Source organism: Triturus cristatus, chromosome 11 (genome assembly GCF_964204655.1).
Source record: "Triturus cristatus chromosome 11, aTriCri1.1, whole genome shotgun sequence".
Taxonomy (NCBI): Eukaryota; Metazoa; Chordata; class Amphibia; order Caudata; family Salamandridae; genus Triturus; species Triturus cristatus.
This window is the reverse complement of record NC_140594.1, coordinates 1182645486-1182933843: the sequence shown is the minus strand read 5'-3', so window position 1 is coordinate 1182933843 and position 288358 is coordinate 1182645486. Positions and strand designations below refer to the sequence as shown.

The window sequence follows — 288358 nt, the reverse complement described above, 5'->3', positions numbered from 1 at the left end:
AGATGGATCCCCTAGTCCAGACACATGGCACAAGTGAAATCAAACCGCTCAGAATCTGAACATGTCTAGTGTGCAGAACAAAACCAACAACTCTGGGCAGGCCCCTTGTTAGGTGCAGACAGTATACCGCAAGTGTGCGTAGATTGATGAGGGGACAGTGACCACAGACGTAACATTGTTCGCACCAGCAAGGACACCATGGGATGTGGCAGTGCAAGTACTCTAAACTGCAGAACATCTGCGTCGGAGAGCCAAGGGTGGGAGCCAGGGAATTGGACAATCTACAATAGTATCATAAAAGTTGAAAATCTGGTACCGGTAGTCTCCATCAGTTAAATTACCCCATAAATATATAAACTAGATTAAGTTTTGTGCTTCAAATTCTATTTTAGCGTGTTTTCGTTACGTAAAAGACCAACTAGAGTGACACTTCTTCACCAGCACTGGATCGCCATTTTGTTTGGGGCAAGTGTCCACACAAGAATATAATGGATCCCCTGTTCCCAGACACTTTCGAGAACAATCCTACCACGTGGGGGAGTGGATGCAAATTATATTCTTTCCTGGGTGTTTTCCAGGCTAACAACTCTCCGTGCTAGCTCAGGTGGCGGTGAGGTGGGAGAATGACCCAACGCCGGCGGTCACTCTTCGAATGCAGGGGGGGGGGGGGTGACGGTGGCGAGGGCGCGGTCTGCTGAGCAGAGCTGGCGGGTGGAGGTGTAGAGGCTGAGTCGGCTGCTGAGGTGCGCTGGTCCGGTGTTGTGGAGTGCCTTCTGTACGTGGGTGAGGAGTTTGAAGGTTATCCTCTTGTTGACAGGGAGCCAGTGCAGGTCTCTCGTAGGGTGTGATGTGGCTGCGGCGAGGGATGTCGAGGATCAGACGTGCGGAGGCATTCTGGATGCGTTGAAGCCATTTCAGGAGTATGGCCGGGACTCCTGTGTAGTGCGTTTCCGTAGTCCAGTCTACTGCCGAAGAGGGCCTGGGTGACTGTCCTTGTTTCGGTGGGGATCCACTTGAAGATCCTGCGAAGCATGCAGAGGGTGTTGAAGCAGGAGGCGGTCCAGTCCAGGGCCTTCTCTTGGATTCCGGCATCGTAGAGGGGTGTTCGTAGACTGTGGTGGCAGACCGTGTCGAAAGAGGCTGACAGGTCCAGGGCCGTGGTTTCTCCATTGTCTAGCAAGGTCCTGATGTAGTCGGTGGCGGCGATGAGGGCAGTTTCGGTGCTGCGGAACCCGGACTGGGACGGGTCCAGGATGCTGTTCACCTCGAGGAAGCTGGTCTGTTTGTTGGCAGCCTTTTCGATGATCTTCGCCGGGAACAGGAGCAGGGAGATGGGACGACGTTCTTGGGGTCCACCTTGGATTTCCTGAGTAAGGCGTTGATCTCTGCGTGCTTCCAGCTCTCCGGGAAGGTGGCTGTCTCGAAGGAGATGTTGATGGTTTTCCGGAGATGGGGTGCGATGGTGCTGTTGAAGATGTGGTGTGGGAAGGGGTCTTCCAGGGATCCGGAGTGGACGGTGTTCATGATCTTGATGGTGTCGATGTTGGTCCAGGCGGTTGGTGGTCGTAGGAGCAGGGGGTCTCAGTGGTTGCCGGGGTGGTGACTGTGTTGAAGCGGTCGTGATGTCTGCGATCTTGCGATGGAAGAAGGTGGCCAGCGAGTCGCACAGGTCTTGTGAAGGTGGGATGTAGGTGTTGGAGCTGGGTTTGGAGATTACCTTCACAATGTTGAAGAGCTCTTTGCTGTTGTGTGCGTTGTTGTCTAGGCGGTCTTTGAAGGAGGTCGTTTTGGCTGATCTGATGAGGTGGTGGTGGTGTCTGCGGGTGGCGTTCTGGTGGGCTGTGTAGCTTTCTGGTGTTCGTTCACGGGTCCAGTTTTTTTTCGAGTTTGACAGTTTCACTCTGAGGCCTGGAGGTCTTCGGTGAACCAGCTGGCTTTCTTGCTGGTGTGGGTGTTGGAGGGCTTCTTGAGCGGGGTGAGGGTGTTGGTGCAGTCGTTGATCCACTGTCTGAGGTTGCGAGCGGCGGTGTCGGGGGTCGGTCAGACCTCCGGGCAAGGGTGGTGGAAAGCTGGTCTTCGGTGACTTTGCTCCAGCAGCGGCACGGCATCTGTTGGGTGCGGTGGTGCGTTTCCGGAAGGTGAAGTGGATGCACCGGTGATCGGTCCAGTGGAGCTCGGTGGTGTGGTTAAAGGGGAGCGGTGAACGGCACAGAAGGCAAGGGCACAGAAGGAAAACCAGGCAGAGAATCACCGGGGTCACAGAATCACAGGGTGACAATGGGAACAGAAGTAAAGAAGGGTACAGGAGAAAATACAGGCATGGGGGGGGGAGAAGATAAACAATGGCAGTCACAGACAGCAAAAAAGAAAACGGTAAGGGCAGTACAATGAATGACACCGACCACAGGGCAGACCTAAGGACTACCACTGGCCACCTGGGATGAGGCGCAGGTGGTAGCCTGCGGGTGGAGGAGGGCCTCAACTTTCCTCAGCAACGGCAGGGACAGGACGCACAAGCGGTGCTGTGCGGAGGGGGAGCGACCTACCCAACAAGGTCAAGGGTCGCTCTCTTCGTAAGCTGAGACCTACAACATGGCGTCCCTTTTTCTCCTTGTGGAATATTCTCCCTTCACAAAATATTGTCCCTCAGCATCAAAGTGTGCATTGAAGTTTAAAGAAGAAACCAGTCCTCCTGTTTTCTTGAAGGTTCACTGGAGCCAATCAAGCACAAAGTACAGAAAGGTTCCTTCTCTGAAAAAGGTGGTTGCAGCACTATTTAGTGGAGCGAAGCGTGCAGTCCACTCAGAGGCAGGTCTATGTAAGGGAATCAAAAGAACTACGCCGGCTTACAGAATACCCATTTACTCAATGCTTTAGTAGAGGATGGTCTGTGCCCACAAATGGGGCAGTCTTCGTTCTCCACCACCAGTAGACAGGGAGGGAAAAGGATAGGGTATGAGAAAGCAGGATCTCATGTAAGGGTCAAGAAAACCACATAACACAAGTTAAGGGAGCAAGCACACACAGTACTCCAAGTCTATTATTCCGTAGAAAGGCACCAGCGAGGTATTACTGTTTGCATACTGTGCTTGAATCCTGCGTGTGCTGTTACTTTGGCGCACGGACATCAATTTGTTCGAAACCAACCATATAGCCCAGCAGTTTCAAGACTAAGATGAAAAATCAATACTGGAGTACAGCAGTATCCGGGAAATGAGAAAAGATAAAAGGTTTCGAGAAGCCAGCTGGGCTAGCTGCAGCAGCCTAACATGCCAACTCCACTAGTCGATAAGAGGGTGGGATGTGAGGAGCACAGACCTGTAGATATGCGTTGCATCTTAAGCCCTGACGACTGGTCAAACATTTCCAAGGAGCGTCATCACAAACAAACATACCACATTATGTTACACATAAATGTCCAGTGGGCCGATCATGTGTACCTTTTACTACCTAGGAATAGGGTCTTTCACTAAAGATTAAACATTTCAAATGTCCCCGACACCACTCCTGAAAAGCGTTATTCAAGGAGTATCAAGCACTCCCGCCTCAGTGAAGCCTGAAACGTAACCAGTATGAGACTGCAGCACAAACGAAGGTATGGCTTGTGTGCCCTTAAGCAGCACTCTACCTGCTGCACACAACTCTTTGTTAAAAGTTTAAAGCATTAAACCCAACATAATGAAAGGCCACCATCCCTTAGCACAGGAATAAAACACCTTTCCCACGGGTAGTAAATATACTGGTAACAGCCAATAGGGTTAGGTGAAACTAAAGATGAATACTTCACTGAAATGAGCCAGGCTCAGAGGTGAGCGACAACGTCTCAAGCCAATAGCTGAAAGCGGCAGGACGGGGAAAGATCCCGCTTGAGAGGGTACGATCCAGGCTCACTGTAGGGATATTGTTAGCAATAACTGTTTCACAATTGCGCGGTCATATACCCAGACCTGAAATAGCACTTGTGTGGGGAAATTATTCCATTTGCATCCAAGTAATTAGAGTGAGCTTTAAAAGCTTGGCCTGCAGAGTTTTAGAAACGATCACTTGAGGCTTCTCTGCTCGGTCCTTCCTTAACTACAATTGCGATCCATATGCAAGGGTTAAAACGAGAGTACTCGGGATCCTGAACACAAAGGACACGCCGTCCTGCCCTCGGCTGCCAGGCAAGCATGCCCCAGGCTTCACGTGCGAACATTAACTGCAGGCGCGCCTCCAACGAGGATGAAGGTCAGGGGCAGCAGCACGGCGAGCACACTGGGGCTATCTTCTGAGGGCACAGATACAAACCTGTCCTGCACACTCAGGGACGGAGACTAATAATCCAAGGCCATGGAAAGGTTCTTTTTGCCGCAGTTTCATCCGTCCGTCTCCAAGATGGTAAAGCAGACTGAACGGCCCATTGTAGTTAATGGGATCAACATCCTCCCAATCACATGTCCTACCTACATGGTGTAGTGCTACCCGTGTAAAAATGCGGAACTAAAATATCATTGCGACGTACACCAGCCTTATTTAAAAAAATATTAATAGAGAGAAAAAAAAAAAAAACAGGCTCACTTCCTGGACATAACGTTTTTATGATTGTGGCAAATAATTTTGTCTTCTTCGGAATACTTAAGAGCTGTGTGGCGTTTGAATGATTGCACGATTGCCATACCTAAATCTGGTGGAAAAAAACCTATTGTATTAACTGCACTTTACAAGGGCTACAGTTATTACAAAGAAGCCCCACCTTACACCAACTCGTTGCTTAGCGTTTTATGCCATCTGCCGGCTCCCTCCGTCGCATGCCCCGAGGGTCTAGATGCACTGATTCACCATTTCAGTAAAACATGCCCAAGCATGATGCCAACCACCAGAGATGCTACCCACCCTCTGCCAGTGTGTTACTTCCAACCAGTGCCAACCGCTCCCGAGCTCCATCTGCAGTCACACTCCGTACATCATGACACTAGGTGCCCCTCTGATGCCCACAATGGAGGGCCCAAACTGCCCTCCGTGAACCACGCCCCCGAGGGCCCTCAAGTTGCCCACTCAGGGCACCCTCTGCCGCCATGCGGCCCTCAAGGTGCCCTCACTCCCGACACCTCCAGGTGCCCTTCTTATTCACCCCACCCCCGGCAAGTGCGGGGTCCCTTCGGAGCACTCCTCTGCCACCCCACGTGCCACCAGCCCGGTCCCCAGGCACAGCGCCCACCGCCTGCCCCTCCCTCCCCCGGTACGGAGAGGCTGAAGGTGACCTGGGCCCGGCTGTCCTTCCGGGTGCAACGCACGTGGAGCTCCGGGTGACAACCTGTGGGGACTGCCCACGGGGGCTTGTGAGGGCAGCGGGCTGGACCCCCTACGAGGATAGAGCGCTGCACCCCAGGGTCCCTCGGTGGGCCGGAGGGGAGGGAGGCCCCGCAGGGGGGCGGATGTGCCGGCTCTCACAGGCCACGTGCAGGCTTCCCTCGTGCGGACCCCTGCCCCGTCAGAGGGTCACCCATGGAGCGGCCGTCTGTGAGGGGCGGCGCGGGCCCACCACCGCCCACGGGGTCACGGACGGAGCCCACACTCACCTGCGCCCTCAGCTCCTTCTCCGCCCGACACAGCAGCGCAGGCTCCGCGCACGCTTCAAGAGGCACGTCCGACCGGGGGCGTGGCTGAGCGCGGGGCGTCCTGCCCAGGGGCGGGGCTGAGCGCTAGACCCCCCCCCCCAGGGGCGGGCTTAGCGTGGGGAACCCAACCCGAGGCGGGGCTTACCGTGGATTGGCGTCTGTAGCGGGGCTTAGAGCGGAGACGTACGGCAAGGGGCGGGGCTCATCTTGAATACAAAACGACCCCGGAGGCTGGGCTTAGGGCTGGGACCTCCTACTCAGGGATGGGCTTAGCGCGGAGTGGCGTGAGAGCGTGACGTCAAGGGGCTGGCCACGCCAACTGTCACCAAAAGCCCCTCCCTCCAGAGGGGCGGTGACATGATCGTGACGTCGGAAGGCTGGGCTACAACTGTCACTGCCTCCAGTGTCCTAGTGAGGCTCACAGTGCTCACCTCCTGCTCTCATTGGGTAAAACCACCTTAAGCCTTCAATCCGGGGGTGCAGGGGCCAGGGGTGGGCCACACGGGTGCCAGGGACCGTGCAGACAGCAAAGCACCCGGGGCGGAAAGTAGCACCCCCTGGAAGGGCCCCTGGTCCTGATAAAAGTAGATGAGCCAGTCTGATCTGGGAATGCAAATATGTAGCCTCACTTCGGGGTCAGGCAGCATGCTGCTGGGGTCAGGCAGCATGCTGCTGGCTATGCATTATAAAATGAGTCCCCAGCATGCTCCTCGTGCACAGAGCAGAGTCCCATCAATAGAGTCCACACTAGTCTGACCGTTCATTTTTTATTTTAATTAAATGTTTTGCACTAATGTCCTGGTCCTCTTTACTTCATTTTGTACAAATTCGTATTGTCATGTCTCGGTAAAATAATGTTTCGATGTATTTTCATAGGCAAGGCTATGACCTTCTAAAGAATGTTAAATTGTATTTTCAGCAGAACTGAACATGTTCAAGGTTCCGCCTAGATGTTTTAGCAGAATCACATTAAATGCAGCAATATTAGTTCCAGTATAGGTGGTGGCCGAGAGAAACTCCATGTGGTAGAATGAAAGAATTTCGAAATGTATTTTTCTTGCAACTGTTTCAGGCTATTTGATTCTGATTAGTTTATTCTGTGGGAACTGCCTGCAACTGTATGAAATCCTTTGTTCAGAGCTTTATAAATGCACGCTCATTTTTGGAAGTGTGGAGGAGCCCTTTGTTTACTGACCTTCTTGCACAGACCTGATGTCCACTTCATCGACTATGAGAAGGCATTTAACAGCGTGGACAAAGAGACCCTTTAGATGCTCCTCCGTCACTACGGTGAGCTAGATAAACTAGTAACAATTAATAGAAACTGTTACGATGGAATGACCCGCAAGATAGTCCATGGAGGTCAACTCATGGAAGCAGTCCAAGTGAGAACTGGAGTCCGCTAGGTTTGTTTGCTGTCGCCTTATCTCTTCCTGCCTTGCCATAGACTGCTCCTGGTTGATGGCCTATATGCCAGGAAGGGTAGTAGGCATAAGTAAGTTACCATTACCATCATGACAGGGCCCTGAGTTCCAACCATCTGCGGCTCATCACCACTCCCCGCTTTCACAAGGCGAGGACAGGAGGCAGAGCTATCGCTGTCAGGACCGCAAAACTATGGAATGCCTTGCCACTCTCCCTCGCCGGACTGAATCAGAACCTGCTTTCCGTCGAGCTCTAATAAACCTGGCTCTTCAACTGCCCATAGAACTACTCACTGTGCTCCCGTATCAGTCGTCCGACATAGCGCCGGGACACCTCCGCTGGGGGTAGCCGTGCGCTCTACAAAAGTCCAAATAAAAAAAAAGAATAATAATAAGTTACTCTCACACAGGTCAGTATACCATCTATAGATTAAGCACCGGTCTCACGCTCTCGCAGGGATCAACATCCCACCTACATAGTCTGCACAAGTCTGACCCTCTCATGGGGTCAGCTTAGCAGCTTGAGAAAAAGCACCAGTTTTACTCTCACATGGGTCAGTATATCATCTATAGATTACGCACCAGTCTCACCCTCACACGGGGGTAGCACTGTATTTATAGAATCTGCACCAGTCTTGCTCTCAAGCTTGTCAGTATCCCATCTATAAATTAATCTGTGGGTCAGTACTGCATCGCCAGAGTGAGCACCAGTCGGACACTCCCACTGGGTCAGCATGGCATCTAGAGAGTCGGTATCAGTCGGACACTCCCACTGGGTCAGCATGGCATCGATACAGTTGGCACCAATCAGAGCCTCAATCAGGTGTCAGCAAAGCATTTCTAGATTAAGCACCACCAGTCTGACACTCACATAGTGGTCAGTATCACCCCTATAGAATGAGCACGATTCTGACCTTCACATAGTGGGTCAGCATCCTATCTATAGAGTCAGCACCAGTCTGACGGTCACACGGGCCAGCGTCCCATCTACAGAGTTATCACTAGTCTGACCCTCACACAGGGGTCAGCATTGAATCTATAGATTAAGAACCAGTCTTACTCTCACAGGGGCCAGAATCTCATTTTATAGAATAAGCCCCAGTCTGACACGAGCCTCAGCATAGAATCTATAGATTAAGCACCAGTCTTACTTTTACATGATGCAGAATTCCATCCATAGAGTCAGCTCCAGCATGCCCCAACACAGGCGTCAGCACCCCATCTATCACATTAGCACCAGTCTGACCCTCACACAGGGGTCAGCATAGCATCTATAGATTAAGCACCACCAGTCTGAGAGATGTCACACCTGGCAAGGTCTGGACCCAGACAGGACATACCAATTGCAATACATCCAATGTCGTCTACCTGATCACTTGTCCCTGTGGTCTACGCTATGTAGGGATGACCATGAGGAAAGTGAACATCGGAGCAACATTAGATGTAAGCGAGTCACTACAAAACTTAGTGAACACTATCTGTCTGCTAACCATACAACTAACGATCTACACTGGACAATAATTGAAGAAATCACGACACGCAGCAATACTCAGAAAATCCTTTTTGAGAAGGAACAAAGATGGGTGTATCGTCTGGGTACTAATCTTGTGGGTCTGAACGATAATATACCTTGGGTTAACATACTTTAAGTATGGACTGAAGATCTCACTACTCACTATGATTGCCAGTCCATGTAAACCCTTCCCCTGCTTTATGATTATGACTTGACTTTCATCTTGGTCGGTCCCTTCTTTGGTTGTTGCACCGCAGACTTATTTAGTACATAGGTCTTTTTTTGGGCCGTAATATTTCTGACCCCCTGTACACGATTAATAATTCTCCTCTGAAATACACGATTAATAATTCTCCTCTGAAATACCTGTGTTTTGGCTTCTTTGCACAATGTCATTTGTTCCACGAACATTTGATCTCCCATCTTTCGTATTGACACTCTACAACATTGAAGCACTTAGCATGTGCTCGATTACCTCCCTGCTTCCGATTTGCGGATTCAGCATTTTTTCTATTTTCCCAGGCTCAACACGAACGATGTTCGTTTGCCCAATACAACATAAAGTTTTCCCGAATGACAGCGTCTCGGGTTTCTACGGCCGAGCCCTTCTGACGTACTTTGTCTCCCCTCTCTCCATTGGCTGGGGCCCAGCCAATTAGAACACAGCCTCAGGGAATTTGCCCAATCACATTTGGGCTGACTCCCACAACGTTCCTGTTTATACCTGGCTCGCTCCGGGTCTCGTCACTTCCTGGACCCGGCGGATCGAGGCTGCATAGGTACACAACGGGTGCCGAACAGCGAGGGCGTAAGTGAACGTCCCGTTACCTGCTTCTTTTCTATTATTTTATTCTCCTTTGAAGCCACAGTTCTGGTTATTGAGCCGCTCGTGGCCTCGCTCTTTTTCTTCTCTTCTCTCTTCAGGGTGTGCCATATTGTTCGCACCCCCACCCCGGGATCCCTGAGGCGACGAACGGTCTGGCCTCTTAGTAAGAATATTTCTTCACATCTAAGCATCTTTGCCTCCTAGAATTGATGCACGGGCCATGTCCAATGAGTTCCCGGCCCCTCTCTTTGATCTAGATCCTCACGTAGCGTGCAAACTTTCACGATTAGTTCCAATATTGAGTACTAGTCACGTTATTCAGGCGAAGTCTGGTGTACTCCCCTGACACTAGTACCTGGATAAGCGTATAGCACGGATAGCACATCCTTTGTCACTTGAGGTACTGATTATTGGCACAGTCCCATCCTTGCACTATAATAATTTTTGTGCCAGTAGTTACGGCGATTTAGAAATGAATTGACCATGCACATTTACAATTCTTTTATGTTTTGTCTTGTGTTTGTTTGTCCTTTTTCATTTTAAGAGTAAACTCGTTTCTCTCCACCTTGATACCACTTGGCGGATTTTGAATTGTTTATTTACTTTTTCACATTAGAGCCCACGGCAGGGTAAACCTTAGTGCGTTTATACCTCCGGGGCTCACACACTCCCACTCTGGTCCTGATGAAAGCCTGTATAACATACCCAAGGCAGAAACATGTTGACCGCCATGGAGTGAATCCGGTCTGTTATTTTTTGACCCTCACTCCTTTTTAATCATTCCCAATTCGCAAAACTATTAAATTATATATTTTTTGACTCAATTGGGTATTTTTAATTCCAAATTCACTATCACCTCACAAAATCCCGCTCCGCAGTAACCTGGCGTTGTAGCACACTGGGATGGCACTCGGTCATACCCAGTGGAGCCCGATGATGAAGCATGTCACCAACCAGGTTGGTGAGTGAGGGCTTTCATACTTAATTTGTATTACCTCCCAAGGTCTGTGCTCCTCCCTATAACGTTTTGGGAAGGTCCCGACTCTGGAGACCCGTGCTTTTCGGATGGTAAGTGCCTTGCAGACACTACACTGACTTTGTTGTTCTGGAACGTGACACAGACATCAGCCTAGAATCTATAGATTAAGCACCTGTCTTACTATTACATGATGCAGAATTCCATCCATAGAGTCAGCTCCAGCATGCCCCAACACAGGCGTCAGCACCCCATCTATCACATTAGCACCAGTCTTACCCTCACACAGGGGTCAGCATAGCATCTATAGATTAAGCACCACCAGTCTGAGAGATGTCAGTATCGCCTTTGTAGAAGGAGCACCAGCCTGCCGCTACGCAGGCGTCAGCATCCCATCTATAGAGTCGCCATCTGTCTGACCCTCATGCAGGGTCAGCATCCCATCAATGGAGTCATCGTGAGTCTGACCCTCACGCAGGGTCAGCATCCCATCTATAGAGTCGGTGTCAGTCTGACCCTCACACAGGCGTCAGTATCCCATCTATAGAGTCAGCACCAGTCTGACCGTCACACGGGCCAGCTTCCCATCTACAGAGTTATCACTAGTCTGACCCTCACACAGGGGTCAGCATTGAATCTATAGATTATGAACCAGTCTTACTCTCACAGGGGTCAGTATCCCATTTTATAGAATAATCACCAGTCTGACACAGACATCAGCCTAGAATCTATAGATTAAGCACCTGTCTTACTATTACATGATGCAGAATTCCATCCATAGTGTCAGCTCCAGCATGCCCCAACACAGGCGTCAGCACCCCATCTATCACATTAGCACCAGTCTGACCCTCACACAGGGGTCAGCATAGCATCTATAGATTAAGCACCACCAGTCTGAGAGATGTCAGTATCGCCTTTGTAGAATGAGCACCAGCCTGCCGCTACGCAGGCGTCAGCATCCCATCTATAGAGTCGCCATCTGTCCGACCCTCATGCATGGTCAGCATCCCATCAATAGAGTCATCGTGAGTCTGACCCTCACGCAGGGTCAGCATCCCATCTATAGAGTCGGTATCAGTCTGACCCTCACGCAGGGTCAGCATCCCATCTATAGAATGAGCTCCAGTCTGATCCTCACACAGGCGTCAGCATCCCATCTAGAGAGTCAGCATCAGTCTGACCCTCACGCAGGGTCAGCATCCCATCTATAGAGTCGGTATCAGTCTGACCCTCACGCAGGATCAGCATCCCATCTATAGAGTCGGTATCAGTGTGACCCTCACGCAGGGTCAGCATCCCATCTAGAGAGTTGGCATCAGTCTGACCCTCACACAGGGTCATCCCATCTATAGAGTCGGTATCAGTCTGACCCTTACACAGGTGTCAGCATCCCATCTATAGAGTCGGCGTCAGTCTGACCCTCACGCAGGGTCAGCATCCCATCTATAGAGTCGGTATCAGTCTGACCCACACAAAGGCGTCAGCATCCCATCTATAGAGTTGGTATCCGTCTGACCCTCACTCAGGGTCAGCATCCCATCTATAGAGTCGGCATAAGTCAGACCCTCACACAGGCGTCGGCATCCCATCTAGAGAGTCGGCATCAGTCTGACCCTCACACAGGCGTCAGCACCCATCTAGAGAGTCGGCATCTGTCTGACCGTCACACAGGCGTCAGCATCCCATCTAGAGAGTTGGCATCAGTCTGACCCTCACACAGGGTCAGCATCCCATCTATAGAGTCGGTATCAGTCTGACCCTCACACAAGGTCAGCATCCCATCTATAGAGTTGGTATCCGTCTGACCCTCACTCAGGGTCAACATCCCATCTAGAGAGTCGGCATCAGTCTGACCCTCATGCAGGGTGAGCATCCCATCTATAGAGTCGGCGTCAGTCTGACCCTCACGCAGGGTCAGCATCCCATCTATAGAGTCGGTATCAGTCTGACCCACACACAGGCGTCAGCATCCCATCTAGAGAGTCGGCATCAGTCTGACCCTCACACAGGCGTCAGCACCCATCTATAGAGTCGGTATCAGTCTGACCCTCACGCAGTGGTGGCTGGTGACATTTGAAAGTGGTGGGCATAAAAGTTGCGTGCAGGACATTGTGGTGAGGGAGCGAGCCCGAACATATCAAGGGGGATTTCGGGGGGGGGGAGAAGAGCGGTCAAATGGTGCATTTTCAAGGATATTTCAGAAAGCAAGAACGTCATCCCCCTCTCTTGTATATCTCTTTCTCTGTCAACAACGCTGTCTACTCCCTACCTATACCTCAGGTATCCCTTGTTTTATTATCTTAGTCTCCCTACATTGCTCACCCTCTTTAGATTGCACACCTTCTCTACCTCGCTGCATCTTACTCTTACCTCCTGCTGTCTTCCACGGCTTACACTCTACCTTTCCCCTCTCTTTCTGCCTCACCTTTCTCTACTTCACCTCGCTCTGCCTTTATACTGTATCACATTGTTCTCTACCTCACGAATCAGTAAATTATCATCTTTCGATCTACTAGACACCAGTGTGAAAGCGAGGTACAAGGCATGATGACAGAGCAAATCAAGAAGCCACGGATGACGGCATTGGGCAGAATAGGACAATATCGATGAGTGCTTGGCGGCGATGCTCCCAGTGAATGGAATGTAAAGCAGTGGTCATCAGTGACTGAAGTGGAGGGCAGTGAGGGCAACAGATGACAGAAGTGGAATGAAACAAACTGGCAGTCCAAGTACATTGGGGTGCAGTGTGGCGTTAAGAATGAAGAGAGAGGTGGACAGCAGAGAGGGAAGTGCAGCAGAGTGCAGGAGGTGATGAGGGACAGACGCTTGTCAGCAAGATGTAGTGGGATGACAGCGATGAGCATGACGCCAAGAGACGGTGAAGAGAAGTTGCAAACCACAGTGGGTATTTCCAAGCTGGAGTGAGTGACGGTAAAGGGAGACAGAAAGGGGCAGCAAGCGCAAGTGGATGATAACAGGGCAGTCCCTGTTATCTCACACCAATGACGTTGTCCCTATCAAAACTCAGGATTTATCACTTTCTCAATGGGACAGGGCGCTTTACCAACGAATGCCCCTATCTAAATTCTGTTGCAGTGGAGAGGACTGAGAGAGTCTCTTGGCCCTCTGTCAATGCCCTAGAGAATCCCAGACCTTCCGCTCACTCTCTGTTGACACACAAACACACACACGCACGGACGCACACACACACGCACACACACATAACAGTCGAATATTATTGGGGGGAAATTGCGGAAGGGATAGAGAGAGAGAGACAGGCAGGTGCCACTCGTCTGCATCTTGGATCTCTGAGGACAGACAGGCTCAGCAGGTAATTCAGACTTCAGGAGGAGGCACTGCACACACCAGAAGCAAGGGAAACCTAACCTGCCTAATCCCACTAATCCTAGGGAACCAGGAATGGGAGAAACAGCAAGGGTAAGGGAAGCAAGAATACGGTGCCACATTCATGGGAACAGAAAGCCACGCCACAAGCAAGTACTGAAAACTCTCCTCATGTTAAAGTCTCCCACTGCCTCTACTGCCTCAGACTTGGATTCCTGACCTGGAAGTGAGTACAGACGTCAGGTTCACAGAACCGATGAAACAATACAGAATCGTGATCCATAATCACGGAGCAAAACTCCTTCTGACCATCACTGCCCTTAAAATGCCATATTTTGGTAAATTGCAACCATGATGCTAATGAGATGCACAAAGTCGCTATGACACCGAAGTCTTGACCACATTGTGGTTCCCTACCTTATTGCTAACTTTTCTTTTCAGGAAAGCTGTATTGATGTACATAAACCATTTTACATTAGGTATTCGCCAGGTACAATATATTTCATGCAAATAGAGACAAAATGATTTATGCCTTTGAGAAAGGTTATTATTGCAACCACCAAACATTAAGCAATCAGAATTATATCATAGCTTTACACAAGGAGATTTTTGGAGTTTTTCCCAGTGGTCACACAATAAAATTCAAGCAGTGAACAAACTCGCATCTAAAAGCGGAACATTACTTTCCAGATGCTCGGGACTATCCCTCAGACATATCTGACAGATGCAGTGCGAGGAAACTTGGCAACAGGCAGTGCTGAATAAAAAATGCAGGTGCTTGGAAACAGACGGTGTAAAAGCAATACACTATATCGAAGTGGAATGCGGAAGCCGATACAGAAATGCATTCTTTTTTGCAGAGACCAAGATTTACCCGCAGTTAATGTCTACTTGGTCCAACAACAAAATATATTTGACTACTTAACATTCTCAGAGCAGCAGACGCGGCTCGCGGGGCGGGGGGGGGGGGCTGGGGGTGATCGCGCGAGGGGGTGGGGGTTGCGCGGGAAGGGCCGGGAGGGGGGAATTTTAAAATAAATAAAAAAAATCCTACCTGAGCAGGTCCGTCGTCCGTGCCACCTCGGGTCCATTGGCGCCTACAGCCCCTCTCAGCCAATCCTGGCGCTGCCAGCAGCGCCAGGATTGGCTGAGGGCACGGTTACTACTCGCCCGCCTGCCCATTAGGAGACCGAGATTTGAGCCTTTGCTCAAACCTCGCTCTCCTAATGGGCATGCGCCAGCCAGAGCAGATACTAGTGCGCATGACTGGGCACGGCACGAAAATTCGCTGACCTTCCCCACTAATGCGCACTTGTGCTGCTGCCTGTTGCCCCTGGTCCATCTGACAATCATGTCAGTCAACATGACGCCGGACCGCCCACCCCCTTCAGAGTCTGAAGGGGGTGGGCGGTCCGACGTCATGCTGACTGACATGATTGTCAGTTCTCCCTCGGCGTCTTTGAACTTAAGTAAACTGATTCAGTTTACTTAAGTTCAAAGACGCAGAGGGAGCTGCGGGCGGGGGGGCTACACCCCAAAGTACGCACCGCGCCTGCCCTCATGCAGGGTCAGCATCCCATCTATAGAACGAGCTCCAATCTGACCCTCACACAGACGTCAGCATCCCATCTAGAGAGCCGGCATCAGTCTGACCCTCGCACAGGCGTCAGCATCCCATCTATAGAGTCAGCACCAGGTTGCGCCTCACACAGGCATCAGCATATAATCTATAGATTAAACACCAGACTTACTCTCACAGTGGTCAGTATCCCATTTTAAAGAATAAGCACCAGTCTGACTCTGACACAGGGGTCACTCCTGCATTTATAGAACCAGCACCAATGTGACTCACACCGGTGTCAGCATCCCAGCTACAGCAGTTTGATCCTCACGTGGAGGCCAGCGTCACATCTCTGGAATGACCACCAGTCTGACCCTCCCTCAAGGGTAAGCACGGCACCTGTAGAATCAGCACCAGTCTGACCCTCACACAAGGGTAAGCACGGCACCTGTAGAATCAGCACCAGTCTGACCCTCACTCAAGGGTAAGCACGGCACCTGTAGAATCAGCACCAGTCTGACCCTCACTCAAGGGTAAGCACGGCACCTGTAGAATCAGCACCAGTCTGACCCTCACTCAAGGGTAAGCACTGCACCTGTAGAATCAGCACCAGTCTGACCCTCACACAAGGGTAAGCACGGCACCTGTAGAATCAGCACCAGTCTGACCCTCACTCAAGGGTAAGCACGGCACCTGTAGAATCAGCACCAGTCTGACCCTCACTCAAGGGTAAGCACGGCGCCTGTAGAATCAGCACCAGTCTGACCCTCACTCAAGGGTAAGCACGGTACCTGTAGAATCAGCACCAGTCTAAGCACGGCACCTGTAGAATCAGCACCAGTCTGACCCTCACTCAAGGGTAAGCACGGCACCTGTAGAATCAGCACCAGTCTGACCCTCGCACAGGGGTAAGCACGGCACCTGTAGAATCAGCACCAGTCTAAGCACGGCACCTGTAGAATCAGCACCAGTCTGACCCTCACACAAGGGTAAGCTCGGCACCTGTAGAATCAGCACCAGTCTGACCCTCACTCAAGGTTAAGCACAGCACCTGTAGAATCAGCATCAGTCTGACCCTCACTTAAGGGTAAGCACGGAACCTGTAGAATCAGCACCAAGCTAAGCACGGCACCTGTAGAATCAGCACCAGTCTGACCCTCACACAAGGGTAAGCACGGCACCTGTAGAATCAGCACCAGTCTAAGCACGGCACCTGTAGAATCAGCACCAGCATCACCTTTGTAGAATGAGCACCAGCCTGCCACTACACAGGTGTTAGTATCCCATCTATAGATTAAACAATAGTCTCATCCTTACCTGGAGGACAGCATCACATCTCCAGAATGAGCACCAGTCTGACCTACACATAGGGGGCAGAATAGCATCTATAGACTCAGCACCAGTCCGACCATCACACAGGGGTCAGCATAGCATGTATAGATTACACAAGAGTTTGACCCTAATACACAGGGACAGCAGAGCATCTATAGATTAAGCACCAGTCTGAACCTCACACAGAAGTCAGCATTCCATCTATAAAATCAGCAATGGTCTGGCCATCACACAGGCTGCAGCATCCCGTCTATCACGTCATCTGATAGAAAAGAGAACCATAATGTCAGTGTCACAGTGCATGTAACACGCTCATGAAGGGACACCATGCATACATATAGGAAGGGAGTTCTGAAAACTGGGGAACTCATTGCAAGTTCTAGCTAAAGAGGCATGTATCCAAAACTGCCGTGCAATACTCTTCTAATGAAAATGTTGACTGGAGATACTGTGAATGGAGAGAGACTGCCAGGAAAGGATCAGATAAGAGCATGGCTCGTTTGGAAGAATAAAGATCAGAGAGTCCTATCAAATGAGTTATAGAATTGTTGATTTTGGCTGACTGTATATAAACAGTTTTGCATATGTGTTAAACGGAATGGGGTGAGCACTTTAAAGCCCCTTGGCTTTGACAATGGCATCATCCATGATGTGCCAGGAGACAAACTGAATCTATGGTCACTTGACCTGGCAACACGATAGGATCTGGGCATCATGGGATGAGGGATAGTTTTCAAAAGAATTTGAAATGTGATTATCCGCTTTAATTTCATACAAGTATGATGCGCTGATGCGTCATACCACGTAATATGTCGTGCAATCGTTAATGTTGAATCTGGCATTTTCTGCATAGAGATGTGTGTGCTCTCTTTCAGGGTTATTTGCCCTACATGTAATAAAACAACGCCTTGTAAAATGTTTTGAAACGTTTTTTTAATTGTTTCCTATTATAATGAGCACAAGGAACCTGGTGTGCGTAAACAGCCCCTTGGTGATTATTTTAATATCTTTAAATTGATTCCTTCATTTTTTAGGTCTCGCCTACGCAGCGCGCATGCGTTGCATAGGGAAGAGACTTCTTGAAATGGGTTCGGTTTTTCGCTTAAAAACGTGCACGTGTTGCATTGCCTTCAATGGCAAAGCGAGCACGTTTGGCGATTTCCTTGCGGGAGTGAGCGGCGCCATGTGTTACCAATTAGTGCGCTCGCTCCCGCAAGGTAAACGCTGCTGCTCTCGGCTGCACTACCCCCACCCCTTGTTTACCCAGCGTCAGCGGGCTATGCCGAGAGTGCCGAAAGTGAGACACATTTTTTTAAAAATCTTTCTTATGCCTATTTTTTAAGGCAGTGCTCTGTCCCATTGCCGCGTGCTAAATGTCTGAATCTGTCATTATTACACAGTGTCCCCGCGGTATTGCCGTGAAGCAACCTCAGGCATGCTTCCGCCTTGGTGGGCCTTGCCGGTGAAGCGCATCTTGAGACAAATGACAGTAACTTCTGTTTTTCTGTCAGAACTACGAGAAAGAGGGTCAGCCTGGGTTTGTAGAAAGATGGGATCACAGCAAGTCATATTGCTGGATAAACATCATTTCAGAGTCTCTGTGAACCTGACACCCAGCATAAACGTTGCAGATGCACCGTATAAAGGCATTCTTTCTCATCGTCTTTAAAAGCCTAGTACTATTTTGTGAATCCTTCAGATCTGCTATGTAGTTTATGTTTTTCATTTCATAAAAAAAACTTGGTTGAAAACTGCACTATTTTATTTAGATATATACATAATTCCAGTGACGTAATTTTCCTTAATTTGTGTGCCAGACACCGTATCCTTCATATGGTTTTTAGACTCTAATCCGTTTCTCTAGGGCTTAGAATTGAAAAATCCAAGACACTGACATAAAGTGTAATCATTGACTCTAGGGTTGTAAAACAATTGTTTCTCTTGACCTGTCTCAATGGCCTTGGCTGCATGTTAAGCAATGTTATTAGCTTATTAGTGACCCAGCGTTCACCTTCCTATACCACCCTTCCTTGCTGCTTGAATCTTTCTTCAATTGCTGATGTACTTATTGCCAGTGCTTTTAATGAACTTTCTGTTCTCAACGTGATTTGAGAGCATTTTTATATGAATACTTTCCGACTGCTTTCTGGGGAATTTCATTTGACTTTTCTGCTTCCAGTATTGTCTTAGTGTGACCACCATGGACAAGATCGTGTGCTCTTTAGCTGCCTGTATAGCTTGGCTTGGGTTACACATGGCTGTAAATTGCTTTCCTAAGTTTAAAACCAGTGGCTTGACCTACCTTTTGTTGTTTTTGGGTACTAGAATAGTTGAGATCACTAAACTCTGCATGGCAAGGCTTAGATAATGCCTAGGTCATATACCCTACAAGTGTTGATTGCACTTCGCCAAACTGGTGCACCAAAGACACATAAGTTTGGCATTGGTGACAGAGGGGTTAGACTTCACTTTCTGCTTGGTTCTGGGAGCCCATCAGTACTGGTCAACCACAGTGGCCAGTACTGGTGAGCCACCAAGACCAACCAAGCGGCGTGGACTATCAATAGAAAGCTAATGACTTTACGCGCAGTCGAGCAGTGAGATGTGCTGCGCAGTCTCCGTCTCGCGCGTCTCTCACTGGTCCCCTGCCCCAAAATGTCTTTTAATTCACCCTTCATTGCCCACCTCTCGTTCCTTCCTGGCCCCACCTCCTGAGTCCTATCTTCCTCAACCCACCTGTTCCTTCCCCAGCCCCATATATTTCCTCTCTCTCCCCATGTTCTCCTCATGCTTTATATTAATTCCCTTTCCACCAGTGGCACTCTCCCCCATACTCCTTTCCTCTCATTCACCTCTCTTTTGCCTTAGCCTGCTCCCTACCCTCAGTAGAATCCTTTCTTCCCCAAGACAACTTCTTCCCTCCTACTCTTCGTCTCTCTCCCTCTTCATCGCGCACCTTCCCTCCAGTTACTCCTCTCTGTCACATCTGTAGAGAGCCACTCGGCCTCTACCCTACAATGTACACACTGTACATGCATCCCCCACCCCTCGAGGCGGGCTCGCCTCGGGGGTATAAATAAAGATACGGAAGACCGCTCGGGGTCTTTCCGGTTAACCACCAACTAAGTACCTGTGGTCTGTGTGTCTGGCCAACTAAGTACCTGTGGTCTGTGTGTCTGGCGTCCTGTACGTGTGGCCTGTACAAGGTCATCACACTGGCGACGAGGCCGGAAGTCCCGCTGCGTGCATTCAGGGAGTGGCCGCTGTTGCCGTGGCATCAGCGGAGCCCACCCGCGACGCTCCTTCGCTGCCGGTGATCATCCGGCGCCCGGCGCATTTCCCGGCAGCAGCGCCCAGCCGCCTGGCTCTTCCGCGCCTGCCCACGTGTCTCCCGATCCCTCGGAGACACGCTCCAGGGGCAGGGCGCGTCCTGGCAAAGGCTGCACGGCGAGCGCTGCGGTTTTGAAGTGCCCGGGGGAACCTCGCCTACAGGAGTTTGCCCCTCCACGTGGCTGCCGAGGCGCCCCGCCCCCCATCGTCGGCAGTGCGGAGGAAGCGTGGCTCAGAGCGCTGGAAGATAACCACCTGGCTGGCGGCCAGACACGTCTGGAAGAGTGTGTGCTTGTCTCCCCCACTCACAGCATTGGCAACTGCAGGAGACAAGCAGCCAACAAGCATTGGCAATGGCCCAAGCACCACTGGCCCAACAAGCATTGGCAACTGCATGGTTCAAGTAGCTGACAAGCATTGGCAACGGCAAGTCCCCCATCTGCTGCTGTGGGATCCATCTGGGTTGCCAAGCTGCAACGCCCGGGTGTGATTGTGCCGTCCCCACCCCACCTGCTGCCAGGAGCTGACTGCGAGGAGGGGCTTTGGACCATTCCACGGTAGGGTGAGTGCACCGCCCTGCTCGTACCACGCCCGTAGGCCTCCCGCCTCCCCTGGCCCCGCCGCTCCTCCCATGCACGGCGGCCGGCGCGCCGATGTGACCCGCCAGCAAGCATGAGCGTCCCGCCGCATTCAGGCAACAACGCCCCACCAGCCCAGCAGGCGGCCCAAGGAGGAGGGTGAAGGGTGAACGAACCACGCCACAATCATGCAACAGTCAACCCACTTCCGCCTTTCAGTGAAATGGTGGATCCAGCCACCGCAGCCCCCCAATGGAGAGCGTGGGTCGGCCAGCTAAACCACTATTTCACGGGGACCCATGAAACGGACGGCACGGTGAAGCGCTCCCTGCTAATCTTCTATGGGGGACCAGAGATATATGATCTATTCGAGACCCTCCCAAACACAGACAACGCGGACAATTATGACGCAGCGGTCGCGGCTCTCAATCAACACTTTGATCCGCAACTTAACCCGGACTTTGAGAAATTCAAATTTCGACGCTCCCTTCAGTTGGAGGATGAGTCCGTGGACATGTTTCATGCGCGCTTGAGAAAGCTAATGGCCACATGCGGGTTTGCCGACCAGAGGGAGGAGATAAGAAGCCAGATCATACTGGGATGCAAATCCATACTGCTCAGCAAGCTGATACTGCGTCAGCCAGACATCACTCTGGACCAGATCCTGGTGCTAGCCAGGTCACATGAACTCTCGGACGTCAGGGCAGAACAGATGGCCGCAGCCCTCCACAAACCGCCCCCGGCACAGGGCACCACGCGGCCTCCTCAGATCAAAGAGGAACGCGTCGACGTGATCCGCAGGTGACCGGTGCCGGCACCGGTCAGGTCGAGACCGCCACCTGGAGGACCCTGCGGAAATTGCGGAGAAGATCATCCTCCCACGGCCACGTGCGGAGCAAAAGGGCGAGAGTGCTCCCGCTGCGGGAAATTGAACCATTATGCCAAAGTGTGCCGCAGTGGCCAACCACGGTTTGCCCCAAGGAGACCGAGAGGGTTCACACAAAGAGTCCAGCAACTGTCGGTAGCTGACCCGGATGAAGCAGAAAAGGGGGCAACACACCACCCGAATCTTGACCTGGAAGACGAGGACGACGAGATATACTATGTCTCTTTTGTAGGACAATCAGGGAGCCGGCGCAGGCCGCCGCCCATGTGCTCAGTCAAGGTGTTTGGTACCGACCTCCGGGCGCTCATAGACACCGGGGCAACGGTGAACGTCAGTTCGAAGCACTGGCGCACCGACCCCCTCTGCTACCAACCAAAGCGAGAATATACGCATATGGAGGCGTCGACCCCCTTCCCTTGAGAGGTACCTTCGAGACAACTGTCACCAGCGGTCCTCTCACCACCACGGCCAGATTTCATGTGACGGAAGGAAGGAAAGGCACCCTCCTAAGCTGCCACACAGCTGAAGATTTGGGGCTTGTGTTTTTCACAAACGAAGTACATGAAGCACATGCTGAGGACATTATGAAGGAGTTCCCCGAACTTTTCACCGGGCTGGGAAAGCTGAAAGGAAAACAATTTCGGCTCCACATAGATCCCACAGTCAAACCAATAGCCCTGCGACACCGACGGGTACCGTACAACTTGAGGCCCCAGGTCGAAGCGGAGTTGGCGAAGCTCGAAGCGCTGGACGTCATCGAGAAAGTCACCGGTCCCACGCCCTGGGTATCCCCGCTTGTGGTCGCTCCTAAGCCAAAACAACCGGGAGCGATTCGACTGTGCGTCGATATGAGGCTACCCAACGCTGCTGTCAAGAGAGAGCGCCATGTAACACCAACCATGGATGACATCGTAGAGGGCCTAAACGGCGCTAAATGTTTTTCAAAACTGGATCTTAACGCGGGGTACCACCAGTTGGAGCTAGAACCGAACAGCAGGTACATCACGACTTTCGCTACACACGTGGGTCTCAGAAGGTATAAGCGATTCAGTTTTGGAGTATCTTCGGCGGCGGAGGTATTTCAGAACATCATTAAGGAAACCCTGTAAGGCCTGACAGGGGTGATCAATTTAAGCGACGACATCCTGGTCTTTTCGTGTACACTAGAAGATCACCATGCCCAGTTGAGAGCAACACTACAATGGCTCAGAGACCATGGCCTTACGCTACACAAGGAGAAGTGTGTGTTCTACCAAGAATCAATCGATTTCTTTGGCTACACGTTCACACGAGACGGCCTTAAGGTGGATCCGAATAAGGCGCTGGCTCTACGGTCGGCAAGCATCCCCAAGTCACCCACCGAAGTGAGGAGCTTCCTTGGGATGGCAACGTACTGTGGGAGGTTCATCCCTAGCCTGGCCTCCCTGTCTGAACCCCTTCGCGCCCTCACGCACAGTGACCAGCCCTGGACATGGACGATGGAAGCCAACGCAGCATTCGTAAGAATCAAGGCGGCTTTGCAAGATAAAACTGTCATGGCGTACTTCCGCCCGGAAGGCCGACTGAACTCGTTGTGGACTCAAGTCCGGTGGGTCTGGGAGCCGTGCTGTTACAGGAACACGAAAGAGGCACATGGAACCCGGTTGCCTATGCCAGTCGTGCGCTCTCCGATACGGAGACGAGGTACGCACAAATTGAAAGAGAGGCCTTAGCGATAAAGTGTTACAACAAACAAATGATGGACGGAATGCTGACAATGCAGACATTCTCCCCCAGTCAAGAGATCTGGGTTAAATCCATCGTTCTTTTGCCCACTACTCCACCCCAGTTCAGACATGGCCATATGCAAATCAGTCTTGTCCATCATTTGTTTGTTGTAACGCTTTTCGCCCTAAGTGGGATGGGTATTCCCAGACGTGGGACCCATGCTCACTACGCCACTGGAGTCAAGCTATCCTGGCTGATGACGGCTGATAGCCAGAAACCGGTCCTAGGATGCTTGATTCCGGTCCAGGGAAGACATGGCTTGGCAGTTCGGGCTGGACTGTTCCCATGAGGCACAGGGTCAAGACTGATTTGCATATGGCCATGTCTAAACTGGGGTGGCGTAGTGGGCAAAAGAACGATGGATTTAACCCAGATCTCTTGACTGGGGGAGAATGTCTGCATCGTCAGCATTCCGTCCATCATTTGTTTGTTGTAACGCTTTTCGCCCTAAGTGGGATGGGTATTCCCAGACGTGGGACCCATGCTCACTACGCCACTGGAGTCAAGCTATCCTGGCTGATGACGGCTGATAGCCAGAAACCGGTCCTAGGATGCTTGATTCCGGTCCAGGGAAGACAAGGCTTGGCAGTTCGGGCTGGACTGTTCCCATGAGGCACAGGGTCAAGACTGATTTGCATATGGCCATGTCTAAACTGGGGTGGCGTAGTGGGCAAAAGAACGATGGATTTAACCCAGATCTCTTGACTGGGGGAGAATGTCTGCATTGTCAGCATTCCGTCCATCATTTGTTTGTTGTAACGCTTTTCGCCCTAAGTGGGATGGGTATTCCCAGACGTGGGACCCATGCTCACTACGCCACTGGAGTCAAGCTATCCTGGCTGATGACGGCTGATAGCCAGAAACCGGTCCTAGGATGCTTGATTCCGGTCCAGGGAAGACATGGCTTGGCAGTTCGGGCTGGACTGTTCCCATGAGGCACAGGGTCAAGACTGATTTGCATATGGCCATGTCTAAACTGGGGTGGCGTAGTGGGCAAAAGAACGATGGATTTAACCCAGATCTCTTGACTGGGGGAGAATGTCTGCATTGTCAGCATTCCGTCCATCATTTGTTTGTTGTAACGCTTTTCGCCCTAAGTGGGATGGGTATTCCCAGACGTGGGACCCATGCTCACTACGCCACTGGAGTCAAGCTATCCTGGCTGATGACGGCTGATAGCCAGAAACCGGTCCTAGGATGCTTGATTCCGGTCCAGGGAAGACATGGCTTGGCAGTTCGGGCTGGACTGTTCCCATGAGGCACAGGGTCAAGACTGATTTGCATATGGCCATGTCTAAACTGGGGTGGCGTAGTGGGCAAAAGAACAATGGATTTAACCCAGATCTCTTGACTGGGGGAGAATGTCTGCATTGTCAGCATTCCGTCCATCATTTGTTTGTTGTAACGCTTTTCGCCCTAAGTGGGATGGGTATTCCCAGACGTGGGACCCATGCTCACTACGCCACTGGAGTCAAGCTATCCTGGCTGATGACGGTTGATAGCCAGAAACCGGTCCTAGGATGCTTGATTCCGGTCCAGGGAAGACATGGCTTGGCAGTTCGGGCTGGACTGTTCCCATGAGGCACAGGGTCAAGACTGATTTGCATATGGCCATGTCTAAACTGGGGTGGCGTAGTGGGCAAAAGAACGATGGATTTAACCCAGATCTCGTGACTGGGGGAGAATGTCTGCATTGTCAGCATTCCGTCCATCATTTGTTTGTTGTAACGCTTTTCGCCCTAAGTGGGATGGGTATTCCCAGACGTGGGACCCATGCTCACTACGCCACTGGAGTCAAGCTATCCTGGCTGATGACGGCTGATAGCCAGAAACCAGTCCTAGGATGCTTGATTCCGGTCCAGGGAAGACATGGCTTGGCAGTTCGGGCTGGACTGTTCCCATGAGGCACAGGGTCAAGACTGATTTGCATATGGCCATGTCTAAACTGGGGTGGCGTAGTGGGCAAAAGAACGATGGATTTAACCCAGATCTCTTGACTGGGGGAGAATGTCTGCATTGTCAGCATTCCGTCCATCATTTGTTTGTTGTAACGCTTTTCGCCCTAAGTGGGATGGGTATTCCCAGACGTGGGACCCATGCTCACTACGCCACTGGAGTCAAGCTATCCTGGCTGATGACGGCTGATAGCCAGAAACCGGTCCTAGGATGCTTGATTCCGGTCCAGGGAAGACATGGCTTGGCAGTTCGGGCTGGACTGTTCCCATGAGGCACAGGGTCAAGACTGATTTGCATATGGCCATGTCTAAACTGGGGTGGCGTAGTGGGCAAAAGAACGATGGATTTAACCCAGATCTCTTGACTGGGGAAGAATGTCTACATTGTCAGCATTCCGTCCATCATTTGTTTGTTTGTTGGAACTCTTAGCGATAAAGTGGGCATGCCAACACTTTCACTTATACTTATTTGGACAGGACTTCAACGTGATCACAGACCACAAACCTTTGGTCCCACTATTCGGAGGCACTGTTCTTTTTATAATGGAATGGCATTCCCCAATATACCACCTGAATTGCACTTGCATAATTTAGAAGAAAGATTAGTATCACCAAGAATTCCCTTTTTACAAATTAGAACACTACCACGTGGGTTCCAAAAATCACTATCAGGTGCAGTAGTTAATGTGCCTGCAGATGTTATGACAACAGTTACTGTATTACCCAGGCAAATTAATGATAACATGACAATTCCCATAAAATTAAAAAGAAAGTTAAGTTATAAATCATATACACATTTTGAGAATGTTAGACCAAATAAAGTAAAGCAGCTCTATGGTTAGCAAATACTAGCAGTATGTTCCAGGAATATGGAGTCACCATTAATCCAGATTGGGAATATACAGCTGCAAATATAACACCTTGTAATGAAACATCTGATACAAACAATACATCTGATTCCTCAGCCAACATTGCAGCAGGGAACTTAGCTACTATGTTAACTAATGAAACTATTACTACATTAAACATTAATATCTTAAGTTTAGCACCTGCAGAATATAACACACCAAGAGGTTTATATGAAGATAAAGATTCTGAATATTTAGCTTTTCCTACAATATTTTGTGGAGAGCGAAGGCCAACCAATAAAGATAGACATGTACCAATACATTACAGCACAATCTGTCAATGGGAATTACGAAGTTATGATAGAAGAGTGGCAACATGTATAACAAATATTTTCTTTAAATTACAAAAATTGCACATAAAACAAATGCAAAGCAAAATATACATATCACTCAGAAAATACTTTACTAATGGCAACGTTATAACTGCTAAAGACATCAAACAGAAATTAGACAGCATTTTGCAATTTAATGAGGGGTACAAGATACTTAAAACTATTCGTAGTTCACCACCATATTGGGAGCATTGCAAAAAAGACCTTTTTGCTATGATTAGACAATTGGGAATCCCAACCTTTTTTTTTAACATTATCAGCTGCAGAAACAAAATGGTGTCATTTAATTAACATATTATTACGTACTGAAAATAGAAAAGAATGTACAAAAGATGAATTTGAAAATATGGTACTTAAAAAGAGGAGGAACAGGGGCTGTTTATGACAGGTCCAGCATACATAGCCCAGATACACTCGAATAAATAAGAAAGTATGCTGTTCCTAGAGAGAATTATTGGTGAGTAAAGAGATAAATGTGTCCCCGAGGTCAGGAGGAGAATCCTCCTTTAGGAAAAAGACCCTCACACACCCGGCATACTAGCTGTCATATGTCGTCAGCATGTGGCCCAGATGTTAAGTGTCATCATCGGGTCTGCTCCGAATCGGGGCGGCGCTGCAATCCCCGATCGGCGACCCCAATGGCGCCTTTTAGTGGAGATCTTTATTCCATAGTTGCCGGTGGGTGAATGCAGGTGAGGGCCTTCAAGTGAGAAAGTGTGTGGTGAAGGGAGTGTATTAAAAATAAGTAGTGGGGAACCTGAATAGTGTTTATTAAATGACTGGGGTCCCACTCTTATAATAAAAACAATAGAGTGCGTAATATTACAGTTAGATTGACTGTATTACGCTGTGGTCATAGATGGTCAACATGTTTCTTGCTTAAGTAAAGTAACCGCAATTCTTCAGGACCAGGTGATTCACACACTTATTGGTAGTGGTAGTGGCTACTGTGGCACTTACCACACATACAGCACCCTAATAATTGGTGATTAGTGCAGGTTAGGTGAAATGCCTGAAAGAGAAAAATATACGGGGACACAAACATAAATGTAAATAACAATCGCATTGCGACAAACATTATAGATCTTATCTCTTAACAACTACGATAATCAGTTGTCATGCAATTTCACTATTGCCAAGTGTTCAGCTATAAGGTGGTACTAGTTGTGAACACCCTTTAGAAGTGGACTAAAACGAGAGTATTTAAAAATTGACCAATTCCCACTGTGACTGGTGCTAGGGCAGAAATTTAAGAACGCCGGATGCGGGAGGTATTTAGTGGCATCAGGGCAGAAATATCAGTTAATTTGGTTCAACCACTCACCCTTAACTGCAGGGCTGCGAGATCCAACGAGCTGGCGCTGGAGGCAGACACCGGATAGTACAGTGTCCTAATGGTACAAAAAGCGGCGACCGGAGGGGAGGGCAGAAAGTGCAGCCGCAAGAAGATAGAATTGAGAGCTGTTCACTTAGTAGCTTAATCATAGAGCATGGAAATCCGCACAAGATGAGGACCCAGGCACTGGGACCCACGAGAGAATACTTACAGAAGTCCGTAGTACAGGACGCCTATCCACCTACCCTTGATCCACGCCGACTCGGGGGATGAATCCCAGAACTCCCGGAAGGATTATCTAGCGTAGACCAGCCAATCTGATCCGCGTGCCAATTGGTACGTCAGAGAGGTGCTGGCGGAAAGACTAGTGTGCGAGGTTTACTTCCGGTAGAGGAAGAGAGATGGATGTGGGCGTGTAGCAGGACGTGCCGCGTAAACAACAGGAAGTGATGACGCGGAGTCACATGTAACAACAACAGTGTTACGTGAGGAGCCCTTATTGGTTGCTAGAGCTGGGGTTGCTGTGGTAACCTTGTGATGTCGTGTCAGTCCGGAATGCTTGGTATGGACGTAATCCCACGATTCGAGCCGAGAAAACATATCTATATATATGACAAATGCGTATTGTTGGCACCTGATGTAATGTAATCATTGTGTTGCCAACTCGCATGTGTTGCGTTGCCAGCTCGAATGTTAGGGAAACTGACATGCATGTATCATAGGATATCTATAGGTATCTGAAGTAAAGTAATCATTGCGTTGTCAACTCGCATGTTTGGGAAACTGACATAAATGTATCAGAGGATGCCTATAGGTACATGTGTTAATATGCTATGGTGTCTAAGCGTCACAAGCTCAAACGAGGGTGGACCCAAACAGGTATGGAACGTCTATTGGAGACAGCTAGTTCTGTCACGTCAAATGTTTGTAAGGCTGCTCCACGGAATGTCCTCGTTCAATCCATCGGTATTAGAAGACAGTCTCATCACCCACCTCTGCTCCAGGGTGAATAGTTTTGTTTTAGTGACATTTTTAGGGGACTGGAGAACTACCCACCTGAAAGAGTCAGGGGAATGGTTATTTTCACAGAAGTGCTTAGTCATCCTAGTGTTAGTTTTTTTGCATCGGAAATTACTCCGATGCTCAATGATTCTCGTCTTCACTGGTCTAGTCGTCATCCCTATGTAGGGTAGATTACACGGGCAGGTTATCAGATACACGCAGTAGGCAGTGTTACAGTTAGTGTGCGTTCTGCATTCCCACGTGATCCCGTTAGGAAAGACGATGTCCTTGGTTATTTTAGTTTGAGGACACACCACACAGGAACCGCAAGGGTAGTGGCCCCTGACAGGAGGGAGGTTCCATAAAGTCGATTGAGTGGTATTCACTGGTGGTTTGGGTTTGGGTCTGGTGTGTATCAATCTCTCCTTCAAATTGGTGGTGCGTTTGAAGGCAAAACGGGGGTTCGGTATTGTAAGTTCCCCGGTGTGGAGGATACCCCAATGTTTGTTAATGATTTTCTTGAGTTGTGAAGAGTTAGGAGTGTAGGTAATCACACAGGTGAGGCAGTCGTCAGTTTTTTTCTCTCTTGGTTCAAGTAACCCTTCCCTGTTATTGTTCCGGGCACGTTTGTAGGATCTCTGGATGTCCCGGTTCTGGTACCCCCTCTGGAGAAGATTGGTCATAAGGGTTTTAGACTCCTTTTTAAAGTCAGTAACAGCGCTACAGTTCCTCCTAATACGGAGGAATTGACCAAAGGGTAAATTTTGTTTGAGTGCCCCAGGGTGGTAGCTGTTGAAATGTAGTAGACTATTTCTGTCAGTGGGTTTGCGATGTAGTGTGGTGCTCATTTGATGATCGTCTAGTATGATCAGGAGGTCCAGAAAGGGAAGCTGGTGGTCAGAGATGGTACTCGTGAATTTTAAATATGGATTTAAGGTATTTATCCACTGGCAAAATTCATTGCAGTGTGCCTGATCACCCTTCCAAAGGATCAAAATATCGTCAATGAACCTCTTCCACAATAGGATGTTAGCTCTATAGGGGTTCGATTCATTATGGATGGCTCGTTCCTCAAATGCTGCCATGTAGAGGCAGGCCACACTAGGGGCAAAGGTACTCCCCATCGACGTGCCCTGTGTCTGATGGAATAATTGGCCTTCAAACTCAAAAAAGTTTTCTGTTAGAGCTAGAGTGGCACATTCAATAATGAAAGGGCGAGGGGTAGGTGATACCCATTCTAGACTACTCAGTGCATCCTCTATAACATCAAGGGTAGCCCTCTGGGGGATATTTGTATAGAGGGCCTCAACATCAAGGGTGATGAGAAAGTCAACCTCTCCCTGATGTTGGGTGTCCTCTAGAAGCCTGAGTACATCGGTGGTGTCTCTTAGGAATGAAGGGGTGCTTTGGACTAGAGGTTTGAGAAAGTAGTCTGCAAACTGGGAAAGGGGTTCCAACAGGGAACCAATCCCAGAAACAATAGGTCTCCCTGGGGTCGGATTAGTGCCCTTATGTATTTTGGGGAGACAGTAGAAGTAAGGAGTTCTAGGTTCGCCAGTGACTAAAAAGTTAGCCTCTTTTTTCGTGATCCAGCCCTGAGTTTCGGCATGGAAGACCATGCTCGTGATCAAGGTCTTGAGCCTGTTGGTGGGATCCTCTCGGATGGGAGTATAGTATTTCCTATCCCGTAGCTGGCGTTCACACTCAGTGCGGTAATCACAGGTTGACATGATTACCGTCGCGCCACCCTTATCTGCTTGTTTGATGGTGATCAGGGGGTCGTCATTAAGTGAGCGTAGTGCTGCTTCTTCCTCGTTAGTGATATTGTGGAAAGTCGCAGCACGAAAAAAGAGGCTAACTTTTTAGTCACTGATGAAAGCCGAGCCTAGTTAGGCGCCTTGGCTGAAACATGTCGACCATTGTCTCATACATTGCACCATTGGTTATATTGAACTAGTGGTTCTCACATCTTTTTAATCTAGCATCGGTACGGTTGGTCTTTAAGAGATTCTTCCTTGCCGTCCCGTGACTAGTTTTAACACACTTTTATTGCACTATTTTTTCATTAGCACTGCACCCCCCACTCACACCCAGCTCTTCATATGTGGATTTAGTCCACCCTTTAGTGCATTATCAAAACATCCCAGAGCTCCTCCCTCTCATAGAGGGGGTTGTAGCCCCCAGAGAAACTAGGATTTTTCTCTGGGAGGAGAATCCCATATGATGAAGCATGTCACCTAGGGTGAGTGAGGGATTACGTTCCTAAAGGGATTGCCCTTTCACTATGTGCATTGGGCTTTTGTTTCTTATTCACACACCACCTTTACTTCCTTCTTTTTGTCATTTTAGACCCCAGGGTTCCGAGTGTTTGTAATACTTTATTTGGGGATATAATCCTGTGTGGTCTCAAAAATGTTCCCTTTGACCCTCCGGTATTTAACCGTTTTGTAATAGACATATATCACAGCAACATTTTGCCTAATTGGACACCAATACATGCTATCGCACGACATTTTCAATTTACACAGAAATTTATCACAATAATACGCAAACAATTTCCCCTACGCCAATCATCTGCATGTACTATACATAGGACACAAGGAGAAACTATTGAACCACTTTATATACACTTTAACAATAGCAAAATACATCATTTGCTTTATATAGCTTTAAGCAAAGCAAAGTCATTATCAAACATATATATAAAAAACTTTAATCAAGACAAAATAGTTGTACATCCAAAAGTACATGAAGAAATGACCCGATTAAGGCAAAATATGCAATTGCAAATATCAATACCACAAATACATCACTATAACCAACATTGTAATATTATTGTACATAACATACGATCACTACAAACAAATTACAAAGCAATAAGAACAGACAATAATATCATGAATGCAGATATCCTATGCCTCACTGAAATAAACAGAACTAGAAAAGCAGATGCCACTAATTTTTTGATTGAACAATATCATCTATTAATATTTGATACATTCCACAAACAGTCAACAAAGCATGGAATAGCAATTTATTACAAAAAACATTTCCCTATTGCCAATCTATGAAACACACCACAAAATTGACATTTTACATTTTACTCAGCATCTTAATTCTTGCCACTACTTATTTATAATACTATACAAGCCACCACATGTACATATACAAAAACTATTAGAAGTATTAACAACAATACTGAACTTCTATCCTGATTATAAATATATCATCATGGGTTACTTCAACATACATTTAACAAAAGTGTCACTAAACACAACACTACTCTTACAATATATGAAAAACCAATTTAAATGTAACCAAAAAATACAAGACTACACAACAGACTACAATTCTATACTAGATCATATCTATACTAATGTAGACTTAACACACTATGGTATATTAGAGTCATATTACAGTGATCACAAAGCATTATGGGTAGCAGTTTAATATGCAAAAAGTTAATTTAATATGTATTTTTGATTTTCATTCAATGTGTATATTTGTCAATCTTATGTGCAGACTGCATACTCACATATTTTTCTCATTTCAGATGATTTCTATACAAGAAATTAAACAAACAAAACAAGAAGAAAGTAAACCTTATCAGAAGGCAATACGCGCTAACATCATTAAATGTTCGACCAAAACCCACTACAGGAATGCTAAGCAAGAACCAAAATTTTATACCATCTTGCTCTAGCAGATGAAAGTGGGTCAATAAAAGCAACTTGCTACAATGACGATTATTATAACCAAACAAAAGAAATGAATGGAATTATCATTAGAAATGATCTTATCAAGAACAATGTGGTAATCTTAACCAAGCAGACCAAAATCTCAAGAATGCCACCGTTAACAATACCACAATCAATTACGCAAGAAGCTGCATACATTCTGCAGCCACCTGCTCCACCACTTTCACCAATCAAAACAGTCAGAGAAGCAAACTTAAAATCGCTCATGAGCATATCTGGGTCTATATCAGAGATACGTTGCTTTCAAAGTAAAAATACATTTAAGAGTATTCACAATTGGGTTTGCGTAAATGGAATACAATTTAGTAATGTCGCAGAAATTCCTTTAGAGGCATATTTAAATAATTATATGAGACTACACATGCATATACATATATATGTATATATACACATATATATACTACACTTCCCTCCTCTCTTTTAACGTATCTTCCACAAAATACTACAAAATAAACCCTGCTCCACTGTAATCAGTTGTGGAAGCACACCTAAGTTGCATTCTACTACTAAGGTAGGACAACAATGATGAAGCATGTCACCAACTAGGTTAATGAGTGAGCAGTCTTTTAAAAAAAAACTGCATTTTGTTTCTTGCCCACTTAGCATCGCATCTTGTCAATATTTTATCTCAACATATTTATTACTTTCTTTGTTGAGAACTTATACCCCAGGGTAATTTAAAGTAACCCCTACCTCAAAAAACCTCTCTTTTAAAGTATCTTACACAAAAATATAAACAACAATACCACTCCATTGTCATCAGGTGTTTTTTAGCACACAAAAGTTGCTCCTTTCTTGAACACTTAGCATCGCATCCTGCACATATTTTACCACAACATAAATACTACTGTATTTCCTTTCTTGAACACTTACCATCCCATCTTGTATATATTTTATCACAACATAATTACTACTTGCTTTTTTCAGTACTTATACCCCAGTGTAATTAGAAGTAACCCCCATCTAAATAAACCTTGCTTTTTAACTATCTTCCATGAAATAATACAGAATAATTTTACTACCCTGTGATCAGGTGTTGAAGCACACCTAATTTGCATTCGGCAACTTAAGTGAGACCCCGAAGATAAAGCATGTCACCAACTAAGTTGCTGGGTGACAGGACTTTTAATAAAGACTGGATTTCCTTTCTTAACCAGTTGCCTTCTCATCTCATACAAATTAAAAAACTTCATAATTACTATTTTCGTGATTCTGTACTTAAAGTCCGAAATAATAATAATGAACCATCCCACCCCCTAAAAAAATCTTTATATGTTTCTTCAAGAAACTATTAACAACAATCCTACTCCACTGTAACTCATTTCTTAAAAATTACAACAACTACATTTTTTTATCTTTTGCAGGAAGAAGCAACCAAAACTATATTTATTGGAGGCCAAGAAACAAACTCAAATCGATAACAGTGGATGATACAACTGACTCTGTTAAAATAACACTATGGAGAGAGGCAACAGACTTTCCTATACAACTTGGAACATATATTAAAATAACTCATTTAACTGTACATGAGTTTAATGGGAAAAAAATACTAAATTCAACTCGACACACACAATTTCAAGTAAGTACAATGAGCAAAAACAAAATAAATGTCTACATTAATTAGAGCTACATACCGTGCATACTCTCAAACTTTATCTCATAGGGACAATGTTGGTATGTGCTTTATGAGCAAAGGCCACACCAGTGGGAATGAGACAGTATTAGAAAGGACCAGTTAAAAATGTACACCAATAGCAGAAAGATCAGTAGTTGAAGAAAGAAAGGCTACAGAAATGCAATAAACTGTGGTCATAACAAAACACGGCCCTGCTGTGGACACATACCTCCATTAAGCCACCAAACACACCACACGCATCTCTTTGTCCTCCTGCCTACCTCCATCGCTCCCTCTATCTCTGTCTCTAACATTTCCTCCTCTTGCTGTCTCCCTCTCTTTTTCTCTCGCTCTGCCTTCCTCCCTCTGCCTTCCTCCCTCTGCCTGCCTCCCTATACATGCCTCCCTCTAGCTCTATCTCTCTCCCTCTGTCTCTCTCTCCCACACTCTGTCTCTCACTCTCTATCTCTTGCTCTTTCCATTGCTTCTCTCTCTCTTACCATCTCCCTCCCACATTCCATCTCCCTATCTCTCCCTCTATATTTCCCTCTCTCCCTGTCTCCCTCTCTCTATCTCACTCTATCTCTCACACTCCCCCCTCTTGCTGCCTCCCTCTCTCTCTCTCCCTCTGCCTATCTCCCTCTGTCGCCCTCCCTCTGCCTACCAGTAACTCCCTTCCTCTACCTACTTGCCTACTATGTGCTTTATGAGCAAATGCCGCACCAGTGGAAATGAAAAAATATTGAAAAGGACCTGTAAAAAGGGTACACCATTAGAGTAAGATCACTATTATAAGAAACCAAGGATACAGAGATACAATAAATGTGGGCATAAATAAAAGGCCCTTATGTTGTCGCATACCTCCATTAAGTTACCTTATTCCTCCTGTCTGCCTCCAACTCTCCCTCTCTCTCCCACATTTCCCACTCTTACGGTCTCCCTCTCTCTCTCTCCCTCTGCCTACCTCCCTCTGCCTGCCTCCCTATACTTTACTCCCTATACCTGCCTCCCTCTGCCTGTCTCCCTATACCTCACTCCCTATACCTGCCTCCCTCTATATCTCTCCCTCTGTCTCTCTCTCCCTCCCTGTATCTCTCACTCTCTATCTCTCGCTCTTTACATTTCTTCTCTCTCTCTCTCTCTCCCCCTCCCTCTTACCATCTCCCTCCCACCCTCCATATCTCTATCTCTCCCTTTCTAGGTCTCTTCCTATCTCCACCCAGGCTACATTTCCCTCTCCATATCTTTCACTCTGTCTGTCTCCTTCTAACTCCCGCAAATGCCTCTGCCTCTCTCCCTCTTTCTCACTCTCTCTCTCCCTCTCAATCTGCCTCCCACTCTATCTCTCACTCTCTCTGTCGCCCTCCCTCCATCTCTCACTATCTCTCCCAATATAACTTTCACTCTCCATATCTCCAACTCACTCTATCTCTCTCTCTCTGTTCCTCTGTATGTCTTTATCACTACCTATCTCTACCCCTATCTCCCAGTCTACCTCTCTCTTCTTCTATCTGCCTGTGCCTTTAAATGTCTCTGTCTCTATCTGTGTCTTTCTATCACCTCTAAAAAACTAAAATAAAAGCACATGGACCACCATTAAATCATATCAGGCCACTAATGGCCCACAGCCAATACAATAAATGCCGACAGTATTTACATTATTAACACATTTTTTTTACTTCGCAGGTAATAGAACCACCTCAGGAGAAGCTGACGATCACAATCTATGGACTTGAAAATACGTCCCAAGAAAAAAGTACTCTAACAGTACAAGTACAAGACACTGAATATTTTAAATCTATGGACATAAGCAATACCATCCTAATGGACTTTCTAGATATAGGAGCAGACATTGACGATTTTGGAGACGCTCTAATGCCATACTTGCCAAAAACAATCGATGTCATGTTTTCCAATGGCTGCATAATAGAAATAATTGAAGATTGTTAACTTGTACATTAAGCAAACATCATGAAAACGCACCATAAAAATAATATGTTCCAGATTTTTTTTGTTTATACCTGTGGACTCAATAAAAAAACATGTCAACCCCATTTACTTACTAGTTATCAATATGCAAAATAAACAAAATCACATGTATGCAAATGTATATTCACACATGCATACATATGCATCACTCGATAAACATATTCATAAGTATGCACATATATATGCGTATCTACTCCGACAAATATGCATACATATATATGTAGAAATGTAGAAATATATAGATACATATTTATCAATATGTATGAACATACTTGCTCATATGCACTACTCACTATCTACTAGCCACCCTGTACTACTCACACTCTACTACTCACCCTCTACTACTCACAATCAACTACTCTCTACTACTCTCTATAACACTCCACTACTCACTCTCTACTACTCACTACTACTATACTCACTCTCTACTACTCACCCTCAACTACTCACTCTCAACTACTCACTCTAATACTCTCTATTCAACCTCTACTACTCTCTACTCACTCTCTACTACTCTCTACTATCTACTACTCACTCTCTACTACAACTCTCTGCTACTCTCTCTCTACTACTCACTAGACTACTCTCTACTACTCACTCTTTACAACTCACTATAATACTCTTGTCTACTCCCTCTAATACCCTCTAGTATTATCTACTCACTCTCTGCTACTCTCTACTACTCTCTATTACTCACTACTCCATCTCTATTACTCACTCTCTACTATTTGCAATACTCACTATCTACTACTTACTCTCTACTATCTACTGCTCACTCTCTACTACCTCTAGTACCTACTACTCACCATACTATCTACTACTCACTATCTACTACTCTCTACTACACTAAAGTACTCTCTACTACTCTCTACTACTGACAGTCAAATACTCGAGTCTCTAATCACTATCTACTGCTCTCTCTACTATCTACTGTTCACTCTATACTACTCAATCTACTATCTACTACTCACTACTACTCACTCTACTATCTAATTACTCACTACTACTCTGATACTCTCTACTAGCCTCTACTACTCTCTAGTACTCTTTGCTACTCTCTACTACTCACTTTCTACTACTCTGCTATCTACTACTCACTCTATACTACTCCATACTGCTCTCTACTACTCTCTCCTACTCACTCTATACTACTCTGCTACTCACTCTCTAATACTGCCTTCTCCACTCTACTCTCTATTACAGTCTACTACTCACTCTATACTATCTACTACTCACTCTCTACTAATACTCTCTACTGCTCACTCTACTACGGACTTTACTAATCACACTACTATTCTATTACTCACACTCTCTACTACCTATTGCTACTCTCGTACTCTTTGCTACTCTCTACTACTCCCGTTCTACTACCTACTCTCTACTCACTGTCTACTACTCACTCTCTAAAACACAATATGCCAAAACAGCGTGATATTTCTCAAACCCTTTACTCTTTGACTAAAGGCACTAGAGAGCAAGCAAAGGAAGCTTTTTTGGTTTGCTTTTATTACTGTTATTCAAGATTTCATGTACATCATATGCATATGTATGCATATATATATATATGTATATATATGCGTATGCATTTAGAAATATGTATGTTTATATGTGTATATACATACATTTAGAAACATAAATATATACAGCTGCATATTTATATTAATACAAATATTAATGCAGGCATAAATATACATATATACATATGCATGTTAAGGACATGAAAGTATGAAAAACACTAATAGAAGCAACACTAAAAAACAGAATAAATACAAACAGAATTGCTTTAACTTTAATAAAGACGAGACCTGTTGCATTTTTAATGCTTGTTCCCTCATACTTCAGTTTAACATGCAACAATTTAGGGGTAGAGAAATGTTCTGATTGGACAGTCCGGGCTCAATTTGTAATTCTTTCAAAAGGTTCCCAGGGTAAACTGGTTCTTCATGAGACTTGGCATAGCAAAGCGCAAATTTATACTTATTCATTCGGTTCACAGGCGAAAGTTCCGAAAGTAACGTTTGGAGGAAGAGAAAGCATCTCAGTACAGGTTCTGCATTGTCCCCTTTGTGGTTCACACCGTCGATCAGTTGGCAACCCTCCACGCTCATATCCTTGACAAGGAACACGGTGTCGCAGAGCTGAGGTCAGTTGGAGATCTCCAGAGCCATCCGATTCTGCGCAGAAGTCATCGCACTCACATGACGGCGGCTTCATAGGACCTCCATTTTAAGTACTGCGGCCTAGTAGGCCTGAATGCCAACTTAAGCAAAAACAGACATAATAATTAAAATATAGAAATGAAGATTCTAAAGTTTAATCCCACACTAATCCCAATGTATATTAGTATTCATCTAGCTTGTAGCAACATTTAAAGCAATAATACTCACCATTCTGTAGTTTTGGAAGCACAAACCATCACAAAAGCAACATAAATCATGCAATTTTTCTATTTCACCACAATCTAAAGTTGGTTTGCGTACCATAGTTAATTAATTAGTTGTTCTGCCACGCAATTAGCATTTTAGTCCCACGTGTATCTTGTGTTTATCAAGGTGTAAATGTTGGTTAGTAATATTTCACATCAAACCAATTAGTACGAGTTAATTTTAGAAGGATTATGTAATTAATTTCATGCAAATTAGAGGAGGTATACAAAATGTTGTTTTACCTGCTCCATCACCAACCATGACACAATATTACCCAATACATGCTTCAATTCGCCACACGTAGCACAACATTATTCGTAACATGCATGGGTTTGCCACCCAAAACACGATAATACTTATTGCATGTAGGGATTTGCCTCCCATGATACAACAAATCTCAGAGCATGCAGGGATTTCCCATTCGTAACACAATAACATTTCTACTGTGAAGGGATTTGCCTCCCATAACACAGTAACCCCCATAGCATTCTATGATCTGCCACCCATAGAAAATGAATACTCATAGCATGCAGGGACGTGCCACCCATAATGCAATAATACTCATAGCGTGTTCGGATTTTCCACCACAGCACAATAATCTTCAGAGCATGCTCGGATTTGCCACTCATTGCACACTGATATAGCATGCATGGATTTACCACCCACCATACAATAATATCGATAGTGTGTAGGGATTTTCCACCCATGACAAAATATTCCTCAGAGCATGCTAAGATTTTCCACTCATAACACACTAATAGTTAGAGCATGCATGAATTTACCGCCCCTAACGCAATAATCCTCATAGCATTCTGGGATTTACCACCGATCACACAATAATACTAATAGTGTGTAGGGATTTTCCACCCATAACACATTAATCCTCAGAGCATGCTAAGATTTGGCACCCCTCGCTTAATAATACTTCTGGGCTCTTGAAAATCCAATAGAAAGATTTTTAAAAAAACAAAAAAACACTTCTGAGCTCTATAGACTATGAAGCAACTGGGGCCCGGCAAGAGGCACAGTAACTTTGAGATACCCCTACCCCATGCCTTGTCTCACTTGATTTTGTTTTGTGCTCAGCTCCAGCACTCTTTGTTTTATACTTTTGCCAACAGATGATACTAAAGAATGAAGTACCACCCACGCCCCAAGCAGTGGTCAACAACTGAACGATCATTGTGAGTCCAATCTTGTCTCCACCTTAAATTGTGGCCCACATTTATTAACATTTTGCGTCATCATTGCAGCACTTTTTTGGTGCAGCCAGGACACAAAATGTATCTCATGATTTACTAAGCCGTGCAAACCAAGATTTGGGGGGTTTAGCATGGAATTCTACCCAAAATTAACACAACCTTGCGATGGGTTCCTTTATGCTGCCTATGGAACGTGTTCCATGGGTGAAGCATGGCTTTTCCCGTGCATCCACCCATGTTTTTTGACACAAACCCATATTTACAAAGACTTGTAATCATTGGATTGCACCAAAACAGTGCACGTAACTGAGGCGGGTGCAACAAGGGGAAATATCTTTAATTCTTCTCGTTACTTCCTGAAGAATAAGCCTCTCAGGATAGTTTTTGTGCAGGAAGGTATCCCTAAACTATTCTGACCACAGCGCAGGTACTCTTGTGTCATGGTGCAAGGGTGTCTGCGTTTGCGCTAGGCACAACAGTACGCCAGCGCTACGAGAGAGCAGAAGTGCGATATATTTAAGTACATATTGCGCATTATTGCGCTCCCTTCTTTCCCTCGCTGTGGTGCGTGAAAGTTTAGTACATCTAGACCTGTATTTCTTCCACACGGTAGACACAGGATAGCTGGAAATTGCTGCACTGATATGGCTACGGAAATTGCAGATAGCATGAGGCCCGGCATTGTTCATATATGGTATTTGTGCACTATTCCTAGTTTTCCCCTTCGGAAGCATAACCACCGGACATGGAATATGAGCACCAATTCCTGTTTATTTTTCCGTATTCCCGGCCCTTTTCTTTGCTCTCTTTCTACCAAGTTTTTTCTGGTGAAATATGTAAGAGAAAAATAACTTGGTTGTGCGGTGTTCCCACATAGTTTATAATCCTGATTCCAGCACGAATTTCTGGCAGTATGAAGATGGCCATGAATTCTGTAATGAGAGCATCACTGTACATGAATGTGGCATCCATCTGTTGGTCCTTTCTCTGTTTCTTAGGCATGCCCACTGGAATTATGCATCGCTTTACATGTAATTATCTATTTGCCACATATTTGCCACATGTAATTACATATTTACCACATTCACATCCCTCATCTGCTGTGTACTTTGAAGTTTTTTAAACGAAAAAAATAGTTTCAAGCTCTAACGGATCAAAAGTTACTGAAAACAGATCAACAGGTGCTGCCGCACAGTAGAAGGCCCTTATCAAAGATTGACTGGTCACCTTTCTGTTGCTTATTGATGTGTTTGACTGTTAAACTGGTACTAAAGAGTTGAAACATTTGCCCAACATGTGTAAAAATGACAAAATATTAATATAATGCTATCACAAAATCTGCCGCACTACGCTGCAGAATTTACCTTTTCTTGCTGCATAATTTAGTCAACCCTGCTGCATAATTTGCTCCTCCCCTGCCTTGTAATTCCAGTGACCGTGACCATGGCTATAGGGTCCAAAGTTCCTAGTCCAGTCACCATGCGCAGCCCGGTGTCTGATTTCAGGATTTCTGACCGACACGGCATGTCTTCTGCTCAGGAGACTTGTTCTCCAACCAGGGCCGGACTGGATAGCGGGCATTTCCTTCTAAATAAACAATGCAAAAACAAATGGTATAAGTCCCTGAGAAGAGCTGCACAGTGATGCAAAGGTAATGGGCACAGCCCAGTCAAGGTGTGTGCACACATTGCGGGTCCTACCCTCACCGAATCAGCCATCAGTGACTGAAGTCATGAATGTGACACGTGTTGGTGAAACCTGTGTGTCTCCTGCTTGGTTGAAAATGTGGAAGCCATTAATGTGGATAATCAAATGGCAGAGGTATCAGAGAGACCCCCTGAGGGACCCCACAATGCAGCAGTTTTTTTGCTTCAGACCTTTGAGATGGGGTGGCCACTGACTGCGAATAGGTGGACAACAGCAGTCCCACCCCGGTCAGTACTTGACCCTTAAACCCCGCCTCCCTTAGGAGGTCAAGGGGGCGTGGCAGAGGGCAGCTGACAGACCCTGCATGGTCATATATAATGACATATTTTGTAAATTAAAACAAAGACATAAAAAAACTGTTCAAACTATCCAAGCGCACAGAGACATTCTGACCAATCACCTGCCCCCGTCTGTGCACGCAGAGAGTCAGTGAACAGAGGTCACGTAAACCCCTGGCAGCTGCACACCTGTACCTGTGCTATATGAAACAAACAGGTTCTGATGTCAATGTGCATCTAAAACATAATTTAAAGTTAAATACACAAAAACATCCTCAGGGCGCATCCGCTCAACTCTCAAGACCGGCGACGGTCCCTTGTATTCCGGATGCAAAGCACAGGTCAAAGGGCGAACTTCATCTGGCAGAAAATAAAAAGGTGTAAGGGGCAACGAATAAAAAGAAGGAATAAAATGAAGTATTCACATCCAGCGCCTCCTGCAGCGCAGCGATAATGGCTTCTATGAGCTTCGTGCCATGCTTAATGAGATGGTAAAGTGTACCACAGCTACTCTGCAAGTAGCAGTAATAAAACAATGAATCAGATCTTTTTTCGAGGTGGGCACTTTCAGGGCCCATGGGTCCAGATGTGGGTCCCGTGCTCACTGTGTTACTGAAACCAAGCTATTCCCGGCTGGTGGGCTCTAGTAAGGGCGAAACCGGTCATAGGTTCCTTGTTTTCAGGTTCAGGTAGACCTGGCTTGGTAGATCGGGCGGGCTGTTCACATTGGAGCAGGGTCAAGACTGATTGGCATATGGCTGGGTCCAATCTAAGGTGGCATGAAGTGTAAAATAACGAGGGACTGGATGCGGCTGAGACTGATTCAAGCATTCCATCCATCACTGTTTTGTTTACTTTAATAAACCTCCTTATTGCACCTATCTATAAGGGTGGCACCTGGCACCGCCCAATAACTAATTGTATTGCATTGTATTGTAATTGCATTTATATAGCGCTTACTACCCCTGACGAGGTGTCGAAGCGCATTTTTGGCGAGTAGCACCCTACTCTGGAACCCACAAAGGATTAGTGTTGAGTTAGTATAGTGAAATATGAAAGTCATTTGAGTGGTAGATGGGTTAGTCAGTTATTTGGATGCAGAAGGACAGCGGGGGGATAGAAGAGGGAAAGGGTTTGCATTTATATAGCGCTTGTTACCCCTAATGGGGTGTTGAAGCACTTTCTTGGCGACTAGCACGCTACTCCAGAATCCATAAGGATTAGTGATGAATTAGTATAGTGAAATTGGAAAGTAATTTGAGTGTACTTTACAGTGCACACCTACCTGAAAGTCAGAAAAAATTAGTAATTTATCCAACAACAGAACTCATTGTTTCAAGTTGAATGGACCTTTAATTTGGGAAATCGAAGTACACAAACAAGACACCACAATATTTGTGGTAATAAAATATACCTTGAATCTCATCTCTTTCATGTATGGATCCTGAAGATTCCTCCACAGAGATGTTTTCAAAGGACCGACTTCTGCGAATGTGGGATATTTGTGGGAAACACAATCAGCAAAGTCTTCTGTTGTGTCTTAAACGAAAGAACATGGACATTCCAAAGGGAGAGAGATGTTCTACTTAGCTGTGAGAAACACAGAACATATTTACACCCTGCACAGGCCAATACACTGTAACACTTAAAAAGTGTTTTTAAACAACACACAAACAGACAGATCAACAACGATGGACCTGATGTAAGCCCACAGAGTAGATACAGCATGGCTTAAAGAGACAGCGCATGCGCTGCCTAGGCGAAACCTAAAAAGCTCTCAAAAAGGAAATATTAACTTACTTCGTGGTCTTCCTGAAATCATTTCACCCTTCTGGCAGCCATGAGTGAAAGATGACTTAGCGAGTAGGTGTATTGTGTAATCAATGGATTGTGGTTTGAGACCGAAATGAAGAGTAAATAATGTGAAAATAGAACCTTTCGAACCAAGGGTGTTGGTCTGAGGCCTCTCTTTAATGCACACATGATTGACCTGCCCATGACTCTGGAGACCCCCCGCCCAGGGCTACCTCTAGGTAATGCGGTGAAAGCTGCCTCTTTATGGGTGATTATTGCATTATTTCTGTAAAGTGCAAGAAAAGTCTCGCAACAAAGCCTGGGTGTCCTTGAAAGGAGAAGCAGTGTGTGCCCACAAACAATCAAACTGAAAAGAAACAAAATTCTCTATGCGAATAAAGAACAAACAGGAGAGCGCATTCATCTAAATACTGAGGTAGAACACCAACAAGACGAAAATATTGCAGACAATAAAAATCTGTCTTTCACCCAGCAGGATACGAAATGAGAGTAAAAACACACATCAAAGACAAACAATGACTAAATAGAGGGACATAGAACAACAGACTGTAAACAGAAACAAGCAGGAAGAGGCAGAACTGGGGACTGTGGAAAGACAGCAGCTGCAAGCAATACACCAGGGATGTCATAAAAGAGGAAGCTTGCTTCCTTGTATGAGGCAAAGAGAAGCTTTTGCTTCAGGGATTTTCCAAACAAAACCACAAACCTCCAAACCAAGGTGAATAATAAAAGTTGACAATCCTGCTGGGCAGGGCTTGTAGGCTTCCAGAAAGAGCTACTAAGCATGTAGCAGTGTGTGGAAGAGTAAGCCAGGGGCAGAGATAAACAAGATGGCGGTCTCAGAACTCATTTACAGACAGTATAAACTCCACACTGGGAGAACCTGGCTTCCTTTCTTGCAATGTGAAAAGTGCAAATGATGCCAGAAGAAGGCACAAAGTAATATTACAATAAATCTCTAGTAATTCCTTCCGCCCTGGCAATACAGCAGGGCTTTATTGTATTCGATTACCTTCAAAAAAGCTTCTCTAAAGGCTTGGCAGGGGTTAGTCTCATCCCACTGCCTCGGATTCTGTAAGAGAAGAGATTGCTGGTGTCTTGACTCTGTAAAAGGGACCAGCCAGACACATAAGAGGGCCAAAGTGTGAAACCTGTAAGAAAAACTGGCCCCCTAAGAAGTTTCCAATAGGTGACCAATCAGTGCAGAGCTCTTGCTAATGACGAAAAATGATTGGACCAACTGACACTGCCTAGCATGCGACAGCCCCAGGTTGGATGCCTCAAGCAGGGTCAAGGGTCAATATGGAGTACCGGTGCCCACTGTCCAGGAATAGAAAAGTGCACAACTGAAACAATGTGAAATTAGGAGCGGGTAAGGAGACGCGGCAGGGCACTGGGATGGGATCCAGGGCAGTGCTTAATTTGTAAAAGAATAAGCGCCAGAGCTCTTGTCAGGAGGCCACTGCAGCTTGCACCACACATTGCCCTGCCAGCGCTGCCAGTGATAGTAACAAAACAAGTACTCACCATCACACTCCTACAAGTGTGACAATTCGAACTATTACAGGCCCCCAAAGCTACAAGAATGGCTTGGGCAGCAGCTAATAGTAATTTTTAACGTATATTGAATTGATAATTGACTGTGGTTGTGGTCATCTCTAAAGTAGCCAGACAGTGCCACCTTGTGGCAGACTGTCAGAAGCGCCGGTGTTGACAAGTAAGTGCCGGTGCTGAGCACCGGAAACTACCGACTCAAATTAAGCACTGATCCAGGGTTACGTTTTCAAGCCATGTTGATGTTGCATGCTGGGGAGGTATTCATGTACACTCTAATTAAAGACGGGAGAGGGCCTGGAACTAGGGGCCATATCTGCCAGCTTCAGGGATTGCGATTTACTAAATTCGATTCTTCACGAATCGCAATTCGGAAATCACAATGCCAAATGTACACAACTGTACACCTCTTAAATAGCGATTCATAGTGGGACCGAAATCAACCTACCTCATTAATATTAATGATGAAGGTCACAGTTGGCGACCCATTAGAAATTGCAGCCATCACAGGGATGGTGGCCTGCAGGTGTCAGACGGCCACCATGTCTGTGACTGCTTTTTAATAAAGGAAACTTTTTTGTTCTTTTCTTTTTTTACATTTAGCCCATTTTCCTTAAAGGAAATGCGTTTCAAAAAACTAAATGAAAATTTAAATTTCATTTTTTAAGAGTAGGCAGTGGTCAGTGGGGTCATTGCCTGCTCTCCAAAAATATTTATTTCAGCATTCACAAAGAGGAACGGGTCCCTTGGGGACCCCTTCCCATTTGCGAATCGGTTACCACCTCCTTTGTGGTGTCCGTAAAAAAAATGAATGTTTTGCAACTGTAATTTGGTCTCAAAACATTCATACACAGCACTGCGATTCTGTATTTGGAACACGCCCTTTCCAAATACTGAATCGTAAACGCAAATTGCGATTCCGTAATGTGTTACTGAATTGCAATTCAGGCTTTGTGTGACGAAAAATCATTTATGGAGTTGAAGATGGCCCGATTCTGTGAATCTGGCCATTTCCGACCACAAAAGTGCTTTGTACATATGGCCCTAGATGCTAAGGACAGATCTTAGGTTCATGCAGGGTCAGTGCATACAGCCATGGGGGGGGGGGGGTAAGTAAAGGGGCACCAATGCTATAAAAATGCACAGATCTGGTAGGAAATGAGATTAAACACATTCTGCAGATCCTACACATGTTGCTCACCACCACTGATTGATCTGTCTTGAATGAAAACACAGAAATGCCATGTTATTAACACTGTTCTTACTGCCTTCAATAGTGAAACAGTTTGTACAAGCATGCAATGTTGAATTTAGCAGGGATGATGCATACATGTTTGCACTTCATGGTTACAACAAAGATGTAGCTGTGTTCACTGATGTATCTCAGTTTTTCCTAAAGCTTGTCTTCAGTTCTGTTTTTTTCACACTAAATTGAGTCTACAAACACATTTTCCACGAGGAAACACCAGGACGGATCAGAGTTGTACTTCACATATTTTTTGTGTGCCTGTCTCTGAGGCATTTTGGGATTTAAGACACTGGGCCTTAGAAAGAGGCAACGTGTTGGAATTCTACTGAATTACATTTTGAAACAACCCTTGCTTTGAAAGAGTGTCTGTGAGTTCATATGGATCTGGAGGAATAGTCCAGCAAAACAGTTTTATGAAAAATAGGGAATCTTTTTATCCTTCATTTGAATTAAATGTAAGTATGTAAGGTTTTGTTGCCTACTACAATCAGACGCTTTTGTCAGTCCATGAATTCAAAGTTGTCTCCTAATTTACTACCTGAACATCTATTAGCAACTGAAAGAAAGGGGACTATTTATTTTTTGCAAAGTTTTGCACCTTTCTTTAACTTTAGTTTAATTTCAGCTGGACACACTTTATTTGGTAAACTGAGCCAGTTCTGCTGCAGACAGTGACATATGTGGCAAGTGCCGTAAAATCATATTTATGTGGTTAAAGAGTGGTCACAGAATCACCTCTTCCAGTGGCCGTGGGACATTTGAGACGTCATCAGAAAGCTCCCGCCCCAACAATAACTTGTTATAATGTAGGGAAATCCAGTCGTAAGCCAGTCAGAGACCGACTTTAATACAAAAAGTAGTGGTACTGAGCGGTCGGTGCCTTGTAGGGCACAGTGTAATTCTATGGTGGGATATGTGGGTGGGCATAGAGGCTGCCAAAGAAGTGGGTAGGCTGTAGATGGAAAGGGGCAGTCTCGCTTATTGTTTGTAGTTTGAATCATTTTTTTAAATTCTCTGAGAGTAAACACAGGTGTAGCCGGCTACTTAAGCTTCCACGTGATGGGATGTGGGGGGGGGGGGCACTCTGGGCGTGGTGGGGCAGATGGGGGTGTCACCCCACGGAGGGTTAGGAGCCTGAACTCATTGACTGCTGGGGGGCGGTAGGCCCCTCCAGTGGAGATTTGAGTAGGGATCCCACCCTATGGTACAACACCAGGGTAGGATGTGTCTCACACAGAGGGAAAGAGGAGCCAGTTAAAACAGGTCAGCAAAATGGGTGAGGAAGAGTGGGCAGGAAGTCTTCAAGGGATGGCAACAGCTGGTACAGCAGCAAACATCAGAATCAGGAACAGGTGGCAACACATTAAACGCGCTTCCTGCAAATAAAACACTCCTAGGAGTGTAAAATAAGGGAAACAATGCTTCACCACCCTTACTGATGGAAAGTCCTGGTTAGGGAACTGTATGCATGTTGGCACGAAAGCTGAAGTGTGTGCCAATGCAAAACTGCTTCTTGATAATGCCCAAAGTAAATGTAAATGCCAGCATGCGCAGCTACCTCCAGAGAGGTGGCCGGGCGCTGCGGGCCATCGGGAAGATTGAGCAAGCTATTGCCCAGAGTCACATGGTGCTGGGCTAATCTGCCGCCGGAGCCGGGGATCGAACCGTGAACCCGGGTCACGCACCCTGGCGGCTGCGCCACACCTCTTCCGACCCTCAGAGCGCACTCTGAAGGGTGCACGAGGCCTCAATTCCAACTCCACTGAACCATAGTACCGAACCTGCTGTTACCCACAGCGGCTGTCCTATTCCACATTTACGGTCATACTGGGGCTTACAACTAATCACTGTGTGCCCTAAGGAATGGGGAATAACGTGGCAGGCAGGGTTCCTGTGCCGACTGCCCCACATTCCCAAATCACGCGTTTTTCCAAGGCCTGTTTCTTCCTGGTTTGACCTGGACACCCTGGGACTCCAAGTGTTGATTTGGGCAGAAACCTTTACAAACAGTTTTAAGGCCACAATTGTGGCTGATGCAAGTGCTTAATTTGAGCCTGTGGTTTCCGGTGCTCATCACCAGCACGTAATTGTCAACACCTCTAGTTATGATAGCTGCCACATGGTGGCACTGTTTGTATAATTTAGAGATTAGCAGAGTAGCAATTGTTTATTAACTCTGTATACATTAAAAACAATACCTGCTGCCCAAGTCATTCTTATAGCTTTGGGGGCCTGGAATAGTCTGAATTGTCGCACTTGTAGGAGTGTGATGGTTCGGAGTTGTGTTGGTACTGTCGTTGGTGACGCTGGCAATGTGTGGTGTAAGCTGTGGAGGCCTCCTGACCAGGGCCATGGCACTTATTTTTTTACAAATTTAGCACAGCTGTAGAAGGCCCTGCCCCCTGGCTCTCAATGCCCCACCTCACTTTGCACCTAGAAGCAGATGCGTGTTGGTCGGTGAGCTTTCACCTGGCCCAGGGCCAGACTGGCTGTAGCGGGCATCGGGCGTTTTCCCAGTGGACCGGAAGGGTGAGAACAAGTTTGAGACCCGTGGGGGGCGGTTTTGTTACTGGGGGCCGTTTTTGGAGCAATATTGGCCCCCTATAACAAAGGCGGGAGTGGTGCTTCTCACTAGAATCACCCCCCCCCCCCACACCCCGCACCTGGGGCCGGTCGTGCACATTGCCAGTCTGGTTGCTTTTTCCAGTCCGGCCGTGCCTTGGATCTCCATTCCCCACACTCAGTGTTTGCGCCTAGAAGCCGCTGGGTGTTGGTCGGTGAGCCCTTCCTTGGCCCCTGGCTCTCCACGCCCCACGCTCTCTGTTTGCGCCTAGAAGCCGCTGGGTGTTAGTTGTCTACTAGGTCAGGCTCAGCTCACAGTGGTAGCGCAGGGAGGCGGAGTGTAAGAGCGATCAGTGACCGTCCAGCTGGAGGGGTGCCAGGGCATGTGTCCTACTGGGGGCCGTTGGGAAAGCGGCAACCACCTGCTACCAGACCTCTGTGCGCCACGGCTCAAACACTGGATGTAAGCCAGAAGACTTCGAAGTGGGAGGCGGGCCCCCTCGGGTGACCTTAATTGCCCCCAGGCGGGCGCCAGGCCATGCCCAAGCGAGGCCTCGTGCTGATAACAGTGCATTGACCAGAATAGTAGGTCTGGCAGTCATGCATTTATTCGGTTGCATTATTAAAAGGGTCATTGAATTTAACGGCAATGTTTAAATATGTTTAGACATAATGAAACATTGCCAATGTGATGAAATAATCGTGAAAACAGAGGGGGTCTAGGGAGAAGGAAGTCCGTGGCTGGGTTCAGCAGTGAGGGGTGGGCGAAGAGTGAAGTGCCCCCCCCCCCCTCATGCTTGGGTGGGCACTGGGCCCAAACGGGCACAGCCGTGGGTCCAGTGCAGGCAGGGCTGGCTTTAGCGCTGGTGGCACCCGATGCAACAATCTTTTTTGGCACCCTCTCTCCATGACCTTCTCTTCGGATTCCCTCCCTACCACTAGGTAAAAGTGCCCCTCATCTGTCCACAGCCCCCCCCCCCCCTCACATGCATTTCATTTGTTTTAAAGCGCTGGTAAAGGCTGGCTTTACTAATCCACTCAGCTCTCCACATAAAAAACAGATCTGTTGTTTGCGGCAGGCACATTAACCCTCTCTGCTACTTTGTTACCTTTATTTTTGTAAAATGCTCCTTCTCAATGTAGTATAAGGTGTAAGACTGCCACTAGACAAAACTCTGGTCTCTCTTTCCAACAGGAACATTAATCACAAGAGTTATCTTGACATTTTTATTGCTGCCTGAAAGCTGAACTGCACAAGGAACTCTGCAGCAGATGATTTTAAATGGTAAGTTACTGCTAAACAGCACCCCCCAACCTAGATCGGTGCCCCCCTTCCAGGTCAGTACCCAGTGCTGCTGCACCGGTCGCAACACCCTAAAGTCAGCCCTGATTGCCGGTCTCAAGCATGCGTAGAGCACATGCCCCAGTGCAGGCAGCTCCAGGGGCGTAGCTTCAAAATGGGGGGGGGGAGGGGAGCTTCTGGGGTGCTACACCCTCCCCAGTAAATCCATTTTCTGGTGAATAGTTGGTTACAGGTGCTTTCAGCCGGGTATGGTGAGGTGTCTGTCAGACTTCACCTAGGATTTTTACTCTCTCGCTCTCTCTCTTTTGAAGGTCTTAAAAATGTTGTTTATTTTAATGTTGGTTATTCAAAGTATTTTAACATGATTGGCCAGCGTAGTTGTTGGAAAACCTGAATCTCATCCGTACCCCCTCGTTTTACTGACCCAGCTACGCACCTGCTGGTAGCTCAGCCCTAAACAAGACAAAGGCAAGGAATAGTAAACATAGAGAAGGGACACTACACTAGTGGTCACATTTAAATGTAAATGTGGGTGTACTTGTAAAGCGCACTGTGACTCCATGGAGTATCCTGGCACTGAAGACCGCTGGGGAACCCGTCCTGGTTTTCCCTGTGAGATGGTCCCTTTCTGGGTATCTCCAAGGTGAAACTAGGCAACGCCAGCGTCTGTGGGGGGCCGTTGTAGAGATGAGGCAAGCTTAATGCCCAGAGTTGCCGATTGTGTTCCTGGTTAGAGTAGGTACCGAGGTGAGAATTATCAAGTCCGTTTTGACCCTGGTCCACGACCCTGCCGCGTCGGGAATTGAACCCTGGTCCCTGGCCGATTCTCTGCTTACGGGTCTGCCGCCTCTAACCAGTGAGCCACACCTCTCCACTTTATTGGCGATCCAGTATAAACTGTGAAGAAAATATAAAGGAAATAGAATGCGGTTAAACAAAACAAAATACGGTTTTAAATGATAAAATAAAAACGCAAGAGAATCACTAGGCCATGCTTGCACCTCTTGACAGGCACTTATGCATGCACGGCAAACCAGAAGCCACCCTCCTGCTGTAGAATGAGGCAGGAAGTAGGGGCGGGAGGGTATGTGATGGGGCTTGTGACTTTAGTGCCAAAAGTTGCTCTTCCTGAAACAGCAATGCAACGCGTGGTACAAGAAGTGGAACTGTTGAAAAGTTAAATAGGAAGTAGGTGAACTCAGTTCCCGTTCGACCTCTCAACCCAGCGCTTCTGAGAGGCTGGTCTGGCAGAGACACATGCAGACACATTTCAGGCCGCCTTGGGACACATTACTGACTCCCCCCCAGCCCAGCCAGCCATCATACAAGGAGCCAACCAAGCTACCAAGCTGCAGAGCCATTTGCTCTAACAGCCCTTACGGCTCTTTAAACTTTAAAATCACAAATTACTATCTTATATGGGCCTCATTCACTAAGTTTCTTAAAATTAAGGAAATCGTGGGCTGTAGACGTCTTTAGCGTACATTTTTGTTCATTTTTTTTGGGGGGGGTGATTTATATAACTCGCAAAGAGCACGCATGCAAAGTTAGATACATCAGAGACTGCCAGGCAGGCCATTACCCCTACTTTACTCCCCCCCTACTTACTCTTTTATCATGCATTTACACTATGGGTGTCTAGTCAATAAAACACCTAGGGGCAGGTTTGCAACTTCTGGCGCATCTCTGCAAATGAGCAGAGATGCGCCAGAACAGATGCATCACGTAATCCCCCCTTGCGCCACCGCGGATGCGTCGCATTTACAATGCGGCGCACCATAGTGCAAGGAGGGGAAGATGCGTGACGCATCTTGTGGCGTACGGGTGGAGCATTGCTGGAGTCGTGTCACAAACGCGACGCAACTCCTGCAATGCACAGGGGCCGCCCATACTTAACGTGGTGCGTCACTCCTTATGCCTGCTTCAAGCAGGCGTAAGGATTTGACGCAGCAGCGTCGTAAAACTGACTCAGTGAATTCTTGTAGATTTCACTACGTCAGTTTTACGGGGCTTTCCTGCGAGGGAACGCCCACCCTGCAACAGAACGCCCACATGAAACCTGACGCAGGTTTCATGTGGCGCAGGGCTTTACAATGTGACGTATCTGCCTAGATGCGTCAGGTTGTAAAAAAGTTGCAACGTGGCGCATGGTTTACGCCGCCGGTGTGTCACAAAAATGACGCAACGGCGGCGTAAAAGTGTCGCAAGGGGTTTGTAAATCTGCCCCTATGGATATTGGAGTGACCTTATGCTCCCTTTGACCTTCAGTGACGTCACAGGCATGATGCCTTGCCCCATGTTTAATCCCTTCTGCAGCCACATATTTACTACTGAGGGACTTAGGTGAGGGGAAGGAATGAAAACCACAGAAAATAAATAGGGCCTTGGGAAGCCTCAAGAGCTCTTAGCAGAATTGGGATTACGAGCACAATTTGGGTGTAAAAAACTCTGGAGATGTTTAAAAAAACAGATAAAGTTACAAAATTTGTGGGTGTTCACTGCATTCCTATTGGCCACCCACTAGCCTCTTCGATTAAATGATATTCATCACCACCCCAAACCCAAACCTAAACACACAACTGCTGAAAGTCCACCACACAGGTGGGTTTTCTACAGTAATCAGTTCCATCTGTAAACTAAAATGTCCATCAACCCTAGACAGTGTGTTCAGTCTTTGATTCTCATGTGGCAGCCTAGTGTATTGTGGGAGCTGTAGTCTTGTTTTTTTTCATATAACTTATTAGAGTAACACGTGTGATAGCAATGAATCAAAAGCTGTGTTGTATTGTATTGTACTGCAGCCTTTATATAACGCTTGCTCCCATCGGTGGGGCGCTGAAGGGCTTGCCTACATGGATAGCATACTGCACCGTGTAGGGTGCATGTTGTCTTTGTTTTGATCCAATGTGGGAAGTGTTTCCATGTCGCGTGTGATGACCACCGAGATGCGGTTATCGTGTGATGGGACGCAGCGAGGAGCAGTGCGTTGGAAGATGATATGCGAGAGATAGGCTCACAGTTTTGAGATTTTGTGTATAGTCGTGGTCCTGGGCTGGCATGGTTGGAGGGAGAGAAAAGAGGAGAGGGGACGGCCATTTTTATTATCATCCCATATCCGAGCGTCTGTGAGATGTAAAGAGGCAGCCACAGTGTATGGGTATTTGCGACCTGCAGTCATGGACTACAATAAAGTCCTCTGAATTGTGTGTGCAGTGACGGCTGCAATGTGCCGAGGGTGGTGGGCAGTTGGCAAAGTAAATAAATAAATAAATCAAACACACTTACCTTGATACACGATGTGGTTCTCCACCAGTCTTCTCTCGTCCAGGCAGCCAACTCCCCTAACCAATCCCGGCACTGCTCTCACTAGTATGAGCGCAGCGCCAGGATTGGAGAGAGAGGCGTCACTCAGCACCCTTAAGAGCACTGGAGGCCTGCGCTTTCTCTATCTCAGCTGTCCTAGACAGCTGAGATAGGGAAGTTTAAGATGTGCAAGTCTGGCTGGCCGTCGCAAGACGGCCGGCCAAAGGGACATGCGCATTTTAAACTTTAGCAAACAGCTCCCTGGTGCCACTCGGCAGCACTGGCCCCGCCCCGTCCTGACACTTTGTTTGGGACGGGTTGGTTGCTGAAAAATAAAATGGTAATAAACAAACTTTATTACTGTTTTATTTTTCAGCTCTGGCCTGGGGCTTTTCTTTGTTGGGCGACGCTCCTACGCTCAAACGAAGGAGCCGCCCCTTAACCCCTTCGGTGCTCATGACGGAACGGTTCCGTCATGAGCCACGGTTGAGCTGTGCTCATGACGGAACCGTTCCGTCATGACCACGCCCGCGCAAGAAACCGTCAGCACAGCGGCGGAATTTGCGCAGCATGGAAGGGGTTAATGTGTAACAGATCGCTTGAGTTGTTCCATGCCCGTTCGTTTGGTACTGTTTGATTTTTTTGCCTATACAGTGCTGGTGATGGACAACCCTCTTAGCAGATATGTCTGATGTGAATTCAAGAGGCTCAAGTTAAGATACAGTTTTCGTTGACCGCTTGGTATCATGATCTCAGTATTATTGTTGCTCAGGACCAGAAGAAGTGTCCATAGTGGCGCAAAGCGAGGCGGTCTGGTCACCCCAGTCTTAGATGGCCTTTTTTTAGCACACCAAGTAAATCTTATCTACACAAAATGGTTTTATGGCACTCCCACTGTGTGCTTTGCAGCTTTGTTCATCTTAAAATGTGCTCTGGGCAGTGCTTAATTTGAGCCGGTGGTTTCCAGTGCTCGGCACCGGCAGTTAATTGTCAACACCAGCGCTTGCGACAGTCTGCCACAAGGTGGCTTAGTCTGGCTCATTTAGAGATGACCACAACAACAGCTAATTATTAATTCAATATACATTAAAAAAGACTATTACCGGCTGCCCAAACCAATCTTATAGCTTTCAGGCCTGGAATAGTGCTGATTGTTATACCTGTAGGAGTGTGATGGTCAGTACTTGTGTTGCTACTATCATTGGCAGTATAGGGGGGTCAGTGTGTGGTGCAAACTGCAGTGGTCTTCTGCCGAGAGCCCTGGCACTTGATTCTTTTGCACATCAAGCACTGGCTGTGGGTAATATAGTACAGTCAGACTCGGAAGCTGGTCTTTGCTTTGAATAGAAACCTGACTCTGACCTTTAAAATGTGTCTACTCATGAGGTTTTGTTCCATTATATATTAAAAAAAGAGCCAGATGGGTCTGAAGGGTTTTCATACCCGGGAGCGCACAGTAAGCCCCCCTTCTTGCAGAAGTGAACGGAAATCCGCCTCCCTGCCACGCGCCCTTCCTGTACAAGCCACAGTGCTCGCACCCCCACCCACTCCCAGCTGAAACAACCCTCACAGGGTGCACAGAAGCCTCTTTGCCGATCCCTGCAGATATCTGAGCAGAGGCCCCGCCTCCCTCCAGGCTACACTTATTGCAAGGTTGATTTTGGGCAGGAAAGTTGAGAAAAGCGCCAAGAAGTCAAAATAGGAGACTTCATTCCTGATGCTACCCAGAGGGTTACACTCCTCGGTGGGTATGTGGGTGGCACTCTTGAACTTGAACATATGTTAGACCTCGAAAAAAAAGTCAAATATTTCAGCAGCATGTGCTTTTTTAAGACACCAGAGCACTTAAGCCAAGGTATATAATGGCAAGCAGGCGTGCCATGTGCCGACGTGTGTGGGGATGGCTGTTCGACCCCCTGACTGACACCCATGCAGCCCTCTTTCTTTCCTGCCTCGCTGCTTTACCTTTCATTCCCTCTCTGCCCCTGTCTGGAAGCCCAGGCACCCGAGACTCTCGAAGGGGAGCTGGGAGAGAGCTTGGGTGCAGGGTGGGCACACACTCCTGCCCATGGGTACCCAAGCCTCTGGCTGGCATCCCTGTGTGGTGTGTAAGTGATGAGCTGCTAAGTTCATCACTGTAACCCGTAGAAGAGCACACTGTGGCACCTTCTCCAGACGCCATGTTGTCACGGTGACGTCACCTGGGCAGCCATACACGGATTTGCCTGGACGGCCATGAAAGCCACCACCCCACCTGCCTGTGTAATATTGTCTTGGACTGACAGCTCTTTGCCCTTTCAAGATATTCCCTCTCAAGATGTCTCTCACCCAGCCTTTCTCTCACTCAGAAGTCTCACACAAAGCTTCCCACCGAGGGTGTCTCTACACCCAGAGTGTGTCCCCCAGGAGTTCTTCAGCAGTGGTTAATATGTAAAAAAAACTAAGGGCCAGAAGTACGACCATTGGCATTAGCGACTCGCAAATTGCGAAAAATTGCGAGTCGCTAATGCCAATGTACGACAGTGTCAGACACACTGTTTGCGATTCCCAATGGGGTCGCAAATTGCATGCCTTATGAATATTCATGAGCCACTCGCAATTTGCGTCCCCATTTGGAATGGCCGGCCCTCCCAGAGATGGTGGCTCGCTGGGCTCAGCAGACCTCCATGTCTGGAACTGCTTATAAATAAAGCAGTTTTTTATTTTAAATACAGCCCGTTTTCCTTAAAGGAAAACGGGATGCATTTAAAAAAAGAAAAATGAAACTTTTTCGTAAAATTTTTTAAGGGCAGTTAGTGGTCCCTGGGACCCCTTCCCTTTCGTGAGTGCTTTACCACTCTCTTGAAGAGGGCGGTAAATTGCGAATGTTTTGCGACCTCAATTGCGGTTGCAAAACATTCTTACAGTCGCTATTAGGAAGGGACCCCCTTGGAACGCCCCTTCCTAATAGCGAGTCGCAAACCCTATTTAGCGAGTCGCAAATAAATTACGACTAGCTAAATAGGGTTTGTACATGGCCCATTGGTATTTTTGCATGCGCAAACGGGTCGCAAACCCGCTTGCACACACAAAAATGGGTTGTACATCTGGACCCTAAGTGCCACGGCTCTCGTCAGGAGACCACTGCAGCTCGCACCACGCATTGCCCCGCCAGCGCTGCCAATGATAGTAACAACAGAACTACTGACCATCACACTCCTACAAGTGCGACAATTCAGACTTTTTCAGGTCCCCAAAGCTATAAGAATGGCTTGAGCAGCCGGTAATAGTCATTTTTAATGTATATTGAATTAATGATTAACAGTTGTTGTGGTCATCTCTAAATGAGCCAGACAGCGCCACCTTTGGGCAGACTGTCACTAGAGCCGGAGTTGACAATTTAGTGCTGGTGCTGAAATACGGAAACCACTGGCTCAAATTAAGCACTGGTTCTCTGATCCAAATTGTTTACCTCTGGTGGTATTGCCCAGCAGCTCTATTGCCTGCTGAGGATGCTGTTTATTCGCATCACTACCACACAGCACACTTTATTGTATTGTACAGTGGCATTTGAGTAGTGCCTCTTCCCTCCACGAAGCCCCGAGGCGCTTTGAGTAAGTCCAGTAAGGAGCTAGTCCCATGCCACATGGCAGCAGAGGTGTTTACGGGTCCGAGGTCTCTGCTGTCTCACGTGTAAGATGCCCCCTTGACACAAAGTAAAGCAAAGTAGAGCAGAGTGCTATTTGCATTAACTTAAGGCCACTTGCCAGCAGGTTTCATGCAGGAAGATAAATAATAAATCAAAACCTTGGGCCACTTTGACTTTGCACCGGCGCAATACCTTAATAAATATCACCCATCATTTTAGAGAAGGGGAAACAGGCACAGGAAGAGCAGAATTTGCCCAGGATCAGTTTGAGGGAGTAGGTGAGTAACCCATGATTCCTTGCTCTAAGGCCCTTAACCTTCCCTCTACGCCACAGTTTGGTGGGCAGACTGGAAGCTCTCTCCCCCCAGTTGTTGGTTGGGTTCCAGTTCATTTTTATCAAACATTTACTAGCAGCTTTAAGCCTAAGCACAAGCACTCTTTAACTGGGAGACGAGGAATATGTTTAAAAAAGTGGTTGCCTAAGAGCATACAATTTGGTCACATGTAAAGCCTCCCAATGCCATGATTTCCAATGTGTCTACTCTATCGTGGCTGTAGCGGGGCACTTCCGATGAAGAGGAGCCGAACTGCTGTCCCTATGAAATTCCATAGTGTTAGAAGCCCAGCCCAGATTTTTAATACAGTATTTGGAGAGAGTTTACCTTTTCTGCCTGGTCACAAAGGATTTTTGCCTTTTTCTAGATCCTATTTATGTTGTTTTTTCAACTCTGTGCACTTTACCCCTGGCAAACAGCAAGAAAGTGCCTGTGCTCCCTGTTTAATCAAGGTTAAATTATCATACCAATGGTTGACATATATGCCTTGCTATCAGTCAATGGTATGTATATGTATATATGTATATAGCTTCAGCCCTACCAAGTGTAGCCTGTCTTCAGCGTCAAAAAAACCTACTGACAAATCTGTCTAAATGACCCTTTTCCAAAGGTGGGGAACCATGGTTTTAAATGTTAGTAAGTCACCCCTAAGTACATCTTGTCACCCACAAGATAAGGTGCTTGATATTTAAAAGTGGAACATGAGTGAAATAAAAATTGGCAGTGACTACACCCCAAACGCTATTTTCACTTGCAGGGCGGTAGCTGGATCCCAGAAAATGTAAATGTACAAATTATAAACCTTGATCTGTAACTTTTGAAAGTAAATAGCTGAAATAGTCATTCAAAGAGTATGTTTCATAATTATTAAAAGCCCAATTAATTGATAAAGTTAAGTTTTCATAAATATTTGGGGAAAGAGGCCTTTAGAAAGTTATCATTCCCCTGTATGAAGCTCCTGGGAGCTACTTTGCACCAGCCTGCCAGCAGCTGCCCAGCAAGTGCTTAACCCTAATGAGGTGTAAAAACTGCTTCCTGAGCAGAACAATAGCTTAAGCCTCATTATAGGATGGACTGAGTGTGGGGTATTTGATTCCTATCAGCCCAGGAAGGACAGTTGGTATGGACCCAGGAACTTCATTCACTTGAAAGAGACAGAGGTGAGGCCTGCCCCTTCATAGACACGAAGAAGGGAAAACCTTTGCCCCTACAACCCACGTTGGACAGGCTAGCTTCAACCCCAATGGGAGAGAAGCTACCCCCAGAATGGGTTTGGAGGGGACACAGGGGAGGGAAATGCACTTTTCTCTGGCCACGCCTCTTTGTGGACACAAGAGCTCTGCATAAGAGAGGAGGAGTACCCCCTTTTGGGATTTTAGGAGTGAGGTGCACTTTGGGAAGGTTTGCAGTAAGCGCAAATAGGATGTGCTGCAAAAGTGGGGAGGGTTGTCCCCAGAAAGCATTTCCCCATTAGTTAGGGAATAATGAGGAGTCACCCCCAATCACGGGCTATTGCAAACCATAAAGTGGCGCTCACAGAAACCTTTCTCAGAACACTTTCTTGGCCTTACAAAAATCAGAAGATGACTGGACCTGGCGTCTGTGACCTGAGAGGAGCCCTGAACAACTGGACCTGCTCCCTCTTGTACCCAGGACAAAGAAGTGGACTCCGAGGGCTAGTTGGGTGATGGCCTGTGTGGGTACAGAGACAAAACAAGCTGCAAAGAGGCTTTTTTCCCAAATTAAGCCCATCTGTGCCATAGCTACCAGTCTCCAGATGAAGGAGAGCTGGGAATTCCCCACCTCTTGACATACTATAGAGCGGCGCAACTTCGCTTGTAGATCTGCTAGGCATCTTTTTGATGTTGATGGGTTCCTCCCATTTAACGAGCTGACTGACTGGCATGGCATTCACAACCCCAAACGCTTCCAATACTTTCAGCTTCGACATTGGTTGACCCACCCCGACACTCGGCCTCTGGTCAGCAGGCATCTTACGGCCTATGAGAAGTGGCTCTTATCGAAGCAGTCTGATCGCCACTTGATTTCTGAACTCTATCTCATGCTGCGTCCCCCGGCTCCCCTGGAGCGCTCTCCTGGGCAGCGACGATGGGAGACATAGTTAGGTAGGAGCTTTTCATTGAAGGAATGGCAGCAAATCTACAATAGAGCTCACCAGACCGCTTGGGGGTTGAGCTCAAATGTATTTAGTAATTTTGAGGTTCACCCTGACAAGTTAAAGTCTTTATTCCTTGCACCCGGCAATAATCCGCTTTCTTATAGTATTTACTACCAGGATTATATTTATAAAGGATCTGTTTCCAAGCCCTATGTTTGAAGATAAGTTAAAAACTGCCAGAAAGGGATTTTGAGGGCTTTACTCTTGGCCCTGGAGCAGTAAATAGTTACTCTGCAGTGTCTACGTTGGACGGTGGTGTTTGACACTGTTGTCCCAATATTAAAGATATCATTTCTTCCACTTGGATGCCCAGTTATTCTCTTTGTACTGTTGACTCTCCAAGGGTAGCTGGCCTGAGCAGTCAAAGTTTACTCCAGGAGGGAGTGGGTGATTTTGAACACTCATACAGTAGTATAAAGTAAGCGTGGTCCTCTCAGGGGCAACCCCATAAATTTACTCCGTGGCTCATAATCCTTCTCACCCCTCAGTATATGTCTGCGTATGAATCCACGAGCAGCGTCTCTGTGCTTACCACGTTTGCGTGCCCCCCACGTGTCCTCAAACTGTGATGTGAAGTGAGAATGGACTCTAATGTGCCTGAGCACACAAGTTAGAGGATTGTGCTGTGTCACTGGTGTGGAGACCATGCAAGAGGATTCCAGAAACTTCTTTCAACACACTTCCTTCCTTCAACCATCTTTTAACCACCAAGGCAGTTGCCTGTGAATAGCAAGTTACTGCACGCGTGTTCTTCCGTTAGAACAATTGGGAAAGGGTTACACCTTGTGTGAACCAATGGCTGGTGGCTGTTGTTGATGTAAGATTGGGTAAGAAGACAAGCTGTTGACTTTTCACTGGATGGGCCATTAGAATCTCTGAATGAGCACAGCAAAGAGTGTCTTTAGTCCCTGGTTACCCCACACCGTTTCCTTCCTGTGTCTCTCCCTTTCTACTGGGATATGAAAATATGATTTCTAATGTTACTCGTGAGCGCCCTACCAGTCTGTAATCTGCTGCGGAAAAGGGCCTCTGTCTGTTATTTCTTTGCTTCTTTTGAAGTGTCACTCTCTGTACAATCATCCCTTCCCACAGCACATAGATATCTGAGCCTACATATTTATGGGACTTGAAGTTTAACGCATTTATCAGTCTGAAAGCCCAGTTACTACAAGATCTCTTTATAATTGTGCAGATGTGGGTGCAGACTGTCCATTTCTGCAGATGTGGCAGTTCGGCCTGGACTGTTCCCATGAGGCACAGGGTCAAGACTGATTTGCATATGGCTGGGTCTAACCTGGGGTGGCGTGATGAGCAAAAAAACAATGGATTTAACCCAGATCTCTTGACTGGGGGTGAATGTTTGATTTGTTCTGCATTCTGTCCATCATTTGTGTCTTTTGCTTTCTCACCCTAAGTGGGCCGGGTATGACTGGACATGGGTCCCGGGCTCACTGTGCCACTGGATTCAAGCTAGCCTGGCTGATGAGGGGTGATGCCCTGAAACCGGTCCCAGGATGCTTGTTTCCAGTCCAGGGACGACCTGGCTTGGCTGTTCGGGCTGGACTGTTCCCATGAGGCACAGGGTCAAGACTGATTTGCATATGGCTTGGTCTAAACATGGTGAGCAAAAGAACAATGGATTAAACCCAGATCTCTTGGGATAACACTGGGATATTTGCACAGGACACAAGCACTGGGATATTTCCATGGTGTCACAGACACTGGGATATTTGCACAAGACACAGACACTGGGATATCTGTACGGTGGCACGGACAATGAGATATTTACACTGGGGCACAGACACTGGGATATTTGCACAGGACGCAGACACTGGGATATTTGCACGGTGGCACAGACACTGGGATATTTGCACAGGACACATACACTGGGATATTTGCACGGTGGCACAGACACTGGGATAATTGCATGGTGGCACAGACACTGGGATATTTGCACAGGACACAGACACTGGGATATTTGCACGGTGGCACAGACACTGGGATATTTGCATGGTGGCACAGACACTGGGATATTTGCATGGTGGCACAGACACTGTGATATTTGCACAGGACACAGACACTTGGATATTTGCACGGTGGCACAGACACTGGGATATTTGCATGGTGGCACAGACACTGGGATATTTGCATGGTGGCACAGACACTGTGATATTTGCACAGGACACAAGCACTGGGATATTTGCATGGTGGCACAGACACTGGGATATTTGCACAGGACGCAGACACTGGGATATTTGCACAGTGGCACAGACACTGGGATATTTGCACAGTGGCACAGACACTGGGATATTTGCACAGGACACATACACTGGGATATTTGCATGGTGGCACAGACACTGAGATTTTTGCACAGTGGCACAGACACTGAGATTTTTGCACTGGGGCACATGCACTGGAATATTTGCACGGTGGCGCAGACAATTGGATATTTGCACAAGACACAGACACTGGGATATCTGCACGGTGGCACAGACACAGATGTTTGCACAGGGGCACATGCACTGGAATATTTGCCTGGGGCACAGGCACCACAAAAACTCGTCGAAACCCACTGGAGTACAGACACTGTGGCACAAGTCCTTGGAGGCAGAAAAACAAATAAGCAACACGGGCAGTGACACTAGTGCAAGGCCACCGTCAAGGCGCCTCCATTCCCCCGGCAAGACACACGCTTTTTTAACCAGCTCTTAGGATCACGAGGCCAAGCCAATGGCAGATAGAGGGATTTACAAATACAATCTGACAATAACAGTAAGCTTTGCCAAGTATGAGACATACTACAGATCTTATATCCAGGACTGGACACAATACTTTGGTCAAGGCCGCATTTCAGATGTTGCATCTACAACTGCACATGGTATCCCCGGGGAGACGTCCGCAGCAGGACATATTTGTCAGGTTGTTGCTTCCCAAACAGGACACAGAACCTGAGGTCTGTCATCCAGAAATGACCACAATATGACAGATGTTGTCAACTGCAGACAGCATTCCAGGGAGGCTCCAGAACTGACCGTTCACTGCAGGTCTGGGCTCCATGTCTTTGGGATATTGGGATATTTGCATGGGGGCACAGACACTGAGATTTTTGCACTGGGGCACATGCACTGGAATATTTGCACGGTGGCACAGACACTGGGATGTTTGCACAAGACACAGACACTGGGATATCTGTACGGTGGCACGGACAATGAGATATTTACACTGGGGCACAGACACTGGGATATTTGCGCAGGACGCAGACACTGGGATATTTGCATGGTGGCACAGACACTGGGATATTTGCACAGGACACAGACACTGGGATATTTGCATGGTGGCACAGACACTGGGATATTTGCATGGTGGCACAGACACTGGGATATTTGCACAGGACACATAGACTGGGATATTTGCACGGTGGCTCAGACACTGGGATATTTGCATGGTGGCACAGACACTGGGATATTTGCACAGGACACATACACTGGGATATTTGCACGGTGGCACAGACACCTGGATATTTGCACAAGACACAGACACTGGGATATCTGTACGGTGGCACGGACAATGAGATATTTACACTGGGGCACAGACACTGGGATATTTGCACAGGACACAAGCACTGGGATATTTGCACGGTGGCACAGACACTGGGATATTTGCACAGGACACAGACACTGGGATATTTGCACGGTGGCACAGACACTGGTATATTTGCATGGTGGCACAGACACTGGGATATTTGCACAGGACACAAGCACTGGGATATTTACACTGGGGCACAGACACTGGGATATTTGCACAGGACGCAGACACTGGGATATTTGCACGGTGGCACAGACACTGGTATATTTGCATGGTGGCACAGACACTGGGATATTTGCACAGGACACAAGCACTGGGATATTTGCACGGTGGCACAGACACTGGGATATTTGCACAGGACACAGACACTGGGATATTTGCACGGTGGCACAGACACTGGGATATTTGCACGGTGGCACAGACACTGGGATATTTGCATGGTGGCACAGACACTGGGATATTTGCACAGGACACAAGCACTGGGATATTTGCACGGTGGCACAGACACTGGGATATTTGCATGGTGGCACAGACACTGGGATATTTGCACAGGACGCAGACACTGGGATATTTGCATGGTGGCACAGACACTGGGATATTTGCATGGTGGCACGGACACTGAGATATTTGCACAGTGGCACAGACACTGGGATATTTGCACAGGACACATACACTGGGATATTTGCACAGGACACAGACACTGAGATATTTGCACAGTGGCACAGACACTGGGATATTTGCACAGGACACATACACTGGGATATTTGCATGGTGGCACAGACACTGGTATATTTGCATGGTGGCACAGACACTGGGATATTTGCACAGGACACAAGCACTGGGATATTTGCACGGTGGCACAGACACTGGGATATTTGCACAGGACACAGACACTGGGATATTTGCACGGTGGCACAGACACTGGGATATTTGCACGGTGGCACAGACACTGGGATATTTGCATGGTGGCACAGACACTGGGATATTTGCACAGGACACAAGCACTGGGATATTTGCACGGTGGCACAGACACTGGGATATTTGCATGGTGGCACAGACACTGGGATATTTGCACAGGACGCAGACACTGGGATATTTGCATGGTGGCACAGACACTGGGATATTTGCATGGTGGCACAGACACTGGGATATTTGCACAGGACACAGACACTGAGATATTTGCACAGTGGCACAGACACTGGGATATTTGCACGGTGGCACAGACACTGGGATATTTGCACAGGACGCAGACACTGGGATATTTGCACGGTGGCACAGACACTGGGATATTTGCACAGGACACATACACTGGGATATTTGCATGGTGGCACAGACACTGAGATTTTTGCACAGTGGCACAGACACTGAGATTTTTGCACTGGGGCACATGCACTGGAATATTTGCACGGTGGCGCAGACAATTGGATATTTGCACAAGACACAGACACTGGGATATCTGCACGGTGGCACAGGCACTGAGATGTTTGCACAGGGGCACATGCACTGGAATATTTGCCTGGGGCACAGGCACCACAAAAACTCGTCGAAACCCACTGGAGTACAGACACTGTGGCACAAGTCCTTGGAGGCAGAAAAACAAATAAGCAACACGGGCAGTGACACTAGTGCAAGGCCACCGTCAAGGCGCCTCCATTCCCCCGGCAAGACACACGCTTTTTTAACCAGCTCTTACGATCAGGAGGCCAAGCCAATGGCAGATAGAGGGATTTACAAATACAATCTGACAATAACAGTAAGCTTTGCCAAGTATGAGACATACTACAGATCTTATATCCAGGACTGGACACAATACTTTGGTCAAGGCCGCATTTCAGATGTTGCATCTACAACTGCACATGGTATCCCCGGGGAGACGTCCGCAGCAGGACATATTCGTCAGGTTGTGGCTTCCCAAACAGGACACAGAACCTGAGGTCTGTCATCCAGAAATGACCACAATATGACAGATGTTGTCAACTGCAGACAGCATTCCAGGGAGGCTCCAGAACTGACCGTGCACTGCAGGTCCGGGCTCCAGGTCTTTGGGATATTGGGATATTTGCATGGGGGCACAGACACTGAGATTTTTGCACTGGGGCACATGCACTGGAATATTTGCACGGTGGCACAGACACTGGGATGTTTGCACAAGACACAGCCACTGGGATATCTGTACGGTGGCACGGACAATGAGATATTTACACTGGGGCACAGACACTGGGATATTTGCACAGGACACATAGACTGGGATATTTGCACGGTGGCACAGACACTGGGATATTTGCATGGTGGCACAGACACTGGGATATTTGCATGGTGGCAGAGACACTGGTATATTTGCACAAGACACAGACACTGGGATACCTGTACGGTGGCACGGACAATGAGATATTTACACTGGTGCACAGACACTGGGATATTTGCACAGGACGCAGACACTGGGATATTTGCACGGTGGCACAGACACTGGGATATTTGCACAGGACGCAGACACTGGGATATTTGGACAGGACACAGACACTGGGATATTTGCACGGTGGCACAGACACTGGGAAATTTGCACAGGACACATACACTGGGATATTTGCACGGTGGCACAGACACTGGTATATTTGCATGGTGGCACAGACACTGGGATATTTGCACAGGACACATACACTGGGATATTTGCACGGTGGCACAGACACTGGTATATTTGCACAGGACACATTGACTGGGATATTTGCACAGGACACATACACTGGGATATTTGCATGGTGGCACAGACACTGAGATTTTTGCACAGTGGCACAGACACTGAGATCTTTGCACTGGGGCACATGCACTGGAATATTTGCACGGTGGCACAGACAATTGGATATTTGCACAAGACACAGACACTGGGATGTCTGCACGGTGGCACAGGCACTGAGATGTTTGCACAGGGGCACATGCACTGGAATATTTGCCTGGGGCACAGGCACCACAAAAACTCGTCGAAACCCACTGGAGTACAGACACTGTGGCACAAGTCCTTGGAGGCAGAAAAACAAATAAGCAACACGGGCAGTGACACTATTGCAAGGCCACCGTCAAGGCGCCTCCATTCCCCCGGCAAGACACACGCTTTTTTAACCAGCTCTTACGATCATGAGGCCAAGCCAATGGCAGATAGAGGGATTTACAAATACAATCTGACAATAACAGTAAGCTTTGCCAAGTATGAGACATACTACAGATCTTATATCCAGGACTGGACACAATACTTTGGTCAAGGCCGCATTTCAGATGTTGCATCTACAACTGCACATGGTATCCCCGGGGAGACGTCCGCAGCAGGACATATTTGTCAGGTTGTGGCTTCCCAAACAGGACACAGAACCTGAGGTCTGTCATCCAGAAATGACCACAATATGACAGATGTTGTCAACTGCAGACAGCATTCCAGGGAGGCTCCAGAACTGACCGTGCACTGCAGGTCTGGGCTCCAGGTCTTAGCCTGGGTAACATTCTAGATGTGAAACAGAACTGGACACTGTACTCCAGTTGAGACCCTCAGAGGTGGCCTCACTTGTCTAGGCCAGGCCTCCAGATGTGATGTGTAAAACTATGACACACGCCTTGCGGTGGGTCTTAGCATCTCCACATCGCCCCGGTGCTCTGCGGGGTCTTGTTGCACCCACCGGTCCTCCAGTTGAGACTATCAGAGGTGGCCTCAATGGTCTAGGTGGTCAGTGAAATGCCAGGGGAAACAGTGGCTCTCTCCACCACCGGTTCAAATTAAGCTCTGCAGGAGTGGGGGTTCTATCTTCACCGAGTGTTATCAGGTGTCTATCACTAACATGTATTTTCAGACCGTGCAGATATTACAGGATGCCTAAGCCCAACACATCACCATACCCTTGTTCAAGATCACACCAGGCGAAGGAATGGTACGACTAAAAGAGACGTGGGAGGGATGGTGATTGGAGAAGGTGAGAAGAGCATGAGTTCACCTGTAAATCACCCGCAGCCACATATACTGCATTTTACACATGGCTGGGGAATGCAGTTTCACCGTCTTTTCTGCATTTGTTAGTGGGGAGTTAGCAAACCGTTTTGACTTTTCTGCATTTGTTAGTCGGGAGTTTGCAAACCTTTTCTGCATTTGTTAGTGGGGAGTTTGCAAACCGTTTTGACTTTTCTGCATTTGTTAGTGGGGAGTTTGCAAACCTTTTCTGCATTTGTTAGTGGGGAGTTTGCAAACCGTTTTTAGGTCTCGCCTAGCAACGCAGTGCATGCGCTGCTCGCCTTGGCGAGACCTATTGTTGTCGGTTTGGTGGGCGAAGGGGGACAGGACTTGTGCACGCGTGTGGAAGACAGAAGATGTGCACACGTACGGCTTGCGGTGTTAGCACAACTCCTGCTCGCACCATGCGTGTGCACATCTCCTGTCCGGCGTGGCGCGCTTACGTCAGCTCCCCCATGTGCCACCGCTGACTGCAGCTCTCCCGGTGCCCTGCATGGACTGGCAGCCCGGGTCGCCGCCCTGGTGAGTCTCTGTAACCGGCGCTGTCCTGTCCTTGAGTTAAGTATCCATGGTGTATATTATGGTTTATATTCACAAAACAAATGTGTACAGATCGGCTTCCTTAAGTGTATACAGAAGTGTGGTGCAATCGCGCGCATTGTAGAGATCTGTAAGTAAACACTGTGCCACGAAGTCCCACGCAGGAAACCATATGCCGCTCTCAGCGGTCCCGCGCTGTCCATTTGCCAAGTGTGCTGTTAGCACTGAAGAGGGAAAGAGGTTTAGCCTTCTTAGTATTTCACGCTTGCAGAAATGTGAGTGCACGCTCACTGTGGTCTTTCCATGCCTCCTTTACATCACAGAACAGAAACAGTGTCTTTTGACGTTGAGACCCCATATACTGAACATTAATGATAACTTTTCCAAAGCCTGTCAATTACTCAGCCGCCAGCTCCTGTATTTCTGCTGTGTGATACTTCACTCAGTGTGTCACCAACTGCTGCTTCTGACACATCCCAGACCACGCAAGCCTGTTTTTTCTTCCTGACGTCTTTTGATCTGCAAAGCATATGCTATTGTTCAAAATCAAGGGTCATTTTTTTATTTCACGCTTCCCTGGTTGTGGTGTTGGGTTGAATGACACTTAGCTGGGATCTGTAAATTATTGTGGGCCAAAGGGGTCGAACCGCTGCATCAGATACCTGCCAGTATCATTAGCATAGATTGACATTGATGGAGAACTCAGCTTCGCCCCCCCCCCCCCCACAAGCTGTTTTAATAACACTCCTGAGAAGGTCTTTTTGGGATGTATGCTGTTTCTGTGTATACTGACCCAAGTTCTGTCAAGTTACCCAATCTGGTAGTAAGTGGATTTATTTTAAAAGGTGTTGTAATTGTTTTTAGTTTTCAGAATATTAGGGGGCAGATTTATGACGACTGGCGCATCCCTGCATATCAGCAGGGATGCGCCAGTTATTATGCGCCACAGCTGCGCCACCATGGATGCGCCGCATTTATAATGCGGCGCACCATGGGGCAAAAACGGCACAGATGCGTGACGCATCTGTGACGAAAAGTGGCGCATTGCTGGAGTTGCGTCGCAAGCGCGACGCAGCTCCAGCAATGATCTGGGGGGCCCTATCTTTACAATGCTGCGTCAATCCTTACACCTGCTTCAAGCAGGCGCAGGGTTTTGACGCAGCATGGGCCTAAAAGTGACTGAGTGAAATCTTGTAGATTTCACTCAGCCACTTTTAGGAGGCGTTCCTGCGTCGGAACGCCCCCACCTGCCCTGGAACGCCTACATGTGGCGCAGGGCTTTACAACGTGACGCATCTCCCAGATGCGTCACGTTGTAAATACCCCGCACCATGGCGCAGGATTTGCGCCGCTGCTGCGTCACAAAAGTGACGCAACGGCGGCGCAAAAGTGGCGCTAGTGCAACATAAATCTGCCCCATGGGGGCAGATTTATGACGACTGGCACATCCCTGCATATCAGCAGGGATGCGCCAGTTATTATGCGCCACAGCTGCGCCACCATGGATGCGCCGCATTTATAATGCGGCGCACCATGGGGCAAAAACGGCACAGATGCGTGACGCATCTGTGCCGAAAAGTGGCGCATTGCTGGAGTTGCGTCGCAAGCGCGACGCAGCTCCAGCAATGATCTGGGGGGCCCTATCTTTACAATGCTGCGTCAATCCTTACACCTGCTTCAAGCAGGCGCAGGGTTTTGACGCAGCATGGGCCTAAAAGTGACTGAGTGAAATCTTGTAGATTTCACTCAGCCACTTTTAGGAGGCGTTCCTGCGTCGGAACGCCCCCACCTGCCCTGGAACGCCTACATGTGGCGCAGGGCTTTACAACGTGACGCATCTCCCAGATGCGTCACGTTGTAAATACCCCGCACCATGGCGCAGGATTTGCGCCGCTGCTGCGTCACAAAAGTGACGCAACGGCGGCGCAAAAGTGGCGCTAGTGCAACATAAATCTGCCCCATGGGGGCAGATTTATGACGACTGGCACATCCCTGCATATCAGCAGGGATGCGCCAGTTATTATGCGCCACAGCTGCGCCACCATGGATGCGCCGCATTTATAATGCGGCGCACCATGGGGCAAAAACGGCACAGATGCGTGACGCATCTGTGCCGAAAAGTGGCGCATTGCTGGAGTTGCGTCGCAAGCGCGACGCAGCTCCAGCAATGATCTGGGGGGCCCTATCTTTACAATGCTGCGTCAATCCTTACACCTGCTTCAAGCAGGCGCAGGGTTTTGACGCAGCATGGGCCTAAAAGTGACTGAGTGAAATCTTGTAGATTTCACTCAGCCACTTTTAGGAGGCGTTCCTGCGTCGGAACGCCCCCACCTGCCCTGGAACGCCTACATGTGGCGCAGGGCTTTACATCGTGACGCATCTCCCAGATGCGTCACGTTGTAAATACCCCGCACCATGGCGCAGGATTTGCGCCGCTGCTGCATCACAAAAGTGACGCAACAGCGGCGCAAAAGTGGCGCTAGTGCAACATAAATCTGCCCCTTAGTTTTTTGCAAGTGTTTTTTTCCATCTGGCCGGAGTCACTTCCACCCTTTGAAATGACAAACACATCCTGCTTCCTTCTTCTCTACGCACACTGCAGGTTCATCTTGTTAGCGCTATATATGAATGCAATTACAATTACAGTTCACCAAATCCAGCCACAACACTTAAAACAAATACACATGAGTAAAAGACATTGCCATTTACAACGCTAATAGCTCTAACTCTTGCAAATGCGAGACCTATTGCATTGCAAATGCTTGTTACTTTTCTGCATTTATTAGTGGGGAGTTTGCAAACAGATTTGGCTTTTCTGCATTTGTTAGTGGGGAGTTTGCAAACAGTTTTGACTTTTCTGCATTTGTTAGTGGCGAGTCTGCAAACCGTTTTTTTTGCTGGTGTAAACCTCATTTCCGGGCTGTGACGCAACACTCTCACATTTGTGATGCAGTAACGTATTATGACAACGGAGCAGTTGCTCTTTCTGATGTCCCTAGAATAAGGGAAGTGACACCTTTCCTGATTCTGGATGTTGAAAATTTAGTATTAGGTATCGAAGTGTTTTGTCTTCAGCCCACAAGCAAGTAACGTCAGAGAGAATGTGTCACTCTCCTATAAGGACATGGTCCCTTCACAGCCATGAACTCTCAAACAATCTTCCCGAGGTACAACCTCCCCACAGTCGTTTCTTTTATATTAATTTCTGAAGGGGGTTACCCATTATAAGAATAACTGATATTGTGCAAAGTTCTTAGGTTTCTCAGATCCACCATGCGTCAGAAGCTCATACATTACGGGAGTTTTCTTTGCATTCTGGGACTTGTAGTCCTGATTTGCATAATGGGAGAGACAGGACTTGAAACCACAAAATGCAGAGGTAAACACCTGGACTGGATGAGGTACAAAGTCTTGGACCTGGGAATCTTGTGTGGTCTGATTCGAGGTGTAACCAAACAGCTCTTAGGAGCCATGACGATTCTTTGCCTGAAATTAGGTGGGAAACAGGATAACAAAGGCAGCCCACATCTTATGCAAAGATAGACTGAATAAGACTTGGGAAGAACGTACACATTTTTGCTACAGATAAAGATTGGTTTGAGTGGGTTCATTTTGTAAACTGAGTGGGAGCCGCGTGGTCTCCCGTCAAGGGTCATTCTCATAGAATGAAGATGCTTGAGGGACGGTGATCACAGATCCGCCACCTGGAGTTACCGCGAGGGCACTGTGAGAATCAACAAAGTATAGGCCCACAGACCTGCCAACTCATACGGTACCCCCGTGCATCTCACAATTTTGGCTCACTTCACACGGTCACATGGTAAGGAGCTGAACTCAAACGGTGACAAAGAAATTGAGCTGAACACCACTGTAAACAGTGAATTTTCTGCTCATTTTCAGAGGTTGTAAACACCCTAGGACATTGGGGACAGCCTCAATGATCTTTTGTTTTTATTTTTCTGGAGGGGGGGGCTTGGTATGGCCTTGAATGCCTCTGAGGTAGCTCTCGGCACAAGGCCCGCCCCCTCCAAGGCCCGTTCCCTCCTCCCATTAATTTGTAGGTTGGCAGGCATGGGCCCAAAGAGCCCACTTCACAAAGGATGCTGAGACTTGCAACTCCAGTTAAACATACGTTAACACTTATTTGCAATTCGCAAACATTCCCTGTGGGCCGTGCGGACGCTGTGACTGGAGCGCACGTCTGGGATGTCATGTGACATTTTTACAACTCACAATTCCCCTCATGCGTAGCTATACATAATGTTTGATTCGTTCCAGGCGGAAAGGGTCAGGTAGGAGCTTGTAAGTGGCCACAATCTCACAGGTTTGTGGGCGTTCCCAAACTTACACAGCAAACCACGCCTTGGTCCACCCATTACCAACCACTTGTGTGAAGTTTGCTGCTGGTGATTCTATGCGTGTGTAGGGAAGATTTACACAGAAGTAAAACCCTTTATTCCTAACAGGTATCCTGTTGTGGATTGCTGACAGGTGTGACCTTAAAGCTGTAAACTTATGTTTATGCTTCTAAGTGGCTGTGTCAATGGTGCTCAACATATGGATTGCGCCTTTTGGGCCTTGTGGCGTGGTCCGACTGGACAAAGGCGCAGGCCACCGACACACGCTTAATGCAACATGGTCAGGCCTCTAGGCGCCAGATATTACAATAGACCGCCCCTTCCGTAAGGTGGCACAAAATATGCGTGGTTTTTACCTATAGATACAGTGAGCTAGGCTGATGTACGCTGGCACCTATGGGCTGCCCTGTAAAAAGCATCTTTACTTTGCAGATGGATGTTTGGAGTCTGAGCTTATGAGCCCCCCCACCCCCCCAACTGTTCACGGTGCTCCACCCCACACCTAGAATGTGCCCACAACCCGGGGTTATCCTCTCTCCCAGGTTCCCATAGTTTCTAGTCCCCTTGGTATTAAATGTGCAATTAGGTTTCTTCCCAAAGCCTCGGAAAAGCCCCAAATGATAGGGGTTTGCCTCTTCTTTCAGCTCCACACACACACCTAATCCAGAGTTTGAGAAGTGAGGCTGGGCAGAGGGCTCTGGGTCTTATGAACACATAAACAGGGCGATCCCAGAGCAGGGGGGGTGTTCACTCTCACAGAGGAAGCAGACAAATACAACACTGGCTCCCATTCATGGAGCCTGTGGTGCGTGATCTGGCTGGATGCAAACATGCACAAGGAGCCTCCGACCCTGGCTGACGCAGGCTCAGAGCAGACACTACAAGGCGCCCCAGGGCCGAGGCCTTCAGTTCCTATTGGCCACGAGCCACTCCTGCAAACCGACTCCAATGTATCATGTAAACCCGCCTGCATGGAAGACAGACTTGATTCTTTTGGTTAGCTAAAAGCTGTGAAGCAATTGGTCAACATTTTGCCAACGAGAATCCAGATTTACGAAAAATTCATGCAATGCAGCGCAAAGGGAGGGGTCGCGAAAGGGAGAGATTAGAACAGCGCCAAATCTTCTAAGATATTGTGCAATTTCCCTCTCTCTCTGGCCTGGCTCACTTTAGGCTGCCATTCACCAATGCACGCACCCTTGTGCAATAGTGCAAGGGTGTGTTCTCGGAGGACAAAAACACCTTTAATGATTTCCCCACGTTGTGTGTGTGCTGTAAAATGCAGCAGGCATGCAAAGTAGGAAAAACAAGGAAATGAAAACATTTCTCCTGGTTATGCCTGCCTCGAGGAGGCATACGATTTTAGAGACAATCCCTGTAAATGAATGTTTGTACATAGGGATTTGCAGCAAAACACACGGGTGGTTGCACAGGAACACCAATGTACCACACTTCAAATGCCCCCTTGATGCAAAGCAACGCTGAGCAGTGCACAGCGCAACTTTGTGTTACTTTGGAAAACTTTCTAACTGAAATCCGAATTTGCGTTGAATAGTAAGTCCCAGCATAACGCTTTGCGTCAGGTTTGCATTACAAAAGTAACACAAACGCGGTGCAGATCGTCAGTAAATTTAGTCTGAAGGTTCCAGGGCTTAATTTGTGCTGGTGGTTGCAGGGGGTGGGCACCGGCACTCATGTAGAATGAAGGAACAAAGAGGCATGAGGTGGAATCAAGCAAGCCTTGGAATTCATCAATCCTGGCATTCGCAGCAGCTTCTAATAGACACTGTGTGCTCCTGCACTTATTTTTTTTATTTATTTGCAAATTGGGCACTGAGTTTATACTAAGGAACCCATTTCTGCCACCCAGTTACAGCTCTTACCGGGGCTCCCAAAATGAATAACCCTGTTGGTCCTCCGCTGAGTCTTCAGAAAAGAGAGAAACTCTCGCCCTGCCCAGCCGAAGACCTCTCATGGACCACCAGATCACAAGAGTGACTCAAGAACAGTCACAAGAACCGAGAGACAAACCCATGCAGCGGGAACGTAATGTGGGAGATGAGGCTGGACTAAACCTATAGGAGCTGGCCAAAGGTTGGTCTGTAGCTGCACAGTGAGCCAAAAAACCATGGAATGGAATTACTAGGGCCTAAAAGAATGGGCAATGAAAACCGTGTGCTGGGAGGAATGTACTAGGTCTATCAATCTGCACAACACTAGTTTCAGACTCTATATCACACCTAAAGTGTGGGATTCACGGATGGAGGTACTCTTCGGTTTTTAACCCTTACTGTCAGGTCGAGAGTCCAGGAGCTCCCTCCGTGTGGCCACGTGTTCCTCTTTTTGAAACTCTGGCTGACCCAGTAAGTTTCCTTGAGAAGGAGCCCCTTCTTTTGGATCTCCTCTCGCGTGCTCTACTGGACTCTGGTGTGTTGCTAGACTATGTACCCCTACGTCACCCTAACAATGGTGGTACGGCCCGTACCCAGGCCTGAAGAGCGTGGGTACGGGTCGCACCACGCGTACCCCTACATCACCCCAACAATGGTGGTACGGCCCTTACCCAGGCCTGAAGAGCGTGGGTACGGGTCACACCACGCGTACCCCTACGTCACCCCAAGAATGGTGGTACTGCCCGTACCCAGGCCTGAAGAGCGTGGGTACAGGTCGCACCACGCGTACCCCTACGTTACCCCAAGAATGGTGGTACGGCCCGTACCCAGGCCTTCAGAGCGTGTGGGCGGGTGGGTGGGTGTCGTGCTACGATCCACATCAGTGGACAGAGACATAGGGGTGGGTGCCTATCACTCCCAGCAGTGCCCAGACATATGAGGGGTGGGTGCCTATCACTCCCAGCAGTGCCCAGACATACAAGGGGTGGGTGCCTATCACTCCCAGCAGTGCCCAGACATATGAGGGGTGGGTGCAGAGGCCTCCCAGCAGTGGACAGAGACATGGGGGTGTGTGCATCATCCTCCCATTAGCAAAACTCCATGGGTGCATGAAGGCATCCACAATGTGCGACTATGTTGATAGTGCCATGACAACACATCACTACAGCAGTGTCCCACTCCCAGGGGGATGGATGTCCTTCCCCCACTGCATGACACACCACATGTGGGTGTGATGACAAATTACACATGCATACCCACCCCTGGCGGTGGCAGCACAATACACACACTGAGATCATGCAACAAGACTGTATCCTCATGTTAAACACCTCTAAACTAAGAGAGCCTAAGGGAACACACACTGTCACGCACATTCCAGGACTGATAGGAATGTACCGGTGCTGGGGCAGCCACCAAGATGTTGTCTCTCATGGAAGGAATAGGGTGGACTTCCCACAGATACATTGCCCACAATTGTCAGTCAGGTGCCCAAATACCCTGCAGAACAAGTAACACATGTGTGCTAGGCTGGGAGTACACACATGCATAGTGCGGAAAAGGGACCATGTCCACATTAAGCCATGGCAACATACTCCATACACAAGTACAGTGACTACCAAGGATGGCACAGACGATGCAGGCGGAGACATTGCTGAGCAGGCATGGGCAAAGTTGAAGGGATCCGTCACACACCAAGGAAATGTAGACACAGGTCAGCACAACAATTGGGAAACACCCTGCAGGGAAGAAGTCAGGTGCCACAGAGGAAGGAACACTCCTTGGGACAATGTCACTATACAGTAAGAGCTTACACGACCAAAGAATATTTGCAGAGACCTTGTGATGGCACGCAGATTCCAGGGTCCATCCCATGAGCAGCACACTACAACATTTCCCAGACACCGAACACATTATCACCACCCCAACTCATGGAGCAGCAGCACCAACAGCAATACCAGAAAAGCATTCGTGTGCAAATGAAAAACAAAATGCTTTATTCAGCATAAAAAAAGATTGGATTTGAAATGTACACTATATACAAGGCCCATAGGCCAGTCCATATGCGAATTCCGGGGGGGGGGACACATTGGGACGCGTCTCCCCTAGCTTGCCTGCACAGTTCAGAGTTCCTTTCCATCCACGGGGGGGGGGTGTCATGTGGGGGGGAAGGACCAGGCACCGCAGGGACAGGAGGGGCAAGGGTAGGTGTTGTGGGTGCAGGGACGGACAACTCCACCACAGGGGGTGGGGCAGCGCCAAAGGTGGTGGTTAGGATGGCGCTGCACACGGTTGCAAGGTCTCCCAGCGTCTCCCCTGCACCCGAAGGAACCACAGGCCCCAAGGAGGGGGGGGGGTCAGAGGGATGGGTTGCAGCGCTACTCAGGGAGGGTGTGGACAGGGGGGGGGACTCAACTCCCCTGCCTGGGGACTTCCTCGACCGCTTGCGGGGTGGTGTCACACTGAGGCTGAGGGACAGACTGGCCATGAAGGACTCTTTGTCCGACTGTTGGGCAGGGGAGCTAAGGGGAGTGGTTTTGGAGGAAGTGGGTCGTGAGGACTGCGGACTCCCACTGTGGCTGCGTGGCTGCCGTTTGCCCCCCGACCCAGTGGGTGTGCCTACTTCCCCCTGTGTGTGCGTGACTGGAGGTGTGCGCTTGGCCTTCCCTGTTGGTGCACTGCCTGTGTCTGGTGGGGTGCGTGCATGGGGATGTCTGGGTGTGCTTGGGACAGGCATGGGAGTGGGAAGTGTGGATGGTGCAGGGGTAGGGGGGGACGGAGCACTGCAGAAGACCCACTGCTGCCGTCAGTGACGAGTCCATGTACCTCAGCAACATCCGTTGGTCAGACATCGCTGCTGACATGCCGTCCATGTACGACACCATCTGTGTCAGCAATCTGGTGTGGCCATGGAGGACAGTAAGCAGCGATGTCTGACCGACCTGCAACTGCCGCAGGATGTCCACAGACTCGGCATTGATGGCAGCAGGGGAGACAGGGGCAGGGGGTGCGGTGCCTGGCACGAAGGAGACATGTGGTCGCCTAGCACGGACAGAAGGGACCCGAGCAAGTGGGAGGGCGGTGATGGGAATGGAGGGGGCGGCGAGAGATGTACTGCTGCTTTCAGCTGTGGGAGCAGCCTCCGCCCCCTCTGGGAGCTCAGCCTTGGACCCGTCAGCGTCATAGTCGGTGTTGGGACTAGACAGGTCCTCCGCCTGACTCCCCTCGCCCTCCGTGCCACTTGCTGCGCCAGACTCCCCAGCACTGGTGGCACCGGTGCTGGATCCCTCCTCCACGTCCGTGCCGGTGTCTCCCTCGGTGTCCCTCGACGATGCTGTGGGCAAGGTGAAGAGACAGGAAATAATCGGACACCTGTATACATATGACACATGAGTCCAAACTACATAGGTCACAGCATGAAAAGCATCATGAGTAACATCTACAATACTACGCACATATGGAGGCCCTGCACTACACAGTTGGTTGACCCACCATGCCACTTTGAAACAATGGAGAGCATGACCCAACAGCAAATAACTTGATATCGAATTATACAGAGAAGCTAGTGTCTGTGGACAGTCGAGTACAGCATCTGGACCACACACCGTTGCCAAAAATGGATGAGCAGGAACCATGTCTTTTAACTTTTGACACATGCTGCAAAGCACAAACATTAAACCCTTCACAACATGACTGGGTCAATACTTGTTGAGTGTCTGTTCCGACTATCATCACACACAGGCCAGACCTGGCAAGGAGACATAAGCTTTGGGCATGTAGGCCTTGCCCGCACAACCCCCCCTACCTGAGACAATGTGATTGAGACAGAGGAAGGACTTACACCTCTTAATCAGGGATCCCAAAAATGGGCTCCATTAAATCCTAATTGCACTCTAAATACCCCTCGTGGGGCTGACCACAAATATTATTGACAAACAACCATCATCAGATAGTTGTACACAGACATGCACAAGCCACATTGGGTCACCCTTTACAGTATACACATGTAGCACACTTTACGTAAATACAAATGAGGCCAGGGTACAATGCCACAGAGGCCAACCTATGCTGAAGACATTGAGAATGTCCACAGTGTTGGATGATGCTGCAAGCATTGGGCACTTGGATTGCCTGCCAGCCTAGATTACCTTGTGCAAGAGTGACTACACACAGACCAGGGAACACATGTCAAGGAGGGGAAGGGAGGAAGAACAGGACCGGTTGACTTTGGGGAACAGGATATGCACTGCACATATAAACCCTGGCAGTGTATCCAGGCGACTGAGCACTTCCAAAAGCTGGTGACACACAACAAACACCCTTCCTGCTGCTGCTTCTCCTGTAACCGCCTATCCATGTCAGGGAAGACCACCACCAGGACATGCTTCATTTGGTGGGTCAGGTGCCGGCGCCCGCGGTTCTTGCCCTCTGGTGAGTCCCCCAGCAGGACCCGGGTGATCCTCCTGGTCCAGCACCGGATATCCTGCCAGCGTTTCCTCACCTGGGCCAGGCGCCGACTGCGACCCTCCACCAACCTCACGGCCCTGACGGCCCGCTTCCAAATCTCCCCCTTGGTGTAGGCGGCTACCTGTGAGGATGACAAAGTGAGACAACATCAATACACCTGCTCCATGTCACAGAGACACACATTAGAACAATTGGGCTTGTTTGAACAGGGCATAGTATGCAGCCAACTCATTGCACCTTTGTCATAGGGACATTATCCTCTGGGGAAGGCCAAATGCACTACGTGGCATTTAAAGTACACAGGTGGCATGAGGGGTGCGACAGAATCAATGATCATGGCTCACACTGTGCATCACAAGCAACACCAGGATTATGGACAGCACCTCAAAGCAGTCACATGCCCCAGGCCACTGACACAACCTCAGTGGAGTACACAGACACACACAGGCACAGGACAATCACCTGCCATTGGCAACTGCGGGTACAAACATCACTCTGCACATGTGCCACTTGACTGGGGGGAGTCACAGGTGTGGGGCTAGCTTAGCACGTCAGACACACAGCACGGCTCCCTGCTCACATCAGATGGGTAGGGCATATGCATCCTCCATGCAGCTGGGGTGCAACACTCCACATAGACACTGACCCACATGACAGGGGACTTACACACACACCAATGTCCAGGGGCCGTACACATCATTTGGACACTATCACCACAGGTACACTCAACTCACACACATCTGTGGGTACAGTCACCTGTCACACTGGGAAGACCACAGAATCACATCAGGACTATGGAAACAACATTCCCAAGAGGATTAGCCAGGCTGAATGTGGCATGCACCATGCAGTGATTGTCACAGTAAGCACAATGCAAGTGAGGAGTGCAGATATGAACCACATCAGGCTCTGCATGGGAGACATAAGGCATTCCCCCCTCTGGGACCCACCATGAACAACATTGCATGTCTGTCACACCTGGACACAATGCCAGAAGTGACAGACACAAAAAAGGGGCACAGTCACAGCTAGTGGAGTCAGCACTCACCTGCTCCCCTGGTCTCCCATACAGGCAGGGGTACTGTGGGAGGATGACGTCCAGCAACGCCTCATTCTCCTCTTCGGTGAAAGGCTGGGCCCTCTCCACAGACCTGGACATGGTGCCAAAGGAATCACAAGCAGCAGCAGTGGTGTGGAATGAAAGGTTGTGCAGGCAAGTGCTCTCTCATGGGTCCTGGCTGCCTTATATCTCCTTTGCTGGGCTGTTTCATTTACAGGAGTACAGAGTGATTGGTCAATCTCATTTGCATCCTACGTTTCCTCCAATCCCTTTAAACCAGCCCAGTGAGGGCCTTTGCATGGTTCAAAATGTGAGCATGATGTTAAGTCAACAACCACTTTGCAACATAGTATATTGTCTCCAACCGACTTTTGCTGGCCACCTGATGAAAAATTTTGAACTGGAAACTCGGTCTCCATGACAACCAGCATGCATTTAGGCCCTTATACTTGTCCCTCATGTGTCCCCTATGTAATTTCACTATCCACACACAGGTACGGAGCGTTCTACACGTACCCCTAGGGCACCACTACGTCCGTACACGCGTGTGTAGGGTCCGTATCACTTTGGTAGTGTTGCCGTAGGCGTACGCCATTGTGATACGGGCCGTACACGCGTGTGTAGGGCCCGTATCTCTATGGCGTACGCCTACGGCAACACTACCCTAGCCCTACGGGCCCTACACACGTGGGTACGGCCCGTAGCACTAGGGTAGTGTTGGCGTAGGCATACGCCATAGAGATACGGCTCGTACCCGCGCATGTACGGCCCGTAGCACTATGGCGTACGCCTACGGCAACACTACCATAGTGCTACGGGCCCTACACATGCGGGTACGGCCCGTAGCACTAGGGTAGTGTTGGCGTAGGCGTACGCCATAGAGATACGGGCCGTACATACGCGGGTACGAGCCGTATCTCTATGGCGTACGCCTACGCCAACCCTACCCTAGTGCTACGGGCCGTACCCACGTGTGTAGGGCCCGTAGCACTATGGTAGTGTTGCCGTAGGCGTACGCCATAGTGCTATGGGCCGTACATACGCAGGTACGAGCCGTATCTCTATGGCGTACGCCTACGCCAACACTACCATGGGGATAGGACCAGTGTGTACACGTACGTGTGTACGGTCGTTGCACACACGAGTACTCCTACTCAAACCCCATATTGTGATACAACCGTACACACGCCCTCAGAGCGTGTGTACGGTGCGTTTCACAGCTTACACTGGTGATAGGAGGCGCACAGGAAAGGAATGGAGGTGTATGACTCGCACAAGGATGGACATCAAGTCATTGTCAGTGCAGCGCATCATGTGTAGGTCCTAGGTGTGTCAGGCAGTGAGCTGGCACATGTCTCCTTATGTTTTAACCCAATAGTTGTGTGATGACCTTTGTACACATGTCATGTGTGATGGGGCACCATGTGGCGCACTTCCCCTTCACACCTTTTACATGTGTGCATGTATTTCAAACTTGTCAAGCACTGCATCACTGGCATGGCACAGTCCCCAACACCCGCAAATGTCCCCTGATGCCATGTACACGGATGATGACACCTGACATCTCACTACCAGCGTGCCACGATGTGACTATGTCATGTGTGTGTCATGTGTTCCCATGATCTTGCTGTTGGTGTTCCATCAATGGCATCTGCTGTAGCTGCATCCAACATGTGTCTGTGTGTAGATGCCCATGTCACACTATTACGCACACCAGGACACATGTGGAATAACACGTGACGTGTGTCTGTATGCATCTAACAGGGACTTGCGAGCTTAGGACATATCTGCGTAGTCTCAATGTCTGTGTGATCATATTTGACATGTACCCCTTCATGGCAAGGTGTGTGGTCTGTCCTTTTTCCATGACATGTGACCTGTGCGTCTAGCTTGCCGGCAGCTGTCTGTATGAGATGACATCCTTCAAATACACATATGTGGATGTATGTCACTCCTGTAATGTGTCTGGCTGTTCACTCACACTGGCCCACAGCTACTTTCATGGCATATCATGTAGATCTTGACAATCCATGTTTGTAGCTGGCTCTTGGTAGGAGTATCACCTGGCTGGCATATGTGTGCAGGATGTATTGCACAGACCAGACTCTGTATGTGGCATATGTATATTAGCTGTTGAACATGTGCTCAGTTCTTTGACATTGGTATAGAAATGTACTCAATCTTCGTTATTCCTTCCAATTTTCTGCAGGGCACCGCCTCTCCCCCGACCAATGCCAGACTTGGCTGCCATGAGGGAACGTGACTGCATACGCCGCTACCGATTCCCCCAACGGTTAATTGTGGACCTGACAAACAGGCTGGCACCACACCTCCAACCGCGACACAGTTATATGACTGCGCTGACCCCCAAGATGAAGGTGATGTCAGCCCTACATTTCTTTGCCACCGGTACGTTTCAATTGATCATAGCTGATGTGGGTGGCATGTCTCAGACCATGTTCAGCCGTGTCCTGCATGATGTTTTAGAAGCCATGTTGGAGCACCTGGATGAATTCATCCATTTTCCAACTCGTGAGCAGTTGACAGGTATCAAGGGTGAGTTCTATGCCCTGGGAGGGATGCCCCATGTAATTGGGTCCATTGATGGGACACATGTGGCTTTGGTACCACCACAGGCACAGGAGGTAGCCTTCCGTAACCGTAAACATTACCACTCCATTAATGCCCTTATGGTGTGTCTTGCTAACATGGTGATTTCCCATGTCTGTGCACGTTTTCCAGGGTCAGCACACGATGCCTACATCATGAGGCATAGAAGGGTGCCAGAAATGATGCTGCAGCTGCACAACGAACGAGCATGTCTTGTTGGTGAGTAGACTCTGTTTGTCCAGTATTCTGCGGTATCTTAGTATGTGACGGCATCTCCTGACCCACTTCTTTACATGATGTTTCCATGTAGGGGACTCTGGCTATCCCAACATGCCATGGCTGGTGACGCCTCTCCGCAACCCGAGAACAGCTGCAGATCACCGTTACAACAACGCCCATGGGCAGACCAGGCGAGTGATTGAGAGGACGTTTGGCCTCCTGAAGAGCCGATTCCGGTGCCTCCACAAGACCGGCGGTCCCTCCCATATGCACCGGTGAAACGCTGCAAAATCTTCCTCGCGTGCTGCATGCTGCACAACATGGCAGTGGAGAAAGCTGTGCCACTCATCCTGGATCCGGATGAGCAGGAACATCCACCCATGGAGGATGACGGCCTTGGTCACGAGGCAAGTGAGGAGGAGGAGGAGGAGGAGGAGGAGGACATCCGGAGTCAGCTCATACGCAACTTCTTCTCATAATGGTGAGTCCCTGGGTCTGAGTGTGCACGCTTTGAGCCTGTGTGGCATGTGTTGCAATGTGTGTGTCCAGCTGACTGTATGCTAAGTGACTTTGAGGTGTGTGCTGATGTGTCACTCGAGTGCTGATGTCATTCCACACATTTTAGCTGACACACTCAATTGACAACTAGCATGGTGTCAACCTTATTCATGTAGAGTACATGACCATGCATGCGGATGACTATGTTTTTCCTGACTTCTTGTGTGTCTCTCATCCCCAGGTAGTTGCGCATGCTGTCTGCTCGTGGCATCGTTGTGCTCCTGCTATTCCTCATGAGTAATGCAACGTGTGCTGAATCAGCGTTACATGCACGGACATGGTGAAAATTCTCCTTTGGGTAAGGATTGCAGCAAGGCTTTTTGGGTGTGGTAGTTGTTTATAATGTGTGGGCACTGCTCCTGTGCAGGTTATGTTACTATGCATACATGTCGACTCACCATGGGGCACATGACATGTGGCATGACTCACATGAATTGATAGTCACACTTCGTGACAGTCATCTGTTATGGGATTGTGGTTTGTGATGAAGGCATCAATGTGTGTACAACTTCCCCCTGAAACATACGGGAGGCTACGGGTGGACATATTGCGGGACATCCCCATATGATGCTCAACGGGGAATTGAAGCCTCTCCGTGTGCAGCAGGGGATGTTTGGCTCAACCCCTTCAATTGTGTGCCAGTACAATGGATTTACAGCATCTGTGGTGCAAAGGGGGTGTCCGGTGTAGGTCCCACATGTTAATCCAATAGACCTGTGAGTCTGTTAATGTTGATGCTTTTGCATAGGTGTGAGCCTGAGTAATAAAGGTGTTCCTCAGCCTCCAAGGTGCCTCATCTCTGTCAATGCAGGTCTCTTGCCACTGTGCATGCAGCATCTCTGGCATGGTTGTCAAGGATTGTGCATATGAGTCTATGTATAGATTAGCAACCTGCATGCTGTTCTTCATGTATTTGATTCTCTATTGTGCATGATGTCCATGGCTGTGTATGTGTTTTGGCATGTTAGTCCCCCCCACGGGCCGTCAACACCTTCTGGGGTGTGTTTCCTGTGCGCAGCTCGGCCTTCAGTTTCATGATCCGGTATCAGTCATCTTTGGTGATTGTGCATCCTTTGTCTCTGGGGGTGCCATTGCAAACCAGTAACTCCTTCCTTGACATACACCTGTTGCAGTAGTCCTTTCTGACATCCTAGTCTTTGTGTGGATATTGTGGCATAATTCCCAGGACATGCCGCCTGCTGTTGCAGCCACTGCAGCAAGGGCACACGTAGTTTCCAGATTTGGCAACACACACACATCTAAGGTGCTCCTCCCTTCCTCCCTCAACACATTCATTTGGCTGTCTTCGGCTTGTCTGTGCCACAGTTGCAGCCACGCGGTACCAAAGGCTGGACCGTCTGCACATGCAACGTGCACATTGCACAACCCTCAGGTCCTTGCATGACCCACATCACACTACAGTGTGATGTTGCAGCCACCCTCCAAGCAAGGTCCATACACACATCTCCCGCCTGCTCTCAGGCATGCACTGAGCGCACACACAACACCTTTGCATGATGAGTGTGCAACTCCGACTGCCTACACAGCGCTGCCACGCCTTCCAGGACCTGTCACACTCACCAGGTCATGTCCCTCCTACTCCCCACCGGATCTGTACCCCTGCAAGGCCATGGGAGTGGGATTCAAGGCTTCGGCATGTAGTATGCTTTCGCCGTGAGGCACATGGCACAGGTATCATCTTTCAGCGTGTCAATCTACAATGTGTCCAGGTCCCCCCTATCCACCATCACATGCGCACACGACCTCATCATCAACTCGTATGCCATTGACAGCCAGGCGCTCCTCACCCTCACCAAGGACGCAGACATTTCCAGTTCCAATATTCAAGATTGCATGGGATCCATAGATGAATGGCAGAACAGCAGCCACCTGAGGCTGGACTTGTACAGGACTGAGTTCAACATCTGAGGATTGTCCCCTTACAGCTGGCTCAACTGCTTGTGTCCCACCCACAGAAGCCCCGCACAGGCACCCAGTGTCCACGCACACAAGATGTTGTGCATCATGGATTGCTTGCTCTAATTTGCCATGGTAATCACCAGCATCTGTACCTCACACTGCAACACCCTCAGCATTATACACATGATCCCCAGATAGATCCACTCCAAGGTAAGACGGACCATCCCCCAGGTCCACGACAACATCCGTGTCAAATACTGCCCTGCCCTCTACGGAGCAGCCACATCCAAAATCCAGGGACACTTGTCCACATCCAGGCTGCATCTGCACACCTCAGCGGCAACATCCCGTTCCCCAGCCACATCACCGTCCAGCAGAGATAGCTGCAATGGATCACTGTGTGCTGCAGGATGACCTTCAGACTCCTCACCCACACTCAGGAGGCAGGCCACAACCCTGACCCAAAACCAACCTTGTACCACTGTCATCTGAGACCCCGTAGTGCCATCTCCGTGCATCCAACCTTGACCTGGCCACCATTCTTCTGATCCACTGTACTCCTGCATGCAGGATATAGTTCTCCCACCTGGGAACACATACCTGGGACTCCCTCCCCGGGAACCTCCAAATGAGGCATGACCTCTACGCCTTAATGTTACTCTTCCAAATAGGTGTGTCCTCACAGTTTCCCTAGCACCCCCTCAGCAGCTTGAGGCCATCACAGGTGAGTATTGTGCTCCATGTCTGCATTGAATGATACATTGTGACCCATGTATGTCCTGTACCAGACTCCGATCCCAGGGTATGGATGTGTGGAGTTAGTTCAACACTCAGGCATAGTTTGACATTTACACACACATATGTTGGTGAATAATGCCAAATGACAGCAACATCTCATGACAAAATTAAGTATTTATTTTTGGTGGGGTAAGTCTTTTGGTGGATGAAGTAAGGTGCTCTACCGGGTGCATTGAATCCAAAGTTCACAGGGGGAGATGGCATCCTTGTCAGTTGGAGTCATCAGAGTCCAGACCACAGTGTTGGTCATCATTGGTCAGACTGTGACCAGCAAGTCCATGTGGCAGAGAATGTCATTGGGTGCGGTGCTGCTGTTGCGCCAGAGGTCCAGGTGCCAGGCCAGGTGACCTGGGAGATGTGGATGGTCCGCTGACTCTCACGGTCTTTTCCGAGGACGACCCACCTTCCTCGCGGGACCCTCATATGCAGGCCTTGACGATGTCTGTGATGCTCCGTCGGACGAATCCTCCTCCTCCTCCCTCCCTGTGGCTGGTGGTGGTCTTCGCTTGGTGGCACAGGGAGGGTTGCCCATGTTGTCGGCGATCCGACGGAGTGAACGGCTCATGTCCATTTGCACCGCCAGGAGCTCAGCCAGTCTTGCCTCCATCCGTCCTTGGTGTTGTTGTTGACTGGCATGTTGCTCGGCCTGCAGGTTCTTCATCTCGTCGAGGGTCCCCTTGATGTCTGTGAGGCTCGACACAACCTGGCTGATGCCCCTGGTGTCCCGCCGGTATGTGTCCAGGATGTGGCGCATGTGTGCCATACCGGTTCCCTCAGCTGGCTGGTCAGGTTCTCGCCTGCCTCCACTCCCACCACCCCTGCCCACACGAGCCTGGCCTGCCGTTGTGGGCACATCAGGTCTAAGGGACCCCTGAGGGATGGCATTAGCGTGGTCGTCTGCCTCCTCCTGGGTGCCCGGAGAACCTTGTCCCTCCTGGTCAGACTGGCTGTGTTGTTCAGTGCTTGCAGGGCTCCTGGGTGTCTCCTGGGATGTGGCAGGAATGGGGGTGGGGGTTGGCACAGATGTACCTGACGCAGGTGCTGCAGGGGCTTGGGCACCAGAGGGGCCAGGTTGGCAGGGGGTCATCCACGGAGTGGTGAGAGTCGTCGCTGCCGGTGGGATCATCTTCACGCTGAGCCTGGGACTGTGATTGTTGCCCCCCATTGTTGGGGGGAGGTCGATGACGTTGCCCTGTGTGTGAGAGAGAGACAATGTTAATGCTGTTTCATGCCACATCCACGTTTCATACATATTCAAGTAGTCACAGTTCCTCCAGGTGGTTGGATGTGCCTAGTATTCCTCTCAATGTACACTTGGGGATGGGTATGTTGCGGGGGACAGATTGGTATGTGCTCCTGAGTGTTTGCCAGTACATTTTTGGCTGGGATGCTTATTTGGCTATGGATTGGTCTTGTGTCACATGTCCATTGTGAGAGTGGGTAAATCCGTTGCCTGCCCCGGGGGTGTGTGCTTGTGTGAGGGGGGGGTGTGTGACCAGGCCTGCTGTTGTGTGAAGTGTGATTTGTGATTGGGTCTCCCAGGTGATGTGTCTGTCCCCTCATGGTGCATGCTGGCATGACAGTGTGTGTGAGTTCCTGTGCTGGGTATGTGAGCTAGTGGAGTTGTTGTTTGAGTGTACAGTGGTCACAGGAGGGCCTTGTGCTGCCTACAGCAGGGCCAAGTGTCAGCTACCTTGTCATTACTTTGCCAGTCCCTGTGCATTGGGCATGGTGCATGGGTATGTGCCTAGGCAATATGGGCTGTGGGCATTGGTGTCTGGTTCTGAGTTGCACAATGTGTTGTGTGAGCCCCACCCTCCTAGCATCCCGGACATCTAGTCTTGGGTTTGTGGTTGGTGTGGCCTGGGACATGGCATTGCCTTTATTTGTGAATGGGGCATGGAGACGTTAGTGGCATGAGCGTGGTTTTTAGGGTGTGGTTGTGTGCGGTGAGGGCTTGGGGGTAGGTTAGTGCATTTGTTGTAGTTGGGGTGTGGATGCCATTCCCCCCATGTTACGTGAGTTGTTTGTGTACTCACCAGGCTGTGCAACTCCTTCGACTCCGTGTACTCCCACCGGCGGAAGCGTGGCCATCACCTTCTCCTCCCAGGGATGGTAATGTACGGGTCTGCGGGGCAGCCCGCCTCCAGTGATGTTACTCTGGGCATATTCCTCGTTCATTTTCCTCTTGACTGCCCTGCGCAGATCGTACCACCTGGCTTGGCATTCATGCCTGGTCCTTCGGATGGGCGCAACAGCATTCACCTTATCGACGATCCTCTGCCACAGGCTGTTTTTTTGGGCTATGCTGGTCTGTCTGACCAATGTTCCAAACAGCTGTGGCTCGACTCTGATGACTTCGTTGACAAGGAGCTCCAGCTCCGCCGTTGTGAACTTTGGATTCTTGTCAGTGGGCATGGTGTGGGGTGTGGGTGTGGATGGTTGTGGGTGTGTGGGTGTGAATGTGACGGTGTGTGTGTGAAGGTGAAGAGGGGGTGTTTGTGAAGGAGGTTGTGTGAAGGTGTGTAAGTGAAGGTGTAGTTAAGGTGTGAGTAAGGTGCAGTTGTTCGTCTGTGGTGTCTGTGAGCAGTGGGTCTGTTGCAATGGCTCATGGGTTGTGTGTGTGGGCCCTTTTTATTTGTCCATTTGTGGGTGTGGCTGTGTTTGAAGTTGTGGTGGGTGTGTTATAAGAGGTGGTTGTGATTTGGTCCTCTGTTTGCCTGTTTGGATGTGGCAGGTCAGTCATAGAGATGTATTTTGTCATGTTGACGTGTTTTGTGGTGTTGTGCGAGTCGAATTGACCCTCCTTGTGCTGTTTACAGTGTCCTGGTTCTGTACGAGTCTTTTTGGCGTAAGTACGGTCCGTACATACGCGATGCTGGGTGAGGGTGCTGGGGTACGGTGTTGGGGTACGGTGCGTACAGGTGCAGGGCTGTGCTACGGTGATGGGGTGTGGCGCGTACAGGTACGGGCTGTGCTACGGTGTTGGGGTGCGGCGTGTACAGGTGCGGGCTGTGCTGCGGTGTTGGGATACAGTGCGTACAGGTACGGGGCTGGGCTACGGTGTTGGGATACGGTGCGTACAGGTGCGGGCTGTGTTACGGTGTTGGGGTGCGGCGCGTACAGGTGCGGGCTGTGCTACGGTGTTGGGGTGCGGCGCGTACAGGTGCGGGCTGTGCTACGGTGTTGGGGTGCGGCCCGTACAGGTGCGGGCTGTGCTACGGTGTTGGGGTACGGTGCGTACAGGTACGGGGCTGGGCTACGGTATTGGGGTACGGTGCGTACAGGTGCGGGGCTGTGCTACGGTGTTGGGGTATGGTGCGTACAGGTACGGGGCTGGGCTACGGTTTTGGGGTACGGTGCATACAGGTACGGGCTGTGCTACGGTGTTGGGGTGCGGTGCGTACAGGTACGGAGCTGGGCTACGGTGTTGGGGTACGGTGCGTACAGGTACGGGGCGGGGCTATGGTTTTGGGGTACGGTGAGTACAGGTACCGGCTGTGCTACGGTGTTGGGGTACGGTGCGTACAGGTACGGGGCTGGGCTATGGTGTTGGGGTATGGTGCGTACAGGTGCGGGGCTGTGCTACGGTTTTGGGGAACGGTGCGGAGGGGGTACGGTGCTGGCATACGGGGGTACGGTGCTGACATGTGTGGGGTGAGGGGGGCTGTACGACTCGTATTCGGGCACAAGTTTACCCGTGTACATGTAGGCTACAGCGTTCGCTCCGTACGGGGCCTTTTACATGCGGTTGTGTATTCGGACGGGCGGTACGGATCGTACTTGCACGCTCTGACTTCTGTTTTACGATTTGCACGTAAAAATGTCCGGGTCCCTATCGGACACTTTTCCCAACGCTATTCGGATGTAAAAATGTACGGCTCCCTCTCGGACCATTTTCCCGACGCAATTCGTATGTATTTTTCACGTACGAATCGTACTTCGCAGTTTGTACGGTACTTGTACGATTCGTACGTAAAAAAATACGGCTACGAGTCGGACGGTAAATTTTTTTAACGGATCGGAATCGGCACCTAAGTGTATATGAGAGTTAGATACATGAGAGGAGAGGTACCTACTGCTTAGGGCCCCGCCTTACATGGCAAGCTATACAAGTTTGTATAGTTTCACTGAAAAAAGGTCTTGGATATTCTGAGCCGTCGCTAGTTTTATGGAGGAAATAGCTCGAGCTTCTTTGGTCTTTCAGGCAACATGTGGTCTAAGGAAGAGAAGGAGTCAATTAATTAATTTACTTATTTATTATTTTTTCAAAGCTCTATCTCTGCCCACAGGTGCTCAATCAAACAATCAGGGATTTATAAAGTGCTGCAAATCACCCGTGAGGGTCTCAAGGCTCTGCTCCAGGATACTGAACACAGTGGCGGCTGGCATAATCGAAGGATGGTAGGGTGGAGGGCGTCGCGCGTGGGAGGCGATGTCGCGCAGGTGATTGAATATTTTTTTTAAAACAATGTACCTTTTGCCGCGGCCGCTCCTGCATCGCGTCTCCTCGCTCCGCCTCTAATCTTCCTGTCTGCTGGTCCCAGCAGCCCCTGGGACAGACTCCTTGTCCAATCCCCGCGCTGCAGAGCAGCGCGAGGATTGGTCTGAGCAAGCAGAAAAGATGCCATGCTCAGACCAGGGAGTCTGTGGGGTTTCTCCAGCCCGGCTGCTCAATGCAACTGGGCTGAAGAAAATCTAAGTGCGCATGTGTGTTTTGGTCGGCCTGAGACGGCTGGCCAAAACACATGTACGCACTTAGGGAGTGGAGTGCATGTAGCACTCCTCCTCCTACCCCTCCCATGCCTCGGCCCCGCCCCTCCCAACATTGCTGGCTAAGAGCCGGCAAATGTAAAATAAAACGATGCAAGAACATTGTTTTAAATTATATTTACTGGCTCTGAGCCAGGAAGTGGTGCGACGCCCCTCCGCCATTGTAGAGGAGCCGCCACTGACTGAACAGCCTCACCAACTACACATACACAGTGGTTGCGTATAAATAATGAAATACTTTAAGATTCCAAAAGCAGATAAAATGACAATAAGTAAAAATAAAAAGACAGGGTTAGGATTAGGAAACAGGTCAACCACAACATATTTGCAGATGATGGAGCAATCAGCGGCTACATTCAGAAGATTGCCTGAGCATCCGACCATTGGAGCACAAGCTTCTTTTCATCTTTCCATCCTGCCACTTCCAAGTAGATTTTTACTTATCATTCTTTTTGCTGATGTCGGAAACAGAGAAGAAAAAAGAAAATGTACACAGAACTCTGGGGCATATTTCCTGCGCTGCGCTGCACTGCGTCAACGTGAAACGGCAGGAAAGCGCCATATTTAAGGCAGACTGCGCATTCCTGGCGCACAATGGGCAGTCTAGCGTCAACACAGACACCCTTGCATCATGGTGCAAGGGTGCCTGCGTTGTATGCAGGATTAATTTTGTTCAGGAAGAGACACCTTTCTGCACGGAAACAATCCTCAGAGGCATATTCCTCTTTCTATGTGTGATGCAGAAAGCCGCACGCATAAGACAGAGGAAGTAACGAGGAGAAATAAAGATATTTCCCCTCTTTGCGCCTCTCCTGGGGAGGAGTATCTTTTTGGCACTTTCCCAGGTGTTCAAGGTCTTGTAAGTCCGGGAATGCCTCAAAAGCCATGGGAGTTGCAGGCCAAAGATTTTGAAAGACTCAACATTGAATTCCTATTGGTTACTAAAAATCTCTCACCCTTACAAAGGAAGTGCCTCAAAAGGGTGTTCATTCTTAACATTTGGAATTAAAGTTGCACAGTCTAGCGGCACAATTAGAATATAAACTGTTTTGAAGTAGGAAAAGCCGGTCTGGTGCACGGTGTCCACACGGGGATAGAATCATTCAGCAAGAACATGAAGCCAGAGGTGCGCAGCTGCTTGGCGCAACACCAACATCCCAAGAGGCTGGAGCAGCTGAAAATGATAAAGCAACCTTTACAACGCAGTCATTATATCACCACCCCGGACCCCTAGAGGCCGAAACCGGATGCGAGTGTGTGCATAGGACTCAGCCATTCAGCTCCTCCTTATAAGTTTGGAGGTTCAGCAGTAGCAGCTCCCAGTCCTTTGCAATGGGAGTCCTACGTAATCCGTGGTCTCACGACTCAATGCTGCCGCCTCTGCCCTTCCCCACTTTAGTGTCGCGCGCACCAGTGGGCAACACCAGGCAATGACTGGACCTTCCAGTGCATGGCAATAAGCCTATGAGCCACAAGAGCCCCAATAATGAACCCTCTACTGTGCATACATTCGCACGGCCAGTCACCTCTGCTAATGCACTTGAGACCACTCCCCATAATGCCCCAGCCTCCGGGCAGCTCCAGAACGGATGTATGACGTTACAACGCATACTTTTACAACGCATGCACTTACAACGCAATTTTTACAACGCAACATCCACTACAACGCATTCCATTACATCGCATGACACTACAACGCATTTTTAAAAACTACCTTTACAACGCATTCCATTACATCGCATACCACCTTTACAACGCATACAATTACAACGCATAATATTACATTGCATTTAAGGTAAGTATTGGATAGTATACGGGTAAAAATTACTATTCTAACTCCAGGGGGTGCAACAGTAGGGTAAGTGTTGGATAGTATAGGGGTAAAAATTACTATTCTAACTCCAGGGGGTGCAACAGTAGGGTAAGTGTTGGATAGTATAGGGGTTAAAATTACTATTCTAACTCCAGGGGGTGCAACAGTAGGGTAAGTGTTGGATAGTATAGGGGTAAAAATTACTATTCTAACTCCAGGGGGTGCAACAGTAGGGTAAATGTTGGATAGTATAGGGGTAAAAATTACTATTCTAACTCCAGGGGGTGCAACAGTAGGGTAAATGTTGGATAGTATAGGGGTAAAAATTACTATTCTAACTCCAGGGGGTGCAACAGTAGGGTAAGTGTTGGATAGTATAGGGGTAAAAATTACTATTCTAACTCCAGGGGGTGCAACAGTAGGGTGAGTGTTGGATAGTGTAGTGTAATATTATGCGTTGTAATGGTATGCGTTGTAAAGGTAGTATGCGATGTAATGGAATGCGTTGTAAAGGTAGTTTTTAAACATGCGTTGTAGTGTCATGCGATGTAATGGAATGCGTTGTAGTGGATGATGCGTTGTAAAAATTGCGTTGTAAGTGTAGTGCGTTGTAAAAGTTGCGTTGTAAAGGTTGTTCCCCCTCCAGAACATATGCACCAAGTCCGCCCTTGCTTGGCGACACCGAAGGGAATCAGCAGGAGACCCCAACATCCAGTGGGGCGTTGCTGGCATAAGGTAGGCGCGATGCAGAATGTTATGCTGTATATTTTGAAACTTAGCATTTCATGACAGTTTCCAAGAGTATATAAGTGCTCTTTCCTATTCATTCCTCGTTAGTGTCCGGCTAACATCCCCCTCCCAACTTCTGCAAGTCTTGGATAACAAATCACATGTGTTGTGTGCCAGGCCACGAACAAATCATATGATAAGTTGGCAACTCCTGCCCATGATGTGGAGTGCATGTATCAGAGGGTGCGTTCAGGCTCTGTGCCAGAGATATGCCACAATCAATGTTTTTCGGCTAGCAGGCGGCCATGAGCTAGGAAGTGACCCGCCGGGAGTTCACTGTCCTCCTGCAACCTGCCAAAGGGTAGAAGTGCAGCATTTTGAAACAGAACCCCGACTGTACTCACTCCTGCAGCTTCCCGTAATTTAATAATTTTTATTATTACATTATTTTCAGACATAATGACAGAAAGGGCACGATCATCCCGTCACAAAAAGGGAAACAATTACTCTATGACATGGGCTCCACTTGCAGCCAAGAAAGTACAACTACGGAAACTATCAATTGGAAACGTACAAAATATTACTCTAATGCTTGCTACGGGCGGGTGACTACAAAAGATGTTGTTTCATGGAAAGGCTTATCTCGAATGTGCAAAGCACGCAAGGCCTGATTTGTGCGGACGTGAGTGGCTTTGTAAAGAAATGTAACGCAATGCAACAGCTTGTGTTGCGTTACGTAACGTTTCTTAGTGGTAGGCGTTCCACGAGTAGAACATGCGCGTTCTCGCGGGTTTCACGCCCTTCCACATTGACTAAGGATTATAAAACTGGAATTGTGTGAAATTGATACACCTACCAACCTGTTATTTCCTTGTTATTTGCATCGCCCACAGAAGGAGGAAAATCCCTTTTAGGATTGATTTTGTGTGCTGGAAGGTGTCCCTTCCTGTAGAAAAACAATCCTGCCCGTAACGCGGGCACCCTTTAGAGGGCGAGCCCCTGAAAGCTCGAAGCAGGTGCCTGGCTCAGCGCAAGGTCCTCCTGATGCTTCGAACCCATCACGACCAGAGCTTTCATTTGGCTGCAGCCTGCCACTCAGGCTGTCCCTTGGCGCCAAAAACATATAGACAAGCATTGATGACACAGCTTTGATGTAAAAAGGACAAGAGAGAAACAGATACCCACGTAGTGGCCGGATAGCACAGTGTTAAACAAGAAATCCCGGCTTCCTCACTTGCTGAACTTGTGTGATCCAATGCAAGTATTTTTTTCACCAATAATCCTTTTTCTTCATTATCACATTTGCAAGGGCCTTCAAATACGTGCTTCAGGAAGCGAGCTACACAAAAACCTCTTGATTTTTGTTTAATAAACTATAATGTTGCTCTGTCTGTACTAATAATCTACACCATATGTATAGGGTACACGTGACAGCTGACTTGCCTCTTATTTCTATAATGGCATGCCAGGTGTGCAAGGAGGGAGGTGCAGGAATGCTTTTTTGTTAAGGTGTAAAAACTATCACTTTTAATAAATACTTTTCAGTGCAATGATATCATCTTAAGCACTGAAAGTCAAACACATGTGAAAGAATTAAATTTTTTAAAACATTTAGGACTGACGCCATCATATTTTAACATGATGCTTGTTGCATGACTTACAAATATTTTTTGGGGCTCGGCTCCTTCACGGGCTGTAACGGGGGCTCAGGGACAGACGGAGACAGTGTTCGAGGTAACTGTGGTTTTATTTTATAACAGCGTCTTTTCAGTCTACTCGTGATCCGTTCTTTGGCAAAGGTGACGTTGTCCGTCGTGAGGCACGAAGATCTGCGCTAGCCTGGGTCTCTGCTCCCGCCCTTTCTTTCAGACTTCCCGAAGTCAGGCTCCTCGGAGTCACCAGGTGCGTGGGGGCCCCAAAAGAAAGTAAGGACAAGGCACTGTCAGGGTTATGGCCGTCGACAATCTTCAATTGAACCCAGGACCGGGAGTGAGGGAAACCCAATGTGCAACTGTGACCCACCCTCCCCTTTCTCTTCCCCGGACGTGGACTTGGTGAAGTGAGGATACTAGGTGAGGGAAAAGGTTGGGGAAACAACGAGGGATGGGAAGTACGCCCTCGCCCGCTGGGAGCTCACCCCCACTCCCTAGGAGGTTACACTGGTTACGGAGGTGCTGGCTCCCTCCTTCCTACCCAACCCGCTACGCGGTTGCGTACCTGTCCGAGCCACGCTCCTCCCCTGGGAACGTGGCTGGGCGCTTTGTGGTGCTCCTGGCCTCCCTGCCGTCTGTTCTGTTGCCCGCCGGGTCCTCGCCGCTCCTCGGCGTCCGCTCTTGTCCCTCTTCCTTCGCTTTCTCCGGTCTCCTCCTTAGCTCCGCACCGTTCGCCTCCTCTGTACCTCCAGGGATCGCCGTCCGACGCTCGTCCCGTCTCAATGGTTTTTGACGTATCGTCTCTCCTGACGTCAGAGAGGGGCGTGTCTCCTACGGGGATCTCGGCCCAGTTAAAGGGCACCTCACCTTCACCGTGATCCGTGAAAGATGCATCCGTGGCCGTCACCCACTCGTACTGCGGTAGGGGAACAAGAGGGGGTGAGAATGGCACGTGGGACCACCAGTCTACTATCCCCGGTTCCGTCGGTCCAACTCCGCTACACGGGCTCTTAGAGTTCAGCCAGACCCTCGGCCAGGCTCTCCCTGTTAATTTCTTGACTCGCCCACCTTTAGTGCAAGGGTGCCTGCGTTGGCGCTAGGCAGCTTCAAGTGTGCCAGCACAAAGAGAAAGTCGAAGAACAATATATGTTTATGTTTATGTTATGGTTATATGTTTCTAAAGCGCTCGAATGCCGAGGCGTCTTGGCGCTGGAGGTGCTGTGGCAGGGAAGGCGGAGTTTAGCGGCCTATGTGGCTGCAAAGAGCTTCGTTTTTAGACTCTTTCTAAACATCTGAAGGTTGGATTGGAGCCTCATGCACTGGGGTAGCTTATTCCAGAGTCTGGCCGCACAGTATGTAATCGTGCACCCCCCCCCAACCTTCTCTTTTGATCTTTGGTACTCTGACTAAGCCTTTAGTGGCTGATCTTAGGGTGCGCAACGGGACATATGGTACGAAGAAGCTTTCTAGGTCTTCAGCCGCTCCACCGTACATTGCCTTATGCACGTATGTAAGTGCTTTAAAATCATGGGGGCAGATTTATGAGGCCCGTTGCGCCATCGGAACGTCACTTTTTGTGACGTTCCGTGGCGCAGAAGCCTGCGTGATATTTATCAGGCAGCACTGAGCCACTTTTTGTGGCTTAATGCTGCCTCATAAATATCAGTCCCTTTAACGCAGTATTCTGCGTTAAAGGGGCGTGCAATGGGTGTTGCTGGGGGCGTTCCCAGCAACATCCATGGCCTTTTGACACTGCCCCAGATTTACGAGAAATCGTAAATCTGAGGCAGCGCCAAAAGCTTCCGCCTCCCCAGGGGAGGCGTAAGGGAGGCGCAACGGGGAGAAATATCTTTATTTCTCCTCGTTTTTCCTTTTTCTATGTGTGCTGCATTCTGCAGCACCCATACAAAGAGGAAAAACCTCTTGTGATTATTTTTGTACAGAAAGGTTTCCCTTCCTGTACAAAAATATTCATCTCCGCAACGCAGGCACCCTTGCACCATGGTGCAGAGGTGCCTGCGTTGGCGCAGGCAGCCCATTGTGCGCCGGCGCAGGGGAAAAGGACAGGAATGTGCCGTATCTTATAGATACGGCGCATCCCTGCCCTTTTCTTTTGCCGTCGGGCAGCGCAGCAGGAAGGCCTGCTGCGCTTCCCTACGGCAAAACCTCATAAATCTGCCCCTTAGTCTTTTCTTAATCTTAGTCTTAGTCTTAATCTTAATCTTAGTAGAATTATGGTTAGGGTGACCAGAATTTTAACGCCAAAAACCAGGACATTTCAAGAAAATAGAAGAAGGACTACAGTTTCACATCAAGCGAGCGCACAGAATGACGGCGCTCCTCAGCAGAGAATTACAGAACAGGCAGTAAGAACATACATAAGATGCAATTTTTAAACCCAGTAGCTTGCCTGTCAATTAAATTGCTTTCTTGAAACAACTGCCAACTATCCCTGCTTTGTAAAGTATAAAAAGCACCTCCCACAGTTTTCAGTCGCCCCTCTCCAAAAACCGGGACAGAAACTGCATTTCCTGAAATCTGCCGGGACAGCAGGTGAAAAACCGGGACCGTCCGGGCAAATCCGGGACACCTGGTCACCCTAAATATGGTGCTTTGCAGTTCTCTCCCATCCATGCAGGACACCAGCTTGCCTTTCTGCACTGCGTTGCATGAATTCTTAATAAATCTGCCACCAGTTTGCTGGTGGTGTTGGCGGGAGAGACAAGCCGCCTGTGTGGCACTGCCTGGCATCCCTCAGACCTGCACTAACAAGCCTTCGAGAGAAAGCCTTCTCACAAATGTGGGTACCTGGAGCGCTGGGGCACGCCCCAACATATCCGCAGCCCCCAGAGACCCCCTGGTGAAGCACTTACCCTGATCCTAGCATGAAATGTAAGCTCACCCAGCCCTTGGCTGCACACACCAGCCCTCAGTCACCTCCCTGTTGCCCATGCGCCGCCGCCATTTTGTTTTTGGAAGTTAAGACTCAGATAATGAGGGAATAGAGAGCCCAAGACTGGCAATCTTTTAAGGACGGCGGATTTCCACCTCACTTATACTGTGGATTCTCTTTTCAATGTCTCGTTTCAAAGCCTGAAACCTCCCAAGAGAAGAGGGCTTATGCTGTCATTACCTTTGCATTATTTCAGACAGCAGTTTATAAGTTTGTATAGCAGCGGTATATGCACTTCTTGACTTTGATGCCTGATGGAGCTCTCGGCGCAACACCGACTCCATGTCTGCTCTTCAGCCAACATGCCGCCTGCTGACCAGGTGCGCGCAAACATTTGTTTTGGCAACCTTTCCAAAGCTCGCTGAAAAACGTCACAAGTTAGAGAACGCAGAGAAAGTTCTTGCTCGGTCACTTCCGCAAGACATTTGTGACTATAATAAAAATTAATTGTCTTCTAAGATGATGTAATTTTCAGGAAACACCTGGAAACCGTCCAGTGGTCAATACCACTGTGCAGCAAAGTGGTTTGCCAACGTGAAACTTCTAGAGAAAAAATTCTGCATCCATTGTTCAGCTTGGCTGAGCTCCATGAAACAGGACTTTCTCTCGCAGTGAGAACTGTCTCGAAAGCAGAAAACTGTGCTCGTCCTAAAATCAACAAGCATTTGCAATGCAATCGGTCTCACCTTTGGGAACCTACATGTATTTAGCTATGCAGAACATTAGCCTGGGTGCTGAACATCTACTGTTCTTTAAAATGAAGGGAGAGTAAGCACCAATCTGCGTGACACACCAGGTATGGGAACACATGAAGAGAAATATTGCCTTTCAGCGGGAAATGGTATAGTCCAAAGCTCTGTTTTTAATATAAAATCAGGGCCTTCGGTGGTCATATCACTGAAAATACCAGATTTTATTTTATTTTTTACCTTTTTAATTAAACAACAATGATCTGCGTATACAGTTTTACAATCATAATGTCAATCATTCACAGTCAATCGATACATGTTGTACATTAGCATATTCATGACTTCAGCTACATTACATGTCTTCTCCTGATTCACAGTCTGACTCCGGAGGTGTGCAGATGTTTCCCTTATATACGTTCCATTTGCCCCACACACTTCCCCATTTCTTCGGGCATCTCCTGTTGACAAATGTGGCCTTTTCCGTTACCATGACAACATCCATATCTCTGCACCAGTTCGTTAAAGTCGGTATACTTCCGACTCTCCATTTTTGCGCTATATTTCGCTTGGCTATCATCATGCCTGCCGTTGCCTATTGGCGTTCAGCGTGGTTGAGGTCTGTGGGTCCCCAGACATTGAGGAGGCAGCATTTGGGCTCAGGCGAGACATGTTTCTCAGTGACCTCTGTGATGGTGCCCATTACCGCCTCCCAGTATGGTGTAAGCTTGGTGCATTCCCACAAGGTGTGATAAAAGGTGTCTAAGGCGCCGCAGAGGCGCAGGCAGCATGGGTCGAGTTCTCCCCATCTTGTGCAGTATTACCCGTGTATAGTAGGTCCTGTGTAGTATTTTGAACTGCACCAATCACAGTCTAGAGGAGATTGCCACCTCTTTAGGCGATGCTATCACCTCTCGCCAGTCGGGGTCATCCATGTCCCCAACCGCTGATTGCCAGAGCTCCTTGAGTCGGTCAAGTGGGTCTGCCTGGTTATTAATTATTTTTTTATAGGTTTGTGAATTTGCTTTTTTGTGTAGATAATCGGTGAGTAATCGGTCCTCTAAAGGGGATGATTCAGGGAGTGTGTCCGCTGTGAAAAGGGTTGCATCAATCGCATGCTTGATTTGCATGTATCGGAATTGCTCGCCCGGAGCCATCTCGTATTCCTCTTGCAGATAGGCAAAGCTGACAACCTCTCCGTTGCGTCAGAGGTCCCCCAACCGTGAGATGCCAATCAGATCCCATTTTTGAAAGCCTTTGCTGTTTCCCAGTGGTCCTAATTTGCCTGTGTCCCACAGTGGAGTATGTTGTGTCAGTCTGTCTAACCAGCCTAGGTGTTTATTTACCACATGCCATATATGGATTGAGTGTGCTGTTGGGCCTATGAGGTCGCGGGCCTTTCGTTTGTTGTATAGTGCTCTATTAACGCCTCCTGTCCCCAGGGCCAGTTTGTCCAGGCGATACGCCGGCTCTGTGTCTGGTACATGAAGCCATTGGTTGATGACTGTGAGTTGAGAAGCCCAATAATACACTTTGATGTCAGGTAAGGCTATCCCACCATCATACCAGCTTCGTACTAGCCTATTCGCTGCCATTCTTGCCGGTTTGCTATCCCATAGGAGAGCGGTGACCTCCGAATTTACAGCCTTAAAGTATGAGTCAGGAACTGGATATGGTGTGTTATGTAGGGCATATAAGAATCTGGGCAGGGCCATCATCTTAAAAAGAGCTGCTCTACCCAGTAGGGTGAGTGGTAGCACTCTCCAATGCTTGATGTCACGCTTCAGCCGTTGCAGACGGGCCTGTAAGGTAAGTGTTATAAAATTGTCTGGATCTGATGTTACATGTATGCCAAGGTATTTGAAGCTAACCGTGACTATCTGGACCTCGAAGCCTTTTGGGAGACACGGGGGCCGACCATGCAGTATGTATAGTACGGATTTATCCCAGTTAATGGCATATCCGTATAGAGTACCAAACACTGCGCAGATATTAAGTAGGGTATGGAGGGATCGTGTGGGCGAGGCGATATATAGCAGAACATAGTCAGCGTAGAGGGAGATACGATCTTCCCACCCCTCCCTCCATTTTAGGCCCCGTACCACAGGATCCCACCTTATCCAAGCCACCAGTGGTTCCAGGGCCAGTGAGAACAGCAAGGGCAACAATAGGCAGCCCTGTTGCGTCCTTTTCCCCAGGGTGATCTCCAGTGATATGTGTCCATTGGCGACTACGTGTGCCACAGGGTCAGTGTAGAGTAAATGAATCCAGGAACAGAACTTTAGTCCAAATCCTAAGTGTTGAAGGATCGCAAACAAGTAGGCCCATTCCACCGAGTCAAAGGCCATTTTTGCATCTAGGGAGAGGATCGCGGCGTCCTCCTGTATTGTGTGTTTTCGGCCAAGCACTCCATGCAGGTGCCTGAGATTCAGGGCTGCGTTCCTGCCAGGCATAAAGCCCGATTGGTCCGAGTGGACCAGTTTGACGAGATGGAGCGTTATCCTGAGCGCCAATGTTTTTGCTAAGATTTTACCCTCCGCTTTGATTAAGGAGATCGGTCGATATGACGTGCATACCTCCATCGGTTTGCCCGGTTTAGGAATGGCCACAATAGTCGCCAAGTGTTGATCTCTGCGGAGTGTTCCTATGTTGCGACTGGTTTCAAGCATTTTTAGCATGTGGAGCAATCTTGTCCACCGTGAGTTTATATAGTTCAATTGGGATGCCATTAGGACCAGTGGCTTTACCCGATGGTATCTTGGAGATAGCAGTCTTGAGTTCGTCTATCGTGATATCTGCTTCTAGACTCTCAGTTTCTTGATGCGTGAGCCTCAGCATACGGATATCTTTGAGGAAAGCTAGCGCTTCCTGGACAGTGGTAGTATTTGTGGAGGTATATACGCATTCGTAATGTTGCGCTAGTGCAGTCACTATGTGTTGCGGGTCTGATGTGACTTCCCCATCTTCTTTTTTAAGCTGACCATTCATCTATTCGCCCGTTCCCTCTTGTCTAACCAGGCAAGAAGCTTTGTGCACAGATTCATAGATCCGGTGTTGGACTGTTTGCAGACGGGACTTGGCGTCAGTCCACAGGTGTTTTTTGTATTCCTGTCGCTTCATGCATTATGTATGCTCCGTTACGTTAGTGGGTGCAGCGGCATGTTGGGATTCTAATTGCTGTACTTCCCGCTCTAAGGTCTCTATTGCATTTTTCTTTTCTTTTTTATGTCCCTCAAGAAGCGAGATAGACTGTCCTCGTATCACTGGTTTGTATGCCTCCCATAGTGTTAATGGGGAGGAGACTGACGCTTCATTTTCTTGAAAGTATTGTGTGGTCGCAGTGACTAAACCTTTCTTGATTTTAGACTTAAGTAGAAATACTGGATATATGGGGTACATACGACTTTGGACAGTGCAGTGCGCTCGAATTTCTGCCCTTACCGGTAAGTGTGTGGTTTTCCCTATCCGTCCCATGTTGTCTAGTGCTGTGAGTATGTAGTCTATGCGGGAGAGGCTATTATGAGCTCCTTAGTGAAATGTGTATTGTCTCTGAAGTGGGTTTTGGAACTGCCATACGTCCAATAGACCGTGTGAGTCCAAAAAGTCAGCTAGGGGTGAGCTTGAACGATGTTGTGGGCCGGCAGGCGTACAGTCCAGTGTGTCATTTACGGTCATGTTGAAGTCTCCCCCTAGTATCAAGTTCCCTTCCGGTAACGTTAGGAGGAATTTGCCCAGATCTTGGAAGGCAGGGGAGTGTAGAGCAGGCGGGATACAATCAGTCACAAAGTTGAGCATCTGACCCTCTCATTGAATCGAGAGTGCAGCGAAGCGGCCCTGGTCGTCTTTTAAGGTACGGTGGACTATGAGGGGGAATCGCTTTCGCACTAAAATCCCCACTCCCCTGGATCCTGTGGTGATCTCTGAATGTACTGCAAATTGAAACCCCCACCGGTCAAGGGCTTTACACGTGGAGCCCATCAAGTGTGTCTCCTGTAGCAGTATAACTGCCGGGGTTAAGCGTTTCAAATATTGTAGCACCTGTCCACGTTTTATCTTATCCCGCAGTCCGTTGACATTCCAGGAGAGGAACGACAGCGTTGGCGTTGTGGTACGTTGAGTTATCGGATCAGACAAAGCCATGGAAGGTGTAAGTGGTTGTGACATGTTGGAAAGCTAATGTCATTATGAACCAATTCCCATGATGACTGTGTGTCAATAATTGCGGATCAGTAACCACTAAAACGTTAACATGCAAAACATTACCATATTGCAGATATATATTTCTTACAACTGAATTCGGCACTTCTCTCCCCCTGCTCAGTTGGAGTAATGACATTAATATAGTATCACCTTTCCCATTCGTACGGGGGTAAGTGAGATTCCCATCATTATGACAATACTGAGAATTATCAACACCCTTCCCACCCTACCCTTAGAGAACAAGCCCCCCCTCCCTGCAACCCTGCCTAGTAGGTTCAGAACTACCCACCACCCCAATAGCAGAGTGCCTACGATCCCCAAAATATAAAACATTAAATGTAGGGTCGTGCGCCCAAGTAGCCTCTCCCTCCTGGGCCCGCCACAACGCCCCCATAATGTTGAGGGTTAATAACATTTCTCAAGTTCCACTGTTCGTTTGGCACAACGCCAGTCCAGTACAAAGTTAGCAGAGAGAAGTATATTGTGTCCAGATGACGGGGACCCCCCACCCCCACTGCTCAAAAGGAGGGCAATTAAAGAAATGGCTACAGACCAGTGAAGTTCATGCAGTCCTTTATTTTCCAGTACGTGCTGCGTCGCTGCTAGGGCTGCCAGAGCGAGAACTTCTGGATCTTGATGGTGAGCGCATCCTGTCTCCACGCCGGTGTAGAGAGTCTTTCGGACATTGGGCAGTGTTCTCGCAGTTTTTCTCTTCTCTACGGCGATGCGACTGGGATGGGCCTTCGTCGAGCCAATGTTGCGCCTCCTCTGGTGTCAGGAAGAACCAGAATTTGTCCCCACCAATTACTTTCAATTTGGCTGGAAAGAACATCATATACTTGAGTCCTTTGGGGCAGATTTACGTTCCCTGGCGCATCCCTGCAAATCAGCAGGTATGCGGTAGGGAAGATGCGTCACACAAGTTTGCCCTTGCGCCACTGCAGATGCGCCGCATTTACAATGCAAGGTAAGTGCAGTGGACAACCCAATATACCATTGAGGGCTCGGGCAAATATGAATAAACAGGTAGAAAGGTGCCTTCAAGGGATTTGTTTGGTAAATAATTTGTATAATTTCGATTCTTAATTAAAGGTAGGGCAGTTATATACCTACAAATTTATTAATTATCACTTTTTCAATACTTAAATCAGCTTAGTTTGTCAGAATCAGGATTGAATAAGGTGTGAGTGACTCATCACATATTAACCTGAATACAATAAATTCAATAAACCAAAAGGAGGAGAAACAAGCGGGTGTATATATAAAAATTGAATTTATATTTCTAGTTCAAAAAAGGGTACTTCAAATTACAACAATTAAATACAGTGAAAGGAAATATTTCAATATTTGATGCCTTCACTTTCAAATTGATCCAACACTTTTTCACAACAATATATAGCCATTTCTCTGGAAAACAGTGTGATTGTCGACGTTTCGGTCTTTAGGTTTTCTTTACCAAGACCATCCTCAGGACAATTTTATTTACAAGGTTGACCCCTCAAATCACTGCGGGTTATTTTATCCACTGAAAATCAAGCGGGACGTCCTAAATTCGTAACTAATCAGTATATTGTAGTCAAAGAAATTCAGTTGATTGTCAAAAAGCTCCCGTCTTAATCTGTAGGTTATTTAAATCTCAAAAGAGCCTCTGTGTGGCAAAACTACTCTTGTGTCTGTTTACCGACACCGTTAAACAAGTGGTCGTGAAGATGTCAGCGAATTAATCTGGCTGTTCTGAAGGTTTGAGTCTTGCATGCACGTCTGGACATCGAACCAAATGCGGTGCATCGTGGCGCAAGGACAAGCAGATGCGTGACGCATCTGCCGGCGTAAGGTTGGCGCAGTGCTGAAGTTGTGTCGCAAGCGCGACGCAACTCCAGCACTGTTCCAACCTGCCCGATCTCTAACATGGTGCGTCACGCCTTACGCCTGCTTGAAGCAGGCGTAAGGATTTGACGCACCAGCGTCGGAAAAGTGACTGTGTGAAATCTGGTAGATTTCACTGCGTCACTTTTCCGAGGCTTTTTCTGACGTAACGCCCACCCTGCATACATTAAACCTGACGCAGGTTTAATGTGGCGCAGGGCTTTACAGCGTCACATTGTAAATCTGCCGCAGCATGGCGCTAGCTTTCCGCCGCCGCTGCGTCACAAAAGTGACGCAACGGCGGTGCAAAACTGGCGCACAGGGCTTGTAAATCTGCCCCTTTGTCTCTAAGAGCCCGTTTGATCCCTTCAAAGGAGCGTCTTTCTCGCTGTACTTTCAAAGTAAAGTCCGGAAAAAACCTGATTGTCGCGTTGTCGTAGGGGAGGTCACCATTAACTCTAGCTGCCTGGAGGATTGTATCCCAATCACGAAAATTCAGGATGCGTGCTATGATAGTGCGAGGCGGTGCGCCAGGCTTTGGTTTCGGGATCGGGGATCCGTGTGCCCTCTCTATAGAGTACAGTGGAGACAGTCTCTTGGGCTTGAGGTGATTCAGGATGAGGTCTTCAAGGAAGAGATCCATGCTGGTGACTTCCACCCCTTCAGGCACCCCTACTACCCGTATGTTATTAAGGCGGGCTCGTCCTTCCTGGTCTTCCTGGTGTAGCGCCATTTCTTTATGTCGATGAATCAGTTTTTGGACCTTGTCCTCCAGTTTACGTGGTGCGGTTTGCAGCTCTCCTATATTTTCTTCCATGGCAGTGACCCTTTCTGACGTTTTCCGCATATCGGCCCGCATAAGGTTAATTTCAATTGTGATCATATCAATTTTCGTTCCTAGGTTAGTGCCAACTGTGCGTATCGCCGCCATTATTGAACAAAGGGATGGCTCCTCCGGAAGGTATGGTTTCATCACGCTCTCCATCTTCTGCCGCGAGCTGCCGTGGCACTGCATATTTGTCCATCTTGTAACTTGGACAGAGGCTGCACCACCCTTTGGTTTCGTCATGGTGCTGTGCGGTATCCAGGCCAGGCATTGCGTTCTGGACAAGGAGTCTTTTTGCCCCTCAGGTCAGTAGTTTTTGTCGTTTAGGAAATTCGCGTAGAAGGGGGGGTTCCTTCCCTCCCTTGGACATGATGCTGGCCCGTCTGTGTGTTCGTCCGTCCTTAAGAAGGGGTGGGCCCTCCAGGCATCAACCTGCGTATATTCGTCGTTTAGGTCAAATTAGGCTTTAAATATGTCACTTCTTACCCCCTGCCTCATCTCACGCCAACATAATATAGGTGCACTGTATCTTCCGGTTTTCTTGTCGAGTTTGATGACTCGAAGCTGCCGATCGTAGGTGACAACGTCTAGCTGCAGGCCAAGTTCTTCGCTGCGCTTGATCGTCTGATTAGACCCCTCACTCAAGCATCAGCGCGGTCACTCTAGCGGTGATAGTGCGTCACGCGGGAACAGACGTGAGGAGCACCAAGGAGGAAGGGGTGGGGGGAGACCGAAAGTTCTCCGGGTCTTACCTTCCCCTGTGTGGTAGCTGAGTCTCACACCTTGTATGCCCTCACTTGTATCAATCAATGCTGCGGTGATTTCCATTTGCCGCTTGTGTCGTAGGTGGTCTTGTTGCAGGTTACAGTTCCTGCTAACAGTATATGCACATTGTGATGTGCCCAAGGGTGTCCCCCTACCAGTCAGGTTCTGCTGCTTCACAGTGTATTATTTCCGTGGGACGCGAGGACTGGTGTTTACCATGTGGGGGGATCCCAGATTGTCTCACTACACCTCACCTCGGTAGGCACCACGGTCTGGTATTGCCCTTGGGATGCTGCTGTTCAGCGCAGTAGACGCTACGAAGTTAGGCCGCAAGCCGCGGGCCTCGCGCGGTGCAGTGCCCCAGCCGCTTGATAGCGCTCAGGGCTGGCGCATTACAAGACTCCGCTTTCCCCTCGCTGAGGCCGCCGCTTCACTTTCGGGACCGGTGCTGGCTCAAAACCGCAGCTGTTGTGCACGGCAGAGGTTCTGTGGACGATCCTTTCTCTGCTCTGTGGTCTCAGGGACTTTACAGCATTGTTTCTTCCCCTCGGGATGTCGGACTGATGATGGATTTTAGGGGCTGTGTAGCAGGCCCTGACCGAGCTGAAGGGCTATGCCACCATCACAGTCGGCACCAAGCCACGCCCATCGAAAATACAAGATTTGAAAAAAATAGTTTTGTCTACGGCTGTTCGTGGAAGACAATTTCTATGGACTGGAATCTGGAGCATGCTAAAGTGATTCTGGTATTTTACTGACCTCTGCTGGTCGTTTTCTATCAAGACAAATAGAGGCAGTTGTACAGAAAAAAAAGTCCTTAAGTGGAAGCAGACAAGTCCTAGGGCTGATCTCCAGAGCCCACATAGTACATACACATATAAGTATATAATAAGTACATGCTAAAGTATATACAAGAGGTCTCGAATGCTCGACCTAAACACACAAAGGGGAAAGAAGGAGGATGAGAAAGACTTAAGTACCGTCACAAAGGGAGACCGCAGGAACCAGCAAGAGGAATAAACGAGCCAAGGGTGTCAGGTACTGGATTAAAGAGGCCTGGGGTGGTTTCAATTCTAGAGAGCCCAGGTATTCGGCCCGCCGACATTTATTTAATAGGGCTTCTGAGCAGAGCTTTGGGTACCGGTACTCATTATTTGACAAATTAAGCACTGACGCATCTGAAAAGTACTTTTCTTTCGACGATGCAGACAGCACTCAACCCACTGTGGCACAGTGCTTCCTCTTCACATTCCGCTCGCAGGCTCCCGCACCCCGCGTGTGGAAGTGCATCGGGCTCGTGCTCTGACCAACTTGCTCCTTTAATGGACTGTAATGGAAGTGAAGTTCCTTGTGCGCTGCAGGGTTTGGGGTTTACTGCTAGGGTGTCCCGGTGGGAGAAACACCGAGCAGCTGAAGCACGAGGTAGGAAACGCGGAAATTACCTGAGAGCATAGCTGCCAAGGTTTTAGATTGCTATGTGTGACATTTTCATAATTTCTGTCTAATTATGAGTGCCATTAGAACCACTATGAGTGACACTTTTCTCACCAGCAAAATCAACCAATAAAAGATGAGGGAAACATAAATATCAGAAATCTGACCCATTTGAGCAACGAGAAACTCTAAGATCTTAAAACTGCTGCAAATTCATGAGGTGGCTGAGTCATAATTACAACGAAATTATCAAAATATCATACATAGCAATCTGAAACCTCTGCAGATATGAAAGAGGGCGAGCATCACTTCACATGACATAGCATTGAAGACCATGCCCATACTCCTGTTCTTGACACCGAGTCTTGTTTAAGTTTGTGTTCGATTCTATTGCTGTTTTATTGCTTCTCTTGTTCAATGCTGATCATATAATAAACTTGTGAATTTTGGTTGGCCTAATGTATTGACTAATAAGAATAAAAAGGCAGAAGCAATGCCAATTAGGCAAAAATAAAAGAAAAGGAGCATGGTGAAACAAGGAGAATAAAACAAATCACTTTTAGAAGTTGGTGTTTGTTGTCCAAGACGAGGCCATGCAAACGTTAATGTGATGGGAAAAGGTTTTTCACTTGCAGTGGGGTGAACTAAGTCGGTAAAGCTGTCACTGCAGGGGCCCCCTTATTTATAAGCAAATGCTGTAAGCAGGAACTTAAGACTTGTGAAGTAAATACTAATATTAGCCTCAGATGTCACCACTAGGAAAACAAAAAAAGCGGACAGCTAGAAAGCAGGTCACATGGCTCCGCTAAGAATTAACACTAAAAGGAGCAAGGACTTGCATTTATACTGCAGAACCACCTAACAGGGTGTGAGAGGCCCTAACACAGAGTCCAGCTACCTCGGGGCCTATAGCATACATTAATTAGAATCAGCTGACTCGCGGACTCCGGCTGGTGCAGTTAGCACTGTCATGACAGCACAGTGCTGGGCAAGCCTCAGGAGAGTCTGGGAGATACACACAGCGGTCACAGCAGGTTGTATTATTTCAAAATGTGACACCAGTGAAGTGAGCAGTCCAGGGGTCTGGCGCACCACAGCTACACAATTCACTTACTTGAAAGAGTCAATAAACTAAGAGAACTGCGTGTACTCTGTAGCAAAGGTGAAACCTTTTAAGTCATTTTTAAAACATACTTACTGTATATTTGCTATGACGTGTGTTTTAGAACAAGCTGCGCACAATTCACCCTGCAGCAGAGTCTCTCTTCCTCCTGCAGAGTACATCTTCTTGCCCGCGCAATGACCTGGGAAATGCCTGGGAGCCCCAAGAGATTGTCACATACAGGAGACTGGTCGGGCCAAGAGAGGTAGGGGACACATTTGTACTCAGCAAGGAATATTTGAGTACGTAAATCTCAGATTTTTTAAATTAAATCCTGGATGTTTATTTTCCAGTGTAAAAAACACTGAAGCTGATCTTTTAAACGAATGGATAAACCTTTCCTCTTGAAGCAATATCGTGATCGGAACAAGAGGACAATACTCCAAGGAGCGCGCAATTGAAAATGTCTGAAATCAGTTCTTAAGTGTGTTGGATTGCTGAATTTTACTTAGCCCACATGTATGGAATTAGAGAATTTTCATATTCTGCAGAGTACATTGAAATGATGGTTCTGAGATGGACAGTTTGATTGTCTTGAAAATAAATTGCTGCAAAGTCATTTTGTTTGGAGCTCTGCTGCCCTCTTGTGGGCTCTGTCGGCACTGACATTGGCGCGGTGAATAAGGGAAAGCCGGAGAGCATACATTTTCTTTCGTCTAATTGCTGAACCGCAGATATTGTCTCATCTACAGGGTAGGTTATATAATGTTGTGAGCCTAAAGCACTTCGTAAAACAGATTAGAGTAATACCAACAAACATTGGCAATGCAATAGGACTTGCATTTACGCGAGACCTATTGCATTGCAAATAGCAATGCGTGCAGGCGACGAGGCACGAGGGGGGCAGCGGCGAGAAGGCATCGGACGGCGGGAGGTGGGTCACAGGAAGAAAGTAGTCTGTGCTGTGGAGGGGCCAGTAGCTGTGGAAGGATACAAATAACTGACTTGGCTGTTATGGGGAGGGACTAACAAGCTTAAAGCTAATCAGAAGGCAGCATTTAGAGCCTAAGCCAATGAAGAAGATGGGCCGGAGAGTGGGCGGAGCTTCCACAGCGTTTCCACACTATAGTGTATACTGCAAGCCTCACAAAGTGATGGCAGCGCATTCGCGCTGCAATGCTAGGCGAGACCTAAGAAGAAGAAAGTAGTCTGTGCTGTGAAGGGGCCAGGAGCCGTGGAAGGACACAAATGACTGACATGGCTGTTATGGGGAGGGACTAACAAGCTTAAAACCAATCGGAAGGCAGCATTTAGAATCTAAGCCAACGAAGAAGATGGGCCGGAGAGTGGGTGGAGCTTCCACAAAGCTTCCACACTATAGTGTATTCTGCCTGCCTCGCAAAGCGATGGCAGCGCATTCGTGCTGCAACGCTAGGCGAGACCTAAAAATGAAAAAATTAGATGTAGCCAGGGCTAGCAACTAGCATCACAAGCTTGTCCTTTACTATCTTTGCAATTCCTTGCTACCCTGAGTTTCAGGGGTCATGAATGGCAGTGGCCCAAACACTGAGGGCCTCATTACGAGTCTGCCGGTCGATGGCCTGCCAGACTCATGGGGGCGCGGCGGTGGCAGTCCAGCCACCGCTGCACCAGCGGTCCGACCGCTGTATTATAAGTTTAGCGGTCCATCCGCCATTTGACCACCGCAACTGCCAGGGAACCTCGTTCCCTGGTGGTGGCGCTGCGGTCAAGGCCTCAGACTATGCTAGCTGTGCTGTTGCAGCACCACCATGCATATTTTTATTTTCCCCACTGCCAGCCTTAAATGGCAGTCTGCATTGCCATATAAAAGCTGGCGGTGGGGAAACAAAGGGGGCCCAACGGGGCCCCCTTGCCTCATGTAGGTAGGTACATGTAGGAGGTCACATGTTGTGCCCCCCTGTGTGCAAGCACCCCACCCAAGTTCCAGCAAGGCATGGACTTCTCAGTCCATGCTGTGCTGGAACACGCTGTGGTGAGGCATTATTAAAGGTTCATTGAGCCTTTTTACTGCACCGCCTCAGGACCACCACGCTGCCTGCCCACACAACAACAATTTGTATCGTAATCTGGTGAGCGGGCAGTGTTCAGGTTTGGCAGTGCGGGAGCGGGGGTGGTGGTGAACTGCACCGCTCCTGCACCTGGTGAACTGCCAGCTCCCGCATCACCAAACTCGTAATCAGGCCCTAAAGTCCTGACTATGAGTTCAGACCCCCACTACAGTGGTTGTGGTCCACACACCACTGCACTAGCGGTCTGACCGCCATATTGTGAGTGTAGTGCCGCAGGGCTGCCGCAACTGGTGCAGCGGTGTGAGGCCGCAATATGCTGATAGTGCAGAAGCGGCACCGCCAACCATATTACGAGTTTCCATACTTTGACCCTATCCACGACGGTGAGAACCGCCATGGAAAAGGTGGCGATGAGGCAACTCAGGGTAATGGCCCCCTGTTGCCTCTGTGCAGGAAGGTTGCATGCAGGGGGGCAAATGTTGTGCCCCCCCTGCATGTTTGCACCCCCACTTCCTGCACAGGTAGAAATGCACAACATGGTGCATCGCTCCCTGGGCAGGAACATGCTGCTGCACTCCCACGGCACTGCCTTTCTATGCGTCTCCTTTGAGCCTTAGAAAGGCACCGCCGCTGCAGGACTGCCCGCACAGGATTCACCTGTAATCAGGTACGGTGCTCTCGCAGCAGGGCGCTAGCGTAGCGGCCCGCTGCAAGACCGCCAAACTCGTAATCAGGCCCTAAGTAATTAGCGCTAGGCTCTATGCCTACTTTCCACACCTCGCCCTTCCCCAGCACCTCAGCAGAAAACATTAGGCTCTTGAGATGAAGGGTGGGACAAGGAAGTAACGCCGTAACATCATCCGGGTCAAAGGGCATGGGATGTCATTTTCACTACTGAATTTAATCTCGTGAATAACTGTCCATGAAAACATGGATCCGGTGCAAACTAACAAAGGGACTCTGGGGGGCACTTGACTAAAACATTCTTTTATAAGGGATGGGACATGCCAGGAGAGTAGACCTCTGGGAGATGTAGGCTCGTGGCGGAGTTGAAATCCATGCAACTGCAACCCAGAGGACCTAAGAGCTGATCCTCACTCCTGCACTCGGATAAGGATTGGATGACAGGCTCAGTACACCCCCAGGAATGCGTCCCCACGAACGCCCCTCGCACCCCATGTCGTGGTTTGTACAAGACCTCCTCCTAACCGAGGCAGCACTGCACAATTTATTCATAGTAAACAAAATAATACACCCATGACTGGAAATCTACAGAACCGAAAACCTATTTAGTGGCAAAGCAAGTTACTGGAAATGTAATTCGATCAAAAGTAATAGGAAAAAAGAAAATAAGGAAAAACAGACACAATCAAAACAGCCTATTAATTTACAACAACAAAAATACAACTCTAAACCATGCTTTAAAACAATAAATGGGGCAATTTGTGGAATCCTGTGTAGGGTTCATATTAAACCTAGAAAATCAGTGGAAAGCTATGAGACGGTACCGTGTCACCCAATGAAAAGCAATTTAAAAAAAATAATATTAAAGTCAGACTTCTCCTGGTGGCTGGAGGTGGGAAAGGGTGAAGCAGAAAAGGCTCTACGAATATTTTGTAGAAAGAAAAAAAACAGAGAACCCATTTTCAAGATTAATGACATTTAAACTTAAAATAAAAAGCTTGTAAAAGGAAACTTTTTGAAAAAAAAACACTCTTTGAGCTGGTTTCTACTAATTGACAAATGCCAGCCATCTTGAAACTGCTGACTGACCAGTTAAGGGGAAATCAAGGTTTCTCAGAACTGGCAGTCTGTGAATTTGACTTCCTATTAATTGACGAACAGCTCTGCCCCCACATCAGAGGACACAGAGCGATTCAGCCTGGTGAGGAGTGACGTGCCCGCCCAAAGCGTGAGGTTCATGATTCCAGATAGCTCACTGGGCAGAGCTCTTCCTGCGGTCCCAAGTTCAAACCGCAGCAGGGCTAACGCAGCCTATGAGACACGTTAAAAACAGACGACCGTTAAGCAGGCTGTGACCCTTGGAAAGTTAAGATGGAAAGAATTTATGGAATTTGTGGAACAAAAGAGTGTTGAGCTCTCAGCTCGCGCACCCTCACGTTTTCACTGTTTTTCTTCACAGACTCCGGCAGGCGTTGGGGCTGTACCATGAGCAGGGTGCGCATGTGCAGATATGAACGTTTTTACAGCGCGGTGGCCTCTGAATTATAGGTTTGACATATCAACACTTACCCTGAAGGAAATATTCATGATTTAGGCACATAGATCACAGATATTCATCGGGCCCCGTGCGGAAATTTGTAAACACGTGCACATTTTTTTGTGACACGGCCCTAGTGCGTAGAAGCCCGGGTGCCATTATTAGAACTTTGCACAGAGTAATTCATATGACCTGCTGTGTAGCGCCAAGAGTCAATTGGAAGTTCTTTGTGCGCTACATAAATGGTGTATATACTATTAGACAATGAGAATGTGCCTAGTTATTATTACATATTATGTGTAGGAGGGGCCCTTTCTGATTCCTCGTACTTTAAGTTACAAGGTCAGTATCCACGCCCTCCCTCCAGGACACAAGTCGGGGGTACACGGCATCCACCCACTATTTTCACAGGGTGTACACCGACCGTCCACAGTGCCAAGGAGTTGGGCCCCACCACATAATGTGCTGAACTCGTCCCGGTGTAATTCCAGACACCGGGACACTTTCAGCAGCGCCTGCACGCTGTCTGCTTTCCGTCTGCAACAAGCAACACCGTGCAGGCGGGCCGCGGCTTTCCTATTCTAGACTTAGGGCCGGCTTTGACCGCCTCCCTGGATTCTCTCACTACCACCGGGCAAAAATGACCATCATCTCCCCAAACAAAAGTTATTGCTAAACACAGCGCCCCCCACCAAAGGTCAGCGCCCCCTCCATAGGTCAGTTCCCAGTGCAGCTGCACCAGTCGCACTGTCCTAAAGTTTAGACTCTGGCTGGGCCCAAAACAAAGGCCGAATCTGGGGGGTCGTCAGGCCTCCTTCTGGTCGAGTCTCCTGGCTGGGAGCTCTCAGGAGCCTCACACCCAGAAGCAAATGCAGCAGAGGGGAAACAAAGGCTCACACCTTGGTAGCACTGCACACCTACTTTTAGGGAGGCAGCGTTTCACTTTGTTCTTCCCCTGTTTAGTAGATATGCACAGGGCCGGCTTTAGGGCGGTGCGACCGGTGCCACGGCACCGGGTGCTGGCTTCCTGGGGGCGCCGTGTTTGAAAGTTTATTATGCTTTTGAAGCACCTGCTGCAGCGTTTCTTTCCCCGGCAATTGCCAGGCCTCACATAAATGTCAAGAAAACTTGTGTGAATTAATTATCTTCCTGGAGAGAGATCAGTGTTTTGTAAAGTTGAGGTTTTGACCTCTGTGAAGTTAGTGCAGAGGGTTAATATGCCTGCTGCAAAGAACGTGTGCCAAGTAGATTTCAGAGTGCATATAATGTGAACAGATCAGCAGGTTACTGCTTTTAAGAGAGACATCCTTTTGTTACTTGCAATTTATAACTTAAAGTCCTAATATAGAATAGTGAGCTATTAACTTTCATCCTAAAACTGCATACACACTGCAAAGCATACATCTACAGACCACCGGGACCACGCACACAATTCAGCGAAGACATCGCCAACTTCATCAGCCCGCACGCTCTCCCCTCCGCTGACTACATCCTCCTCGGGGACCTCAACTTCCACCTGGAGAACAACAACGACCGCAACACCACCACCCTGCTGGACAACCTCGCCAACCTCGGACTCAAGCAGCTGGTGACCACCCCCACCCACTACGCAGGACACACACTCGACGCCGTCTTCTCATCCAGCAAGGACATCGTCATCAGCCACGCCACCGGACTCCACTGGACGGACCACAGCTGCGTCCACTTCAGCTTCAGAAGATCCACGATCCACCACCACCAGCGACAGGCTGCACGCAGAAGCTGGAACAAGATCACAGCAGACCAGCTCGCCGCATCCCTGAGCCAGGATCCTCCCCCCAGCTCAGCGAACCCCAGCCAGGCCGCCATCAACCTCACGAAGTGGATCAGCGACTGCGCAGACGACCTCGCCCCACTGAGGACCTCGCCCAGCAGAACCGTCAGCAGGAGAGCGCCCTGGTTCACCGACGAACTCAAGAGCTCCAAAAAGAACTGCCGAGCCCTCGAGAGAGCCTGGCGCATAGACCCAACGCCAGACAACATGACCACCCTCAAGCTCGCTACCCGAAAACACCACCAACTGATCCACGCCACCAAGAAAACTGCATTCAAGGCACGACTGGACAACAACGCACACAACAGCAAGGAACTCTTCAACATCGTCAAAGAGCTCTCCAACCCCAACGCCGGAAACAACGACATCACCCCATCTCAAGACCTCTGCAACTCCCTCGCCTCCTACTTCTACAACAAGATCGCAGACATACACAACAGCTTCAGCACACAACCGACGCACCCTATGACCACACCATCGACCCCCACCACCACCGTCCACGCCTGGACCCCGATCACCATCGAAGACACCATCCGCACAATGAACTCCATCCACTCCGGATCTCCTACCGACCCCTGCCCGCACCACATCTTCAACAAAGCCGACGCTGTCATCGCACCCCAGTTGCGGGACATCATCAACACCTCCTTCAACACCGCCACCTTCCCGGAGAGCTGGAAGCATGCCGAACTCAGCGCTCTACTGAAGAAACCGTCAGCGGACCCCACCGAACTCAAAAACTACCGTCCCATCTCGCTCCTCCCCTTTCCGGCCAAAGTCATCGAGAAGACCGTCAACAAGCAACTGGCCGCCTTTCTCGAAACGAACGGATCCCTCGACCTCTCGCAGTCTGGCTTCCAAGCCAACCACAGCACCGAGACCGCCCTCATCGCAGCTACTGACGACATCCGAGCCCTGCTCGACAACGGAGAAACAGCTGCCCTCTGTCACGATGGCTGGAGAATTCTCTCCTCAGGATGACGCTGAAGATAATGGGGTCCACCTCCCATCCGTCCCCAGTCCGGAGAACGTGTAACACACACGGACTATGGAGACAGGTGGGCGAGGGAAGGAAGGGAAGGAGCAGCTGGGAGAGGGATCTGGAACGAAACAAGCACACCGTCAGACACCCGTCAATAGTGACCCACGTGTTGCATCCCCCCTCCCGCTTGGCAGTGGTTTCTCACCTGTCACCTTCCAACCCGGGGTTTTGAGGGTTCTCTGGCCTGGCCTGCGTGACGTTCAGTTGAGGTTCGCACTGACGAGTCACCGCAGAGCCAGGGCGGACTCGTGGGATCGAATCCGGAAGGGCAGAGGGACGCTGCCCACTGGGAGCAAAAGCCAGCACTTGAAGGTCAGTGCTTGATGCCCCCCAGAGCGCGTCCTGGATCAGGGTCACTCCTAAAAGAACGAGGAAATCGCCTCCCTGAAGGCTAAAGGAAAGAACAGTACTCACAGTTGTGTAGTGCTGAAAAAAGGAACGGGCGCTGCTACTCTAAGCCCGGAACTCCATGGGCCGAGGAGCGCCCCAGTTCGCGCTTCCACTCTGGACCCGGTTCTCCGTGGGCAGAGGAGCGCACCAGTCCGCGCTACAACTCTGTACCCGGAACTCCGTGGGCAGAGGAGCGCGTGGAATGGACGAGGGAAGAAAACAGGAACGTGGAAGATTGTTCCGACGCTTACAAGCGTCGGGGCTCACTGACGAGGTTTTCACCTTCGCGCTACCACTCTGGACCCGGTAATCCTTGGGCAGAGGAGCGCTGATGGAGTTTTCCTGGAGACTGGATACAAGGACGAGGGCAAGGCCGAGGATGCAGGGCTGGAACGTTGTTTCTGGAACAAGAGTGCGAACAGGACTGGCTGGAATCATCGGCACCGCTTGGTGTTTGTTGGCGGTTTTAACCGCTGTCGCGCTCGGCGCCGAACACGTGGGGCGTGTTCTGCCGGGCGTTCTGGGAAACGTAGTTCCCCCGCGTGGCGGGGATGCGAGCGGTGTACTACCGGTTCTCGCCACCTGACAGTACACCCCCCTCCCCACCGAGTCAAGCGCCGCGAGGAGCCCCGGGCTTCCCGGGGCAGCGGCGGTGGAAGGCAGCCACCCGGCGGGGGGCGCGGATCGCCGATGCCGGCTCCCAGGAATGCTCCTCCGGCCCATACCCCTTCCACGCCAGGAGGTACCACACCCTGCCCCACACCAGCTTGGAGTCCAGCACCTTCTCCACCACGTACTCCCGCTCATGCTGCACCCAAACCGGAGGAGGGACACGTTTCACAGGACACAATGAGGGTTTGAGCAACGAGACGTGGAACACGGGGTGTATGCGCATGTGAGGTGGGAGACGGAGCTGTACGGCCACGGGGTTGACGTGGCGAACCACCGCATAGGGGCCTATAAACTTGGGATTGAACACACTGGGTTTCTTGAAGGAAATGTGTTTTGTGGACAACCATACTTTATCCCCCTTACGGTACACGGGATTGGGCCTACGGTGCTTGTCGGCCTGCGCCTTGTACCTGTCCTTTGCTATGCGGAGGTTTTCGCGGGCCGTTGTGAGGGTCGAGCGTATCTGCGCGAGTCGGTGTTGGAGATCGGGCAGAGTGACGCCAGAGCGTGGGAGCAAAAAAGGGGTGAAACGAGGGTGAAACCCAGAGGAGAGGTAGAAGGGAGTGTGTTTTGTGGATGCATGAATGGTGCTGTTATAAGCTATCTCGGTCACCCATAACCACTCCACCCAGGCTTCCGAGGCTTTGTTCACATAGCAACGGAGGTACTGCTTCAGGGTTTGGTTGAGGCGCTCGGTTTGGCCATCGGATTGGGGATGGAAGCTGGTGGACAGAGATGATTGAATCCCCAGCTCGGTGTACCAGACTTTCCAAAAGCGGGCTGTGAATTGGGACCCCCTGTCTGACACGATCTCCAACGGAAGGCCGTGGAGCCGTACGATGTCCTTCAACATGAGTTTCGCCAAGGTCCCCGCTGTGGGTATCTGCCTGCACGGGATGAAATGCCCCATCTTGGTGAGGTAATCGATGACGACCACAATAGCCGTGCAGTTCTGATCTTTTGGTAGTCCCACTATGAAATCGACGGAGATCTTTTCCCACGGAGTCATAGGGGTCGGTAGTGGACGCAGGAGACCTTGTTGCTTGCAGTGGTCGGTTTTCATCTGAGCGCAGACGGTGCAGTGCTTGACCCATCGTAGGACATCCGGTCGAACCGACGGCCACCAGAACTGTCGCAGTACTTTTTCCAGGGTCTTGGAGCCACCCATGTGACCGGCGCTGGGGGCGTCGTGGCACCAGCTGAACACGAGCTTTCGGAGGCGGAGAGTAGGGACCAGAACTCGGGATCCACACAAGGGGATGCCTTGCAACAAACGCCACTCCTTGTGGCTGCGCAACCAGGACGACCAGGCGAACGACTTGATACCCCGTTTCACTCCGTCGAGGAACGATCCGGTTTCCACTCTCCCCACCACGTTGTCGGGGGTAATGATGGCTCGTTCTGTGTCTGCCAAGGGGAGACAGGTCATACCCTGGCGGGATAAGGTATCCGCCTTTTGGTTCTGGGTTCCTGGTCGGAACGTGATGAGGAAGTGGTACTCCGCGAAGAAGAGCATCCACCGTTGTTGTCTGGGGGTGAGATGCCTAGCTGACCGCAAAAACTGGAGGTTGCGATGGTCGGTATAGACCGTGACCTGGTGTTGTGCCCCCTTCAGCCAGTGCCTCCATTCCAGGAAGGCTTCCCGAATCGCTAGCAGTTCCTTCTCGGCGATCGTGTAGTTCTTTTCGGCGGGGTTGAGTTTCCTGGACAAGTAGGCCACTGGATGGAGGTGGCCAGTGTCTGGATGCCGCTGTGACAGAACCGCCCCGACTGCGATGTCCGAAGCGTCCGCCTCCACTACGAACGGGAGTTCAGGTTTGGCATGGCGTAGGACCGGAGCGGTGGTGAAAGCGGTCTTGAGCTGCTCGAACGCTCTCTGTGTCTCGGGTTGCCAGGAAAACGGAACGCCTTTGCGAGTCAGTTTCGTAAGAGGTGCCACCAGTTGGGAGAAATGATGGATAAAGCGCCGGTAGAAGTTGGAGAAGCCGAGGAAGCTTTGTACTTCCTTGACGGTTGTAGGTGGCGGCCACTTCACCACTGCTTGCACCTTCCGATCCGACATGACTTGTCCGGCGGGAGTCAGGAGAACACCCAGGAACTCCACTGTCGTCACGTGGAATTCACACTTCGTGAGCTTGCAGTATAAACGGTGCGCGCGGAGGGCTTGCAAGACCTGTCTCACGTGGACGACGTGCTCCTTCGCGTTGGCCGAATAGATAAGGATGTCGTCGATGTAGACTATGACGGACTTATCCAGGTAGTCTCTTAAGGCCTCGTTGAGGAAGAACTGGAAGGCGGCAGGGGCGTTGCAGAGCCCAAAGGGCATCACGAGGTATTCGAATAACCCATACCGCGTCTTGAATGCCGTCTTCCATTCGTCCCCTTCTCTCATTCGAACCAGGTGGTATGCCCCACGGAGGTCCAGCTTGGTGTACAGGGCTGCCTCCCTGACCTGCTCGAGCAGCACCGGGATCAACGGCAAGGGGTATTGGTTCTTGACTGTCACTGCGTTGAGCGCGCGATAGTCAATGCAGCAACGCAACTCGCCGTTGGCCTTTGGGATGAAGAAGAGCGGAGAGGCTGCGGGCGATCGAGAGGGGCGAATGAAACCCAACGCGAGGTATGTGTCCAGATACTCTCGGAGGTGGCTCATTTCGGGTCCCGTGAGAGCATAGACACGGCAACAGGGGATGGCAGCTCCAGGTTCCAGGTCGATGCGGCAGTCATATGCCCGATGGGGTGGCAGCTCTTCGGCCTTCCGTTTGTCGAAGACGTCCGCATAGGTGCTATACCAAGCCGGGAGCACTACGTCTTTCTCCGCCGCCGTGGCGATATGTTGCTGAGAGACCAACAGAGAGGGTGGAGGCGAGTCAGGCACCGTACAGTGTTGACGGCAAAAGGTGGAGCAAAAGGAAATGGTGTTCGCGGACCACTCTATGGTAGGTTCGTGTTTCCTTAACCAGGGTAGCCCCAAAATGAGTTTGCACCGGGGAGCTTTGATGATGTTTAAGGCCAACCATTCGCCGTGGGTCTTCCCGATGGTCATCCAGAGGGCTGGGGTAACATAACGGATGGGCCCCGAGTCCAACTCTTTCCCATCTACAGCATAGACGAGTTCAGGTGTGTGTTTGGGGAGAAGAGTAACCCCCAGCTTCTGGGCTTCGGTCTCGTCCAGAAAGCATCCTGTGGCCCCGGAATCAATCATGGCCCGAATGGTCCGAGTGGTATGGTCTATCACAACTTGAAGCGTGAGGAAGAAGTGGTCCGGCTCTGCCTCAGCATCGGCTTCTACCGAAGGGATAGAGTGGTAGCTTGAAGGCTTCCCTTCGAGGTCCTTCAAGCCTGGGCGTTTCCCGCCTCCCCTTCTCCCGTCACTGCCGCGGCTTGGCCTACGCGAGGCCTCCCGACCTTAGGACGGACGGGACATTCTCTGAGGTAATGGCCTTTCTTGCCGCAGTACAGACAGAGGCCCTGCTTCCGGCGGTAATCCTTCTCGCTCGAGGTGAGGGACGCTCTCACGGCCCCTATCTCCATGGGTTCGGGCCGGGCCGGCCCGAGATCCGGTGCTCGTGCCAGATCCGAGGACGGAGGGGGTCTTTCCTTTTTCCTATGGTCTCCTTTCCTTTCTCGGAGGCGGTATTCCAACCACGAGGCAAGTTCCATCATCGCGGCACAGGAGCGTGGTTGGGGATCTATTTGTGCTATGACGTCTTTCAAGTCTTCTGTCAGCCCCCGGTAAAATATGGCTGACTGTTTTGCTTCAGGCCAGTCAGTTTCCGCTACCAGCCTCCTGAAACTGTTGAGGTATCCGAGAAAATCGGAACTGCTCTGTTTGAGGTCGAGGAGATCGCGATCCGCGGAGAAGGTATCGGCTCTTCGGTCGAAGGTTTTCTCGAACTCTTCGCGGAACGTATCCCAATCATAGAGCAGGGCGTCGTCCCTCCTGACGATAGGCACCGCCCATTGGGCCGCTTCTCCTGACAGGTACGAGATGAGGAAAGCTACCCTAGCCTGGTTAGTAGCGAACAGCTTGGGTTTACAATGGAAGTTGAGGAGGACCTGAGTCATGAAGACCTGTACTTTCTGCATATCCCCATGGAATCGTTCAGGAGGGGCCAGGGGAACATGCGCGGGCATCTCTACCACTACCTGGGGCGTGGAGGCTGGGCCAATACTCCCGGCATCAAAGGGATTCCGTTGGATACGGTCCATCCGGGAGTGTAGGGCAGCGGTTTCTTGACGTGAGGCGGCTAGTTCCCCCTGGACAAGAGCCAGGGCTGCCACCACGTCCTCTAAGGAGGTCATCCCCTATGACAGCGTGATCGGGAGGAGCGATAATTCGTGGGCCGATGATTCTGTCACGATGGCCGGAGAATTCTCTCCTCAGGATGACGCTGAAGATAATGGGGTCCACCTCCCATCCGTCCCCAGTCCGGAGAACGTGTAACACACACGGACTATGGAGACAGGTGGGCGAGGGAAGGAAGGGAAGGAGCAGCTGGGAGAGGGATCTGGAACGAAACAAGCACACCGTCAGACACCCGTCAATAGTGACCCACGTGTTGCATCCCCCCTCCCGCTTGGCAGTGGTTTCTCACCTGTCACCTTCCAACCCGGGGTTTTGAGGGTTCTCTGGCCTGGCCTGCGTGACGTTCAGTTGAGGTTCGCACTGACGAGTCACCGCAGAGCCAGGGCGGACTCGTGGGATCGAATCCGGAAGGGCAGAGGGACGCTGCCCACTGGGAGCAAAAGCCAGCACTTGAAGGTCAGTGCTTGATGCCCCCCAGAGCGCGTCCTGGATCAGGGTCACTCCTAAAAGAACGAGGAAATCGCCTCCCTGAAGGCTAAAGGAAAGAACAGTACTCACAGTTGTGTAGTGCTGAAAAAAGGAACGGGCGCTGCTACTCTAAGCCCGGAACTCCATGGGCCGAGGAGCGCCCCAGTTCGCGCTTCCACTCTGGACCCGGTTCTCCGTGGGCAGAGGAGCGCACCAGTCCGCGCTACAACTCTGTACCCGGAACTCCGTGGGCAGAGGAGCGCGTGGAATGGACGAGGGAAGAAAACAGGAATGTGGAAGATTGTTCCGACGCTTACAAGCGTCGGGGATCACTGACGAGGTTTTCACCTTCGCGCTACCACTCTGGACCCGGTAATCCTTGGGCAGAGGAGCGCTGATGGAGTTTTCCTGGAGACTGGATACAAGGACGAGGGCAAGGCCGAGGATGCAGGGCTGGAACGTTGTTTCTGGAACAAGAGTGCGAACAGGACTGGCTGGAATCATCGGCACCGCTTGGTGTTTGTTGGCGGTTTTAACCGCTGTCGCGCTCGGCGCCGAACACGTGGGGCGTGTTCTGCCGGGCGTTCTGGGAAACGTAGTTCCCCCGCGTGGCGGGGATGCGAGCGGTGTACTACCGGTTCTCGCCACCTGACACCCTCATCCTCCTGGACCTCTCCGCAGCGTTCGACACTGTCTACCACCGCACCCTAGTGCAGCGCCTCAGCAACGTCGGAATCCGGGAGAAGGCACTAGAATGGATCATCTCCTTCCTCGCCGGAAGGACACAGAGAGTCCGCCTACCCCCGTTCAGATCAGAAGCCACCGAAGTCATCTGCGGCGTTCCCCAAGGCTCCTCACTCAGCCCCACCCTCTTCAACGTCTACATGAGCCCCCTCGCAACCATCGCACGCCACCACAACCTCAACATCATCTCCTACGCCGACGACACCCAGCTGATCCTCTCCCTCACCAACGACCCCGACACCGCCAGAGCCAACCTACACGAAGGGATGAAAGAGGTAGCCGAGTGGATGATAAACAGCCGCCTGAAACTGAACGCAGACAAGACGAAAGTTCTCATCCTGGGCTCCTCACCCTCCGCCTGGGACGACTCCTGGTGGCCCCTCGCCCTGGGCAGCACACCCAAACCAACAGACCACGCACGAAACCTGGGCTTCATCTTGGACTCCTCCCTCTCCATGACCAGACAAGTCAACGCCGTCTCCTCCACATGCTTCAACACCCTGCGCATGCTACGTAAGATCTTCCGATGGATCCCCACCGAGACCAGGAAGACGGTCACCCAGGCCCTCGTCACCAGCCGACTGGACTACGGCAACGCCCTCTACGCCGGAACCACCGCCAAGCTCCAGAAGAGACTCCAGCGGATCCAGAACGCCTCAGCAAGACTCATCCTCGACATCCCCCGACGCAGCCACATCTCCGGACACCTGAGAGACCTGCACTGGCTCCCGGTCAACAAGAGAATCTCCTTCCGCCTCCTCACCCACGCACACAAAGCCCTACACAACCAAGGCCCAAGATACCTCAACAGCCGCCTCAACTTCTACACCCCCACTCGCCAGCTTCGATCGACCAGCCACGCCCTCGCCGCCGTCCCCCGCATCCGAAGAGCCACCATAGGAGGACGCTCCTTCTCCCACCTGGCCGCCAAGACTTGGAACTCCCTCCCGACACACCTCCGCCTGACCCAAGACCACCTCGCCTTCAGGAAGCAGCTCAAGACCTGGCTGTTCGAGCAGTAACGGACCCCCCCCCCCCCCCAAGCGCCTTGAGACCCTCCGGGTGAGTAGTGCGCTATATAAATGTGATTGATTGATTGATTGATTGATTAATGTTATGTTATGTTATGTTAAGTGTTGCTTGTAAAGCGCACTGACACCGAAGCTTCCTGGCGCTGATAGACAGAACAGAGTGAGGAGGAGGTAGAGGTAACAGAATCTACGTGGGGGTAGGGAAAAGATAAGTTTTTAGCATTTTCCTAAAGTTAAGGAAAGAAGAGCAGGATTTGATAGAAAGAGGGAGGGTGTTCCAGAGTCCAGGGGCCAACTGGGAGAACCGGCGTCCGCCGAATCTCTTAGTTTTGCCCCTGGGGATGATCAACAAGTCAAGGTGGGCGGATCGAAGATGGCGTGTAGGACAGTAAGGGTGGATGGTAGATTTCAGGAAAGCAGGGGAAGGGCAGTGAAGTGCCTTGAAGGTAAGACAAGCCACCTTGAAGGCAGCCCTTCGCTCGACCGGGAGCCAGTGCAAATTCACAAGCAAAGGTTTAGCTGATTGCCATCTGGGTGTTCCATGGATCAAGCGGGCAGCCTGGTTCTGGACGATTTGGAGGCGTTGAGTCAGGTATTGTGGTAGACCGTGATAGATGGCGTTGGAAAAATCCAGACGGGAAAGTACCAGCGAGATAACAGTTTGGGTGAGTGCTGCCGGGGGAAGAAAGTGGCGGATTTTGCGGATCCTCCGAAGTTGGAACATACAGGAGGAAACCACCGCTCCCACCTGAGCCCTGAGAGAAAGCTCGGTGTCAATGATGACACCTAGACTTTTTACTGTATTTGCAGGGACGGGGGGGGAGCCGAACTCTGGAGGCCAGAACTGTGGACCCCAGTAGGTGGAACTGAGTCCAGGAAGTAGGAGCTCAGTTTTACCGGGGTTCAGCTTCAATTGGTTCTGGTTCATCCAGAGTTGGATATGAGTCATGGCTCCATGAAAAGTTTTGATGGCATTTGGTGAGTTGAGGGGGAAGATGATCTGGAGATCGTCAGCGTAGTTATAAGTGACGATGTCCCATTTCAGAAGTGATTGAATAAGTGGTCGGAGGTAAAGATTGAAGAGGAGCGGGGAGAGGGAAGAGCCTTGGGGAACACCACAGGATGTGAGAGTTTTTTTAGCAGTGTAGGGGCCAAGGCGGACCGCCTGTGTTCTCCCCGTAAGAAAGGACCTGACCCACTCAAAAGCAACGCCCTGGATGCCCGCCTGCCCGACACGGTGGAGAAGGATGTCATGATCCACCGTGTCGAACGCGGCCGACAGATCCAGTAGGACGAGGGCTTGGGGTTTTCCCGCGTCCGCGTTGCCTCTGAGTGTGTCAAGGACTGCCAGGATAACGGCTTCAGTAGAATGGGCGGGTCTGAAGCCGGCCTGAGTTGGTACAAGGTAGCCAGAGGATTCTATAAACCTGGACAGGCAGCGAGTGACGTGAGCCTCCATAAGTTTAGAGAAATAAGGGAGAAGGGAGATGGGGCGGTAGTTCGATGGCTCCAACATGTCGGCGCCAGGTTTTTTTAGTAAGGGTACCAGGATGGCTTCCTTGAAGGAAGTGGGGCAGATGCCGCTACTGAGGGAGCTATTAAGGAGATGTAGGATACTGTCAGGTAAATTGAGACATATGCTCCGCAAAACGGACGGTGGGCAGCAGTCATTTGGGGAGCCGGATTTTACACGAGTGGCTAGTTCCGCCAGAGAAGAAGAGTCTAGAGCCGGGAAAGAAGTGAAGGACAATGGGTTGTTAAGGGATGTATCCGGTAGTGACAGTTGGGGGAGTGAAGGAATGGATTTTTTAATTGTGGAAATTTTTTCTAAAAAGAACGAGTTCAGGGTGTCACAGGCCTCCTGAGTAGGGGTCTGGGCTGGTAGGGTCCTGTCGTCTGTGGTTAACTCGTTCAAAACTCTGAACACCTCCTTAGATTTGTTAGCTGCCAGAGAGATCCTACTGGCGAAGTGTTCGGTTTTTGCTGAACGGATAGCTGTCTTAAATTCTTTACGGGCAGTCAGGTAAGATTGTTTGGCTAGGTCAGAATAATCATGTCTCCAGATGCGTTCCAGCTGGCGAGTTTTGAGTTTCCGGGCTTTGAGGTCGTCGGAAAACCATCTGTGAGAGTTCCTGTGTCTGGTACAGGGGAATTTGACCAAGGGGGCAAACAGATCGCTGGCTGACTCAAGCCAGGTGGCCACGTTATGTTCTAGCCTATCCGTATCAATAGGGTCAGAGATCGCCGGGCAGGAGTCAGCCAGGGCAGTAAAAAATCCCTGGGAGTCATATGAACTCCATTTGCGGGCAAGGCCGCCGGCCATCAAGGGAGCAGGGGCCTGAACAGCAGCCGTGATGATGGTGTCTACCAAGTGATGGTCAGACCAGGCACACGGACGTATGACTGGTGGGGACAACTCCAGGTTGCAGGTCCAGATCTGGTCCAAAACATGTCCCTTGATGTGAGTGGGTTCGGAGACATGTTGGACAAGGTTCAGACTTTTAAGCGTCTCAAAAAGCTCAGTAGCATGAGGGCCGGCGTGACTGTCGCCAAACCAGTAATTCAGATCGCCAAAAATGGCGAGGTGGGAGTGCGATATAAGAAGGGAAGACAGTTGTTCACTAAGAATGGTGGGAAAAGATGGCATGGGGTGTGGGGGCCGATAAAGTAGAAGGAAAGTGAGGGGACCAACGTCCGTTTGCACGCTGATAATTAGGTTCTCCACCTCAGGTAACGGGAGGGAGTAAGAGGATAAGGATATCAGACGCTTGGAGATAATGGCCGCTACTCCACCCCCAGGCCGGTCGCCAGGACGGTCGGCGCGAAGGATGTAGTAATCGGGGGGGAGGGCTACCAGAATATCCGGCATGGACTCTGAGGTAAGCCATGTTTCTGTCAGTAAAAGCATGTCAGGGTTCGAGCTGGTTAGCAGGATAAAAATATCCTCAGAGTGCTTCACCAGTGAGCGGGTATTAAGATAGGATACCCTGAGGGATGTAGTGTTCGCTGGTGGCAATGCTAAGGGTATACGGCCCTTGGGGAGGAGTTGGTTAGGGCGCGAGAGGCCTGCTGACGTAATGCGATGCAAAGTCGTAGGGGATGGTAAAGTGACGATGTGCTGAAGGTCTCTGAGTGCTTGGGGGGAATATGTAATAGGCTGGGCGGCATGGCATGCCCTCAGGCCCGTCCTGGCGTGGACGGGCGCAGACGGGCTTGCCTTTGGCGCGCCTTCGGCGCGCTGCCGGCGCGCCCGCTGCGCCCGTCCGCTGCGCGGCCGTGGAAGGCACATGGTTTATGTAGGTGGAAAACAGGAAGGGGCGTGGCCCGTGATGAAGGGGGCGTGGCCTCACCAGGCTTCCCCGGAATGACGTGGCAAGAAATGGCGGCCCGCGACAGCGTTCAGATCAGCTGTGCGGGGAAGGGGTAATAGCGAGAATATTGCCAAAGTAAGTTTCTTTAAAGGTGCGCAAGCACACAAAATAGTACACGGATAATACACAATAAAATCAATTTTTCAAAGGGTTCACTCGTTGCTCCCGGCTTCCGCCTCAGGAGTTAATGTTGCAAAAAGGGTTAATTTGGCTAGAAATCGATTCTTATTATTAAAGAAAACTCCCAACTATGCTGTTTCTTTTTCGACTCTGAATTTGTGCTTCTGCACACCAAGCATTCTTAAACTATACTGCCTACCAGTATGGATGACCTGTGACTCCTACACTTTTAGTCCTTTGGCTTGTGTCAGTGGTTCCCAAGCTTTTGACCCCTGAGGACCCCCATTGAGTCACCACTGGACCCCCAAGCAATTTGTAGGATTTAAATTTCAAACATTAAAACAGTAATTAAAAAAAAAATAAACAAACGTGTGCACACAAAACAATTACTCAAATTACTAAGGATTTTAGGGGCATACTTACCCAATCTTTAATAAAAATGACGTTTTGTAACTTCCATGTGTGCTGCATTAGGCAGCAAACATAGAAGTGACAAAAAGGCATTACAAAATTGTTCATGTGCAGGAAGTGGGAACATAGCAGCATCAGGATAATGATAGACTGGGAATAAACATATGTTGCTAACTTTTACCATGCAGTTTGCAAGCAGCTCTTTGACAGTTTATAGGTCACTGTGCTAGATTAAGATTGTCCCTTATGAATTGCATAGTGACAATGAATCTCTGTGACAAAATCAGTAGCCCACTGACCTATGCACATAAAATACTGTTTTTTAAAATGCAGTGTACACGTTCTTTGCAGTAGGCATATTAACCCTCTGTGTCACATTAGATAAGTCAAAGCTGCCACTAGACAAAACTCTCATCTCTCTCCAGCAGGTACATTAATCACTGGCATTTTCTTGACACTTTTATAGTTGCTCAAACACTGCTAATTTTACAAGGAACTTTGCAATGCTTTTAAAACTGCTGCCTGCGGACCCCCTGGGAATGTGCCACGGACTCCGGGGGGTCCTCGGACCCCAGTTTGGGAAACACTGGCTTATGTAACATTTCCTATACACTGATTTACACACGTATGATTGATTATATGATTGATTGTCTCTGTGTAATGTGCGTGTGATGCAAAGTGCTCGGACACCCTACACTGGTATGAGTGGCGCTATATATCTAATTCAATGCATCTGAGAGGGTGTGGTTATGGAGACTTGGTCACTGTCAAAGGGTGCTCGTGAGAGAATCCGTGGTGGAGGTGGTCATTGGGGGGGGCGCCAACAAACATTGTCGCACAGGGCGCCACCAGCGCTAAAGCCGGCCATGGATATGCATGCACTGTAAGAATGTCAGCTCTGTTGGTCTCTCCCAGTATTTGCACAAAATAAATAGCATTTATATAGCGCTTACTGCCCACGAGGAGGCACTGTAATAATTTAAATATCACTATTTTTTCTTGTAAAGCACTAGACGGAGAGGAAGTTTATGCTGACAAAAGGCAACATTGTCTTTTGTGTAGCTTACAAAAGTGTGAATCTTCAGGAGGGTTTCCCTGTAGACTGAAAATGTGCTACAATGTACCCATGATAGACATGTTAAACATATATGTGAGGGCTTAAGATCTGATGTCACTTCTGATGATGTCATGTGCTGTGATGTCACTTGCATACTGATTAACTAGGTTAGTCCCTCCACTTCTTTTTTAGGCCTTGTGCCCTGCCTCCCTCCGACCACCTCAGCCGCCCCTGCGAGGCGGCCCCTCTCTCTGAGGCCAGCCCTCAAGGTCAGCTGCGGGCCGAAGACAACACAGTGAGATATACCCAAGGGCCGAAGACAAAACAGCGAGATATACCCACTGACCGAAGACAGCACAGCGAGATATACCCACCGTCCGAAGACAGAACAGCGAGATATACACACGGGCCGAAGACAGCACAGCAAGATATACCCACGGGCCGAAGACAGCACAGCGAGATATACACACGGGCCGAAGACAGCACAGCAAGATATACCCACGGGCCGAAGACAGCACAGCGAGATATACCCACTGGCCGAATACAGCACAGCAAGATATACCCACGGGTGAATACAGCACAGGGAGATATACCCACGGGCCGAAGACAGCACAGTGAGATAAACCCAAGGGGAGTAGACAGCACAGGGAGATATATCCACGGGCCTAAGACAGCACAGCGAGATATACCCACCGGCCGAAGACAGCACAGAGAGATATACCCAGGGGCCGAAGACAAAACAGCGAGATATACCCACGGGCCAAAGACAGCACAGCGAGATATACCCATGGGCCGAAGGCAGCACAGAGACATATATCCACGGGCCGCAGACAGCCCAGGGAGATATGCCCATGGGCCGAAGATAGCACAGTGATATATACCCATGGGCCGAAGGCAGCACAGAGACATATATCCACGGGCCGCAGACAGCCCAGGGAGATATGCCCATGGGCCGAAGATAGCACAGTGATATATACATATGGGCCGAAGACAGCACAGGGAGATATGCCCACAGGCCGCAGACAGCACAGGGAGATATGCCCAAGGCCGAAGACAGCACAGTGAGATATACCTATGGGCCAAAGAGAGCACAGCCAGATATGTCCAAGGGCTGAAGACAGCACAGCGAGATATACACCGGGGCCGAAGACATCACAGCGAGATATAGCCACGGGCAGAATACAGTAGAGCAAGATATGTCCAAGGGCAGAAGACAGCACAGCAAGATATACCCACGGGCCGAAGACAGCACAGTGAGATTTGTCCACAACCCAAATACAGCACAGCAAGATATGCCCACGGGCCTGAGACAGCATAGTGAGTTATGTCCACGGGCTGAACACAGCACAGCAAGATATACCCATGGGCCGAAGACAGCACAGTGAGATATACCCACGGGCTGAAGACAGCACAGCGAGATATGTCCATGGGCCAAAGACAGCACAGTGAGATATACTCACGGGAAAAAGACAGCACAGCGAGATATACACACGGGCCGAAGACATCACAGCGAGATAAACCCAGGTGCCAAAGACAGCACAGCAAGATATGTCCAAGGCCGAAGACAGCACAGCCAGATATACCCAGGGGCCAAAGACAGCACAGCCAGATATGTGCAAGGGCCAAAGACAGCACAGCGAGATATACCCACGGGCCGCAGACGGCACAGTGAGATATACCCATGTGCTGAAGACAGCACAGCGAGATATACCCACAGGCCGAAGACAGCACAGCAAGATATACCCACGGACTGAAGACAGCACAGCGAGATTTGTCCATGACACAAATACAGCACAGCTAGATATGCCCACGGGCCCGAGACAGCATAGTGAGTTATATCCAAGGGCTGAACACAGCACAGCAAGATATACCCATGGGCCAAAGACAGCACAGCGAGATATACCCACGGGCCAAAGATAGCACAGCAAGATATACCCACGGGCCACAGTGAGATATACCCACGTGCTGAAGACTGCACCACAAGATATACCCACGGGCCGAAGACAGCACAGCGAGATTTGTCCATGACCCAAATACAGCACAGCGAGATATACCCACGGGCCGAAGACAGCACAGCTAGATATGCCCACGGGCCCGAGACAGCATAGTGAGTTATGTCCAAGGGCTGAACACAGCACAGCAAGATATACCCACGGGCCAAAGACAGCACAGCGAGATATACCCACGGGCCGAAGACAGCACAGCGAGATATGCCCATGGGCCCGAGACAGCATAGTGAGTTATGTCCAAGGGCTGAACACAGCACAGCAAGATATACCCACGGGCCAAAGACAGCACAGCGAGATATACCCACGGGCCGAAGACAGCACAGCGAGATATGCCCATGGGCCCGAGACAGCATAGTGAGTTATGTCCACGGGCTGAACACAGCACAGCAAGATATGCCCAGGATATTTCCCTGTTCCAGCTAACGACAGACAGTGCAGACGCCGTCTGACTTGATACAATGAGAAATGTTTCTTCGGCGCCGAGGACGTTGTGCCCTTTTCTTACATTCCTCTTTAGGAGCCTCGAGCCACTACTTTCGACAGCCGTGCCCAGCAAGCACTCTGGAGAAAGAAGAGTGTGGCAAGAAGAGCAAAGAAGCATTGGCAAAGCTGATAGGTCTCGGCAATTCCAGGTTACTGGAGTTGTCAATGTCTTTTAGCCATGTTTTATGGAGTGGATGTATGTGATGTGGAGCTGAAATATGTCTATGTGTAATGTAAATATGTGGCATGGTGCGGTGTGGAGTGGCAAGTAGTCGAGTTGAATTATGTGGAATGATGTTGAATTATATCAACATACTCAAGACCTGGCTGTTCAACCAAATCCCCTGCCCCTCCCACTAAGTTGCAAGGTTCTCAGCGCCTAGATCAGCACATAGAGCAGCGCTTTATAAATTCTGATTGATTTGTGGATTGAAATTATGTTGTGTGAAATCATGTAGATTGTAGTGGAATTGTTTGTGGAATTGTCCGGCATGGAATTGTGTGGCATTGAGTGGAGTTATGTGTAGTGGAATTATGTGGCATGGTGTGCAGTTGAATTATATGGTATTGAGTGTGGTGAAATTATGTGGAGTGGGAGTGTGTGTCATGGAGTATAATTATGTGGAGATCTGTGTCGTGGAGTGTCATGCAGTGGAGTTCAGTTCTGCGGCGTGGTGTTGAATTATGTGGCATGATATGTAATTCTGTGGGGTGTATTGGATGTATGTGGTTTGTGGTGGAATATGTATTGTGGAGTGGTTTTATCTGGTTTGGTGTGGAATGGAATTATGTAGAGTTACATTCTGCCATGTTGAGTGACATTTTGTTAAGTGGAATTATGTGGCCTGGTGTGGAGTGTATTTATGTGAAGTGTGGCTATGTGGCGTGGAGTGGATTTATGTGGAATGTAATTATGTGGTATGGAGTGGAGTTATGAGAAGTTTAGTTATGTGGTGTTGAGTGGTATGTGAAGTGTAATTATGTTGCATGGTGTGGGGTTGTGTGGAATTATGTGGAGTGTGATGATGTGGCATGGTGCGGAGTTGAATTTTGTGCAGTGTAATTATGTGTTTTGGAGCTGAGTGGATATACATTAGTGTAATAATGTGGTGAGAAGTGTGATTATGTAAATTGGAGTGGAATTATGTGTTGTGAAATTATGTGTTGTGAAATTATCTGTAGTTTATTTGCGTAGCAAGGGGTGTAAATATGCAATTTGGAATGGAGTGGCATTATGTTGCATAGAGTGGCAATATGTGAAGTGGAAATATGTGGCATGGAGCGGAGTGGAAATATATGGATTTGAAGTTGCTGGATTGTAATTATATGGCATGATGTGAAATGATTTGGAGTTGAATTGTGTGGCATGGAATTATGAGATGTTGAAATGTGTTGTGTGTAGTGGAATTATACGATGTGGATTTGTGGGTTGTGGAAGTGCGTGGCACTTAGTTATGTGGTGTTGTTTTGAATTATGTGGAGTTGAGTGCTTGTTGTCTCCATCGGCCAGCTGAGTGTGGGGCACAGTCTGCATCGGTTGGGTATACGGTCCAAGAGATCTATGTGGGGCTTAGATTGCTGAAGGCAGTGCTGAAGGAGCCCCCTCATTGGAGGCCGGACAATGTTGTTTCTCTTTTCTGTCCTCTCACCCCCTGAAATAGCCTAACACAAGTGTGGATGGAATCCAGCAGGTATTTCGGCCTCCCCAGCGAGCGTTGGAGTCTTGCGGTCACTCCTGCTTTGGGCAGTTGGATTTATCATCGCTTTGAAGTTTCAACGGGGGCGCTGCTGGAGGGAAAGAAGCATGGTAAGGAGTGGGGCATGGCGTTCAAAGGCAGCTCGCTGAGTCCTATGTATTTACTCCGCGAGCCAGTGGTGTTTCTGAAGCTGTTCTCTCTGGCAGCATGTTTATTTTAAACTTGCATCGGCATGAGGGGCAGAAATAAAGTCATTCTATTCCTCCTGCTATATCATGGCAGCAGCAGCTTGTCTGCGGTGATGCCCTTTAAATTATGAGCATCCGCAGCCCTTAAAACAAGAAACTAACTTTGTCTTTGGTTTGCTAGAAACGGCACGAGGGCATGTGGGGAAATAAAGGAACACAAGTAAGGGCGGCGGGTGAGGAGGGGGATAAAGAAAGCCATACATTAGAGCATGATCTGGGGAGGGAAAGAAGCAACAGGGATGGGGGAAGGTGGGGTGGCGAGTGAAAATACAAGCACTTGTGTAGAGTGCTCAAAGACAAGGAAAAGAATAGCTCCTAAAACAGGAGCAGTGGATGGGCACAAGTACTTGGTCCATGCTCTGGGGGAGGGACAAACACAAGAACAGGCGTGACGCATGCTTGCCATGGACAAATTGGAACAAAAGATATGACAGCGACCTTGGAGTGAACAAATAGTAAATCCATGAGCGGGCTGGAGCCCACTGATTGTAAACAACATGTCTCCAAGAAACAGCGTATGCTGCGCTGTCTAGCCAAGACCTAAAAAACCGGGGCTTACTCAAGTGATCTCCATAAGACAGGATCTACAGGGACCAGCATTCACCCACACAAAGACACACTCCTGTGAGCACACACCCACACCATGGTGAAGCCAGAGTGACATATGCCCTAATGGAAGCTGGGATAATGAGCCTCATAGCCGTTTGTTTGATCCTAAAAATACTGCAATAATGTGGGGGCAGAGAGCCCCTCAGACCCCGGTGCCACATCACCTGATGTACTATTAATGGCTGCGCCCCTGCATATGCAATACACACCCTCAGACAAACAAGAGCAAACACATCCACACACTCACACAGCACTCCAGACTTGCACTCGTACACTCACTCACTCAAACACACACCCTCTCTTCCAAGCACACTCATATACTACACACACTGACTCTGACAATCACACGCACACTGACATGCATGTACATGCCCTAATTCCCCACATGCACCCATATACACACCACCACAGACTCATGCACACAAATGTATCCACACATACAACATCTCTCATGTTCACTTATGCAATACACACAGACACATAAAAAGACACACTTCCTCTTCCTACACTTTCATTACAAACAGACCTTCTGTCTCTGCACACACCCTCCTCGTGGACACACCTATGCTGTAATCACAGCTACAGAAAGACATCCTACTGCTTCTACACCCAGACTGAATCTCTACACACAGCCTCCTCTTATACTTACACTACACACAAACCTACTCTCTCTACGCACAGCCTCCTCTTATACCTACATTACACACAGACCTACTCTTTTTACACACAGCCTCCTCTTATACTTACACTACACACAAACCTACTCTCTCTACGCACAGCCTCCTCTTCTACCTACATTACACACAGACCTACTCTTTTTACACACAGCCTCCTCCTATACTTACACTACACACAGACCTACGCTTTTTACACACGGCCTCCTCCTATACTTACACTACACACAGACCTACTGTCTGTATACACACAGCCTCCTCCTACACGTACACTACACAAAGACCTCTTACTGTCTTTACACACAGCCTCCTCCCACATTTACACCACTCTCAGTCCTTCTGTTTCTACACACAGTCTCCTCCCTACGTGCAGACCTTCCACTCTCTCTACCCACAGCCTCCTCCTATACTTACACTACACAAATACCTTCCGCTCTGTGTACTTTCATCTGTTACAGAGAATGTAAACAAGGGGGATGGCCTACCCGTGCTAATGCAAGCATCAGACTCCAGAAGTGTAGACATGTAGGTGGTAAAGTAAAAGGAGAGGCCAAAGCTGGTACAATGTCAGAATGGAGATCAAGAATAGAGTGGGGGCCTGGGGAGAAGCAGACAGGAGTGTTAGTGGACAGAGAAATCTCATTAGTAAACTCAGCACAAGTGGAAAGTCCCAGGATGCACCACAGACACGCAGTGCAAGGACGCGGCTCTGAGAAAATATGCAGATAAAAGTCGACACACAGGAACAGGATGAGCGGGGGGCTCGGCAGAACAGTAGAGGCGGGGGGGGGGGGGGGGGAGAGCGTTGCGAGGCTTCAAAGCGCGAGACAGTCTAGGACACCGTGAGACACTGCCTGGGACCTCCCAGCAGCGCCGCGTCATCTCTTTCTTTCTCTGACAACATAGCCTCCACTCCACCTATACATAGACACACAGACCTACTGCCTCTACACACAGCCTCCTCTTATACTTACACCACACACAGACCCTGGGGCGGTTCCTGCCTTTGAGCGTTGGGGCATTGACCCACTCATATTTTGGCCCCTCTGACCCCCTTTTATGTGCATATAAATGTAAGTTTTTATTTAAAAACCCTAACTACTGGCATTTAATGTAATGTGCCTGCGCCAGCGGCTGGGATGTGGGCGGGCTTTCAGTTTTAATGGACACCACAGCTCCAGTAGTATACTGGAGAGGGTGAGCGGAGCGCGCGCCACCTTGACCCAAATGCGCATGTCGAGTTGGACGGCTTTCTTTCTCCGACCAGCCCGACATGCGCACTAGAGGCTTCCCTCTACTGCACCTCAGAGAGCCGGGGTTACCTAGTGTCACTGAGACCCTGCTGCATTCGAACTTCCCCCCAGCCCCCTCCAGACACACAAACACACACCCAAACTTCTCCTCAGAGTTGGCTGCACAGTAATAAAACCTGTTTGTACCGCAACAGTTACTGTCAGTAACGTGTGGCAGTGACGTCGGTGTGCTGGAACACACTTTCAGCTAGGTCGGATAGCCTTCCAGAGTGTCTTTCACTAGTCAGGGTATATTTCCAAACAGTTGACATTCATACAATGAATGGTTTTATTTGTACGTTTTGTGAGGCTTCCTCAAAAGTGGTTCCTGCGAAACCTTCTCGCATTCCAACACTGATAAAAGTACCGACATTGAAAGTCCCTCCCGTTTTTAGGGAAACTGGACCGTGAGGGAGAAAAAACCCGTGGTGTCTGGGTGTTTTCCTTCCTGTATCTGGTGCAGTTCCCAGACTCCCGAGCTGTTTCTGAAATGACTGTGGGTTACTCTTGCGAGTTATGTGCACAGAGCTAGCTGTATGTTCTCTGTGCAGAGTGTGTGTGTGCACTTGAAGCACTTGAACCTGGAGTGTGCATTTAGGGGCTTATTTACAAGCCCCTTGCACCGCCGGTGCATCACTTTTTATCAGGGGCGGCTCCTCCACTGGGGCGGAGGATCGTCGCCACACTGCTTTCTCGTACTGCGAGAAAGCCAATACACATATACATACATTAATTGCTCATTTCCTTCCTGAAATTAGATGCGCATTGCAGGCGGGCGGTGGGCGGGCCGCTCAGCTCTTCAAGCAGGGCAGGGGAGGAGTGGTTTGCCCCCTCCTGAGTGTGCAAAGACTGTTGGGTCGGAACTCTCGGGCCGCGCAAACCAGACAAGCACACTCTGTCCTTCTCCAGCCTGCATGGAGAACATGGCCACCCCATTAGCCCCTGGCTGGGCGGCGTCCCGATAAATTGCAACGCTGCACTGCAGTGTTGTGATTGGCTGAGGGAAGGGAGCCTGGCTGCCTGCTTCCTGTTCCAGCCAGAGCCAGGAGAGAAGTAGATGAGAAGACGTGGGACCCGGCCGGCGGAAAGTTAAGTTTAATTTTTTTCTTAATATCCCCGGGATCCCCCCGTGACTCCCCTGGCGAATCCCCCCACGACGTCTCACGCCCGACTCCCCACCAGTGAGCAATGCCAGCCGCTACTGCTTTTTATATGGGAAAAAGTGATGCACCAGTGGTGCAAGGGGCTTGCACATAAGCCCTTGATTTCTCAGTGTCCAACAGCTGCATGCCTGTGTGTTTCGGCTTCAGTGTGCGCGCCTCCTGCCGTGCGCACAGGTATCCGCTTTAGTAAGGATGTCAGTGTTACCCGGGCTTTGTGCAGAATGCGCATCTACACTATCTTACCATGGCTGCGCTCTATACTTACAATAACAAGGCACCAAATTGTATAGCGGCTCAGATCGATGCTAACTTTGGAAAGTGTGGACCCGGATCGAATCCCGGCCTTGACACAACTGAAAATGTTTTGATTCTGGGTGAATGACTTAATCTCTCTGTGCCTAAAATGTGTACATGCCAAAGGTATGAAATTTATTCATTAATGTGTGTGGGTGACCCCCTGGGTCACCCACAGGCATTTAAGCCTCTCCCAAATGCTTCTCTCATCAGTTAGCACAAGTCATACGTGTCTATTAAAGAACTGCGTCCAACATATCCTTTCTGTGCCAGTTTAATTCCGGCTGGCATAGTTGCCCATCAAAAGTTTAACTATTGCTCTGTATGGGCTGCTAAAAGTAGGGATGGCTTAATCGTAAATAATGGTGATACTAGGATATGCAGTGGCGGCTGCTATGGAACAGAAATGGTGAGGCAGTGGAGGTGAGGCAGTGGAGGTGAGGCGGATGGAAAACAAGAGAAAAGATGACTTACCTGCCAGCCAACACCTCTCCTCTGTCCTATTCTTTGCCTGTCGACTCCCGGCAGCACATAGGCTCCCAGACTTTACTGGCATGCTGGTAATAGTATTACCAACATAACAGCAGTGTCGTGATTAGTCTGAGCAGCCTGGTTTGCTGCTCAGACAGTGGCTGGGAGCCTGAGACTGTTCTACACCTAGCTGTGCAACACAGCTGTGTGGAGAAATGCTAAGTGCGCATGTCGGTTTGGCCGTCCTAAGATGGCCGACCAAACTGACATGTGCACTTATGTTACCCACCACTCCTCCTCCCTGCTGCTGTCCATCAGGATAGGACAGCCCCGCCCGCCCTAGACTAGCCCAGTCAGTGGCGGATTCTCCATTAGAGCTCTGGGGCTGCCCCTCGATATACCTTCACAAATATTAAATAGATCGATTTATTTAGAGATACGATCGTATCTCTAAACAAACCAATGTATTTAAGTGTGGGCTGCGTGTCCCAGGCTGCCTGCCCCACCTCGCTCTGAAGCAGGAGACGGAAGCCAGGTAGTCAATCAACTTTCTGAACTGTGACGCAGGACGCAGGGCTTCCAGTTCTAAAGCCCTTCATAATGCATCATTGCCACTGTAGTCTATGGCAGTATCACAACACTTGTTTTGTGTAACGCCGCTGTAGGAAGGTGGATATCTGACTATGGTTACCCCCAACTTTTCGCCTAGTGTCTAGCTGGTTTTTCGACTTAGTTGGCCTGAGATCCTGCCATTCAGGGTCTCAGGCTGTCTGCTCTCTCTTTAAAATGGACTCCATGTACCCTAGGTACATACACAATTGGTAAGGATCACCTTATTGGACCCTGTACAGTGTACCCTAGGTACCCAGGGCATAGGTGTACCCTAGGCCTCCCAGGGGCTGCAGCATGTATTATGCCACCCCTGGTCTGGCCTTCCAATCAGACACAACTGGCTGATCACTCAGCTGGGGCAAGGTCGTGTAATCACCCCTTGCTTAGATATAGTATGCCTATATCTACCCTTATATATAGACACATGTGTACCTGTCAGTCACTCCTATGGCAGGCCTTAACAATCCTGGAGGCAGAGTGCTTGGTAACATGTGAGATGGTGCTCTAGCATGAGCTGAGCCTGTCTGCAGCTTTCGGAACCATGTCCTTGTAGCTGTTCTATGATATAGCCTACCATATACTCTTAAAGTGCCTTATAATCTTAAACGGTTATGGTAACTATGGTTTGGCTTTATCAAAACATGTCGTGTAAGGTGTCTAACACTTTGGAATAATACCCCCATACCATTTCTGGTGATGAGGATATTATTCCTCCCTTCTAGAGGGAGAGACATGTTAAAATCCTACTTTGCTGTTTAACTCTAACCAAAGCCTCAGCATCACAAAATGGATGCTGCTGCCACAGACACAAGTCTGACCTCCTGCTGCTGGGAGTGATCCCGGCCAGGGAGGCTTGGAGAATAGGTTTCCTGCTTGGGGAGGTGCTAGCACCTCCCCAGACAGACTTTAGTGTATTGGGGCAGGGAGGGGTGAAAGGAATGAGACATGCCTGGAGCACACAAGGTGTCCCATGCATAGTCCAGTTCAAACCGGTGCTGGGGCACTCCAGCCCCAGTCCTGGCGCGAAACTGGACAAAGGGAAGGGGGTGTAACCACCCCCCTCCCAGGTCCCACCCATAAGGCGTGACCTAGCAGGTAACCCAGCCCCCCAGATTTGGATAAGAGTGGTAGCAAGGCCCCAGGAGATTAGATTATCCTGAACCTGCAACTTGAACAGAAACTCTGGACCTTCGACATTCGACGAAAGAAGAAGACTGAAGAATCTCCCTTGTGGCCAAGGAGTGGCTACCCAAACAGGCACCATCAAGAGACTACCCTTTGCTTTGCTGAAGTTCTACGAGGGACCGACTGCAGAGCCCGACCAGAGCCTTGACTTCCAGACTTCTCCGACCCTGATCCACATCCACAGCCGAGCTGAGATCCGTGGAGGCGACGAGAGACGTGGGACCGGCTACCTGGGAAAAGTGGCGAGTATCTTCCAGCGCAGCTTCTGAGGTACCCTCGAAGTTGTGCACCGGGGATTGAGAAGCCCCAACCCCAAGCACCATCTGCACCGAAGATCAGCCCCCCACACTCCACGAGTCCTGCGTGGGGCCCTTCTGCATTTTCCTGCTTGCCGCGTCTGTCCGGTTGCTTGCCCGCTGGCTAGTGGCCTTTGAGACGACGCACCCTGAAATCTTCATCGCTGGTTTGGCTCCTCCAGACTGGCTCCCGCTTCTCTACAAAGGAGAAGCACCCCAGACCTTCCTGGTCTGCACCAGAAGCAAGTCCTCCGTTCTTCGTGGGTTCCGCTTGCCAAGGCTTGGTGAGTCCTAGTCCAACTTCGACGCCGCCGACAGCAAGAGCCTTTGTGGGACAGCTCGCCTCCTGGTCCTGGTTGTCCTCGACGTTCCCTGGTCCTCGTGGCTGCGGCGACAAGCTTCACCTTCACCTGCAATCTTCACGACATCGCCTGGTTCCTTCCTGGTTCCACGTGGTCACTGGCTAGTGACCTTGACTCTGTCCCTTCTGCTTGCAGGTCTCCTCTCTTCTTGATCCCAGCCTTGGGATCCACCGGACACTCTTCACTGACTGCCTGTCAGCAACTTTCCTTCAGGCATCCATAGAAGTCCACGACGAAACCCGACGCAAGTTCACACCTATGCACCCGCAGCCTGTGGGCTAGGTAACTTGGGTACTTCGGTGCTCACAAGGGTATTGACTATCCTAGGGTCTAGTTTCCGAGTCTCGACTTTCTAGCTATACCAGAAGTGTCCTAAAGCTGCTTATTTCTAACTGCTAGTGATTCTATTGACTTTTACGCATTACGCGTGAGTGTTTCCACTCTGCACCTGAATCCCGAGGGCCTCCCACATCCTAACTGTTGCTAGTGTAGTGTAGCCCCAGCGATTCCCTAGGCCTAGGCCTATTCTATTTCCGTGACAGTGGTCCTTATACCACTTACTTAGTATTTGGTTTGCGTGGCCCCTAGGGCCTAACTGTATTACTTACCTGTGTGACTTAATGTATGCTTGAATAAGACTGTGTTGTACTTACCTCTAATCTCATAAAGAGTGCTGAGGGTTTGACTAGAATAAATACACTTTATTTTATATATATATCTGTTGTGGTGTCCTTTCATTTGGTATTCAAGGGATTATATATGGTATCACAGCTGGCTTCACATGCCATTCAGAGTTTAGCCTAAGACTGCTCTTGTCCATGCTACCACTAGGATAGCTGGTCTATAAGGTTGACTTTACAACCAATCACCATAAGGGTTGTTTGGACTGATATAAGGTGTACACTAGAACTAGTGACATCATACATCAGGCCAACTTCTTACAGCCGCCTCGGCTAGAAGCAAGCACGCTGTGTGTTTACTGTTTGCCCTTTTCAAACCTGAACGAGCCATCTGGGCTGCTCCGCGTCGGGTCGGCGGTGCAATACCCAACGGGCTCCCTGTAGTAGGGGCACTTTGGCAGAGATCTTCTTCCAATAGCCGTATGGTGAAGTGGGGGTGAGGGGCCAGAGGTGTGTTGATGTATGGATTGAGAGTGTGATTTTAAAATAGGGCTCGGAGTGCCTGTGAGAACAATCTTTAATCAATAGGTCTCCCACCCTAAGTAAAAACGAACAATATGGCGCTTGGCTAAGTATTATGTCTTAGGTCTAAGCGTCTCTATTGGTGCAATGAGGTCAACATGTTTCTCGCTCAATGTAAAGTATACATTTGATTCGTCATGACCTATATTGTGAAGACTATCTACACTCTAGGGTTGGTGACATGGCATCATACTCACATCAACCAAACAACTACCTATTAGTGTACCTGTCAGACCTGGAACTACCCAATGTTGTAAGCTAACCAGGCGTCAGCTGTACCCGGTAGGTCAAACAAGAGGAGTTCCTCAAGTATTTTGTGCAAATGTCACTGCTCGATTCGACCTAACCCCATCTACCGGGTCTGGTGCAGGTGTGCCACAGCCTGGCGCTCTTAACCTGGCTTGGAAGGAAGACCCTGTCATAGAAGAGTTGCGCTCCGAGAAGAGCGAGTGCAGCTGCTACAGGGTACAGTTGCACAAGGAGGATGCCCGAGGGGTTGCAGTCATGCCCGCGGCCCAGGGCCAGCTGGCTTGCGACCCGGACAACACATGTTTCCCCATGCCTGCCTATGCCCAGAACTGGGTGGCACTCATCCCCAAGGGCAACTGCACCTACAAGGACAAGGCTATGGGGCAGCGGAGCTTCCTATGCACAACGTTTTAAACTGTGCACTTTGATTCATTACACTTTCCATTCCGTGTGTCAAGCAAGCATGTATTCCTGAGTCAGACTGCATGACCCAGTGTTTAGTAACTATATAGCTGTTCAATCCCTGGTGGCACAGCACACAGGATAATGTGCTGCCTGGCTAAACACTTATACGATCTCAAAGGCGAGACCTATTGGCTATGCCAATGCTTGTTAGAAGGGCATGCAGTGCAAACAAGGATAGTTCACCTTTAGTGTAAGGTGGCTCCTGGTAAAAATGTAAGTGTTGGCTTGCGGGGAACCCTACACAAAGAGCTTAACGCGTTTGTTTCTCTCTAAACTCACCATGTCATTCCACAGCTCTTCATACATGCACGGTGCCGAATATTTAAGGACAAAAAAAACAACACTGGGTCTTGGCTCAAATCAGTAAGGCTGAGCCGTAACCATACACAACAAACACAATTGCCAATACTGATAATGCTTCCAACAATACTTTAACCTCTTCAGTGCCCATGACGAGATAGTCTCGTCATGAAGCACGGTCGCGCTGTGCCCATGACGAGACTATCTCGTCATGAACCCCACCCACTAATAAAACGCCCGGCACAGGAGGGGGAAAGGGCGTGGCACAGAAGGGGTTAAAGGTGCATAGAAATGAAATTCATGAAAACCTATTTATCATTTAGATTCTTTCAAATTTATTCCAAACAATCTTAAATGACTTTATATTTTCTAGTAAATCTTTTCAAACGTTTTATCATTTAAAAATATATATATAAGAACAATACAATACCTTCTGTACACTAATCATGAACAACTCTCATTCCCCACATTCTATACTCATTCCCCATTCAAACCCATTTATACTCCATACAAAACTCCAGCCAAAAATACGCAAAACCTGGCTACCTAGAATTGTCTACTAATCTTTTTCAATGCCAGGTATCTAAACCCACCTAAATAGACATTGTTTGTAATTAAACATCAAGGTTTGTTTTATGTGTGGGCCAAACAAACCATTGTAGACTATGCTTGCTTTTGCGCACTATAAAATTGATGTTTAATTACAAACAATGTCTATTTAGGTGAGAAGTGCGCTTGAAAGATAATTTCTGGAGCTTCCGGTTGTTTGGGTTTAGATACCTGGCATTGAAAAAGATTAGTAAACAATTCTAGGTTGAAAGAATCTAAATGATAAAAATGTTTTCATGAATATTTAAGGACAGCAATGCCCACAGTGCAGAAAGGCAGCCTTTTAGGAATGGCATGTTCTATCCGTAGCTCAGGGACTTTCCGCCAGGGCTGACCTTGTGGGAACTGCAGGTGATAAAAGTAAAAAAAAATGAAAAATGTGGAATAATGCAAATAAAAACAGGCACACAAGGATTCGCGCGCATCATTTACTGTTACTTACCACAGTGGTATAAATCACACTGAAAAATATACTAGAAAGGTGAGTGAAGCTTCGAGACTCGCTTATTCATTGGGATCAAACGGTGCCCGAGCTCCAGTCTGGTGACGTTCAGCGCTCGAGCCGTGACCCCCACGTGGAAAAGGTCAGTGCTGGCAGAGGCATGCAGTGCCAAGAACCGGAGTTAGGAACTGTGCCAGTCACTGCCTCCCCCCCCCCCTGCCCCCCCCCCTCCCACTCCCAGCCAACAGTCACTCCCAGCTCTTTAACTCGTAGTATCTGCTGTCGCAGCATTCTGATTGGGGGGTGGGGGGGGGGGGGGGGGATAGCGGGGTCACTCAACCCTTTTATCCTGTAATCGGGTAGGCAAGGGTATATTCTACCCTTGCAGCCTCACGGAGTTAATGGCGACCCCTGGACTCCCTGGCTTCAGAGGGGGCACAGCGTTTGCCTCCTCGGAGGTCAGGGGTGGAAGTTTTAGGAGTAGCAAGGAGCCAGCCAGAGGTCACAGCTGCGAACCCTGACTACCTCCGAGTGACGACTACCCACCAGCCAGTTCCTTATTTAGCTACGTGCAGCACAAGCACTACATACACAATTTACTTTTGTACAGGAGGGGGGGGGGGGGGCAGTCCCATCCGATGAGTGTGGGGTGGGATAGCAGAAGGGTCAACATTCCCACGTCCCATACTTTTTGGGGGCCCGCACGCATGCTTGAACGTTTTTATTTATAGATTTTTTTTAAAGCAAAGCTACAGTCTTGAATTATGACGAGGCAGCTAATACTGCCAATACCACTAGATGGCGCCAGATACTGGTCCTTTCTCGGCCCCCAGAGACCATGCACTTTAACTTTGAAAAATGGGGTTTTCTTCTCTGAGGGCCCGGCTTCAGTTTGATGGCCCGGGACCCTCGAGTACTTCTGACGTGACTGGGTGCGGAACCAATGAGGGCTTACATTATGGGCAAAGGTAGAACTGGGGGCTTGCAGGGTCTGTACTGAAACAAGCGAGCATGCAGGCACGCAGGATGAATGTTTACTGTGTGTCACTATCTGTGTGTGTGCCCAAACTTCCAAATCTGGCGAACTTTTTCAAAACTATTTCCTACTTAAAATTTTATGTCAGGACCGGAGGAAAGGACAGCAGGTATTAGTCATTTTTAATGTAGATTGAAATAATAAACATCTGTTGTTGTGCTAAAAACTGAATTAGACAAACTGCGCCACCATGTGGCAGACTATCATAAGTGTCGGTATTTACAATTAAGTGCTGGTGCTTAGCACCGGAAAACACTGGCTAAAATTAAGCACTGCTTTGAACCTGAGTTGCAGGGAGACTTCTGCAGGGAGTTCCAGCACCTCTCTTGAGGGCAGCGCCCTGCGGGCCGGTCCAGCTTCCACATCTTAATGGCTGGCCCTGACTACAGTATAAATCACATTATCACCCCAGTGCCAGGGCAGCCCATCCGGATCCAGGGCAAATTGTCTGTGGTGCGGCCTCCCTCAGAGGCGCAACTAGAGTCAAATTTCGGGGGGTGCTTAGAAAACATTTCAGGGTGGGCTGATTCTTCAAGCAAAAGGCAGAGTGGAGCTACAGGGGCTCTAAGAAGGGGTGAAAAATATCACTGCTCTAAGAAGGGTTGAAAAACAGGCGCCTTGATGCCTTTGGGCTTAGTTGCGCATTATAAATATCCTTTCATTTCATCAAAGCCTCATTTAACAAGCAAAAGGTCTTTTAAAGACCTGTGAAGTACTCGGTTGCTGCTGTGTGTGTGCCCGAGAAACTGTCTCATCCTTGGCTGCCACACACGATGGGGGGGCTGAAGCCCTTTGAGTCCAATGGGCGTTGCGCGCCTGGCCTCTAAAAATAGAATAAATGAATGGAACCGAATGAACTATACCAATGCCCAGCTTCTCCTGCTGACACGTAGACTGCTGTAACACTTGGGTGGCGTCGGGAAGGGAGGTCTAACAGGGGACATTAGGTGTTGTGGAATACAGCACCCTTCCAAGGCAACAAGGAGACAAGATGCGGGACCCATTTGGATTCAACAGATTACGAGAATCCAGCTGTAAGAGTGAGTGCATGTTGAAGCGTGTACCATCCCGGGAGGCTGGTATACTCTGGGAAAATGGTGACGATGTCACAACTGAATCCACCACTAACCAAGGATCTCCAGCAAAAGGGGAGGGCTCAGATGACGGACAAGTCATATCCAGTGATGATCCGGGGGTCTTAGACGCTGGCGGCCTGTCACTCCTTTTTTGGAGGGACGGACGGCGAAACAAACATCTCGGATATGTTCGCACCTGAACAAATCTACCACCCTAGATCACCAGAATGGGTTCCGTCCAATAAAGCAGCAGGCTATATTGCAAAAAAATTAGACAGCCCTTAGACAACGAGATTAGGGCAAAGCTAAGGGCGGAGTGCCCCAGACCCTCTCTGGAGGGCAAGGTGACCCCGACACCAGCGATAGATACCAAGGTGAGCAACTTATTTTTCAGGTATATGAAGGACCCCAAAAAGGGCATTGAACATTGTTGGAGGGCCTGCAAGAATAAACTCCAGGTTGTGCCAGGCCCCCTCACTGAGATATTAGAGTTGGCAGAAGAGGTCAAGGCGCCGGGCAATCCTATGTCCTCCCCAGTGGGTCATGGCTGCGCTCTGCAGAAAGTGTGTATGTTGGCTAATGCCAGATGTGCAGTATCAATGGAGAGACGCAGACCCCTCCTCATTAAAATCACCCCAATCTTGGTGACCTGGCCACGTCTGAGGCAGGATCCATCACCCAAAGATTTATTTTCGGGGATCCCTTAGTCAAGAAGCTCGGGAAGTTTGTCTCAACTTTCTCAGCTCTCGACAGGGCTCCATTCTACATTAAAATAATGTTTCCAGGGAAGGGTTTCTGTGGGGCTGGAAGATGGGGCTGCTCTTCCAGCCGTCCCTTTAACCAGGGTCCTTCCAAAGGGCAGAACTAAAGGAACATCTGCTGGCAGGACACTTTCCAAGCAGGAACCTTCATCTCTTCAAGGGGATCTACATGAGGCGGGGGCGGCAGACCAGTGTTCAGGGGAGGAGCCAATGTTGCAGGAGGGTTCTCAATTTACCAATTAACTATTCATCCCTACTTGAAGTAGGGGGAAGTAAAGAAACAGTACAATCTTTCCACACAGAGTTTTATGGAACCCCAGTTCAGACTTTTCCCCCACAGCCTCTAAGATTCTGGAATCAAGGGGTGAACCTCATAGACGAGGAGGTGATGGAGAAAGCAATCCAAGATGCAAATTACAGGTCAGTATTACACTCCAGAGGGTTTCTAAGCATTATCCTAATTTGTAGGAGGGTGAGTCTGAGGAACAAAGGGAACAATGAGGGGAGAAACCAGGTAAAAGAGGGTGAGCTGGCAGGTCTAACCGGTGTGTATTTACAGCCCACTTGCACATGCCTTTGCGGCAAATACAACTGAACTGTTGCATGGTAGCATATGGAAAGTTTAAAGTTTGAGATAAATTGCACACCTTATACAAAGCCGGAAGTAGACTACATCAGACTGGAGCCACCTTGTGGAGGGTGTAGTGTCTTGTAAGAATGAATAGCGGGACCCTTCTGGTCCCCGATGGACTCCGTAGGAGAATGAGGTAGTCGTTTGGTGTGTTTAATAAAGTTCATGATGCATTGTGTACAGATAACGGTTGAACTCTGAAGAATAAAGACGTGCAAAGCAGAGCTCCGTGGGTGGCGGGCTCATCCGCGTACTACCGGGCTGGGGAAGACGCTACAAAGAGCTCCGGGAGGAAGAATGACATGCGCGCTCTCTCATCCCATGTGAGGGTATATGAACGGTGTGCACATGCGCTGGTCCCGCTGGAGGCTGAGGAAATCTGTTCACACTGACCTACTTTAGGGAGGCAAAACCTATTCACGGCGCCCATGGAATTACAGAATTACACAAGCTCCTTACAAAGTGACCTACATAAATGTTATTTTGTTGTGTTTTTCCATCCATCTGACACTACTGGTTTCCACTGACACTGAGAAAAGGCCTCATTTGGAACAAAACACAGAAAAATTGTTTTTCATTTTGTCATGCTACATGGACTGAAGCAAAATCAAAGTTTCTATCGCACGCCTGTGTTTATTGTCGTCATAATTGTACCAAACTATTCAAAAGCACACACAAACGTGTATATAAATATTAAAAAAGAAAGATTTGCTAACATTGGTGTTAAGAATTGTCCCTCCTTTCCCATCAGACCGTGAATTATCGTTTTCCTTGCTCAGCGCGCCATCCCAATGGGAGGTGAGAGGACATTTGAGTCTTTTGGGTGTTGTTTTAAAGTATGCGCCAGGAGAGTGTGGCTATCTCCCAATATCGTCCCGCTTGCAATGGTGAACGGCTGCGCTCTTCGGGCGTGGGTAGGCTGCCACCTGGAAAGACCTCCCAGACCCAGACAGTTCTGAAAACTAGACACACATTGGAGTCCAGGGAGGTGTGCTTCACGCGGATCGCACACCATTTTCTTACCCTCAATGTCCTGCACACCTGAAACTTTCACTAAAAACACACATTTTCCTCACAATTCTCAGAGGAAAACATCAGGAATCTGTGCGGAGCCACACATTCCCTCCCACACAGCATTCTCCCAGGTAGGCTGGTAACAATGGTACCTCACTGGTGTGGGTGGGCGACGAGACGATGGCACAAAAGGAGTTAAAGCGCTACCCGTGTCATTGGCAGCGCTGGCAGTGCCAATGGTGGTGCAGGCTGTGGTGGCCGCCTTATGGGTGTCGTGTCCTCGCCCCACAGATACACAGGAGACAGGAAAGGATCGCATATTCTTTATTTGCAGCTAGTATGCTGTGCTGTGCCCACGCACGTCTCCCCACACTCTCTCCTCGCTATGTAATGCCCCCAGTGTTAGAAGTGGGGGGGAACGGAAGGGCACGGCGTGCCCCTACTTTTAAAAATTATGCTAGTCCGTTCCCCTACTTCTTGATTTAAAAAAAGCGTCCCGGGACTGCCCTAATTCCCGGTTCTAGTAAGGGCTTGAAGGCAGGCGCGAAACGCCATGGGGCTCAAAGTGCTTCAAAGCCCGGGCGCGCACACAGACAGTTTCAGAGATTATCGCAGCCTTACCTGAGTACTTCACAGGTCTTTAAAAGACCATTTACATGTTAACGAGGCTTTGTGTATTTTTTCACCCCTTCATCTCCAACAGGGGCATGGCGAAAGGCGACAAATCCTTTCTTTGGCCGCGGTAACCTTTGCCTACTGTCCTGCTGCGTGGATATTCTTTTTCTATGCAGCGCAGGAGAAAAGAAGTTTGTTTATTTTGATTCGCCTTTCCCAACCCCTGCAGCTGCTCATCACTTCAGGCTGCGACACTAAGATTGACCAATGGCGTAGGTAGGAGAATGTGTCACTATTTGTTTTTCTTTTTAAATTCTGCACAGGCGCAGCAGGACATGTACTTCGTGTGTGCTTCATTTAATCCGTTTTTATCATTATCATGGCTGATGCAGGACAACAATAGGACAATAAAAAGATGCCCAGATAACGCTGGGGATTAATGATCCTGCTGGAGAGCAATCATTTCTCTGTTAGTAGTTAAGTGCAGATGAACTGTATTTTATGTGGAAGCTCAGTGGGTTACTGTCATTGTGACAGAGATCCTTGTGTTACTTGCAGTTCAGAAGTTACAATCCTAACATCGGACAGTGACCAATGAACTGTCATCAAAGAGCTGTATGCAAACCTGAATGATATAGTTTTGTGATATAGTTAGAACTTCCCCAGTCTTTCATTATTCTAATGTTGCTAAAATGAGTATCTTTGGGCAGATATACATTTTTATCAGTAAAGCCAACCCCTAACCACTGGAGTACTCTTTAAATCCTGACTTTGTGCTTCTCCAGACCAAACCCTCTTAAAATAACTGCCCACCAGTATGGATGACGTGTGATTCATACACCTTGTAATCCTCATTGGCTTATGTGACATTCCCTGTAGGCTGATTTACATACTTGTATGATTCGTTGTCTCTGTATAATGTGTGCGTGGTGTAAAGTACTGACACACACTACACTGATATGAGTAGCGCTACACAACAAATAAAATGCATATGAGAGAGGGGCTACATAAAGATGAGGGGCGCTGTTGAAGGGTGGCAGTGAGGGAATCCGAGGAGGAGGTAGTGGGAGTGGCTATGGAGCGATGAGGGGCACTGTTGGAGGGTGGCAGTGAGGGAATCCGAGGAAGAGGTCATGGGGGGGAGGGGGGAGCTAGGGAGAGACGAGGAGCACTGGTGGAGGGTGGTAGAGAGGGAGTCTGAGGAGGAGGTCATGAGGGGGAGGGGCTACATAAAGATGAGGGGCGCTGTTGAAGGGTGGCAGTGAGGGAATCCGAGGAGGAGGTAGTGGGAGGGGCTATGGAGCGATGAGGGGCACTGTTGGAGGGTGGCAGTGAGGGAATCCGAGGAAGAGGTCATGGGGGGGAGGGGGGAGCTAGGGAGAGATGAGGGGCACTGCTGGAGGATGGTAGTGAGGGATTCTGAGGAGAAGGTCATGAGGGGGAGGGGCTACAGCGAAATGAGGGGCACTGGTGGAGGGTGGCAGTGAGGGAATCCGAGGAGGAGGTCATGAGGGGGAGGGGCTATGGGGAGATGAGGAGCACTTGTGGCGTATAGCAGTGATTATTGGTATGGCGCCAAAAAAGACTTTCGCATCAGCGCTAAAGCCGGCCTTGTCATGGCCTTTCTGTTTTGGTTTATTTAATTAGCCGTCGGGTCATAAGGGCTACTGTGGTACATACTTTAAAGTGTGTGCTAATTATATATACTGCTATATTCAATGTTTTAAGTTTGAAGGTGATTTTACTAATGTTTTTACCGGGAAAAATGAAAGTGGAGCCCGATGGTGCCTGATATGGGGCTGGGGCCCAAGGTCAGCTGTGAGATAAGGTGCACTGGAGAGGAGTAATGGATAATCAAGCCTGTAAGGGAGTGCGTTGCAGAGTCTGGGGTCAGGTGGAGGTAGCAATGAAGAGGGATCCTCCATGAAGGCTCGAACAGAGGGAGCCCAAGTAGTGTCACTTGCCTGATACTACCACCTCAGAAACCTCCTCTTCCCATCAAAGGAAAATTACATAGAAAAAACAGTTTTTGAGAGTGATAATATTTAGAAAGAGATTTGGAAAAGAGTGTGATTTACTGGGCCTTGTAAGACTAAGAAGAGATAAAGGAGGGCCCGGAGGATTTGCAGTCTGGGTGTTGCTACTCCCAAGATAATTTTGGAAAAAAAACTATAGGGTCAAATACTGCATTTTATTTTCAACACCCCATTTTTACACAAATTCTCTCAAAAGCCATTACTGTGCCAAGACAACATCCCCAGGAGTTGACCACATTTTTTTTCAAGATGCACAATATGTTCCTCCCATAAGTAAATATTTACCTCCACTTTGCCAAGGCCTGTGTTTTGTCCTGCTTGCTCACATGTTATCTCACTCAGGCTCACTACCCCCATTATTCATTCTCATTCACTTTCCCTTTTACTCAAAATTGCTCACTTGCACTCACTCTTCAACATTCGGTATCACATTCTCACTCACTCAGTCTCACCACTTTTTCCTACTCTGATTACCTCATTCTAACTTACAGTTTCACTTACTCTACGTGACTCCTTCTCACTCACTTTCTCTCACTTTCATCGACATACACTCTTTCACTCATGCTCAGTTACATTCAGGCACTCAATCATTCACACCCACATTTACTTACTCGCTCTCATTCTTCTTTGCAGGATACTTGAATACATATGTGCTATACTATGTTTGAGCAGCTAGCTGGCTGACATGAATAAGAATTATTTATTTATTTATCTCACTTGTAAAGCGCACTCTCACCTAACAAGCATCCTGGCGCTGACAGTCAAGAGTGCACAATTTGTGGATAAGAAGGAGCCCTTGTGGGTTTCCGTGAGTCAGATCAGATTCTCTTGAAGAGTTCCTTTGTCTCTGAGCCCTGCTTAACACATGTGTACAGGAGGAGCCCTATATTCATGTCCTCAATGTTTGAGACAAAAAATACTCATTGATTTCTGAACGAGAGTAAAAGCGTTAAGGTAACATGTCGTTCCTGCTTATATTTTGCATGCTTTACATAATCCTGCATTCCCTATGAGTATTTGCTTTTCCCATAATGTTGTTACTTTTTTTCAGGCACTGCATAATTTGAAATGAGTCACATCCAGGTGCTTATAATGGGGCAGAATTGGGTTGTAGGTGAAGACAGTGCGAGTTTCACTCAGTGGGGCAGAAGGGTGTTCGGTGGGGATAGGATGTGGCATTATGGCCAGAGCTACCAAATTTGGAACTGGGGAACCTGGTTCAGCCTTCATGCCTTGTCCATCAGACCACTCCTGAGGGAGCACCCATGATAGACTTTAGAAGGCCCCACTAGACCTTAGAAGCCCTGGTCTCTTAGCACCAGCAGGTGAACCCTACCGGTGGCCAGTTGGGTAAACTTGAAACCCTGTCCACCACAATTCATACCCAGGTTCACCACCAGTCTTGCGGGCAGGTCTACAAAGCAGCACACCCTAGAGCAGCAGTGGCTTTGTCACGCAGTAGTTTTCCTGCAATAATAAAAAGTCTCCCACACAACCCCCACGGTTTTTGACGCATTCATAGATTTACAAGGACTTGTAATCCTGGGAATGCGGCAAAATCTTGCGCTGCCCCAGAGGAGGCATAACTAGGAGAAATATCTTTATTTCTCCTTGCTTTTTCCTCTTTCAAACTGTGCTTTATACTGCAGCCCACATAGAAAGATGAAAAAGCCTCTCAAGATTGTTTTTGTACAGGAAGGTGCCCCTTCCTGCACAAAAACAATCCTGCATGCAAAGGAGGCACCCTTGCGCCATGGGGCAAGTGTGCCTGCGTTGAAGCTAGGCTGTCGAAATGGCGCCAGTGCAGGGGGAAAACACCAGAATGCACCATATTGGATAAATACGGCACATTCCCGCCCTTTCCCTGTGACGCAGGGCAGCGCAGCAAAGTAACTTGCTGTGCTGCCCTGCGCCACCATTCCCATAAATATGTCCCTAAGCTCACAAATAGTAAATTGACCACACTAATTATCTGTGTAAGAGCATGTATTGATAAACACAATGAGCCACTGACCTTTTTCTTGGACCTTGTTGAGTTGCCAAGCACAGCAGCAGATCTAATCTTAGATACCTTACTTGCATGCTTAGAGAGACACGGTTTTACTGATGAGTATTTAAAAAGTCATTTGGTTCAGCTTGTAACAGATGGTGCTTCCAATATGATAGGTAGGAAATCCGGTGTGGCAACTCTTCTGAAACTGAAATATCCACAGTTGAGTGTATGGCACTGTGCTAACCACAAGCTGGAGCTTGCTGTGGGTGATGTTTGTAAAGAAGTTGCAGGCATTAATCAGCTCAAATTTTTTTTCGAAAAACTATATACCACCTACCATGCCTCTCCGAAAAATCAGAGAGAGCTTGGGGAATGTGCTCTGGAGGTAGAAGTAAGACTTCTGGCAATTGGAAAGGTGCTAGATGTACGTTGGGTGTCCTCAAGTGAAAGATCTGTGAGAGCTGTTTGGAATAACTACAAGGGACTTATTAAACATTTTATGGAATCTTCCGAAGACTCAACGAGGAGTGACATTGAGCAGAGGAAATATGCTGGTTTAAACCGTTTATTAACCTCCCTGGTGTTTGTTGAAAATATGGGCATTTTGTATGATGCTCTCACAGAATTGGGTGACCTATCCAGAAGGCTGCAGCGGCGTGATATGACCATATATGAGGCCGATCGTTCAATACAGATGCAGATTTTAGTGTTTGAATCAATGGCTGATGCACCTGGGCCCTTTGTTTGCTACAACTGCATTAGATGCTGCTGAACGGATGCAGTTTGCTGGTGTAGGACTGCAACAGGACAAAGGCTGTGTTAGCATCATTAGGGCACAGTTCTTTAGGAGCTTAGCAAATAACCTGCGAAAAAGAATGACAATGTCTAATGCATCAAATGTTTCTAGATGCACAACCACAAACAATGATGAAATAGAATACAAAGAGTTAGTACATAGAATGAAACTCCTACAACCAGTTTATTGGCCAGATCCAGTAGACATCTTATACGGTGAGGGAGAATTACAAAACCTTTGTAGCAGGTTGCATGCATTTGATACCAGGCAGTACATCCTTGGTTTCAGAGAGTACAAACAAAATAAAAATTGCATCTCTGAAAGCCTGAAACCATTAATGCACATTATAAACACCTTTTGTACCTCAACTGCTGAATGTGAACGGGGCTTTAGTGTAATGAATGATGTGCTCACACCACTGCGGAACAGAATATCAATCAATCGTCTGTCTTCTACAATGTTCATAAATATCGTGGGGCCACCTGTCATAGAATTTAAACCTGAATTTTATGTTCAGAAATGGTTAGAAAAAGGGAGGAGAAGTGCAGATGAAAGAAACTGCATGGCTCGGAGACAAATGGCTTATGATTCGACTTATAAGCGTATTTGGAATATTCTGTGATTGGAAACATGTCCCACATTGTGAATGAATTAAATATAAACAACTTATATATTAAACCTCAAATAAACATGTTTATTGATTCTTTGAATTAAATAACGTTATAAGCTGTAACTGGTCAGTGAAATGCCAAACGTTCAAAAATTGGTATGTTTTGCTATTTCTAGCCACACCTCCGACTCCGCCCACTAATCCAATCCTTGGGTTATTCCCGCCCCCTGAGTCTCCGCCCACAGTTCCCCTACTTTTTTTTCCCCACTTCGACCACTGAATGCCCCCTCCCACATCCTTGACCGGATGTGGTGTCCGGTTCCCTTGGTGTCCCCATCGTCACCACAATGGGGCCCTGCCACTTATTCTTTTTTACAAACTAAGCACTAGAAATGGTGCCAGCGCAGGGGAAAAGGTCAAGCAATGCGCTGTAAATTCCTGCTCTTTCACTTTGGCGTAGGGCAGCGCAGCAAGGTGACTTCCAGCGCTGCCCCACCCCAAATCCCCATAAATTAGGCCCTATATATCTACTTCTGGCTTTTGAATCTAACCATCCTATTCTGTGATGCTGGGAAATACATGCTGGTGATCTGTGTCTCTAAGAAGAGTGGGAGAGCTTCAAAACAGACTGCAGCACCAAGAAACGTGCTTGAGGTTCACAGGAGCTTTGCCTAATCACCTCATGTTGTCCCCTAGGGCAGCAAACCCGGGGCTCGTGTGATAGGGTGGCTCTATGGCTCTGCGGACGCCACACTCCGACCTTGTTTTGCCTTACTTTACATTCTTTTGTATTTTGCAAAGCATTGCAAGGTATGTTTTTGTTGGGTAATATGGCGTGAGTGACGCAAGCAAGACTGCGGCTCCCAGAATGCAAGAGGTGGTGGGTTTAACACTCATTGGCGAGTAATGTGTCCTCTGTGGTGGCATGGAGTCATCTGGCAATCCTACTCTGAACCCACTGAACCCAGGAGACAGAAGGGTGTGCAAGTGGAGGCGTGTGTGTTGGACTGCACACGGCACAGGACCCCCCCCCCCCCCCCTCCCCCTGTGCAAGGATCTGCAGTCAGGCACGTGGTATCTCACACACAGCCCCAGGCATGAGAACCATGGGGCGCTCCACACAAGGTCTGGGTCGCTGATGTCCTATCACTGACCCCTGACACATTTCATTCCCCCAATTGCTACACGCCTCGCCTCTTTCTTTCCTTTCTCCCTCTTCATCTATATCTTTCACTATTATTTTATTCTCTGCGAAAACTGTGAATCCTTGGAAGCCCCTCCACTGGCCGCTCTCTCAATTTACGTCTTGTATCTCCCCCCTTTCACGCGACCCCCAGCCCCCTCCCCAGCGTGGCAAATGGGCAGGTACTGTCAGGTACTGAGTACCTCCACTTCTTCAATTTGCAAGGGAGAGTACCTGCACTTCTCAGCACTGCTGCACTACATTCAATGGGAGAGTACCAGCACTTCTCGGCACTGCTGCAATGCATTTAATATGAGAGTACCTGCACTTCTCGGCACTGCTGCAATGCATTTAATATGAGAGTACCTGCACTTCGCAGCAATGCTGCAATACATTCAATGGGAGAGTACCTGCACTTCTCAGCACTGCTGCAATAAATTCATTGAGAGAGTACCTGCACTTCTCAGCACTGCTGCAGTACATTTAATAGGAGAGCACCGGCACTTCTCAGTGCTGCTACAATACATTTAATGGGAGAGTACCAGCACTTCTTAGCACTGCTGCAATACATTCAATGGGAGAATACGTGCACTTCTCAGTGTTTCTGCAATGTTTTCAATGGGGGATTATTGGCTCTTCTCAGCAATGCTGCAATACACTTAATGGGAGAGTGCCTGCACTTCTCAGCGCTGCTGCAATACAGTTAATGGGAGAGTACCGGCTCGTCTCAGCACTGCTGCAATGCATTTAATGGGAGAGTACTGGAACTTCTCAGTACTGCTGCAATGCATTTAATAGGAGACTGCTTGCACTTCTCAGCGCCGCAGCAATACATTTAATGGGAGAGTACCGGCACTTCTCAGCACTGGTGCCAAACATTTAATGGGTGAGTACCTGCACTTCACAGCATTGCTGCAGTACATTTAATGGGAAAGTACCTGCACTTCTCAGCACTGCTGTAGTACATTAAATGAGAGAGTAACGGCACTTCTCAGCACTGCTGCAATACATTTAATGGGAGGGTACTGGCACTTCCCAGCACTGCTGCAATACATTTAATGGGAGAGTCCCTGCAATTCTCAGCACTGCTGCAGTACATTTAGTGGGAGAGTACCTGCACTTCTCAGCACTGCTGCAATATATTCAGTGGGATAGTCCCAGCACTTCTCAACACCGCTGCAATACATTCAAGGGGATAGTACCTGCACTTCTGTATTTCCATGTAAAGCACTGCCCTTCTATTTATTTCACCCTAGTTTTCCCCCTTGACGTCACTCTTCCCTCCTTCCATCCTTTTTGCCCTGGTGTTCCCCTTTTCATCACTCCGCCCACATTTCGCTCTAGTTCCCATTCCTCATCATTCCTCCTTTAATTTTGCTCTTTTGTTCCCCCTCCACATCACTCCCCCTTCTATTTCAGAAGCCAGCGATGGTATAAGATGGAAGGCGTGTGTGTGAGGTGGGTGGGGAGGAAAGTTAGGAAGGAAGAAAGTACAGAAAAGCGGAAGATAACAAACCGAATGTGCAAGAGAATAGGCGCGGGACAGGAAGGCGAAGCCGAACCAGATAGGGGCCCATTAGGAACGCCTCTGGTGGGCGGGGCCACCAGGGAACGGGGCGGTGAAGCCCGCGTAAATGTATGCAGGCGATTGGCTGCATGCTTCAAATCGCCCAATCCAGGAGAAGGGATGTAATGTTGTAGAAGGTGCAGGGACACTAGGACCGGCGCAGTAACAGTAGAGGTGGGAGGAGAGCAGGGAGGCGGAACAGGAGGAGCTATGACCGGCAGTAAGGAGCAGGGAAAGGAAGTAGGCAGACGTGTGTGAAATAAAGCTCCAACAGTCTTCCATTTCTTGTGTCAGTGTCGTTTGTTCCTGTGTCACGACACTACAGCTGGCGACGAAGGTGGTTGTTGACCCTGGCTGCATATGGTCTGTTGCAGTGGTGTCACGTCGAGCGCTCTGCTCCCTCAGAGCTGCTGTGCTGTGCTGCCACCCAGGAGCCCACCCCGGTCGCGTGTTCCTCCTGCTGTGCCTGCTGCTTGTGCATTTAGACGCGACCCGGTAGCCCACTCCGGTCGCGCAGGATCCAGGTTGTGCTGTGCCCGCTTTGCTGTCCAGCCCGCGGGCGTCCATCTGAGGCGTGTTTGGTGCCTGTCCTGGCTCTGGAGGCTGCATCTACCTGCAAGTAGGTCCCCAGTGTCTGCTTTACTGACTGTACGTGCCCGCTGGGCAGCTCCCACGCTGCCGGTGATCTCTGCTTCTGGCCTGCACTCCTGCGAAGAGCGATATTCACCTGGCGGCTATCTTGAGGTCAGCGCCTCATCCAATCCACTGCCAGAATTACATGGTGGCCATTTTGAAGTCAGGCAATCGCCTGGAAATGCATTCAAACTACAAAAGGACCTAACTAAATGACATTACTTCTCAAGTTAGAGTGGTACACTCGTTTTCCCGCTGCATGTTCATGAAGTCTGTTCACACTAGTTGTGTTTGGGCATTCGTATGCTGGCTGTTGCGCCCGCTGCATTCCTGGTTCCCACGTTGCTGATCCTGCACCCTGCTACAAGTGCTGTCATCATCTACTTAACTGCATCTGCGCCAGGTGACAGGCGCTGTGAGGCTTCCTGTGCTCGGACACCTACCTGCCACTCATTTGCATAACTCTCCACCATGTCTGGGTCTCCAACATCAAGACAGCGTAATGCCTCCCCTGGCGCCAGCACCAGACCGGAGTCCCCTACATCAACGTCCCAGACAGGAGGCCACAGACTTGCCATGTTGGGAGTCCCTTTTCTATGCCTGCCGGAACCCCTAGGTCTCATATCTGGGGGAGGAATGGGCCTTCGCTGGCAGGAATGGTAGAAGATTTTGAGGACTTCATGAAAGGTTCACATGTGACTAATGAGGATCAGCAATTTATTGCACTATGCAATCTAATTGGGAAAGATGTTGGACAGATTATAAAGGAACATCCGGCTGATGCTGTGTCGTCCTACGCAGATATGCGTGACCAATAAACAGAAATTTTCTTCACAAAAGAAACATTGATTATGAACATTACACCTTCAATCTGGCATCCCAAGAAAAAGAGGAGTCTATGGGAATATTCATCATGCGCCTCAAACGCTTGGCCCGTTACTGAGAGTTTGACTCTTTCACGACGGAAGACGCTCTTCGCTTGCGAATCATCGAAGGATGTCAGTCTGAGTCTTTGCGAAGACGCCTTTTAAAGAAAAGCTACTCCCTTGATGAGATTGAAGAAATGACGCGAGTCAATGATCAGGCTGAAGAACATGAAAAACAAATGGAAGCTGGAAGAGGTGAAAAACAAGAACAAGCATTCCGGCTTCAAACTCGTAACACAGACAGGTCTTCCCCTGCAAAGCAATAATCATCGAGGTCCAAAGTTCATTCTCACCGTCCAAGTCGTCGTCGCAGTCTCAGTCGGACTGACAAAAGACAGGAGCGCCAACTTAAATGTTATCGCTGTGGATATGATTTCCCTCACACTGAAACATGCCCTGCATTAGGTCAAAGATGTAGGAAGTGTGACAGGGACAATCACTTTGAGAACGTTTGCAGAGCACTCCGTAAAGACACTCACAGACAATCAAGCCAACCCAATACTCGCCATCATGCCAAGGCAGTGTGGGACCGCAGAGACCCACCCACCGGCTCATCACGGTTCAGCCTCCGCTTTCACGTCACATACAAAGCGCGACGATCGGAATCTCGAGAGTCGAGGTCGCCGTCACCAGTATTGCAAGACATTGATGAATATGTCTGCATGGTCGCGGATTCTGACAGGCTGAAGAAATACCCACGACTCCATCTTCAAATGGGCAAACACATGGCCAAGTTTGTACTGGACAGTGGGGCATCCGTCCACTACATTTCAATTGTGGAATACAATAAAATGAATCCACAACCGCACCTGCACAAAGCTGCAGTTCGAGTATATACATGGATGTCAAAGGAACCCCTCCCTTGTCTAGGACAATTTCAGACTGATCTCACATACAAAGACAGGACCATTCCAGCTCACATTCATGTCATTGAAGGTCCTGAAGCAGATTGTCTTCTTAGCCTGCCCACGGCAGAACGACTTCAACTAGTAGAAATATTGTATCGAGTTGATGACGAACCTGACATAGTTCACAAGTTTCCAAAACTATTCACCGGGCTTGGGTAGATTGGGTAGCTCATTGTCAAGTTCGATTGCACATAAATAAACGTGTGACACCCATAGCACAACACCACAGGAAAATTCCATTTCATCGTCAGCAGTCAGTAGAGGAGGAACTGCAGGATCTTCTCTGGGCTGACATAATTGAGAGAACGTCAGGACCCACTCCTTGGGTCTCTCCAGTGGTCGTAGTACCAAAAAAGGGCTCACCTGGCAAAGTACGTCTCTGTGTTGATATGAGAGCACCCAATACCGCCATTGAAAGAGAGAGACACCCGGGACTCCATATCAGTGACATGATCACGTCGCTCAATGGGGCGCAAATCTTCTCCAAACTAGACCTCAATTAGGACTACTACCAGCTTGAACTCCATTAAAAATCGAATCGAGATATATCACCACATTCTCGACTCACCAAGGCCTGTTTAGATACAAACAGCTCAGCTTTGGGGTCTCGTCTGCAGCTGAGATCTTTCAAGGGGCAATCAGAAGAGCCATTCACAACATTCCCAACCCTCTAAACTACAGTGATGACATTCTCGTGCATGGAGCGACGATACAAGAACATGACAAGGCGCTGGATCGGGTATGTCATGCTCTTTTGGACGCCAACCTAACAGTAAATAAAGACAAATGCAAATTCCACAAATCCACATTGAAGTTCTTCTGACTCATTTTCTCAGGCGCAGGCATGAGACCTGATCCTGAAAAGATCGCAGCGTTGAACGACACCCCTAGGCCTCGAGACGCTGGGGATGTGCGTTCGTTGCTAGGCATGGCAAGCTACTGTGCACGTTATATCAAGGATTACGCCACTCTCAGCTACCCTCTGAGAAAATTGACCAAACAAGGCCACCCTTTCCAATGGACCACTAGATGTGATCGAACCTTTCACTCGATTAAAGCTTCTGTTGAGTCTGCCAATAATCTCGCTTATTTCAACCCTCGGCGGAAAACCGAAATCACTATGGATGCAAGTCCCGTGGGCCTTGGAGCTATATTGTCTCAGTGTGACAGAGAGGGTGGTCAACGATACATCATAGCTTACGCCAGTCGGAGCCTAACAGACACAGAGAGATCATACTCCCAGCCCGAAAAGGAAAGCTTGGTGGTGGTCTGGGCCTGTGAACATTTCCACATTTTCATCTATGGAAAACACTTTACGCTCATCACGGACCATCAGGCCCTGCTAACTTTTTTTAGAAACCCCCGAGCCAAAATGCCACCCAGAATAGAGTGTTGGGGCATCCGTCTTCAAGAGTATACCTATACTATCGTCCACAAACCTCAAAAAGCTGCAAATCCAGCAGACTATATTTCGAGACATCCTAAGTCAACTTCCAAATCAAATCTGTCATTAGCGGAGGAATACATCCATTTTGTAGTGGCTCAAGCCAAACCACCAGCTGTCCCATCCTTGAAGCCACCAATGAGGATGTCACCTTACAAAATGTGAAACACCACATCCAGACAAACAGCTGGAGACATCTGGAAGAGGTCGGACAGAGTAAACAAGTTCACAGTCATGAACTGACCTCTTTTAGACATGTGAAGGATGAATTGTCCATTACCTCAGATGGTCTTTTGCTACGAGACAAACAAATCATCATTCCGAAACAGCTGCGCCAAGGAGTCATCAACTTAACACATGAAGGGTACAGAGGTATCGTAGCCACGAAGACAGCGCTGCGTGAGTGGGACTGGTTCCCCACCCTAGATCAGATGGTTGAACTCACACTGAAAGACTGGCCGCAGTGTCAGCTAGTAAGTCGAGAGGAGCCACCTGCACCCCTACAAATGTCAGAATTGCCGGAAGGTGTCTGGCAACATGTCGCAGTAGGCTTCTTTGGCCCGCTACAATCTGGCAAATACATTCTGGTCGTAATGGATGAATACTCACGTTTTCCAATTGCGCACCTCATATCATCAACCAAAGCTGCCACCACCATACCCGTGTTGGATGAAGTTTTTGCAGCGTGGGGTATACCGAAGGTGGTGAATACAGACAATGGCCCACCATTCAATGGGCAAGACTTTGCTGCATTTGCCAATCACCTCAATTTCAGACATAGGAAGATCACTCCCCTGTGGCCACAGGCCAATGGGATGGTAGAAAGTTTTATGGCCACTCTGAAAAAAAACATTCAGCAAGCAGAACTCTCAAAGTATGATGTTCAAGTGGCATTAATGAGGTGTTACGAGCCTATCGAACCACATCACGTAATACCACAGACAGATGTCCCGTAACCTTGATGTTGGGTCGCAAGGTGCACACAAGAATACCGGCCTGGGAAGACATGACTAGTGGTACTCATCAAGACTCTGATCATGAAGAATTAGCAGCAAGAGACAGACTAAACAAGCATTGGCATAGCCAATAGGTCTCGCCTTTGGGACCTTATAAGTGTTTAGCCATGCAACAGTTGATGTTGTTGCACCAAGGATATTGTGCTGCATAGCTAAATACTTATAAGGTCCCAAAAGCGAGACCTATTGGCTATGCCAATGCTTGTTTTTCTAAGGGGCAAACAAGCAGTTCTGCAAAAAAAAAAGCTGATTGCCACAGACTGAATTTTCTTGTCAAATAGCAGGAATTCTGTCAAAGGCTTTTTTGATGTAAGACTTCCAGTAATTTGCAGACTTCGTCATTGTTTCTTGTTATTGCGTTTAACTTGGTGGCGTTTTTTCAATTTGTTCGCAGTGATTTTGTAGCGCTTGTCTGTGAAATGTGGCGAGCAGCCTCTGAGATACTCTGAGAACACTTAAAGGTATGAGCACTTTGAGAAGGACAGCAGTGACACAATTATAATATGCACATAATATAATAATATGTGACACAAACAGCCGAACACTGAAAGTTATGAGCACTTTAAGAAGGACAGCAGTGACACAAAGTGCCAAACAATGAAAGGTATGAACACTTTAAGGACAGCAGTGACACAAAGTGCCAAACACTGAAAGGTATGAACACTTTAAGGACAGCTGTGACACAAAGTGCCAAACTCTCACGTTTTGTTATGCTACTGTCACAACGCAGCACAAAAGCTGAGGTTGCAGCGCAGCATTGATGAAAGAAACACAGCAGGACCGCGCCATACCTACTCAGATGTGTTGATGCTGCGTACGCTCTCTGCCCTGGGATACTTCGGGCTGTCAGCTCCACGTTCACACCCTGGCACCACAGCACAAGGGTGTTTATGTGACGTATAGCATACGTTTTGTACTGCAATGGTGTCCTTCCAGTAAACAATAGTATGATTGACACAGTTTAAAATGTTTCTATGTTTGTATGTGATGTGCACAGTACAGCACACACTCACAACTGGAAATGTTTGGAGAAAGGACACTTTTCTATCACGTTACACCTACCTCCAGGAGGTATACAGTTTTGGCACACAATACTGTTGAACTTTTTCAGTAGATGCAGCTTGGCATCACAACTATGAGTGGTTAGATAGGAATGCCCATGCACCACCCTTGGTATAACCCCTCGTTGCAAAGTTGCACGACTTTGAGTTACTTTACGGCTGCTATGCAGCGCCAAAGATGGTTTGCGCTCACAAGTAAATCCCAATTAAACACTTTCCTCGGTTTGTGTCACTTTTGTGATGCAAACTTGGTGCAAAGTGTTATTAATTCTGGACCTCGGGGTCTGCGCCAAGGAGATCTGTCTAACCTGACGAACAGACCCACTCCCTGCTGACTGAGATTATGGGATCTGTGTAATGTTTTGTATTCGTATCTGGAAGGTGCAAACTGGGGAAATGAAAGGAAGTGGCGGGCGGAAGTTACAACACCGCTGGGGACACGTTGAAGAACTGAAAGGTTATGGGAGCCTCACTTCGGAAGAGTTTGCAAAACCGATGACTGTATAATCGGTTAATTTATTTTAAAATAGTGTTTTAAAATGCACTTCTCCGTGAACCAACACAGGGAAGCAACACACCTCGCCTCAAGGGAAAAGAAAATCCTCACTAAATCCACACCTCTCACTCAACGAGGCCCGCGCTGTACTACGCATGCCATTCGCTAATTTTCATGCCTGGGGTTTGTAAAACAGGTTAATGTCACGTAACCCTGAAGACAAGAACGTAGCGCTCTACTGGTGGGCGCTGCAAAAAGCACAAGATGGCGCTAAGGCGCTATACGAATGTTACACTAGAACATGGCAAGTGCACTGCTGACGAGATTTGACCTCTGTCCGGCGTCGGGGCGTAATGTGGTGAGGTGAGTGAGTACTCTGTGAGAAGTGTCTTGGATGATGACCGTGTTGTGGAAATGGCACCTCTGTACACTGTGCTATGTTAATTTATGTTATGTTAATTTATTTCTTCTATAGCGCACGGCTACTCCAAGGAGCATCCCGGCGCATCCTGTGCTGTAAGTAAGAGCCGTGCAGAAATGAAACAACAACTTCCAAGCAGCCTACAGCGCTACGAAGCCACGCTGCAGCCGAGCGTTATACAAATACTTGAAAATTAACAAACACCACTAAAAACAACCGTGCACAACTGTCTGTCACCACTTCTGCTCTTCATAACAAACTAGCGTGTGCAGGTGTCTCTCTTGCACACAGAGTGAGGGTGAATTTCATCTGCAGAACACGCACATCAATCAACCTTTTAAATATCGGTTGGATCCTTCCTAAAATATAGTAGCAAATTACATCAGATCTGCATAAGAGATTGGCACTCCTGCTGGCGGGTCCTGCTCTGAAGCAAACATCGACTGACACCCTGTATGGAATCCTCTCCATTCGTGTTCCCAGTTGCCAGAATGGACATTGCGCTTTGGCAGTCATTAGCCATTTAAGCGCCATTAATGGAAATATTTAACCTTACATTATGGCGCAGCAAATTCACCGCAACACCTTCTGTGTTCAAACTGCAAAGCCCTGAATTAATGGTGCGTTGCAAACATGGCGTGATGGCTGGTACCAGCTAGTAATGTGTGTACCCACATGGCACTAGAAGGGTTAGAGCAGGGAAACAACAAGCGTCTACGAATAAGTTAAAAGAGGGGATGCAGAGAAAGCGAAAGCAGGGAAAAGCAAGACGAATAAAGCGCTCCAATACCTTCGGGTTGAGTTTGCGCAATATAAATCTGCAAAAAAGAAACCAGCATGAGAAACGAAAGTAAAGTCTCGTAAAGGAGCTGGAGGTGAGCCCGCAAGTGGTGCGCGCAGGCTTGGGAGAGCAGTCTTCCCTTTTCAAGCACTGCACTCGTGCTTGTAGCGCGTCGCTGCTCGCTCCCGCAAGGTGGATGCCGCCACAAGCACGAGTGCAATGCTTGAAAAGTGAAGCCCGATGGCTAAAGGCCCTCTTAGGGCAGCGCATGCGCGCTGCCTAGGTGAGACCTAAAAAGGATAAGGTGAAAGAATACTCAGACAGTTGGCGGAAAGCTAAACAGTCATCCATTCAGGAAGGAGACTGGGTGATGGTACAGCAAGAACAACAAAGAAAAGCAGACAGTCGATATCATGTTTGCCCACTGTTGGTGACAAAACAAAAGGGGACTATGGTCACGGCTGAGTCAGAGGACAAGAGAATCACAAGGAATGTGGCACACTTCCAGAAAAGCACACCCACTGACAGAGAAACGTTGGCTGTGCCTGACAGTGCATTGAAGGGGGACGCACCTGTGATGGGAAGTGAGTATCAGCCCTCCACCTCTCCTGGCGTGGGGGAGCAGTCAACTCAGGAGGCTGCCCACCGGCCGCAGCGTCTCCATCGAAGATATGTCCGTCTCAATGAAGAACTGTAACTATGGTGTTTCTTTTTTTGTTGTTGTGTAACCTGTTATAAAAAGACACATCTCAGGTGACTCAAGTTGTTTAAAAAGGGGGGAGGTGTAATGTTGTAGAATGTGCAGGGACACTAGGACCGGTACAGTAAAAGTAAAGGTGGGAGTAGAGCAAGGAGGCCGAACAGGAGGAGCAAGGACCGGCAATAAGGAGCAGGGACAGAAAGAAGGCAGACATGTGTGAAATAAAGCTCCAACAGTCTTCCATACGTTGCGTCAGTGTCGTTTGTTCCTGTGTCACGACACTACAAGGGGGCACAGCGGTTGAGAGGTCGAAAGGCAGAGCACAGGAACCTCGCCACACACTAAGTTGACCATTAAGTTGTGATGTTTTATGAGCCATGTCTTTATGTTCTAAAATAAACGGCGGCCATTACGCACCCACAGTGGCTCCCTTGTGTGTTCACTAAAAGGGGGATGCACATGGATGGCCGGGAGGGGACTGGTGGTCGCTCGCGCGTCTGGGAGGGGTTTGATAGGGATATACGAGAGCACAAAAGAAAACAACAGTAACAAATAGAAGGGAATGTTAATGGAATAAGGATCAAGGGGAAGGACGAGGATGTGGCCCAACGGCCAGAGCTGCTGACTTTGGAGCTGGGGAACCAGATTAGAGTCTCAGCAGTTGGCCCAACTTCCTGTGATTCCGGGTACATCCCTTTATCTCCCCTTGCCCACCAAAAATGAATGTGTCCTAGTGTAATGTAACTGGTGCTCATGTAAGGCGCTGCAATACCTTCGGGTCGAGTTCGAGCAATATAAAACTGCAAAAAATAAATTAATTAGTTAAAGAGAGAATGGGAGGAAAATAGTAGAAGGTGACAGGCACGGGACGAAATGGGAGAAAGAGAAAAGGATAACACAAACGAAGAAAATGAGTCAAGAATCAAAAGAAGAACGAATGAAGGGATGAGTGAATATGGTGGAAGAGAAAAGTAAGGCGGGGGAGTGTGCGAAATAGGCAACTGCTGACTCGTATTTTAGAGCACAAAGCGGTGGACAAAGCCATCATACTCAAGGAGGGTGACCAGATTTTAAAAACCAAAAGCCAGGACATTTCATAAACATAGAATCAGGACCACAAAGTCTGACCTGGCCGAGGGCCACGGAATGGCTTAAGCCAGAGCTCGCCGACAGAGACAACAGACGAAGAGGCACTCAGGAAATGCAATATTTGCGCAGAGAATCGTGTGTTCATTAAATTGATTTCTCAAAAGGCTTGAGACTAATTGTGGACTGGAACACATACAAGCATCTCTCTCTCTTTGCTCACTTGACGCTCCTTAAAAACTGGGATATGAGGTGAAATTTGCCTGGACACATCACGAAAAACCGGGACATCTGGTCACCCGTTATAAATCTTGGTCCGGCAATGGCATGTTAAGACTCGGCCTGGCCCGTCCTACTCCTGCCAGCCTCAATTCCAGGACGCCATCTTCCCTAAAATCAGATTTAAAAGATGCAACCGAACCAATCTGAACACTTCCATCACTGCCAAACAAAGGCCCACCCCCACTGACGTGGCCCCACGTGACCCCTCCTCATTGGACAGAAGGATCCGCTATCCTGGTCTGCACGTTCACAGTGCCAATATCGGCAACACTCACCATCCCCCCATACAGCAATCTCCTAGAGAAATAACCAGACAAGACACCTCCTTTGTGGAGAAAACTGCTGCAGGTTTATTAGCATTACAAATATGTAGGGCTCCCGGTTTTATGGTATTTATTTTTCAAACATTTCCGTCTGTATTTATCCATATTTATTTTTGGGTCATTTTATCTGTATTTATCCACATTTATTTTTGACGCAAAAAAAAAAACCCGCTAAAGCTAGTATTTTTCTACATTTATTTAAATTGACATGCACTAGGTTGTTATAGCTGTGTTTTTTAAATGGGAGCCTATTCTAAGTGCAGTTTACATATTGGGAGCAAATTTCGTCCCCGTCCTCAGAAAAGATGCGTTAATTAGTGATTTTGATAAGGTCTCATTTGCGCATCTGTGTTGCAAAATGTCAACGCATTACTACCTCTTTTACTCACATTTAATCAGCCATCACAGAGAGTGTCTCCTCGAAGAATATCAGATCATTCTTAGTGTTAATACTTAAAAGATAGAACAGACGGACCAATGTAATGTACAATGCCAGAGGAGAAGGGAAGTAGGAGGGCTCAGGGAGGCAGTTCCTTATGCTTCATATATGTTCTTCGGGTGATCAGTGCTGCACGAGGTGCGTGGATCTTGAGTCAGAGTCGGTATTTTTTTTTTACCTGTTTCTCTATTCAGATCTAGGGTTTCCAGAAAGGCCTGTGTACGCAGAACACCAGTTATCCAGTCGTTGGGTTGATATTTACATCAAACAAATCACTGCATTCTGACAGTTGTTGACTTTGTCTGCTTCAGTTAAGGCAGAGGAGCTAACACATATGGGGCCATATGTAGGTAAATTACATTTACCGATTCTCAAATACCAAATTTTACCGATTTGGTATTTATGAATCGGTAAATGTAATGTAGGTAAAAAAATACCGAATCGGTAAGTGTCGGTATTTTAGAATCGGTATTTACAGATTCAGTAATGGCAACTGGCTTCCCATTCATTCCTATGGGCCTGGAGGCCCATAGGAATGAATGGGAAGCCAGTTGCCATTACCGAATCGGTAAATACCGAATCGGTAATGGGGGAGGCATCATCATGGGTGGCAGGGTGTCACATTGACACCCTGTTGCACCCCTGATTCGTCCATGTGTGCACATGTGGCGCACATACATGCCCTAAGGGCATGTATGTCTGCCACATTGCACACTTCAAAGTGCACAAAAATGCTTTTTTACGCCTATTCGTCATTTACCACCAACTTTTAGTTGGTGGTAAATAACGAATCCCCACACCCACCACACACTCCCCCTACATCTCATTTCAGGATTCGGTATTTACCGAATCAGTAAAATTACCGATTCGGTCATTTTACCGATTCGGTAAATTACCGAATCCTGAAATGATCCCCCTACATAGCAAAAGCCTAAATACCGGTCGGTAATGGTATATTTACCGAAAATCGGCCGTTACCGACCGGTATTAGGCTTCCTACATATGGCCCATGATAACTATATTATGCACCAAGGAAAGGAGAATTGAGTTTATGGTGTGAGGTGTATGTGGAATCATCTATATGTTGATTTTTGGGATAAATTGGTTGTAAATTGCCATGTCGCTGTCCCTTACCCACTATTTTTGCTCGAATAATTTCAGCAAAGATTTTGGTATTCCACACCAGGGCCCAACTCGAATTGGGCCCTGGTGTGGTTCAGTATATTGGCACTGTTTGTACAGCCATCTACTAAACAGCTGATATCACACTGTGAACACAAGGTGAGATGGAGACCCTTACACTGCGTGGGTTTCAAGTTCATGCGTGGAGGATCTGCATGATTTTAAGTCTTTACAGGTTTTGCAGCCTCACCAGGCATTGCAGGTGATCTCAGGATCCTATGGGCGTTGAATGGGCAGGCAGTGCCAGCCTCAAAGACCCACTGACACCCCTTCACCCTGCCCCCTCCCATGGATGCTTTGTCAGTGATGGCTCAAATCCACGCTAATCCCGGCTCGCTCCTTCCAAGGCCACTCCTCTCACCCGTAGGCTCCGATGGTGAACATTATTTTCGAGGTTGAAAGCGGTTTGTATTGTACTTGTTCTGCACTCCATTTTACCCCCGGGTTGTAGCTGGGGTAATTTAAGGGCAAAATCCAAGTGAGAGCTTGTTGTGCTTAATTTAGTTTTGCCTCCTTCACCCTCCATTACAACTAAAAACAAAAGGTTGCTGGAGCTGCAGCTGGTGTCCTGGGGTGTTTTCACACCTCTTAATGGACATTAGCTGCTTGCACTGCTCCAACAATTATCTTGCGTGAACTACCGCTGTAAGGGGTGCTGGAGTGTCTCTGCAGACACGGCGCTCCCAGTTCCCCTGTCTCTGGAGCAGTTTCAGCGCAGCAGTTTCCTGCTTCTTTTGGCCGCCCCTGTGCATCTCTGACTCGGATTCTACAGACGAGCACAGAGGTAGGAGTAGCATTTGTTTTGTAGGTATTTTCCCGTTTTTATATATAAATACAGACAAAAACCAGAACGTTTTCCGTCTGTATTTATATGTAAAAATCAGTTTAAACAGAAAACCGGGAGCCTTACATATATGCCAACATTGCTGGGTTATCTTACGGGCGATCCCAAGGCAGGCAGCCCCTCGCTGCCTGCCACCTGATGAGCCAAATTACACCGTGGCCCTGCCCAACGGTGTTTGCCATATTTTTGGGGAGGGAAGACCCCTCCGACCGGTGGACAAACAGTCCACCCCATTGCTCACGCCCCATAAGGGGGAGGAGCCTGGCAGGCAACCCCTGGTTGCTCAGGTCCACGACCGCCCGTAGGACTAACGCGGTGTTGGGGTAGTGGGCAAAGAGGGCGCCCAGTGGGTGGGGAGAGGTATATGTACCTCATCCCCCTCCCCTCTACCCGGAAGTGACGAGGCAAACCGGACCCCTGAGGGTCCCAAACACTGGGAGGCTGCCTCTTGTGGCACTAAGGCGGCCGCCCTCTTAGCGGGTCTCCTTCGTGGACCCCGGGCAGCCTGCATTCAATCAATCACATGGGATTTGTACAGCTCTGCGTTTAGCCCGTGAGGGCATCCGGGCGCCGGGGTTTCTGCTTCTGGGTGTAGCTGGTCCAACAGCCATGTTTTTACACCCTTTCTGAATTCCTGCAGGGAGGGGGGGGGGAAACGAGTTAGCAGAAGGTAAAAGTCGGGGGAAAAGCGAGTTAAAAGGAGGCAAAAGTTGCCAATAACGAGCTAGAACGAGACAAAAGTTGGGAGAAAGCAAGTTAGGAGGCAAAAGTGTGGCAAAAATGATTTGAAAGTTGGCAGAAACTGTTCAATGTGTGAGCTCGAGCTGCAGCAGCAGTGGGGGGCTGGTCTGGGTTCATTCCAGTAACTCACGTCAACGCTATTGTATTTCTGCCTCTAGACTAGAGTGTCATACAATGGACCCCTGGGGCCCTGGCACAAGGGTGGCAACCCTTGGCATATTGTGGGTATCCACGACGTGCCACAATGGCGTCCACAGGTTGCACACTGCTACTCCTGGCGTTGTGGTGGTAATGTTTGGCACACTGATGTGGGTCCGTGGCATGATGGCGTGTCTATCCAACCTAGCGGTGTCTGGAAAGGCATGGCATGCAATGGACATTCCTGCCATGTCAGAAGTGATACATATGTATGTTCCGCTAAATGTATTCACGGGTGACGGGCTGGGATTTATTTGTATTTCCTGAAAAGTAAAGATGGAATTCCTAGAAAAAACTGTGTTTTTTTACGGAAATGTCATGCTTTTTGGCACATTTGAGTTTATTTATCCAATAAAGAAAAACATGCATTTGAGAGTGTGCAGATCACACTGAGCCATAGAGTCCAAGGGCTGGTGTTTTCTTGGTGCCAGGGGGCGCTTGCTGCTGGGGCTTATATTTCATGACTGGTGGAAGTATTTCATCTTCTATGTTGTCTTAGGTTTGTGTGGCATAGTGACTGCTTTGTAGTGGTGTGTCTGCGGCATGAGTATGCCAGAAGGGTCCCTAGGCTGACTATGTCTGAGCCTCTGAGGTCTGTGAAACTTCTAACCTGTCCCTTCCAAGTGGACTGTCGGTTATAAAGTTTCACGATCGACAACCTACGCGGAAAGGGCAGGGTGATGACATGAAGGAAATTAAATCCGGATTTGAAAAAGGTGCCACGTATGTTTTAAAGTATAGGCCATGGGAAATTGTATTCCCAGTTCTTTTGAACTGCCTCGAATATCCATGGCTTTTTTAGACAATTTTTAATGACAATGCACTGAAAAATGCTGTTTTGACACAGTTTTCAGAGTTTTCTGGGCAAGAAAGTATCACAAACATAACTGGTCTGGTTTGGGCTTGTGTGGCACATGATTAATGCTTAAAAAAAAACTTTAATGCTTCTGTAGAATCCACAGCTTTTTGGGCACATCATGCTGTAACATGCGCTGTTCGTCCCCATTTTTATAAACGTTTCTCATTGAGGACCCCCCCCCCCCCACGAACCCCCTTACACCTCATCGGCTGTCACTGTTTATTACTGCCACCCCCCAAGTTCAAGAGCCTCAACTAACCGCTGCACCCATTGAGTAACCCCCCCCCTAAATTGAGCACACCTATTCCTTACCGCTCCATGACCATATTGCCCCTTTAGATACATTTTGCCCGCCCTCTTTTCCGTTTTTTCCACAGGGAACATTTTTCCCATTAGCAAAGCCTCGTTCCTAGCACCCCAGCACATTTTGGGTAATCCCCTTCCCATTTCCAACTGCATACATATTTACTCCTGCCCTTGATAGGAGTGCATCTTCAACCTTATCCTGGGTCAGAATATGCTGTATCCATGGCAGGGTGGGAATGTGTCTTACAAAGGTAGTGAAGACGCACAAACTTGCAGGTTTGTGGAGGACCCTTACTTAGGCACTCATCGCGCCCAGCGACGGCCATACCGTGCCTCTTGGAGCAGATTTACTCACACCTAGGGACTTATTTACGAAGGCCTCACGCCGCCGTTGTGTCACTTTTCAGTGATGCTGCGGCGGCGTAAACAATGGGCCATACGGCGCCCTATTTACAAAGTGACGCATCTAGGCAGATGCGTCACTTTGTATACCCCTGCGCTACATTATACCTGCTTAGGGTATATTGTATGCAGGGGGGTGTTCCCACATAAAAAGGCTTGTAGAAGTGGCGCAGTGAATTCCATGAGATTCAGTGCCCCACTTCTACAACTTGAATGTGTCTAATCCTTATGCCTGCTTGAAGCAGGCATAAGGAATGACGCAGGGCCTTCCCCACGGGAAACAACCATTACAGCGCAGTCATTACAATGCACTACATTTACCACGCAGTCATTACAACGCAACTGCCTTTACATCGCATGCCATCACAGCGTATGTCACTACAACGCATGCCATTACAACGCATGTCACTACAACGCATGCCATTACAACACATTATAAGATAAGTAATGGGGAATAGTAATTTTTACCCCTACACTATCCAACACTTACCCTACTGTTGCCCTAAAAGTATTATGCGTTGAAATGGTATGTGTTGTAATGATATGCGTTGTAATAGAATGCGTTGTAAATGTAGTTTCTAAAAATGCGCTGTGATGGCATGCGTTGTAAAATAGTGCATTGCAATGGATGTTGTGATGTAAAAATCGCGTTGTAAATGTTTACGTTGTAACGTGTCCTATTCCCTTCCCATGGGACTTGCCCATGTGTAATGAACCCTTGCTGGAGTTGCGTCAGGTGACCGACACACTCCAGCTATATGTCATTACTGCGCCACCAGATACATCAGGATTCCTGACGTATCTGTAAATCCTTGCGACACGGAGCGCCATAGCGTAAATACAGCGCATCCATGGTGTCGCAAGGAGGGCGCAGTCAAAAGCATTGCTTCCCCAGCGATGCAACACTTTTCATAAATGAGGCCCCTAATGTTCTATCACTGCGATGAGACATTACGTCTGAAGAAATACATTTACGAGATAAATGTATGTTTTGTGAACAAAAACCGGAGTTTAATTCGGAAATGGAGGTGTCTTTGTGTGTGCCATGTTCTAACTAAATAAGTTTGAAAATCCAATCATAAAATGTTTTCAGCAACCTCTGAATAAAGTATTTTTGAATAACTGTAATTAAAAACACAATGTGATACACATCATTTCTTTGTGTTTACCTTCTTCATTCAGCATACCAGCTTCAGGTGTTTATGTAGGATTATTTGCGGGCTGTTTCCCTGTTTCCCGCAGACTCCACAGGGCCCCTATGAGGTGTGCTTACAGCCCTGAGCCTTCCATAACAGCCAGAGCTGCCCAAATCCTGTGTAATTGTGGGGAATTAATAGCTCCTTTCAGCCCATTATGGCTGATCCCACTGCCACATAATGCAGGGGGGGAGGACTATAGCATAAGGGCTCCTTTGTCTCACTCCCTCTGTAAGGTGCACCTATTGATGACGTGTAAGGGAGGGGTAGAAAGGATGACGTGGGGGTGAGGGTCCCAGCTCGCCCCAGGTCCTCTAATGCCCCATCGGTGCTTCACTCACATGCTCTACATGTGGCCATATTTACTGAGCCCAATTCTTTACATTGTAAAACACAAGTTCGGGTCTCCAGACATTTTCTTCGCTGGCCATGCAGAATTCCAGGGGTGACCCACATCTGGGTGCTGGGGGGGGGGGGGCGAGTTCAGAGAACTGGTTACTCAGGTAACATGGGAAGTTATTCGTGAAGCGAGAGTTCTAATACCAAGGCTCCCCGGTAATGATGCCACCTCTTGCATCTTTATTCCACCACCCTTCACTTCCTGCCTCTATCTCTTGAATACCAAGGCTGCCCAGACTTGATGCCACCTCACGCCTCTTTCTTCCCCGCCCTACACTTCTTGCTGCTTCATTAGTCCAGCATTAAAGCATGTCCTTCCAAACCCCTGTGGCACTGCAGCTGTTCCCTGCCAGCCTGTCCACTGCTCACCTTGCCCTGAGAAACTCAGAGTCCAGGGCCCTTTATTTCAAGCTTGTGCTGTGTTGTTACTGCTGTGTACTGGTCTTGGCCACTGAATACATTTTGACTTTGGAATTGGGTGGACCACTCTTCCAATTTGCATCTCGGATTGATGTGTTTTATTTAGATTTTAGGACTGTTTCACAGCAGATGAGGCCATGCAAGCTAAATCCCATTCAGCTGTGCAGTCTTGCACCCTGGGCTGTAAAAACACAAGGCAGAGGGTAGGCAAATCACAAACTAGATTATTGTATCTAATTGGACAGCTCTGCTACAGTGACCAGAGCTTTATTTTAAAAATAGACAGTAGTTTCGGGCCAGAGATAACCCTGTGTCCTGCTGGTTCGACGACTCGCCCACACACAGTCAATCATTGACCACAGAGACGCAGGCTTTTCGATTTTGTAGCAACTAATAAGGAAAAGTGACTTTAGTATCTGGGGTCATATCTCAGCAGCAGAAGGTGGTAGGACTTTCTGTTTTCATGTGACTATCCTTATATCACCTGGAATATTCTTACATTTACATATATGAATGGTTTTAAAGATATAATCGTGACTGGACGCTACGGTCCATCCTTATGACCCGGTTTGCGTCGTTCCTGCACCATGCAATGTGGTGCAAGGGTAACGCAAACCTTAAGTTAGGTTTATGAAGCCACACAAAGCCACTTTGCGTGGCTTAAAAAATATGGAGTAATTCAACGCAAAATAAATCGCTGTGTTGCGTTACTCTGCCCTGGGTAAGAGTTCCATGGGCGTTGCGTGGGTGTTCCCACGCAACTCCCATGGTTTTTTGACGCACTCCCCGATTTACAAGACCATGTAAACCTGAGAATGCACCAAAAACATACACCTCCCAGGGGAGGTTTAACGAGGAGAAATATGTTTATTTCTCCTCGTTCTTTCCTCATAGAAAGACGAAAAAGTCTATTAAGATTGTTTTTGTGCAGGAAGGTGTCCCTTCCTGCACAAAAGCAATCCTGTCTACAACACATGCACCCTTGCACCATGCGGCATGGGTGTGTGCGTTGAAGCTAGGCTGCCAAAACAGGTGAAGGACACGAATGCGCCGTATTGGATGAATACAGTGCTTTCCTGCCCTTTCCCTGTGGCGCAAGGCGGCGTAGTAAGGTGACTTGCTGCACTGCCCTGCACCACTAATGCCATAAATACGGCCCTAAGTTTATAAAGTGTTATTACTCATGCCATGCATTAGTCGGGTCCCTATAGTAGAGCTCTTAACAATCCAGTGTGCTGATGTGGCCTTATGGCCCTCTGCAACCTCCATTGCCTACAGTGAACTCCCAAAATTCCAGTGTTCTAGTATTATCTTCTTTCCCTCTGCCAGTCCGTTTTCCACTGTGATGCTCCCAACATTTCACCTTTCTAATATTGCCACTATAGCCCTCTGCCACTCCGTTGTCCCCAGTGAACTCTCAACATTCCAAGGTTGTAATATTGCCTTCTTGCCCTCCGCCACTCCATTGCCTACAGTGAACTGCCAACCTTCCTGAGTTCTAATGTTGCCTTATAGCCCTCTGCCACTCAGTTGTCCACAGTTAGCTCTCAACATTCCTATGTTGCTCTGTTTTATACAGCAAACTCACCAAATTCCCGTGTTCTAATATTACCTCATAGCCCTCTGCTACTCAGTAATCAACCAGGAGCTTTCCACATTCCTTTGTTACTCTGTCACTCAGTTGTCCACAGTTAGCTCTCAACATTCCTCTGTTGTATACAGCGAACTCACAAAATTCCGTGCTCTAAGGATGTATGACGTTACAACGCATGCTGTTACAACGCATGCTGTTACACCGAAAGTTTTACAACGCGAGTGCATTGACAACGCAGGACATTACAACGCACGTCTTTACATCGACTTGCACTAGATGGCGTGCTAACATTAAAAAAGTGTAATTTACTATTCCAACTCCAGTCCACGTAACAGTAGGGAAGGTGTTGGGATAGTAAACTACACTATTTTTAATGTTAGCACGCCATCTAGTGCAAGTCGATGTAAAGACTTGCGTTGTAATGTCCTGCGTTGTCAATGCACTCGCGTTGTAACAGTTTCGTTGTAATGGTAGTGCGTTGTAAAAGTTGCGTTGTAAAGGTTGTTCCCCGTGCTCTAATATTACCTCATAGCCCCCTGCTACTCAGTGATCCACGGTGAGCTTTCAACATTCCCCTGTTCCTCTGTCACTCAGTTGTCCTCAGTGAGCTCTCAACATTCCTATGTTTCTCTGTCACTCTTTTGTATACCATTAATTCCCAACATTACTGTGTTCAAATATTGCCTTATAGGCCTCTGCCATTCTGTCACTCATTCGTATTCAGTGAACTCCCAACATTCCTGTGTTCCAATATTGCTTCATAGCTCTCTGCCACTCATTTGTCCACAGTGAGCTGTCAACATTCCTGTGTTCCTCTACCACTCTGTAGTATACAGTGAACTCTCAACATTCCTGTGTTCCTCTGTCACTCTTTTGTATACAGTTACTTCCCAACATTCCTGTGTTCTAATATTGCCTTATTGTCCTCTGGTACTCAGGTTCCCACAGTGACCTCTCAACATTCCTCTGTTCCTCTGGCACTCAGGGGTCCACAGTGAGCTCTCAACATTCCTCTGTTCCTCTGCCACTCTTTGTATACAGTGGAGCTCCCACCATTCCTGTGTTCCTCTGTCACTCCATTGTAAATAGTGGAGCTCTAAACATTCCTGTGTTTTCTTTCACTTTGTTGTATACAGTGGAGCTCCCACCATTCCTGTGTTCCTCTGTCTCTCCGTTATATACAGTGAAGCTCTCAACATTCCTGTGTTCCTCTGTCACTCAATTGTATACAGCGAAGCTCTCAACATTCCTGTGTTTCTCTGTCACTTCGATGTATACAGTGAAGCTCCCATCATTCCTCTGTTCCTCTGTCACTCAGTTGTATACAGTGGAGCTCCCATCATTCCTGTGTTTTTCTGTCTCTCCATTGTATACAGTGGAGCTCTCAACATTCCTGCGTCCTCTGTCCCTCCGTTGTATACAGTGGTGGAACTCCCACGATTTATGTGTTTCTCTGTCTCTCTGTTGTATACAGTGGTGGAGCTCCCACCATTTCCGTGTTCCTCTGTCTCTCCATTGTATACAGTGGAGCTCTCAACCTTCATGTGTTCTTCTTTCACTTCGTTGTATACAGTGGTGCACTCCACATTTCTGCGTTCCTCTGTCACTCCATTGTATACAGTGGAGCGCTCAACATTGCTGCATTCCTCTGTCACTCCATTGTATACAGTGGAGCTCCCACCATTCCTGTGTTCTCTGCCACTCCGTTGAATACAGTGGAGCTCTCAACATTCCTCCACTCCTCTGTCTCTCTGTTGTATACAGTGGAGCTCTCAACATTCCTGTGTCCCTTTGTCACTCCATTGTATACAGTGGAGCTCTCAACCTTCCTGTGTTCTTCTTTCACTTTGTTGTATACAGTGGTGCACTCCACATTTCTGCGTTCCTCTGTCACTCCATTGTATACAGTGGACCGCTCAACATTGCTGCGTTCCTCTGTCACTCCATTGTATATAGCGAAGCTCCCCCCATTCCTGTGTTCCTTTGTCACTCCATTGTATACAGTGGAGCTCTCAACATTCCTGCACTCCTCTGTCTCTCTGTTGTATACTGTGGAGCTCTCAACATTCCTGCATTTCTCTATCACTCCGTTGTATACAGTGGAGCTCTCAACATTCCTGTTTTCCCTTGTCACTCCGTTGTATACAGTGAAGCTCTCATCATTCCCATGTTCCTCTGTCACTCCATTGTATACAGTGGAGCTCTCAACATTCCTGCATTCCTCTGTCCCTCCGTTGTATACAGTGGTGGAGCTCCCACTATTTATGTGTTCCTCTGTCTCTTCATTGTACACAGTGGAGCACTCAACATTCCTGTGTTCTTCTTTCACTTCGTTGTATACAGTGGTGTGCTCAACATTCCTGCGTTCCTCCGTCACTCCATTGTATACAGTGGAGCACTTGTCGGGGCCGATTCACAGAACTAATCTGAGACCAAATCCAAAATTTACTACTTTTGGTATTCACAGACGGCATTTAGTAGTAGTAAAGTTAGTATTTTGTCTTAAATTAGTATTTTGTCTTAAATTAGTATTTTGTCTTAAGTTAGGATTTTGTCTTAAATTAGGATATTGTTTTAAGACTAAAATTTAAGACAAAATCCTAATTTAAGACAAAATCCTAATTTACGACAAAATACTAATTTAAGACAAAATCCTAATTTAAGACAAAATACTAATTTAAGCCGAAATACTAATTTAAGACAAAATACTAATTTAAGCCGAAATACTAACTTAAGACAAAATACTAACTTAAGACAAAATACTAGCTTTACTACTATTAAATGCCTTCTGTGAATACCAAAAGTAGTAAGTTTAGGATTTTGTCTCAGATTAGTTCTGTGAATCGGCCCCAACATTTCTGCGTTCCTCCGTCACTCCATTGTATATAGTGGAGCTCCCACCATTACTGTTTTCCTTTGTCACTCAATTGAATACAGTGGAGCTCTCAACATGCCTACGTTCCTCTGTCTCTCCGTTGTATATAGTGGTGGAGATCCCACCATATCTGTGTTCTTCTTTCACTTCATAGTATACAGTGGAGCACTCAACATACCTGCGTTCCTCTGTCACTCCATTGTATACAATGGAGCTCACAACATTCCTGTCCTCCTCTGTCTCTCCGTTGTATACAGTGGAGCTCCCAACATTCCTGTGTTCCTTTGTCACTCCGTTGTATACAGTGGAGCTCTCAACATTCCTGTGTTCCTCTGTCTCTCCATTGTATACAGTGGAGCGCTCAACATTTCTGTTTTCCTTTGTCACTCCATTGTATACAGGGGAGCCCGAACCATTCCTGTGTTCTCCGTCACTCCATTGAATATAGTGGAGCTCTCAACATTCCTGCGTTCCTCTGTCTCTCCATTGTATATAGTGGTGGAGATCCCACCATTTTTGTTTTCTTCTTTCACTTCGTTGTATACAGTGAAGCTCTCAACATTCCTGTGTTTCTCTGTCACTCCGGTGTATACGGTGGAGCTCTCAACATTCCTGCATTCCTCTGTCCCTCCGTTGTATACGGTGGAGCTCTGAACATTCCTGCATTCCTCTGTCCCTCCGTTGTATACGTTGTAGCTCTCAACATTCCTGCTTTCCTCTGGCCTTCCACTGTATACGGTGGAGCTCTCAACATTCCTGCGTTCCTCTGTCCCTCCATTGTATACGGTGGAGCTCTCAACATTCCTGTGTTCCTCAGTCCCTCCGTTGTATATGGTGGATCTCTCAACAGTCCAGCGTTCCTGTGTCCCTCTGTTGTATATGGTGGAGCTCTCAACATTCCTGTGTTCCTCTGTCCCTCCATTGTATACGGTGGAGCATTCAACATTCCTGTGTTCCTCCGTCCCTCCGTTGTATACGCTGGAGCTCTCAACATTCCTGCGTTCCTCTGTCCCTCCGTTGTATACGTTGGAGCTCTCACCATTACTGCGTCCCTCCGTTGTATGCGGTGGAGCTCTGAACATTCCTGCATTCCTCCGCTCCTCTGTTGTATATGGTGGTGGTCTCAACATTCCTGCGTTCCTCCGTTGTATACAGTGGAGTTCTCAACATTGCTGCATTCCTCCGTCCTTCCGTTGTATACGGTGGAGCTCTCAACATTCCTGCGTTCCTCTGTTTCTCCATTGTATACAGTGGAGGTCTCAACATTCCTGCGTTCCTCTGTCACTCCCTCGTATACTGTGGAGCTCTCCACACTCTTGCGTTCCTCTGTCACTCCGTTGTATACAGTGGAGCTCTCAACACTCCTGCTTTCCTCTGTTTCTCCCTTGTATACCGTGGAGGTCTCAACATTCCTGCGTTCCTCTGTCACTCCCTTGTATACCGTAGAGGTCTCAACATTCCTGTGTTCCTCTGTCACTCCCTTGTATACCGTGGAGATCTAAACATTCCTGTATTCTTAGGACTCTCTGTTGTATACAGTGAGCTCCCATAATTCCTGTGTTCTATAATTGGTTAACAATCTTTTTTATTTTAATTCTCATTCTTCCACAGTGCTGTTACTCCATTGTATACAGTGGAGCTCTCAACATTCCTGCGTTCCTCTGTCACTCCATTGTATACAGTGGAGCTCCCAACACTCCTGTCCTTCTCTGTCTCTCCGTTGTATACGGTGGAGCTCTCAACATTCCTGCGTTTCTCTGTCACTCCTTTGTATACGGTGGAGCTCTCAACATTCCTGCGTTCCTATGTCACTCCATTGTATACAGTGGAGCTCCCAACACTCCTGTCCTTCTCTGTCTCTCCCTTGTATACCGTGGAGCTCTCAACATTCCTGTATACTTAGGACTCTGTGTTGTATACAGTGAGCTCCCAACATTCCTGTGTTCTATAATTGGTTAACAATCTTTTTTCTTTTAATTCTCATTCTTCCACAGTGCTGTTATTCCATTGTATACAGTGGAGCTCTCAACATTCCTGCCTTCCTCTGTCACTCCATTGTATACAGTGGAGCTCCCAACACTCCTGTCCTTCTCTGTCTCTCCATTGTATACGATGGAGCTCTCAACATTCCTGTGTTTCTCTGTCACTCCGTTGTATACAGTGGAGCTCCCAACACTCCTGTCCTTCTCTGTCTCTCCGTTTTATACCGTGGAGCTCTCAACATTCCTGCGTTCCTCTGTCACTCCCTTGTATACCGTGGAGCTCTCAACATTCCTATATTCTTAGGACTCTCTGTTGTATACAGTGAGCTCCCTTCATTCCTGTGTTCTATAATTGGTTAATAATCTTTTTTCTTTTAATTCTCATTCTTCCACAGTGCTGTTACTCCATTGTATACAGTGGAGCTCTCAACATTCCTGTGTTCCTCTGTCACTCCATTGTATACAGTGGAGCTCCCAACACTCCTGTCCTTCTCTGTCTCTCTGTTGTATACGGTGGAGCTCTCAACATTCCTGCGTTTCTCTGTCACTCCGTTGTATACGGTGAAGCTCTCAACATTCCTGCATTTCTCTGTCACTCCGTTGTATACGGTGGAGCTCTCAACATTCCTGCGTTTCTCTGTCCCTCCGTTGTATAGGTTGAGCTCTCAACATTCCTGCGTTTCTCTGTCACTCCGTTGTATACAGTGGAGCTCTCAACATTCCTGCATTTCTCTGTCACTCCATTGTATAGGGTGGAGCTCTCAACATTCCTGCGTTTCTTTGTCACTCCGTTGTATACGGTGGAGCTCTCAACATTCCTGCGTTCCTCTGTCACTCCATTGCATACAGTGGAGCTCCCAACACTCCTGTACTTCTCTGTCTCTCCGTTGTATACGGTGAAGCTCTCAACATTCCTGCGTTTCTCTGTCACTCCGTTGTATACGGTGGAGCTCTCAACATTCCTGCGTTTCTCTGTCCCTCCGTTGTATACGGTGGAGCTCTCAACATTCCTGCGTTTCTCTGTCACTCCGTTGTATACGGTGGAGCTCTCAACATTCCTGCGTTTCTCTGTCACTCCGTTGTATACGGTGGAGCTCTCAACATTCCTGCGTTTCTCTGTCACTCCATTGTATACGGTGGAGCTCTCAACAGTCCTATATTCTTAGGACTCTCTGTTGTATACAGTGAGCTCCCATCATTCCTGTCCTTCTCTGTCTCTCTGTTATATACGGTGAAGCTCTCAACATTCCTGCGTTTCTCTGTCACTCCGTTGTATACGGTGGAGTTCTCAACATTCCTGCGTTCCTCTGTCACTCCATTGTATACAGTGGAACTCCCAACACTCCTGTCCTTCTCTGTCTCTCCGTTGTATACGGTGAAGCTCTCAACATTCCTGCGTTTCTCTGTCACTCCGTTGTATACAGTGGAGCTCTCAACATTCCTGCGTTCCTCTGTCACTCCATTGTATACAGTGGAGCTCCCAACACTCCTGTCCTTCTCTGTCTCTCCGTTGTATACGGTGGAGCTCTCAACATTCCTGCGTTCCTCTGTCACTCGTTGTATACAGTGGAGCTCTCAACATTCCTGCGTTCCTCTGTCACTCGTTGTATATGGCGGAGCCATCATTCCTGTATTCTTAGGACTCTCTGTTGTATACAGTGAGCTCCCATCGTTCCTGTCTTCTATAATTGGTTAACAATCTTTACTCTGTTACTTCTCAGTCTTCCACAGTGCTGTTGTGTGGTCTGCACTCTTGACCAGACTCACCCTGTGCGGTGCCTTTTTTTTTAGATGTGTGAGACCCGTGACTCCCTGAGTGAGACCCGAGTGATTCAACGGGTCCGGCAGATGTGACCAGTGGCGGCTGGTGACATTTGAAAGTGGTAGGGCGGAAATCCAGGCAACTTTTGTGTCGATGTATGTTAGTTAGCAAACCTTGACTGAGACAAAAACTGACAACAAACATGCAAAATAAATAAACGAGTGAAGATCTATGAAAAGTGAAATTAAACTCAAGGGTGACAAATTGGTATCATTTTCAAACGCTTTGCAGCCCTTTGCATATAATGATCTTTTTGAGCAAGACAACATAATGTGCTAACCTGAAAGGCAGGTCAACGGCCTTTTTTGTAGTTTTTATACAGCGCAAACTTGGTCAAGGGGCATCGGAGGGCTTATGCAGTCGTGGCTGGCAAAACAGGGGGGTGGGGGTAATCTATAAGTGATGTCATGCACAAACATATGTCCCTTTCTAAGCACTGTAGTGATGGTAGGCGCTATCCTGTAAACACTTCTGGCACTATAAATATACAGTGAATTCAGACATATGTAAATGCACTTGTGCAATCACACTACATCGCTTGTGCTACGACACCCAGTTTATACAACGGAATGAATACACACACACATAAACGTACCAGTGCATAGGTCCCCTATCACAACCCACCCCGTGAGATAAAGCCCCAGATTGAGCCTAATTGCCCCATCACAAGCAGCGCGTGTGAAATCATAAACACACCTGTCCCTTCAAACACACTCCTGACACACTGAGGCCAGTCTTGTGAAATGTCACGATCCCGCCGTCTTCGTCATCCCATGCATACCGGTGCTGCCATAAACACATTCCAGTGCCGCACAAATAACCACCATAAATCCGATTAATGGATTTAATCACCTGCTGTCTCTTCATCTCTGTGCTCCGTCCTCCCACCCACCACAGCTGCGTCCAAGACAAACAGGTAGCAGTTGCTGTGCCAGTTGCAAAAAAAGTTCTAAATGTAAAAAGAAGAGCTGAGCTGAAACCCCACACCCACGTGCATTGACTATCTTTCGTGTGCGTCGTCTCCCAAGGTTTGTTTGTGAACATCACACACTACAGAGCCTTTACAGATCGCCATCAGTGTGAACGCTTAAAGTGCCATTGGTACAAGTGGTGAAAGCCGCCTCCTTCAGTCGCGGCTTACAATACTCGATGTGGGGGTGGACTCGGGTGGGGACAGGGGGAGTTTTAAATTAAAATAAAATAAAAACTTACCTGACCGGCCTCTGCTCCTGGGCCGGAGTCCAGCGTTGGCGCTCTTCAGTTTGTGAACAGGAGCAGCAGCGTCACAGGACTCCCGCCCTGCGTTCTTCAATTCCGGCTGGCTGCAGCTCTCCTCGCGTCATCGGACACGCAGCCTCCCTCCCTCCCCTCCTCCAATCAGAACTCTCCAGGCGAATCTCAGCGCGCCCCACCTGGGCCATTTTCTCCATGCAGCAGCCTACATAGAGAGAAGGGAGAGTGGGCGGTCCTGCTCAAGGGTAGGGGGGGAGTAGCTTGCCCAGTGTTGTGCATACGGACTGTTTGATCAGCCCCAGGGCCGGCCAAACAGTCCCTATGCACAACAGTGGGCAAGCCACTCCCCCCTGCCCTCAACCAGAACCGCCCACCCCCAACCAGGCAATTATGCTTTCTCGCAGTGCGAGAAGGCAGAAACATAAATGGTAGTTATTACCATTTATGTTTCTGCCTTCTCGCACTGCGGGAAAGCAGGGGGGCGGCGCCCAAACGCCCCTATGGAGGAGCCGCCACTGGATGTGACGTTCGTGCAGTCGCAGAGAGGGAAGTGACTGGTGGATGAATGTGTAAGTCCGGGAATTTTCCTAAGAGGCAGTTTGAGGTACAGTCTCAGGAGGTTTAGTACCCGTATATCATCTGACACAAGTAAATAACGTGTACAAAAATATGCCCCTGTTGGTGTTAATAACAGAAAATCCACACCCACTGGGGCAGTATTTTTATGAATGATGTTTAGGGCACAATATAGATATTTCTTTTTTTAGTTTTATATAGCGCAAACTAGACCTGAAGGTATCAGAGTGCTTTACATAGCACCAGTTGGTCACACGAGGACACATCCATGTTTTTGTTAGGCACGGGGAGATTAAGTGGTTTGCCCAGAATCACAGGATGTTGAGTGCCCTTGTTGAGACAAGGGCCGGTTCCCCAGCTTCAAGCTCTTCCACTCAAGCCGTTTGGCCACATCCTCTCCCCGTAAGTATGTGTTAAGAACTCCGACTCAATAATGATTAAGTTAGTTCTTTTAATTATGAATGCCAACACATGCTCCTACAGAGGGCGGAGCGAATTACGTCCTGTCAGTTCGGTGATCAGCTGTTAACTGTCAACGGACAGCCAACAGCTGGTGACCTCACTGAAGGTATGGTGCCCGCGCAGGGACACTAGGGCACGCAGTGTGAACGGTGTCCAGGGGTGGACATAAGTCAAACGTAACACATCTTCCCCTTTTGCAACTGAGAACACAAAAACAAAATGTGGATAGAGGGGGTTAGTTCCTGGCGCCGTGAGGAACACTCACAGACAAAGTCTTTCAGTTTGACAGGTGGTCCTAACAACCTTCCTGCCCGGCTCTTGCTGACCTGCGGTGATGTCTCTCCAGGTGGCGTAGGTGGCAACATGCGCCTGGGCCTCGTAGAACCAGGTTAAACATTGTACCTGTAGAATGTGCCAGGATTGATCTTGAGTTGTTGTTCACAGATGGTGTCGATGGTAAAGGAAACTCGTAGTCGGACTCACAGTCTGAATAGTCAAAGGTTGTCCTCTTGTGTTTGGCAGTAGAACTGGAGTTCTCCATGGAAACTGTCTGTCTAGGATCTTCTTTTCCTTTAGCCGGATACTTGTATGCTGAAAGGGCGGAGAAGTGCCATACTCTTCCGTCACTCAGAAGTGCTGAATTACAAAATACATTCTGCACAGACAAGGGAGATGTATACCTGTTCTGTGTCTTGCCTACATGCCCACTTCTCCTTACTTTGACAAGGTCTCCCACCTTGAGTTCCACATATTTACATCCGTGTTTTTTGTCGTAGTGTTCCTTAGTTTTGTGCTGAGATTGTGTAAGTCTCTCCCTGACTTCTCTTGTTGACCAATCTACTCTTTTTGCTGCTTTCAACCAGCCCACATTGTCTCTTGAAAGCGGTGTCCTACCGCGCATGAGTTCAAATGGACTGTGTCCAGTCGTTTCATGTGGTGTGATTCGGTACGCCCACACCGTTCTTAAGACTTCCTGCATCCAGTTAAGGTTATTATTTATTGCCAACTTGACAGTGCCCTTCAATACCCTATTAAATCTTTCAACAGCACCATTCCCTGCTGGGTGATAGACAGACGTCGTCTTATGTTTGATGTTATGTCTTTGAATGTAGTTTTGAAACAAATCCGAAGTGAATTGCGCACCTTTGTCGCTTATTATTTGTTTGGGAAGACCTTCCCTTGCAACAGTTTCATCCATGAATCTTACAATACTATGTGCATCTGGTTTGTTAGTAATTTTAACCTCAGGTCATTTGGTGAAGTGATCTTTTATCACTACTAAATAGCATTGCTCTAGTTCCACAGAAACTGGCCCCATTACATCAATCCCTATTCTCTCCCAGGGCATGGAGGGGGAGGTTATGGGTTGTAACGGCGGTCTAAACACAACCTGTGTTTTATCAGCATCCATGCACAATTTGCATTCTCTGATCGTTCTCTCAACCTCAGTGCTAACCCCAGGCCACCAGTACATATTCTTTACTCTGCTTTTTGTTTTAGCAATACCAAGATGCCCTTCATGGCATATTCCAAGTATTTTAGAACGTAACGACTCTGGTGGTACAAATCTCCCACTTCTTAGCAGGAATCCGTCTTCTAGGGACAATTCATCCTTGACTTCCCAGAAGTGCTTGAGCGGTTCTGGTAGCTTGTTTTTTGCAGACCATCCTTCATTGATTTTTTCCAAAACTTGACTGATCGTGTTGTCTTTTGTCTGTTCAATGAACCACTCATTCCTTCCAATTCCGCTGTTTTGTTCTAAGACGTTCGCAATACACATTTCTTCATTTTCGTTGTGTGCAGTTTCTTTATTTTTCATTGGCATTCTGCTAAGGTAGTCCGCTACAACAGTCTTCACACCAGGAAGGTAATGAACTTTGTACACAAAATCAAATAGGCGTACGGACATTCTTGCCAATCTCGGGGATGCAGTGTATAATCCTTTAGTGGTGAGTACCTTAGTTAGGGGTTTGTGGTCAGTGCATAAATTAACCATTCTTCCCCAAATGTACTGTCTGAAATGCTCCAGTGCCCACACGCATGCTAGTGCTTCACCCTCAATCACAGAGACTTTTTCCTCTGCTTGCGTTAGCGAGCGCGAGGCAAAAGCAACCGTGAACTCGACCCCCTTGGAGTCTTTTTGAGTTAGAACTGCGCCTAAACCCCTATTGCTTGCGTCAGTTGTTACGTAATATTGTAATGCAGGATCATAGCCTTGTAGGGGTAAAGCCATGCACATATCTGTCTTCAAGTTTTGGAAGGCTGCCTCACAGTCATCATTCCATTCGAATTTGTTCTTCATTTTAAGTTGTTGTCTAAGAGCATATGTTTTTAATGCAAAGCTTCTGATGAATTTGGAGTAGAACTCTACCAAACCTAAAAACGATCTTAATTCATCTTTGTTTGCTGGTACTGGAGAGTCTTTTATAGCGTGAATTAGTTCTGTTTTAGGACTGATTCCATTACCAGTTATTTGATGGCCCAGGTAATTCACGGAATGCGGTGAGTCCCTTACTGTCAAGTATCTTTAGAACCTGTTCAACTCTGCTATCGTGCTCTTCTTTTGTTTTGCCCATAATCAGGATATCATCCTGGAAGAGCAAAATTCCAGCAACTCCTTCAAAAATATTGTTCATGAGTCTCTGGAACATTGCGGCCGCTGAGGCCAAACCAAAAGGTACTCTGGTAAACCTAAAACACCCATGTGGTGTAATGAATGTCGTCAAAGATCTGCTGTCACGATGTAAGGGCACCTGGTGGTATGCTGATTTGAGATCCACCGTTGAGAACCACTTAACACCTTTAGTTGTGGCCAACATTTCATTTATTTTTGGCAGAGGGTACTGCTCCATGATAATGTTCTGATTTAAATCTCTTAAGTCAACACAGAGCCTCAATTTTCCGTTGGCTCGTTTCGCGATTACTAGGGGTGCGACCCACTCCGAAGGATCTATTCGTTCAATTATTCCTTCATCCAAGAGCTGGTTTAATTGTGCTTTCACTTCATCTTTGATGGCAAACGGAATATTCCTTGCTTTATGTACTACTGGTGTGGTCACGGGTTTGAGTTTGATTTTGTGCTGATAACCCTTGAGCTCTCCTACCGTACCACTAAATACTTTTGGGTATTTTTTGAGTAAGGAATCCGCTTAATCCTTGTTTTCAAATCGACTTAAAACGTGTTCATCTTTGCTTGGGTCTAGGATGATGCCCAGATTACCCTGATCCATCCATCCCAATACAGATGGTCCAACTTTTGAAACATATAAGTTGCCTTCTGTTTCACGCCCTTTGTAAATAAAATTCAATTTTTTATACCCGCAGACATCAATGGGTTCTCCTGTAAACGATCTGATCTTTATGTCAGGTTTTTCTAAATTACTTCCGAGTTTTTGTTCGACTTTTTCTTTCCAAACACCTTTGTTGACTATTGTGTATGGTGACCCTGAGTCTGCGACAATGTCGATTTTTATACCTCCAATCAACATACAACATATAGGTTTTTTAGTTTTAGTGATCGTTTTCATTGTGCTTATTTCATTCACATTTTCATCCTTTTCATCATCTATATTTAGCACAAACATATTGATGTCATCGTTGTCAATGTCATTCTCATTGGAATCATCACTGTACTCTACCATCTTAACTTTTTGAGGTTTTCTTTTATTGCAAGCTTTTACGTAATGTCCTTTTACCCCGCAATGTGTACACTTCACTTCTTTAGCAGGGCATTTAGGGTCATTAGCTAAATGTGATGTACTCAAACAACGGTAACAGTGGACCCAGTTTCTAGTTTCATTTTTTCTTGTAAGTCGATTTATAATTTCTTTGGTTAGCATTTTGTCTGTTAAAGTTTTTTTTCTCTGACACTCTGCTTACCGTGTCACTGTCTTTCTTTTCTTTAGACTCAGAAAGAACCGCTTTAGCACAACGTCCCATAAGCTCTGCTTTTCTAGCGATGTCAATAATGTTCTGTAAAGGATATTCCCCTTTCGCCCATAGATTATCCTGTATGTTTGAGTTAGATCCTTGCATTACTATCTGATCTCGAATGAACTCGTCATGTAAAGCTCCGAAGCGACAGTTTATTGCCAGGTTTTTTAACGCAGACACAGAGTCATCAATAGATTCTCTTTCACCTTGTTTTCTGTGAAAAAACTTGTAACGGTCTACTCCGACGCAAACCGTGTTTAGATCATCAATAGCATTAGTGAAAACGTCACCCTCATTTTCAGCTCTGACTTTCTTGTTAATTGCGTTGTATACTTTTATAACACCTGCCCCTAAACAATGCATGAGCATTTTATACTTCCTTTCTGCTCTCACCTCATCATCCTCTTCTAATGTGGAAATATAATTCAAAAAATATTCTCTCCCTTCCTCCCACTTGAGGGCAAGCTCTCCCCCAGCACGTAGGAAGGTTTCAGGAGGCGATAAATTCCACACACACCCTGATGCCATTATGTTCAGAAGAAAAAACGATAAATGTTTTAGCTTGCGGAAGTTTGGCAATTAAAGGTAGGTGTATTTCACAATGTAAATGTAGGCAGGTACTAAATATTCCAGCTGTGCTACTAGAAGTTTATTCGCTCTTGGTTTAAACTTATTCCAAACTCCCACTATTTTTTTTTTGCTATTATGTTTTCAATGTGTCAATACCACCACTGAATGCCTGAGATCAAGAAGTGAACAGTTTCTTAGTGATCTGCGTTTTCATGTAAGCTTGTGAGATATTTTCCTTAAATAACATTCTATATTTCCACCTACTGCAATTCCACACATGCGCTGCAGCCAGAGTCCTCGAAGCGCAGAAGTCATTAGGAGTTAGACGTTTTCGCCGGTACTTCGTTGCATTCCGCTGTTGCTCTTTGAAGCGCAGGAGGCGTATTTAATTATTTGCAAAGACTTGTTCCAAAATGCGTGCCGTTCAAAATGGAGTCTTTATGTAGCGGAACACTAGACCGCGCATTAAAGTGTGAAAGTCAAGTCAAAATGGCGGCACGCTATTGACGTCACAGCGCGATGACGTGTTATCAGCTGAGAGAGCAGAGAATGTCGTTGGTTTGACAGTTGGTAAGTTCTCCACAGATGAGATGACAGTTGGTAATTTATAACTTCAATCTGCAGATAGTTAATTACCTTAGTGTTTCATGGTCCTTTTGCTTTCAGTTTCGTACCTCATTCACCACCTCAGAAGCTCAATGCGATGGTTGAATTAAATTTGAAGAATTCACTGATGTATATCTTCATTTTTCATTCATAACTCGACATACATTTCCGTGAAGAAAATCTATTTTTCTGTACCTTGCTGCTTCAGGTTATTTTATTTCTCCTCTGCTTTAAAATTTCTTAGTTTCTTTTTTTTTCAAAACTCTGTGGGTTCCGTGTTGGCGCTCGTCGCCACATTGTTAAGAACTCCGACTCAATAATGATTAAGTTAGTTCTTTTAATTATGAATGCCAACACATTCTCCTACAGAGGGCGGAGCGAATTACGTCCTGTCAGTTCGGTGATCAGCTGTTAACTGTGACCTCACTGAAGGTATGGTGCCCGCGCAGGGACACTAGGACGCGCAGTGTGAACGGTGTCCAGGGGTGGACATAAGTCAAACGTAACAGTATGTCAGACACTATTTGGAGGTATGACATTCTGGGATGCAATCCCTTGGATCCGACCAAAACAGTGATCCTTGGGCGCAGAGACCAGAGAATGACTCCTGCTGGCGGGGTCTTGACAGCCAAGGGGTCTTTTTCTCGAGGCTGGACTAGAACCTTTCGGACTGATTTGCTGGACGGTCTACCCTTGGCCACATCTGGGCGACTGGCAGACAGGTTCCATGGGGCCTACTATCACCGACACGAGGCACAGAGGATGGAGGGGGGCAGCTGATACCAGATCCGCGGACTCCTTTGAAGCCAGTGAGTAGCTGATGAGCTTTGTATGAGTAAAGAGTGAAGGACTCATCCTATAGGCCGAGGCACCGCGCGCGCGGGCTCCCGCCTCACAGCCCAGGGAGTCAGACCTGCTCATGGATTGGTCCATCCAAATCTCATGCTTTGGAGAGGGCATCTGTTGTCCAGGTTCACCCACTGACTGACCACACACCCGCTAACATGTCCCTGTGGCCCTCACACCTTTCAGTGTGTAACCAGCAGTGGTCGAAGTAGGCGGGAACGGCAGGGCATGGCGTGCCCCTACTTCTTCAATTCCAAGGATTCCGTTCCCCTACTTTTTTATTTTGAAAATGCGTCCCAGGACGCAAGAATTCACCATTGCCTGTAAATAAAGCTCCGCGTTCCTGGCGTTCGTTGGAGGACGAGCGGCAGAGAAGTAACAGGACTCTTGTCTTTTCCTTCTTGCTCAGAGAAGAAAAAACAGTGTCCACTTCTGCTCTGCCGCTTCAGCTGGCCACCCCAACCCCCCACTCCTTCCTTCTTCCCTCTCTTCTGGGTCTAGCAGTTCTTCTCTTACTGAAAACCGACCTCAAGACGGGGTTCTCACTCTTTCCTCTCCTTTCTTTTATTTGCTCCCCTGTGAAATGGATCCAAAAAAGATAACAATTTTTGCTGAAAATGTCGTATTCTAATTTCAAAGAGCAGCATCTGGAATAAAAGGTTAAACATATGAAAAATAACTAAATAAAGTAAGACAGTGGTAGCAAACTGGCCAGATTGATTTTATTCACACCCAAACACATTAGCGCCACTTTTACAGAGTTTGCCAGTGAAGCGCTATTTTTTTTTCCTTGTCTTTGTTGTCCCGGGGCTTGCAACTAGTGTACCAATCCTGGAGGTACTGCAAAGTGTGGATTGGAAAACAAAATGTGTACTGCGGCTCTGTGTCCAGGGATGTGGTCTTTTTACCATACTGCTTACGTTTTGTAAGGATATCAGCAATGGACATTGAAATGGGTCCATTCAGGGCCCTGTAGTCATGTCATTAGCTTTTCAGGCAAAAGCACTCAATGATTTCTGAATGGTGAGTGTAAAAGCATTAAGTTAACCATGTTGTTCCTGCTTACATTTCACAAGGTTTGCTAAATTTTGCATTCCCTATGATTGTTTGCTTTTTTCAGGATGTTGTTTGTTTTTTTGTAGGCCGCATATTGTTCGTGTCTATTGCGTCATTTAAATTGAGCCGCCTCCAGGTGTTTATAGCCGGCAACAATTGGGTTGTAGTTGAAGGCAGTGTGAGTTTTTCTCAGTGGGGGAGAGGATGTGGCACTTTGGCCAGAGCTGCTAAATTTGGAACTGGGGAACCAGGTTCAGCCTTAATAACCAGTCCACCAGACCACTCTCCCGAGAGAGCACAATCCCATGCTAGACCTTAGAAGGCTTCGCAAGAGCTTAGAAGCCCTGGTGTCTTAGCACCAGCAGGTGGACCCTAGCATGACCAGTGTAGGTTAACCTTCAAGGCTTGTCCACCACTATCCATACTGAAGTTCACCTCCAGTCTTGCGGGCAGGCCTACGAAGCAGCACAGCCTAGAACAACAGTGACTCTGTCACTGTGGTCACAGGACTCTTGAGAAGGGCCAGCTCTAGGGCAGTGCAACCGGTGTGACGGCACCGGGTGCTGACTTTGGGTGGAGGCATTATGTTTGCAAGTATATTAAGGTTTTAAAAGTGCTTGCTGCCTCCTTCCTGGCATCCAGCAATTTCCGGCAACAATAAAAATGTCATGATGACTCTAGTGTTTAATGTTCTTCCTAGAGAGAAATCATTTTGTCTAGTGGACATTTTGATTCATGGAAAGGTAGCTCAGAGTGTTAATGTGCCTGCTGCAAAGAACATGTACCATGCAGTTCACAAAGTGCACATAATGTAAATAGGTCAGTGGGCTACTGCTTTTGTCAGAGAGATCGTTTTGTTACTTGCAGTTTATAAGTTAAAATCCTAACATAGAACAGTAAGCTATTAACTTTCATCTAAGAGCTGTATACAAACTGCAAGGTATAAATTAGATCGTTATGTTTTTTCCCCCATCCTCTGATTATCCTAATGTTACAAAAAGTGTTCTTTTGGACAGAAATCAATTCTGATTATTAAAGAGAACCCCCAACCATGGTATTACGTTTTAAATTCTGAGTTAGTTTTTCTCCAGACCAATTCCTATTAAACTATACAGCCTACTAGTATGGTTGTCATGTGACTCCTACACCTTGTAGTCCTTAGTCTTATGTAACATTTTCTATAGAGTGATTTACACACATATAGATTGTCTCTGAGTAATGTGTGTGATGTCAAGTGCTCTGACACCCTACACTGGTATGAGTGGTGCTGTAAATCAAATTAAATGCATCTGAGAGTGTGGTTATGGAGACTTGAGGGGCACTGTTAAAGGGTGGTTGTGAGGGAATCCATGGCAGAGGTGGTCAGTGGGGGGCAATAACAAACGTTAATGCAAAGGGCACCACCAGTGCTAAGGCTGGCCTTGCCCTTGAGGCCAGTCTGCCTCACCCATAAGTACCTCCATTGGCCTTGTTTCAGAAGGTGTAGCTACATCTCACCAGGGATTGGCAATGCAGAATTTGCACGCACACCAAACTAAGTTCACAAACTTCACAATCTCTCTGCTTCATTCACAAGCACTTTTACTAAGGTTTGCTTGTTGTGGGGCCACTGGAATTAATTATGCAGCAAAGGAGGACAACATTTTGCCGCAGTGTTGACTAAATTATGCATTAAAAAATGACTGCAGTACGTATATCTTTTATGCCAATGTGATATGTTTGTGTCTTGGTCTTGCCTTTTAAGATGTATTCCTAAATGGTGCTGTGTCCTTTGTTGCAACCGAAAATCAATAAAAATTGGTTATAAAAAAAAATGGCTGCAGCGTAATGCAGTATATTTTCTGATGTTTTATTATTTTGACATGTGTACACATGCTAATTAGTACAAATGCAACAATGAGAAAGCTGAGCAGTCAACCTTTGCAACAAGCCATCCACTCCGCAGCAAAACAAGTCACATTTTTTATTAACTTTTGATACGTTTGAGCTATAAACAATTTATTAGTTTAAATGGTCAGATCATGCAGCAGATCTTGCATTATGAGGCAAATATGGCAGAGCCATAATCATATAGAAAACATTTGCAAATTAGGATATTTTGCCATTCGTGTTTGAACTGGTGTTGTGGAAAAAGGGAGAAGTGCTGATGACAAACACCATGGCTCGGCGACAAATGGCTTGTGCTTCCACATTTCATCGTATTTGGGACATTCTGTGATTAGAAGCATATCCCACTTTGTGAATGTGTTTTAATGTCAATAATACATTATAACCTTAAATAATGATGTGTATCCATTGGTTGATTAAACTGGGCAGTGAAATGCCAAACAAATACAAAAAATTGGGATGTTTGCACATTCTGGCCACACCTGTGGCTCCGCCCACTGATCCAATCCTTGGGTTATTCCCGCCCTCTGATTCTCCGCCCACAGTTCCCCTACTTTTTCTCCCGCACTTTGATCACTGGTAACCAGCCAAACGTAGGTGTGGCACGCTTCAGAGTAGGTACCTCCAGGGATGGAGGAGGTGTCTCTGCCTGTGGCGAGTGAGGAGCCAGTGATGTTACCTCACCTGTGATTGGCGGAGCCAAGGTATGGTGTGGTTGTAGGGTCCCTCGGATGTACGTTCTTGTTTGCCCAGTTTTCCAGAGGGCTGTAGTTTGCATACATGTTTGGCTACCTGTTTACCCCTGCTTCAGGGCAGCCTTGTATAAATAAACCTCAGAAGCAGGTGCGATGTTAAAAGTCCCGGCTGCGGTGTCCATAGGGCAGCCTGCTCCTCATTTTCTCATTCTGGCCGGCCTGGCATGTTTTCCTGTGCAGCAGCCATGTCACAAATCCCCTAAAAGGTGCTCTCTGTGTTTTGTCTTTTGTTCACTAACGTAGCGCTACACTGTGTCGTTGATCGGGGTAGACCCAGAGTGGCACTGCTTTTGACATGCGTGACCACCGTCCTGGTGAACAAGAACCAGTTCCCTGCGTCTGATTACCAGTCGTGGGGTACAGGTGTTTTACACCTCACTCAGTGGGAAGACTGCGTGCACGCTGTGTGTGTGTAAGCCGGTGGAGAATGCCACAACTGTGCCGCCTAGCTCCACTGCTTGTATGAGGAGTGCATAAGAGTGCATGGCTAAGGTGGTGGAGCCTTCTTTGGGGTACCCTCCTGTTATGTCACATCTAGGGGTATCGATTACTCCTTGGGGTTTATTGTTAGCCAGTGCTGCTGTCTCTCCTCTTCTTTGCCTGCCCCTCTACCCCACTCTTCCCTTCCCCCACTCTTCCCTTCCCCCACTCTTCCCTCCCCCCAATCTCCCCTCCCCCCAATCTCCCCAGTCCTGCAGAAGGCATTGTAAAGCCAAAAGCACCTGCCTAGGCTTGACTTCACCTCCAAGGAATGGAGCAGAAAGGGTTCCTTGTGCTGACCTGACTTGGACCAACCAGTTCTACCTGCTGCACCTGTGACTTCAAGGCTGACTGCGGCCAGGGATTGGTCGAAGCTTATTTATGGGATTTTGGCATAGGGCAGTGCAGCGAGGCACCTTGGTGCACTGCCCTACGACAACGTGAAAGGGCAGCAGTGCACCCTATTTAAGCAATACGCTGCTTTACTGTCCTTTCTCCCTGTGCTGGTGCCATTTGGGCAGCGTAGAGCCAACGCAGGCAGCCTTCTACCATGGTGCAAGAGCGCCTCCGTTGCATGCAAGTTTGTTTTTGTGCAGGAAGGGGAACCTTCCTGCACAAAAACAATCCTAAGAGGTGTTTTTCTCTCTCTATTTGCGCTGCAGAGTGCAGCACACACATAGAAAGAGGAAAGAACGCGGAGAAATAAACATATTTGTCCTTGTTACGCCTCACCCGGAAAGCGTACGGATTTAGCACTTCCCCAGGTTTACATTACTTTGTAAATCTGGGGCAGTGTCAAAATCCATGGGTGTTGCATGGAAACACCCACCGCAACGCCTCCCGGGCGCAGACTTAGGTGGCGCAGCGATGTGCACTGCGCCACCTTACTCATGAATTATGAGGCCACTCAAAGCTACCCACGCAAGATGGCTTTGCGTGGCATCATATATCGAAATGAGAACCCTGTGTCACGCAAGTACCACTTTACGTGGGGCAAAACAGCCCTCATAAATAACCCCCGAATATACACAGAGATGGGCTAGCTGCCCCTCAACTCTTCCCGCGTCTCGTTCTGCAGAAGTCATGACCCAGCAGCATTACTTGATTGGCCAGGGGTCATCTTGACCTCAGTCCACCATAGCAGAGCGACAGTTCCCTGGTCGCTTGGTTGCCACAGCGTGAAGCACACCTCAAGGAAATGCTCGTTGACTGGATTGACTCCACCTAAAAATTAGGAGTCAATGTTGAATCTGAGTGGCCATGTTGCCAGAGGCCAGCTGCTACGGTACCAGATGCAAGCTGGCACCTTCGGCTTATCCAGTGTTCACTGTCTTACATGGAAGAGCTCCGCCCACCTGCGATGCATCCTGGGAATTACCAGTGAATAACAGCCGGAAGTGCCTTGTCTGATTGGACAGGACTTTACGCACTTCCGATTAAGGCTGCACTGGTTTCCTGCAGCGACCTGGAAATCATCCCTGAGGGCAAATCAGTTTTTTGAAAACTCAACTACGGGAGGTCTACTGGCGCTCAAAAACTGTCCACAGACGCAATGTCATTTAAAGGATTTTGGGGGCTGCTGTACAGAATACATTTGAATTTAATAGATATTTCAAGCCAACATGACACTAAAAAATACCACATTATTATAACAACTTGAACAAGGTCATACAAAAACACTTGAAATACGTCTTGCCCGAGACCCCAAAATTCCTTAAGATGACACTAGTTTTGAGGGGCAGAGATGTAGGTAACAGTAGGCAGAGAGGTTTAGCTGGAGAAGTGCAATAGACAGAGGTCAAATAGAGAGAAAGTTCAGTTTCCCAGGGGGCCCCCTGGAAGTTGGAGGGCTGTGGAAATTGCCCACTTTGCTCAGACCTTCAAACGTCTCTGCTCAGACTATAACACACTGGTCACCCAACCCAGGCGCAGAGCCCTCAAGGGCCACAGACCACCGGGAGGGGCGGAGGCTTCAGGTGACTACAGGGTGCCTGGTGAGTAGGTGAAAAGTGTTTTGATCAATAAAGACACAAGCGAGCACTATTTGAACTGAAGTACTCTGAGCACCAAAGGGTGATTGGAAGAGGATAACTGACCCCACACAAGGGCATGTCTCAGGGACCCCGTCATTTGAACGAATGCGTCTTTAGCACACATTTGTTCTGCATGCCAGTCGTTTTACCAATTTGCCTTAGGCGGGCACTGGATATTGGAATAGTTTAATTTACTATTACAACTCTAGTCTGCGCAACAGTAGCGAAGGTGTTGGACTTTAACTCCAACACCACTCCACCATTGTGCCCCCTTAAAGCAAGTTGTTGTAACAACTTGCGTGCTAAAGACGCATTCATTCTGTTGCCGACACTGTGACGGCACAACGTGATTCTGGCTTCGTCATAAAGGACGTTTCCCGTGGTAAACCCCTGTGCAGCCTCAGCATCAACAGTAGAACACGCACAGCACCCTCCTGGGGGGGGAGGGGGGCAATAACACTGCCACTCTGCTCAGCTGGAATCCTTGATAGGGTCTGATCACTTCCCATCTGATATAGCCCATAGGTGCTTGTTTTGATTGGGTGAACCCTGACCTAACCAAGACATAGTCAACTCTCACTCGTTTCCCACCCCAGGGAAATGTAATTTTCGTTCATTATCTACACTCAAGAAAAAGCTTTTCTGCCCCCTTGAAAAGAGAGTTCCTTATTTCTGTCCCCGCTCATTCCACCCATGTAGAGGAAGGGTGGGACCAGAGGCAGAATGTTTGGCTGTGTCCCATGAAGAGGTAGGGAGTGAACCCCAAGACTGAGGACAGGACCTGCTGCTGCCCTAAGAAGGAAGAGAAGGAGGTGTACCCCAAGTCATGGAGGGAACCAGCCTGAATCAGACCCGAGCCTCCGTCCAGCCTCCTAGGGCACCCCTCCAAGGAAGCTCGGTGAAGGAAGATATGTTTCTGCCTCAGATAACCCGGGAGGGCATTCCATTCTCTTGCTGCTTGTCGAGAGAAGAGTCGGCCGCCCGAGCGGGCTCGCTTTATCCTAGGAATAGTTGCCAGGTTGTGTTCACTCGAGCGGAGATTACGTTGGGGCCTATAAGGACTTATCATATTTTCCAAAATGGAAGGGCCTTCTCCATGCATGATCTTGTATGTAATGCAGAGAGATTTGAATCGCACCCGCTCCTTCACCGGGAGCCAATGGAGCGATCTTAAAGCTGGCTTCGCCGACGTATAACGACTAGTTCCAGTCAAAATCCTGGCAGCGTAGTTCTGAGCCACTTGCAAAGTTTTAAAAGTGGAAGTCGGAGCCCCAAGGTATAAAGCATTCCCGTAGTCGATTCGTGACAGAACCAAGGACTGAACTACGGTCTTCCTTGCTTTTTCAGGGAGTTGAGGCAGGATTTTGCGCAGGGATTTCAGAATCCCATGGCAGACAGCAGAGGTCTTTCTGGCTTGAGTTTCGAAGGACAAAACATTGTCGAGCCAGAAGCCTAAGCTCTTTATTTCCGGCTTGGGCGATGGTATAGCACCCATACTGGCAGGCCAAACTAGATGATCGGGAATATTTTGTTTTCCTAAGAGCATCAGTTCAGTTTTTCCTCCGTTGAGTCTAAGTTGAGACAGATTCATCCAGTTTATTACCACCTCCAAACAATTAGCCAGATTGTTCGGGGGGGGGCGTCTATTTGTTGCAGAGAAAACACCAACTGGGTGTCATCTGCATAGCTTATTAACTGGATGCCAAACGGAGCGACTAGTTCCGCCAACGGGGCCATGTAGACATTAAGCAGTGTGGGGCTAAGGGACGACCCCTGTGGTACCCCACACTGTAACGCTAACAGGCGAGAGCAATTATTGCCCTCAAACACCTGAAAATATCTTTCCTCCAGAAAGGATCTAAGCCACTTCAAGGCTTTTCCGGTTACCCCGATGTTTCGGAGTCGAGTCAACAGCAGGTGATGGTTAACTGTGTCGAAGGCGGCGCTGAGGTCCAGAAGGATAATGGCAGCGCTGCCACCTGCGTCCAAAATCCTTCTGGCCTCCTCTACCACCCTCAACAATGCTGTTTCAGTGCCTTGTCCCTTTCTGAACCCTGTCTGGGATGAATTGAGAAGATTATGCTTCTCCAGAAATGCCGCCAATTGGATGTTTGTCAATTTTTCGGTTAGTTTCCCCATCCCAGGTAACAAAGATACCGGACGGTAGTTAGCCGGGTCTTCTGGGTTGAGGTTCGACTTTTTAATCAAAGATCTGACCATGGCCACTTTCCACGCCTTTGGAACCGTGGCCGATTCCAGAGAGGTGTTAACCATCTTAATTACCGGTTTACTGATGGTTGGGAGTGCCTGGTTGAGAATTTTCATGGGGGCTGGATCTCGTGGTGATCCACTTTTTATACTCCTCATCAGAGAGGGGAGAAGCTCTTCCGTGAGGGGGGCAAACTCAGAGAGTGTTGGACAATCCCTTCTTTCCTCCCAAGGAGGCACCCTGTGATGTAAAGCCGGGTCCAATACCGGGATCGTCTCCAGAATTTTATATATTTTGGTTTGAAAGTAGTTCGCCATATCCTCGCATCTTGTATCCTGCTCATCTGCTATTACGGGGGGGTCTGGGATTTTAGTCAGGAGCTTCACAATCTTAAACATTTCCCTGGGGGCATTGACGGCGGATTCGATTTTGTTCGCAAAAAAATCAGTTTTAGTGGTGATAAGAGAATTTTTGTATTTCTTCAGTATGATTTTATAGCTGATCTTCCTATCAACACTAAAATCCTTCCGCCAGTAACGTTCTGCCCTTTTACATTCTTGTTTCAATAGCCTTAAATCTGAGGTAAACCATGGATATTTCAGCTCTCCCTTCCTAATTGCTGAGGGTTTTTTCGGTATGATTTTATCCAGGGATTGGGTGATCCACTGATTAAAGTTGTTAACAGCCACTTCCACATTGGAATTATCCAATGGCTCGCTGCTTTCTAACAGTCCCTTCCATTTGTCCACATCAAGATTTGTCCAGGATCTTATTAAAGCTCTATCTGAGGAGGTGGTAATGAGCCCAGATGTAATACTGCTCTGGCCTTCTCTGGATAGGTGCACCTGTTTACATTGAGTCACCACTGACACCCGGGTCTCTGCAATTGTATCCAAACTGTGTATTTAATAAAGTTGAGTCAAATTATTTCCATGATGAAGTCTGTTGCCGTAGTCAGTGATGTTGTCGATTAGATTAACCATTGAGGAACCTTTAGACATGTACTCCACATGGCTAGGAGGAGCGATGTGACGCGAGAAGCCCTGTAGATAGCAGAGGTGGCCCCAGAGATATAGTTCAAAGAAAAATACACAGTTGTGCAACCGAGGTCTGGCCTGGCCATCTCTGCGGTGCTGGTGGCCTCGCCTTCCCTGCAGTTCTTTACTCTTGGTTCAATCAGTATCCAAAAATAAGAGCAGACCCTATGAGAAAGCCTACTTACAGACCCCAAGCCTGCACGAGAGACCAATCAAGCCCCCCTTATTTTCATAGATCACCTCTATGTCAGCAATGTGAGAGCTCTGTCAGCATCAGAAAACCTCTGTGGTAGTCATGGACTACCGCAGAGCGGTAGAATTGCAAACGTTCCTCCATCACCTTTCGTGTGTTTGATGTACCACCCTACGTGGCCGAGGGTATGACCATACGTGGGTCTTGTGCGCCCTGTGCCGCCGGAGCCAAGCTGCACCTCACCGACAAGCTCCAATCAGGGCGAAACCGGTCTTGGGCTGCTTCTCTTCTGGTTCAGAGAGCACCTGGCTTGGCAGCTCGGGCTGGACTGTTCTTATTGGAGCAGAGTCAAGACTGATTTGCATATCATGGCTGGATCCAAGCTGAGGTGGCACGGTGGGAAAGGGAACATTTGGGTTGGAATGCCACCCTGAGCAAGTGCCAGCTGGTAGACGTATTTCAAGCATCTGCCCATCACCTTTTGTGGGTTTAATGTTCCTATACACACTTCTGCTGTCTACTCCTTTCCACAAAATATTCAGTTTTTTGCTGTAACTGAAAAGGGCTGAGGTATAGAGGGGCAGAATGTGGTTCGCCCACGGTCACACATTAGTGGCCCGGGGAGGAAGCCTGGATTGGAGCTTGTGGCTTCTCCCTGAAGCAGTCAGCAATTTCATCAGTCTACTACACACACGCCTTTGCCCACTCTTTACCCCCACGCACACAGCTGAGCACAAGCTATGATGTAGCAACACTTTGCTCTAGTCCAGAATTACACAAAGTGATGTACAGTGGCAGAAAGTCTTTCTAACAAATTCATTTCTAATCACAATGTTGTTTTAAAGTAACACAAAGAGCGCTTTGTGCTCCTTTGTGCTAATTTGTGTGAAAGGGGCATCACTTGGGTGTTCCCACACCGCTGCACATGATTTTTGACACAAAGCGAGGGAGAGGATTTACAATTTACCAGAAGATTCTTAAAGTTTGTAGACATTGCAGAGGGGAAATTAGCTGAATGTGTACAGTAAAGGGCTTTCACTTCTTATCATCCTATTAATTTAGGAACAACCCCCCTGGAAGGGCAGATACACATTGTAAGAGTGGAGCTGCGTCTTCATGACATGAGCATCTGGAATCACGTGAATTAGTTAGGGCTTAGCACTGTCAAGCCTTGAGATGATTTTACAAAAGGGACATTGCACTTTAAAACTGTATATGCGGTAACTTCACTTTATTCTATGCCAGGGGCTAATAATAGGCTGGCACAGACTCTCCGTGGGCCACGCCATACAACTGAATGGGATTACTCATAGCGCCTAGCATGGTTAGTGAACAAAGGGGAAACAGGGTACTTTTGGCAAAGCGGAAGTAGTAGATGGATCATGTTTCTTGTCAATGCACTTTACCAGCAGGTTTGTTAGGTGTTTTTTTTTAACTTGATGAATTAGGTGTTTTTATCACGGGAATAACCCTTATTTTAATTGTGCTTTTATAAAGTTGTCCAACAGTGATATCACGTATAAAATGTTTACAAATGCGTCATATTGTAAGTTTTTATTAACTGAACAACAATTTTTCACACTATCAAAAACATTTCACAAAGCTCTATCCTCTATAATTGTTCACCCCAGTAATTGGTCCCCATTCTGGCCAGGAAAACTGTTCCCCATTTCGACAGAGAAAACTGTTCATAGTGCAGTCCGGAGGAGGCATTAATACCTAGAGATGGTCATTCGGGCCACTGTACTTCAGCGCCTGAACCCCGATATTTGCAATCAGGCCGTGTGAGTTGTTTGTGTAGTCTGTGGTGTATATGTGTGTGAAGTCAATGGGTTGTGTATGCGTGTTGTGTGACTGTGCATTGGTGTGCAGCATATGTGTGGTATCTTTGTGTGTCCGGAGTGGATGTGCGGTGTTTGTGTGTGTTATGGGCATTTGTGTCTGTGTAGTGTGTGAGTGCATTATGTGTGCGTTGTGTATTAGTGTATCTGTATTCATTTGTGAAGTCTGCGGTGTGTGCCTGGGGGCATGTATGTGTGGTGTTTGTGTGAGTGCTTGTGTGTGGCATGAGTGTATGTGTGGTGCTTGTGTGGGACAGTAGTGTATTATGAGGGCCTGTGTGTGTCAGTGGTGTATTATGTGTGGTCTTCTGTGTGTTGTGTGAGTGATTGTGTGTATGTCAAAAGTATGTGTGGTGTTTGTGTGTTGTGTGATTGTTTCTATGTGGTGTTTACGTGAGTAGTGTGTATATGTATGTGTGTTAGTGATGTCTGGGGTGTTTGTGTGTGGGTGTTGTGGGAGTGCTTGTGTGTGTCATGGGTGTATGTGTGGTGCTTGCGTTTGTTGTGAGTGCTTGTGTGTGTCATAAGGGCATTATGTGTGGTGTTTGTGTGTTGTGTGATTGTTTCTATGTGGTGTTTACGTGAGTAGTGTGTATATGTATGTGTGTTATTGATGTCTGGGGTGTTTGTGTGTGTGTTGTGGGAGTGCTTGTGTGTGTCATAAGGGCATTATGTGTGGTGTTTGTGTGTTGTGTGATTGTTTCTATGTGGTGTTTACGTGAGTAGTGTGTATATGTATGTGTGTTATTGATGTCTGGGGTGTTTGTGTGTGTGTTGTGGGAGTGCTTGTGTGTGTCATAAGGGCATTATGTGTGGTGTTTGTGTGTTGTGTGATTGTTTCTATGTGGTGTTTACGTGAGTAGTGTGTATATGTATGTGTGTTAGTGATGTCTGGGGTGTTTGTGTGTGTGTGTTGTGGGAGTGCTTGTGTGTGTCATGGGTGTATGTGTGGTGCTTGCGTTTGTTGTGAGTGCTTGTGTGTGTCATAAGGGCATTATGTGTGGTGTTTGTGTGTTGTGTGATTGTTTCTATGTGGTGTTTACGTGAGTAGTGTGTATATGTATGTGTGTTATTGATGTCTGGGGTGTTTGTGTGTGTGTTGTGGGAGTGCTTGTGTGTGTCATAAGGGCATTATGTGTGGTGTTTGCGTGTTGTGTGATTGTTTCTATGTGGTGTTTACGTGAGTAGTGTGTATATGTATGTGTGTTATTGATGTCTGGGGTGTTTGTGTGTGTGTTGTGGGAGTGCTTGTGTGTGTCATAAGGGCATTATGTGTGGTGTTTGTGTGTTGTGTGATTGTTTCTATGTGGTGTTTACGTGAGTAGTGTGTATATGTATGTGTGTTTGTGATGTCTGGGGTGTTTGTGTGTGTGTGTTGTGGGAGTGCTTGTGTGTGTCATGAGTGTATGTGTGGTGCTTGCATTTGTTGTGAGTGCTTGTGTGTGTCATAAGGGCATTATGTGTGGTGTTTGTGTGTTGTGTGATTGTTTCTATGTGGTGTTTACGTGAGTAGTGTGTATATGTATGTGTGTTAGTGATGTCTGGGGTGTTTGTGTGTGTGTGTTGTGGGAGTGCTTGTGTGTGTCATGGGTGTATGTGTGGTGCTTGCGTTTGTTGTGAGTGCTTGTGTGTGTCATAAGGGCATTATGTGTGGTGTTTGTGTGTTGTGTGATTGTTTCTATGTGGTGTTTACGTGAGTAGTGTGTATATGTATGTGTGTTATTGATGTCTGGGGTGTTTGTGTGTGTGTTGTGGGAGTGCTTGTGTGTGTCATAAGGGCATTATGTGTGGTGTTTGCGTGTTGTGTGATTGTTTCTATGTGGTGTTTACGTGAGTAGTGTGTATATGTATGTGTGTTATTGATGTCTGGGGTGTTTGTGTGTGTGTTGTGGGAGTGCTTGTGTGTGTCATAAGGGCATTATGTGTGGTGTTTGTGTGTTGTGTGATTGTTTCTATGTGGTGTTTACGTGAGTAGTGTGTATATGTATGTGTGTTTGTGATGTCTGGGGTGTTTGTGTGTGTGTGTTGTGGGAGTGCTTGTGTGTGTCATGAGTGTATGTGTGGTGCTTGCATTTGTTGTGAGTGCTGGTGTGTGTCATAAGGGCATTATGTGTGGTGTTTGTGTGTTGTGTGATTGTTTCTATGTGGTGTTTACGTGAGTAGTGTGTATATGTATGTGTGTTTGTGATGTCTGGGGTGTTTGTGTGTGTGTTGTGGGAGTGCTTGTGTGTGTCATGAGTGTATGTGTGGTGCTTGCGTTTGTTGTGAGTGCTTGTGTGTGTCATAAGGGCATTATGTGTGGTGTTTGTGTGTTGTGTGATTGTTTCTATGTGGTGTTTACGTGAGTAGTGTGTATATGTATGTGTGTTTGTGATGTCTGGGGTGTTTGTGTGTGTGTTGTGGGAGTGCTTGTGTGTGTCATGAGTGTATGTGTGGTGCTTGCGTTTGTTGTGAGTGCTTGTGTGTGTCATAAGGGCATTATGTGTGGTGTTTGTGTGTTATGTGATTGTTTCTACGTGGTGTTTACGTGAGTATGTATATTTATGTGTGTTTGCGATGTGTGTGTGTGTTATGAACTTGGGCCCCTCCAGCAGTGGCGTTGACAGTGGGGGGGGGGGGGGGGCGGGGGTCCTATTTGCCGATGAGTAAGAGGCGGCGAAAGAGTTCCTGAACTTTGCTCTTTGGCGGCGCTGAACGCCAAGGATTCATGGAAGGCCCAGTGAGCCGGGGTCATGGCTCCACTCACAGGGGCGATGAACTCTCAGCCCTTGACCAGGCCGAACAAACACTGGGCTCTGCGCGTGCTGGGACGACCCACCCGGCCCCAAAGGGCTCACTCTGTGGGATAGAGGCGCCGGGGAGACACTCCATCCACGCCGAGAGCGAGAGGGCACCCCAGGAGAAGACATGGAGTCCATACCGGAGCTGAATCCAGACCCGAGGTGAGCCTCCATCATCGGCCTCGCGCACAGGAGGCGAGGAAGGGGTGGTACTTGTGGGCACAGGGGGGGCAAAGGGTGCCTAATTCAGGTTAAGACATGGCAGATCTGAAACCAGACCCCCAGGTTCTTGTACGTCAAGTGGGGCATTCCACAGGTGAGGACATGGCAGAGAGGAAACCAGACCCTGGGTGAGCCTCCATCATGGGCCTGAAGCAGAGGAGGCTAGGAAGTGGTGGTACTTGTGGGCACGGGGGGGGGGCACAGGGTGCCTAATTCAGGTGAAGACATAAACCAGACCCTAGGTCTTGGCTCCTCAAGTGGGGCATTCCACAGGTGAAGGCATGGCAGAGATGAAACCAGACCCTAGGTGAGGATTCATCATGGGCCTCACGGAATGTAGGTTAGGAAATGGCCGTAGTTGTGGACATGGGGTCGCATAGGGTGCCTACTTCAGGTGTAGACATGGCAGAGATGAAACCAGACCTCCAGGTCCTTGTTTGTCAAGTGAGCTTTCCACAGGCGAGGACATGACAGAGAAGGAACCAGACCCTAGGCGAGTTTTCATCATGGGCCTCACGCGGAGGAGGCTAGGAAGTGGCGGTAGTTGCCGGGAGAGGGGTGGCAAATGGAGAATTCCTAATTTCAGGACATGGACCCCATGGAGACACAGGAAAGCGTTCCTGATCCAATGAGACTAGCGCCTAAAGAAGGCTGCACAGTGGTGGCACATGGGTGAACAGAGTTGGCACGTGGAGCATGCCTCAGGTGAAGTCATGGCAGAGTTGAAGCCAGACTCCACGTTCTCCTTCCTCGTGGACCACACTCCCTGAGGTGGCTAAGAGGCTGTTGCGGGTGGAAGTGGTGTGGTGGCAAATGGTGCATACTTCAAGGTCAGGAAATGGGGCCCCAAGACAGAACAGAATCCAGACCTCAGGTACGCGTCCTTAATGGGCCTCGTACCATAGGGGACTGCCCGGTGATGCATGTGTGGGCAAAGGTGTGGCAAGTGGTGCATACCCCATGTCAGGGCATGGATCTCACAGTTGACGATGTTGGTCATTGGCCTTACTCCAGGAGGCAGGTAGGAGGTTGTGCCACGTGCCGGTGCCGTGGTGGAGAGTGGTGCATAACGCATACCTTTGATGAGGACGTGGCCCCTTCGGCAGGACTGAAACCACTCCATGGGCGCAAGTTCCTCAAGGGTTTCGGTCCCACCCTCTGGTAGTACAAGTGCACACAGTTGGCCAGGGGCACATCCGTTAGCCAGGGCTGGATTTCTGAAGCGAGGCTCTTGGTGCAAACCTATCACCACCGGTACCCTGGGCGCCATGGTCCTCCTGCCCACGAAGGGTCGGAGCCATCGTGGCCACAGCGACGCATCTGTTCAGAGATAGTCAGCAGAGTAACAGCGCACCAGCACGGGCGCGAGGCGAACACTGTATTCAGAGGGAGTGAGGGAGGGTGGGGCTGCCTAAAGTCAGGGTGGAGAGCCGCCACTGTGGGTATGGGTTGGGGCTCACTTTACCAAACGGCAGAGTTGAAACCACACTCCAGGTCCTTCTTCTTCATGGACTCCCGGAGGCGGCTCGGCGGTTGTTGCAGATGGAAGTGGAACGTTATTTCTCCTCGTTACCCCTCCCCTGGGAAGGCGAAGGCTTTTGAATCATTCCCAGGTTCACAAGTCCTTGTAAGCCCGGGACTGCATCAAGATCTATGGGCGTTGTGTGGGATGCAGTGTAAGGCAATGAAGCGACCGGCGCTGCTTTGCCTGAACCCATATCTACAAGGCCATGAAAAGGCATGCAAAGTGGCTTTGCGTGGCCTCATAGAAACGGGTGTGCACTCTGCGCCGCCGATGCGTAAAATAAAGTGACATATAGCTCTAGGCTCGTAAATAAATCCCTTCATTTTTAGCTCCCAGTTTTAAATTATGTCACATTTTGAGGCATATTTACGAGGAAATGGCAGAGCGCCGAGCTACAGCAAATTGTGCAGCGCCGCGCTCTGCCATTTCCAAAACGCAGGGATGTGCCATATTTACAACAATATGACGCACTCCTGTGTTATCCATAGCGCTAGTGCTAAAACGAGCTGCCTAGCGCCAACACAGACACTCTTGTGCCATAGTGTCCAGGGTGCCTGAGTTGCAGGGAATGATTGCTTATGTGCAGGAAGGGTCACCTTCCTGCACATAAACCATGAATAACGGTGATTTGCTACTTCTATGAGTGCTGCAGAATACAGCGCACATAGAAAAAGCAAAAACGAGGAGAAATAAAAGTATTTCCCCTCCTTGCACCATTCTAGCATCTGCTATTGTTTGGCGTTAGTTTTTGGTGCTGCCTCAGATTTACACATCCTTGTAAATCTGGGGCAGCATAACAAACAGGCCTTGGCATAGCCAATAGGTCTCGCCTTTGGGACCTTAATAGTGTTTAGCCAGAGATACTGGCAATGTTTTTAAGGTATGTTGTAGAGTAATGTAGCTGCTGTGTTTAATACTGTAAAGTTTGTGTGCAAGTTGTGCTTAGTGTAGTGACGTTAGGGCAGTGGCATGCTATGGAATGTAGCCGTGAGTTGTGATATGATGTGTGTTGTTGGTATATGTGTGTAGTGTTTTTTGCTGGTGTGTATGTTGGTGGTATTTGTAAGTTTACCCCCGTCCCCAAAAACACAATTGTAATGATATTAATTATGTGCGTAGTGTGATGCGGCTAATGTGTTATTAAAGTTTTTTAAAATCCAATACATTGTTTTGTTAGTTGTGTGTTGTTTTTCTGTATGGCTTTGCAAAGGCTTTATATGAAAGCAATTAGGGGCATATGTATCAAAAAACGTATTTGCGATTCTCAAATAGCGATTTTTTGAGAATCGCTATTTGAGAATTGCAAAACGGGATGTATTTAAAAATTCGCACATATTTTGCGAATTCTTAATATTCCTTAATTGCGATTTGCAAATTGCGAAATCGCAATTAAGGAATACCTTCCCATTCATTCCTATGGGCCAGGAGGCCCATAGGAATGAATGGGAAGTAATTCTCAAATTGCGAATTGCAATTTGCTAATCGCAAATTGAGAATAATTTCAAAGGTGCAAGGGTGTCATAATGACACCCTGATGCACCCCTGAAGTGAACATGTGTGCGCATATGGCGCCACATGGCACTTTGAAAAATGCCAAAACATTGCATTTTTCAAAGAAATCGCAAATTACCACCAACTTGAAGTTGGTGGTAATTTGCGATTTCTTAAGGAGAATTCGCACAACTTGGGTGCGTGTTACATAGCATTTAAGGAATCGCAATTTGCGATTCCTTAAATGCTTACGCAAAATTAAGGAATCACTAAATTAGCGATTCCTTAATAATGCAATGCGAAAATGGCTCATACATCGCATTTTGCGATTTTGTGTTCGCAAACGCTGTTTTTTGGCGAATCGCAGCGTTTGCGAATACAAAATCGCTTGATACATATGCCCCTTAGAATCTGAAATGTTTCTGCAAAAAAGCTCCAAAATAGTTAGAGTGGCAAAGCTAGAAGGTTTCACCTATGCCAAATGTATTGGCTTTGTGAATGTGTTTTACGTCGCCCAGCCGTTGATCCGCTGTACACCTGCGCTTTTCCCCTCTCTACTATAGTTAGGCTCTTCTGCCCCGATTATGAAACTGCCCTTGCAACAACACCGCACCCCCCACCCCCACCTTTATAAACTTTACCTGGTGCACGCGCTGCACGGAACTCGGAGCATTACGTGCGCTGCGGTCACAGGGCTGTGCTTGGAGCATTAGGTGCGCTGCATTCACAGGGCTGTGCTTGGAGCATTAGATGCGCTGCATACACAGGGCTGTGCTTCAAACACCACGAAGCTGCAGGCCCCACCTGCAGCGCTGTTTACAGTATGCCTCTCCCTGTATTGGAACAGGGACAGGTCATTTAACTTTTTTTTTAGACAGATTAATATAGCGCAACCTTGAGTCGAAGGTTTTGAAGCGCTTTACCTGAGCTCTAGTTACGTTACACAAGGACTCTTTAATGAGCCTGTGCACGTGAGAAGGATTCTGGGAAAGGTTGCATGCGGTGGCCACATACACGCTGTCAGCTGCTGGGGCAGAGATAACCATGCTTTTATGGCATAAACAGGTAAATGTAAATGTATCACCGTGACACAAACTATTCTTTCAAATGAGCACTCGCCTCGCTAGCGCCTGGAGTCACTGCTCACTCGGCTCTTACATTTCGTGTGTTAGTGCACTCACATTTTACAGTGCGTTTCGGACAACAAAAAGGAGCCAATAGAGCTTGAGGCAGTAAAACACCAACCTACAGCAAACTGCGTTTTAAAGAGCAAACTACTCAACTACGTTACAGTTTAAAAACAATCCTTGCCTCTAAACCCTTTGGTTTAAATTCCAATCCCAGTTTCCGTTTGCCTATAAAATTTGGTCAAGGAAGCACAACACCTACAACGAAGGGGGCGAGTTTAAAGACAGGAAGGAGAAAGCAAACAAACACACCAACTGAATGAATATGGTATTTGAAAATAAGGAGAAGAAGGAGAAAGTGTAACCGGAGCTGGTTTCAGGAGAGAGAGCCGTGCACGAGGGAATGACTAATGCAGCTGTTTTCAAGCACACTCGTGCTTGTGGCACCATCCGCCTTGCGGGAGCGAGCAACAGCCAATTAGCATGCGTGTCGCTGCTCACTCTCGCAAGGTGGATGCCGCCACAAGCACGAGTGTGTGCTTGAAACTGAGCAGAGCGATGGCTAAAGGCCCTCCTAAGCAGTGCATGGTCGCTGCGTAGGCGAGACCTAAAAATGGTTGTTGCAGTGGAACGCCCCCAGTAACACACATTGAACGCAGGGGCAGATCCTCCGTTGGAGTGGAGGTGTATCACCCCACTTAAATTCCCCCCTCCCAAGTCCCCTAGATGAAAAATAAAATTGTAATTTATTACCGTTTTATTTTTCATCCCCCATTCCAAACAGAGCATCAGGATGGGAGCGGGCTGAGTGACAGCACCAGGGAGGAGGGAGGGCTGGAAATGCACTTTTCAAAGCGTGCAAGTCCCTTTGGGCGACCGTCTTGCGATGACCAGCCAGACATGCGCAAGTTGAAACCTCTAATCCAGCTGTCTTAAAACAGCTGGAGTAGAGTACGTGCAGTCCTCCAGGGTGCTGTGGAGCACCGAGTGAGGCTGCTCCCTCCAATCAGGGCACTGCTTTCACAGCATGAGAGCAGCGCCAGGATTTAGTAATGGAGTTGCAGCATCCTGTCCCCGTGGGCGTCAGCGAAAGAAGAGCTGTGGAGCCGAGGATGTAATTCGGTTAGTCTTTTTTATTTAATTTTGCCCCCGTGTCTGCCCACTCCCCGGTAGGCCAGCCACCACTAATTGCACCTCCTTGAGTGACCAGAGGACAGATTCTATACAGAGCCATGTGAGATATTGAACCACCCAGCCGTGTGCTGGGCCAGCCTTGCACGTCACTGTCAATGCGGGAGTGAAACAAGCAGGGGGTCAAAGGTCAGTGGCCTGTGCTATGAAGGTGACTAATTAATATCCACCCAATCTGGTCCGTGAAGAAACGAACAGTGAACGCAGTTCAGCCCCAAAGGACAGTAAATATATCACTTTGGTCATATAAATCAGAAATAGGAAATGCTCTCTTTCAAATTCTGAGAGAATACATTGGCAGCAGCACCCCATCACGATGCTGAATAAGCATTGGCAAAGCTAATTGTCTTTGCCTTGGCATGGCAAGCTGCTGCGAAATGTATTTTTAAAGCATATTTTTGAAAGCATATGTTACGAATCTTAAAAGAAGGAAAAAGTAAACATGCTGATACCTCAAAGTGATGGCAATAAGGTTGCAATAAATATTTTAAGTAAGAAAAACGATCTCATATGATTTTAGTAGAACAGTATGAAGATGTCTTGGGACGAATATAGAAACATTTTTTAGTTTTGAAACGCAGAACCCTTGAAATTAAAAATGTTATTGCCACAAAGAAAATATACTATTTGCATTGAACTATTGTAACTTAAAGACTTAGGTAAAACACACATGATAATTAAAAAATAAAACAAACATTGGCAAAGCTGTGCAGCATCAGCAAAACATTTTTTTGCAAATGCTGTGCAGCATAGGCAAAAAAAATTACAATGACAGGTACGCACAAGTGTGCATGTATGCACCATGATGCTGTGGCATTCCAGCGTGATGATGTATCGCCACACGAGTCCTTATGGATGAGCGTAGATACAACATAACACAGCCGACATTTTGTTTCTTTTTCTAATTTACCAATCCAAGATGGGGGATTCCATAATGTGGTCGAAAGCAACGAGCCCAGCACCAAGTGGCATCTGCCGGGCTCCCAAAAAAACAAAAAAAAGATGGGGGGTTTTCTAGTCAACCACAACGGGAGTGGTTGGGCAGAAGCCAACATGGGCGAGCAACAGAGCAGCTTAAGGCAGGGAGGAGTAAAGAAATAAAAATATTAAATAAAATTAAAAAAAGTTGTGGTGGTGGAAACGATGGACAAGGTGGGCTTGGAAGAACCAACAAGGAGCATGTGAGGGGGGAGTGAAATTAGGAGGGGGCAAGCAGCACATAAGAGAGAGAGCAGGAAAACACACATTCTGTCATGAAGTGCTGAAATTGAAAATAAGTCACCTGAAGGTGAGAAGTGGCTACAAGACAATCGCCATCCAATCAAAGGATGATAGAGAAGGCATGCTCCAAGGGAGGGGGCAAACACAAGGGGAGGAAAAAAAGCTATCCAATAAGAATCATGCAAAGGAAACTGACAAAAGCCCAATCAGTAGTAAGCAACGAGATAGCCATGGCCCACTGTAAGCTTTAGTAGGGTCCACAGGGAATCTTTGAGAGGCAGTGGAAAGATGTTTGGGGGCAAGACCTAAATAAGATTTAAAAAATGGATTAAAAAAAAGCATTGGCCAAGTAAACTATTGGCCCATCAACCGTGGCACTGACGTGTGCTTCTTTTTAGGCAGATGTGCAGATGTGATAAGGCAAAATGTCGTAACCCACTGTGCAAGGGAGCTAACGCCTGCAGAGGGATGACCCATTGATCCATGCTGTTTGCTCTGGCAGGCAGAAGCAAATTGTGAATGACAGGTGAAAAGACCAGAAGATGATGACCCAAAACCCTCTATGGTTGATTTTATAGCTGTATTTTTATTTATGTTTTTTGTATTAGCCGAGGCTGGGCAACAGCTAAAGCTGTTTTTAGGCCAGACCTAAACGTGAGTGCTCGCTTCTTAACTTTGGAAAACCTTCAAATGTTAATTAAAAGATAATCTAAAATCCCTCCTAAGGAACATTAGTAAAAAGATGAGTTTAATTGTATTTCAAGATCAAAGTGAAGGAAAAAACTTTGCAAGATAAACTTTGAGCACCACAGTGGAAAATGACCTCAAATCATTTCCTTTCTTACTTTCATTGTCTGTCTCCTTGTTGATTTCAAAACAAGACTCATCAGTGAAGCAGGAGGTGAACCAAATGAGTAACCTGTAAGGATGGTAACTGCCTAAGCAGATAAAATGACCCAATATATGAAAGTCCTTGAGTTTGTGCAATACACTTTATTGTGATTAGTGCTTGTTTACAACTCAGGGTGTAGCTGCAGGTTTTCCAAAAATATGTAATTATGAATCCACAGTAATCTGGTGAGAACCCCCAAGGCTTCTTCTTTCTCAAGCAAGTGCTGTAAGTCCTAGAATTCAACATTCTTGATAACCAAGCACTTAGATAGAACTCATCGCTTCTCCTCCAGGGTTGGACCGCTGACACGTGTTTCGCTCACATGGCAGCAAGTGAATCATGGAAGCTTTTTCAAGGCTTCCAGCAATATTTCTTCTGTATTTAGTTTCAAAATATCCCTAACAATGGGGGCCCTTGGTGTTTGTAAACAAACAGTATGTTGCAGTCTCTTCTGGGGACCAGCAACTACAGGTCATAAGGTTTACACTTATTTAAAAGTCAGTTATGGATATTTTGAAACTTGACACAGCAGAAATATTTCTTGAATCCGTGTGAAAGCTTACATGCTTTGCTTTATATATAGCCCATAATTATATGAATGATGTGGGTTAAACTTCCAAAGTTGCAAACCATTCCGTTCTGTTCTAATGCCTTCCATCTGACATGAGTTCTTGTGCTTGCTGCTTGTCTAGAAGATTGTTCTCGTCTACTGACTATTTAGGTCTGGCCTGACAGCTTTAGCTGTCTGTGAGCACATTTTGCTTCATTTATAATAGTGCAGTCTATGTCTATGTAGATTATTTGTAGAGCGCAACTATTACTCCAAGGAGTGCAGTAGCCCAATGTTTTTCTTAGAAGTTTACCACCAGTGCTTCCAAATGCCAGGACTGCTGAACACACCAAAGCGGCCTTGTTTTGGCTGTACCTCAAGACTCTTTCTTCCACCATCCAACACTTCTTGTCTCTTTTTCTCACTCTTGCAGACTCTTTTTATTCCTATATCCTTCCTTTGTCACTGTCCCCCTATCTGCCCCTTCCTTCTCTCTTTTCCACCTTTCTGTCTTGCTCTGGGTCAAAGTCTGATGACGTAAAATGTTTGGTCCACCCAAAATGAGTGGTGGTACCGGCTAAATAAACAAATTATGCACTGGTGAACCTCTTGGAATGGCACCAGAATATTGTGATCAAAATATTGTCTGACTGGAATACGATGTCCTGAATTTCTTTTACCAAAACATTGTCTCATTCGAGATTGCAATACAAAATCTATACCCAGTGAGACAATATTTTTGCATATATTTAGGGCTTAGAGGATGTGAGGTCATCAACAGCCACTTGACTTAGCTACCTCGACATTGAAAACTTCAGGTTTTTGGTACTTGACCAGATTTTTAAAGTCGGATGACGCTAAGTTGGATATTGTACCGACTGGTGTGAAATCGAGCAGGTTGCACCTCGATGCTTACTGTAGGCGTCACTGATATAGATGGCGATCCTTATATAAGGTTTCGTCAAAATGTTAATATGGCTATATGAATGTAAGAGATGATATAGAAATAATCCACATCCTTGGGTTTGAGACCGTGGAGTGTTGCTATGTCTTTTTTATCACCCGAACAATGGCACGTAAACAACTAGTGAGTGAAGGCTGTTTCATCTGGGAGAAAGAGCATCTGGGCAGATGGTGAGACAGACTGGAGATGCTGGCCACACTGTACAGTCCTCCCTGTCCTCAGCTTCAGGTGCACCGGTACTAAACAGTAAAGCTCATCTATATATCACTCGTCAGACCCACCTGCACTCCCTTCTAATACCACTGTTACGCTGCCATAAAAATACACTGTTAAAAAGAAGTGCAGTGGAACACGCAAAACTCCCGCCAGAATCCCATGTGTTGTGTTACAACTCCATGACCTGCAATCATTGGGGTTTGCCTGATAAAAATTTGGCAAAAACTTTTCTTGTGGACTAAGGGAAAGACTTTTGGACCAGTTGCACAGACTCTTGGGATCCTTCACAAATTGTGCCCAAGAGGACTGAGATTTTTAGACCCAGTATTGACCCATTGTTGAAGTGTCCCTCAGCATCATCCAGGCCAGAGGTCTTCAAACGGGGGGCCGGACACCCATAAGCGGGCCTCAAGTGATCTCAGGGGGGCATCAGGCTCTGGTCAAAAGAAGCAAATGCTGATACCCGTACTTTGTTTTAAGAGGAAAAGATCTGCAGTCATTTGCTCTGTAATGGGCCATCAATAACATCTTTTGACATTTATTTCCTAGCTGGAATTATGTGTCAATAGGGAATGACACCAAATATTCTTCAAAACCCCCACCCCCATTTCTAATAATCACACTGCGGTTACTTTTACACGTTAGTTAGGACTGCCTGACCAGAATAGTATGTTTGGCAATCGTATCTTTGATTGCATTTGTAAAACAGTAACAGCAGGGGCGTAACACATGCCCCCGCAGTGTGGGTGGGCCCCTGAGCTGCAGGGGTCCCCCTCAGCACTGTACTCAAGCCTGAGAGTTCCGTATAGAATCCGGAGGGGGGCCCCTCTGTGTACCTTGCAGGGGGGCCCCTTAAACTTTCGTTACGCCACTGAGTAACAGAGCTTAACTGCATAACTAAAATAAGTCTAAACATATTTAAACATAGCTAATTTAATAGACTAATTGTGAAAAATTCTAAGGGGTGGGGGCGATTATTATTTTTTCCACGGGGGGGGTCATTAAAAAGTTTGAAGACCACTGATCCGGGTAATATTGCTTCTAATATCCAAGCTCCACCACATGGTCATTTTACGAATGGGAAAAGACTTGGGGCTGAGGTGTCCCAGCCGCACCTTTCCAGAAAAGACGAGACTTGCCCAGATTAGGTACCATTTCCAGCTCAGAGAAGTTACAAGCCAGTCAAACATGTTGAGCAAGAGCTCTTATGACTGCAATCCAACCTCCTCGGATAACCTTCCCTGGCATCGTAAAAAATACCAACCCAAACATTGACATCAGTTCCATCTGTAAATGAGTCATTCTTGTAAAATGCTCATTGATCTGTGGAGCACCAAAACTTTCACTTTTTCCACAGACCACAAGCCTAGGACTACCTGATGATTCCTTTCCACTTGCGTACCTTGAATTATGTCCTTTTCTTCAACTTGTCAGTGCATTCTAGGAGTTGTAGTCTTGGGGCAGACCAATTCAAAACAATTATCTGTTAAACAAAAGATAAGGAGTGGAAAAGTTATGTCCCAGAGACAAGGAGTCATCTGGTCACTCCACCAAACCCCAAGAAGACAACTTCTTAATATCAAGTAACCAACGTACTAATTGTGTGTGAATTATCCTTCTACTCTCCATATTGTTGAACAGTAAGGGGTGTGTTTTCTTTCAAAAATAAGTAAAACCAAGGCATGGTTGGAGGCATGTTTGTGAACTAAAGAACATTTGAAAGAGTACAGTTCAATCCTGGTTCATAGATTCGGGAATGATGGGCTTTCAACGTCCGAAGTAAGATTTTCAAAGATAAAAGTGAGTCCTTTATGGTGGAAATTTATAAATTCACAAATCCTGGGTTAGCGGGTCTTTAGTAACTGTTCCTGCATGGATTAACCAGCAAAAATTCATAAACACCCAAAATACATGTGGGTTTGTGGGTATCCACATACGGGTTACAGGTAGAGTTCCACGCTGGAAATACATGGTATGTCCTATCTTTTTGTGTACTGTGACTCCACAGTCATAAAGATACTACTAGTAAAATACCTTTGTGAATAGCAAACAATCATAAATTTACACAAAAGTATACATTTACCTTTGTGAATCAGGCCCATGCAGATTAAATACCGGCAAGGGCAGGAGAAAGAGCGTTTACAAAATTGATCTGGTGAAGAGGAATGAATTTCTCTACTGGTGAAAGTATTTTCCTTTAAGAAACAAAAAAACTAGAGGTGCAAATTCATGTTCATGTTCAATCTATGTAGGCAAAATTATACAAGTTATATAATAATGAATGAGGAAAATGTATTTGAGTTGAGTACCAAAGAGACCTGTGACTGTCATAGATTCCAGGTCCGATCCTGGGAGTGTTTGAGAATTCCAAAAACATCCGACATTTGCTCCAAAACAAAGAAGTAACTTTATGGAGCAAATGTTTTACTTTTTTTGTGAACCCTTTTCAATCAGACCCAAAGCAATTGCTTACTATACTTCATTTTCTTGCGTGGGCCAGGTTGGAACAAATGTATCTCTTCACCAGGATGTTTTATGAATCTGCAAATTGCTTTATGGGATCTGGCCCTTTATGTGTGAAGTGCTAGCTTGAAAATTGCCATTCCCTGAACATTGTTTAAATATTGACTCTTTGTGTATGCAGCAAAAGTGATTCTGCAGATTCGACCCTTTCTTTGCTCACCTTCTGTTGCCCAGTCACAGTTTAAGTGTTTGCAGGATACACATAGGCAGCATATGTTACCCACATGCAGGGCCAAACTTGCCCTTTATTGGGGTTATGAATTCTGTGCATTTCTTGTACATCCAAGTTGCACTAATATGCGTTCCTTAATTTCTATAATGCAAACATTGCACCTCTGCCCTAGTTGTGAGCCCTCTGGGGCAATTCTGTGATAGGGCAAGACAAGAGGCTGCATACACCTTTGTCAACAAAAGAAATGAGACAACCCCTAGGTTGGGACTGCCATTACTCAAAGGTCCAAGATCTGAAGTATTGTGAGTTCCTTGGATTTGAGGCCCTACCGCCACGTCTGCACACTCAAAGGGATACCAAACATTTATGCCTGCAGGACATGTAATCACGAATGCTGAGTTATTCTATAGCCGGGGCACAGAACCCTCTTCGAAGAGTTTCCCTGTCACCCGTAAGTAAGTTGCGAGATATAAACTAAACAAAAATGGAAAGTTTAACCATACATTACTTTATCTCCAAACTCCATTGACCAGACTAACAAAAAACCTGTCCTCACAACACTCATATGCAAAGTATATACATAACACTACTAATGTACCCAGCTGACACAGACACAACAAACGCCCCACTTTCTCCATGTTCCATGAGCAACATATACAGCAGAAGAAGGACAACACACTCCGCCGCACACTTGCGCACAAAAGTGCTGACAAGCACTTCAACTCGCCCAACACCCAGTCGCTTATTGAATACTCAGGATCGGAACGGTGCTCAGAATGGTCCACCTCTCGTTAGCCTCAAGTCTGTATGCTACAATAGTGTAGACTATTGAGGTGATCAAGTGAGGCGAGGGAAGGGAGGGAACAGCTGGGAGGGCGATCTAAAGAGAAAAACGAAATACAAGATCAGTGATTTGTATTTCTAGCAGAACATATATATTATGTTTACACCAATAGATAGTACCTGAAAGAGAACCATAAAAATCAAGTGTCCAGCTTCTTGTGAGGATCACTGGAACATATGTGGGCTTGCACAATGTCAATTATGATGATTCTCTGGAAGAACATGAGATAAAGGATTCTTGTGACCAAGCTTTTTAACCCGCAGACAATAATGATATTGTTATATGATACGATTCAAGCACCTACCATAACATACCACCCGCCTCGTGCCACAGGGGAAGAGATTACCCAGGAACTCCCATGGAAACCCTTGTTAAGGTGGCAAAACAAAGCAAGCAGAATGTTACCACTCCTTCCCAGAGGCGTAGCAAAGGGGGGAAGCAGACCGCCCCGGGCAGCACGAGTTGTGGGGGCGGCCTGACCTCCTCCCACTCTTGCTTGTCGTCTTGGGACGGCAATCGCCCCCGTTCCCCCAACTACACTGCGCCCGTCGGGGGCAGCAATTGGCGGAATCTCGCCAGCACACGAACCCTCCACCCCACTCTTCAATGCGTCCGCGGGGGGCAAATGCAAAGACCGCAACGAGCGGCCAAAGGGCTAGCTACACCACTGCTCCTTCCACTATCAATGCATCACATATTCTTATCATAGAGCAAAGGAAAGGAATTGTTGAAATTGGCAAAGCCACCAAGCTATGTTATTCAAGAAATACTAAAACTCATATCTGTTGCCTTCCAATCTGAAGGATCTGTGCATGCGGCACTAGTCTTTCCCTTTAAACAAACATCTTCTGAAACGTGGTATATCCAATGAAAATTTATGTAATAACAGCGTACTGATCCTCTTCGGATAACAATCAAAACGGGCTGCAAAGAATCATGTGCTCTATGCTAAGAGCTCTTCATTTCCTCCTCGCAAGGCTGCAGGGAAACACAAGACTCACCAATGGAAAGAAAGAAATCATCTCTGAACGCAGAAAGGAGCTGCATTCCTGATACGCAGCATACGCAGTTGCACAAAAAGTACGGTGGCGGTGTCACCCTCCTGGAAGAACAGACATACAGCACACATGCATACATGCCAACATTTTAGGAGAGGGAAGTGGGAGATTTAACATAAAAAATTAGGAGAAAGAAAATTCCCCATTGACTTCTATTGTAGAAAATGCAATTTCAGGCAGGAGACAGCTAAAATAAAGCCATTTTTGGCTTGAAAAATCGGTAGTCTCCCGCCTGAATCGGGTCTATTGGCATGTATGCAGATGCAGAACTAATGTTAATGCTTAAGAACCCTTACACCCACTGCACCGTGCTACTGCAAAACTCTGACCGCTGCTTTGAAACAAATAATCAGTAGTGTGCGGTAATGCGGAAATGCCTTTATAGATGGGCTCTTCCCTGCCTTCTCAATGAAGTCACTTGCGCTCCTGGAACCGCTCTGACTCATGGGACTTGTAGTTCCATTGAGGTGCAGCCATTCTACCAGGCAATGTAAGGACTCTTGTTGTTGAGACATTACGAGCCTCAGTATTATTGTTTCTTCTTCTCTCTGATTCCCCAGAATCCCCGAATCAAGGTTCCTGGCAGTGTTTGTAGCCCCCACATGAGTACCTCTGCATTAGGAAAACAGAAAGATCTGCCTATAATGGGCAAACCCAGGTTGTTTGCAAGTACCAGAATGCAAAGTAAAAACAAGAACTGGATGACCTGCTCACACGTAGCACAGAAGAGCCCGAGATCTCTGACACAGGATGCTGTCCTGTCAGACACCAAAAGTGTCCTGAAGCTCTAAATCTCTATTGTTGATTTTCAGGAGCTCTGGTGCCGGGGGGTAAACATAATGGTGGGGGCTTGATGCTTTTCCTGGAGGCCAGCCATAATGTGCAGGTCTTTTACTGGTGGGACATTTGCGGCTGCCTTACAACCCACCTCAAGCTAGGCTACAATCACATTTCACGTAACACCCAATTAACTATTTGATCATAGAAGGTCTTCTGTGTGTGGCAGATTTCCCATCCGTAGGGTGATGTCAGCACAGAAAGTCTCTCATTGTTGTTGTCCTTCGTACTACTCTGTATGTCTGCTCTGTGCTTAAAGTTTGGAAGTAAATTACTGGTGGGTTTTTAAAGTAGATCTAGTTTGTGTTTTATTCCAGTGTGTTAAAACGTCAGACATTGTAATTGTGATTGCATTTTTATAGAGCTTACTACCCCTGATGAGGCGGCAAGGTATTTTTCGGTGAGTAGCACGCTACTCCGGAACTCAAAAAGCCTTAGTGGTGAATTAGTATAGGGAAATATGAAATTAATTTGAGCAGTGGACTTGTGAGTCTGGTAGTTGGTGTGAAAAGGATAGTGGAGCGAAAAAAGTGTTTTTTGGAGATCATAGCAGTAGAGGAGGTTTGGAATGAGTAAAGGGGGAAGGTGGAAAAGTCAGAGGGAAGGGTTTAGAACAGGGGGTACTCACAAACTTTCTCTCGGGGGTCAAATTTACAGTGTGGTTTGTGGCTGAGGGCCGCACCGGTGGGGGCGGGGGCAGTGGGGGAGGAGGCGGGGCTAGAGCAAAAAAAACTATGACCATGAGGTTGAACACAGGCCCCTGCAGCGGACGCCTTCGTCCACTGAGCCACCAGACCCGGCATTCACACATCTTTATCTATCGATCTATCTATCTATCTATCTATCTATCTATCTATCTATCTATCTATCTATCTATCTATCTATCTATCTATCTATCTATCTATCTCACGCTCCGTCTCCCTCCCTCTCTCTCTCTCCCTCTGTCTCCCTCACTGTGTCTCCCTCTCTCTGTCTCCCTCCCTCGCTCTCCGTCTCCCTCCCTGTCACCCTCCCTCTCTCTGTCTCCCTCCCTCTCCCTCTCTCTGTCTCCCTCCCTCTGTCTGTCTCCCTCCCTCTGTCTCCCTCTTGTCTGTCTCAGTCTGTCTCCCTACCTCTCCCTCCCTCCCTCCCTCCCTCTATCTCTCTCTCTCTCCCTCTGTCTCCCTCTCTGTGTTTGTCTCCCTTTCTCTGTCTCCCTCCCTCCCTCTCTCTCTGTCTCCCTCCCTCCCTCCCTCTCTCTCTCTCCCTCCCTCTCTCTCTCTCTCTCTCTCTCTCTCCCTCTCTCTCTCTCTCCCTCCCTCCCTATCCCTCCCTGTCTCCCTCTGTCTCCGTCTCCCTATGTCTCCCTCCCTATGTGTCCCTGTCTCCTTCTCTATCTCTCTCACCGTCTGTCTCCCTCCCTCTCTCCATCTCCCTTCCTCTGTCTCCCTCTGTCTCACTCCCTCCCTCTGTCTCCCTCTCTCCGTCTCCCTCCATCTGTCTCACTCTGTCTCACTCACTCTGTCTCCCTTTCTCTCTGTCTCCCTCTCTCTCTCCGTCTCCCTCCCTCTCTATCTCTGTCTCCCTCCCTCTCTATCTCCGTCTCCCTCCCTCTCTCTATCACTCTCTCTCTCCCCCTCTGTCTCACTCACTCTGTTTGTCTCCCTTTCTCTGTCTCCCTCTCTGTCTCCCTGTCTCCCTCTCTCTCTCTCTCTCTCTCTCCGTCTGTCTCCCTCCCTCTCTCCATCTTTCTCCCTCCGTCTGTCTCCCTCCCTCTGTCTCCCTCCCTCTCTCTGTCTCCCTCCCTCTCTCTGTCTCCCTCCCTCTGTCTCCCTCTCTCTCTCCGTCTCTCCCTCTCTCTCTCTCTGAATCACTGTTTGTCTCCCTTTCGCTCTCCCTCCCTCCCCTCTGTCTCCCTCCCTCTCCCCCTGTCTCCCTGTCTGTCTCCCTATCTGTCTCCCTCTGTCTTCCCCCTCTCCCACTCCCTCTGTCTTCCTCCCTCTGCGCACTCTGTCTTCCTCCCCCTGTCACCTCACCTGCTGCTCTCACTCCCTGCTGCCCTCCGTCACCTCACCCTGCTGTCCTCCTCACCCTTTGACACCTCACCCGCGCTGAGACAGCTTCCGAGAACACACACAGCCGCCGCCGCACCCAAGCACTTAACAGGTGTTTTAAAAACCATTCACTTGTTAATGAGGCTTTATTGTATTTCACCTCTTCTTAGCGCCCCTGCATCAGGGGCGCTAAGAAGAGGTGAAATTCAACAAAGCCTCATTTACAAGTTAATGGTCTTTAAAGGAAATCGCCCGGGCACCAGAAGCTCCACGCTGCTGCAACCGGCGATGTAAAAAACACACAGGTATGATGTCTGTAAGGTCCGCGGGCCGCCACGGAAGGCTTGCCGGGCCGCCGCCGGCCCGCGGGCCGTACTATGAGTACCCGTGGTTTAGAAAGACCAGTTTGAGAGATCTAAATATTAAAAGAGGTGTGAGATGGTGCAAGGAGGGGTAGAAAGGGTTATTTTGGGGATCATAGTTGTAGAATGGAGTTCGGGTGAGTCAGAGAGTGGACGTAGAGGTTATATTGAGAGAGGTATAGGGTGAGATAATAGGGTAGTACATTAGAGATGCTGAATTAGAAGTAAATTAATAAATATTTGTTTTTATAATTCATGTTTTTTGTATAGAAGTATGAATGCTATTTCTGAACTGTCAAGAAAAGGATGATTACTTCGGATTATTTTAAAAAGCGCAAACACTGAGGCATTGTAAGCAACTTAATGGGAAAAAATACCAAAACTGATATCCAGCACTAGAAATAATCAGTCTCAGACTCTGTGATATGATTGGTCACCACTTCGCGGTAGTTTTCCCCTTTATGAGTGCAGGACGCTGTGCGTGCTGCTATGGTGATCTACTGCCCGCCGTATGATCTGATTGGTCACCTTTTCGCGGTAGTTCTCCCACCAACGAGTGCAGGACCCGTGCGTGCGGCGCGCTGTGCGTGCTGCCATGGTGATACGCACGGCAGCGCGGCGTGGTTTGAAGGGTCCGTTTCCTGTTTCGGTGCGTTCGTTCCGGACTGGAAGATGTCGCCCGGACCAGATAGACACGTCCGCTGTGATGGCTCCCAGGGGCCCCCAGCGGTGAAACCCCGCACACTGCAGCTGGTGGTGAACCAGCAGGTCCTGGCGGAGCGTACCCAGGCCGTGAAGGCGGTCGGGGCTTGGGTGGAGAGCGGCTGGGACCGGTGGGAGGAAGAAGGAGAGAGCCGGGCTGTGCTGTCCGCGCTTTACGTGGAGGAGGAACTAAACAAGCAGGGGAAAGAGAAGCAGGAACGTCTGAGGCGATTCCAGAGTGAGGTGAAGCACAGGGTGAACCAGCATGCAAGGCTGAGGAAAGAGCAGCAGCTTCTGAAGTCCTATGCTGCGGCTGAAAAGGAAGGGATACTCGTGCAGCAGTCCTCAGATGCTGCTGGGCACCTGACCCCAAAAAGGAATACATGTCTGTACCGAAATAATGCAGACTTGGCCATATGCAGTCCTGGGGCCCAGTGGGTGAATGCACAACAGCTTGGGGGCCACATGGAGGAAGATGCAGAGGAAGAGGGCAGCCAAGATGGGAGGGAAGTATTTCAGCAGCAAGCCAGAGCTCTCAGCAAAACCATGAAGCATGTGCGGCGTAGCCTGGTGGCCTGCAAGACTGTACACGAAGGAGAAAGCCCATCAGAACTTCCTGGTGGGATATGGAAGGTTTCTCCAACCAGAGACAAACCTTTGTCTCGCACTTCTCCAGATCGCATTTGTCAAGAGGAGGATGTTGTGGAAGGACATCATGACCTGCCAGCTGAATTACAAAAACAGATTTCGATTAACAGCCAGGTGGGGAAGGAGGATCGTTGTCAAAGTAGAGCAGAGCCTGTAAAGATTTGTAATCGATTGTTGAAAAAACCCTACCCCACAGGCCCAGCACCAGCATTCAGCACTGATTATCGAGCTGCACTTGTACTGCGACCAAGCACAGATCTAGAAGATAACAAAAAACAACGTGAATATCAGTACTTGATGTACAGACGACTTTTTATGGACATTGAGCGGGAGCAGGTAAAGGAAATTCGCAGGCAAAAACGACATGAAAAGAGAATCGCTAAGATCAAGATAGAAAAAGAGCTTCATCGGCATGCAGAAGAGCAGGGGATCAGGACCCTTGCCAAACTGCAAGACACCCATTCTGGGGAGAGTGAAAGCAAAGCCGTAGCACAGCTGAAAGAGGAAGAGCGACAGTGGAAAGTAACCCAAGACAAAAAACGGAAAAACAAAGAAAACAGTCGATATATTGATGCACTAAGAGCTCAGACGAAAGAGAAGATACAGCAGCACAATATTGAATTGCCACCGCTGTGCTGCTGTGGGACAGATTTCTGGGATTCTCACCCAGATACCTGTGCCAACAACTGTAGTTTCTACAGGAATCATAAAGCATACACCCAAGCTCTTCAGTCGGTGATTGCCTCGTACAACTTATGTGAGGGAAATGCAGTAGCCAGATTCTCCACTCGGGCCATCTCTTCGGCGCGACTGGCCCACTCAATCGAGAAACCATAATCGACGTATTCATAAATTGCTGTCCGTTTGCAGAATTGTGGATCTAATTTATAGCGGCAGTTGTGACAGTAATGAAGCCGGAAATCTGGATCATTAAAGGACTGAAAAATGTGATGGAAGCCTGTAAAGAGGATGTTTCATTACTCTGGCGATTTAAAACACGATGACCAATCTTTCTATTATGGCATTGTAGTGGTTGAACGTGTGTTTTCATAAAGTTATTTTGTACTTTTTGTTGATTAAATGCAGTCTCTGCTATACTGATGTAATGGTGCCCAGTTTAATGGAAAACATATTTACAGAGTTTTGAAAAGTGAGTGGTTCGAAGAACCTAATTCCAGCAAAGACATTACCTTGGACTTGAGAAAAGCCTGCCCTCCTCATATCTTTTCAAACCCACCATACGTCGTTGAGTAAGGAATTGAACGAAAGATGTCTGATTTCGGGACTTTCTCCAGTCTTTAAAAAAAGTTTTTACTTTCATATCATTGTTTTTTCAAACGTTTTATTTAAAACAAAGTGACATAAAAATACACAAATAAATTAGCTTCAAGTACAGCAACACTTGAATGTCTGTGTTTTTTACACTACTGCCTTAAATCTCAATACATTATCTTCCTTATACATAGATACCCTTTCCATGCAGTCATGTATCTATACATGTATTACTTTACTCCTACTGTAGAAGAAAGAATAAATAAATAAAAAAGTGTACTCTCTCCAATGCACTACTCTCACACTATACCTCTCTCAATATATCCTCTACCTCCACTCTCTGACTCATCTCAACCTCATTCTACTTCTATGATCTCCAAAATAAGCCTTTCTAGACTTCCCACTTCGGCTTACCCAGAACATCCTCTTACTACTATGATCTCCCAACTAAACTTTTTTCTAAATTCTTCCATCATGTATCCCTTCTTTGACTTATCCCACACTTCATTTTACTACTATGATCTCATGATCTCCCTAATCCCTTTCTAGAGACTTTTCCCTCCTCCATCTCTCCTTTTTACTCAACCAAAACCCCATTTTACTACTATGATCTCCCAAATAAAATGTTCTAGACTCTCCCCTCTTCTACTCCTCCTTTATCCTATTCAATACAACTAACATTACATTACTCACATTTCTACAGCTCAAATAACCACCTATTTCCCTACACTAGTCTGCCATGAATCTTTTTGGGTTCCAGAGTAGCATGCTAGTCGCGGAAAAGCGCTGCCATGCCTCATCATAAGTAAGCGCTACATATACAATTACAACTATTGGTCTTTCTGGCTATTTATTTTGAACCTTTGAACTAATATCACCTCATACATTGCTCTGGGGTTTGCCCTTGCTATTGAGCCAGGCTACCAAAGGTGATCCAAGATTTCACTGTTTAACATAGTGTGTCCTGTTTAGGTATCATGGGAGCATCTTCAGAGCCCACAGCACAACAGTACTTTCTATTACCCAAGGCCTGAAAGTGCATATTCCCTACAGCTGTGGCATTATTGCAGACAATGACCTATGCACTGCCACACCCCTGTATGGTAGATCACTGTCTGCAATGTTTATGATATTCAAATGGACCACTGCCTCATCTCCACCCAACAAAAGTTAGAAAACTCCACGAATTCTCAAGATAACGATGTGTGGGGACAGCAGAGTTCTTTGTCTCTGCTGGGTTGCATCTGCTCTTAATAAATACCTAAAATGTCTCTTTTCCTTGGCAGGAGTGACTGCTCTATTCTGAGTTCTAGCATCGAACACGTAAATCTCTTTTCCTTGGTAGCAGCTCTAGATCTCTTCTGGGTTTTATCAGCTAACACTTAAATTCCTAACATGTCTCTTTCCCTCACAGGTTCCCTCCACGCCTCATAGAACATTTGATCAAGAACTTAAGCGTGCCCATCGCCTGCTTCTCACAGCCCCCCAAGTCGGCGGACCTTCTACTACGTACGTTTGTGAAATGTTCAATGAATGCTACAGCCATTGTATCCTTGGGTCCCAGGGTGGGGTGGACATCCCCCTTTTATCTGATTTCGTACATTATGGGGTGTAGTAAACGTGGCTCTCAGAGGGCGATGCTGGGAAGTTCTGTTAGTTTGCGCTCTGACTTAAAGAACTTCGCCACTGGTTCCTTTTTACATGTGCTCAGGTTAACTTTGGGTTTTTTGTTTATTGCAGTGTGCCACATATCTCTTCTGTGCCCATTTGTACCCATGTGTTGCTCTTTGTTTCCTAGAGCCCATGTGTGCCCCATCTCTACCCAGTTCCCATGTGTTTCCCATCTCGCACTGGTGCCCATATGTGTTTTATTGCACCCCTTAGCCCATGTGTTTCCCATCTCATTCTGGTGCCCAAGCATTCTTCATTGCACCCCTTAGCCCATGTGTTTTTCATCTCACTCCGGTGCCCATGAGTGCTTTATTGTACCCCTTAGCGCATGTGTTTTCCATCTCACTCCGGTGCCCATGCATTTTTCATTGCACCCCTTAGTCTGTCACCCTTCTCTCCCTGGTGCCCGTATATGTCACAGCTCTGCTCTGCCATCCCTGCTATGCTTTTCACCAGCCCCCATGTGTGTTTCATTGCACCCCTCAGCCCATATGTTGCACATCTCTCCCTGATGCCCATGTATACCTCATTTCTATCCACAACCATCTCGGCTATGTCTTTAACCAGTTCTCATGTTTCCCATTTTGTCCCCAGTACCATGTATGCACTGTCTCTCCCTTATCGCATATGTCACTAGTAACCACGTGTTCCCAGACTCTCCTTAGTGACGACGTGCGCTCTGACTCTCCCTGATCTTGTTTCTTGCCAGTGCCCACCTGGACTCTGCCATCGCTCTCTAGTGACTATTTGCTCTCAGACTCTCATCTCATAGCTCCCCAGTGACCACATGCACCCGGACCCTCCCCAGTGACCACATGCGCCCGGACTCACCCCCATCTCCCCAGTGACCACATGCAACCGGACTCTCCCGATCTATCTGCAGTGACTACACGCGCACTGAACGTTCCATGATCTTATCTCGCCCTGTTCGCCTGGACTCTTCCCCCAGCTCCCTAGTGACAACAAGTGCCTGAACTGCTCCTTGTCCCGAATGACCCCTTGTACCCAGACCCTCCCCCAATTCCACAGTGACCATATGCACCTAGACTCTCCTTTATCTAATTTCTCCCTAATCACCACATGCGACTCAACTTTCCCCCCATCTCCCCAGTGAGCACAATCGCCCGGACTCTCCCGTACCTCATCTCCCCAATGACCACAAGAGCCCGGACTCTCCCTTCTCATATTCCTACAGTGACCAGAAGCGCCCGTACTCTCCCCAGTGACCAAATATGCCAATACTCTCCCTAGTGATCACAAGCGCCTGGACTCTCCCTTATCTCATCTCTCCCCACTGACAACAGGTTCCCGGACTCTCCTCCTTCTCCTCAGTGACCACATGCGCCTGGTCTCTCCCTTTTCTCACTTCACCCCAGGTACCACATGCACCCAGATTCTCCCATATATCTTCTCCCCCCAGTGACCCCATGCTCCTGGATTCTCCCTTATATCATCTCTCCCCAGTGACCACAAGCTTCAGGACTCTCCTTCCCAGTGACCACATGTGCCCTGACTCTCCCTTATCGCATCTCTCCCCAGTGACCACATGTGCCCAGACTCTCCCATATTTCATCTCTCTCCAGTGACCACATACGCCCGGACCCTCCCTTATCTCTCCCAAGTGACTACATGCGCCCGGACTCTCCCCCTTCCCTGTGACCACAAGTGCCGGGACTCTCCCTTATCTCATCTCTCCCCATTGACCACAAGTGCCCAAACTCTCCCTTATATCATCTCTCCCCAGTGACCACAGGCTTCAGGACTCTCCTCCTTCCCAGTGACCACATGTGCCCTGACTCTCCCTTATCTCATCTCTCCCCATTGACCACAAGTGCCTAAACTCTCCCTTATCTCATCTCTCCCCAGTGACCACATGCGCCCAGACTCTCCCATATTTCATCTCTCTCCAGTGACCACATACGCCCGGACCCTCCCTTATCTCTCCCAAGTGACTACATGCGCCCGGACTCTCCCCCTTCCCTGTGACCACAAGTGCCGGGACTCTCCCTTATCTCATCTCTCCCCATTGACCACAAGTGCCCAAACTCTCCATTATATCATCTCTCCCCAGTGACCACAGGCTTCAGGACTCTCCTCCTTCCCAGTGACCACATGTGCCCTGACTCTCCCTTATCTCATCTCTCCCCATTGACCACAAGTGCCCAAACTCTCCCTTATCTCATCTCTCCCCAGTGACCACATGCGCTCATCTCTCCCCCATCTCCCCAGTGACAACAAGCTCCCGGACTCTCCCTTATCTCATCCCTCCCCAGGGACCACAAGCCCCTGAACTGCCTCGTCTCCCGAATGACCACATGCAACCAGACCCTCCCCAAATTCTTCAGTGACCATATGCACCTAGACTCTTCTTTATCTCAACTCTCCCTAATCACCACATGCGCCAGGACTCTTTCCACCCCCCCATCCCCCCATCTCTCTGACCACAAGTGCCCGGATTCTCCCGTATCTCATCTCTCCCCAGTAACCACAAGTGCCCAGACTCTCCCTTATCTCATATCCCCCCAGTGACCAGAAGCGCCTGGACTCTCCTATATCCCATCTCTCCCCAGTGACCACAAGTGCCTGGATTCTCCCGTATCTCATCTCTCCCCAGTAACCACAAGTGCCCAGACTCTCCCTTATCTCATATCCCCCCAGTGACCAGAAGCGCCTTTACTCTCCCATATTTCATCTTTCCCCAGTGACCTCATGTGCCCGGGCTCTCCCTAATCTCATCTCTTCCTAGTGACCAGATATGCCTGTACTCTCCCCAGTGACCACAAGCGCCTGGACTCTCCCTTATCTCATCTCTCATCACTGACCACAGGTTCTCAGACTCTCCTTCTCACCAGTGACCACGTGCGCCTGGTCTGTTCCTTATCTCATTTCGTCCCAGGTACTACATGCACCCAGATTCTCCCTTAGATAGTCTTTCCCCCCAGTGACCACATGCTCCCTGACTCTCCCTTATCTCATCTCTCCCCAATGACCACAAGCACTCTGACTCTCCCTTATATCATATCTCACCAGTCACCACAAGCGTCAGGACTCTCCTCCCCAGTGACCACATGCATCCGACTCTCCCTTATCGCATCTCCCCCCAGTAACCACATGCGCCCAGACTCTCCCATATCTCTCCAGTGACCACATGCGCCCGTACTCTCCCTTATCGCATTTCTCCCCAGTGACCACATGCGCCCAGATTCTCCCTTATCTCTCCCCAGTGACCACATGCGCCTGAACTCTTCCCCCTTCTTCCCCTTGACCACAACTGCCTGGTCTCTCCCTTATCTCATCTCTCCCCAGTGACCACAAGCACCCCAACTCTCCCTTATCTCATCTCTCCCCAGGGACCACATGCGCCCAGACTCTCCACCGTCTCCCAGGTGACCACATGCGCCTGGACTGCAAATGTCCAGAGTGACCGCATGTGCCCAGACTCTTCCCTCCCCCATCTTTCCCCAGTGACCACAAGTGCCTGGAGTCTCCCTAATGTTATCTTTCCACAGGGATCACAGGCACCTGGACTCTCCCTTATCTCTCCCCTATCTCTCCCCAGTGACCACATGTGCCCAAACTCTCCCTTATCTCATCTCTCTCCAGGGACCACATGCACCCAGACTCTCCCCCTTCTCCCAGGTGACCACAAGCGCCAGGACTCTCCCCCTTCTCCCAGGTGACCACAAGCGCTAGGACTCTCCCTTATCCCACCTCTCGCCAGTGACCACATGCGCCTGGATTGCCCCAATTTCCCCAGTCACCACATGCGCCCAGACTCTCCCATATCTCATCTCTTTCCAGTGACCACATGCGCCCGGACTCTCCCTTATCTCATTTCTCCCCAGAGACTGTCCCCTTCTCCACCGTGAGCACAAGTGCTCGTACTCTCCCTTGTATCATCTCTCCCACAGTGACCACAAGCGCCTGGAATCTCCTCCTCCCCAGTGACCACGAGGTCCTAGACTCTCCCTTATCTCTTCTCTCCCCAGGGACCACATGCGCCTGGACTGCCCCCATGTCCCCAGTGACCACATACGTCCCAACTCTACTCCCCAGTGACCACAGGCCCCCAAACTCTCCCTCATCGCTTCTCAGTGACCACAAGCACCCAGATACTCCCCAGGGACCACATAGTCCATACCCTCCCCAGTAACCACATGCGCCCAGAATCTCCCTTATCTCATTTCTCCCCAAAGACCACAGGTTCCTGGACTCTCCTCCTTCTCAGTGACCACATGTACCTGGCTTTTCCCTCATCTCTCGCCAGTGACCACATGTGCCGGGACTCTTCCCCCTTCTCCCCAGTGACCACAAGTGCCCGGACTCTCCCTTATCTCATCGCTCCCCAGTGACCACAAGCGCACGGGCTCTCCCTTATCTCATCTCATGCCAGTGACCACAAGTGCCTGGACTCTCCCTTATCTAATCTCCCCCCTTTGACCACAGGTTCCCGGACTCTTCCCTTATCTCATCTCTCACCAGTGACCACAGGTTCCCGGACCCTTCTCTATCTCACCAGTGACCACATGCGCCTGGTCTCTCCCTTATTTCATCTCTCCCCAGTGACCACAAGCGCCCGGACTCTCCCTTATCTCATCTCTTCCCCAGTGAGCACAGGCGTCCAGACTCTTGGAAAGTCGAGGTATGTATGCCCTTTCTGTCCCTGACACCTCCTGTCAGAGCCCTTAAAGCACCTCACTCCTGTTCCTAAAAGCGTTTAACTGGTTGGATGTTTCCCCTTCAAGACCCACCCCTCTGCGAAGGAGCCCATCCTGCTGGACAGGCCTTTAGTTCTCTGTGCCTGGCTGTGTTTTACAACTCACACAGCAACCCTTTCCTTCCTTTCTCAAGGGCCCCCCTGCGCTCAGGGTGCCCCACTCGGTGTCCCTGTTGATGTAGCTTTAACAGAGGCTTTCCTTCCCCGTCATTGGTTGTTACTTGTGGGTCTGGCCTGTGTGGGCTTAAACTGGCCCTGGGTGACCACAACACACATAACATGCCAGAGGCATGTGTAATGTGGAATGCCAGGTGTTCTAAAAAGGCTGTGGATCTGTGGAAGCTGAAAATATTTTTTGCAACATTTGCAAAGTCTATGGAAACTGCAACGTGACTAATTTTGAGAAGTGTATTCTGTTTTTTGATCTTTGCTTGAAATCGTGACTTTTGTGACTATGTATGCAGGATACGCCCCTTTTTAGTACTAAAAAGGTTCTGCGAAAATAGTCTTGACAGAAAGTAGCTGGTGTTCCATATCTTGGCAGTGCTGCTGTGCTTGAAAAGCTCTGAAACAGGTCCACTTACAAAGGGCAGGTCTGCATCGAATGATGCCACACACGGGAAGGCTGCGTGAATCCCACACGCAGGCTGTGTTTGGCTTGGCCCGGTCAGCCGGGGCATATTTCCACCGTGTGGAGGGAAAACGGCAGGGGCCAAGGCGAAGGAAAGCAGGAAACTGCAGGGGCCAAGGCGAAGGAAACCAGGGAACTGCAGGGGCCAAGGCGAAGGAAACCAGGGAACTGCAGGGGCCAAGGCGAAGGAAACCAGGGAACTGCAGGGGCCAAGGCGAAGGAAACCAGGGAACTGCAGGGGCCAAGGCGAAGGAAAGCAGGAAACTGCAGGGGCCAAGGCGAAGGAAACCAGGGAACTGCAGGGGCCAAGGCGAAGGAAACCAGGGAACTGCAGGGGCCAAGGCGAAGGAAACCAGGGAACTGCAGGGGCCAAGGCGAAGGAAACCAGGGAACTGCAGGGGCCAAGGCGAAGGAAAGCAGGAAACTGCAGGGGCCAAGGCGAAGGAAACCAGGGAACTGCAGGGGCCAAGGCGAAGGAAACCAGGGAACTGCAGGGGCCAAGGCGAAGGAAACCAGGAAACTGCAGGGGCCAAGGCGAAGGAAACCAGGGAACTGCAGGGGCCAAGGCGAAGGAAAGCAGGAAACTGCAGGGGCCAAGGCGAAGGAAACCAGGGAACTGCAGGGGCCAAGGCGAAGGAAACCAGGGAACTGCAGGGGCCAAGGCGAAGGAAACCAGGAAACTGCAGGGGCCAAGGCGAAGGAAACCAGGGAACTGCAGGGGCCAAGGCGAAGGAAACCAGGAAACTGCAGGGGCCAAGGCGAAGGAAAGCAGGAAACTGCAGGGGCCAAGGCGAAGGAAACCAGGGAACTGCAGGGGGCAAGGCGAAGGAAACCAGGGAACTGCAGGGGCCAAGGCGAAGGAAACCAGGAAACTGCAGGGGCCAAGGCGAAGGAAAGCAGGAAACTGCAGGGGCCAAGGCGAAGGAAACCAGGGAACTGCAGGGGCCAAGGCGAAGGAAACCAGGGAACTGCAGGGGCCAAGGCGAAGGAAACCAGGGAACTGCAGGGGCCAAGGCGAAGGAAACCAGGGAACTGCAGGGGCCAAGGCGAAGGAAACCAGGGAACTGCAGGGGCCAAGGCGAAGGAAACCAGGGAACTGCAGGGGCCAAGGCGAAGGAAAGCAGGGAACTGCAGGGGCCAAGGCGAAGGAAACCAGGGAACTGCAGGGGCCAAGGCGAAGGAAAGCAGGAAACTGCAGGGGCCAAGGCGAAGGAAACCAGGGAACTGCAGGGGCCAAGGCGAAGGAAACCAGGGAACTGCAGGGGCCAAGGCGAAGGAAACCAGGGAACTGCAGGGGCCAAGGCGAAGGAAACCAGGGAACTGCAGCTTTTGCGAAAGACAAAAATCCTGGTCTGTGTACAATCGGAGGCGGGCTGGGACAGAAAATGGGCCCCGGTCACCAAAATAAAAGTGGCCCCCATTAATGAATCCTACATCTAAAAATGTGGCCTATGGTTGCAAATCGCAGTTTTAAACTAATAAAGACACGCTCTATATGACTTTTGCAAATGTTGGAAGACTGCGTGCATTGTGCTTGTTACTGGCAATCTTTTGTGGTTGTAGGGAAATCAACTGTAAACAAGCATTGGCAAAGTCAGTAGGTGTCGCCTGTGTTAACCTATTGCCTTTTTCCAATGTTTTTTTTTTTAAGTCGTTGCATAGCATTGCAGGATGCTGTGCGATATCGCATTCAAAAAAAGAAACGCTATTATGCGGTCAGTGTTGACCACGTCATGGCGCTTTCTTTACTTCAAGCCACGTTGGACAGCATCGCAGGCTGCTGTGCAACATGGCGTAAAGCAGTGTTTCCCAAACTGTCGGTTCTGGGTCAAGAACTGATTTTTGGTGGGTCGTGAAACGCCAAGCAAGAAATAAAGATGCATTTGAATTCTGCATTTATCTTGCCACATTTTCTGTGCTTCAAAGACTGAGGTCAAATCTCGGCTGTGTCTTCTAACAAGCTGCTGCTTACTGTTTTAACACTGAGATTGGTGTTTACAAACTCCGCTCATTTTGCAGCTAGAGAAAGAAAATTAAAGTGAATTATGTGACAATCATGCTGGGGTGCAGAGAGTGTGAAAGGAGAGACTGTACAAGGCCGTTGTTTGTAACACACAACAAAATGTAAATATCCGTAAATGGACTGTACACATTAAGAGGTTAGGAAAGCACAAATGAAGCACAGTTTTTATAATTCTGAAGTGAGGGAAGCAATGAGTTATTAGGATCAAAACAAATCACGACACTTGACTCGGTGATGCACAAATGACAAATATTGACAAACACAATTTCCATTTGTATCTTTTATCAGTAAAGCTGGATGTCTGTGCAAATCTAGTGCCCTAATCAATAGAAGATGTGCTGTCTGTATATGACAGTGCGCTGCCTTACGATGCTGTCGTTAAATCAAAAAAAACTCTTGACTCTCGTCTAATAAAGCAAATTGTCATACTACAAAGTAGTTTGTGGTTCGAAACAGTTTAGAAAGCACTGGCCAACGTTGATTGCGCAATAGTTATTTTTTCTTTAAGCCATATTCCACAGCTGTGCTGTGCGGTATGTAAAACAAGCATTTACAATGCAATGGTCTCGGCATTGGTAAAGTTAGAGCTATTGGCATTGCTCATGACATTATTTTTGTTTGTTTTTGTTTTTAAAACATTTAAAGAAACGTCATTGTCATGAGCAATGCCAATAGCTCTAACTTTAACAATGCCGAGACCGTTGCATTGTAAATGCTTGTTGGCCGGGCTGCTGCTGTTTTTGGAGCCGCGCTGGGAGCTCTGGCATGGGCAGGGTGTGGACAGGCTCCTGCCTGGGTAAAGGGCTGGCGTGCCAGGCGTCAGAGGGGCCCCTCCGAGTAGGGACTCTGCTCTTGCTGGACGCCGAGGCCCTGATATGTGGCTGGTCAGGCCTTGCCAAGCTCCGCACCAGTGCTTACAGTCTGCAAGAGGGCGATGCGAGTTAAACGCTCGCTGCTGACATCTTCAGTGAGCTTAACTTGTGATTTTGCGCCTCAAAAATGGCAACTCAACTTTTCTTCATCCCGATGTCCTGTAAATTGAGGCTCATGATACTGGAAAATAGAAACCTCTTCTATTTAAATCACGAATGTCCTCGCTACGAGTGGTCCGGTGTTTGAGACATTAATAACTGTATCCATAAATTCCAATATCAAGTTTTTTTCGATTTATTGGATGCCAGGACTAACGCCCGTTACGAGTTTTGCCCCGAAATGTAACAGAATGTTGGTGACTCTTTCTGCAACAACATGTTAAGTGGATGAAACATTTATGGAAGCAGCGAGTATGTAACGGGTGCGAAAAGAGAGAGGAAAGTCATAACTCCGGCATGTGCGAGAACAGGATTTACCACGTCTGTAGTAATTATCCACTCGTCTATGAAGCGCTATATGAAAACAGGGTGTCATGTAGGCGCACCAGCCTGGCAGGGCTTTCCCTGCAGGTCAAAGCGCGTGCGGATTTCTGATGCTTCCAAGCGCATGCCTGGCTCTCAGCTCTGCCTCTCGCAACCCATATTGTCCCAGAAAACAAACATTTCTCCTTGGAGATTATAATGTTTATTTTACACTTGGCCTTCTCTAACCCCCCTCCGTCTGACTCGCTCCTTTACCACGCTCTGCGAAATGTTAACTTTAATTGCGCGCGCCCGGGATCGCAGCCCTTCATTTTAAATTTCTACGCTTCGAAAAACGTGGCTGCGTTTAAATGAGATTAAACATCTCTGCGAGAGCGTTGTGAATTGGATCAGAAACGGCTGAACGGGTGGGAGCCGGGGTGGGGGAGGTGCCTGCTGGAGCGGGGAGCGGAGCATCTCTGCGGTGGGGGGCGTGGATCAAGGAAAGTGTCGAAGAGTGGGGGGTGGGTGTGTGGTGGCGCCAGGACTTTGCAAGGCACGAATGAATTGCTAACCCATCCGTGCAGTTGGAACCCCCACAATGAACGCCTGCTATTCATTTAAATCAATTATTTTCGAATTTGGCACCTCTTCCATAAATGGTGTACATAAAAACATCAGTGTTAAAAGAGTTCACCCAGACTGTCCGTGTAAAAAGCAGATGTTTCCCACACCGCGTCGGCGTGATTTTTCCCATTTTAAAATTGGATTAAATCAATGCGTCGGTGTTTTCCATTAATCTAGTTACGGCTTGTTTGGCTGTTCTTCCGCGCATGTGATAGACGTTTACACTGTGTTCCGAAGTGACATTAGCAGCAACAAAAACTCGCCAGAATGCAGCGCGTCCAGTAAATTAAACTGTTTAACACATGTGGTTAAATAGAGAGCGTTGCAATGTTTTTCCTTCTTCTAAGAGAACCATGTGTTTAACATTTTGCCGGGTTAAATATAACAAGGCAGAGCAAAAGGCACACCACCGCCTTTCTCCGAGGCAGGCAGAGCAGAAATGCCTCGGAGAAAGGGAGCCTCATTTTCGGATTTGGGGGCGTGTTTTGCTGTTGTCTCCTCCCTGAGACTTCTCGCAAAAAACACGCCCCCCGATCCGAAAAAGACGGGGCTTCAACGGAGTGACTGGACCTCTTCTCCAGTGGCTGGCCAGCATTTAAGAGGCCAGCCAATGGAGAACAGGATAGAAGAGGGGCGGGTGCAAGCCCCTCTTCTCAATGACATTAAATCTCCGGACTTCCGGTCTGCCGACCGGATGGTCCCGAGACCTAAAAACCAAAAAAGCGTAAGGCCCAAGCCACACGAGTGAGGTGAGCTAAGGAGGGAGGAGCAGCAACAGCGGGAGGAGGGCAGAGGGGAAATAATACATGGGAGGGGCAGGGGGAGGAGGGGAGTGCACCAACAACGAACATGGGGGTGGAGGCAACACAAGGGAGGTGAGGGGGCTGGAGGAGCAGCAACAACAGACGGTGGGAAGAGGGCGAGGGAAGCAGCACGAGGGAGGGAAGCAGAGAAGGGAGGAGCGGCGGCAGCGGGAGGAGGGCAGGGGGAAAATAACTTATGGTATGGGGAGAAGGGAAGCGCATCAACAACGGACATAGGGGTGGAGCAACACAAGGGAGGTGAGGGGGCTGGAGGAGAAGCGACAACAGACGGTGGGAAGAGGGCGTGGGAAGCAGCACGAGGGAGGGAAGCAGAGAAGGGAGGAGCGGCAGCAGCGGGAGCAGGGCAGGGGGAAAATAACTTATGGTATGGGGAGAAGGGAAGCGCATCAACAACGGACATAGGGGTGGAGCAACACAAGGGAGGTGAGGGGGCTGGAGGAGAAGCGACAACAGACGGTGGGAAGAGGGCGTGGGAAGCAGCACGAGGGAGGGAAGCAGAGAAGGGAGGAGCGGCAGCAGCGGGAGCAGGGCAGGGGGAAAATAACTTATGGTATGGGGAGAAGGGAAGCGCATCAACAACGGACATAGGGGTGGAGGCAACACAAGGGAGGTGTGGGGGATGGAGGAGCAGCAACAACAGACGGTGGGAAGAGGACGAGGGAAGCAACACAAGGGAGTTGAGCATAGAAGGGAGGAGCGGCAGCAGCGGGAGGAGGGCAGGGGGAAAATAACACATGGTATGGGGAGGCGGGAAGCGCATCAGCAACCGACATAGGGGTGAAGGCAACACAAAGGAGGTGAGGGGAATGGAGGAGCAGCAACAACAGATGTGGGAAGAGGGCGAGGGAAACAACATGGAGGTGGGCAGAGGAGGGAGGAGCAGCAACAGTGGGCCGCGGGAGGAGGGCAGGGGGTAAATAAATGGTAGGAGCGGGGGGGAGGAGGGGAGCGCATCAACAACGGACATGGGGGTGGAGGCAACACAAGGCAGGTGAGGGGGATGGAGGAGCAGCAACAACAGACGGGAAGAAGGCGAGGGAAGCAACACGAGGGAGGTGAGCTGAGAAGGGAGGAGCTGCAACAACGGACAGCGGGAGGAAGGCAGGGGGAAATAACAGATGGGGAGGAGGGAGCGCACAAACAATGGACGGGGAGGCAACATGAGGGAGGTGAGGGGGTGGAGGAGCAGCAACAACAGACAGTGGGGGAGGGTGAGAGAAGCAACATGAGGGGGGTGCAGCATGAGGGGGGGGATGAGCACCAGCAAGGGACAGTGGGAGGAGGGCAGGTGGTCAAGCAACACGAAGGAGGTGCAGGAGAGAAGGTAGGGAGTAGCATACAATGGTCAGTGGGAGGAGGGTGGGGGACAAGCAACATGAAGGAGGTGCAGGAGAAGAGGTAGGGAGTAGCACACAATAGACAGTGAGAGGAGGGCAGGGGACAAGCAACACAAAGGAGGCGCAAGAGAGGAGGTAGGGAGTAGCACACAATGGACAGTGGGGGACCAGCAAAACGAGGGAGATGGGTTGGGTGAGGGAGACATGCGGACTCTTCTAGACTATGTCAAAAAGTAAAACAAAAGTACCTGAAGAGCCTGTGATCAGTGGAAAGATGCTGGCCACAGACAGGAACCTGTAGGAAGTTCATGCTCCACCACAGAGACAATAATGAAGCCCCAGGAGGAAGAAGGAAGGAGCAGGTGGCGCTAGCCAATCGAAAGCAAGGAAACAAGTGTCATCAAAGCCAACTAATGGTAAGTAATGGGTGTGCTATTTTTTTTTAGTTAACAATAAATTTCATTGACAGTGTCTGTCTGCTGTCTCCGGTGAAACATGAAATCAGACCATAACACAGGCCGGCAAACAGCCCAAAAAATGGTCCACACACTGACCTGTCAGACAAACTGTAGGAAGCTGGCTCTCTATATAGTGCACCCAAATGAGCACACTGTGCAGAGTGTCCAGGCAAACCCCAAAGGAATCACAGATGCACAAAGACATTCCAATTGCTTTCTTTTGTGGTAGTGTGGGCGAGCAGTAAAGCATGTTAGAGGTCAGTGCTAAGCATTTATAACACACAAAGGCAGTAAATGAGACACACACTCAACAAAAATATCCGACACCAATTTATAAAAATAACACTTACTTTTATATAAAATTATATACCAAGATCATCGGACTCGGGTAAGTACTTTTTCAGTTATGAATTTTTACAGTTTTCATAAATAAACCCTGCATTGTCTGGACCAACAAGGTTATCGTATGGAGAAAAGCATGTATTGCATTCGGTCATTTGCCAGAAACTTACGGGACTGTTCTGCTGTTCTTGAGGTGAGTATGGGGCAGGGTCCAAGGCCACTCCAACAGGTCACCTCGGGTGGCTCTAGGGCGTCCTGGTGCAGAGGTGTGTCACAGCGTCCGGTGTCTCATTCACTTCAATGGGAGAACGGTCCGGGTACAAAGAGGCTGCAAGCAGGGACTGGGACACCAGTCCGGGGGTACCCACAGAGGGGCTCGACCCTTGAGATCATCAGGAACAAAGGTTACACCCTTGGTTCACTTTTCATCCGGCTGTGGGGCTAGTGTGCATTGGTGTCGGATTCCGGTGCAGAAGTCTCTCATTGTTGGAGGAGGCCTATAGAAAGAGGCTGCAGGTGGTGGATGGCAGTCCAGTCTGGGCAAATCCAAGCATAGGCTTAGCTCTTGTGGGTCTGGGGACCCAGTTGGCACCTTCCCCTCCCTTGGACTCAGGTTCTGGAGCACGGGTGCTTAGGTGCTTTTAGGCATCGGGTGGTGAAATGAAATGAAAAGGTGATTTGTATAGCGCGGCTGCTGCCCGAGGGCGTCCAAGCGCTGAGTAGAGGGCAAAGTACTCTGAGGAGGGGGTGAGGTGCTTAGTTTCTGAAAAGGAGGGTTTTTAGTTCTTTGCGGAATGAGGAGAGAGTCTGATTGGATCTTAAAGAGGGGGGAAGGGAGTTCCAAAGCTTGGAGGCGTTGAGCTCGAAGGACCTGCCTCCGGCCCTAGATCTTTTGATTCGGGGAACTGTGGCAAGGCAGGCGTTAGATGATCGGAGCTGTTGCCGGGGTGGTATGGAGTGAGAAGGAGATGGTTGATCTGGGGGCCAGCTCTGTAGAAGGCTTGGTGGGAGATACAGAGGGCCTTGAATTTTATTCTTTCCCTGACAGGGAGCCAGTGGAGAGATCGAATCCCTGCCTTGACTGATTCTCTGCGGGGTATCTGTAATAGTGTCCTGGCTGCACAGTTCTGGGTCCGTTGAAGTTTTTCTAATACATATTCTGGTGCTCCTAGATAGAGGGCATTGTTGAAATCAAGCCTAGATTGAATGAGGCCCTGAATGACAATTTGTTTGGCTACGAGGGGTAGGATAGGGAGGATTTTTTTCAGCATCCGAATCAATCCGAAGCAAGTTGCTGAGGTCTTGATTGCCTGGGTATTAAGAGTCAGGGATTTTTCAAGCCAGACTCCTAAGCTCTTGATGTCCTCCTTTGGAGATGGGGGTGGGCCCAAACTGGGGGGCCATAGCTGTGCAATGGTAGTTGGGGAAGGGGGGCCGAGGAGCAAGATCTCGGTTTTGTCCCCATTCAGTTTTAGAGAGGATGCCGTCATCCAGCTTTTTATCTCTTCCATGCAGGATGCCATGTTGACTTGTGGGAGCCTGCTGTTCTTCTGTGCCAGGGAGACCACGAGCTGGGTATCGTCCGCATATGATATGATCTTGATACCATATTGACGAACGATCCCAGCCAGCGGTCTCATGTAGACATTAAACAGCGTGGGGCTCAGGGAGGAGCCCTGTGGCACCCTGCAGCTCAGAGGTTTGCTGGTAGAGCAGGAGTCGCCATCGAAGACCTGGAAGGTTCTTCCACTCAGGAAGGATCTTAACCATGCAAGAGCATTTCCAGAGACTCCAAGATCGAAAAGTCGATGCAATAGAGTTTTGTGGCATACCGTGTCGAATGCGGCGCTGAGGTCGAGGAGGACCACTGCCACTGATCCCCCTCGATCCAGGATCCTTCTTGATTCTTCTACCACGGCTAGGAGAGCTGTTTCCGTGCCATGTTTTGGGCAGAGTCCTGGTGGTGGTCACAGACTCACGTCTAAGTCTTTGTTTATCAGAAGAGAAGCAATCAGGACAGCTGGGCCACTCTTGATGTAGGTCTCAATGTCTCTGAATTCCCTTGATGTGCATATCATCTTCCTCGGTGTTGGTGTCCGGGCTGGGCACAACAAGCCTTGAATCCTGCCAAGGGTCCGGTACCCCGGGGATTTGTACTGTAAGGCTCCGGTCGTTCCTTGCTTTCCCACACTTGGAGGGAGGACAGATGTGGCCTGCATGAGCACTGCTACCTCTTTCTGGGTGGCTGCTGCCTTGGTAGCCCCCATGGACGGCAGGTCAGTATACCGGATCTTGCTTCTTTGGGCCTGCGGCTGCAGGAGAGTAGCTTCTCTACTCCATGGGAGTTCCTTGGGCAATTTGCGAAGCAGTGGCAGCCCTTCCGGTTTCTTGAGGTCTGCACAGGCAGGACAAATCAGTTTCTCGCCGAAGTTCAGGTGCAGCAGACAGGCCCGGTGGGGTTGGTGAGAAGTCAGTCTTGCTCCTCGGTTTTCAGGTCTACAGTCTTCTTACACTCCTTCTTTTGTATCCAACGAAATCTGAAGGTCTGTTATCCTGGGGACCGCTAAATACGAAGCGAAAGCCCAGTTACGTTCAAGCATTGGCAGATTGCCCCATAAAGCCAGTCTGACCCTGTATACAACGGAGTTCCCACACAAAGGGCCTGGCTAGAGGGTTCAGGTAACTTAAGCTCCTCCCAAAAGATCTTTGTAACCATGTGTTGCTCATTGTTTTCAGGTGCCCATGTGTGCTCTGTCTCCACTCAGTGTCCACATGTGTCCATCTCACCGGGCTGCCCATGTGTTCCTCATTGCACCTCTCAGCCCATATGTTTCCCATCTCTCCTTAAAGGCCATGTTAATCACATCTTTACCCAGTGCCTTCTCTGCTATTTTATTCGTGTCCATGTATGCCTATCTCACCCTGATGCCAATGTGTGTCACGTTTCTACCATGTACCATCTCTGCTAGGCCTTTTGCCAGTGCTGCTATGATTTCCATATCATATCAGCCCCTCGCTCCACAGTGCACTAATCTTTTTGAAATGTCTCAGCAGGCTGCTTCGTCTAACGGGCTGGGGCAGAGTCATTCATGTCAGGCTGTGGCTGGCATATGTCTTAATGAAGCAGCTCAATTCTCTAACAAAATGGTGTCTGTGCGGGGCTGGAGTGGTTGGGACTCACTGTAAGGAAATGCCTCTTTTTGTATTGTCATCCCCAAGTGTTTGACTGATGCTGCTGGTTTTTGACTCTGAGAAGGCACTGAGGCTGCTAACCAGACCTCTGTGCCAATGGCCTCGCCCTAAAACATGTATGTTGAATTGGTCTATACCCAATTGGCATAGCTAACTTACCTCTATGTACCCACTATATGGTACCAAGGGTACCCAGGGCATGGAACTTACAGGGTCACCCCAGAGATTGTAGCACTGGTTGTACTACTCTGGGTGTGACCCAGGTAAAACTAGTCGCCTAGTCCCTCATTGAACAGGAAGAGCAGTTTTTAAAAAAAAAATATTTTTATTAAGTTTGCAAACAAAAAAAGAAAATAAATACCACTCATCCAGTGTAAGGCTTAGCAGGATATTACTCCAAACGTATCCCAACAATTCAGCACAGGTACAGTATAGACACAAAGACATTCCAAATGCATCATACAGTAGTGCCCATCCCCAACCACTGTAGGGATAACTATTCTTGGTCACTGAGTTCAGATTCTGATGTATTGTGTGGGGGCTCACAGATGTTGCCTCTGTACACATTCCATCCACCACACACCTGGGACCATTTTTTGGGGCACCCTCTATGTACATATACAGTTTTTTCAACCACCATTACCTGGTCCATGTCCTAGATCCACTGCGCCAGGGTAGGCGCCTGCCCCGATCCCCATCGCTGGGCTATATTGCGTTTTGCCAGCATGAGCCCTAACGTCACCCAGAGCTGTGTCACTCTCTTGTGGTCCGTCTGTTCCCAGATATTGCGGAGACAGCGCCGAGGTTCCGGGAGCGTCAGGACACTGGTTACCTGGGAGAGCGTATGCAACACCCCCTCCCAATAAAGCGCTATGACAGGGCACTCCCATAAGGTATGAAGGAAGGTTCCCTCGTGGCCACAGTTCCTGAGACATTGCGGAGACTCCGCCCGTTGCAATTTGAATAGGAGTGTACGGGTGTAGTAGGTGCGGTGCAGAATTTTAAGTTGGACAAGCCTTAATTTGGACGATATGCCCACTTCTTTGGGGGATGACAGCGCGGACTGCCACTCCGTCTCATCTAAGTCTCCGAGTTCTGCCTCCCATTTACTCTTAAGGATCAAGAAAGGATCGGGGCGATTATTTATTATTTTCCGGTATGTTAGGGACGTCGCTCTTTGAGTCAGACGTTCCGTGAGGAGCCGGTCTTCCAGGGGCAATGACCCCGGGAGCCGTGTCCCAGGCGGAATCGCCGTCCGGAGTGCGTGGTGGATTTGTAAGTATCGGAAATGTTCGGTATCTGCCAAGTCGTAGTCTGCCTGCAATTGGGTAAAGGTGATCACCTCTCCCCGTTTCTAGAGGTCTCCGACACTGGAGATACCAATAAGATCCCACTGTTGGAATCCCTTGGTAGTGCGTAGTACCCCAAGCTGTTTCGTGTCCCTTAAAGGCGTAGCCCGGGTAATCCTCCCCGCCCAGCCCATTGTCCGCTGTGCCGCAAACCATATCCGGAGGGTGTGCGCTGCGGGCCCCGCCGGGACGTGACCTCTTTTCGGGTTATAGAGGGTTCCCATCACCCCTTCTGCCCCTAGCAGTTGCCTATCCATACGGTACGCAGGGTCGTCACCCGGCACATGGAGCCATTGGTTTATAATCATGAGTTGCGACGCCCAGTAATAGGTTTTAATATCTGGGAGGGCTATACCGCCATCGTACCAACCACTGGTAAGCTTGTGGAGAGCTATCCGCGGCGCCTTGTCCTCCCATAGGAGACGAGTGACCTCCGCGTTGATAGCCGTGAAATAAGAGGGCGCAACCGGGAAAGGGGTATTTTGTAGCACGTATAGGAATCTAGGGAGGGCAAGCATTTTGAAAAGCGAAGCCCTTCCCAGCAGCGTCAAGGAAGAGCAGTTTTATACTGCTAGCCCAACATTGCCATTTAAAGCAAGGGCAAAGCCATGCCACCCCCGGCAATATGAAAAGGTCTCCCCTATGGCAGACCTACCAAGCCCAAAGGCAGGGTACAGTATATGTCTTGGGCACAACATGTATTTTACGTGTCCTGACAGTGAAAATTTGAAACTGTCATTTTTAATGGGGAAAGACTTGGTCACCCAATTGGCTAGCACAGGGTTACACGCTTCCTCTCAGATGTGCCAACTCCTGAACAGTGAACCCAAAGTGGATACTCCAAGGTATCAAACGACTTTTACATTAAGCCCGTCTTGATTCTCTAGCCAAAATTAATTCAACTTGTTTGTGCAACTTTACCAAAGATGCCACTTTGTTGTTTAGTCTCCTGGGTCCTTAACTATTGTTCATGGGGGTTTGTCTCTGAAACAACTTTCTACCATCCTGAGGAGACATGAAAATGACTCCCTGGGCTCTACAGCTCGAGGGAGGCAGCATCATGCAGCTCAAACACATGAAGACCCTGCTCACCCCGCAGTGCACGTTCGTGGAAGGAGTTGGACATTGATTTTATTGATGAGCTTTTAAACGGAGGGGTCTATCCAAGGCAGAGCAGCGGAGGAGTCGCCTGAAATCTTTGCTGGAGGCTGTCACCTGAGGAAGAGAGTGTAAAGCGGGACTGCGAGGACCAGCAGCCCCGTGCCTGAACACAGCTGTGTCCTCTTCCCGTACTCCCGCCCTCCCGCCCTGACGCTATAACACTCCTCACGGCCCCCGCTTCGCGGGTGCCGTTCGTGGAAGGAGTTGGACATTGATTTTATTGATGAGCTTTTAAACGGAGGGGTCTATCCAAGGCAGAGCAGCGGAGGAGTCGCCTGAAATCTTTGCTGGAAGCTGTCACCTGAGGAAGAGAGTGTAAAGCGGGACTGCGAGGACCAGCAGCCCCGTGCCTGAACACAGCTGTGTCCTCTTCCCGTACTCCCGCCCTCCCGCCCTGACGCTATAACACTCCTCACGGCCCCCGCCTCGCGGGACGCGCGCGGGCGCGCGCCGGGCCAAGGGCGGGCCCGTCTGAGCCCGTCCGAGAACGCCAGAGAACGGAACGGGACCCCTCTCTAACACTTGCTGCTTGTAACTCTGGGAGCCTGGTAAGTGCAAGCCTATTACAGCTCCTTTGTAACTCAGAGAGACTTTGTTTTAAAACGTGGTGACCGGATGACAAAAATGGATAAAACGCAGAAAAGGGATGGTCCTATCTTGCAATCGACTGGGGGTGCCCTAATGGGAACATTGGACAATTTCTTGGTGAGAGTGCAGACAGTCCTTGCTAAGGACATTGAACTAACGGAGAAAAGACTTTCATTAGACATTCTCTGCGACAAGAGATCTTCTTTGGGGAGTATGGTCAATTCAAAATCACCTCCCTGTGGTCAGCCCGTAAGGTTGGATTCTTCGAGCCCAGTATCGCCCGTGTTGGAAGAACAAACCAACGAGTCAATGATATGCCCTACGTCTTTCATTGAAATACCGGACGATAATGTTGATAATGCAAATAAGGGTAACGGGGTCTCCATTTCAAAACCTTTGCTAGGTGTAAAAACTCGCTCAACCAGCAACCTAAATGCGGCTTCCGGCAAGCAACAACCAGCCACTACCCTGAAAAAAAACTGTAGGGGTAACCAAAAGAAAGCCGCTGGGAAGACCATTAATACCAAGGCTGGTCAATCCCTAGCCACAGCTCCACCGAAGGCTTTTGCCTCACATCCCAAACCCCAAACAACTGATTTAAGGTCACACCCATCACCATTGTTGGGGATGGCGGATGTGGAAGTAACTGGTACTGTACCTTTTTGGACTAAAATTGAAAGTATTCTTAAGAAATTATGTGATCCCATCTACGAAAGATTAGGCTCTATTGAGAGTAGACTTGTGTGTATGGAACTCTCACTCGCATCGGGGAATTCTCGGGGTGGCAAACAACACCAGAGCTCGTCAAAACAGCATTCTGGTATAACAGGCCAACGGATTGTGTCCAAATCTACAGTCAGTAATTTGACTAACTCCACACTAGATAAACGGCCTATCCCCCATGAGCCTGACCAGACCCCAGCAGTGGACATTAGGATAGCAGATGAACATCTCTCCCCACACCCGTTATCAGCCAGCCCTAGGGATAGTAGAGAAGTAACTGGCAGGCAGTTTCCATCCATTCAGTCCGGAGCACAGGCCTCTTCAGGCCTAATTGATTTACATCTACCCCCTGAAGCTGCCCCCTATGTGGTGATTTTAACTGGGGTTCCCAGCCTGGCGAAGGGGGCAAGGGAATCCTATTGGGATTTGAAGAACAAATGCACTCATTGGCTTAATGCCAAACGACCACTGCCGGCCCAGATGAGTGCTGAGATCTTATATGCAAGGCGTGTAAACTGGGTGGGCAGAAATACAAAATCATCTAAGGGGGATTGTGTGGTTGTTAATTTTAGGGATAGGCGGTGTGTGGAATACATTTGTTCCTGGCCCCAAAACGTTTCCGCTTCTTCCTCTGTGATAAGCACAATGCCACTGTCTTACTTTTATGTATCCAAGCCACAGTTTACAGGTGGGAATACATGCAGGGGCCCCTTGACTAACGGAACCTTCTTTGAGGATATAAGATCGATTAATAGATTCGATGTACTCTCTGGGTTAGCGGACTGTGACTGACTGTTTAGTGGTAGTATACACTCTAACGCTGCCATACCATGTGTATCCTTACTATCATCAGGCACATGTGGTAAAATAAATGTGCTCTTAATGCCAGATGAGGGTACGTGTGATAGTGATCCACCTAATGGTAGTGATGTTAATGCATCCCTTGTACAAGTAAACATGATTGGGACTAGTGTACAAGGCATGCATGTTGAACGTCAGAAGGAAATCTTAGGCATTAATTCCAGGCCTTGTCTTGGTCAAGATATAGTCCCTTCTCCTATACTAATCACAGGGAGTATGGAAGAGGGATCCAATTCTGCAAGCCACGTATTGTTTTTATCTTGGAACGTGGCGGGTATTAACTCTAAGCTAGCATCTCCCCTCTGGGTGGATTTTATCAGTAAGCATGACATCTGTCTTTTTCAAGAGACATGGTCAGTGGATCCGGTGTTCATGCTGGGATATTTGAACTATTTTGCTCCGGCAGTGAAAATGCCCAGGGGACGGGCATCAGGAGGCCTGATTATCTGGGTTAAAAAGAATTTGGAATGTAAATTTCAAATTATCCAAACACAGAACCCCGATATATTGGGAATTAGGCTGACCAGTCCGCAAAACCTCAAAATTGACATTTTCAATGTATATGCAAGGGGCTTACCAGGTGGGAAAAAATCTGAGGTGATAACTGCATTAAACACCATTGTAGAATCTAGCCCCTTTGATGTGCTCCCACTTATCGCTGGAGACTTTAACACGACCTTCGAGCCACTTGGGTCTCAAGACATGCTCCTGACAGAGGAAGAGGATGCAAAATGGGGTGTCCCACAGCTTGAGGCGAAGACTGTTAGCAAATGGACTGAGGCGGCCCTGTACCTGAAAGGGTTCTGCCTGGGTAACCAGCTGAGGGCAGCCAATGGCAGAACCAAATCAGATAGGATGTGTAATAAAACGTATAGCAATGGCACAAGGGCAAGCAATATAGATTATCTCTTAGTCCATTTGAGGATGTGGCATATGTTAGTGGATATGGTGGTTGAGCCACGGATTGAAAGTGATCACAATCCCCTAATAGCTGCGTTTGATTTGAGAATGGGAGCTAGCAAAGATCAAATACCCGATAAGAATGGTCCAGCGGTAGTCCTATCAAATAACGAACGCCACCTTAAATGGCGCCACGTAGAAGAACACCTAGACCTGTTGGATAGTATAGAGTCCCACGTTGAAGAGGCACTGTCGTCAATTACGGCAGTAGGTAATTTAGGACAACTCCCAGTAACATTTGAGGAAATCCATGGGAAGTTAGTTGGAAAACTAAAATCTTGTTTTTGCAAACCCCCCGTAGTGCTGAAAGCCCAAAGAAGTAAGCAGGAGGGGTGGTATAACGCCTCCTGCAAACATGCTCGCACCGAGCTGGGACTTGCTTTAACATCAAAAGATCCGAGCAAGATTAAATTTGCTCGTAATATTCATAAAAAAGCCCTATGGAAAGCAAAAAAGGAGTGGAATGAAAGTGAGTGGCAAGACTTAAAAGCAGCATGTGCTCATAAAGACCAGAAAAAATTCTGGAACATTTTTAAATGGAAAAAGGGCGAAATAGTTGACAGCCCTCAAAATCATGTACCACAGAGCTCTTGGGTAGATTTTTTTAAGTCTCAATATTCGATAGGCCCTGTGGAAGCTAGCGAGTCTTCTCAGGTAAGGCCTTTTTATGATACTCCAGTGTTTAGTGTCGGGGATGTTGACATTGCGCTCGACAAGGTGACTCCGGGTCGTGCACCCGGCATGGACTGTATCCCGGCCGACGTTTTTTTGTACAAAAGAGAGAGGTGGTCATTATATATTATGCACCTAGCAAATGCTATTGCACAGGGAATGCCGATCCCGTACTCTTGGAAAGGTGCGGAAATCGTCCCAATATATAAAAAAGGGGATAAATCGTTGGCTTGCAACTATAGACCCATTAGCCTGATAGATGCTTTACAAAAGATTTTGGGCAGGCTGGTCTTGGGCAAAATCCAGACCTGGATGGAATCAGGTAACGTGCTAAGTCCATTGCAGGCGGGGTTTCGCCCTAAAACCAGCACTATAGACCAGGTATTTAGGTTTATTGTCCTCTATTGGAGGACAGTGGTCCTGGAAAAAGGGGTTTTGTATGCCGTGTTCGTCGACCTGCGGGCGGCCTTCGACTTGGTCCCACGTGGCAAGCTGTGGCAAGTGCTGGAGGGTTTGGGGATGGCTCCGGAGTTGTTGGCATTAGTCGTCCGCCTGCACGAGGGCAATTTTGCTCGGGTCCGGTGGGGAAGGCAGGGCGAGGTTACGGAGTCTTTCCCCGTGGAGCGAGGAGTGCGGCAAGGCTGTGTTTTGGCACCGACCTTGTTCTCACTCTTCGTGAACGGGGTGGCCGAGTTCCTCTCCCGGGTCCCCTCAGATGCACCAGCAATGGCCGGTACCCGCATTCCTGTCCTTATGTTCGCGGACGACACTCTGCTGATTTCGAAAACCCCGAGTGGCCTACAGCTGACCCTCCGGCGCTTTGAAGAATTCTGCTTGCTACGTGGCTTGGAGATTAAGGTCTCCAAGACCAAGTTTATGGTTTTAAATGGCCCGAACCCGTGTAGATCGTACAAACCCTTTAGTGGCGTAATTGTAATGAATGGCTCCCCCCTGGAACAGGTGGACGCCTTTACCTATTTGGGAGTAACATTACAGAAGAATATGTACTGGAAAAGCCAAATAGACTCCTCTATTCTGAAGTTTAAACAGCAGACAGGTTTCCTTCTAAAAAGGTTCAAAACCTCGCAGACCCAGCCAATAGCCCCACTCCTCGAGGTCTATACGATGAAGGTACGCAGCTCATCCTTATATGGTTCTGAGCTATGGGGATATGGAAGTAACCCAAAGCGATTGATCGCCATGGAGAGTGAGTTCATAAGGAAAGTTGTTGGCGTACCGCAAAGTACTCCTTTGTCACCACTTTTTTGGGACTTAGGTCTGAAAACCATACAAGACACTGCCAATCTGCGACCATTGCTTTATTGGCGCAGGATCTGGTCAACTGAGGAGCTAAAACATTATGCGTTGGGACTAAAAGAAATAATGGAGAAAGATCACTTCCATAGAATAGACTGGTTGAGGTCCATTAAGGTGTTACTATACAAACTGGGTTGGAGCAACCTTTGGGACGATCCCCTAAATGCTGTTTTCCCCTCAAAGGAAATTGTCAAAACCAGATACTGGGAATTTATCGCCATAGAATCTGCTGCAAAGGGGTGTACTTCCCGGCTAACAGCTAGATACCTAGAGATCAAGGTTTATCCCAGTCAGGAACGTTATTGGGACTTGATAGAGGCACCAACTGATCGCAAACTTTATTTTCAGTTCAGGTTAGGCACTCTCCCTATTACTTCATTTACATCAAAATGGACAAGAGGGTCCTCGGACAAATGTCCAATATGTAGGGACAAGATCGAATCTATGAGCCACTTTGTTCTCTTTTGTCCCCTTTATGAGCTCCCACGGAAAAAATGGGTTTTACCTGTCTGTCGCCTCTTAGGCACCCGAAGATATGTCGAGGCATTAAGAATCTTGTGTTCTGACCCAAGCCCACTAATTGCAATTGCAATGGCAAAGTACATAAAGTGGGCCTGGATAATACGCTCTAGGCAGACAAATATCAATAGTGCCAATTTAGTAGCGCTGATTTGAAGTCATGTATAATGTATCTTTTATCTTTTAATTTCGGATTTATCTGTTTAATTTAAATTAAACTAGGAAGTTTTTTTTTTTACTAATTGCTTCACTAGATATTATTGTTGTTTACCTAAATTGTTGTTTAGTACAGGTGTAAGTCAGAAAATCATGTGTTTATGGAAATATGTTATGTCTTAACTTATGTTTTGGCTTGTGTATGAAGTTTGGCAAATGTATGATACTTTCATGACTTAATTGTCGAATAAAGTTTATTAAATCGACTCCCTGGGAAGGTTACAATAGAAGCCTGCACTGGAAAAAGGTGTTACCTCCAAGCTGCAGGAAGCCACACAGGAGTAGCCCAAAAGACAAGCTTCAAATTAGATATTGCCTTTGAATGGCAAATTAGAAACTCTTGGGAAAGGGGTTTCTCTGTTGTCTAGGTAGATAGGTTGGCACTAGGGACAGGGAAGGGGAAACCTGTTGCCAAACCGTTTTTTCAGGGGTGTGTGACCTGCCTCCTCCCCCCCGTTATAGCCACCCTCTGGGTTGGGCTAGGGAGCTCTGAAGGGGTTCTGCCATGCCATATTGGAAGTGGGCAGAATGGTGCATCTTGGAATAGCCAGGTGCCACACTTTGCAGGAAGTGGCCATCAGGAGGGTGATAACCTGGTAGCTCATTGGGTACCTACTGCATCCTACCCTGAGGCCATTTCCTGAGCATAAAAGGGCAACCTTGACACCCCGAACTCAGATCTCGACTGGAAAAAGAACCAAGAAGGACTGCCCTGCTGCACTGAGGAACTGGCAAAGAGAGGCTGCACCGGCACGGACTGCACCTGCTGAACCTGGTGGCTAGCAAAAGAGAAGGGACTCTGCTTACTGTGTCCTGCTTATGGAGAAGTTGTCTCCAGAGCCCAGCCGAAAGCAAAGACTGCGAGGGTCGCTTGGCTGATCTTTTGGCAGCACAGCGTCACAACAGATGAAGCAGCCTACTAGGATGACTTGGTAACCCAAATCTTAAAGTCACTGTTTTCTTGTCGCCATGCAGCACCAGAGTCCTAGATTTAATGCTCAAAGTTGCACCCGAGTCTACTAGACCCGGGAGAGTCAATGAAATGCAGCAAGATCACCCAGAAGGTGAATTGTTGTATGAGGAAGGATTCCCCTGTGACCGTGATACCAGGCGACTGGACTTCATCCAGGACCGAGAGGACTCCAAAGGACGTCAACCCTGTGGCCAGGACAGCCTCACCAAGTTCATGGACAGAGGAGTCGCTGCAGAGAGACCCTTGTCAACCGCATCGCATTCACAGCATCCGCGGGCATCTTCAGTATTCTGTATCCCTTGCATCAGGACCACCTCAATTGGAACCTACAGCGAAGGGTTAAAAGTGCCTGGAACTCACTGAAGACTATTCCTACCTTTGCGGTAACTGTTTTTGTGGAACTTGCTGGGCCACCTGACTGACTCCCTGCTGAAGTTGGTCGCCTAAAGTGACTCAAAGCAATCGCATTGATACTTGCCACGTTTTTCTTTAAAAAGATTATGACTCAAATTTGTGGAATTTCCAATGATTGTTCATGGTTCAGTAAAATGTGCACAATCACTATACCTTTTAAATTCTGTATCTCTGGAACCCTCTGATGGATTTTTTTTATTTCGGTGTCTAAAAATACACAAAAAGATCTATTTTTATAAATTGGTGTCGGATTTCTTGAGTGTCTTGTGTTCTTCAATTGTTTTGGTGCTGTTCAAATTATTCACACGTGTTCCTTTTGTGTAAACCTTGGGGTTAAGAGCCACAGCTACCCTGGGTTGAACAAAGGGTTTGACAAACAAAAGCTATTGGCCCTGAAGTGGTTGGTAAATGTATTACACGGTGAGGTCGAACAACCTCACTATACAATACACCCCATTTCCTCACACTCACACAGTCACGGTACGCAGAACCTAACGTGAATGACATCTAATGCTCTGTTCACAGGCTGGGGCCATATCATGTAAAGAGCGCCCTGTCCTGTGCCACGGCACACCTTTACCTGGGTGCGCATTCCCTCCATGCACGCTATCACAGTTAATGCTCTGTGCCCAGAGCAGCCACAAACTCATGCCTGTCCTTTGTCCACCATTTAAGATAGTTTACCACACTGGCACGAATAGATATCCGGGCTAAAAATATATGTTTCTTGAGTAAGAAAACGAAATAGAGCTATATGAAATGAATAGATCCTGTTAAAACACTATTCACTGGCAATAATGAGGGGGCAATTTCCAAACGCATTTCTGAGCCCTATGCCTGCTCCAAGGCATAAAGCTGCAACTGGAGTCACTGAACTGCATCTCGTGGGGGTTTACACACTGGCGTAGGCTTCATTTATGTGTTTGACGAACTCCGCCCCCACGATTTGCCTTTGTGAATTGGGCCAAATGGCCTGTATGGAAGGACCTAATGCCATATTATTAACACTGATATTAGCCTGTAGAACTAGATTGTGAGTAGGGTTGCTGTGGAAAAGTGTAATCCATTGTACAAAAGGAAAACCAGGAGAGTGTATCCAATCCAATCGAGTTATTTTCAGCGGTAGCCGTGGCACCACTCACATTATCCCCAAAGCCCTAGAGATGTCAAATAAAATGGTAATTCATTATCATTTTTTTTCACTTGCCGTCTCGAACAGAGCGTCGGGACGGGGGCGGGCCGGGTACGCGGCCACTGCTGAGTGAGAGCAGCAGGGAGGAGGGCGGGCTGCCTTTTGCACTAGTTTAAAGTGCGCATGTCTTTTTGGCCGGCCTTCTTGCGACGGCTAAGAAAACATGCACACCTTAAACCTCTCAACGCAGCCGTCTTAAGGCTGCTGGGTTGAGAGTAAGTGCCGGCCTCCAGTGTGCTGGGGAGCGCCCAGAGAGGTTGCTCCCACCAATCAGGGCACATGTGAGCAGCGACAGGATTGGGCGAGGGAGCTTCTTGTGGCTGGGCTGCTGTAAAAGGAAGAAGACGTCTGCACCGGAGGACGAGATGTTCATCTTTAGGTATGTTTTTTTTAATACATATTATTTTCGCCCCCGTAGATGCCAGCCAGGTCCGAGCGGCATCTCTGGGCGCTCCCCAGCACACTGGAGGCCTGCACTTACTCTCAACCCAGCAGCCTTAAGACAGCTGGGTTGAGGGGTTTAAAGCGTGCATGTTTTCTTAGGGCCCCTTCCTGCACAAAACAATATTGGTTCCAGGGTACCTGTGTTCTCGCTTGGCGGCCACCGGTGCAGCAGCACAGAGAGAGCAGAAATGTGCCATATGTGAATAAATATGGCGCATTACTGCCCACTCCATTTGACGCAGCGGAGCAAGTTGTCTTGCTGCGTTGCACCACTGTGCCAAGTCTTGATAAATCTGGCCATAGGTGCCTAGATGTTACTTTTCTTTGCCTTGGAATGGAGGAGAATCGAAGAGAGGGTTGTGCAGGGTGGTGGGAGGACAACATATGCTATCTTTCAATTTGTGCAGGAAGTGGAGGGTAAAAGCAGAGCATGGTCGGGGTAGACAGCAGGAGGCCAGTGAATACTTATTTTTATATTTAGCCATGGGGGGGAGGGGGGGGGGAGAAATTGGACTGGCGGTGATGTGTGTGGATGGACGGTTGCTCGTGGAGAGGCAGAGGGTGATGTGGGAGGGTGGCAGAAGGCCAGATCTCTATAAAATGTGGGTAGTTGAGGGTAGGAATGGGTTGTGAGTAGTGGGCTGAATCGCTGGATAACACATTTAATATGGACCAAAGGTGGACAGAGATGAGGCCATGTTATGTAGGGCCCTCCTTGACTCCTCTGCCCGTGCACAGCTGATATCAGCAGGGGGAGATGAAAAGATGGATGGAGCAGACATAGAATACATAGAGATGACTGTGAATAAATGGGATGCTTTCCCCTTTGGGATTCTGAGTGACATCACAGACAGCTCAAGCTTCTTTTTCCTTGGGATTCTGAGTGACATCACAGACAGCTCAAGCTTCTTTCTCCTTGTCTATGTTATGCTGCTCTAGGAAAAACATCCCCACCATGCACATTTTCCCATCAACAATTCTGTAAATTCTTTCCACGCCTCCCTAGACCCATGATAATGCATCTTTGAAAAGGGATGCAACCTGTTTGGAATGCAGCCTAAGCCCCCTCTTGAAATTACTGCTATTTTGAGAACCATGTCTGTGATGAAAAAGTGAATTTGGATAATTAATGAAACAAAACAATTAATTAACAAAGAAGAAATCATTCTTTCCACCTTGTTTGAATTACAATTAAGTAAACTTTTTGTGTCTTGCTGTCAACAAAAAAACTTCTGCCGGGGCAACTATTTTAGACGTTTAAACCAGTTGAGCAAGATTGTCATCGCTTTATTTTACTGAAAACAACAATTAACAGTTGAAAGGTTCCCTCTTAACGTTTGCAAAGTGTCTTGTGCTGCTTAACCCTCTATGTGCTGTGTTTTTGAGCCAAACTGGGGTGACATAGTGAGCAAAATAACAACGGATCAAACCCAGATCTGGGACTGGGGGTGTGTGTGTGAAAAGTTTCAACACTCCGTCCATCATTTTATTTTGTGATGTTGCTATGTGCACCCTATGTTGGCAGGGTATGCCCAGACATGGGTCCCTTGCTCACTGTGCCACTGGATTCAAGCTAGCCTGGAGGATGAGAGGTGATACCCCGGAACCTGTCCCAGGATGCTTGTTTCCAGTCCAGGGAGGATCTGGCTGGGCAGTTCGGGCTGGACTGTTCCCATTTGGCGCAGGGTCAAGACTGATTCGCGTATGGCTGGTGCCAAACTGGGGTGACGTCACTGACGTGTCGAGCAAAATACGGATTGATTAAACCCAGATCTGTGACTGGGGGGTGAGTGTTTGAAAAGTTTCAATCCTCCGTCCATCATTTTATTTTGTGATGTGATTTCGAGCTAGACATTACATTTTTCTTTTGTTAAGATCTGCAAATCTATCAAGCGTGGCAAATTCATATTTACATACAAAATGTATAATTGCGCAAAGCAACACGGCATGGTGATTTTTCAGTGGCCCTACCCTTAGTGGTATATTGTGTTGTCACTCAGCTCACATTAAGCCCCCTGCCACCCACTGAAGTGTGATTAGTGGGTCCTAGAGAATGGCCATTGAAGACAACAGCGCCCCCTGCTGTTTTTAAACCTGTCTTTGCTATTTCCAACTGCAGAGCTGGACACACTTCAGCTGACCATCCTGGGTCTCTTGACGGGCCTCACACTGATCTCTCTCATCATCTTCATCGAAGAAGCTCTTTACTTGACGCAGAAGGTCAGCGCCCCCCTGAAAAGTAACATCCTCATCTGGAGCAGCGCGGCACCCACGGTAAGTTCCTTTTAATCAGAAAATGTGTCATTTTGTGGAATGTCTCCAGTTTATAAACCCGCCTTTTGTGGAATTCATCTTCTTCCTGTATCACTGGTGCACTGGTCTACACTGTGCAGTTATGGCTGTGGAGCACACACATCAAAGTCTGTATTCCTGATTGAGTCCAGTTGGGAGGAAGCCCCTCCATGAACCCCATGGCAGGAAATGTAGCATCCTTTAATAAACGGTACCCTGCCAACATCCTGCCTCATTTCAGTGCACCCCACTCATGCGCCCTGCCTTTACGGAATCACCTTAGAAGGAACTCCATGCTCATTCGATACTGTATGAAAAGCAGTATCTTAAATTTCGCAAGAATCTAAAGACATGGCTTTTTAATCGGTAATTCCTGTTTAATCTTCTATGGCCCTGCCTCTGTCCTGCAGTGTCCCAGGCGCCGGGAAACCTCCCGGTAGCTGTGCGCCCATACAAATCCAATTTAATAATAATTAATAATAATAATTCAAGTTGAATAATGCGGGTTTTTGGGAACATTTCACATCTGCAGGTCACCAGTGGAGCTCTTGTGACAAGGAGGATGTAATGTAGGGGGAAATGTCAGATATCATCTACCTCCAGAGTATCACCGGCCAACTGTGTTCCAACCATAAATCCATCGCCCTTGCTACTGGCGGACTTTCTATGTTTTCTATGATATAATTTCATGTCTGTAGTGGTCACATAGTAATTCTTTCGTGTCTATGGGAACAACCATTTATATCCTCAGGGTTCCCATCTGTTATTTTTCACTTCATTTTTTTAGTTCGTTTGGTAGGACTACAACAGTGCACTGACGTATACTATGAAATGCTATTCACAAACCTATGTCTGGAGGACTCCACCTCTGCCTCTCCTGACTTTTATGTGCAGAGACCTCCGCCCGACTGGCGATCCTCGCACACACATGCCAACGGTTTGGTAGCAAATGATGGACGGACATAGGAGTGGCTAGAAAATGGGAATACTTACTACTAAATGAGGGGGGGTAGAGATGTGTAAGAGGTGTGGCGCCGTGGCCAGGGCGACTGACTCTGGAATCTGGGGATCACGGTTCGATCCCCGGCACAGGTGGCAGATTAGCCCAGCACCATGTGACTCTGGGCAACAGCTTGCTTAATCTTCCCGACGGCCCCCAGCGCCTAGAGACCCTTACGGGTGATTGTTTGCGCTTTACAAATGTGGATTATTATTATGTGTAGTTGTAGCAAGCAGTTAAAGGGGGTTTGAGGAGAGAGATGCAGCCACCCAAAAAAGAGTAAGCCCATTGCTATTCCCAAGCTGCATTTCTATAGTTATTTGTTTCAATTATTCTTCGAAAAACCATTTTAAGTTCATACTTTTAAAATCCTTAAATATTTAATTCAATTATTAAGTTGTTAGTGCTGCAACATTGTTTTCCATTTTGTTCTCCGTTTGAAATAGGTGTATAAAATTAATTTACATATATTTTAAAAAAGTTGAGAAACCTTTTTACTTTTCCCTATACTTTACAATCGGTGGTGGAGACCTCCGTGGTGCAAGGGTGCCTGCGTTGGCACTAGGCAGCCCATTGTGCGCCAGCGCATGGGAAAGGACAGGAGTGCACCGTATTGCATTAAGTATGTTGCTTTCCCTGTCATGCAGCGCAGCGCAGCGCAGCAAGGTGACGTGCTGCGCTGCGTGACTTCTTCATAAATAGAACTCTAAGTTTGTTAGCTAGGTACAGTGATACGGGGCACGCAGAGGGAGACATTGCAGACTCTTGAGACTTGATTTAGGTCTGACATACTTTTGTAGTCCTTTGATGATACAAGCAGAAGCAAGAAGAAAACGCTTAAGGGAAATTAGGTAAGTATCAGTGACGCCACCAAGCAGAGCTCCGCCACCTCCCAGGAAGGACAGGAACAGAGCTTGGACGGCAACGCTGAGGTACGTTGTGGACATCCAGGCTTGGATGGTGGCAAAGTGGTCAATGTCACAGCCAAATGAGATCTTCAGGTAGAGCCTGTGCCATCTGTGTCCTCTTGGGTATGAATGTTCTTGCCACCCAAAAGTTCTCCCAGAGGTTTCCTCCATGGGCCGAACACAACTGGTAGGGAATGGAGTCTATTGGGACATTGATGGACTCAGACGTGGAATTATTTAGCTGGACAAATTTGACTCTCAGGTCCAAATCCTATATCATTGGCACAACCACAATTTTAACTCCAAAGGATTGGAAAAGTCAATAAAGTTGTAATTTGTTTCACATGTCTATGTCACTGATTCACGCTCCCATGTCATTTTCTGCACAGGTGATCGCGGCCTGCTCATGTTTTGGCCTCTGGATACCACGTTCCATGATGTTTGTTGAATTGGGAATCAGTGTGTAAGTAACCTTTTAATGTTGCTGCCCATTTTTCCAAAGTCAGCACAAATTGTTGGGGTTTTAGCAAAAAATATAAAAATAAAAAAGGCAAAAAAGTAAAGAAAAAACCCCAGAAACAAGTGAGTTTACAATTAGAAAAAAATGGGTTGACATCCCTAAAAGGTGTAATGGGTAGTAGGTACAAAAACTATTTTTGCTTCCTGATCGATCAGGAGAAAAAGGGAAATAGAGGGTAAAATGTGTAAATTTCACAGGTACCGAACAATTTTACACGGATATTTGGACTGTCAGTTCAAAAAACGTTATGTATTGCTATGTCATTCAAAGACCAGTGCCATATTTGCCGGCAGATAGGAGCATTGTCGGCTCCCCCCTTCCCGTAGAAGGGGGTCAGGTGGGGGCTAGGGGTCAAGGCCAGGTTACATTTGTAATCTCAACCTATTGTGATTTTCCAGGCCTGGTTCTGTGCCCAGTACAACCAGGTTTGTGTAACTATTGCCGTGGTTACTGCGCCGCCCCTTATTCTTAATCAATATACCACAACAGTTGCCAATACTGATAACAATACAAAGTGTTATTCCCAACAATCACACGTGACACTCATAGTGATTGAAAAACTTAATTATAGAATGTTTTATTTTTCTTTATAGAGTTCAATATATTTTTTTCAAAGAACTAATTCATCTTATTCACATGAACATTACACATTTAACGGACCACAGAAAACAGTACATAAAATGACAATATTTACACATATAAATAAGACACTACGGTGCATGGAAAAAATTACAGTGCATAGAAAAAATTATCAACAGCCTTTATCACTGAGTTTGAGAAAGCTCAAATCCTATCCAAAACTAAACAAAAAGAAAAAAGGAAAGAATGAAAAAAACCCAAGGGAAAGATTTGAAAAGATACCCCAAAGTCAAACTTGTAATACTACACTATCCCAGGGGAGATGTCAGCCAAACAGTTGAGTATTCAGGTCGTGGGAATTGAAATTCATTAATTGCTGTACATTTTTAAATGGACCTGATACTCAGCATTTATTATTCGTACTCATTTGGACACAACAACAAGGTCTACGCGTTTCAAACCCAATATTGATTTGAGGGTTTTCCTCAGGACCTAGGAAATGAGCTTGTCTGTTCTTTTTTTGTCAGCACCTCTGTGCCTCACGACACTTCAGTCACCGTGCACGTAAAGACCGATTGCACTTTGGCAATCACAGTTCGTAGCCCAATAACGATTCTTCAAGAAGGACGCAAATTTTAACCTTCTCGGCCAGTTATATCTTAGTTGTTTTCATGCTGGCATTTAATTGAATGATTAAAGCTCCGTGGAGTCGCTCTTGCGTGTCTCGATTTCAAGCCGCGTAGGATCGTCCATTTGTCTTGGTCGCCCCTTATTCTTAGCAGTAAAACCAGGTCTGTTGTTAAGGCCACTTATAACCAGGTAAAGTGGTATCCCGCCCACGAATACCACTTAATCTGGAACTAAACTGAGTTTGAGTAACGGAAGAGCTCAAACAAGGCAAAACAGCAGTAAGTTGTGTTGTTTTTTAAAAAAATGCAGCCGTGCATAGCTGATAAAAAGGATTGGCAGGGAGGGAATGGAGATGTATTTTTTCAAGGCCATTTGGGCTAGGAACTGAATTGTCACCGACAAGTGAGTGCTTGGGAGCAAAATGTAGTAAATATTGCAATTGCCTGTTTGATGGCCTGCAAATTTATCACTGTATCCAGAGTTTATGGTGAAGCTCGGTTGGATGGTTATGGTTTGGAGTTAGTTGGATGATTATGGTTTGGAGTTAGTTGGATGGTTATGGTTTGAAGTTAGTTAGGGTCAGAGCTGGGATAAAGGTTGGACCTAGGAACTAAAAAAAATGTATGGTTATGGTCCAAGTTAGGGGCAGGTTTAGGAAGAGGGTCAGGACTTAGTTTAGTGTTAAGGCTAGAGTTAGGCTCAGGGTCATCGATAAGGCCAAAATTAGAATCAGATCTAAGGTTATGGTTTGGGTACAAGCTGGGGCCCGGTCATGGCCATCGATAGAGTGAGAATTAGGGTCAGATCTAAGGTCACGGTTAGAGTGCAGCTTGAGGTCGAGGTATCGGCTCTGGGTCACGGCCACTGTTAAGGATAGATTGGGGTACAGGCATATGGTCAATTTATTGGTTAGGTAAGGGCTAAAATTAGGGTTTAGGGATAGGTCGAATCACATGATTCTTTGAGAGCAGTGAATCAGCTTCGTTGCTGCGGGAGAGTGAAATACGTGTTGTGAATCGACATTACTTTTCAACCTTCAGCTAGTTAGAGTTAAATATCGCATAAACCGCCATTGAAGCGAAACAGCTTGCGATGAAGTATGAACCATGAGTAGGCATGTTGGCGGAAAGCACGTAGATGAAATGACATAGATCGTTCTCTGTCATGAGATGGATTCATATCATGACATTGATCCCTATCTATCACGATAGAGCTTTGTATCTTGACATAGGTCTGTATCTACCAGGCTTTCATATTAACCTCAGCATACGGGTCTCCTTCCACACTTGGCCATCTGTTTGCTGCTAAAATTATATTTGTGAATTCTGTAAATGTGCTTTAATGAATGCATTGTGGTAGGACAATTGCTTAGAAGTTAGTGAATTTGCAAAATTTACATTTGCACACATGCAAATTAGAAGTCTAACTACTTGTCAATCCACACTCTGGGAGGTTCAGGAAATCATGTAACTTCATGAACAGCAAATTGATAGTTTGGTCAGGCTGGGGGGGGGGTCATCCTGCTTGACATGTGACTGACCCTGCCCCAGAAGTACCGACTCTGTAGAGGTCACATGCCTTGTGAGAAGTTGCCTGATCTCTGGATTGCTCCATTGACCGGTGACCATCGGAGACCAGCCTCTGCTCTCTTGCGGGAGGCTGCCGGGACCACCACACATGCCGTGCTCAGCTCTGCTCTTCTTCCACAGGTATTTTTCAGTCTGTTTCTACCTGTTACTCATCATGATGATCCAGGGGTTCGGTGGGAAGGTGGCCCTAGTGGAAAGGCTGAAGGACAAACTGTTGCCGATCAACACTGGCCCGTGCTGCTGCTGCTGCCCCTGCCTGCCACCCACCAGGATGACCATGTAAGTGAGCACCTTCTCTAAGCCCAACAGAACCTCTTGAGAGCCCACATTGTCCTATTTCAGACTCGAGTGGTTCGTTCAGTCCTGCCTTTTTAAATATTTGTAGTAATGGAACTCTTTCATTTTATTATAGTATTTGTGGTGTGTTTCCTTTCTGGTTATTTTATTGTTGGTTTTATTCAGATAGTGGTAGCTTTTATTTCTGGTTACAACACTGTAGAAGTTCTTTGTGTTTTGATATTTGCTGCTTTTCTTTGTGTTTTGATATTTACAGTCTTTCTTTGAGTTATGGCCCCAGAAGTCTTTCTTAATGACAATATTTGCAGCAAGGGAAGCAGCTTTTCCTCCACAGGCCGTGATGCTGCAGGGGATACAAGTCACCACCTTCTTTGTCTGGAAGTCGTTGCTACATTTACTTTATTCTCTCGTCTGGAATTGTTCCCCTTTAATAATAGAGATATTTTGTTGGTTTTACAGTTACTTTAGAGGGCACTCTGGGTTGTTCTTGTAATCTCCTGTTTAATCCTTAATTTCTTCAGCCTTGGCTTTCTTCAGTCAATGTTAAATCAATCATTTAACCCTGAGTTTAGGCAATTATCTTCAAAAATAAAAGATGTGCATTTTCTTCTTTACTGCCACTCAAAGTTCATTGGTTGTTTGGCAAGATATTGATCTTAACAGCAGTAAAACAGAGTAGTGAGTGTGAGTGTACACATCTGTCACAGTGGACATGGTCTGGGTTTGTTCTCCAGTTGTGACCAAGGCCCTGATTACGACCTTGGCGAATGGGTTTCTCTGTCACAAACAGGACGGATATACCGTCCGCTGTTTTACAAGTTGCATAGGATATAATGGAATTGGAATGTGGCGTACGGGATATCCGTCATGCTTGTGACAGAGTTACCCTGTCCGCCAAGATCATAATCAGGCCCCAAGTTATTAGTGAGTTTTTGTTGAAGCAACTAACCTAAACCAATGAAATCATTGATTCTTCGAGCGGCACTACTGGTTGTAAAGTTTTCTGCTCTTTCGTGTCTTGTGGCATCTATTGCATTATCAAGGTTAATCACCTGTTAAGGATTTAGGGCCCAATTTAGAGCTTGGCGGAGAGGGTTCTGTGTCGCAACAGCAATGGAGTATCCTCTCCGCCAACGTATTCTGTGTTCCTAGATTTATAATGGAAAGTGCAAAGCTATAAGTATTAGAATGTAAAAAAAACGACAGGAATGCATTCGTTGTTCTCATCTGGTATGATATAACTTAAGAGGAACTGTATGAACATTTCACATGTTTACAAAATATGGGAAAAAGTTATTTTTCACAGTAGAATCCACATTTTTGCTGCATTAAAAATGTGAACTGTACATATTAAAACATTTAAGCATTTATGTAAAGAAAATTGAGAATTTATAACAATTCGACTTGAAAATGTATTTAAAGTGTGTAAAATATTTTGAGTTTAATAAATGTGTTTTAATGTATTACAACCAACTTAAAGGGTGTTTTAGGGATAAAGGGGTCTCATTCAGAGGTTGGTGGATGCGGGCCTCCATAAAAACTCCCAATTAATATCACAAATGGCGCTCGAGTGGGAAGAATTGTCCCATAGCAGAGTTTTTGTCTTAATTTTCCTTAATCAATAAAACCTGAAGAGATCCATAAGATATTGGAAAGGACACCTTACCCACGTACTCTGGCATGCTTCACCTGTGTCCTCTCCGTACCGAAGTAGGTGAATGCCACTACAGCAGACTCAAACTTGTATACAGAGTTCCTCAATAATTGTTTGCGTGAACTGTAGCAGAGATCCAGGGGGTAAGTAAAAATAGCTAAGTGTGAACCCTAGGAGTTCGCTTTATTGGTGTATACCCTTGGTATAGTTGAAATATTGTCTAGATGGATTTACGATGAAGTGCTGTAGTTCATTAAACGACTTCTTTTGCCAACATGTTTCGAGCGATATCTAACCCCAAAAGGGTCAACGGTTTTCTACAAGTTCTAACAACTCCCTGCCTAACTCCTGCATACATTCCATTCATAATCATGAGATGTAAGACTCACATACATGCCTTGTGCTTTCCATTTAGACACCCTAATCTGAGAAATCTCTGTTAAATAGCATTGTAAGAGCATCTGCGATACAGCAAACTGGGGGAACTATAGGTGTTGAAAGCGGAACTGACTCTTTGACAAGTGTGTGATCCCAGTTATGATTATGATGCTAACATCCACATATGCAGGTTCTCAGGACTTGCTGTTGGGACTGAATGTGTGGGATGTGGTCCCCAGAAGAGGCCGTCCTGGAAGATTGAGGGGGGCCATGGAAACAGTTTTTCTAGTCTCCTCATGCTTCACTTTCCAGTCAGAGATCCTGCATCGTTTCCATGCCTTGCCCTGCTTGTGATTCCATGCAGTTCAAGCAAGCTGCATGAAGGCGTTGGCTTAGGGTTTCTCACTCACAAAACTATTCCCACAAAGAATCAACTGTTGTGTTACCCTTCTGAACTATTCATAAAACTACTGCAAATGGTGTTTTAACCACATCAATTATTTTTTCCTCTTATGTGGATTGTCAATGAGGCCAGGATGGATATGGCATCATGTTTTGGTTGTTTGGCCACATAGGGAAGCACCAGACCCTACAGAACATGTGGTTACTGGGATTGCACGATCCATGTGAAACTGTTTGCCTTCCAGAAGCCTAATAGTCATATATTTATCTTCACAGGTGGAAGCTCAGGCTCTTCATCGTCGGCGTTTTCCAGTTCTCCTTTCTGAAACCCCTCTGTGCCTTTATCGGTCTAATACTGTGGACAGACGGAATCTACGATGTAGAAGATGTAAGTGCGGTCTTAAAACACAAGTATTTAACAATGGCAGGATGACGGGATAAAGTAGGAGGGAGCATGGCTAATAATTTTGACCACTTCCCTTTATTCCATTTTGGCCACTGACCAAGAAAAATGTGCACAACTTTGCTGAGTAATATTACTTTCGTTCTCAAAAATCTTCAGAGGAACATGCCTGTTTTCAGATACTGAATTAATTTGACCATAAAGTGTAATATTATTATTGAAATAAATGGAATATAGATACCCCTTTGAATGCAACTTATCCGTGCCTACCAAGTGTAAAAAGCCAAAAAATGCAGCACCCTTCTAGCTGAAAGTTGTTTTAAAGAATGCATAAATTAAAACATCAGACAGTTTAACTTACAGATGAGGTACTTTGTGTAATAACTAAATGTTAGGCATATAATTACAATATGCAATAAGGAATGCTGCAGAAGTACAAGCCAATATCTTCCAAAAATCTATATATCAAGAAATTCTATTAACAAAGAATATGTCTACATGCCTGAGGATTTGAATGAAATATTGCAGCTTCTTCTGTAATTAATGATATTTCAATGTTTCAACATTCTCATCCCCAGGCCTTTTACCATAACTGTATTGTGCTAAAATCTCACATATCTATACATATATTATATATATATATATGACCAACATATAAATATATTATGAGACACTATTTAAAAAATATTTTCTACTTCATATTTAATTTAAAAACATAATTTGACAAAAATCATATTCCCGGGGGGGGGGGGGGGGGGTTGGGGCGTGGCGTGGCCGGGCAAGATGGTCGATCGGACGTGAACCGTTTCGGCTCCTGGTCCACGCGCTATCCCGGTGCAGGTTCTGGCAGCTGTCTAGGGCTCTGGGCGCCGCAAACGGTTCCTACCTGTGGCGGAAGATGTGAGACATCGGCGAGATTGGTGTTGCTGCCCCCGGAGTGACTATATCGGCTCTATTCTGCCTCGCTCTCCCTGCTCTGTGGGGGACGACCTGCGGGAGCTAAGATGGCAGCTGGAGCTCTGCTGCGTGGGAGGTGACCCGGTTCGTCTTCTGGAAGTACTGGCAGCGAGCTCCCACCGGGAGTATTGAGCTTTGACCCTCGCAGCGGTAAACCTGCTGATGCTTGCGGGAGCCAGCTTTTGGGAGCGGGAGAGAGCGCAACATTATTTACCTCGGCTGCCTGACCCTAAGATGGCGGTCGCGCTCCACCAAATGGTGGTGAGCGCGGTCATCTGAAGCCCTAGACAAGCGGCCCCTGCGTTTCTTGTCCCAAGGGGTGCGTCTGGGAAGGCGTGTTGTGGCTCCCCATTTATAATAGCCGCAGGACTATTACCAGCGATTTCTGGGGGCATGTGCATAGTACCCCGCTCTATTGAACACCTATCCTCCCGCTTGCATGGAGAAGGGGTCCTCAGTATGATGCCATCTCACATCAGCTGCTCCTCCGCCTGCCACCCTCATTGCGGCTACTCTGTATTGAAGTGCGCCTGCTCCTTCTGGAGACTTCTCCCTTCCTGCTCTCCTTGAATGGGCTGGTTGCATCCCACGACTTTCATCATACCCAGCCTACGAATTGCTGGCATGGCACCCTCCTTTTTATACTGCGCTGCCACCACCATTGGGATGCTGAATAACCCACCTCGCTGGTGACCTGAGGTGGCACCACCACTGCCTTGACAGAGTCTCTCCTTAGTGCTGTGCGGCCTTCTCTTGTTCCATCTGTTGCGACCCCCTTGAGGCCGGACCTGGAGTGCCTCTAACATCCTTGACAGAGCTTCGGGGGCTTGTGGAGTCTCATCCTTATGCCGCCAAAGAAGGGAACGAGCAAGACGCCCAGTAAACTGTCGGACTTCTTCTCGGCTGTAGACAAACGCCCGACGCTGCGAGGAGATACAGGTGAGGTGGCCATGGCCCTCACGAAAGTAAACCTACTAAATATGTTCAAGGACTTTAAAACTGAATTGTGTAACGAACTTAGTCAAGACATCAAATCCTCAATAGATCAGCTGCGCACCGACCTAACGGACCGTCTGACCTCCCTCCAACACGATGTGGACTCTGTAGGCACTAGAGTGCTGGATTTGGAGGCGCAACATCAGGAGCCAGAACAACCTCCTACCGAACTCCGCGAAGAGGTCCGTGCGCTTAAGGAGCAGCTGCAGCAGACGCAGCTTAAGGCAGAGGATCTTGAAAATAGAGCACGGAGGGAGAACATTCGTGTCCGAGACCTGGAGGAAGGCGCGGAGGGGACGGACTTAGAGGCCTTCCTGGAAGGACTCTTCGTGGAGATTCCGAGCCCCCAGACCCTTAAGATAAAGTTAGACAGAGTGCATCATGTTGGGAACGTACAGAATGGAGAGAAGAAGAGACCTCGAGACATCTTAGCGAAGTTCCACTCATACAAAGTTAAAGAGGCGGTACTCCAGGTGGCCAGATCGAAGGACTCCTTCCAAGGTCACTCCTGCGCCATTTATCAAGATGTCTCGCCGTCTACACTAGCACGGAGACAAATGTTCAGGCCTGTCACTACTAAACTACGAACTGACAACATCAGATATAGGTGGACCTACCCGTTTGGGCTCAGTTTTAACTTCCAGAATAAGCTACGCCACGTTACTGAGCTAAAGGAAGGGTTAGACCTCATGGGCCTCCCTTCCGAGGAAGGTGGTCCCGTCCAAGGCAAAACTGGAGATCCCTCCCGGGGCTCACGATCAGCTTCCACCTGGAGGTCGGGTGTGCACAGAGGGCGCTGATGATTACTGACAGACTACTTCGCGGCGCCTATCTGAGGTCGCGAGACCTATCTTCTGCAACAGGCCTGAGCTGCACGGCTCTACGTTCCATCGACGTCGAGGTTGCCACCTCTGGCTACCTCCAGTATCAGACGATATAGTGCTCCAATTCTACTTTGACTTTGAATCCCCAGCATCGGACTCCTCTTTGGCTCCTATCTTTGGGGTCATGGTCCCCTACTTGAGACGTGGGGATGTCACGTACTACGATGGCTCCCTATCTAAGACCAATGTTGTCTCCTTTTTTTTACAACAAGGCAGGTTTGAAGCCTAGTACTATGTTGGCTTTTAGTCCTATTCTGTTAACTTAGACCCGGCTCAAACCTTATTCCTTACTATAGAGGCCTTGCCTTTGGTGCTCTCCCAGTCATGGATCTATGCGGTGGCCCGCATTTCAGCCGCACAAAGATGACTTTCTTGTGAGACACTTACCGGGGTGGGCGTGGACTGGGTCCTCAGACCTGTTGTACCCCCTGGTCCCTGTGGGGGCATCTTAGCCCGCCAGGAGGACCTAGCAGTGGTGTTTGTATTGTTCTTTTGTTCAAAGTTGTTTTCCTTCTTTTGGGGGTTTTGGGGTGGGAATGGGAGGGTCGTGGTGGCGGCTTTTTAATGGATGAGTGCGAGGGGCTCTTTGATACCGGGCAGTGCACAGTTGGCACGCACTGGTACAGCACACCCTTTGGGGACAGGCTAGGCTCACGGCAATGGTGGGGCTGCTGGAGCTCTTAGAGAGGGGTCGTTCTTTCCTATAATATCATGCCGATCACTGTTGGAACCTGGAACGTTAAGGGTCTGAATTCTCCCCAAAAGCACCAAAAAGTATGGAAGTACATCATCGACCATCACCTCGACATAGTGGCCTTGCAAGAGACCCATTTAGCCAGGGCTGAGGACACGTGCCTTAGACATAAACACTTTCCTCTCATCTATAGGTCCTCGGCTCACACAAAACACAGGGGGGTGGCACCCATCTTTCGTTCCTCCATACAGTTCCAACCATGGGGAGTCCAAAGCGATAAAGATGGCCATTGGGTTATGGTCAAGGGGCGCCTGAAAGGGACATTGTGCACCTTTGTAGCGGTATATGCACCCAGTGCTGGTCAGACGGTCTTTTTACACACTCTGTTGGGGAAATTAACAGACTTTGTGGAAGATCCAATGCTTTTTATGGGGGACTTCATCCTGATATGGCAGAAAGAGCTGGACAGTATGCATTCACAGCGCTCGGATATCGGCTCTTTTACTATGGACACACAGCGGCGCATACAGGAGGATATGGGTCTCATAGACACTTGGCGCACCCTTTATCCACAGACCCGAGACTACACGTTTTATTCCCATGTTCATCGTACATATTCCCGACTTGATTACATTTTTATTAGCCAAACCCTGCAAGGTGCCCTGTAAGAGGCCAAGATATTTCCCCTGTCAGTGTCAGACCATAGCTTATTTTCTGTCTGTCTCACTTGGGATGGGAGCGCCTCGACTTCTCCCCGGTGGTATTTCCCGGCGTCGCTAGCTCGGGATAAGGTATCTTATACCACATTAAGAGAAACCATTACTGAATTCTTCGCGGTCAATAGGCCGGAGGACACTTCGGAGTATAACACCTGGGACATGTTTAAGGCTGTCTTCAGAGGGAAATGTATTGCCCTTAATGCAACACTGAATACTCAACGCACTAGAGAAAGAGACCACCTAGTGATGGAGCTGTCTACTCTTGAACGTGCTCATAAACTGAATCCCACTAGACAAACCCTCCGCAACTTGACAGCGCTTCGAGGTAAACTCCGGGCTATTTATAACAATAGAGCGGAGTTCATGCTGCTCAAACTGCGGCATCTTTCATATACCTAGGGCAACAAGATTGGTAAACGCCTTGCCAGACAGCTAAAAGATAAACGTGAGAGTACATAGGTGGCATTAGGGGGCCCTCTTGGGACATTCACCATAAAGACGAAGATCAGGCTGAAATCTTTGGTTCCTTTTACCAAACTCTCTACTCTGGGGAGGCTCTTGATTCGGATGCCCAACAGACTTATCTCCAGTTGTTGCCCCTGCCTCAGGTGTCTGCTGACTGGAATTAATTACTTACCGCCCCAATTACCCTGGATGAGGTTACCACTGCTATTAAAGCGTTGAAGCCCCACAAAGCTCCTGGAACGGACGGATTTACCGCCCTCTTTTAAAAGACCTTTCCCCCCCGATATCAGCCCTCACCTCGTGCGACTATGTAACAAGATGGCAGAGCAGAGAGAGACCACGGGCACTATGTCCGAGGCCATGATCTCGGTTATACCTAAACCGGGGAAGGACCCTCATTGCTGTGCCTCTTATAGGCCTATTGCCCTATTAAACCTCGACGCAAAATTGTACTCCTCTATAAAAGCCAAACGCCTGAATGATCTCATGCCTGACCTCATTCACCCTGACCAGTCAGGATTTATTAAGGGATGGCAAACACACGACAACGCCCGTTGAATTGTACACTTGATTGAGAAGGCCAACAGACGCAAGATCCCGGCGGTTTTAGTAGGTTTGGACGCCGAGAAGGCATTCGATAGGGTTGATTGGGTATTCCTATTCCACACACTTACAGCATTCGGATTTTCACCTAAATTCTTAACTATGATTCGAGCTAATTATCTTCATCCCCGTTCCAGGGTAGTGGTCAATGGGGTAAAATCTTCCGCCTTTATCCACTCTAGAGGAACTAGACAGGGGTGCCCCCTCTCACCCTTGCTATTTGCTCTTAGTATTGAACCATTAGCGTTAGCGGTTAGGGATAATCCTTGAATCAAGGGTTTACCATTCACAGGGTAATCACATAAAATTTCTCTATTCGCGGATGACGTCCTCTTGTCCCTTTCTGAACCACCACGTCCCTTCCACACTTACAATCGGAGCTTGAACGTTTTGAAGCCGTAGCAGGCTTTAAAATAAACTTAGACAAATCGTACATCCTCAATCTCACCCTCCCGCAGGCGGAGGTTCACAGGCTCCAGTTCCTTACACCTCTGCAGTGGGCTACTTCCTCTATTCAATACTTGGGAGTTCAGCTAACACCGACAGTAGGGAAGCTATATACTGCTAATTTTACCCCCATTCTTACTCGCATCCAATCAGATCTCACGAGGTGGAAACCACATTTTTTGTCCTGGCTAGGCCGAGTCCACGCCATGAAAATGACTCTTCCTCCTAAGCTCCTTTATCTATTTCAGGCCTTACCCATAGAGTTGGAGGGGGACTTCTTTCAGCGAGTGAAGGCTATGATCCTACGCTTTGTCTGGCAGGGGGGGCGTGCACGCTTCTCTTTCTCCCTACTACGTCGCTCTCGCAAGATGGGGGGGGGGTCGGTCTTCCAGATATTCACTTATACTATAAAGCAGCACAGCTAAGAGTCTTGGTGGAATGGTCAAAGCCAGCCTCTGATAAACATTGGATGCATATGGACCGCAGTGTGACTGGGAGGACCATATGAGACCTGATTCGGCGACCCAAAAACGATCGGCCTAAGAACACGTACATCAGCACCCCCACGCGTACCACCTTAAGAGTATGGGATTCAGTTGCAGGGGATGACAGGTGGACTTCGTTCCCCTCTCCATTTACGCCACTCCACTTTAACCCGGCATTCCCCCCGGCCCTACATGAAGGGCCCTTCGAGGCCTGGAGAGAGGGAGGCTGCCTCGCCTTGACACATCTGTTCCATAATTTTGACCCCCTCACTTTTGATAATTGTAAACATGAATATGGACTAGGGAATGCAGAAAGGTACCATTATGTTCAATTACTGCACTGGGCACTCACGCCCCAGGTACGAAAAGCAGCCACCCATCCTCTCACAAAATTTGAGGCTTTTCTCACCAAGACCTCCTCTATGAAAGGGGTGATTTCATTCATATATAACTTTCTACTTAATACCACACTTTCCCCACGCCCACGCTACATGTCCATGTGGGAAGATATGTTGCCGCGAGCTATCACTGATGACGAGTGGTCACATTTATGGTCCGACATCATGAGATTCAATCACTCCACAGAACTCCGTGAAGCCCACCTGAAGACCATGATGGACTGGTACCTACACCCGTCCAAGCTTAGGCAGATCTTCCCCAATACCTCTGATAGATGCTGGAGAGGGTGCAGATTACTTGGGGACTTTCAGCATATATGGTGGGATTGCCCAACTATCCGTCCTTTCTGGGAAGAAATTCTGGCACATATAAAGGATATACTGGGATATCCCATTCCCACTACCATGGCGGGTGTTCTCTTGGGGCTTCGTGACTCCTCTCTGGAACATCAGACCCGAGCTGATAAAATGATTATGTGGCTTTGTATCGGTGCAGCTAAAATCACTCTGGCAGCCGCTTGGAAGAGGAGGGAGGCGCCAGCTATCTCCCTCTGGCACTCTCGTCTTTGGAAGCTGGTCAGTCTAGAACGCATGTCCGACATTTTCAGAGATAACTATAAGAACTTTGAATTCAGATGCGGCCCTCTAATCACCTTTCTTTCACGGGGACTTTTATCGGCTGTCTGCCCTTCCACCATTAGGGCCCTTCATCTCTTTCAATTTTGAATGGAGCTCTAACATTGTAAGTCAATTCAACTGTGTGAATGTTGCCGCCACCTCGGTAGGGGTGGTGGGTGGGAACTGGGGGGGGGGGGTGTTCTTTTTCGTTTTTCATTCAGTTCACTCCCGTGTGGGGGCTCTTTGTAAGTGGTCATTTGTTCGCTACTTGTAACGCCTTCCAGTTGGGAGGCATGGGACAGTTATCATCGCAGAAAGAAGTTGACATATATGTAGAATTGATGCTCGAATTTACGCTTGAAAGTCTGCTCTCCTAGCTCCGTTATCATTAGAAGCTGTATCTTTTATTTGAGCTACTCTTTGCAACAGGAGTTAGATCTAGGCTGGGCATCGCGCCCTGTCAAGTTATTTGTTTTTCTGCCAAATTATGCTGCTCCCCTGCGAGGGTTGCGTTGTTGGTTCTGTTTTGGATTATTTGCTGGAAACTTCAATAAAAATAGCTTTGAAAAAAAAAATATATCATATTCCTTGATCATATTCACATACATTGCTCAACTCATACAGTCATTTATACTCTAGGTATATCTCCGGTGGGCGACAAGTTAAACCTCTTACTGTATTAATCATACCTTTCAAAGATACCTTGATTAATTCATTCGTATCTCCACACTTGACATAGGTCGTCACTACATTATTTATTGACTTTAAATTCAGATTTTCAGCTTGTCAAAATTGTTCACCTTCATTGTGATATGAATACATCTTTTGGCTTGGTTTAAAATGTAATTGTAATCTTCAGTATATGCATTTGTCTATAAAATCAGTGTGTTTGTTCTTTACAAATCCCCTCCACGTGGAGTTTGTTTAATCACATTTGCTTACCGGAAAGTCCACTCTTTTCAGGACTTTGGTTCCTCTGTTTAACCTGTCTTGTGTCTGAATGAAAATCTTCTGGCAGGACAGTTACACCAAAGAGTGGGTACCAGGACCTGCCTAGATGTTCCAGGCATGGGCACTCCAGAATATCCTGAAGACACGGAAGTGTCTGAGAAGTAAGCTAGGCAGCTCAGACCAACCATGTTCAATCTTTTATTTACTTATTTTGTAAAAGGATAACCTCTGATGGCTCGCCACACTGCATCACTGATGATGACACAAGAGTTCTTGAAGATTACTAACATGGTTGAAACAACATCTGATGTAATAGTGGATCGGGTCAAGCAGGTGGAAGTTTCAGATCCGATCTTCAGCAGGTGTCAAAGTGTGCACACAAGTCCTTGTTCCTAATTGGTGGGGGGCCGAACCAGTAGGATTCCTGAAAGGTTGGGAAGGTCTCCTTCAACAAGCTGGTTTTCAGTCTTTTTTAACAAAATATGCAAGGTTACACACATTCTTCAATTTTAGGCAGAAAGTTTTCCAACCCAAAGACTCACAATCCCATTGTGGAGCAAACACCATTTTAGATCTATTGCTTTGAACAGTTGTGGCATATGTGTTCGCACTCAAAATCGTTCCAAAAAGATGGGTTCTCTATTCCCATGGTTACCAGTTCTAAAACCCCAAATGAATAATATAAATCACAACAAAGGGGATGGGATTGGACACCTCATAGTTACTGCACCAAAACAGAGTCCGTTCTCATTAATATCCAGCAGATCAAGTTTGAAATTCAAGAGTCCCAAAGACCGCGTGTGGCTCCAAAACTATTGTTTATTTCATATGACAAAATGATGGAAAGCACACCTTTTGATTAAATTACTTGTGGCTTCGTTTTTCCATGCAGGGACTCATACCAGTGTGAACATTGTATTGTATTGTATACGGTACTTATAGAGCGCAGCTATCACCCAACGGGTATCTTGGCGCTATAGCACATGAATCCTCATCAGGCAGTGGAGGGAAGAAACGGGCATAAACTGACAGGGCAGCTCCAGAGTTTGGCAAACTCTGGGAAACAGCCATGTTTTGATCTTCTTCCTAAACTGTAGAAGATCATGTAGCTGTCTAAATCCCAGAGGGAGGCTGTTCCAGAGCTTGGCAGCGGCCGAGCTGAACGCTCTTCCTCCTGACTTAGCTCTTTAAATTTCCGAAACTTTCACCAAACAGGCGGTGGCAGAGTGGAGACACCTTGATGGAGTGTACCATGTGAAGATCCCTCGAAGAGGTATGGGTCCCAGGCCATGAAGAGCCTTAAAGACCAAACACAAAGACTTAAACTGGACCCTCTGCATTATAGGCAGCCAATGAAGCTCTGCAAGGGCCAGTGAACCAGACGAGCGTCGTGGTTTCATCAATGCCAATTTGGCTGCCACGGTTTGGACTCTTTGGAGGTGCCCAATCAAGAATTTAGGGGCCTCCAACAGTAGGGCATTACAGTAGTCAAGTCTACTGAGAATGATGCTACCAACAACCAACGCTCTGGCCGTCTTTGGTAGCAACGGGAGAATCTTCCTTAGTGCTTTAATTAGTGAGAAACAATTGCCCACCACCTTATTTACCTGCATTTCCATGGTCAAATTCACATGAAGCATCACTCCCAAATTATGTACTGCTCTAGCCGGAACATGAGCAGACGTGGTTGGGGAAGGCCAGAAGTTGTCCGGAAAAAGGGGAGGGACCTTCCCCACAGCGCAATATAACACTTCAGTCTTGTCTGAGTTAAATTGAAGAGAATTAGTTCTTAACCAGTGGGCAGTATCCTGCATGCAGTCATGAAAAGTTGCTAAAGAAATCGACTGATCTCCCTCTAAGGAGAAGAAGAGTTGGGTGTCGTCGGCATAATTTACCACTTTCACACCATGCGCCTTCATAATTCCAATCAAGGGTCTCATATAGATATTAAAAAGAATAGGGCTTATAGCCGAGCCCTGAGGAACGCCATGGTGGATGTTGGAAAATTTAGACTGGTACGGCGGAAGGGAGACCGCTTGACATCTGTCAGCTAGATAAGAGCGAAACCACTCTAAGGCCATCCCTGACACCCCGACTTCTTCCAGCCTGGTCAGCAAAATACAGTGATCCACTGTATCGAATGCGGCAGACAGGTCGAGCAAAATAAGAATGCCCGATTGTCCCCTGTCTGCCCGCAATCGAAGGTCGTCTAGCACGGTCACTAGGGCAGTCTCAGTTCCATGGCCAGGTCGAAAGCCGAACTGAACGTCGTCCAACCTGGAGTTAGATTCCAGGAACTGAGACAAAGTATTGCTGACCAGTCATTCAATGATTTTAATCGGGTAAGGTAAGAGAGAGATTGGCCTATAATTCCCAGCACATATCTGGTCAAGAGTCATTTTTTTCAACAGCGGAGTAACCACCGCCCGTTTCCAACAAGCTGGCACTGAACCAGAAGTTAAAGAGCGATTGCACATCTGGCGCAGAGTAGGAAAAAGCTCAGGGCCCAGCTCCTTCCAAATCTTGTGAGGGAGAGGGTCTAAAGGGGACCCCGAAGATACACATAGCAATTCTGTTAAAAATTTCCTCCGAAGGTGGCTCAAAATAACTCAGAGAGGTCAATCAACCTGACTCTGCCCTATTATCCTTCATAACATAACACAATGACGTCTATTTGCCACATTTTGAGGTGACAATGTGATGTGCTTTTCGAAATTTAGAAAGGGGACTGCTGGATTTGTGATTTTTTTTTTCCTGAAATGATGAAAGTTAACTGTTGTTGAAGAGCTTACTTTAGCCCTGAAGAAGTCCCACTTGTTCTCTAGGACAGAAACGCGTTGGCTGTGTTTTCCATCGTTTTGGGATATGAAATAAAGAATACTTTAAGAATCACGTGTGGTCTTCTGGACTCATAGATTTCAAACTTGATCTGCTGGATAATAATGAGAACAGACTTTGTTTTTGTCCAGTAAATGTGTTTTGTGCCCCCCCTCCCCCCTTTGTTGTGATCCCTATGTGGAGGAATTGGTTAGATTGACGTATACCAACTGCTTATAACAGAGCATGACATACTACATCCACCTTCTTGTGTTCCAGGTCTCGTCAACAAGTACCGCACTGTGGATTAACACGTCCCTGGGCGTGAGTACCATGTTCGCCCTCTGGCCCCTCGGTATCCTGTTCCGAGAAGCAAAATTACATCTGACTGAGCAAAACATAGGGGCAAAGTTTGCTTGTTTTCAGGTACAAAAGATTACGTTACCTGTCAAATGTCAGTGAAGAACCTAAGAAACTGAAACTATAGTACTAGGTCCATATTGTAGAAACTGTCAATGCCTTAAGAATCCTGGGGAAGACTAAAGGGGTTCTTGAGTTTATCCAAGGATGAGTTGCCCAGAAGCACATTGTGTAGGAAAGGAATTAAAAAAGTAAAATACCTAAAAGTGTTTGGTGCGAAAATGGGCCCATCCTAAAATAGGTGGATGAGGTAGCGACGAACATGAGTTGCTGCTGGAGGAGGCGAATGCACAAGACGGTGAATAATCCAGTGGGTCGGCATAAAGAATGGTGGCGTGATCAGCTGGGTTGCTCTGAAGTTTGTAATCTCTGGAGTGAGTGGCTGCTTTTGAAGTTATTGGGCACTGAACGAGGACATGCGTTAAGTTGGGTCAATGCTGTGGTAAGTCGACTTCTAAGACGGTGGAAGTGGATGAGTGCTGAAGTGGGTAACTGCATTATGTGTTGAATATTCAAGTGGGTGAACAGGGAGATTGGTTTTGTCAAGGTCTCTCTCATTCTCTTCATGACTGCCTGTGGAAAAGGCTACTCCTCCCGATCGCCATGATGCCACTCTGCTCTTAATATTCATTTGAAAGGTGTTGCCTGTCTATTTAGGTGGGTCTCAGGAGGAAAAGGCGACAACTGGCAGAAAATCTTACAGAATTTTGAAAGCAAGGCACCAGATCTGCTGGGAGACACAGTAGAGAATAGTCTTACAAAATACTCTTCCTGGCACAAGAACATAATAGAAATCCAGCTCCAGAAATAAAACAGAGAACATCAATGCCAGAAAGCATTTAAGTTGGGAGATAAACACAATGAAAAATAGAAGATTTGAAAGTAATCGTGATGGATCGTTCTCAGACCAAAGCCACCTTCGAGGCGGTAAACAGGAAGTTATTTCACTGGAAAATGGTTGAGGGCCATCTTGGAAAGGCAAGCTTTAGCAACGCAAACCATCTGGGGTAAGGACTAGATCTGAGGCCACACACCCTCACCTTCCCAGGAACATGGCATTGCCCATATATGAATGCCCCTGAAGGAAACCAGGGTCCAGATTTACTGAAAGTCATTGCAACGCAATGCACTCCCTTAAGTGGAATTTACTGAGCCATGCAAAGCCCTTTTGTGTGACTTTGTGTAATTTTGTAAATTAAAAGTAGCAAAAGGTATCGCTGCCTTGCGTTACCTTCCACCAGGTAGGCATTCCATGTGTGGGGTATGGGCATTATCATGCATCCACCCATGGATTTTGGCGCATTCCAGATTTACAAAGACCTGGGAATGCATCAAAATGGTGGGCCTCCCAGACCCAGGTGTAACAAGGAGAAATATCTTTATATATCCTTGTTACTTCCTTTTTCTATGTGTGATGCAGAAAGCATGACACGTAGAAAAAGGAAAATGCCTTTAAGGATTGTTTTTGTGCAGGAAGGTGTCCAGTCCCTTTGTGTACAAACAAAATCCTGTTCGTAACACTGACACTCTTGAAGCATGTCGCAAGGGTGCCTGTGTTGCCGCTGGGTTGCGCTCAGTGCGCCAGCTCTAGGAGTAAGCAGAAGGATGCATTTCTTCTTCCTTTCACGCAGTAAGTTTCCTCGCTGCATTGCTTTGCGCGAAAGATCAGTAAATCTGGTCCCAAATGTGTGACATTCTGCAACTCTTATCCTCTTTATCCATATGCTCCTTCTCCTGACTTTCCAGCCCTTCCTCCTAGACTGTGGGCTGAGCCAGCCGCCACCAAAGGGAAACCACCAAGGTTTCCTGCTGATAGTGGGATGTGGGCATGAAATGCTGGTTCATGGTCCTGGGAGAACCAGATGGGAGTCCTTTCTTCACCCAGGAATGAGGACCTCTCAGAGGTCATAGAAAACAGGCGAGGCAAACTGCCCGTCTGGCTACTGGTGTGTGGTTATCAGACCACGCAGCCGCCATGGAACCAAAACCACTCTCCAGAGACTTCAGTTTCTGCTGGGTTAACTATACGCCCCCTGTGGATGCTCCGGGTGTAGCGTGAGCATGTTGGAAGAAAGAACAAACCAACATGGGGCATGGTCTGAAGAAGTATCTCCCAAAGAGCGTTCACTGGATGGATATCCTGTCCAATTAATCAAAAGTTGAAGGGGATAGATTCTTGTATCGCCTGAAACAAGCAAGAAAGCAACACTTCTTTTTGTTATGAAGCTTTTCTTGAAGTCTATATTCAATTAACAGGGTCATAAGAATGAGTTCAGAAAAGGAAGCGGGACGATGAGATCGGATTGACTCATTTTTGATAACTTCATTTAATCCATCTCAAGATAATGTCCTTCGGGTCCTCTCGACCACAGCGATCTAGGCTGCCGATAGGCCACAATGAGTGATGTTAGCACCGCCGAACTATCTTGCTGGATATCGCAAAGAGCCTCCTCTGTGGATTTCTCAATATCAGGGCGTTCACACATTTTCTTGACGGTGCGTAGAAATGTTGCCTAACTCACCAGGCGTGGATCTGAAGGTGGGACTAAAGTTAAAAGAATTCCCCTCATGTCAGGAGTTCACCAGTAAAATGTGAGGCTCTGGAAGGTTGTACTGGGATCTCAGTATAACATAATGCTAGGGTATGTTTAAGCGCTGTATTTTAATGGCGAAGGTGTTTTGACTCTTAAACCACGTCTTGGAAGGATCCATGGCTTAAACCGAGACCTAAAGAGTTGTTGGCATTGAGGTCTGTGAAAGAATAAAAAGAATTAGGGTTTCTCTCACTCTCTTCTTTATTGCCTGAGAAAAGAGAGATTCCTCCCTGTACTCATGGAGCCACATGAAGGGTGTCACGTGTCTCCTTAAGAGTGCCCTTAGTAGGGGGAATTAGCACAAATGGCAGAGACAACTCCTCAGCAATATTGGTAGTTCTTTAAAGAAGATGATGAGTTTTGCAAAAGATGAAAAGCAATGCAGCAAAGCTACCCTGAGACAGATAAGAGTCCAGTGCAACAAATATTCTGCCAGGCAAGAGAGTAGGATATACAGCTGCAGAAAAAGAGCAAAAACTCACGAACACAAAAGGGCTAATTTATTGAGATTTGGTGTAGGGCAGCGCAGCAAGTCATCTTGCCGCACTGCGTCAAAGTGAAAGGGCAGAAATGCGCTGTATTTATGATATACGGTGCATTCCTGACCTTTCTCCCCGCACTGGCGCCGTTTTGGCAGCCTAGCGCCAACGCTGGCACCCTTGCACCATGAAGCAAGGGTGCCTGCGTTGTTGGCAGGATTGTTTTTGTGCAGGAAGGGGCACCGTCCTGCACACAAACAATCCTGGGAGGCTTTCTCCTCGTTCCATGTGAGCTTCAGAATGCAGTACATGTAGAAAGAGGAAACAAGGAGGAGAAATAAAGTTATTTTGCCTCATTATGCCTCACTTCAGGAGCCTTAAGGTTTTGGTGCATCCACAAGTTTGCATGGTCTTGTAAATCTGGGAATGCATCAAAATCCATGGGTGTTTGGTGGAAACACCCATCGCAACACCCAGGGAATGCCTCCCGAGCGCAGAGTAAGGCAACGCAGCCATTTGCGCTGCTTTTCCTTACTCCATATCTAAGACTCTATCCAAAGCTACAAAAAGCGTCCCTACGGTGGCACATGGGGCACGTAAATATGCCACAAAGTGTCCAAGGTGAGCGATGAAAAGTAGGGGATGTGACAGGATTGTAACACATCCTTCTCAGACCAAAGCCTCTTCTGTGAGTCAGGCAGGATAGGAAATCTTAAGAAGATGGTGGGCACCATCTTTGAGGGGGGAGTTCTAGTCGAACAAACTATAATGACAAGCATCTTGGTTAGGAGTGGAAATATGGCTAAATCACCCCCTGCCCCCTTCTTAGGGACATAGGATTGCCATTGTAGGGCATGTGCAAGAGGGCAAATAAAATAATGAGTTCCTGCCACTGACCCATGTTACATTCCTGAACATCCATAGCTTGTGTTCCTTCCTCTGACTCTTCAAGCTGGTGTCATGGACCTCCTGTCGAGCAGCCCACTATCCGCAGGAATCTCTTGAGGTTCCTGCAGTCGTGGCAGACCGAGTCCTCCCTGCACGCCAGGTGAAAGTAACTATTCACGATAGACAAAGTACACAAGAGTTGTGCTACCGTCCATTTTTCAAAAGAAGTTTTGTACTGGAAAGTAAAAAAAGATTTTGCATCAATTTTCATAACTTTTGTGACACAAACACAGCGCTAAATCTTGGTAAATATATCCCTGAAGTGTTGAGTCCCACTCGTGGTGAGCATTGATAGCTGACAGATCAGGTGTGTGAATGCCGAGGTGGGTGGGTGTGGATAGGGGCAAGGGTATAAGGTGGTGGATCTGGAAGGTGGTGGTGGCGGGACCTCACAAATGCTCCATGGGGTTGATATTGAGGTTGGCCGACAGTGTAAGCAGGTCAGCCTCTGGGCAGATAGATGGTGCGTTAAAAAAATGTTGCTGTGGGTGGATGATGGCAATAGATGTAGAAGCATGTGCTGTAGTTAGTGAGTGGTGTATTAGGTGGCTATTAAAGTTGATTGGTATGAAGAGGGCAGGAGCTGAAGTGAACCTGTGTTGAATTTGCTGGGTTTTGAAATGGGTGGGTGCTGAAGGAAGCTTGGGGCTATAGAAAGTGGGTGAGTAAGGTGGTAGATTTTGAAGGAGGCAGCCCCGAAAAGAGTATGAGCTGGCATTGGAGGATACTGACCAGGGTGCAAGAGGTTATATTAACAGATTTGCAGATGAATGCGAGGTTGGATGGGTTCTCAAATGAGTGATCACTTATGGTGGAAATGGTGCATTGAGTGAATGCTGAAGTAATCTAAACTGATGCATGAAGTGATCCTATATTTATATTCTTTTTTAACCTTTTTTGACCCTATAGATTCTACTCATTCTCAGTGCTTTGCAGACCTCCATCCTTTCCATCTTGGCCAACACCGGCACAGTGGCCTGCGCCCCTCCGTACTCCTCCAAAGCAAGGTCACAGCGTGAGTATACGGAAGGGGCAAGTCTAAGCGTGATCCAGGCATAATTGTCTGAAATTGTATCATACACCAGTCTTAGATGAATCACTGAGGCGGGTTAAAAGGTAAATATATGGATCAAGAAAATGACTTTTTCTGCAAACATTTGGGATAAAAAGAAGTCCATCTTTGCCATGTGTGGATGCATTTGTCAAGGCCTGGATGCAGGGAAGGTCTTGCTAGTTCCTCCACTGACTGCCCGAGGAAAGGGCTCGTCCTATTGCATGCCACGGTGTTAGCCCGCACAGTGCCCTATATGTGCAAGGAGTTAAGTGCCTCCAGAAGAGGGTCTCAGTCAAGAGGAAAAAACAACAAAAAACGCATTGTAGATATAGGTAATTCTGGATTGTCCTTGATAGTTACTGCAGAGCTTGAAAAGCAAAGCACCTAAATCTACCTGAATCAGGGTTGAGGAAAAGCCCAGCATTAGGTCTTACAGAAGGAAAAATCCAAGGGAATCCCGCTGAAGGAAAAAAGAGCAGGAAATTAGGGACAAAAATGTATTTGAATCTGCAACAAATGTTGTGAAAAACAGGGGAAAGAATGTGTTGTGATGCATCCTTCTCTCTCAAAAGACTCCTGTATGCAAAAAGCAGGAAATGACATCACAGAGAAAAAGGGCTGGCACCATCTTGGATTGGAAACTTCAAGGAGCAAACACTGGAACCGTGGCCATCTTGGATAGACATTGATATAGCTCTAGTTGCACCTACTCCTCCGGAAGGTTGGCATTTCCAAGAAATGAGGAATACAAAACAGTGATGGAGAAAATGCTTGAATTAATCTCAGCTGCTGATAATTACTCAGGGCCGCATCTCAGTCCATCGTTATTTTGCACATGATGGAACCTCAGTTTGGACCCAGCCATATTCAAATCAGTCTTGACCCTGCTCCAGTGGGAACAGTCCAGCCCGAACCTAAAGGCCAGGTCCTCCCTGAACCAAAACACATGCAACCCAAAACCGGTTTTGCCCTTATTAGGGCTCATCAGTCAGGTTTAGCTTGGTTCCAGTGGCACGGTGTGCAGGTCTGCACAGGGCCAACATCTGGTCTTATATATCCCACTTAGGGCATCACACTGAAGTATACAAAAAAGTGATGGTTGGAAAGCTAGAATCAATCTCAGCCACTGCTATTCACTCAGGGTCTGCATCCCAGTCCATTGATTGATCCGGTGGAACCAGCGAGCCCATTGTGCGCTAGCGCTGGGGAAAGGACAGGTATGTGCCGTAATAGGATACATTATTCACATTCCTGCCCATTCCTTAAAACGCAGCGCAGCAAGGTGACTTGCTGCACTGCGCTGTGCCACTTGGCCATAAATATGGCCCCTTATTTCTAGTGCACCAGGTGTCAGGCAGAGAATAGCAAGTGCAGGATTAGATTCTTGCTTTTTTGGAAAGCCAGATTTGATGTATACCTGTCCTCGACCAGTGTGTGTGCATTCTTTGCTCACTAAGAGTCTCTCCTCCACCCACAGCCAGGTACAGCTATTTGTATTTTGGTAGAGGTGAGATAGGCATGCTTATCTAGGGGCAGTGGCCACCTTTCCTCTGCCACGTGCACTGCCGGTCCCCCAGAGCATGAGAGGTGCATGAGGGCTCCACCAGTGTGGAGGCATACAAGGTCACACTCACAACCCATCAACCCCCAAACATAGCAGCTTTGCAAGACTGGGAAACTAAAACAGCCCGTACAAAAATGTCCAATCCAGCCCACATAGTGCTGGGAGAGGGAGCATAAGGGGAGCATTCCCCTGTTACAATTCCAGCACCAGGCCTTCGAATTTGTCCGTCCGTCCGTCCGTCCGTCCGTCCGTCCGTCCATCCATCCATCCATCCATCCATCCATCCATCCATCCGTCCATCCATCCATCCACCCACCCACCCACCCATTTACCCATCCATCCATCGTTTTTCTCCTCCCATTCTGATTTCACTCTCCATACCCTCCCTCTCTCTCTTTCCACCCCCACTCACTCTCACTTCTATCTCTTTCTCTCCTCTCTCTTGTCTTTTGTCCCAGCTTTACTTCCTCTTCATGTGTTTGGTTTTTGTTTGTCCCTCTCCTGGAGCATGGCCAAAGTACTGCTTCCTTCACCAGTGTGTGTCCTTCCACTGGTTGTGCTTTTGAAGGTACTTATTTTTTTCTTTTAGCTGTCCCCGGTTGTTGGTTCTTTGACATTGCTTGCTTTAAGTGTCGCCTGTGGGAGGAATGTTGCTCCTGTAAGACCTGAAGAAGTCATGTAATTGACGCAAACCCTCCTCAGGTCATGCCATGTCTGGTACAGTCTAATTTCGAGCATTGCCCTCCTTCAATGTTGCTTACTGTATCTCCCAGAAATAAAAAATACACTATTACGCTTCCATCGCTGGCTGCGTCATTGCACTTTCATTTTTACATTTCAGCCATGCTGCACAGAAGCAGCACTTCTGTACAACAAGTCTAAAAACATTGATACAGCCAAGACCTATTGTAGGCGAGACCAACTGGTTTTGCCAATGCTTGTTTTTATAAACTACAATGTGTTACCAAGTGATCATATCAGCCTAACCAGGTGAAGTCATTCTTCACTCCAGACTACTCAGGTATTTTCAATGGTCACACCGGTGGCATCGGAACAGCCTCTTATGTCACGTATTACATACCATAGGTTGCAAGAGAGCCCACACTACTCAGACAATAGTGTCGGCTTATCCATTTTATGGACTTAAACTCCTAAATTCTGCACAGAAGTGCGCCTCCTCACGTCCCACGTTGTTGGCAATAGATTGAGCCTCCCCCTTAGCTGCAGTCTGTCTCTTGCCCATTATAGCTTTCATTACAAGTTTGGCGGAATAGGGTTGGGTATTTCCCACTTAGGGTAATTGCCACCACCCCTGGGTGAGGTATTTACCACATAGGGTAACTACTTCATATTGTGGATTTCTGACTTGAAAATGGGGCATAACATGCAGAGTCGGTATTTAACTCATCACATTTTCATATTTTGTCTTTTTGGTGAACCTTTTTTGCCAGTAAATTTCAGCATCTTTCTGAATCATAAACAAGCAGTGGCAAAACCAACATCTATGGCTTTATGGAAAGACACATGCAAACACAGGAAGGCCTTGTGTTGTCTGCATATGTCATCACATTAAAGCCAATGGTTGGAAATATTACTTTTTTGGATGGGGATGTCCCATGCATGATGAACGAGTATGTACTCCTGCCCAGAGTGCCCAACTGCATGTGAAACTGCTATCCTGGCCTTTTGTTTGACTATGGCGTCATGCTAAGCCGGTGCTTTCAAGGAAGCCTGGACCTCCTTCTGTGTCAGAAAAGAGCGCGATCTACTGAGCCTTTTCATCTAAAGTTCTGCTTTGAATAGGAACCCATATCTTTCACTGACATTCTGTGTTCTGTGTCTATGTTGAGTGTGTGTGTGTGTAACAGGTGCTTGACACGTGTGAGAGTAGGAGTATTAGGGCCAATGGGACCTAGTTTGAATGGCGTCTGGTTTATCATGGCTCAAGATGGAGGTACACGGACAGCTTCCCCCAGGCAGTGAAACTGTGTTTGCATTCCAGTAGCGGCAGGGTGAAGATCTAGACGCTTAAGTGAAGAGTTGAGACAGTGCTGCCATTAGAAATTCGATGAGGGCCTTGTTATCAAGGAGCTGCTGAAAGTTCTTGCCTTCCTCGTCATTCCGTAGATGGTACGGGCAAGAGGGGAGACTGCAGTTTCTGTTGTTCAAGGCGATGACGTTTCTAGGCAGGACCTTCCCTTTTGCCTGTCCATGATTTCTGATTCAGGAAGGCTGATGACCGCTAGTGCAAGAGATCTCACACTCCATAGTGCCATTGTTTTAGATATCAAACTAAACAAACAATAGAAGGAGTACACCCTCAAAGGTAACTCAATACCTCAGAGATAGGGAGCGGTGCACTAAAAGGATAGATTTGTCCTTTTTTATAGAAGACCCCTCACTCACCAACCTAGTTGGTGACATGCTTCATCATCGGGGTCCCACCCGGATAGCCGAGTGCCATCCGGGTGTGCTGCGACACCTGATTACAGTGGAGCTGGTATTGTTTTCTTTTTTAGTGGTGCAGGTGAAGGAAGTGAAATAAAAATTGGTCAGATTTAACTCTCTATGAAAAATTATTTAATCCTGGAGCAACTGAACAATATTAAAAAGATCAGGAGATACCGTGTAAGGTTAGATTGACCTGAGGTATCAAAAAAAATGAGGTGAAGGAAAAAAGTGAAATAGGTCTACATGTTTCAACCTTGTGGGACAACTATCCAGGTTTTCGTCAGGACCGATGTTGATAACCAGGGCGGTCTACACACGCTAAGGTGTACCCTACCCTTGGTTAGAATAAAAAAACCCTCATGTACTTACAATGGGGTAATCCTTACTTAAATTCCTTAAGGAAAGTTACCTGTAAAGAAAAAGAAGGAAACAATATACACAAAACATAATCCGTTCTGTAAACAACAGTCGTTTCAGGCTCCTCTCAGTCGTCATCAAATTATTAATTAGAATGTGGTTGCTAGTGACTAAATATACAGTCATACTATTTAGCCATCTAAAGTGAATTTGTGCAACCGTGCTCCATTGTGAGTTACAAACTCAAACAATCCACCGGGCTTAAATTCACCCGTGATCACTCAATATAACTCATTGAAACAGGCGTGTGATTGTGTGCACTCACATAGAAATACTGGGGTGCACATTTTAGGTGACGAGTGGTCAAGTGACTAGCACGAGTGCCATTCGTCCCACGGTAGAAACACACTGCCTCCAACTAATTCGTTCCCACATGGGTGTCTGTTTTTACTACTAAATGAGTCAAATCTAAACAACATACAAGAGCAACTCAAAAAGCATACATGCGAGAAAACGCGGGAAATCAAGGAAAGAAAAAAGGAAAAAAGCCGTAAGGGCCAGCCTTACTAGCAATGCGGTAAAAGCGTGCCTCGAGGGTGCCGAGGTCACGTTGCAAGATCCTACCACGATCTACGGGTAAAAGATGCAAGGTAGTCGGTTAAATAGAACGGCGTTTGACCAGGGGACAGGCTCAGTGGTGCCCACCCATCAGGAGTCTAAGAACTTACTTAGTGTAGAAATGGCTCCGCTATTCTGCCTATACCGTGACCCGCATCGACGTCCCGTAAGTGAACGAGATCAGGTCGATGCCGAGGCGGAAGTAAGTATATCCGGATTGAAGACCATAGGAGGAAGGGGCCCAATGAGTGGAGTCGGGCTCTCGGGGGGGAAGAACCAATCACAGACGCTCACCCAGAAAGGGGCGTGAAGGAAGGTGTGGCCCAAAATCAATCGCTGTGATTGGAGGAGCAGGAGCGCGCTGGGTATCCAAGGACGCTGCTGAATGGAAACCACTACAAGAAAAAAAGGGGGGGGGGTGTTTGGTTGTAAATAAATAGCGCACGCCTCAAGATAACGTGAAGGGGGACAGTCCCAACATAAATCAATGTATTCAAAGGGGCGCGCTAGGGAACAACGGGCAGATATTACACATTAAAAGGAAAAGGAAAGAAAACAGGGGTAGAGCAAAGATCGCAGGCTCAGAATGAATGCACGTTTATGAAGGGCACGGTACCCTAGTAACCAAAATCGGCACAAAAGGACTGACAATTCAAAGAAAAACACACACACTGATCCATTACTCGAATGCGGTGATGGTAACAAGGATCAATCACAACAGCAAATGGGCATGGTATCCCAGTGACCAAACTCAGCACAGAGGGACTGATAATTAGGAGACCATCCAGGTTGATTACTCAAATGAGTCACAACAGCAGATGTTTAGTAGTTAGCCAGATAGAAAGTAGTCTATTTCGAAAGGGCAGAGTTCCATGGAATGTTATCATTCAATCCACTTTTGTGAGTGGAAAGTCTATACACCCAGCGTTGTTCTTTTTCAAATAAGCGTTCTTGCATCCTCTCTCCTGTCTTTATTTGCTCAATGACGGTCCATCTCAGGTCGTTAGTTGTATGGCCCTTCACGAGGAAGTGTTCCGTGAGTTTCGTCATTGATTTCTTACACCTGATAGTGCTGCGATGTTCACAAATTCTCTGTTTGATTTTTCTGCTCGTCATGCCCACATATTGGAGTTTGCAAGGGCAGATAATCCTGTGAACTACATTTGTACTATTGCAGTTAGTGTGTGTTCTTAGGGTCCACACTTTGCCTGGTTCCAGTTCCAATGTTTTTACGTTGTCAGTAAGACAATTGCCACATTTGTAGTGTCCAGTGATGTCCGGTAAGCCCCACGCATTGAGGACAGTAGTTTGTTTTCCTTGAGCTGTCACTTTAGGACGCGTGTTAACTAAAGAGTCCTGAGGCTTCTAGATTTTTTGAACGAGAACAATGGTTTCTCCCATTTAAGGTTACCAGTGTTTAGAATAGTCCAATGTTTGTTAATCGATTTGGTAACCAAATTGGATGCCGTATTATATGTAGTTACGCAAGTCAATGGTAAGGTAGCCTCTGTGGTGACTCTGTTCTCCAGAAGTGCCGCTCTTGGTTGGTTTCGTGCTTGTTGCTGGCACTTGGTGAGAATTCTCTCAGGATAGCCTCTTTCTGATAGCCTTTTTGTGAGATCAAGAGCTTGTTTTTTGTAATACGTGGTTTTGCTGCAATTACGGCGTAATCTTAAGTATTGGCCATAGGGAAGATTTTCTCTCAATGGCCTGGGATGGAAGCTTTCAAACCTCAATAGGTTGTTCTTTGCTGTGGGTTTGTAATGAGTTCTAGTTTCAAGACGATCATTTTCCTTGGTGATCACAACATCCAAAAAGACCATGGTGTTCTGATCTTTAGTGTGGGTGAATCTCAGATTATGATCACAAGTGTTGATCCACTGGCAGAATTCTGAAAGGATGTCTTCCGGTCCTTGCCAGATGATTGTTTCAGATATACCTGCTTGAAGCCAGTGGCATTGTTACCTCCTGTGAGAACCATTACCCATCACAAAGGCTCTGTCTGAGGGCCAATCAGGGCAGAACCGGTCTTGGGATGCTTGTGTTCTGGTTCAGAGAGGTCCTGGCCAGGCATACTTCGAGCTGGACTGTTCAAGACTGATTTGCATATGGCTGGGTCCAAACTGAGGTGGCACTGTGGGCAAAAGTATAATCGGTTGCAACATGGCCCGAACGATTGACAGTGGTTAGAAAAATTGTGAGCATTCCTCCCATCACCTTTTGTTTATCTGGAACATCCAGAAATGACATATCAAAGACAACCAACCCAAACTGGTTCTGAAGCCTTAGACAGTGGATCCAACTCCCAGGTCTGGAAAACAAGTTTAGACGGTGCCTTCACCTCCCCTGTTTGGAAAATGAGTAAATCTAGAAACGCTGAAATAAGAAAGCAATGGAGTCTCAGACGTGGGATTCAAACTACCCTTCTTTGTTCCAGTTCCACAGTTTTCTTCACCAAGGAAAGGAACTCTCCTCAGAGTGCTGTGTGATCAGTCTGTTATTCTCATGACAACTGTCTCCTAGAAGTGAAGTGGCATCAACTCTACTCTGCCACTTTCTGGAGAAGCTGAGGTTCTGCCTAAGTTTCCGGACGTCTGCCTGCCCGTCTCTTCAGAAGGAAGGAGAGTGCCTGGCCCTGCAAGAGGAGAGACTGCCCCGGAGCAGAACCCCTGCACATTCTCATAGTGTGGGACATCCAGAAGTAGCTGAGTAGGGACCGGGAGTGTAGCAGGTACTAACCAGAGGTGTGCGGGGTCTCCTGATCTCCAGGTGCAGTTTATGCCATGAGCTGCATAATAGGTTGAAAGGGAAATTGTTCCTGTCTCTTCAAAGGCTTTTTAATTACTCCCAATTTCAAAATCAGACCCTAAGTGCTTTGCAATGAGTTGTGTCTGTTTTGGGAAATGTTAGACAACTGTGCCCACTGCTGTGGGTTTCTAGTTGTGTGTTCTTCTTGGGTATGTTTTCTTTGGAGGGCCTAGGTTAGCTGAATGGAATCACAATTGCTATGAATATGTTTTTGATGATATACCATTGATGGAGAAATCTGACTTTGTGTCATTTCTATTCTTCTCTCAGTTATGAACAACCATCTGCTCATCGTGGAGATGTTCATTGTGTCTGTCGTGGTGAGGGTGTACTACAGAAGTCACAGCAACAACACATCCTACGCAGCAGTACCCAAGCCCGGGTCAGATCACGCTCGCCAAGAACAGACCGTCTGACCATGATCACACTTGGATTGTAAATAAACCTGGATAAAGGGAATCATAACTTAAGGAGCTCATACATTAAAAGAATATCCCCTACTTTGGCTGACAAACTGTTTCTCTGCACCTGGTTTGAAAGGCATAATCGAGAACGTAGTGTCATACGTTTTTCTGCAATTACCCGCCTTAAATTCTTTAGCAACGTTTTTGACATTCACATTTCCTTATTAGGTTATGCTTGATAAAATATTAAAAGTCATTTCTTTAAATGCCCAGAATGTGATTATTTTGCTGATGGGTTCATATAAAGAATCATTATATTTGAGTATGTGAGCACATTCCAGAGAAGTAGAATTAAAGTAACATGGATAGAGCTTGCTTGATGCCTTATACCCAAAAGTGTCAGGTGACCACGTCCACCTCTAAGCCCTACAGCTGACATGTCTGTCCGCTGACCACATACCTTTTTGATAAGCGCCTGTCCCATGAACCGGCTCCTCCAGGCCCTCCACGGTCCCACCGACAACATCATCCTGGCAGTGTCAAACCCAAATCCAACTCCAATCTGCTTGAAGTCCATGCCCAAAGTGATGATGGACCACACCCTGTCCCATGCCAGTTTGATGCAAACTACGTCAAGACCTTTAATACATTCAGTTTCTTTACATATTGGAGCAGTAATGGTTTTATAAGCACATGCACGCCCTC

General features: G+C 47.9%; 3 protein-coding genes and 1 long non-coding RNA gene across 5 annotated transcripts in view; 3 read left to right on the top strand and 1 right to left on the bottom strand.

The window, feature by feature from the left end:
* The window catches only part of TFRC (transferrin receptor), a 454042-nt gene extending 448399 nt beyond the window's left edge, over positions 1-5643 (bottom strand). Inside the window, exon 1 of the mRNA XM_085635983.1 lies at positions 5559-5643. The gene's annotated coding sequence lies outside the window, so the exon portion shown is untranslated. The remainder of the gene's footprint in view (positions 1-5558) is intronic.
* A 25916-nt stretch (positions 5644-31559) lies between these two features.
* LOC146788693 (uncharacterized) lies at positions 31560-36095 on the top strand. Its single transcript, XR_014970899.1, has 2 exons — positions 31560-34005; positions 35728-36095. It is a non-coding gene; the product is annotated as an uncharacterized LOC146788693 (long non-coding RNA).
* A 99875-nt stretch (positions 36096-135970) lies between these two features.
* Positions 135971-287919, top strand: SLC51A (solute carrier family 51 member A). 2 transcript variants are annotated; one of them, XM_085635982.1, is made up of 9 exons: positions 135971-136163; positions 225140-225234; positions 254390-254544; positions 256860-256933; positions 259909-260067; positions 262796-262907; positions 274236-274382; positions 279307-279412; positions 287520-287919. In XM_085635982.1, the coding sequence occupies exons 1-9, from the start codon at positions 136132-136134 to the stop codon at positions 287663-287665; spliced, it is 1026 nt and encodes a 341-aa protein (XP_085492108.1). In that variant the 5' UTR covers positions 135971-136131; the 3' UTR covers positions 287666-287919. The 2 variants fall into 2 exon arrangements, with proteins under 2 accessions (XP_085492108.1, XP_085492107.1); XM_085635981.1 differs by lacking the exon at positions 135971-136163 and adding an exon at positions 203842-204037.
* On the top strand, positions 221254-223852 carry CCDC15 (coiled-coil domain containing 15). Its single transcript, XM_085635980.1, has one exon. It carries the CDS (start codon positions 221593-221595, stop codon positions 223288-223290), a length of 1698 nt encoding a protein of 565 aa, XP_085492106.1. The 5' UTR covers positions 221254-221592; the 3' UTR covers positions 223291-223852.
* Positions 287920-288358: the final 439 nt, after the last annotated feature.

Bases quoted from the DNA above. Each gene is read 5' to 3' on its own strand.
- CCDC15 (XM_085635980.1), top strand. From the start codon at position 221,593: ATGGTGATCTACTGCCCGCCGTATGATCTGATTGGTCACCTTTTCGCG.
- SLC51A (XM_085635981.1), top strand. From the start codon at position 204,003: ATGGAGTCCATACCGGAGCTGAATCCAGACCCGAG. The intron at 260,068-262,795 runs GTAAGTGAGCAC...TTATCTTCACAG, and splicing joins CCACCCACCAGGATGACCAT to GTGGAAGCTCAGGCTCTTCA. The intron at 279,413-287,519 runs GTGAGTATACGG...TTCTTCTCTCAG, and splicing joins CTCCAAAGCAAGGTCACAGC to TTATGAACAACCATCTGCTC.